This window comes from Narcine bancroftii, chromosome 1, assembly GCF_036971445.1.
Source record: "Narcine bancroftii isolate sNarBan1 chromosome 1, sNarBan1.hap1, whole genome shotgun sequence".
NCBI classification, from domain to species: domain Eukaryota; kingdom Metazoa; phylum Chordata; class Chondrichthyes; order Torpediniformes; family Narcinidae; genus Narcine; species Narcine bancroftii.
Genome location: NC_091469.1, coordinates 64,307,267 through 64,559,173, shown reverse-complemented (window position 1 = coordinate 64,559,173; position 251,907 = coordinate 64,307,267). Strand labels below are relative to the sequence as shown.

The window sequence follows — 251,907 nt, the reverse complement described above, 5'->3', positions numbered from 1 at the left end:
CGTTCCCATCCCCAACGCGTTCATCCTTTATCACATACTGCATAACCTGACTTCTGATTGAAAAGACGATGTCTTGCCCTTACATATTGAGATCTTTCTTGGCTGGACTTCTTACAACATCTGATGTAGGTGTGTATGCAATAAAAAAGATCAAACCTTTCATGTCATTTTATCATTTGAAACAAAGTGATTGCTATATTTGAGTCTACTAGATAATACAGTAAAATTCCTGGTATCTGACATTGATGGGGATTGCAGATACTGGATATATGAATTTTCTGGTTGCCTGAGACACACTCAGAATGACTAGCTAATACACCTGAATTAAGAATAAACAGTTTAAAAGTCAAAACACGGTACAAAATGTAAAGTAATTTGAAAAAAAATCAGTATTATGTTCCTTAATTATGTAAATTTCACTTTAATCAGGTTATTCCTGTAACTTACAACATTTAAATTTGAACCCCAGTCGCTGACGCTGTTACAGTGTTGCGCTAACCACTGCTCTAACAGCGCCAGTATCTTAATTAACCTCCTCCCTCCCTTAGTTCACAGATAAATCCTTACTAATATAATAATATACCGGCTCTTCATCCAAGGCGCTGCCATTTTATTCAAAACACCACTTTACTAAAACTTTATTCAAATAGCTGCTGTGGGTGGGATATGGCTGGGCGTTCCACTGGCTGAATGTTTGCTCCAAGGCGCTGTGCCTTGCTTCAGAGAGATTTAATTTTACAATTTTGAACTTTTATTTAATTTTTAAAAATTAAAAAAAAAAATTCATTAATTTAACTTTTGGCTGCTCCAATCAGGGAAAAGATGCAGGAATATCAGAGCCAGCACCACCAGGTTGAGGAACAGCTTCTTCGCACGGGCAGTGAGAATGCTGAATGACCAAAAGAACTGCTCGCACTAACCATCTGAGACTCTCATACGTACAAAACAAAATCTATTTATTTCTTAGATGAAATATTTGTCCTGCTTATGTATTGACTGAATGTGTGTTATGACTTGTTGTCTGCACATTTTGCAACGAGGACCGGATAATGCTGTTTTGTTGGGTTGTTAATGGGTACAATCTGATGCCTATAAACTTGACTTTTTATTTCTTTATTTTATTTTTGTTGGTTTCTTGAATTCCAGATAAAGGTACACAATCTTTTATCCGGAACCCTTGGGGGACATTGTGTTCCGAATTTTGGATTTTTCCAGATTCGGAAAGCCAGATTTAAGCCCATCCGAATTGTGCTGCCGAATCTACCCACACCTCCTTCTAGTTGACTGCCGTCTCCCCCCTCCACCCACCTGACTCGCGCTGCCGGACTCCCGCCCACCCCACGCGCTGCTGGTCTCACACTCACCTGACTCGCGCTGCTGGTGCCTCCCCCTCACCTGCCCGAGTTGCACTGCTGGTGTCTCACCCACCCGACTCGCGCTGCCAGTCTCTCCCCCTCGCCCGCCCGACGCGCTGCTGTCTCTCTCCCCACTTGCCGGATTTTGGAGCTTTCCGGATTTTAGATGTCTGGATAAATGATTGTGTACCAACGTTGACGATCAGTGTTCCTGTAATGATATTCACAGAGAAATAAATGAATTTAATTTTAACTGGGTGCCTGTTGGGCACTATAATTAGCCCCAAAAATGACTCGGAGAATGACTGAGGTGATTGTACTAGAGACTGCTGGCCCAGGTCAGGAATGAGCAGGAAGGAGAGGGGATTCAACCTTTATGGCCTGGGGTCACATGGGTAGGACTATGGGATGAGCCAAGGTAGAAGGACACCCGGAGGGAGGGCCAGCCAGCACATACAATCATATCACTACACTTGGTTAATAAATTTGTCTTATTCATTAGATAAAATTAATATACAGGTATATTAATATACAGGTATCTTTTGCCATGATATCATGCTTGCAAAAAGGCAGTTTTGACTGTTGTAGTATAATTACATAGTGAAAGATAAATTCAACTTTAAATAAAGGTAATAAATAGTTTGAAAGTACTTCATCCACCTTAAATATTTTCAATTAGTATTTTTATCATTCAGTAATATGTAATATTTTATTCGGCCAAATGTTCAAATATCATTTGGTCCGGCAAAGGTATAAAAGGCATTCCTTCAAATCTCTGCATTGGTGAGTAAATCATAAATCTACCACAGAGAAACTGAAATATAAAAAAAAACTTAGTAACATATATTACAAAAAGGGGACCTACAATTTTCTGCTCCAAGGCATTGGATGTCATAATCCTTTAGTAAAATGTTTCCTTCACCTTTTCACCTGAAAACTGGTCACTGGGTCTTTGGTAAATCTTGGAATTAAAAATCTATCTCTTTAAAGAGATTCAAGATTGAGAAACAGAAATAGAGACTTGGGTGAATTTGAGACAAAGGAAAAACATGAAAGAAAATTTACATTAGGAGAAAGAAAGGAATCGAATGTGAAATGGGAGTCAAAATTAATTCTGGACACAGGCAACTGCTCCTGGGATGGCAAGACATTCTTGCTCATTCCCTTTGTAGGGTAAGGAAGTTGAGAATTACTTTAGGCCAAAAAATCTTCCCATTAAGGAGCTCCTTTACAATTTAATTACAGCCCTCACTTCTTCTGTTGAAATATAATTGCTAACTATACCACAAATGCAGTGATGTCATGAGAACCCAGAAGAAAATTGCCATTATTACAAGGCTAAGATCTAACTAAGTGATCTCTATCAATCAGCAACTTATTGAAATTCAACTACTCTATACTAATTAAATTCGATACAGGTACTTCCATGTTGTAAAATTTTCACTAATTATTTATAGGCACAACTTTGATCCTGTTTATGTGAACCCTCTAATGTTAAATGTCATGGATTTATAGCATATTCTTTCTCTGGAAAAACTGTCCAAAAGTTTGATAATAGGCTTGACAGTTGCCTGGACCCTTTCAGTATAGATGTTTAATTGACCTCTTCATTTGCACAGGTTTTCTATGCCAAGAAAATTTGAAAGCATTTCATGATCATGTATAACTGGAAATCTTCCAATTGTGACCCTTAAGTAGGGACTTGGAATCCTGCCAAATGCCTTGGATTTCAATACCCAGGATTATGCAGATAAATTGCTTATGCTCAACAGACCTTGAGTCCATTTTAGGCTGGATTTTGGTGACAAGGGGAAGATTTCATCACAGAGAGGCAGCTAAAATTTCTAGATGTAATATAGAGAGGTAAATTTGTTGCATGCTAAAATGGCTGCAAGTATTTAAACAAAAGCTACAAATACTAAAAAGATTTGCAGGTCTTTGACAATGTACTGTAAGTCCTGGAATCAGTCTACTGAAAATCACCAGTGATAATTTTGCTAAAGTGTGAATAAAATTTAAATTCCAAAATACAGCCTATCACTGTTTGATGTTTACAATTGTCCTGTGCTAAGCCCTCACATACATTAATAACAGGTTTTTTTTTCTCCTCATCATAACCAAAGCTTTTTATGAACAGGAAGACAGGTGCCGAATATTATAATGGCAGAAGTGATGATATATAACCTATTTTCCAATTTTTTTCCCCTCTCATAGTATTCACCTATCACCAACCAACCTGTGGCCCTCCCCCTGCCTTTGTATCCAATCAGGCCAACCTGGCTAAATCTCTGACAAACTACCATTAACAAGTCACAAGCGAGACCAGTGGAGCCAACACACTCGATCACTGCTACACCATCATGAAGAACATATCAAGCAATACCACGACTGCTCTTCGGCAAGTCTGATCACCTGGCTGTACTTCCACTCCCAATGTACAAGTAGAGACTAAAGACCACAGCACCAGTAGTGAAGATGGTGAAAATATGGTCGAGGGAGTCTGCAGGACAGCTTTGAATCAGTGGACTGGACATATTCAAAAACCATCCATAGACTTGAACTAATATGCAACAGGTATCACCAACTTCATCAAGACCTGCATAGATGAGTGTGTGTCCAAGCGCACATACCCGAGTGTTCCCCAACCAGAAGCCCTGGATGAATCAGAGGATTTTCAATGTGTTGAGGGCTGAAACAAGGGTGTTTTAGGCCAGGGATCTAGATCTCTACAAGAAGTTCAGGTACAACCTGCGGAAGGCCATCTCTGAAGCAAAGTGGCAATTCTGGAGGAAGCTTGAGACAGAGACAGATTCATGCCAGCTATGGCAGGGAGTGCAGGCCATTACAGCCTACAAAGTGAGGGAATACATCATAGACTGCTGTGATGCTTCATTACCCGATGAGCTGAACACCAACTATGCCTGCTCTGAGAAGGAGAACCAAACAGTGTGTTGGGCACTATCAGTAGCCCCAATAATTTCAATGACAAAGACTTGAGGGGAACGATAGGCTTTATTGCACAAAAGACTTGAGCTGGCCCGGATCCAAACTAGGGAAGTGCAGGGAAGGGAAAGGTAGCCTGACCTTTATGGCCTGGGTCTCAGGGAAGGAGTCCAGGTAAGAGTGTCATTAGGGGGCGGGCCAGCCTGAGCCAATTTTAGCATATACAATCCGTACCATTACACAGTGCCTAATAGAATCCCTGCAAAGGCTGTAGACCCTATGATATCTGTCTCCGAGGATGACATCAGAACATCATTAAAGCGAGTGAACCCTCGTAAGGCGTGAGGCCCTGATGACATACCTGAAAGGGGACTGAAAATCTGTGCCAACTAACTAGCTGGACTGTTCATGGACATTTTCAACCTCTCATTTCTGCAGTCAGAGGTTCCCACCAGCTTCAAAAGGACATCAATCATCCCAGAGTCCAGGAAGAGCAGAGTGAGCTGCCTCAACAGCTATCGCCCAATAGCACTAACTTCTTCTGTGATGAAATGCTTTGATAGGCTGGTCATGGCTGGAATTAACACGTACCTAAGCAAAGATCTGGACCCACTACAATTCACCTATCGTCGCAATTGCTCCACTGCAGATGCAACATCGCTGGCTCTCCACTCAGAAATTCATAAATTGGCTGCTCTTCATCGACTACAGCTCAGCCTTCAATACCATTATTCCCTCAGTGCTGGTCAAGAAGCTACAAACTCTAGGTCTCTGTATCCCCCTCTGTAACTGGATCCTTGACTTTCTCATCAAAGACCACAGTCAGAATGAATTGGAAACAATATCTCCTCCTCACTGATTATCAACACAGCTGCACCTCAAGGATGCACACTTAACCTTCTGCTCTACCCGTTATACACCCACGACTATGTGGCCAAGCACAATTCCAATGCTATCTAATCATTTGCCGATGACACCACAGTTATCGGCAGAATCACAAACGGTAATGAGGAAGCTCGAAGAGGGAGATAGATCAGCTCATTGAATGGTGTAACAACAACAACCTTGCACTCAATGTTGGCAAAGCCAAGGAGATGATTGTGGACTTCAGGAGGAAGTTAGGGGAACATGACCCAATTCTCATTGAAGGCTCAGTAGTGGAGAGGGTCAAGAACTTCAAATTCCAAATTTGTGGGAGTCAACTGTCCTGGAGCCTCCATGTTGACGCAATTATGAAGAAGGCTCGCCAGCAGCTATACTTTGTGAGGTGTTTGAGGAGATTTGGTATGTCATTGAAGACTCTCAAACTACTACAACTGTTCTGTGGAGAGCATTCTGGCTGGTTGCATCACTGCCTGGTCTGGAGGCACCAATTCTCAGGACAAGAAAAAAACTCCAGAGTGTTGTTAACATCACAGTCACCAGCCTTCACTCCATTAAGGACATCCACATGAGATGGTGTATTAAAAAAGACCCCCACCACCAAGGCCATACCCTCTTTATTCTGCTACCACTGGGGAAAAAGTTACAGCAGCCTAAAGACGAGCACTCAGCAGCACAAGGACAGCTTCTCCCCAAATTCCTGAATTATCAATGAAACAAGGGGACTGCCTTACTTTTTGTGAACTATTACTTTTAGACATTACACTACAGCACAGGAAACTGACCCTTTGGCCTTTCAAGTCCAGGCCAAACTATTATTGTGCCCAGTCCCACTGACCTGCACCCAGCCCACACCCTTCCCATCCATGTCCCTGTCCAAATTCCTCTTAAATGTTAAAATCGAGCCCACATTCACCACTTCAGCTGGCAGCTTGTTCCCCACTCCCACCGCTCTCTGTGTGAAGAAGTTCCCCCTAAACTTTTCCTCTTTCACCCTGTAAGGTAAAACATCATGAGATGGGAATGTGTAAGGAGTTACCCTGTACAGGGCTGTAACAAGATGTGAATGCATCCTTGTACTTACAAGATAAGAGAGACATTGATGGATTGAGAGGCAGGAAGCTAGCAGGGAAAGGATAGCAACAGTTTTAGTCATTGGACAAGTAATGATATGATGATGTTCTAAGCACGTATCCAAGGGTATAAAAAATCACCATTTTGCTGATAACGGCAGAATGCATTCTCCGACTAACATGGTTAGTCGCAAGTGTTACAATCCGGTAATAAAGAACAAAGAACCCTGATTTCGACTCAGTCTGGTGTTTGTCTCACTCATTCATGAACAAAGCAGACCTAACAACCCTTACCCATGTCCTTTTGTTTGTATCTCACTGATCCTCAGTAGGAAACATCTACTTGCCGTCTCTTTATTTAAATTCTTACTTTAAATGTAATACTTACATTTTAAAGTATTGAAAATTACTTTAAAGCAGCGGTTTGCTGTGAACTTGCATTTTCTGCCTGTTTAAAGAGGAATTCCAATGGAGAACTGGTGCAGTGAGGCTTCAATAGTCCAACCTTTATTTTTTTATATTTATTGCTGTAAGATGGTTATAATATGAATGTTTACACTCTGATGCTGCAGCGACACATCAAATTTTGTGACGTTCATGTCAATAAATTCTGATTCTTTTTCTTTTTCAATCTGTTTCTATGAGGTACAATACAATGAAAAAGAGGGAACAAAACTGAAAATACCATATCACATATGTATATAAATTAATATAAAACTTCAACCATTTATAAATCTGATTCTGCCCTCCACTGTAATGGGTGAAAATTTTTAAAAATCAAGATTCTGATTCTATTTGGTGTCTCCCCATTTCTTGCTGTTCCTGATGGAACATCTTTTGTCTCCCATGGCCTGCTACCTGACCTGCTGAGCTCCACCAGCATTTGGTGTGATATTCTCCTTTGATGAAGGGTTCAAGCCCGAAATGTTGGTGATGCACCTTCGCCTTTGCTACATAAAGGCACTGTTTGACCTGCTGAGTTTCTCCAGCATTTGTCTGTTTTTTTCACTGTGTCAACAGAATCCTGTGTTTTACCTTCTCCTTTAGAGATGTTCACTGCCTGGCCTTTTTGTGTGATGCAAATATTACTCGGCAATCCATTCGTGATTGTGGTCTAGTGTTAGAAATTAAAGTACCTTTAAAGAAATTGCTCGAGACAAAAATTGAGAACAAAGAACATTTATTACTACAACAATGCAAAGTTGGGTGCTTCCCCTTACCCTGGGAATACACACATACACTGGGGCTCACCCAACTTTTATACAGTTGATTTCAGTATAGGAATACCCTCCCCCTTACATTCTTCTGCCTCCTGCTGGAGAGGTTTGGCATTAGGCAATCCTGCCTGCCTACCTGCAATTTCAGTATACTTGGAGGACCAGGGGGTATCCTGTCGGTGTCCCTTCATGTTATTGTCCTTATTCACACCTTCCTGATTCTCGGGGCTACAGTCTCTTGATATGCAGAGTTGACTCATTCTATCTAGGGTTGGCTAATTTCATATGTATAAATCTGTGTATGGTTAGCTAATTAGATATGTAGGACTTGGTACTTCTGTCCAGGGCTAGGAGACCCTTATCTGATCCAGACTACCTCAACTTCCTACATTCTATTGTTCCTTACCACTCCTTATCTTAGTCTTATGGTCTTGTCACAAAGACTAGAAGATTCTTATGTTAATCGTGCTGACTCTGCTTTCCTGCATCCTAACCCCCAAGCTTATCCTGTTTGTACTGGTTACAGCCATTTACTGATGAACTTTAGTTTCTTCCATTTTCATAATTTTAGATCAATTTTCCCATCTCTCACAATCCTCACTTTTCTTTTAGATCAGTAATACTGATCTTTCACCATGATCAGTGTTACTGATCTTTGGTTACTAGTGTCAGTGTGACTGATCCCCCCCCCACTTCCTCACTTTTCTTTTAGATCAGTAATACTGATCTTTCAAGTGTAAGGTGTAGTTTTACCCAGCTGGTTAATAACCGAATTGTAATCTCTGTGTAAAGTCTTTAGGTAGGGGAGCACCATGAAGGTTAGAGTAGCGAGTCCAGCTGCTTATTAGGGCTGTGAGTATCAGGCTCCAGTTCTCAGTAAAGAGTCTAGTCCATCCCACATCAGTCCGAAGTTGCCACGTCTGGACATGGGCATGGGCAGATTCACGTTGAAACATTGAAGCAGTGTCTTTTAACCACCCGACTTTTGTAAGCATTGTCCTGACGAAGTCTGTGAGAGACGCTGCCTTCAGCAGCAACAAGTAGCAGTCTCTGAGAAACGCTGCCTTCAGCAGCGAACGAGTAGCAGTCTGTGAGAAACGCTGCCTTCAGCAGCGAACGAGTAGCAGTCTGTGAGAAACGCTGCCTTCAGCAGCGAACGAGTAGCAGTCTGTGAGAAACGCTGCCTTCAGCAGCGAACGAGTAGTCAGGCGGTTCCGTTGAATTGTGGCTAGTATCTGATGTCCTCTTCAGCCCCGAACCCTAGGGCCACCGATCTCCGAAGGCTGTTTGGAGCCTGATATTAAAGTGTCAAGCAGCTCACGTTGTTGGTAACTGGTGCTCCCCTTCACGGGGTGATGAAAAGAGACCAAGCTGGGGGGGGATTGTTTCTTGTGATTTAACTGTGTGTTGCAGCTTGTCTGCTAACATTAGCATGGGTATCATTGAACTTGTGAGTTGCAGCCTGTCTGTGTACATTAGCATATGTATTATTGAACTTGTGAGTTGCAGCCTGTCTGTGTACATTAGCATATATATTAACTCTCTCTCTCTGCGACATGTACAATCCTGACTACCATTCTGTCTGTCTTTGTCCCACCATGTCCTTTGTGCTATCGCTTTAAAACTCCTGTCTTTAATACCTGTGTAGGCTAAGATACAAATTAGATGTACTCCACTAAAGCTGTTCAGTTCCCCTGGTCCGTATTGGAATCCCTTGTTAACCCATATCCCACTATGACTATACATTAAATCTATGCCCTGTCTACATTCTAAAGGAGCACAATTGTAACCTCTGCTGCCCCTATTCCAGGAGGACTTAAAACATAGCGAGTAATGAAGTGACATAAACAGTTAACAAACAATACCCCAATAAATGAATAAACAGTTAAAAAAATAAACAGTTAAAAATACAACAATAAATGTATAAACAGTTAAAAAAATACAATAAATGTAACATTACGGCACTTTGTCACGGCGCAGTGTAAGTTTCAGGTCTGAAGGATGAGGAACTGCACGCCAGGTTGAGGGTTGAATCTGTGTGTCGTGATGTTGTGGTTCAGAAGCTGGTTTAATTCTTTGAATGTGGGTCCAGCCTTTCTCTCTTGTTCTTACTGCGGTGTCTGTAATTAAAAGTACACAGAAGGGACCATCCCAGGCAGGTTTTAGTTGATCCTCTTGCCATGCTTTTACATATAACCAATCACTAGATTTTAATAAAATGAATAACAATCTGACTTTCCTTTGTGTTAGTGTAAAAATTGTAAAATGAAACACAAACCATATTTGCATGGGTTTTGAATATGTTAGACCTTATTAAAATGCAGTTGGAGCTGCTTGTCTGTATGGGGCACAACCCTCCAATTTGTTAGAGTACATAACAGACATTGTAGCACAAGAGCCTCTGCAAGAGAACTTGAAACATATTCAACCTTTAGTTCTGCCTTAAGTAAAATGCCTTGTGCCACAGCTCACAACCATATTCCATATAATAACCATATAGCAATAACAGTACTGAAACAGGCCATATTGGCCCTTCTAGTCCGCACCGATTTACATGAAACTCCAACTAGTTCCACCTACCTACTCCCTGCCCATAACCCTCCAACCCCCTCACATCCATGTACTCATCAGTGCCACTGTAATATAGTTGAACTAACCGCTGCACTACCCAAAGTGAGACAAGAGCCCATGCATTTTCTGACTAAAGGTCACAAGTGTAGCCAACAGATTACTTCAAGGCACTTTCAGCCTTGCTCCTCTGTGCAGCCATGTAATCTTTGAGAAGAGGCAAACATAACCAAGGGCATTAAAAGGGTAAAAATCTGGCAATTTTCTCTCCACAGAGAGCACTGGGGAGCCTGGAACCGATTGTTGATTTTGTAAAATGAAGTTGAACAGGCTTGTACACATTTTCAGACTGCTTGTGCAGTGAGTGCCATACACCATGGTCTTCTGATTCATTGGTGAGGAGGTGATCAGTAAGATGCAGCAGTGGAAGCGCTTGCTCAAAGGCTGGAGGAAAATTAGACTTAGACCTGGATTTGTCAGAATGATAAGAGTTTATCTAAAGCTGGCTTTAGATAGAAGAACATCACAGGTGCTCCTCAATTTACGATAGGGTTGCGTTCCAGCAGACCCAGCATAAGTTGAAAAAAAATCTTAATTGGAGACGTACCTTGTCTAACATTGACAGCACTGTATCAGTCCTCATACTGATCCCACTACCTTGCTCTCTCCCAACAGTCCCTGTAAGCTTTCCGAAAATGTGATTAACCAACGAGGAAATCAATGATGCTTGTGATGACCTTTAACACATTATATGAAAGTAAATGACAGTCATGCTATTGTGTCATCGTAAAATCATAAGTAGGGGAGCACCTGTATTACCTTTCATATTTTTCCAATGTTGATTGCACACACAATCATTTAAGTACCGGCTAGTTTCTATAATATTGCACTTAAAGTTTAGCTGCATGAATCCTGGAGCTTGTGGAGTCATTAGTGAATCAAGAAATATTGGTGCCATGCCAATTTCTCTGTACCATGCCAATTTCTCTGTACCATGCCAATTTCCCAGTCCTGAAGCCGGGACGTAGTGAATAGTATCAGGTACAAGATCTGTGAGTAATTAATGCTATTATTCCTATGCGCCCAATTGTTCTGAAAGATGCCACCAATTTAAATCATATTCCACCTATTGCAGTACTCACACACCACCATAGACCAGTTCGCAGGTTTATTTCTCCATTAAGCTGAATCCAGTCGCGCAGGGTTTACCTCCGTGATTATTTACAATGTAACTTCCGCACTACCGGATTTAAATATAAACCTGATGAATGGGGAAAGTTATCATGAATTAAATAACAGCGGCAATGCAGAGAAATTGTGCTGAGGCATTAATTTCACTCCGGAGGAAAATGCACCAGAGAAATGAATGATTAAACTTATAGGAATCCCCATAGGAATCCCCAGAGGTATCTTTATTCTCCAGAGGTGGGTGATCTTTAAACTCACGGACCTTGACTGCTGAATGTGTAGAAGAAATACCTCTAACTGCAAGACAAGAGCCTGAAGCCTCAATTTCAAGTGCCACAGTGCACTTAAAAGGACATGCACACTCCCCCTTCAACTGGCTGATCCAGCCACTTTACACATCAGATCCTTTCTTTATCTTACATACACTTAAAATAAGATGTGTCGAACTCACCCTATTTGCGCAAACATTTCTCCCTGCAAATGTTATAACATCACAACTCTCAGGTACTCCCTGTGCAAAATCACATTTAAATACAATTTATTTCATAAATTGGAATTAACTGGTAGTTAAATTCGCTAATTCTACAGTATTGAAAAACGATCATTTATGACATTTAATTTTTAGCATGAATTTTAATCAATATTGGTCAGTGACTGAAGTGGGAAGTCGTGATTTATGAAATTATCTCTGGTCTCTACTCTCCCACTCCCGACGCTTCTCCCAACATTCAGGAGCTGGCACACAGTCCCTGCCTTTTCCATGTTACTCATCTACTATTACTTTAACTGCTTGCATCAAAATGTTAGCCTTTGCTTTCTGCTTATCCTCAGATGTCTGGACAAATGCTTTTTTGTGTGATCTGTAGAAGCTGGGTTATTCCCTGCTCATGCCAATTTTCTGTCTTTTGTAATTTTCTCCTAATGTCTGGGGCTGAGTTGGTAACAAAACCTGTTAGTACCAATTGTTCCCCTGCTGGGGATTCTATGTCGAGACCCCCATATTGTATATATATTTGGTCCCAAAAATTGGTCTAACTGTTCGGCACATCCCTGGGGATCTTCTATCAGGGAGGTCAGTTCTTTCTTAAAGTTACGCACTTCAGTACTGGTCAGGGGCACATTTACGAAACCGAGACCCGCTCCCATGGGAACTTCCCGCAGTGGTCTCATCCAATTGGTTTCTGGCTTATTAGGTCTGGGTTCCTGCTCCCTGGGAAATGAATCAAAGGGTTCTGCCCTTTCTTCCTGAAGAGTCTCACGCTGTTCTGAATTAAAGTTACCTCTCTCTCCTGCCAACAGAGGTGGTAATCGAGTGCTTTGTGAGCAAGTTATCATACCACTCCTGCTCTCTTCTCTCTTCTCTAGTGGTGGGGGAGGTGGGGAAGGTGCAGAAGGGTAGGTCATAGGAGGGGAAGGAAAGATAGGAGCCGGCATAGGAGGAACATAAGGTGGAGGGAGGGAATGTAACACATCCCAACCCTGTGATTCAGGGACAAAAGGTTCCTCCTCTCTCTTATCCCTGAATTCTTTCTCATTCAAAACCAGTTGTTCAATGGGTCCCTTGAGCCAGCAGGCTGCATATTCCCTGCTCTCAACATTGTCTTTCTGGTTTTGATAGAGCCATAGGTTCAAGGCTTGACACATCCATTCATCCTCGGATCCGAATTTTGGCCAGTACACGGAGCTCCCTTTAACCGGGTATTTAACCCATTCAATACAACAATACCTGACCATTGTCAGTTTTTCTTTACCACGGGTCTTTCCTGTGCCCCACTCAGATAACATCAACCCAAGCGGGCTGTACGTAGCTATCTGGTGTTCACATCCTGTACCAGGACTCTCTACCCATTATTCCCATGCTTATAAACAAGTAAAATTACTCTTACCGAGTTCCAGTAGTAATGCTCTAGTGCGCTTCCTTCCGTCGTTTGTTCTCAATGCCTCTTCTCGGATATCACTCGCTTCTTCCACTGACCAGCCACCCGTCGCCCGTGAGTCCAGCTGAATCAGCCGGGGTGCACCTACTCTCGTCGTCGGGGTACTCTGTCAGTGGAGGGAGTGTGATCCCGGACGAGCCCCCATTTGTTAGAAATTAAAGTACCTTTAAAGAAATTGCTCGAGACAAAAATTGAGAACAAAGAACATTTATTACTACAACAATGCAAAGTTGGGTGCTTCCCCTTACCCTGGGAATACACACATACACTGGGGCTCACCCAACTTTTATACAGTTGATTTCAGTATAGGAATACCCTCCCCCTTACATTCTTCTGCCTCCTGCTGGAGAGGTTTGGCATTAGGCAATCCTGCCTGCCTACGTGCAATTTCAGTATACTTGGAGGACCAGGGGGTATCTTGTCGGTGTCCCTTCATGTTATTGTCCTTATTCACACCTTCCTGATTCTCGGGGCTACAGTCTCTTGATATGCAGAGTTGACTCATTCTATCTAGGGTTGGCTAATTTCATATGTATAAATCTGTGTATGGTTAGCTAATTAGATATATAGGACTTGGTACTTCTGTCCAGGGCTAGGAGACCCTTATCTGATCCAGACTACCTCAACTTCCTACATTCTATTGTTCCTTACCACTCCTTATCTTAGTCTTATGGTCTTGTCACAAAGACTAGAAGATTCTTATGTTAATCGTGCTGACTCTGCTTTCCTGCATCCTAAACCCCAAGCTTATCCTGTTTGTACTGGTTACAGCCATTTACTGATGAACTTTAGTTTCTTCCATGTTCATAATTTTAGATCAATTTTCCCATCTCTCACACTAGGAATTTCTACAAGTGTCTGGGTTGAGTGTGCAATCAACGATCTTTGCTTGATTTAGAAATGAGTTTAATGCAGAGGCATGTATTAAATTAATGAGTTTATTGTTGACGATAGCCTCAAAAACAGTAATAATCACTGCATAATTACAACTTTTGATGTGAATGAGGAGGGGTTGGAAAGTGAATTGTCCTAGTTTTTTGCAGTATGTTTCAATAACAGTATAGTAATTGGGTGGCATGGGCTTGTGGGCCTAAAGGGCCTGTTTCCATTCTGTGTGTCTAAAATTAAAAAAAAAAATTCTAATGTTTCTGACAACAGAGTGAGAGTTCAATGATTCAGTCTTGATATTAGTGAGAGTGACAGAATGGGTGAATGGTTACTATTTAATGCAAGCTCACTGCAAATGGAAGTAAGCCTATGCTGACTTTGAAGGACTGAGATTTCTAGGAAGCCCACTAAACAGTTTGTTACCATTGAGAAATCAGGCTATTTTGAAGCTGTTCATCCATCACCATAAGTATCAGTGACATGCTGCCATTGTCTAACTGGACGTTTTCTCCAGTTGCTACTCAATCTCTCCTCATACAGCAGGCCTACAATTCCAGGAACCAATCTGCTCTCTTTTCATTATGATCCCTCTCCAGGAGAGGTCTCAACAAAGCCTGAAATAATTCTAAAATAAAATTCCTTTAATCTATCAAGCCAAGAGATTTGATTGTGCCAGACCAGTAGATTTTCTGCACTAATGGATTTTTTGCTATTATATCTTTAAATAGTTTTAAAATTTTAGAGTGGAACAGTATTTTTTTTACAGTGAACTCTAAATTCAAAGGGAGATAGAATTGGGTAACTTTCAAGTAAACAGAACTAGGTGAGTTTAAAGAGAAAGTGGGAACCAGATCTTGAGTGAGTAGAGGATAACTCAGGAGAAACTGGGGCCACAGTGTGCAACAGTACAAATATCCCAAGGGAATCACAGGTGGACAATAGGCGTTTTTTATGCTGCAGCACCTGGGTCGCTCTCCAGGGACCCAGGTGTGATTAGTGGGCTAAAGGTGCTTCCAGCATCTTTCAAGCTTGGGGGGGGGGGGGAGTCAACCCAGTAAATTGCCAACACGGCAATTTAAGGGGGATCCCACCCCCGCGATGATGCGGTAGATGACGCATCGCACAAACTATTGGTGGCCAGTCTCCCCCGTCCCCTTCACCAGCTGTCAGTCACCCCCCCCACCATCAGTTGAGCTTCCCCCACCTTACGGTAGCTGATCCCCCTCCTTTCTTCCCCGCGGCAGTCGACCCCTCTCCCCTCCGCTGATCGCAGCAACCCCTCTGCCCCCCCCCCACCCGCAGCAGCGACCTCTCCCCCTCCATGTCAGCGACCTCTCTCCCATTTGTGGCACCCCCTCCCCTGTGGCAGTGCTCCTCTCTCTCCCTGATCACAGCAGGCACTTCAGCCGGGGTTTTCCTGTGACGCCAGCGAGCAAGCGCTGATGTCACAGGAGTAACTGGGTCGGCCATTGTTGTTTTAAAGCTGGTGGTGGATGTGACCTAGGTAAGTTAAACTAGGTTCCTTGACTACCTCTGAGGTAGGGCAGGAACCCGGTTGATTTTGGAGCCTGCTGACTGGGTGGATTCTTTCAAGCTGCCTTGACTGGGGCGCTAATTGAGCAAATTGCCCGCTTAACTCCATTTTACAAGGTAGCTTGAAAGCACCTAATGGTGCCTTCTTAAAACCTTCATTTGGCTGCACTTGTCTGTTTATCTTATTCCTTTCTTTTACCAGAGCCAGGTGCTGAATCATTCGATTTCTAAATAGTTGGATGGTGAATTATTGGAGTTTGTGGTAAGACTTCATGATTCTGATACTAAAATCCTCTAACAATAAAGGGTGGATAAAATATGAAAATAAAAAGAATATAGATAGGGGAAATCTAAAATAAAACAGTTAAGGAGAAACAGAATTAACATTTCATATCAAAGACCCTTTGTGCATACTAGGAATTAGAAACAAACCAACAGCATTCCCTTTTCTAACTACTTTTGGCACTTGGTCATGTGCTTTCCAACAGGAGTAAAACATAAAAATCTGCAGATGTTGTGGTTGAAGTTAAAAACACAATGTTGGAGAAACTCAACGGATCAAACAGTGTACCTCATACAGCAAAGATAAAGAAACATAACCAATGTTATGGACGACCCTTCATCAAGGTATGAGCAAAATGTGGGCAGATGCCCAAACAAAATGGTGATTTGGGAAGGGTGGGGAAGGAGTACAAGTCACACAGACAGGAGATAATAGGTGGATAAGGACACCACTGAAGACAGAGGGAGTGGGAATAGCTCTATTAATGGAGAGGGAAGGGGTCGAGAGCTGGACAAAGGAGACAGAGGGATAGGGAAGAGAGGGAGGACAGGGGTGGTCGAGCAGAAACTAGAGGAGTCAACGTTAATGCCATTATCTACCCCATTCTTTGATTCACATCTGTTAATCAACTCACAATCCTCACTGCTATATTATTCCCAATGTTCTAGCATTGTTGAATGTTGTCCTGTGTGGAACCTTATGGGAAACCTTCTGAAAGAACCAATACAATAAAACCCCTGGAATCCGGCACCTATGGGGAATGGTAGATGCCAGATAAGTGAATTTTCCGGCTGCTTGAGATTGCATGTTGCATGATTGGCAAACTAACCATTAGGGACCACCAATTTTAAACTTTTGATGTTTTACCTATTTATTTTCCACAAATTTTTTGCTGGTTGCTTGAATTCCAGAAAAGGGGGATTTTACTGTATATCAGATCTGCAGGTTCGATCTCATCTACTCCACTAGATATACTCTCATTGTTTTCCTCTCAGAATGCATGTTGGGTCTACTCATTCATATTATTTTCTAAATGCCTGCACATTACACCCCATATAGTCCAAGCATTTGTGCAGCTATTGTCAGGCTAACAGTTTGATAGATTGAAACTCATCAGTTTTTAACTTGATGTAATATTCTCTGTTAAGGACACCCTTTCTCTATGGACTCTAAATATCAATTGCTCAATTCTTGAACTGAGGTCAATGTGACGCATAGCTCTGGTTCTTCACCATTTTCCTTCTGGCTACTCTACACCCACGCAGCAGCACTAATGACCCTTGACTCTGGCATCATAAGGTAACATACCACCCTAAAGTCATGTCCATGACCACAGCGGCATCAGTCTGATCTTTCCCACCTCCCCCTTACTCCTTTTTAATTTTGTTACCCGCTGCTCTTTCACTCATCCTTTCTGCACAGCTTGAGTCACATGATGTGCAGCTCTTGGCTCTGGCTGCATTCCCCTGAGGAACCTAATGTTAATGGTTCTCTCAAATATACTTCAGAAATCAACAAGCTGTCACTTTTTGGTGAATGTATTGTTGGCTGATATTATGCACTTGGGCACAATCAATTCTTAAAGGAAGACCTCAAAGTAAAAGCTTGCAGTGGCCCACCACTGCGGAGATCGAGCCGGCACAACACGCCACGCACGCTGTTGTAAGCAGCAGCATAACACATCCCTTAGCACAGCAAACCGGCATGGCTGAAAGCTGGAGCAATACAAAACCAGCAGCCCTAAAATGGAGCTGCCCAGCTAACAGATCAATAACAGGCTGGGGAAGAAGGGTATCCACATGCAGGAATGTTCCCGCCTGCTATTGTTATTCATGCAGATAATGTCAGCCAATCAAACAAACGGTGGGAACCCCAACTGTATAAAAGGAGCCTTTCCAGCCTCAATGAATCTCAGAGTTGAACCTCCCACACTGAGAGTGTGTGTTTCTTTGTAGCAGCCAGCTACAAGCTTGTATGAATGATGGGAAACTGGAATATTGGGAAAACTTTAAAAAGAACCATGAAGCAAGCGAAAAAGGAAAGATAGGTTATGAAAGTAAAGTAACATAAAACATAATAAAAATATGAAAATAGATTGCTATTTAAATGCTGAAAGATTGCAACACACTCTTATGCAGAGAGACTAGAGAGTTCTTATGCATAAAGCACAAAAGATTGGCTTCAATGGGCAAATGGAAATGTTCACCATTGCTAAAAGGATTTGATTTAAGATGTCCAGCTGTGATTGCACTAGGTGCTGATTAGGCTGGACATGCAGTACTGTATGCAGTTTTGGTCACATTAGTTGAGAAAGGCTTGGTTGGGGTCTAGAGGAGGTTCACCAAGTTGTTTCTGGAGATGGGGGAGTTAGCATATGAGGAGAAATTGAGTCATCTGGGACTATACTCACCAGAATTCAGAAGAATGAGAGGGGACATGTACAATTATGAAAGGGATAGATAAGATAGAAGCAGGAAAGATGTTTTCACAGGTAAGTGAGATTAGAACCAGGAGATATAGCCTCAGGTTACAGGGTAATAGATTAAGGATGGAGATGAGGTGTGTACTGACAATAACCACACCAGCAGTGCGAGTTTAAGACAGCTTTAATAAATTAATATGTACACTAAGAGGTCTTGTCTCTCTGGAAGACGAACCTGGAAGGCTAGACTGTAGCTCTGGACTGCTTTATAGACAAGGTCACCGGGATGAACCCTGGTGACCTAGTGGTGTAATTACATATCACCACAAGGAGGAACTGCTTTTCTCGGAAATTTGTGAAGCTTTGGAATTCTTGCAAAAGAAGCAGTAGAGGCTGCCTCGCTAAATATATTTAAGACATAGTTTTGCCAAGTTGGGGGGGGGGGGGGGATCAAGTGTGATGAGGAGTAGGCCATATGACCTACTCCTTCTATTTATTATTGTGTTAGAAGAAATCTAATGCAGGTCAAGCCATCTCATAAGCCAACTCTGTTTATATTCCTGCTGTCTTGAGAGAGCTGCCAACATATTAAAGGACTCATCCTACCCCTCTCATACTCTCTTCTCCCCACTTTCATGATGAAGAAGGCATTTGAGCTTAAAGAAGCTGAATCTCCTTATTCAAGCACAGTTTATTTCCTGCTGTTATTAAATCGTTAAATGGATCTCAAATTGACAAAAGTTGGTGCCCTTGCATTGCATTTTCTTTGGTTGTTCTTTTCTCTTCATCCTGGACTCCATTTTTATTCTTCCCACTCTAATGCTGCTCCTTACTGTCACAGTCATGTACTTACCTGTGTCAGCAGCAATGCTGATCACTACTGATGACACCTGTACAACATGTGTCTCCTGCAGTATGTATGCCAGTTGATTTACAATGCTGTTCACATGTGTTCCTTCAACATGATGCTGTTTGCAGACCACTTCAGCGCGCATTTATGACAGCCCTTTTGAAATCTTACAAAGCTACCCGAAGACTTTTGTGATTTGAAGAAATGGAAAAGCTGACATGGTCTCCATTGAGAGATTGAAGCCAGCGTATTATCGATGGTCCAAGTTCTGCATCGCTGTCAACATTGAAGGAATAGTCGCACCACCAGTCAGAGTATACACCGTCCACCTTGCAGTATTGTACGAAGTCGGGCTGGACTGTCAGCCCTCCAGACCATTACGTGGCAGGACGGATCCTATCAGTCGCCTCCTTGCATGGCTCAGAGGCTGAGGGGTGGGGCAAGGCAGTGCGGCGCTATCTGACAATGTACAGTGGGCCAGGTCGCTGGAGATGGCCCAACTGGGAGCTGATGACTTGGAAGGCAGCACACTCCAGGATGATCTAGTTCCCGGAGTGGCTCCACACGCTGCATCAGCCCTGATGGCGCTGGCCTCTGGCACTAAGGGATGCTTATTCTGCAGTCAGCAGCAGCATCCAAGAACTCGATGCCCTATAAAAGACTCCATCTGCTCCGGTTGTGGTAAGAAGGGACACTGGGTGTAGGTGTGCAGGGCAAGGGGGAGCATTGAGAAGTCCAATGTATGTGCGACCCCTGATAGGCCGACGGAGGCAAGGCCGAAGACAAAACCCAAGACCTCCTGGTGCCAGTGTTGTACGTCATGGCCTTCCTGCAGAACTGCGCAGTGAGAGCAGCGATGCAGGAGACCCCAGTGGCCATCTTGCCACACCGTGTGGACTCCACCATCTTGCCAGTTTTCAAAATCTGTGCCATCTACAATGGAAGAGGAAGAGGGATAGTGGCCATCTTGCCACACTTGTGGCCCCGCCATCTTGCCTGCCTGAGAACCTAGAAGGGGGAGCCACTCCAGCAAGGGGAACAACTGCCTCTCCAGAGTCCTGGCAGCGATGGTGTTGGACAAGGAGATATCACAACAATTCAACAATTCCACGATGAAGGTGTGGGTTAACGGACATAAACAAAAGTGTTTAATTGACTCTGGCTTGACTGAGAGCTTCATAGATGCAGAGACAGTCCAAAAACTAAATCTTAAGTGTAGCCCTCTAACTATTATATTTATTTAGCGACCCATACGCAGTCTGTAAATATTCAAGAACATTGTATGGTTCATTTATCTTTACAGGAGGGAGAATTCTGTAAGTTCAGAATGTATGTACTTGAGAATTTAGTGCCCCAGTTTTGACTTCTTGTGTCACTTTAAAAACGTGACCCTGGATTATTCTGGTCCTCTCCCTCCCACTATGGTTTGGAATGGAAGGTCCCAAAATTCTGATGCCATTTGCTGTCTCTTCACACTGAATATAGATCCACCTCCTCTGTTTCTGAATCTGAGCGCCAATTGCAGACCAAATGCTACAAAAAGCAGGCGCTACAGCACAGAGGACCAGGCATTCATCAAGGCTGAGACACAGCAACTGCTCGATGAGAACATTATCGAGCACAGTACCAGCCCACGGGGAGCTCAGGTGGTTGTAGTAAAAGGGGAAGAAAAATTCAGGTTATTAATTGAGAAGCGCAAACTATTAATCGTTTTACACCCCTGGACGCATACCCCCTCCCTCGTATTTCGGACATGATGGAACAAAATTGTGCAGTATAAGGTATATTTGACCATCGACCATAAAGCTGCTTACCACCAGTTGCTAATCCGTTCTGATGACTGTCCCTACACCGCTTTTGAGTCTAACAGAGATTCTATCAGTTCTGGAGGGTTCCTTTTGGTATTACAAATGGGGTTTCAATCTTTCAGAGACAGTTGGACCAAATAGTGGATAAATTTTAGTTGAAAGCCACCTTCTCCTACCTCGACAACGTTACCATTTATGGCCACTCTCTGGACCATGGCACCATCCTCCAGAATTTCCTCCTCGCAACTGAGGCCCAGAATCTCACTTACAGCACCATTAAATGTTTGTTCAGGGCTAAACATGGAGGAGAATGGCATCATTGGCCCGACCCCGACAGGATGCGCACCCTGTTAGAACTCCCAATCCCGAGGATCACGAAAGCTTTGAGGAGGTGCCAAGGCTGCTTCTCCTATTACGCCTAGTGGATCGCTCAATATGCACACAAGATTCATCCCCTCTTAAAAACTACTTCCTTCCCACTGACATCTGAAGCTCAAACTGCTTTCAATTACATCAGAAGCCACATTGAGAAGGCCACCATGCATGTGGTGGACGAGAATGTACCTTTCCAGGTAGAAAGTGACCCTTCAGACATAGCCCTGGCTGCGACCCTTAATCAGGCGGGTAGGCCAGTTTCACTTTTTTCCAGGATCCTACAAGGTCACGAACTTAAGAATCCATCAGTGGAGAAAGAGGCTCAAACCTTTCTGGAGGCCATCAGGCACTGGAGGCACTACCTGGGGGGGGGGGGGGGGCAGGAAATTCACACTCCTCACAGAGCAGAGATTGGTTGCATTTATGTTCAACAATATAAAATGTGGTAAAATTAAAAATGATAAAATCGCTTGGAGAAGGATCGAACTCTCCAACTACAACTACGATATAGTTACTGACCTGGTTCCCTCAATGAGCCTCCAGATGCCCTGTCCAGAGGAAGCTAGGCCTCTGCACACACCGGCCAGTTGCTGTCACTGCACAATGAGCTCTGCCACCCAGGCATCACCCACATGGTTCATTTTGTCAAGGCCTACACGATTGAGGATGTCAGGGAAATGACCAGGTCCTGCCAGGTCTTCACTGAGTGCAAGCTTCACTTCTACCATCCCAGCAAAGCACACCTGATAAAGGCAACCCAGCCCTTCGAACGACTCAGTGTCGATTTCAAGGGATCCCTCCCCTCCACAAACGGGAACGTGTACCTTCTCACAGTCATTGACGAGTACTCTCGTTTCCCATTTGCTATTCCCTGCTCGGACATGTCCACACCATCCATCATTAAGGCCCTAAACTCCATTTTCACCCTGTCTGGGTATCCCAGCCAATACCATGGCAACTGGGGCTCATAATTTATGAGTGTAGAGCTATGTCAGTTCCTGCTGGTTAGGGCCATTGCATCCAGCAGGACGAACAGCTACAATCCCTGGGGGAACAGACAGGTTGAGAAAGTGAATGCTATAGTTTGGAAGGCCGTAAAATTGCTTCTCAGCCCTAAAGGACTTCCAGACTCATGCTGGCAGGATGTCCTAACCATGGTGCTCCACTCCATTAGGTTGCTAATCTGTACTACGACAATGCAACTCCTTATGAGTTGATGTTTTCTTTTGAGAGAAAGTCAACATCAGGGACCACCCTCCCGACTTGGCTTACAGCATCAGGACCAGTGCTGCTTCGAAAGCACGTGAGGAGGAGCAAAGCTGACCCCTGGTCGAGAGAGTGCACCTACTCCATGTCAACCCTACTTACACCTAAGGAGGACACTGTCTCGATCAGGGACATGGCACCTGCCGGAACTGAGGGTCTATCATCTCAAGGGAGCCAGGACCTACCCAGAGTTCCCTGGGGAACACCAAGGGGCTCAGGTGAGGCTTCGCAGGAGCCACCCCTCAACCAGAGCCAGTCCACCCACGCCCAGAGGTCCTGGAACCACAGGAAGTCCAGAACCTGCCCACACTACAGTGCTCTGCCCACAACTCCAGACCTCCTGACAGATTGGATTTGTAAATATTGATAAAAAAAATATTTTTTGACAATGCTATGCTCTCTGTTTCACCTGCAGGCTTCATTCTAAAGCAAGGGCTGAATGTGGTGAACTGGGAATTCACTACCTGATGTAATGTTCTAAGGACTGGCTTCTCCCCTAACTCCGCCCCCCGCAGATCCTGATATATAACCCTGGATTCCCGCCAAAACCTCAGTGCAGTCCAAAGACCACGTGTGCAGTTCTTACTGAATCAAGGTGTGTTGTACTTTCTCTGGTCTTTTGTGCTCTCAGTCACGTTACACACAGTTATTGCATTCATCCTGTGCTGCCTTCTGAATCAGGTTTCCTTTACTCTTCTGTTCCTACACCAGAATTACATTGGAAATACATTATCTCTATTTTAAAAGGGGAGGGAGGGAATGAGTGAAGGAGTTGTGTGAAAGAACAAATCAGAATGAAATGCAATTTTCCTTTGCAACAACAAACACCATGAGATGATCAAAGATGGTAACAGAAAGTGTCCTCATCTGATATACATGTGTAATAGGTTTCAAGCAGTGAAATTTTCCCAGAATAAATCTAAAGCTTTCAGCAGTCAGGAATTTAAATATTTTTCTTTTCATTGCAAAGGTGCACAATTAGTGAACAATCAGAACTGTCCATTTTTATGTTCCTGATAAAGTTGAATGTTATCCATGTTATCTTTACCCACCCCTTTAATCTACATTTTTCTTCTTGAAATTAGCATTTCTATAGTTGATCAGGTCGATTATAGTTACTTTAACTGACAAACTCTGCACAGAAGTGGATCATTAAATTATTAAGTGGATTAGTTTTATTTTTAACATTTTTTTGTAAATACAGCCCAGTAACAGCCCCAACAGGCCTGTACCACCCAAATACACCCATGTGGCCGATTAACCTGCTAAACCCATATGTCTTTGGAGCGTGGGAGGAAACCCAGGCGATCACGGGGATAACATACCAACACCTTGCAAACAGTGGCGGATTTGAACCTGGGTTGCTAGCAGTATGTATAAGTTGAGTAGTAGATTTTGTCAATTAAAATAACTTGGATATTATAAACCTGGTTTAAAGCATGTACAAAATGTGTTGATTAAATAACTGATCATGATGTAAGCTGTAAAGAATTTGGATAGAAATCTGTTTGACGATGATGTATTTTTGCCAGACTCTCTGCCATGACTTTATTCCTGCAGTGCCAACTTGTAAAGAAAATGTTCAAATTATCATGCGTTTCAAATATGCAGAAGAAATAATGCTGTATTTAATGGTGACCCTCAGGATTTCGGATTTGAATGAAGTTATGTAGCTCAGAATTTTGATAATCGGAACTTTAGGTTCATTATCGTGACTTAATTGAAGAAACGCACTTAAATTTAAATTAGAATTCACTTTGCTTTGTTTTACAATTAAATCCAGATGCGATTGGGAGAAAATTAAAATTAGAGAGAAAGGCTTGGCATAACATGATTGATAATAATGAAACTGGAAAGTAGGCAATTAAGTAGCAGAAAGACACCTGGGGGATTAAATTGAACAGCTCCCAAAATAGGTGTGGAACTCAGAATGAGACATTAATCTTGCCCTATTTCTCTGATGCAAGCAACATAGCAGATTCATTTTCTAACAATGAGAAGTTAGGGGTGGGGGGGGAGAGAGAGGTGCTCAGCAGTGACCTAGAGAACAGATGGTGTGAAGCGAAAAGTTTCAGCAATTCGCAGGCATCCAGTTTCTTCAGCACTGTTCACCCTAGTGGGAGGCAAGAACTGAAATTAATTTAGCAAGGATGGTGTCATGAAAAAAGGTGTGAACCAAATTGTTGACTGTCCTTTTCTCTCCATGGATGCTGCTTGACCCACTGACCCCCTCCAGCTTCTCATTATTTGCTCTAGTTTCTAAAATCTGCAGTGGTTTCACCAGGTTCACGCTTCCTGTCTACAAACAGGATTGTAAAGTGCAGACAGCTGTAACCTGGTTTCCAAATCACTTATAACTTCAATTCAATTTTCTGAGGGTCTGGCACCGTTTGAAATTAGCTTGAATCTCTTAAAGGAAAAATGCCTTGTGATCACAGCAAGGCTTCAGGAATTATTTCTAAATGAGGTGGTATTTATGAGTGGCACATCATGCAGAGATTGAACTCCATTGTTAACTGGTGCTATGTTGGAGGTTGTTCAAAGTTCAAATTTAATGCTGAAATACATACGTGACATTGTATACAACCCTGCGATTATTTTTAAATTTAGATGTATCAGGCCCTTTTGGCCTACGAGCTCGTGACACCCAATTAACTTATAAGCCTCGTACATTTTGACCAGTGAAAGGAAACTGAAGCACCCAGAGGAAACCCATATAGGCCCAGAGAGAACGTACGAGAGAACGCACAAACTCTCACAGACAACGCCGGGTTCAAACTCTGGTCGCTGGCGCTGTAACAGCGTTTTGCTATCCATGCTACTCTCCTATTCTGCAGATCAGGCTCAGTAATTTCTACATCAGTAACTGTAAACTGTACTATTCAGAAACTGTATACAATCTGTGCAAGTATATAAATAGGAATAAATGACAAGCAAAATAAAAGTCCTTATATGAGTCTCTGAATGAGCCTGTTATTAATAGTCTGATAGCTCTATTCCTGAACCCTGCAGTGTGAGACCTGTGGCACCTATACCTCTTTCACGATGGCAGCAGTGAGTAGTGTGAATCCTTGATAATTAATACGGAGAGTCTGTGATGTGTTGGGCTGAGTCCACTACCTTTTGCAGTATTTTTCACTCAGAGCTATTGGTGCCCCCATAGCAGGCCTTGATGAAGCTCATTTTCCACTACACATATAACCATATACAGCACAAAACAGGCCAGTTTGGCCCTACTAGTCCATGCCGGAACAAATCCCCACCCTCCTAGTCCCACTGACCAGCACCTGGTCCATACCCCTCCAATCCTCTCCCCTCCATGTAATTATCCAGTCTTTCCTTAAATGTAAATAACGTCCCTGCTTCAACCACCTCTGCCGGAAGCTTATTCCACATCCCAACCACCCTTTGCGTGAAGAAATTTCCCCTCATGTTCCCCTTATAATTTCCCCCCTGCAACCTCAAACCATGGCCTCTGGTTTGAATATCCCCCTCTCTTAATTGAAAAAGCCTATCCACGTTGACATCTGCGGATGTTTGTCAGGGTTTCTGTCGACATGCTGAACTTCTGCAGACTCCTAAGGATGTAGAGGCACTGTTGTGCTTTCTTCCTAATGACATTAGTATGATGGGTCCAGGTCAGGTCTTCTTTTTTTTTAAACTTTATTTAAGATTTTATAACATGAATAACATATAGGATTACATTTTAAAAAATTAAGAATAAAATAATAAAATTACAATACAGTATCAGTAATCTAAATAAACTATACCCTCCCCAATAATTATTACACATTAATAACCCAACTCAAATTAGTCCAACCCCCCTTTCTCCCCCAAAAATAAAGAGTGAAGAATTAATAAAGTTAATAATATATGTGAGAAAATGAAAAACCCACTTACAAAAAAAACAAAAACATAACCGATTAAAATACTAACAAAAAGAAAAGTAATTAATACTAAGATATCAGACTTAAAAAACATATTTAAATCAAACTTAAATGCATATATTTAACAAACGGAGTTAAGATGAAACATATATTTAACTCAAACTTAATATAAAAAATTAGTAAAGTTAGTAACATTATCTATCAAAAATTCTTAAACAATAATCAATTCTTAAAAAAAAATTGTAGCATGAAAAAAAAGATGAAAAAATAACTTTCTCTATAGAGATAAACCTTCACCAAATATCAACTAACTTCACATCTATCATCATATTAGTCACATAAACCACCATCTTAAAACAAAATTCAAACCTCATTAAGCATTGTACAATTCAATCCAGGTCAGGTCTTCTGAGGTACTGTCACCCAGGAACTTAAAGTTACTGACTATAGCATGAATAAAAGCTTTCAAGACTAGAGGGAGAACAACATCCTACCTGTGAATCCCAGGTCACTGCACTGATCCTCTCTGCCACTGATTCTCCAATGACCTTACACCTCTGGCTTTCCTTTCCTAAGGACTACAATGAGAGTGACATTGAGTGTGAGATTGTTGCTAGTACATTGTGAAGTTTTCCATCTCCCTACTGCATGCAGATTCACTGTCCCTTTTTATACAGCCCACTACGGTGGTATCGTGAGGAAAATTGTAAATGGTATTGTTGTCATACTGAGCCTTGCAATCATAGGTGTAAAGCAAGTCATGGTTGTAAAACAACACCTTAGAAACAACAATGGGATATTGACCAAATAATGTCCACCTCATAAGGTTAATCTCTTATCCAAAGGACAATTCAGCCAAATATTCAATCTCCCTCCTGCGTGCTGATTCATCATCTTATTTTAAACAGCCCACTACTGTGGTATCATTGGTTAGCTTTTATATGGCGTGGTGGTACTTAGTCTTATAGTCATAGGTATAAAGTGAGTAGAGCTAAGTACGCAAGCCTTTGGTGCTGCAGTGCTGATGGAGATAGTGGAGGAGATGTGGTGTGAGAGCTGAAATATAAAGGAGATATTCCTTGCTTTGGAGACAGCTGCGGTAGTTGGTATTATGCTGAAGGGTTAGGACTAGGGTACAGTTCCGCAAGTGTTGCATGACCTAACCAGCACAGTGAAGGTCAGTGAATGATTCATCAGAGCCCATCCTTCAATAACTGTACAGCTGCTCTCATGCGCTGTTCAAGGCCTTGAATGACTAGAAGTCACTGCTTTACAATTGTGAACTACAGAGAAATTGTATTTAACATTTGAATAGTGCATACTTAGCCTTTTAAGACTTGTAGCCATAATTGAAGCATACATTTATTCAGAGTTATTCAACGGCGATTGGCATTTAACCTAAATATGTTTAGAAATATGTTCCATTCTTACTTATTACTCTGGTCATGCTACACTTGGGGGATGCCCTTGGGCTAACTCAAAGTTTAGTGGGAGAGTTCTCCAAATAACCATCTGTCAATATGAGGCCATGGATGCATGCCTTAAAACAATAAAAATAGACTCAACTGCCCTTCAAAAATTGAGTAAGTGTAAATTTCTAAGCATGCTCCCGGGGATAAGAAACACTAGTTTGTCCAGAAACAATGAAGCCAACATCATGACTTCAGCATCACTTTGAATTCAACAGCTTGAAGTATTAAACAATTGTAGAATCGTGATAAGAGCATGTAGGAGTCAATGAATTTGTAAGTAATGGTGATCTGTTTTGATCATGCCATTTGCATTCCTTCCTGTTGATGCACAACAATTGACATGAATGCCCTTCTCAAGGTAATAGTTGGTGTGTTTTTGGAGTTGATTTGCTGCCTGTCATGTCCAAGTATCAGGAACCAAGGATCTGAATGTTGTGATGAGAGAGTCAGCCTCTTATACAATGAGGGAGAAGAGAACTGAACAAGCCAAGAGCCATGATGTACTGTATATCATGGTTCAAAAATGTTATGGCTGAAAGTTTATAGTCCACTGAAGTTGAGTACAAATAAAGTCCTGCATAGCTCGAGGAAAATCTGTGAGCTTAGTGCACCATTAGTATGGAATAGGTCCTCTGCTTTCCCACAGTGACCAGGAAATCTAATGCCTCTGGTCTTTTTAGATCAGTGAGTTCCCCACTCCCTTTCATTAAATTCAATCCAAAAACAAACCAAAAAATTGTATTGCTGGAAATATGAAATAAAATTTAAAATGTTAGGATTATTCAGTAGGTCAGGGAGAAAATGAAGTGAGAAGCAAAGTTAACATTTCAGGTGATGGAGAATTCTGATGCAAGCTCAATAACCTAAAAGATTAACTCTGTTTCTCTCTCCAGACATGATCCCTGACCTGTTAATTTTTTTCTGTATTATTTATAATACAAATGTATTTGTTTTTCCTTCCTGGGTTAGCGGGAAAACTTCGCCCACTGATCCTGTATCAATTCACATAGAGAATGTGTTAAAATCATCTCTCAGGGGATGTCATCCTTCACTCACATGTCAATTTCAAACTCTGTCAGAAACAAAGTTGGGAACTCCCAATGTAGGATGTTGCTTCACTGATCATCTGTTATCCCATAAGGGGAGAATGAAAGTTAAATTATTTAAAAGCAAAGAGAAAACCTGTGCAAGGTGGGCCAAGCCAAACACAATAAGCAGAACTTTGTTGCAAATTCAAGTTTCAGATTGTCTTCCATCAGAATAATGACGAACCTCTGAAGAATTTCAGCCCCGTCTTCAGCATGTTACATATCTATGGCTAAACTACCAGGATGATAGAACAGATACAAAAAGATGCCAAGTGTTACTGGGTGGCACGGTTAGTGTAGTGGTTAGTGGAATGCTGTTAAAAGGCCAGAGATCGTGACTGGGGTTCAAATCCCACATTGTTTGTAAGGAGTTTGTACCTTCTCTCTATGTCTGTATGGGTTTTCCCTGGGGTCTTTGGTTTCCTTCCACCCTTCAAAATGTACTGGGAGTTGTAGGTCAATTAGGTGTAATTGGGTGGCATGGGCTCATGGGCAAAAGGGCCTGTTGCTGTGCTATATGTCTAAAATTATAAATTGTGTCCAAGTAAGATAAATAAGGGATAACAGATTTACAAAAAGTAGACTGTTTGTCTATCTCTCATTCAATAATCATGCTTGCCTTAAACTCCTTTGTACTCTCAGGTTGTCTGAGATACAAATCTGGAAAATAACTGAAATGTATTCAAGTAAACTGATCCTAGATTTGTAGATTCATGGAGAGACACAGTTTGAAATGGGCCCTTCAGCACATTGAGTCAGCATCCATTACTGAGCACTAGTAATACCTTAATTCATTTTACTCTCCGCAATTCCCTTCAACTCCTTCCCAGATCTGACTATTCACCTGTGCACAAGATAAATTTACAATGGTCAAATAACCTACCATCCTGTACATGTTTTTGGGAAGGATGTGGGAGGAAAGTAGAACACGCCAGGAAATCCATATACGTTCTTGCACAAGCAAATTCGTACATAGGTAGCACCTGAGGTGAGGATTAAACTGGGTCACTGTTTTTTACATTGGAATGTATTTCTCAACATAATTCAGAGTGATACTGTGCTCCGAAATCGAAGAGGCAAAGAACCATGGTGAGCCTAAGGTGAAGAATGCATCAGAGGACTTTCTATGATGCCTAGACACTGCAAAGATCTACAGTTTAGAAAGCCAGCAGTTCTTGATCTAACAGAGCACTCAACAACAGCACAAAAAAGGATATCTTTTCAAAGGCACAGGTTTTAAGAAGGGCACTAATGCATTTTCAATTTTACCATTTATTACTCAGCTTTGGATGACTGCACAAAATAAAATGATACAGATGGTAACTGAAGATAGCAGAGCTCATTTCTTGCCTTGACTACAGACACTATATTTGATTTCTGGAAAAAAAAGTTTTCAATAATTTAGAAGATTTGTCTGGTTCCCTCTGTGAGAGATGGGAAAACTGATCTAAAATTATGAACATGAAGGAAACTAAAATTCATACATCAGTTAATGGCTGTAACCAGTACAAACAGGATGAGCTTGGGAATTAGGATGCAGGAAAGCAGAGTCAGCACGATTAACATAAGAACCTTCTAGTCTTTGTGACAAGATCAATGAGCCACCATAAGACTAAGATAAGGAGCGGTAAGGAACAATAGAATGTAGGAAGTTGAGGTAGCCTGGATCAGATAAGGGTCTCCTAGCCCTAGACAGAAGTACCAAGTTCTACATATCTAATTAGTTAACCTTACACAGATTTACAAAGTTATACATATTAAATTAGTCAACCCTAGACAGGATGAACCAACTCTGCATACCAAGAGACTGTAGCTCCGAGAATCAGGAAGGTGTGAATAAGGACAATAACATGAAGGGACACCGACAGGATATCCCCTGGTCCTCCAAGTATACTGAAACTGCACATAGGCAGGAAGAATTGCCTATGCCAAACCCATCCAGGGGGCAGAAGAATGTAAGGGGGAGGGTATTCTGATACTGAAATTTACTGTATAAAAGTTGGGTGAGCCCCAGTATGTGTGTGTATTCCCAGGGTAAGGGGAAGCACCCAACTTTGCATTGTTGTTGTAATAAATGTTCTTTGTTCTCAATATTTGTCTCGAGCAATTTCTTTAAAGGTAATTCTGTTTCTAACACCTCTCTTTACAGTATTAGCTGCAATTATTTTCTCATCACATGAAACAGGTTGTTTGATGCGCTGGCTGGCACATTGTCCATATGCTCCGGCCTAGAAACTGTTGTGCCACCAGTCCTGCAAATTTGTGTTGCATTTCTTCCTTTCTCCCTCTGCAGAGAAAAGCAATGCCTTTCAAGACCTGTGTAATGCACAATTGTCTTGTTTAACTGCTTCCAAGGCCTGGTCTGGAGAGTCCATGGAATGATTGAATGTGGCAACTGGAGGCCACTTCAGCTCAGAAGGGTTCTTGTAAAGAAGATCAGGTCAGCAATGTGGTGGTAGTCAACAATCAGGATTGGGGCCTATGGGTTTCTTGGCCTTCAGGATAGGGCATGGGTGTGGAGGAGTTAGCAATTGCAATCATACTGTATTGGTGGCAGGAGGAAGTGGGGGATGAGTTAGTGATTGGGATTGGGTAAGGGAGCAAGGATTGAAGATGGTTTAGTGTAAGGACTGATGGCAGGAGGCTGGACATTGGGGCACTGACACATAAGGATATTAAGGATTTCAGATGGCTGGGGGAATTGGAGCCTAAGCCATTAAGGATGTTGGGGGAAAGAGGATAGAATGCAAATGCATGCCTTTTCTTTGTCAGGGCTTAGAATGATGCCAAGCAATGAAAATATGGTTGACTAAGGAATGGCTAATGATAATTGCTGCTAGGACAATGTGGAGTAATTTCCTGATAACACTGAGGTATGTTTTTAAGGAAATGCTATGCCTTGACTCACGACAGAATCCCAAATGCACTCAGACTGAAAACTGCCTGGTCAAAAACCTGGCTGAAAATGACCTAGAAATGGCAATTTACAACTCACTCTTTCCTAAGTGCAATTTCATTGTGTAGTTCTGAATAAACAGTCAAAAGTCCAGATAGGAAAATGCACGTTGATTTTCAAAAAGCATGAGTATTATTGGTTCTGTCATGAACAAACAACTCTCTCAAATTAGATAGGGACTAAAGAGACTTTGTTAGCACTAACAAAGGAACAGCAATGGAAAATTCACCAGACAATAGTAGATTTAAAATAATAGTTTTTATTAAACTATAATAACATGACATTTCTTACTTATCTCTAACTTAAACTCTACCTTAAACCTCCACTATGTGCAAATGTAAGTGTTTGTGCGTGTGTGTGTGTGTGTGTGTGTGTGTGTGTGTGTGTGTGTGTGTGTGTGTGTGTGTGCGCGCGCGTGCGTGCGTGCATGCGCGCATGTGTTAAAGACCCAAACTCTAAAAAGTCAATTTAAAAACTTCAGAATCATTTTGGACTTGCTTGAAGATCTTAAATTTTAATTTCAGAAATAATTATAAAGCGCTTTTAAACATCATATCTTCAGGCCTCTTTACACTCACAATTCTTTTGATGAGTTGTCCTTCATAGATAGTTTTCAAACAGGAGTGACCATTTTATGGGCACAAGTGAGAAGTTGTCTTACTTATTTAGAAGCCACTTATGTTGTATCTCCTGTGAATAGGATAATATGAGTCTTGCCTTTCTAGAAGGACAAATTTTCTTCTTCAGTGTTCTTAAAGAGTCACGGAGTTTTCTTCCACAATTAGCTGCATTCTTTATTTTTAAGAGAGCAGTCAGAAAGTGGGTTTCATTTTGAAATCCACTTATTTCTGTATTCCCCTTTTATTAGGAGTAACACATAACAGCACCTATTCTGGTTACTGTAATTCAACCCTGTCTTTCACAAGCTTCCAACTCCTGTGTGTGTCACACAGGGTCTTAACTTCTAAAACTGATTCAAAATCTCTCCAAATCTCTCATGTCACATCTTTGTGACATCTTTGAAGTTCATAATATCTCTGTCCACTTACTCACAGGATCAAAGTAATTACATTTGTTTGATGGTTCTCTCCTAGTTCCAGGCTGTCTGGAATTTACAGATAAAATGGCTTCTTGTATACTCAAGCAAACAATCCATTGTCCCACTTATCTCAAGAACCATCATAAAAATCTTTCATCTCCTTCAACTGCAATCAGCAGCCATGTCACATTTCAAACTGGCTTCTATGGTCAACAATTTTTAAAATGTAAAGGCATTTGTTGATGGTAAAGCCAACTACCAGCTGCAAAGAACCATGTTTAAAATACTAATGTGTTGTCTTTGTGCCTCTGTAACCATCCAAAACCAACTTATTAAACCATATCTAGATGAAATATAGTTTTAACATCAAACTAAGGATAAATATCAATACAGATCTGTTTCAGTTCCACTAAAATGAACACTAAAATGATTGTTTTCAGTTTTAAAAGCTATGAGGTGAAAAAAAAAGAGAAAGTCTTTGTAATTACTGAAGTTATCTACAGTGGAATAGAAGGACATTCCTCCGCCTACTCATGCTCAATGGCTACATGATGTCATGTTTAAATTTAGAGAAGATTAGATGCTCAATTTCCAATTTGAAAATTTCAAACACGGGATCTTTTATGAATTATTTTCAGAATCTCTGATTTGATATGAATGCAGAAGTGTTAACTAATAAGGGTAATTTATTACTGTGAATAGGAATTTTTTTCCTCTCCTTGCCAAACAGCCTCATTTTTGGTAGTGGATTTAGAATTTCTTTTTATAATAAAATATTTATGTAATATAATTTGTTTAATTGAGATGAAATCAAGGAGATGATTGTGGACCTAAGGAGGAAGTCAAAGGAACAGTCCTTATTGAGGGCTCAGCCATGGAGTGGGTCAATAACTTCAAATTCCTGGTTATCAACAACTTCAAGGATCTGTCCTGGAGCCTCCACGTTGATGCAATCACAAAAAAAGGCTTGTCAGCAGCTATACTTTGTGAGGTGTCTGAGGAGATTTGGTATGTCACTGAAGACTCAAAACCTTCTACAGATGTACCATGGAAAGCATTCTGGCTGGTCACATCACTCATGATATGGAGGCGTCAAATCTCAGGACAAGAAAAAAACTTCAAACAGTTAACTCAGCCTGCAACATCACAGGAACCAGACTTCACTCCATCGAGGACATCTACATGAGGTGGTGTCTGAAAAAGCAGCCTCTATCCTCAAACACCCCACCACTCAGGCCATTCCCTCTTCACTTTTCTGCCATTGGGAAAAAGGTACAGGAGCCTAAAGATGAGCACTCAACAGCACAAGGACAGCTTCTTCCCCGCTGCCATCAAATTCCTGAATAATCGATGAACCAAAGACACTGCCTTACTTTTCATGCACAACTATTTATATATATATATTTTTATAGTAATGTTGTAAGATAGTTATAATATGAATGTTTGCTCTGTTATTCAGCTACAAAACACTGAATTTCATGACTTGTTCATGACAATAAATTCTGATTCTGAGAATGCAGGGTACATTGGAGGAACTGGCATGATCTAAGTGGAATGCATTATGTTTTGACTTTTAAAATGTATTCTTATGTACTCTATATTTTTCAATTTCAATTTCCTTTTAAAATATTTTTATTGATAATTATTCAATAGAAAAAAACAATTATGATGTGCTACAGAACTAGTAAAAAGTGTTACAATAAGGATCACATGTAGAAATTCAGAATTACAATAGCACAAACATGAAACAATCGAACATAACAAAAAAAATTCTAAACCCGTTCCCCAGAGCAAGGTTGAAGGTTGACATTTAAAAAGTTCAAGTGGCCTAATCTTGGAGACAGACAGCACCATGCCAAAATTCCAAATCAAAATGAACTCTTAATGTTATGATATTATTCCATAAATGAGCTCCATATCATTTGGAATTTGATACTTGAATCAATGATAGCATATCTAATTTTTCCAAGTTTAAACAAGACATAATATCCCTTAACCATTGTACATGTCTAAGTGAAATAATGTCTTTCCATTCAATCAAAATTATACGTCTGGCCATTAATGATGAAAAGGATAAAATGACATTGAATTGAAGTTCATACGTCATCGTCGTCATGAAGTATTCCAAAAAGAGTTATTAAAGGGTTAGGTTCCAATTTTAATTTAAAAAAAACTAATAGAGATTGAAAAACTTCCTTCCAAAGATTTTCCAAATGAGGACAGCTCCAGAACATGTGAATTAAAGAGGCATCGCCATTTTATATTTATCACATCAAGGATTTATGTCCTGATAAAAATGAGGCAGTTTAACTTGAGACATATATTCTCTATAAACCACTTTAAATTGAAACAGACATTGCCATGCACAAAAGGATGTAATGTTAATCAGTTTAAGAGTAGCATTCCACATTTCATTGGACATTAAAAGGTTCAAATCCTGCTCCCAGCATTCTTGATTTTAATTAACGGGGCTTGCCTTAAATTAGCCACTTTGTCTTAAATATGAGATATTAAGCCTTATAAGGAGGTTGTAGTCCAAAAAAATGTATAAAAAATATTCACCTCAGGAATTCCAGGAAAATTAGGAATCTGGGAATGAACAAAATGCCTAATTTGTAAATATATAAAAAATGTGAACATTAGACTGTATATTTTGGCATATAAGTCGATCAACAGACAGGTTGACCCCCTTCCTCTCACCCCTGCTTTTTTAGGCTAATTTTAATGAATTTATTTTATATTCAGTGTTTAAGTTGACCACCATTTTTCAGGCTGTCTGGGCCTCCCAGGAACAACCCAATTTTTTTTAAAAACACCCCAATTGCAAGTAACAAAGCTGTAAATTAAGGAAGTAAAAAACAAATCTCAGCCTACAGGCAAGAGCAATGGCAGCCCATGGAGCTGGAGCAGTGACATTGTGCTCCCAGCAGTAGCAGAAACCTTGGCCTATCAGGCAACAGTGGCAAAATTGTGCTCCTGGAGGTAGCAAAAACCTTGGCCCACCAGGCAGCAGTGGCGACAGCCCACCAAGCTAGACCAGCGACTTTGTGCTCTCGCTGGGAGCACGAACCTCAGCCTACCAGGTAGGAGCAGCAATGGCAACCTCAGGGTCCCAGGTAGGAGTGGTTATGGTGGAACCCAGCAGTGGGGAGGTGTTGGGGAGTAGCAGCGCTGGCGGTGGGGAGGTGCTTCCATCATCGACTTATGCATCGAACTGATGTTAATCTGGTTTTTCCGAGAATTTAAAGTCTCAGCGTATATCCAGCATATAAGTTGACACCCCACCCCCACTTTTGAGAAATTTTTTAGGATTTCACGACTCGACCTATATGCTGAAATATACAGTAAATTAAATCATACAATTTCAATTTCAATAAAAATATTGAAAAAAAAGAGTTAACTACAGTGGCTAATTTGAAGCTGAATTTATCAGAACACAACAGAGTTCGTCGCTGGAGTCTTTTAGTTTGAAGACATAATGACAGATGATTAACAGGCTTAAAATAGAAACAGCAGAGATTTACTTACAACTGCACCCCATAGAGATAGAAACTCCATAGAATCTACTGGGCCAAAGAAGTAGGTTTCTTTTCACAATGAACACCAAATTAAAATAACCTTACAATGGCTAGAATAAATTATATTTATCTTATCACTGGATCTCGAATGGAAATTGCAAGAGAAGAGAGAGCTGCACATAAAAGAGCTGGAGAAACTCAGCAAGTCGTGCAACATCCATAGAAAATAAAAGGCAGTCCATGGTTTTGGTCTGAGCCCTTCTTCAGAAGTGACAAAAATCAGGGAGATACCTGAATAAAAAGTTGGTGGGGGGGGAATGGGAGCGGGAAGGGGGTGGAGGAGGAGCTGTGAGAGGGGGAAGGAATATTGGCTGACAGGTAAGAGGTGGATGCAGGTTGGAGGGTAAAAGAGAAAAAAAAGAAATTGAGAAATGATAGGGGGAGAGAGCAGAGGAGTAAGAAAGATAGATCCCTGATAGGAGAAGGAAGGGAAGGAGGTGGGGAGCTGGAGGAAGGGAGATCGAGGGATGACGGAAAGAGAGACTAGAGAGAGCACTCTATTCTTGAATTGTACAAACTACAATATTTTATCTTTATGTACACATCTATGATTAATTTATATGGCTGCTGGTAGAAAGAGATTAGCTTCATGCAAACAAAATGCATGTAGCCTGGCTCGGCCGACCTTACACTGGATTAGTGAAGGCACACTGTGATGCTAGATACATTTATCTGCCTGCTCAGATAAACATAAATGTTTCAGCCAAAAGTTCAATCACATTGTGACATATTAATGATAGGATTTTACTGGAAAAACGATTGTGAAATCCAATGGGCACCTGCTGTAAGATTTAGATTGGGAAATTGCTTTACGGTACCATTTGTGGGTGGCATGGAGATGCATCCGTTGAAGACACTGATGTGAGATGCTGCCATCATTGTGAAGGACTTCCATCACTTTGGTCAAAACTTTTTCTCCCTGCTATCTTCAGGCAGAGGTAAAGAAGCTTAAAATCCAGCACCTCCAGGGTTATGAACTGTTTTTATCCTGTGGCTATCAGGAACCTCCTTGTACTACACTATCCCTAAGTAAGCTAGGCTGGGACTACTAAAATGTCTGCATGCACTAATGACATATCAATTTTATTTCCTTGCACTAGCTGTTACTGTAAATATTTATCTCTCTATCCTTTTATATTTATTATCTCTTTCTATCTTGGTATATTGTGGTAATTTAATGAATGCTATCAATGTTGGTGTACCTTATGTATCTATTTGGCTGCAGCAAGTAAGAATTTTGGTGTATAAGACAACAAACTCTTTACTCATTACAGATACCTGTGGTTTTGTCTCATAAAGTGCAACGTGCATTTGGTCACCATAACCTGTATGTGAGGATAAAACAGATTATTTTTGCAGAAGCAGTGGCTGAAAATGCTTCAGCAAGGCTCAAATGTGACCTGCATGACAATTTCCAAGGTGGTGGAGTTTAGTGCATTAAATCATTTGTGGATACAGTTCAGGAGGTGGAAGATGTTCGGGGTCACATTCAGGTGAAGGCATAATGCTGGAAGTGTGGTGGTGGTGGGGTTCTTAAGTTTCAATTTTTGTGGCAGTCCAATTATGTGGAACATAGTCAATAGTTATTTTTAAAGCACATAATCACATTTCTCTCATCAATCCTCTGTTATTTCAAGTTCATTCTCATCTGATTTACAAATCTGACATGGTGAAATAGGATCTCTCCAGATCATGTTGCACACACAAAAACACACAATACACATTACGTAATGATCACATTAATATTCAAAATAAATATATATAAATATTTGGGATGATTTACACAGTTGCAGGATACTGTTTATCAGTCTCACAGCCTGCGGAAGAAGCTATTCCCCACCCTGAAGTCCTGATTTTGATGCTCCTGTCCCTTCTTCTTGATGGTAGTGGGTTAAATATACTGCGCACTGGTTGGAAATGGTCTTCTACAATATTCCCAGTAAATATCATCAAAAGAGGAAAGGAGACCCCAGTGATCCTCTCAGCTATTTTAACTATCATCTGTATTGTCTGATGCTTTGCAGCTATCTTACCACTGAATGATGCAGCCAGACAAGGCATTTTCAATTATGCTCCTGTATATGGTTATCAAGATAGGGCCTGGCAGCCTTGCTATCCTCAGCATCCTTAGGAAATGTAGGTGCTGCTGTGCCTTCCTAATTAATGAGGAGGTGTTGTGAGATCAGGATGGATCATTCTTTATATGCATGCCAAGGGGCTTTGTGCTCTCCACAATGGAACCATTGATTTGTAGTGGACAATGGTCAACACTCATCATTAAGTCCACATTCATCTGCTTTGTCTTGTCCACATTGAGACTCAGGTTATTTTGTAGTGGACAATGGTCAACACTCATCCTCCTGAAGTCCACAATCATCTGCTTTGTCTTGTCCACATTGAGACTCAGGTTATTTTGTAGTGGACAATGGTCAACATTCATCCTCCTGAAGTCCACAATCATCTGCTTTGTCTTGTCCACATTGAGACTCAGGTTATTTTGTAGTGGACAATGGTCAACACTCATCCTATTGAAGTCCACAATCATCTGCTCTGTCTTGTCCACATTGAGACTCAGGTTATATTATGTGCACTAGTGCTTCACGTGATTAGGCTTGAGATTTTGCTGCTCACCCAGACAGTCTGTAGTCTTTCCCTCAGGAAGTCCAGAATCCAGTTGCAGAGAAGGGTGTTGTGCCTCAGGGAGGACAGTTTATCCACTAGCATTCTGTAGAACGCGTCAAAAGAATCAAAGGCTTGTTGATCCTCACCAAGGCTTTTATTAACTAGAAGACTGGAGCGTATCACATGTAGGTCAACCAGTCCAGAATGACCTGGTCTGGCTAGGAGCAACCCTTTAAGACCTGCCAGTAGGCATGGCTACGCTCTCAGCCAATCACAGTCATCCTACATTACCATCTGTACATATACACATATACAGATAGAATCTGTAGTATCCCACATCTGAGGTACGATCATGATGAATGCTGAGCTGAAGTCAATGAACAACAGCCTGGAATATGATACATCATTCAATAGGTGGGTCAAGAAAGAGTGGAGGGTCAAGGCTATTGCATCATCTGTGGAATGGCTTGGATGGTGGTCAAACTGGAGCAGGTGCAACATTGCTGGAAGATGCATTCCATCACTAGCCACTCAAAGCACTTGGATGATTCTTAGAAATCAGCGGTACTGAGTGGCAGGTCATTTAGTCTGGTTACCATCGCTTTTTTTGTGAAGTGGGATGATGGTGGCTGCCTTGAATCCTGTGGGAATAGTGGCCTAGGAAAGTGAGATGTTGTAGATGTCCACAACAACCTCCTTCAGCTGGGCTGCACAGACCTTCAGCACCAGACCACATGTATTGCCTGGTCCTGCTGCTTAGTGTGAGTTCTCCCTGAATAGGACCTTCATGTAAGCTAAGGCCGTGCAAAGATGCCTGTTCTTTAGGAGGAGATGAGGTTTTCTTTAATGTCACCTTACTTTTGTCATGAAACCATATATAGAAGGATTCAACATGTTAGGAAGGGAGCTGCAAGCTGACTTGTAGTCAGTTATTGTTTGAATACCCTTGTGTTGTCGATGTCACACAGGTGCCTGTGGATTCTCTGTGCATACCCATGCCTCCCTTCCTTACTGATCTTAATGCCATTTTGCCTCAGACCTGAAAGCAGCATCATGAGCTCTGAATAATGCATGAACCTTTGCCATGTGCTAAAATGACGATTCAGCACTGGCACTGATGCAGATCAGAGAGAGCAGGGAATGGAGACAACAGTGCTCCACTAAGGGGTCCTACTGCCCAGCCATAATGTTAATGGCCTCATACAAGCTTTAAACATCCCATTAAAGGGGCTAGCATTGTTTATATAATATTTTTAAAACCACCGAGGTCTGTGCCCAAGATAGTGGCACCCATGACTGGCAGTGAACCATGAGGGGATCATTAACCTGTGCAAGCCAACAGAGCGAGCAACACCCTCTGCTGAGAAGGAGAAGACCCTGCAGTGAAATTGACCACAGTAGCAGATCAGCGAGCAGTTCGGAGGCCTAAGGACCCACATAGGCTGCAGGATGTGGAATACTAGCAGACGAATGACAAACCAGACTGCAGACCGCTCATGGGAACCAGGTTTCATACTTGGGATTTGAGTGGGTGCTGAGGACAAGGAGACCTCTCAGAGGGTCTTTTGGTGCTGAAAGCTTCCTAATTGTAGCAGGGGTTTGGATCTGTGAGCTCTGATTGCCAATGGATTGGACAGAAGGTTGCACAGCTCCAGAGACTGCAGGAGTACTGGAGGTTAATCCACAGGGACTTGGTGTCTCTGCAGGGGCTCTCTTTTTCATCTCTTTCTTTTAATTGTTGGGGAGACAGGGCAATGCTAATGGCATGTCTTTGTGTGCCATATGGCAAGAAAAAGTTGATACCTTTTGTGTCTTATATTTTGTATCTTAATCTACGATATGAAAGGAATTTTGAATCTTGATCTATCATTCATTTAGGGGTTGGGTATGTCTTCAGTTTCCTGGGCCTAAATCTCTCATTGTAGTCAAATACTGTATCCAGCATGAAAACACTTCATCTTAAAAACCCAACATTAATGGAATTCCTGGTAAACTTAGTCTGAGCCTCACACAGGATGCATGTCACACTGACTCAACAAAACAAATCAAGTAATCAAAATGATTGGAGGTCAATCCACAGGACCATCAGAGTGGCAGAGAGGATCACTAGAGTCTTCTCCCCAGCACCCCCACCCCCCAACATAGACATGATCTACCAGGATCGTTGTCTGAAGAGGGCGCACAAAATCATTGAGGACCCCTTCCACCCTGCACACAGCATCTTTTAGCTGCTCCCTTCAGGGAAGAGTTACAGGTGTATCAGAGCCAGCACCACCAGGCTGAGGAACAGCTTCTTCTCACGGGCAGTGAGAATGCTGAACAACCAAAGGAACTGCTCACACTAGCCATCTGAGACTCTCATTTGTTCAAAACAATAATTATATGTATAATTCTTTTCCTGCATATGCATTATTTATCTGTTATGTCCAGTTGTATGTCTGCATGTTTTTGCACTGACGACCGGATAACGCTGTTTCATTGGGTTGTATTTGTACAATCTAATGACAATAAACCTGACGACTTGACTAGACCACATAGTGAGCCATGGAGACCCACAGGAGATTGCAGATGCTGGAATCTGAAGCTAAACACAATCTGCTAGAGGCACTCAGTAGGTCAAGCGCCATTCAGTGGGTGAAAAAGAACAGCTAATATTTTGAGCTGAAGCTCCTTATCGATACTGATATTTGTTCAGGACTAACTGTCTATTTATCTTATCTAATTCTGTGTGTTTTAAATGCAGGGTTTACAATTCCATGCAGAAGTGCCAGTTCCACCAATTTATCCTTTAAAATCTTTGAATATTTTAGTATTCAAATTGTTGCTGAATGAAACCTGTTCACTTTCCTTTTAAAATGCTGATAAATCCAGAACAATTCCCAAGCAAAGATTTTGGCATGAATATAGTCATAACTTCAAACTGGATGATATCCTCAGAAAAGATAATGAACAAATTCACCAACATGGGAGGAACCTCTTCAACTAACGAGCCGATAGAGAAAGATAAAGATTGTAACATTAAAACGTGGAGCTGTTTCAATCAAGTTGTCATGGGTGTGAATTTTAAATGGCAAAAAAAGAATACAGGTAATTGCAGACTGGATTGATCTCAAGGGAACTGACAGCTAGCTCCAAGTCATTTCTGGGCTGAGGTTTTTTGACACAAATGACGAATCTTTAAAAGAGGGAATAGCAGGCTAGTTTTTGTATAACATTTGTTAGTACAATAGACTATCAAAGGAAGTTTGAATTGCACTGCTCTGTGAGCTTTGATCAGTTTTATCTGATTCATATAGGTTTGAGTTGGATTCAAGAATGAAAGGAAGTGAAGGTCAGTTGACTACTCTCTCAGATAACATGACAATCAGGTGCTTGACAATACATCTTGCATGTTTATTCCAGTAATTTAATAGCCATGCTATGCCATGAGCAAACTATTTTTTTTAAATATTGAGCCACATAAGGAGGCATTTGGGATATAAAATGAATTAATCTTCAGAATCATGACTAAGGAAGAAGGGGATTGATGTAGGAAAGAGAGTTCAGCTAGATGTCTGGTGTGGTGAAGGTAGGACTGCCAATGGATGGTTTCAGGAAATCAAGTATGTTCCAGAACCCGAGTTGGAGGATTGTAGAGGTCTTGGAGGATTGGAAATGTCAGCAGACAGAAGAGACACTGGAGACTTGGCTGAATGGTGTAGTAACAACAACCTCACATCCAATGCCATCAAGATCAAAGAGCTGATTGTAGACCTTAGGATAGGAAAACAAAAATTATTGGGTTCAAAGTTCTGATTTCTTGTCAGAGTACATGCATGACATCACATACAACCCTGAGATTCTTTTTCCTCCTGATGAAGTAGAATTATCACTTACAGGTAGTGCAAAAAAAACTGTACTCCAAAAGATATGTATGCATGTAAACAAATAAAGAAATGTAAACAAGCTGACTGTGCAATACAGAGAGAAAAAAAAAATCAACAAAGTGCAAAAGTAAGAATCCTGAAATGAGTCTTTGATTGAGTTTGGGGTTGAGGTGTCTGATGGTGGAGGGGTAGCAGCTGTTTCTGAAATTGGTGGTGCGAGTCTTGTGGCACTTATACCTCTTTCCTGATGGTAGCAGTGAGAACAGAACATGTGCAGGATGATGTAGATCTCTTTCCTCAAGGATTTGTGGAGGATTGATATGTAATCAGAAACCTTGGGAAACTTCTACGGATGTGTAGTGGAAAATGTTCTGACAAGCTGCATCACAACCTGATATGGGGGAACCAATGCCTCTGAGTGAAAAGTTCTGGAAAAGGTAGTGGACTCAGCCAAGTACATCACAGACAAAACTTACCCCACTATCAAGAATATCTACATGAAATGTTGCCATCGGAGAGCAGCAGCAATTATCAAGAATTCACACCACTCAAGACATGCTCTGTTCTTCCTCCTCCCATTAGGAATTAAGTACAGGTGCCACAATGTTCAGGAATAGTTGCTACCCTTCAACTATCAGACACCTGACCAATGAACTCATTCAGAAATTCATTTAATGATTCGTACTTCGCTCATTATTTATTACTGTATATTTATATACTGCATTTGCAGTCAGTTTATTTACATTTCTTTCTTTCTTTGAGTATTGTTTATAGTTACAGGTAGTTTGAAATTCTGCCTTGCCTATGGAAAAATAATCTCAGGGATGTATGTGATGTCATGTGTGTACTCTGACCATAAAGTTCAACTGTGAACTTTGGATAAGTTAATGAAGGTAAGGAAGTGCTGAATTGGGAAATTTATCAATTTATTTTATTTTTGTGTGTATTTGCTTCTACTTTATCTTGTACAAATGATCATAATTCATGAAGTGTAAAGTACTTTAAAGCTATATAATGTAAGTACTTAATTCTTCTGCTGTATACATCCTGGTTCAAAGAGAATTATTTGTCCTATATTGCTTACTGATTGCTTAATAGGTGTAGAGGGTGACAAGTACTGTGTATTTCATCAATATGCTATGCACTGTAGATATTAAAAATTGAAACAGGAAGCCTTACAGGAAAACTTTCTTTATTTGAACTCTGCCTTGATTTTCACTTTTATCTAATTGTAGAAGTTCTCTTTGATCTTGGTTGTTAAAGATGGGATTTGTAAGGTAAAACATCATGAGATGGGAATGTGTAAGGAGTTACCCTGGGCAGGGCTGTAACAAGATGTGAATGCATCCTTGTACTTACAAGATAAGAGAGACATTGATAGATTGAGAGGCAGGAAGCTAGCAGGGAAAGGATAGCAACAGTTTTAGTCATTGGACAAGTAATGATATGATGATGTTCTAAGCACGTATCCAAGGGTATAAAAAATCACCATTTTGCTGATAACGGCAGAATGCATTCTCCGACTAACATTGTTAGTTGCAAGTGTTACAATCCGGTAATAAAGAACAAAGAACCCTGATTTCGACTCAGTCTGGTGTTTGTCTCACTCATTCATGAACAAAGCAGACCTAACAGATTTCAAAGGAAAAAATGTCAACAGTTATTTGGGTATTTCCTCCTGGTGCACCAGCCTGGAGAAAGGGATTATTCTGCGAGTGTCAGTTTTATACATGATCTTGCAGATCCAGGTGGCTAATTATAAATTGAGATTTTTTTTTGTAAAGTATAGCACGGGTTTCAATACAGGCTCTCAAGTAATTGGCTGACATTTTCTACTTTAGTCGTTTGACTTCATTTCTATCGAAGTAGGCCCATTTACTCAAATGTAATTCTGGTTGGTAGCTTATTTGTTCAATTTTAGTTGCACAGAATTATCAGGTATTCCTCAATTAAAAGGTTCTTTTTCACTGAGTAACCTCCCAACATTACAGTTTGGCTGTTATCCACACCCAATATTTCTTCCATTGATAGATTGAAATGGTTTCTCACTGTGGTTCAGGAGTTCACAGCAAATGCATCCTGCAAAAAAACTGCTTGGAACACCTGTATCCTCTCCCTAATGTTATTGTTCAGCGCATAGGACTTCATTGGTTGAAATGAATGGATTCAGTGAGGAATATCCCTTCATAAATTTGCATCTTTGTGTTTTTGAGAAACAATCCATTTAGCTTTGAAGAGAACCTCACACTTGGCCTCACCTTTGGTACTTCATTGAAATATAACTGTGGGCTATTCAGTGAGATAGGAAGTAGTTTGGTTCATATGTTTCCAGTTTGCCATTGTAAACTTTGGTCCAATTTTTATGTCATTGCCAGGCTTTCCACTTAGCAACCCTTTAGGAGCTGTTGTCATGACCAATTTTCTGCAATTACAAATGCTATAATATGCTCTACGCCCTTTGAATTTTCTTATGTGCTGGCAATCTATTCATATCAGGATGTTAGACACCTTTAACTAGGTATGGCTGGTTTTAGAACAATAGAATGCACAGAAAACAGGCCATTTAGCCCTTCTAGTCTGTGCTGATCATTATTTCACTAGTCCATTGACCTGCTCCCATTCCATAACCCTCCAGGCAGTTTCCATCCATGTATCTATCCAATTTATCCCCAAGATTAAAAAGGCTGGTAAAGGTACCACTACAGCCTTTTCAACCACCACATAGGAAAGTTGAGCATGTGCATGCAGACATCATTGGCCCACTACCAATGTCCAGAGGATCAAGTTACCTATTTACAATGATGGACTGATTTACCAGGGGACCTAAGTTGGTTCCCATAGCAGACATGACAGCAGAGAAATGTGCCAGGATGCTCATTACCACCTGGGTTGCACAATTTGGTCTCCCTGCCCACTTTACTTTGGACAGGGGAGTTCAATTCATGTCAACCATATGGTCTGTGGTGGCACAGCTGCTAGGAACTCAATTCCACAGGATGATGGTGTACCACCCACAGTCAAATGGCCTCATGTAATGGTTCCATAGGCACCTAAAATCAGCCCTGATTGCATGTCTCTGAGGACCAGAATGTGTGGAAGAACTCCTTTGGCTCCTTCTGGGCATTTGAAGAGGATTTGGAAGCATCTTCGGCTGAACTGGTCTATGGCACTACGCTTACGGTACCGGGAGAATTCATTCCAGGAGACACACCAACGGAAATCCTCACAAAACTTAGGGAAAGGCTAGGGAATTTAGTCCAGATATCCACATCACACCATGGAAAAGTACCATCATATATACCTGATGATCTGCAATGGGGTGGATTTGTGTTTGTCTGCTGAGGACTGCACAGAACCCCCTGAAAAGGCTGTATGAAGGACCTTACAAAATAATTTGACACAACGGGACGACTTGTGTTTTGGACATTGGGGGCTGGGAAGCAACTTTCAAGGTAGACCACCTCAGACCGGCACACCTTGATATTGAACAGCTGGTTATGATTCTGACCCTTTGCAAACAAAGCAGAACTTGTAAATAGGGCAATTGAGTGACTGCTAGGACCACTGATTCCAGTTCTGATGGAGGGGGAGGGGGGGGGAGGGCGTCATGTAGAGCTGCACCTACACGGCATGGCTCACCTATGCAGTGAGTGAACTGGCACCAGTAGTCACAGACAGGAAGGCAACCGACGGCCTCTAGCGGGACTTTTGATTCAGGGTGAGCCCCGCACCAGAAGCCCGTATCATCTTCACCCCGTAGGACATTGGGGTTAAAGGGAAAGGGAGCAAGTGCTTGAACCACTTGTTTTTGGGTTTTGAGTAAACAAGTTCGCACTGAGACACTGCTGGACTTGTCTCATTTCTTTCACACTTCTCACTCAACATAACTTACTTCTATTGCTCACTCTGGCTCACCACCATAAACCTTAATTAACTTATCTAAACTTAACCCCCGACTATGTGTGAATATACACGCGCGCCCCAGTCAAAACGATCCAATGCAACGATTCTACTGCTTCCTTTACCCAGCTATAGGTCAACCAAAGTGTCCTTTTCTTTGGTCACGGTGGTTTAATAATCCTCTGACAGGAGAATTATCTGAATTGTCCATCGCACACAATGTCATTCCAATTCTGTCTTCATCAGAATGTGTCGTGGTCAAGTCTGCTCTCTCTTTAAGGCTCCCTCTCATGATCTGTCTTCCTGGATAAAACACCAAATGCTTCTCTCTCTTCCTCCAGAGGATAAACTTTGGGCACAGTCAGTATGTGACTGTTGCCACTCAGTTCTCTCTGAATGGTCACAGCTGGTACTAGCCCTTAAAGTGACAGTCCCTAAATGAAAACAGGAGCTTGTAATACTGCACACATGAAAATCAAAAACATATCAATGTGCAAGATGTAGGTGACATTTTATCCATATTCATGAGAAATTGACCTGAGAAATTTACATTCATCTTTCCTTGACTGCCATCAGTCCTAAATTGTGAGGAAAATGTCATCTGTAATTATAAATTGGTAACATCTTTGCAAATGATTTAAGCTTCTGGTTACCCAGTTTAACAGTTATTCATAACTTGCAATTCATGCTTGTAATTAAGAATAATGCTTAATAACATTTAAATTTTCTGTTTAATCGATTGGCTTACAACTTCCTGAGAATGGCAAGTTAAATGTGCTGTCCACAAATCATTAAATACATACTTACCTTCTCAGGAAAAATATTCTTGTTGCAGCCATCAGAATAATTAATGTTGAGGCCTTGCACCAAGCAAGGTATTCAAAAAATGAATCATATTACGTCTGGATTATTATTTGCTGAATGGGATCAAACTTTTAAAAAAATGTTTAGCAATCATTAACATTTTCAAAACATAGATATTTAAAACAAAAGCAACTGCTTAGGATCAAGTTACTAAATGTACTGACATCTTTATGACCTTGGTCCTTTGCAGCTGTCCTCCTCCATTGTAACAGACAGAGTTGTTGCTGCATCCAGTTTAACAAAGCCCAGATGAGTGGGCAGATTTCTCATTGAAAACGTTGAGGTTCTTCTGTTTAACTCCATTAGACAAAACGCTCAAGAACTTTCAAATCCATGTCAATGGATTGTGTAATTCAAAAATAACAAGATGTTAAGAAAAGCAAATTTAAAAAATGGTTGAACACATCTCACCAGGATCTAACATGTCCATTATTTTCAAAGAAATTGCTCAATCCATTTGGAGAACCCTTGTTATTGAAAGAAGTCAAGGAAAATGCTCCTTAATATTGGAAAGAAACAACTTTGCAGATAGGGCACTATATTTATTAATATAAAGCTGACACCAAAGTCATATTGTTCCTTGTATGACAATGTAACTTTTCAATTGATTAATTTATGCCTATTCAGTGAGTGATTGATATGCTAACCTACTTTTGGCTTAGAAGTCATATAATGGATGAAAGTTAAGATTAATTTCTTTGATAAATGCTATTGCGATGCCAGTGAACCAGGGTTGAATCTGGTGCTGTCTGTAAGGAATTTGTACGTTCTCCTTGCGTCTGCGTGGATTTCCTCCCACCCTTCAAAAACATATGGGGGTTGTAGGTCATTTGGGGTATTTGGGCAGTGCACACTCGTGGGGTGGAAAGGCCTGTTACCATACTGTATGTCTTAATTTAAATTTAATTTATTTATTATGACTGACATGACAATCACTCAAAGTTTTACTGGCAATGACATTAGTGGAATTTCATGCAATATAAAACACTTATGTATCTGATTAGCTGTGTCCTCTGCATTATAAAAAAAAATTAAAATTTTGTGAATTGTAGTTATTTAATTGTTTTGTTGAAACAAATTTGCCTAAAAGTTGAATTAATTTGCATAAATGTGTATGAAAACCATTTTACACAATATTTTACTACACTATTTTGCATAATTCTGGTCTCTGTTTGGAAATCGGATTGGGGACATCCAGGCACAATTCATCTTTTTATCCATATCATTTCCTTAGAATCATTTAATGAAATTATCAACATGCATGGGATTTATTTCTTACTGTATAATTAAAATAAATGCTAAAATGTGAATGTGCAACCAGCAACCTGCATTTTTATTCTCTAAACCCTACATTAAATTGCCACCCATACATAAATTAAAGTGCCTCCACTGGGGATTAATGTTTTACTTGCTGATTGTTCCTGCCTGACTGATCACAGCAGATCAGTTCTGTGCATGGAGTGTATGGAACAGCTTTTCTCTGCAGAGGCCACTGCTGCAATCTCTGCCTGCATCATGAACATATGGTGCACAGTGGCTTGAAATAAATGTACCAGAGGGAGGGGTGTGGCGTAGTGGTAGAGAGGAGAGTGGAAATACAGCCATATGAGACGAAAACACTCGTCTCTCCGCTCCACTATCCTCCCGCCCCTCCACACCCATATTTTCCCTCTCTACATGCCGTACTTTTGACCTGTTTCTGTGGCTACCTTTCATGATCAATATTGGTGAATACAAACGCTACAGGCAGTTTCAGTTGAGAATCACACAGCTCCTGTTCTTGCAACCAAAATGTGGGAAATAAAGAATCCAATTCCTTTAAAAATATATTTCATTAATTTAGTTGCTTTTGCCCTTCTCCCAAATGGGCACCATAGTTAAAAACAGCACCAAATACAAAATGAAATATAGATCCCAGACAATTGTGTTGTAAGCTGCACCATATGTTTGGTTTCAATATCCAGAAGAAGTAACATATTAATAGAATCAGATAGGAAAGAACATTTCTTGATAATTTTGTAAAGTGACAATCTATAAGTGAATTGCAAAATGGTAATACAGTAAAACTCCTGATATCTGGCACCTAAGGGGATTGGTAGATGCCTGATAAACAAGTTTTCCGGTTAATTGAGACTCACTCTAAAAATGCCTAACTAAAACACTAGCATTAAGAATAAACTGTCTAAAAGACAAAAGACAGTGCAAAATGTAAAGTAATTTGAAAAAAATCAGCATTATAGCCCTTAATTATGTAAAATTTACTTTAATCAGGTAATTCCTATAACTTACAAAATTTAAATTTAATGTGGTCCCTGGTGCTTTAGAAATTAATCTTCCCCTCCCCCAAATTTACAGTAAAAGCCTTACTAATATACTAAATAATATTTTCTTTCTCTTTGGCTTGGCTTCGCGGACGAAGATTTATGGAGGGGGTAAAAGTCCACGTCAGCTGCAGGCTCGTTTGTGGCTGACAAGTCCGATGCGGGACAGGCAGACACGGTTGCAGCGGCCGCAGGGGAAAATTTGTTGGTTGGGGTTGGGTGTTGGGTTTTTCCTCCTTTGCCTTTTGTCAGTGAGGTGGGCTCTGCGGTCTTCTTCAAAGGAGGTTGCTGCCCGCCGAACTGTGAGGCGCCAAGATGCACGGTTTGAGGCGATATCAGCCCACTGGCGGTGGTCAATGTGGCAGGCACCAAGAGATTAGTAATACACTAATTAAAAAAAAGACTCTTACTAAGCAGGGATACAGAAATAATTTAACAGTCACCACAACGGTGAGAAGCATCAACCAGCTCTTCATCCTGAGTGATGCCATTTTATTCAAACACAAATTTATTCAAACAGCTGCTACAAGCAAAGCACGACCAAGGTCCTCCACTGGCTAAATATTTGCTTCCATCTTCATCAAAGGTGTTACTTCAGAGGACATGTACACTTACAATTTAAAACTTTTATTTAAATTTTTATTTATTCATATTTATTTTAATTCTTCTTATTTATTTATTTTCCTCAACTTTTTTTTGCCAGTTGCTTGAGGCTACCAGTTGCATGAATTCCAGATACCAGGGATTTTACTCTATATTTGAACATTAGGAATGCTATTTTTGAGGAGATGACCTAGAAGATTGACATGGTCAAGGCAGTGTGTAACATGTATCATTAATATCTAAACATCCACAGCAACATGAGGTAGAGCCATGAAAAGATTTATATCTTCTTCTAAATGGTTCAATCCTTATCCTGAATATATGTCCACAACACTTCTTGGCATTGACTCTGACAGTTGGGTGGGAGGAAGGGGCATGAGGGGGTCAGATACGGTGCCTGTGGCCCACTATTCCAGTAGCCATTCAGGGAATCTGGAAATGTGTAGGACCAGCTGAACTAAACCAACTTTCCTCATTTGCATGAATTTCACAAGGGTTCTTCCTGAATTGAGCTATGATCAGGGTGACAAATGATAACAGGGGAAAGCAGGCAGGTAGATATAGAGCAATTTGCAGGCATTTAGTCAATCTGGGAACAAATGAACAGTGTAATAGGCAATTGGGGAAGCTAAAGGTGATGGAGGGAAGCAAGGGAGGTCCAAGGCTTTTCCTTAAATTACCTACTGGAACACACATGCTCCTCATAAGCTGTAAGTAAATCTGAAATGAATTTTCTTACCTCACTGCCTGAGGTTCTTTGAGCTCACAATTTTCCTCCAACCATGTTTGAACTGAAGCTGAAAATGTCAAAGTCCTTGTACTCAGGTCCTGGTTTGAGTAAAACTGCAAAGGGGAACTAATCTACTATTAAAGAAGTGGTTCTCAAAGCCCACCTGCTCAAAAAAGACATGTTAATGCCAGGAAGGCAATTGCTACTGTGGTAAGATTCTGCCCTTTACTTAATTGTCCCTTCAGGTCAGTGGCTGCTGAAGGGAATCAAAGTCAGGTTACCAGCTGAAGTTCCACAGATCATCAGAAAAATTAGCTTTTTTTTGACTTATCTTTAATAATTTGATAAATAATATTTCTGTATTTCCAGACAAAACCAGATTTCATTCAAGTTTTATATTAGACTAAGTACAATTGAGTGAGTAGAATGGCTGTAACACAATTCAAAGGATGAACCCATGGAATCTCAGTGTAATAGAGAAATTCAGTACAGAAACAGGCCCTTGCAGCGCTAATCAGTTTTATTCTCTCCACATTCCCATGATCTCCCACTACATCCTAGCACTCACCTTCACATCAGGAACAATTTGCAGTAGTCAGTTAACCTATCAACCAGTATGCCTTTTAGATATGTGAAGAAATAGGAGCATTTGAGAAAAAGAGAGAGCTACCTATTTATGTTTCTTTGCAATTTGAGCTGTAATTTTCAATTTTCTAACCAATAATATTTGGTAGTGGTGGTACATTGTCCCTATCATGGTACAGCTAAACCTTGTTCCAGTAATTAGTAAATTCTTATGTGACAAATACTTATGTGAGGTCAAACCCCAGAAACTCAATGACAAATGAATTTCTATAAATTTAATCTGGTTTTGCATCAAAATTGTCAACGATGTAAACATGCTCCTATTGACCGAAGGTTTGTCCCAGTCTTGGCACTTTCATTGACTCTCAGAATCATGGCTCTCTTTCAACAACAGAAATGAAATATCTGAAATAGCTGATTTCAATAATGAACAATTAATTATATATGGATTTTCCCAAACTTGCTCTCACTAAAGATTTGTTTTATATTGACTTAAGACAATGTAAGTTTTAATTAGAGTTAAAGTTTTGCTCTGTATTGATTTTAATCTATTGCAGATAACCATAACCCTAATCTGAAATATTATTACATCTTTATTTGGTTGCAGTGATATTATTATTGCTTTCTGTATTTATAAGCTGTACTAATTTTATAATTGAACCATCATCTCCTATTCTCTTCATATCTGAGCAACCTGCAATTAAGTTCACCATTTCCATTGTGCTTAATTTCTAAATGCACATTGCTTGAAATATTTATTTGAGTCAATTAGGTGCCTGAGAACTCCATGTTGCTTCATTTTTTACTTCTTGATAATCTTCAAGTGTAAATGCTAGGCAGTAATGCCAAAGGCCCTAAACTCTTGAATTTCTTCCTAAATCTCTTTTTTTCCTTAACCTTTAAAAACTTTCTCTTTTGGCAAACACTTTCGCCATTTGCTCAGATATCTTCTTGTGGGCAGTGTTGTGGATGCACACAAGCGCGGGACGCAAGCCTGCATATGACATCATAACACACACATACATAGACATACATATATATATGGCGTGGGAAACCATTTTTAGATTAGTAATAGAGAATGAATGAAGCACTAGGTCTCTGAGTGTTAGTATACTTCTATATCTAGAATATTCAACAGATATGTGACAAGGATTGAAATGAACTTCGTTTATATTCCGAACATCGGAGATAAGATTTAAAGAGGAAACTCCACAGCAGTGAGCCCCACAGACTCCAACAAAGAGAACAAAGGAAAGGGAAAAGATGCATGTAAAATGACTCAAATTGGTGGAAGGCCATTTTGGAAAGTACAAGGATGCAGAAGTCTGTTATGTCTACATTGAAAGATTCGATCTGAACTTCCCCACAATATAACAGATACACTGGTTTTATAAAGAAAACAAGCATGTTTTTGAGTGAAGTGGGAGCAAGGTATTTAAACTGATGAAGTCCCTTTTGGCACCTGCAAGACCAAGTGCTAGGTCTTAGGAGGAGTTGTGCATGATAATAGGGGAACACCTATTCCCCAAATCAGTAATAATTGCAGAATGGTACAAAATTTATTCCAGAAAGCAAAAGGCAGGTGAACCCATAAGCTAATATTTGACTAAATTATGTAGACTGTCAGAAAGTTGTGAGTTCAGAGAGTCCTTGAGACAGATTGGTCATGGGTTTGGCTGAATGCAATGCCCAACAACAATTGCTAAGTAAGAAAGATTTAGATATTAAGTCTACATTTGCTACAGTGTTGAGTTTCGAAATGGCCAGCCAAAATATGGATATCCATCTGCAGTGATGTTAGTGACAAAATTAAACTGACAAGAATGCTTCCGTTGTGGGAAAATCAACCACAGCCCTGGTAAATGTTACTTCAAAAAGGCCCAAATGCCATCTATGTGACAAGGAGGGACACGTCAAGTCCAAATGTCCAAGGAGAAAAGAAAATAAACTAAAAGAGAAAAAAAAACAGAAACCAAGATACAACAAACAGCTGTCAAAACCGAAAAATGTGGAATAGAAGGATGGAACCCTTAGCGGTGCATCTAATGACTCCGAGGAGGAAAAGGCAATCCATATCTGTTGTGCGGGGATAAGAAATCTGAAATTTATGTCACGGTTAAAATCAACAACGAACCTCTTCAAATGGAGATGGACGCTGGAGCATCTGTAACTCTAATGCAAAAACTGTGAAAGCATGACTATTACCTGATCTTAACATGAAACAGTCCAACATGGTGTTGAAAACGGTCACAGGGAAGAAAGTCAAGGTGCTTGGTAAATGTAAACTAGACGTCAAATATAAAAGAAAGATCGATTTACCCCTCATTATTGTTGACGCAAAAGGACATGAATTGTTTGGAAGATATTGGTTATCGCACATCCAATTGGATTAGATGGAAATCGGATCAGTACTGAAGATGTATACGGAGAATGAACAAAAATCAAAGCTGAAACAAGTGCTTAAGAAGTATAAAATAGTTTTCGAAAAAGCCTGGGGAAAATCAAAGGAGTCCAGGCAAAGTTACCATTGAAACCTGAGATGAACCAAAGTTCTATAAGCCAGGGACAATACCTTTTGCAGTAAAAGGAAAAATTAAATCAGAACTCAACAGATTGAAAAACTTTACTATAGTGTTTGGGCAGCTCCAATTGTGCCAGTCCAAAATACTCAATGGAGAAATTTGAATTTGTGGTGATTACAAAGTCACCATTAATCAAGCTCTGCAAATACCTGAACATCCCATGCCTAGAGCAGAGGAGTTACTCAATCCCTGAATGGTGGGATAAAGTTCATGAAATTGGATTTATCACTGGCGAATCAGCCATTTGAATTGAATGAGGCATCAAAAAAGTATGTTGCAATTAATACTCACTTGGGGTTATTCACGTATTCTAGAATGCCATACAGAATATCAGCTGTTCCTGCAATATTTCAAGCAGTTATGGACAAATTACTGCACGGTATAAATGTGGGATGTTACCTGGATGATATCATTATTAGAGGATGGGACAGCAGAGCATCTATCAAACCTAGAAAATGTCCCAATCCGACTATAGCAAGCGGACATCTGGCTACGCCAAGACAAATGCGTAATTACAGTACCCTCATGAACATATTTACAGTTTACAATTAATAGTAAAGGAGTCCTAAAGCATCCGGCAGATAGCAAAGCCATCCACAGAGCTCCCTGTCCATCAAACAGAGCCGAATTACAATCATTCTTAGGTTTAGTCAACCATTATCGGAAGCACATCCCAAACATGTCCACACTGTGCAACAGACTGAACCAGTTGTTAAAAAAAGATTAGAAACAGTGCTGGAACACACAAAAAAATGACATGTTCATCCATTTGAAAGAGCTGTTGACCTCAAGCGATAATATGTTCGTCCACTATGACCCAAACAAAGAAGTGACTCTAGCAGTTGATGCTTCGCCACTAGCTTTGGATGCAATATTGTCACAGGTCATGGAAAAATGAGAACAATCAATAACTTAGACATCCTGCTCATTGATGGCTTGTAAACGTAATTATGCACAAATGGAGAAAGAAGGATTGACGATAATATTTGGAATGAAAAGATTTCACCAATACTTGTATGGAAGGAAATTCACCTTAGTAGCTGACAACAAACCACTGGGTCCTAAAAAGGGCATTAAAAAGGGTCCTAAAAAGAGGTGCTCGTGGTGACAAGAATTCAGAGATGGGCCATGATGCTCACTGCTTACTATTACAACTTGAAACATAAACTTGCAAAACAAAATGGCCTTGCCGATGCTTTATTGTGCTTGCTCCTAACTGAAATTGAACAGACAGAAGAGATAATTAACTGGACGGCAGAAGTGATGGCTTTTAAACAAGAACAAATTCATCACCTACCAATTACAGCAAAAACCATCAGCAAAGAAGTAAGAAATGATCTGATACTGTCAGATGTCTTATATTTTACATTGAATGTGTGGCCAGAAGGAGACACTGTTTCTCCAGAACTACAGTAATGAAATAACTATTGAAGAAGGTTGTTTATTGTGAGGAACCAGGTCAATCATTCCAAAAAAAAAATTGCAAATGGCCATGTTAGCAGAGCTTCACAGCAATCATCCAGGGATAGTCTGAATGAAAACTCTGGTGTTGATGCATGTCTGGTGGCCATCCATGGGCATCACTATCGAACAAACAGCAAGGAAATTATGCATTTGTCAGAAAATACAACCCAAGGCATCACAAGCTGGCCATGGAAATGGCCATCCCGACCATGGCACAGGATTCACGTGGACTTCACGGGTCTATTTATGGGGGAAAATTTCCTTATTGTTGTTGATGCACCTTTATGGGTTATATTATATTTTATATTATATATAAACATGTCTTTAAAAGAGATAGATTGTGGGGGTTTAGTGTAGATCACTTCACAAACAGAGTAACACCGCAAAAAAGATCTCATTTAAAATGCAAAAGCTTTGCTGAAAGTGAGACATTGAGACACCAGTCATTCTGAAAAAAATAATGAAACTGCTTTGGAAGGAATTTTAAAAAGCAGCTGCAAATAAACAGTCCAGGCTCAAAGTGCTGATAAGATCTTTCAAGGATTGGGTTTTTACAAGGAGAGAGAGAGAGAGAGAGAGAGGGAGGGGGAGAGAGAGAGAGAGAGAGAGAGAGATTGAGAGAGAGAGAGAGAGAGAGAGAGAGAGAGAGAGAGAGAGAGAGAGAGAGAGAGAGAGAGAGAATCAGTTCTACTGTAGCTTTTTGAGGCTGCAACATGGCAAGCTGGCAGGCTTGTTGAAAACCCCATTTTGAAGATGGGTTCTGAGTTCTGAATTCAGCCTGTTGAAAACCCTTGTAGTCTTTACAAGAGGGAATGGCTGGCTAGAGTATTTCTCCTGAAATAAAGAAAACAAGAGGAACTCTGTGGTGACATGGAAGAAGAGGATATCATTTGGAAAACCTATGATGGGGCAAGTTTCTTTGTCAAAACACTGAAGTGGCTGATCGGAGGAAATCAGTTTGTGTGTGTCCAACGAGAAACTAATCTCTCTCTCTGAAACCAACTAAAACCTTCCTGATCAGTAACCATTTACGTTTTCACTGGGGCCTGGTGAAAATACTTAAATGTTAAATTCTGTGCACAGTATAAGTATTGCCTGAAACCGGTGAACTTGGAAGAGTGAGAAGTGAGATTAGATTGTGTATCAAACAACTTTCCTGAATGTAAATACATTACATACATGTGTGCTTAGAATTAGAAGGGGGTTAAGTTAAGTTAATAGTAATAAGTTTAAGTTTGATCCTGTTTTTATGTTTAAAGAAAATCAAAAGCAACTTTTGTTTAAGTAACCATTGTGTTGGTGAATTTCTATTGCTGCTGGGTTTTGGTGTCCTTTGGACTTGCAACAGCATTCTCCAAATAGCCAGTAGTATCACACATGCATACACAGTAGTATCAAACATGCATACAATAACAACAATCCAGACAACTGAAAGACAACAAAGTATGTTTGCATCATATGGATTACCTATAGAACTTGTCTCCGATAATGAACCCCAGTTTGTAAGAGATGCTTTTAAAGTATTTCTACGTAACCACGGTATATGACATGTGTACTGCACACCTTACTAATGGACTAATGGAGAAGCTGAACATATTGTACAAATAATTAAAAAAGCCATGAAAACTAAGATATCTCTAAATATTTCTTGGAATCACAAAATCACAGATTTTCTCATAGCATACAGAAATATGCCTCACTCATTTACAAAAAGTACACCTGCAAAATTGATATTTGGGCACAATTTAAGGACCCGACTCTCCGCAGTACACTCAAACATCGGCCTTCATACTGAATAATCGACTTTGCTAAGTAAACCAACTAGATCTCCGGAAATGGGAGAATGAGTGCTTGTGTGGGATTACAAGAAAATAAAGAGAATCGGATAAGAGGCATTATCCTTAAGACACTAAGCCCCTGTTCATACTCTATACAAGTGGGAACAAATATGTGGAAGTGGCATGCTGGCCAATTGAGAGTGGTAGATGATCCAATTGTGAATATGGATGATTCCAGAAACTTTCCATTTTGGGCCAACGTCGACATTCCTGAGGTACCATCAAGGGATAAGACACCATCAACGTCAGCTGCTCGGGAGAGCTGTGGAAGCAGTGCAGCCCAAATTCCAAGTAGTGCTCACCAAACTCCCAGACCCTACAACCTGAGGAGGATGAGGAGAAAGTCTTTCCTGACAAGGCAAAGAGTACTGAGAAGCCACAAAGTATCCCAACAGACTCTGCCTCATCAAGAAAATGAATTGCAAAACAATTTCCCAAAGTCTTCAAATCTTACTGAAGATATTTTTTAAATCTCCAATGCAAGTGGCAGTTTAACATCAGCCCAGAATATATTGACATAGTGTTCACCAATGGAAATAATCTGCATTTAATACACATATCTGATCTGTAGTAGCTGCAAGATTTCTGAGGTTGCATTGTAATGACTGCAGGCCAGTAATTTGGGAGCACCTATTTGTTTTTGTTCTACACTCCAAACCCTGTTCAGGACTCTAGCCATGTTGCAGACATGTACTGAGAAAGAGTGTCATCTCTCTTGAGTTACTTGGGAGGCTTCTTAAATAACTTTTAGAGATGTGAGATTTCATTAACAAAAAAGACTTTACTTAGTGAACCGGTGTGGACTCGAAAGGCCAACATGGCCTGTTTCCACTCCGTAAATGGTTATATGGTTAAGATCAAAAAGGCAAAGACGTCCTCCAGAACATCTGAGGTACATAATGACTTGGCCACTTGGCATGTGGTATTTACATTGTGAATTAACACAATCCATATATATAATATACTCCTTAATCACTGTAGTTTAGTATACATATGGGCATGTTTAATGACATTTATTCTTTGGGGGGGGGGAAAGTGTTGTGGATACGCACAGCTGCGGTATACTGGCCTGTCTATGATATCATAATACACACATATATACACACACACACACACACACACACACACACACACACACACACACACACACACACACACACACACACACACACACATATATATATATATACTGTGGCACAGAAACCATTTTTAGATTAGTAATAAAGAATGAACGAAGCCTTGAAATTTGAAAGGCATTTCATGAATAGGTAATTGTTTTGTTGGTGAGGTCACAGATAAGAGAAAGAATGACTCAAAATCTATTGCACGGAGCATGATTTTTACGCAATTGCCATTGATTTCTAGCACAAACATAATCTTCTCCTTGTAAAGTGGATCACAGTAAATGAAACCTCTGATGCACATAATGTATGTGCACGGTGATGACATCAGCCAATTGCTCAGCTGGTTGTGTTACTCATGGTTCCTGTGCAAAGTTTCTCCCATGTTTCATTCTTTATTCGTATTTTTAAATCTTTTTCCCAACCTTGTTTGGGTTCATATCTTTTTTCATCATTTTCCTTGTCTTGCAATTTTATGTACATATTTATAATAAATTTTTTCACTATCTCTGTGTCTGTAATTATGTATTCATAGCAGCTACCTTCAGGTAATCTTAAGCATTCCCAGTTTTTCTTTTAAATATGTTTTTAACTGATATTATGAAAATATTGTGCTATGGGATATTCTGGATTTGTCTTTTAATTGTTCGAATGTTAATAAATTATTTCCCTCCTCACCTCAACCCCAGCGATCTCACCCTCCATCCATCTTGCCACCTCACTCACCTTCTGTCCACTACCCTATCATCTCTTCACCCCTCACCAGCTTCCTTTCCCTTGATGTGCTTATTATCACCTCTTCTTACTTGAGTCTCAATAAAGGGACCAAACCTGAAATGCTGACTGACCAATTCTGCTCGTGGATGCTACCTGACCCGTTGAGTTCCTCCATAGTTTTCTCAAGATTATAGCATTTGCAGTTTTTGTGTTTCACTGTGTTCGATAAATTTAATCTGGTCTTGCATCAAAGTTGTCAATGTTGTATGCATGCTCCTACAGACCAAAGGTTTGTATCAGTCTTGGCACTTCCATTGACTCTCATTATCATGGCTCTCTTTCAACGGCACAAATGAAATATCTGAAAATTGATTTGCACTTCGATCCCAAAAATGTATCTCTGGTTGATATTATTAACGCATTATATTCTTATGTCAACATGTAGTTCCCTTCCTCTGAAATCAATTCAATGTATTTGAGGCAGAGTGGAATGCACTGATCATGTAACACATGTAATGTGTTATGCACTGCTGACCTTAGATGAGTTTCTAGCCAACAGCTTATATCCCCACTTTATAATGATGATTACATTTGAAGCCACTTCATTGTCTGTAAAAGGAATTTGAAAGACAATACTTCATTGCAAGTCATTCCTTTGATAGATAAAAATGGACTGATATTTTGTCATCTTAAACAGTCAATTCTAGATTCTTTCTGAATGATAATTAAAAAAAATAAAAATTCAGAGAAATCGGACTAAGTGTCAGATTTGTTGAGGGTTCTAAATTTTAAAGAGTACGGGATGACTTGATAGATGTTTAAAATTATGAAGTGAAAAGTTGGGAACAGAATAATTTGGGTGGTGTAACATCTAGAACAGATCAAAAAAATCTGCAGATGCTAAAAATCTGAAGTAAAAGCAGAAAATACTGAACGCATTGAGCAGGTCAAGCAGCATCCGTGGAAAGAAAAGCAGACCCGACTGTTCAGGATCCACATTATTATGAAATGACTCTTTTCCCTGAGATTTAACTTGGCTCTTTTTTCAGACGCTGCTTGATCTGTTTTGCGTTTTGGGCATTTCTGTTTTTATAGTACTATATGCAGTATTGGTGGAGAACAGTAATTCTCACACTTTAATGATTGTGTTATGTCTGTAACTACTCTTGTGCTACAAAGATGGTGAATAGTCTTTGAATCAAAAATGCTCACCTCATTTTCATTTCTCTTGGATTATGTTATTACTCTTAGATCTTTCCTTAACTTTGTTAGAGGCTGATAACACATTGGAAATACAGACTTCACAAATCAGACAAAAAGAATAATGAAAAGTGGGAGCAAACCAATCATATCTAATAAGTAGAAGAAAACATGGTGAATAGTTTGTTTTTACATTAGCCCTTGTAAGTAATTTGACTTTACATTGGATGAGCCCTTACGAAATTAAACCTCATACACTGATCGTGGTCAATCTCATTCTTTGAATGTTAGTCTCATTTGGAACCAGCCAATGTGAATATATCAGACAAGTATCATAATGTGAAAACTAGGGAAGATAACATTCAAAATAGCATGGCATGATCAACAGATTTCAGTGTTTAATTTGTTGCCACAGAGCTAAGAGGAAAGCATCATAAATTTATCAGAAGCTTTGAGCTGAAAGAAGTCCATTGACCTCCTACTTGTCGTTTTCTCACGATCCATGAAATAAGAGGATGATAAATACTTCTTCTTGGGCATCATGAATAGAAAATCAAGAAATGTTGGTTGTCAAAGTAACATAAATATCAGAGATAAACAGTAGAAATGTTGAAATGTGGAGGAGCTCAGCAGGTCTTGCAGTGTCTGTAGGAGGTAAAGATACATAACCAATGTTTTGCACCTGAGCCCTTGATGCACCATCAATTACCACAAAAGACTGAGGTTGTGAAACTTTTATTGACTATAGGCTGGAGCAGCATCCAACCTCATCGACTGATCATGGCAGGAAGAGTGGGGAGCATGCAAAGGGGTAATGAGTAGGATCGGTCTCGGGAGGTGTGTCCAGCTGGCAGTAGCCAATTGCAGTATAATAATGATTTACCACAGCCCTTTTTCAAGGTATTGTAGTGGTACGCTTGGAGGGAGTGGGCAGGACCAGCGCTAACAGCTCCCGTCTTGTGACGGCTAGATACAGCAGCCTCCTATCTACTGCCAATTAGCCATAACAGCCACAAGGCATAGTGATTCAGCAGAACTCGCAGTTCTACTGAGAAGACCTGGCCTACTCAACGTAGCTACGTCGTGAAGTAATTCGCACTTCAGATGTCATGACGCCTGGTTACATGTTGTGTGTCTATATTAAACCTGACCGCACATCAATAAATACTTCGAATGGCTGACAACTTTGGGTGTGGTCTCGTTATTCCTAACACTTTGACATGATAAACATCATCTGCCATAGTATGAATATAAAAGCAGGCAGGAGCTTGAATTAAAAGGCTGGAGAGAAGGAATGAATTGAAATGTGTGGGCATGAAACAATGGATTTTGCTTACAAACCCCTGAACCAACAATCTGCTGATGGAGTCAACAGGTAGGTAACAAAACATGGAGTCCTCACTGGGAGATGGGAATGGAAGGACTGAATGAAGTTAAGTAAATGAAGAAACACAACTCATTGGAGATACTGTGAGTGTATCTCAACTCATTGGAGATACTGTGAGTGCACCTCAACTCATTGGAGATACTGTGAGTGAACCTCAACATATTGGAGATACTGTGAGTGTACCTCAACTCATTGGAGATACTGTGAGTGTACCTCAACATATTTCAAAATATTTTGAGTATTAATATTTTTATATTCTTAATATTTATGATATTTATGAACATGCATATTATAACTTTCAATTAGGGCACTGTAGAAATATAAAATTAGTTCAAAATTGCACCTTTCTACTTTATTGCTGACTGACAATTCTTTAACATTATTGACTGTTTAGGCAACTTGTTGTCCAATAATTGTGTGAAATTCTTACCACAAAGATCATTTGATTTTTGAGATGAGGTGCAAACTCTAATAACCTCATACCCCAAGCATTTGATCCCTCAGGGAAAGAATGCCTGCTAGTATAAATGTGACTCTAGCCCCAATTTTATCTTGAATTTTTAGGGTTAGATTTCCACACAGATTGACCTACAACAAGGCTGCTGCGTTTCTTTTCCAAGGAATGCACTGAAGACAAGCAGGAAATAGTCCATGAAAAGTTAATCTCTTAATTCCAAAATAGTTTCCAACAACAGTCAAGAAACGGCCAGAGAATAACAACGAGAGAGCATTTTGTGGGTAACTGGTGGAAATAAAGCTACAGATTAATTTGCTTCATTTGTCTAGCACTTTACTAGACGTATCCATGAATTGAAATTCATTATTTTTAAATCAGCCAGCTCATCATTGAGCCTAGCAGTTAAATGTTGACTTGGAGAAGTTGTTCATACAGTTTTACTTTAATAGATAAGCCTAGAGAAGTTACAACTGAAATAGCTTTATTTAAGTCGATTATAAAATTATGATTGCTTCACAGATTTGTGAAAAAATACTCAAGAATAAAATTATAAATCTATTAGATATATCCACTGATTGGTGGGTCAATAATAAGCTGACAAAATGAGTTTCCCTTTGATTGCTCTCCACCTCCTGAGATGAAATAATAAAAATACATTAAATCATTGATCTTTTGTTTCAACAGTATGGGTCCCTTTATGAAACATTGGTTACTTTCACAGAAAAATATTTATAAAAATTGTTTTAACTTCAGCTGGAAAGTATATGAAATAGTAGCATCAATGACATTAAAAAATATACAGTACAGCTCCGATTATCCAAAATCGGATTCTCCAAAATCTTAATTTATCCAAAACTTTTTCAGAACCAAACTGACCGGGGACCTCAGGCCCCTGGCAGCAGCAGACCTTGGGCCCCTGGCAGCAGTGGATCTCGGGCCCCTGGCACTGGTAGCATCAGCAGCAGAGCTCAAGCTCCGGGACAGGAGCGGGACCCTTGGGCTCCCAGCATGAACAGGGCCTCATTAAGGAAGTGTCAGTGATTGGAGGTGGCCAGCATTTTTTTTGATGAGAATTAAACTTTATTTTAATGCTTAAAAAGCCTTATTCTTTGTTGTTGTATAAACACTGTTACAAGAAATTTGCTTTCGCTACTGGGCTGTTTAAAAAAAAAGACCAGTTATCCATGAAAAAAAAATGTTTACCTGAAATGGGCCTAGTCCTGACCATTTTGGATAATTGGAGTTGTAATTGTTTTCACTTGTTTTTTAAATTAATATGTAGATACAGCACATTAGCAGGCCAATCTGGTCTGTGAGCCCAGACCATGCAAATTCATTCATGTAACCAATTAACCTACTAACCCTGTACATCTTTGGAATGTGGGAGGAAACAAGAGCCCCAAAAGGAAACCCAATAAAAAAAAATCACTAAACCTGGTGAACATTAAACATCCTAGATTAATACTTTGGAAATATGCAATGATGAATTAAAGATTAGCCTATTAAATAGCATAAGATTTCAGATCTCAGATTTATTGTCGGAGTACATACCTGACATTCACATACAACCCTCAGATTTCTTTTTCCTGAGGGCATGGCAGAATTACCACTAATTGGTAGTACAAGAAATTAACAGAGCGAACATATGAATAATAGCCATCTTAATGACTCAGTCATGTGATAGTATACTGAGCTCCAGTAACTGGGTTCCTGGTTCTATGAAGTTAAACAGATGCTGGGTTTGTTGTGGAATGCACCAAAGTGCTAGAGAAACTCAGCAAATCATCCATAGGAAACAGAAACACTTTTGCTATCACTTCTCAGATTTTTACACTTCTGGCCTATCCACTTCTTGCCTTTTGCTCTGTTCTCTTCTCCATGTCCATTCTTTCTTTCTCCCCCCACCTTTTTAGTCCAGGAACCTGCCTGTTTCTACTCATGCAATGATGAAGGGCTCAAGCCTGAAACTTTGGTTAAGTAACTTCACTTCCTATGAATGCTTCATAACCTGCTGAGTTTCTACAGCATTTTAGTTTATCAGCCTGGTTTTTTGAGTTAGCAAGCATTAAACCAGGTCCCATGTGTGGCCTATTTAGATATACTGTATGACATATAAGATGCACTTTCTATTTCTTTCACTGTCCTATCACCTGTGTAGTTTTAGCTGGAAGGTTCTGTCTGTTATATTATATATTATACTATATATAAATACATTTTTAAAAGAGACAGACTGTTGGGGTTTAGTGTAGGTCATTTCACAAACAGATACTTACACTTCATATATCATTTAAAATGCAAGAGCATGGCTGAGGCTAGACATTCATGAACCAGAGGCTTTGCAAAAGACAATGGAACTGCTTTGGAAGGAATTTCTAAAGCAGGTGCAAATGGAGAAGTCTGGGCTCAAGTGCTGATAAAGATCTTTCAAGGGTTGGAACCTTGGGAGGGGCTCTGGTTTTGACAAGCAAAGAGAGAGAGAGAGAGAGAAGTCAGTTCTACAGTAGCCTTTTGAGGCTGCAACATGGCAAGCTGGCAGGCTTGTTGAAAACTCAATTTTGAAGATGGGTTGTGAGTTCTGAATTTAGCTAGTTGAAAACCCTTGTAGTCTTTACAAGAGTGTTTCTCCTGAAATAAGGAAAACAAGAGGAATTCTGTGGTGACCTGGAAAAAGAGGTTATCATTTGGAAAACCTATGATGGGGCAAGTTTCTTTGTCAAGATACTGAAGTGGCTGATCAAAGGAAATCAGTTTGAGTGTGCCCAATGAGCAACATATCTCTTTCTCTAATCAACAAGAACTTTCCTGAGCAATAACCAATGACGTTTAAGCACCAGAGCCTGGTGAAAATTCATAACTGTTAAATTCTGTGCACAGTATAAAAATTGCCTGATACCAGTGAACTTGGAGAAGTAAGAAGCAAAGAACTTTCCTGAACATATACACAATGCATACATGTGTATGATAGTACAGACCTATCACCAATGTATATAGTTACAGTATCTAGAGTGTAATGATTGTGCTTACAGCGATTGGCTGAGAGCTTAGCCACGCCTACTGTCTGGGCCTTAAAGGGTTGTGTCCCTAGCCAGGTCAAATCATTCCGGACTGGTCGGCCACCTGTGAAGAGCTCCTGTCTTTTGCTAATAAAAGCCTTGGTTTGGATCAACAAGTCTTTGGTTCTTTCGACGAGCTCTACAATTTTATTAGCAAAAAATAATTTTTTTTAAAAGGAATGGAGCGTCTGACTCGGCCAGAAAAACTTGACATCGACTCACAGTCAGCTACAGCCTTCAAAGCCTTTAAGTTCTGGCTGATGAACTTTGAAAACTTCCTAAGACTCCTTGAGGTGGAGGAGGATAACCAGCGTCTAACAGCTTTGCTGTCTATGGTGTCCTTGAGAGTCTACGAGAACATCCAGGATGAGACCACTTACACCGCAGTCATAAAGGTACTGAAAGAACTGTACAATCAACCAATGAACAGAGTTCATGCCCGGCTCGTGCTTGCGTCGAGGAAGCAACAGCCTGGCGAGTCTAGAGGGCATATTTACAAGTAGTCAAGGCGTTGGGCAAGGACTGTAACTGTGTGGTCAAAACTGCTGCCGAGATCACAAACGATCTTGTCCGGGATGCATATGTGGCCGGGCTCCGATCGAACGAAGTGAGGCTGCGCTTGCTCGAACAAGGGGTAGAAAAACTAGAGGATGTGGCCCGGATTGCAATCACAATGGAGGATGCAGCCTTAAAGTCAAACGAGTTCTCTAGGGACTGGACCCCACGTTCTGATGTGAGTAGAGTGCCCTTCTACCCTACCACCCCCCGAGATACTGACGGCCTGTCGGCTGCTGCTATGCTGCCCCCTGCGAACCCAAAATGTTATTTCTGCGAGAGGGACAAGCACAGCAGGTCCCAGTGCCTAGCAAGAAAAGCCAGGTGCCAGAAGTGCCTTAAAAATGGCCACTTTGCTGCAGTCTGTAGGTCTAAAATGGCCACCGGCAAACACAGTGCCTCGGGTGAAGCCCAACCGCCACTATGCCATTCAAACTCTTCTTCCCCAGAGCTCTCGTCCAATGAGAGTGAGGACTCCCCTATACGGCAACGCCTGACGTCACGGAGACGCCAAACCCGGAAGGGGCAGCCCACCCTAGCAACCATGATGATTGCCCGCCTCTCGCGCCCGTGTGAAACACTTGACCTGGCCTCGGTCCCGACTGTAGAGCCCACTATTGCCACGGCCACGACCACCCCCAGGGCTGACGCTACCACTGCTACTGCCGCTGCCACTGCCACAGCCATCCCCGGGGCCGACGCTACCACTGTTGCTGCCACCGGCACAGCCAACCCCGGACACGACTCTACTGCTACAACTGCTCGCTCCCCTGCTGCCGCTGCCCACGCCTCCGCCGGTGCGGCCACCGTGACCGACCAGGTATTCGCCCTAGCGTCCATCGCTGATGACCGCTGGGGCCTGACCGCCGCGACCGCCGACCTACCCACCGCCAACCGTGAGCAACAACCCCCACTACTTACCATTCATCCGCCGATGCCGCCACAACAGCACCTCTGGGAGTGCCTCCAACCTGCTCCTCCAGCGCTGACTGCGTCTATGACGTCATCCCGTTGCATGATGTCATCCCGTTGCGTGACGTCAACACGCGGAACTTCCCTGTCAACAGGATCAGTGGCTGCTTCTATGACACTAAATCAGCAATGCTCTCATCCTCTCACTAAAGCAATGGAACTGATTAAAGTGCATGGACACTATACCAATTGCTTATTTGACTCTGGGTCAACTGACAGTTTTATTCAGCCAGATCTGGCCCTCCGTTGTGGACTTGACATTATCCCCACTACCCAGAGGATCTCAATAGTGACGAAGTCGCACTCGACCAGGATAAAGGGGCATTGCATCACCATGCTGGAAGTACAGGGCGTAACGGTCACCCACTTCAAATTATTCATCCTTCCCCAATTGTGCGCCCCAGTGTTGCTGGGATTAGACTTTCAGTGTCAGTTTTGAACAGTATCCCTACACTTTGGGGGACCTCATGCCCCCCTCTCGATCTGCCATCGCCCCACCCCTGAAGCACTCGAGCAACCCGCCCCCGTGCCCCGGGGCCACTCCTGCGGCCTTTCCACACTCCGGATTGCCCTGCCAGCACTCTTCGCAAACCTCACCCCTGGCTGGAAGCCTGTTGCCACCAAAAGTCGGCAATATAGTTATGAAAACAGTCAATTCATTAGTAGTGAGGTGCGTAGATTGCTGGATGGTGGTCAACTACAGCCAGACCATTAACCGCTTCACGCTCCTGGATGGGTACCCCCTGCCACGCATCACGGATGTGGTGAACCAGATCACCCAATACCACATATTCTCCACCATTGACATACGTTCGGCCTACCACCAGCTTCCGATCTGCTGTGAGGACCGACCATTCACGGCCTTTGAAGCGAATGGGCGGCTGTATCAATTTCTCAGGGTACCATTCGGGGTCACGAATGGTGTCACGGTCTTCCAGCGGGAAATGGACCGGATGGTGGACCAGAACGGGCTAACCGCTACCTTCCTGTATCTGAACAATGTCACCATCTGTGGCCACGACGTGCAGGACCACGACGCCAACCTAGACAAATTTCTTCAAACTGCCGGTCGGCTGAACCTGACCTACAATCTTGACAAGTGTGTCTTCCGGACCACACGACTCGCGATTCTAGGTTGCGTGGTGAAGAACGGGGTAGTGATGCCAGATCCTGACCGCATGCGTCCCCTAATGGACTTACTCCCCCCCCACCCCCCACCATACCCAGAAAGTGCTCAAACACTGCCTGGGCTTTTTCTCATATTACGCACAATGGGTTCCACACTACGCCGACAAGGCGCGTCCTCTTATCAAGACCACCTCCTTTCCCCTCTCGACCGAAGCCAGAGCGGCTTTCGATCGAATCAAATCTGACATCGCCACTGCAACGCTGCATGCAATCGATGAGTCTGTTCCGTTTCAAGTCGAGAGAGATGCATCCGACTTCACCACGGCAGCCACCTTGAACCAGGCCGGTCGGCCTGTAGCCTTCTTCTCCAGAACTCTCCAGGGTCCAGAGTGTAGACACTCCTTGGTCGAGAAGGAGGCCCAGGCCATAGTTGAAGTGGTGCATCGTTGGAGACATTACCTCGCTGGGAGGAGCTTTACACTGTTGACTGATCAACGCACGGTCTGCTTCATGTTCAGCAACACCCAGCGAGGTAAGATAAAAAAACGACAAAATCACCAGATGGAGAATTGAACTCTCGACCTTTATCTATGACATCCTGTACCGGCCTGGTAAGCTCAACAACCCGCCTGATGCGCTCTCCAGGGGGACGTGTGCCAGCATACAGATGGACAGTCTACAGAAACTCCATGAGGCGCTCTTTCATCCAGGGGTCACTAGGTTTGCCCACTTTGTGAAGGCGCGCAACCTACCCTACACAGTCGAGGAGATTCGCTCCATTACCCGAGTCTGTTCAGTGTGCGCTGAATGCAAGCCCCACTTCTTCCGTCCGGGGAACTCCCACGTTATCAAAGCCACCCGCCCCTTCGAGCGTCTTAGCGTAGACTTTAAGGGGCCCCTACCGTCGACCAACCGTATTAACTACATCCTCACGGCCATCGACGTGTACTCCCACTTCCTGTTCGCTGTGCCCTGCCCAGATACCACCGCCACCTCAATGATACAGGCCCTTCATAGTATCTTCGCCATTTTTGGGTACCCCAATTTCATCCACAGTGATAGGGGGTCCTTTTTCATGAGTGCAGAGCTGCAACAGTACCTTCTGGAGTGTGGTATCGCTTCAAGCAGGACCACGAGCTATAACCCACGCGGTAACGGCCAGGTCGAGAGGGAGAATGCCACCATCTGGAGAGCGGTTACACTGGCTCTCCAGTCTAAAGGTCTCCCCACCTCTCACTGGCAGGAGGTTCTCACTAGTGCCTTACACTCCATCCGCTCCCTCCTATGTACTGCAACAAATGCCAACCCCCACGAAAGGATGTTCCTTTTCCCAAGGAAATCCGAATCAGGAACCACTGTATTGGCATGGCTCACCGTCCCTGGCCCCGTTCTTTTGCGATGCCATGTCTGGCACTCAAAGAACGACCCCTTGGTCGACCGAGTGACTCTACTCCACGCGAACCCGCATTATGCCTACGTTGAGTTCCCAGAAGGGCGGGAGGACACTGTTTCGGTGCGGGACCTAGCTCAGGACGCGGTAGGCCCAGCAACCCCCCAACCCAACCTTCCCCAACTTTTTATTCCCCAAGCCCCGTGCAGGAACAGAAGGACCAACAGCACCCCAATGACTCGGGCCACCCTGCCGACAACACGACTGGGGAATTGAGCAAAGGAGCAATCGCACCTGACGAGCCTGCTGGCGACACTACTCTAGTGACCCCAATCCCGGCACCACGGCGGTCACACTGGATGGTCAGACCCCCTGACCGCTACAGTCCTTAACCTACCCCTTCTGTTCATTCTCTCCCTCATTTTCTATTCCTCCCTTCTCCCTCTTCAGCCCTTCCACCCCAGGGTCAGTTCTCCAAGAAGGGGTGAATGTGATAGTACAGACCTATCACCAATGTATATAGTGTATATAGTTACAGTATCTAGAGTATGTAATGACTGTGCTTGCAGCGATTGGCTGAGAGCTTAGCCACGCCTACTGTCTGGGCCTTAAAGGGTTGTGTCCCTAGCCAGGTCGGATCATTCCGGACTGGTCGGCCACCTGTGAAGAGCTCCTGTCTTTTGCTAATAAAAGCCTTGGTTTGGATCAACAAGTCTTTGGTTCTTTCAACGAGCTCTACAAAGTGCTCTTAGAATGAGAAGGGGGTTAAGTTAATGGTAATAAGTTAAAGTTTGATCCTGTTTTGAAGTTTAAAGAAAATCAAAAGCAACTTTTGTTTAAGTAACCATTTGCCTTGGTGAATTTCTAATGCTGCTGGGTTTTGGGGTCCTTTGGGTTTGTAACATGTCGAAGAGCAATAATATTGATATTGGGGAAAAGAAAGGTAAAAGCAGCTGAGAAAGAGAATGGCAATGCTCAAATTGCTTGATTTCTGACTTGAGGAATGATCATTCATATAATTCTAGGGACAAGCTGGTTCCTGAAGAACAAATATCAGCAACAACTAACAGGTTTCAGTGAAGAAAAGAAGAAACTAAAAGAAAAGATTGACTATTGATTATTTTTAAAGAGCGAAACATTTTATAATTTATATGGTGTGATATACATACATCATAAATCCTTGTATAAGCAGAATTATGAATCCACTAGTCCCTTCTCTTCAACTTCCTAAACTAAATTAATTAATTGAAGTTTATGACACTGAAGTAGGTTTTTCTGTTCTTAATCTTCAACCTTACAAATTATGGTAGGTTCAAGTGCTCAACTAACTGCTCTTTAAATGTGATGATGACTACATCCTCTGCTATCATATAAATGCCATTTACCATCCATTGTCCCAGATATAGAAATACAAGAATATCAGAGGAGTCATCTATGTGTGAAGCCTCATGAGATGGGGAGATTTTGAACAGTTTTTTTCCATCAGTATTTACTCAAGAAACTGGCATAGTATATAACGAAGGAAGGGAAACAAGCAGTAGTGTCATGGTACATATAATTATTACTGCCTTACAGCGAATAAAGGTAGATAAATTCCCCTGGGCATGACATGATAGTCCCTCGGATCTTGAGGGAGACTAGGGCAGAAATTGCAGGGGTTCTGGCAGAAATATTTAAAATGCCCTCAGCCTCAGTTGGCATCCCGGAGGATCAGAGGGTAGCTCAAGCTATTCTATTGTTTAAAAAAGGCTCCAAAAGTAAACCAGGAAATTACATATCAGTGAGCTTGACATCAGCAGTAGGTGAATTATGGGAGGGTGTTCTGAGAGATTGAATGTACAAGTATTTGGAAAGCCAAGGGTTGATTAAGGATGGCTTTGTGCGTGGTAGGTCATGTTTAACAAAATTATAGAGTTTTTTGAGAAGGTTATCAACAAACTAGATGAATAAAAGGCTGTGGATTTTATCAACATGGACTTTAGTAAGGTCTCCGAAAATGACCCGCATGGAAGATTAATTCAGAAGGTTCAGACACTAGGTATCCATGGAGTGGTTGTAAACTGGATTCAAAATTGCCTAATTTGGAGAAAGAGAGTGGTAGTGTATGATTGCTTCTCAGACTGGAGGCTTGTGATTAGTGGTGTGCCTCAGGGATCGGTGCTGGGGCCATTGTTGTTTGTTGTCTTTATCAATGATCTGGTTGATAATGTGGTAAATTGGAACAGCAAGTTTGCTGATGACATTAAGATTGGAGACGTTGTGGGGAGTGAGGAAAGTTTTCAAAGCTTGCAGAGGGATCTGGACCAACTGGAAAAATGGGCCAGAATATAGAATTTAATGCAGACAAGTGTGAGGTTTTGGAAGGACAAACCAAGGTAAGACCATCACAGTATACGATAGGGAACTGAAGAGTGCGGAGGAACAAACAGATCTGGGAATACAGCTACATAATTCCCTGAAAGTTGCATCACAGGTAGACAGGATTGTAAAGAAAACTTCTGGCATCTTGGCCTTCATAAATCAAAGTTATCGAGTACAGGAGTTGGGACGTTATGATGAGGTTGTACAAGACATTGGTAAGGCCAAATTTGGAGTATTGTGTGCAGTTCTGGATGCCTAACTCCAGGAAGGATATCAGTAAGATTGAAAAAAGTGAAGAGAAGATTTACTGGGATGCTGCCTGGTCTTCAGGAGTTGAGTTACAGGGAAAGATTAAACAGGTTGGGACTTTATTCCTTGGAGCATAGAAGAATGAGGGGAGATTTGATAGAGGTTTACAAAATTTTGAGGGGTATAGACAGAGTAAATGTGAGTAGGCTCTTTCCATTTAGATTAGGAGAGATAAATACGAGAGGTCATGGCTTTTGGGTGAAAGGTTTAGGGGGATCTTCTTCACTCAGAGAATGATGGGAGTGTGGAATGAGCTGCCAACTGACATGGTAAATGCAGGCTTATTCTTAAATTTTAAGAATAAATTGGATCAATACATGGATGGGAGAGGTCTGGAGGGTTATGGACGGTACAGATGAGTGGGATTAGCAGAATATTTTGGCACAGACTAGAAGGGCTGAATGGCCTGTTTTCTATGCTGTAGTGTTCTATGGTTCTATTAGGATTTGTGTTAGGTCAGAGAATTGGGAAATTCTTGAAACCAGCAAAGAATGACTAAAAAAAATAATTAACGCTGATGATAAAACCCAACAGCTCAGCTATTATTTGTCTAGAAAATAAAATTTTCTAATTGGTTTGAAATTTAATACAGTCTGTCAGTATATATTTGAATGTAACATTTCAAAAGCCTCTTCAAACATACACACAAGACCATGAGCCATCCTTGATGTGGGCAGCACAGTTTGTGTAGCAGTTAGCCAGTACCAGCGACCCGGCTTCGAAACTGGCACTGTCTCTAAGGAGTTTGTACATTTGCCCCATGACTTACATGGGTTTTCCCTGGGTGCTCTGGTTTCCTCCCATCTTCCAAAACAAATGGGTTTGGTAGGTTAATTAAGCTCATAGGTTTATAGGCCAGAAAGACCTTCTATAGTTAGATAAAGTTTTTAAAACATATTCTATTTAAAATGTATCACAATAACATGACGAAGTGTGCAACTCTCAGTAACTGTCTGCTGAGAAATGCCTTCTGTGCTTGAGAAGCATGTGTATGTTGATGCCAATCTTTGCAGAATACACCAAAGTTCTAGTTTGAAATTACTGAAATCCTTGAAATTAGTGTCTGTTTTTCCAGCACAATAATTTTTTATGAATGCTTGGCAATATGAAAGCATCATAAATGTGAATGAACTAGAAACATGATAATTTTTAAACATGCAATGAACTATCCTTGTTCAAATAGAAATAGAAATCTGAAACTAATTAAATGAACTGAGTTATGATGGCTTGGCAAATGTGTGTAATGTAGGCAGGTGCACAATGAATGCATCAATGGGATGAGACCAAATATGTTCAAACAAGCCTTATGAACGTAGAGGCAAAAAACAAAAGAAGCTACCTAAATTACCGTCCAATTGACCGTACAGTTAACCAGGTTTTTCTTTCTCCTTACCTTTTGCTGACCTGAACCATTTCCAGCATTTTATTTGTTGATGCTCAAAACATTGTTTCTGTGTTGGAAGCTATGGACAACATTACATGAACAAAAAATGAATTGATATTTTGTATGCACCTGCTGATATTTTGCCTGGATTGGGGGGGTGAGGGGACGGCAAATATTTCACAGGCAGGAGTGCTTATGTTTTCAAAGCTAAAGGTTAATAACATACTTTTTATTGTTTAAAATGGAATTGTCAGCTCAATCCTCAAAATTAGCAGGCACCAGGATGATGAACGAAGCAAGGCCCCGATTCATGGGGTATATGAAGGGTTGAAACCTAAGACATAAAGGAATGGGACACAATAAGATGAATTTGCTTTCGGGAACAAGTGAGATTGGTTCAGTTAACGATGTAAGACATCTTTCACTAAGAATATATTAATTTTAAGGGTCATAGCCAAAGCCAATTAGTATGTGTAGATAGGGAAAGAAGCACAGGCTCTTTCATTATATAAGTGGATGCACTCAGTGAGCTCTTGGGACTTCTCCTCAGAATATGTATTTGTGGTATATCATTTCATTAATCCTTGATATTATTTTCTAAGATGCTGTGTTGCATCCTTGAAGTGTTCTTTCTACTTCATTGAAAAAAAATTCTTTGAAAACCTGCTCATTTTATCTCGTTAATAGACTGAATTATTCAAGATTATCACTGTCTCTAGGACAAGAGAATAGGTTTGAGTGGGGGAAGGAAGAGATTAAAGATAATTGCAATTTAATTTGCATTAACATCTAAACTGGAGCATCCTTGAAAGGCAGAATTCATAGATACTGGAAAGTTTTGTGGAAGAATTGGGTAAAAAAATCATTTGAGGTAACTGAATAAAAAGGTGGAGGGAAGAGAGACGATGGGGCACAGGAAGGAGCCTAGGCCAAAAGGCAGGAGGTCATAGGTAAATGGGAAAAGAGAAAGTTGCAATGAAGTATACGAAACAATCACAAGGAAATTCTCAGCCAGTGTTAAGATTCTAAAGCTTGCCATTTTCTTTAAATTTAATTTGTCTTAAACTACTAATTGGCCACATTCAATGAATTTCCTCTGTTTCTTTAAGTGTTCAAGATCTGATTATTCTTTGGCTCGGCTTCGCGGACGAAGATTTATGGAGGGGTAATGTCCACGTCAGCTGCAGGCTTGTTTGTGGCTGACAAGTCCGATGCGGGACAGGCAGACACGGTTGCAGCGGTTGCAAGGGAAAATTGGTGGGTTGGGGTTGGGTGTTGGGTTTTTCCTCCTTTGTCTTTTGTCAGTGAGGTGGGCTCTGCGGTCTTCTTCAAAGGAGGTTGCTGCCCGCCGAACTGTGAGGTGCCAAGATGCACGGTTTGAGGCGAGATCAGCCCACTGGCGGTGGTCAATGTTGCAGGCACCAAGAGATTTATTTAGGCAGTCCTTGTACCTCTTCTTTGGTGCACCTCTGTCTCAGTGGCCAGTGGAGAGCTTGCCATATAACACGATCTTGGGAAGGCGATGGTCCTCCATTCTGGAGACGTGACCTACCCAGGGCAGTTGGATCTTCAGCAGTGTGGATTCGATGCTGTCGGCCTCTGCCATCTCGAGTACTTCGATGTTGGTGATTTAATTTAATCATCACCAACATCTGATTATTGCAATGAGCCAAAGTGCCCATGTTAAATGGAAGACAACTTTTAATGTAAGTTAGAATTAGTGGAAAATAATGAACTTCACCGCTATTGCTTTAATCACTTGAGATCCTCCAGAAAGGTGGCTTGATAAAATGATATTAAAGTTACTAAGTGATCTAACAAGACAAAACAGTCAAGCTTTTTCCTTTTATGGATAACTTGCAAGTTAGATGTCTTAAATAAACCTCACTTGTATCTAAGGAAGATACAAAGGTATCTAACAGATTCTTCCCTTACTTCCAACAATATCTTAGGATATACTTGGTCCTGGGGATACATCTTTCTGACTATTCCTTGAATAAGGCTCAGGCCTGAAACGCCGGCAATATATCTTTGCTTTTTATGGATACTGAAAGATCAGCTGAGTACCTCCGGCATTTCGATGTGTGTTTTACTACAATCACAGTGTCTGCAGACTTATTGTGTTTCACTGGGGATATATCCACCTTTATGTGCCTCAATACAGCCAACACCTTTGCTTTTGTGATGTTGGTGTGTGTGTCAAATCATCCATAGTAAATACTAAACAGAAATATTCATTTAAGGCCACCCAACTCCTGGGGCTTCATGCAGAGATGACCACACCGTTAATTAGGGGGAACCTATTCTCTCCCCAGTTACCCTATTGTTCTTAAAAGATAAAAAGGTCTCTTTGGATTCTCATTTACCTTTTCTGCTGAGGATATTTGTGTCTGGCCTTATGATTTCCTTCTTTGGTGTACTCCTACATCTCTATGTATTATTGTTATTATTATTATGTATTATTAATGGATTTGCCTGACATAAGACTCCTTCATTTTCCTGTCCAGAGTCTAAGGATTCCCAACCTTGCCAGACTTGTGCTTCATACTAAGCAGAAAATGTTGCCCTGAATTTTTCCAACCTCACTTTTAAAAGCCTTCCACTTCCCAAAAGTTCCTTTACCTGTGTATAACCTGTCCCAATCAATCTTTGCAAATTTCTGTCCAAATTAGCCTTGTCCCAGTTTTGGGCTTTGATTTGTGGACCAGTCCAATCTATTTGAAAATTAATAGAATTGTAATCACTGGTTCCCCCACTAACCCAGCCTACTTTCCCAATAGGAGGGTGTGGTTGTGCCCTCTCTAGTATGGTCATCTTCATATTGCTTGAGGACTCTTCCCTGGGAAAACTTTACAAACTATGCCCCATCTAATCCCTTAGAACAGGGGTGTCAAACTCAAATTCACGGAGGGCCAAAATTAAAAACTTGGACTAAGTCGAGGGCCGAACTAAATATTTATTGAAAATTTTCAACAACATCTGCATGTTTTCTCTCCTTTCAACATATGTAATGTTAAACTTTTTCTTATTAAAATAAATGTTTAATAATAGTTTTGGATAAACTCTTTCCAGAAGCATTAACAAATGAGAAATAAAATATTCAATAAATAATATTTCTCTATAGAGGATTTGTCAAATGTTGCAAGTGTGCTGTCGAATAGTAAAATCTGAGGGCTATTGAGAATGTGGGAGAATAACATGATTCCTGAAACAATCAAATGGGGGACTGATTGTGGGCATGAACTCTAGCAGGGTTATTTGCCATGCCCTTTTTCCATTGGTACAGATATCCTTTGATTTACACACTTTTTAAGTTTTATGCCTAATGAGCTTGTATCCAGGTGCAGGACCATTTTTAACCAGGAATATATTTATCACTGTGACATGAAACTATTGGAAGATCGTTTTATCCTGAGATTAAAGTTCATAATACTTACTCAGGCCTGTGTGCGGGAGGGCGGGGTTTGCGGGCGATCGGGTTGGACAACGACAGTGTGGGGGCATCGGCTCTCGCTGCAGGGCGGCATCTCGGCGGATCAGCGGCCCCGTCACCATGAGTCGTGGGTCAGCCTGCGGCAGGGAGGGGGAGTGGGCAACGGTCCTGGCGAGGTCAGGCCCCCCCTGAGTTTCTGCCGGACCCCCCTTGACCTGCTGAGTTTCTGCTGGACCCCCCTTGACCTGCTGAGTTTCTCCCGGATCCCCCTTGACCTGCTGAGTTTCTGCCGGACCCTCCTTGACCTGCTGAGTTTCTCCCGGACCCCTCCCCCTTGACCTGCTGAGTTTCACCCGGACCCCCCTTGACCTGCTGAGTTTCTCCCAGACCCCACTTGACCTGCTGAGTTTCTCCCGGACCTCCCTTGACCTGCTGAGTTTCTCCCGGACCCCCCTTGACCTGCTGAGTTTCTCCCGGATCCCCCTTGACCACTGAGTTTCTCCCGGACCTCCCTTGACCTGCTGAGTTTCTCCCGGATCCCCCTTTGACCTGCTGAGTTTCTCCCGGACCCCCCTTGACCTGCTGAGTTTCTGCTGGACCCCCCTTGACCTGCTGAGTTTCTCCCGGATCCCCCTTGACCTGCTGAGTTTCTGCCGGACCCTCCTTGACCTGCTGAGTTTCTCCCGGACCCCTCCCCCTTGACCTGCTGAGTTTCACCCGGACCCCCCTTGACCTGCTGAGTTTCTCCCAGACCCCACTTGACCTGCTGAGTTTCTCCCGGACCTCCCTTGACCTGCTGAGTTTCTCCCGGACCCCCCTTGACCTGCTGAGTTTCTCCCGGATCCCCCTTGACCACTGAGTTTCTCCCGGACCTCCCTTGACCTGCTGAGTTTCTCCCGGATCCCCCTTTGACCTGCTGAGTTTCTCCCGGACCCCCCTTGACCTGCTGAGTTTCTCCTGGATCCCCCTTAACCACTGAGTTTCTGCCAGACTCCCCTTGACCTGCTGAGTTTCTCCCGGGCCCCCTCCCCTTGACCTGCTGAGTTTCTCCCAGACCCCTCCCCCTTGACCTGCTGAGTTTCTCCCGGACCCCACTTGACCTGCTGAGTTTCTGCCGGACCCCCCTTGACCTGCTGAGTTTCTCTCGGGCCCCCTCCCCTTGACCTGCTGAGTTTCTCCCAGACCCCTCCCCCTTGACCTGCTGAGTTTCTCCCGGACCCCCCTTGACCTGCTGAGTTTCTCCCGGACCTCCCTTGACCTGCTGAGTTTCTCCCGGATCCCCCTTTGGCCTGCTGAGTTTCTCCAGGACCCCCCTTGACCTGCTGAGTTTCTCCCGGACCTCCCTTGACCTGCTGAGTTTCTCCTGGACTCCCCTTGACCTGCTGAGTTTCTCCCGGACCCCCTTTTCTTTCCGTGCCGGTGTCCAAGGACCTTTCCAGGGCAGTCTCCGTGCTCAGGACCGCGCTGGGATCCCGGTCAGCGGTGGAGGAGCAGGTGAGCGTGGCTAATCCCAATCCAGCCCACGCCACTCCCGAGATTGGCGGGGGGGTTCCACCCTACCTGCCCTACCAGCCTCGCTCTCCACGTGACATGAAACTATTGGAAGATCGTTTTATCCTGAGATTAAAGTTCATAATACTTACTCAGGCCTGTGTGAGGGAGGGCGGGGTTTGCGGCCGATCGGGTTGGACAACGACAGTGCGGGGGCATCGGCTCTCGCTGCAGGGCGGCATCTCGGCGGATCAGCGGCCCCATCACCATGAGTCGTGGGTCGGCCTGCGGCAGGGAGGGGGAGTGGGCAACGGTCCTGGCGAGGTCAGGCCCCCCTTGAGTTTCTCCGGGCACCCGCCGCTGGTCCGGTGGGAAGGCGCAGGGCGGCCGGCGGCCGGCGCCCCCATTCGCCCGGCAGGGAGCCCCAATCTTCCCTCCGGCGTCCCGACTCCATCTGCAGCTCCAAGAAACGCTGTGCCACTGGGGTTCCGGGCGCTGGGAAGCGGCCTTGGCTTCCCCTGACACCGGCCAGGCCGCGCTGCGGTGGGGGGTGGGCGGGGGGACACGACAGCGTGTTTATAAAACCACCCACCACTACCTTTCAAGGACCAGGATTTTTCTCTCTCTCTCTCACCCTGGGACACAGCGGTTACTGTGCATGCGCTATACTGGCGCGGCGGCCAGCGGGCCACCTCAAATACATTTTTGATATGATCTTGCGGGCCAAATATAATTATATCACGGGCCAAATTTGGCCTGCGGGCCAGAGTTTGACATGTGTGCCTTAGAACATTGGCTATCCCAGTCAATATTAGGGAAGATAAAATCATCTGCTATTACAATCCTGCAGCTTGAAGCGAGATCAATGATCTCCCTACAGTTGATCCTTCCTCAGAAGTAGCTCTTTCCTCTAATTCTTCAGATGTCTAAAGGTGAATCACTGCAAAGTATAGGAACTGTTCCATCCAAGACAGCAAGAAACTGCAGAAGGTTCTGAAAATAGCTCAGGCATCACACATACCTCCCTCCCCTCCATTAACACCATATATAACTTACACTGGCTTGGAAAAATAGCCAACTTCTTAAAAGACTTATTCCACCTCAGCCACACTCACTTCAACCCACTTCCCGTCAATAAGATGATTCACACCAGATTCAAGGACAAGCCATTATCAGGCTCCTGTAAAGATTCCAAAATAGTAAAAATATGCTGTCTTTGCTCCATAACAACTGCTTTCTCTCTCTTTGTAACTGCACTTTTGTACTTTTGTACCATCTTCTTGTACAAAGATGTCGAGCGGTCTGTTTGCAAAACAGCCTTGATCACTGCATTTTCAAAATGTGTGACAATAAACTTGAACTTCTTTAACAGCTGCTGACAATGGGAGGGCCTATCATACAATCCCATCAAGATGATCATATCATTCCTATTTCTAAATTCCACCCATATAGTCCGACTGGATGTTCCCCAGGAATATCCTCTCTAAGTAGTGCCATGGTGTTCCCCCTAAAAATACAACTCCCTCCTCTTTTATGACAACTGTCACATCTGTGCCCTGGAACATTGAGTTCTAATTCTGCCCATTCCAAAATTCTGTAATAGCTATTATATCACAATCCCACATGCCTATCTTATGTCTGAGTTCATCTGCCTCTGGCTATTCACCCTCTCCTGTGTCGTTTGGTATGACAGCACCATATACAAATTTACTGATGATATCACTATAGTGGACTGTATAAAAGGGGGTGATGAGTCAGTATGCAGGAGGTAGAATGATTTACTAACAACCTCTCACTCAATGTCACCAAGATCAAGGAGATGATTGGGAAACCAGAGGTGATCCAGTGATCAATGGGGGATTAGGGATGGAGAGGGTGAGAAAATTTAAATTCCTGTTGGTCACTATCTTGGAGGATCTTTCTTGGACCCATCATATGAATGCCATTGTGAAGAAAACATGTCAACACCTCTACTTCCTCAGGAGTTGTCAGAGGTTTGGTATGTCATCTGAAACCTTGGCAATCTTCAACTGATGTGTAGTGGAAAATATGCTGACTGGCTGCATCATGGCCCAGAATGGGGGCACCAATACCTCAAATGAAAAGCACTGCAAAAGGTAGTGGATGTAGCTGAGTACATCACAGGCAAAACTCACCCCACCTTCGAGAGCATTGATGTGAAATGTTGCTGTCCGAGAGCAGCTTCAATTATCAAGGATCCACTCCACCCAGGATATGCTCTGTTCTCGTTGCTGCCATCAGGAAAGAGGCATAGGTGGCACAGGACTTGCACTACTAGATTTATGAATAGTTGATATCAACCATCAGATTACTGAATATTTATATTTCTGTATTTACACAATCAGTTTATTGGCATTTCTTTCCCCTTGAGAGCAGTCTTTTGCTCTACTGATAGGTAGAAATCATGCCTGGCCTGCAGGAAAAAGAATCTCAGGGTTTTATGTGATGTTGTGTATGACAATAAATTTGGACTTGAACTTGGAACATTCTACATCTGTTTGGAGGCATCCTTGAAGTCTCCTCCTGGGAGTAACATACCATTCTAGAACCTTGTTCATGGCCACAGGATCTCCTACCTATCCTCCTAACTATTTAGTCTCCAATGACTCAAACTTCCCTTATCTGAACCCTGTCCTACTGTGCAGCAAAGCCAGATGTTTTGCCACACACCTGACTGCAGCTGCTGCTTTCCACTGAAAAACTATTATCTGAGGGGTAATTAAATTGACAACAGGGAACTTCTGCACTCCCTGCCTACCTTTCCAGGTAGTTACCCAACTACTTGCTGCCTGCACATCACCTCCTAAATGTTCCTATCTATGTTTCTCTATGCTTTAAGGGAGAGGCAGCTTTGTACATTTCATGACTATCATGGCTCTCTGAGTAATGATTGTGCAGGACAGAAGTTCCAGGTACAGCTTACCAACTCAGAGCTATTTCATAATTCCTTATGACTTTTGGCCCATCAAATCTATGTCAGCCCTCAGAGCAATTCCATAATTCCTATTCCCCCTCTTATTTTCCAGCCACCCATTCTCTCTTATCCTCCTGTGACTCATTTGCATGAGGAATAATTAATAGTGGCCATTGAACCTGTCAATGCACATGTCTTTGGATGTGTGTGGAAAACATAGTGCCCAGATGAAGCCCATGGGACACAGTGACAGCGTACAAACCTCATACTGACAGTACTGGAGGTCAGGAGCAAACATAAGTCACTGCAGGTGTTCAGCAGCAGTCCCATGTGCTGTACTCCTGTGTCGCACTGCATGAATTGTTCACCTTTCCTTGCCACATATTAAAGAACTAAGCATGCATGCATTGTTTACTGGAATGTTGGTCTTAATGGTGAGCTTTGAGTTATTCCAGCTAACCTCTTTAATTCACCTGTGGAAGATGATTGCAGCATTTCCAATGCAAACATTGAATTCTTCACCTAGACATCATAAATTGTGCAGTGGCAATGCCTCAATGTGACTGTAATATGTGGATTGTGGAGAAACATATGTCCTCCCTGCCTGCCTAGAATATTGTGGATTGCGAGTGGTCATGTGTCCTCCCTGTTTGAAACTTATTCGCAAGACACAGCACCTGTCAATCAAGGTTGGACTCCAACACCCATTAGTGCACATCTTGCTGTTGGCTTGTTTAAATGACCTAGGGTTATTATTGGTGAGGTACCCAAATCAGAACTGTATATAACAACAATGCTCTGGACATCGCACTCAGCCAGGTCGCTTCAGTGGACATTGCTGAAAGCGTTGCAGGTGAAGTGTGTGCTATACTTAAGTTGAGCCATAGAACCATGATAGATCAGTACTTGCAGAGACCTTCACCCCCGTTGGTACAGGGAGCCAGGAGTGTGTGTGAAAGCCCTGTCTGTAGTGTGTGTGAGTGTGTAGAGCATAAGTGGCCACTAGAATCGGAGTCCAACCTGGGTCTGATGTGACTGTTTATAGTGTTGTTTAGTAATAGAGTACTGTTTGTCATTCTCGCCTGTTTGACTCCTGTGTGTTCATTAAAGTTACCTGTGATTGTAACATGTGTCTAGACTCGTCTCTCTATGAACCCACTGTAGAGCTCGTCGAAAGAACCAAAGACTTGTTGATCCAAACCAAAGCTTTCATTAGCAAAAGACAGGAGCTCTTCACAGGTGGCCGACCAGTCCGGAATGATCCAACCTGGCTAGGGACACAACCCTTTAAGGCCCAGACAATAGGCGTGGCTTAGCTCTCAGCCAATCACTGTAAGCACAGTCTAGATACAGTAACTATATACACTACGTACATTGGTGATAGATCTGTACTATCACATTCACCCCTTCTTGGAGAACTGACCCTGGAAAAAAAAACAAAAAAAACGAGGGAGAGAATGAAAGGAAGGGGTAAGTCAAGGACTGTAGTGGTCAGGGGGTCTGACCATCCGGCGTGACCGCCGTGGTGCCGGGATTGGGGTCGCTGGGATGGTGTCGCCAGCGGGCTCGTCGGGTGCGACTGCTCCATCGCTCAATTCCCCAATCGTGTTGTCGGCATGGTGGCCCGGGTCATTGGGGTGCTGTTGGTCCTTCTGTTGCGGCACGGGGCCTGGGGAATAAAGAGTTGGGGAAGGTTGGGTTGGGGGGTTTGCTGGGTCTACCGCGTGCTGAGCTAGGTCCTGCACCGAAACAGTGTCCTCCCGCCCGTCTGGGAACTCAACGTAGGCGTAATGTGGGTTCGCGTGGAGTAGAGTCACTCGGTCGACCAATGGGTCATTCTTTGAGTGCCGGACATGGCGTCGCAAAAGGACGGGGCCAGGGACGGTGAGCCATGCCGGTAGAGTGGTTCCTGATTCAGATTTCCTCGGGAAAAGGAACATCCTTTCGTGGGGGGTGGCATTTGTTGCAGTACATAGGAGGGAGCGGATGGAGTGTAAGGCACTAGTGAGAACCACCTGCCAGTGAGAGGTGGCGAGACCTTTAGACCGGAGAGCCAGTGTAACTGCTCTCCATATGGTGGCATTCTTCCTCTCGACCTGGCCGTTACCGCGTGGGTTATAGCTCGTGGTCCTGCTTGAACCGATACTACACTCCAGAAGGTACTGTTGCAGCTCCGCGCTCATGAATGAGGACCCCCTGTCACTGTGGATGGAATTGGGGTATCCGAAAATGGCGAAAATACTGTGAAGGGCCTGTATCACTGAGGCGTCAGTGGTGTCTGGGCAGGGCACAGCGAATGGGAAGCAGGAGTACTCGTCGATGGCCATAAGGATGTAGGTATTACGGTTGGTCGACGGTAGGGGGCCCCTTAAAGTCTACGCTAAGACGCTCGAAGGGGCTGGTGGCTTTGATAACGTGGGAGTTATCCGGACGGAAGAAGTGGGGCTTGCATTCAGCGCACACCGAACAGGCTCGGGTCATGGAGCGGATCTCCTCGACTGTGTAGGGTAGGTTGCGCGCCTTGACAAAGTGAGCAAACCTAGTGACCCCTGGATGACAGAGCGCCTCATGGAGTTTCCGTAGTCTGTCCATCTGTATGCTGGCGCACGTCCCCCTGGAGAGCGCGTCAGGCGGGTCGTTGAGCTTACCAGGCCGGTACAGGATGTCATAGTTAAAGGTGGAGAGTTCGATTCTCCATCTGGCGATTTTGTCGTTTTTTAATCTTACCTCGCTGGGTGTTGCTGAACATGAAGGAGATCACGCGTTGATCAGTCAACAGTGTAAAGCGCCTCCCAGCGAGGTAATGTCTCCAACAACGCACCGCTTCAACTATGGCTTGGGCCTCCTTCTCGATCGAGGAGTGTCTACTCTCCAGACCCTGGAGGGTTCTGGAGAAGAAGGCTACAGGCTGACTGGCCTGGTTCAAGGTGGCTGCCAGGGCGAAGTCGGATGCATCACTCTCGACTTGAAACGGAACAGACTCATCGATCGCGTGCAGCGTCGCAGCAGCGATGTCGGATTTGATTCGATCGAAAGCCGCTGTGGCTTCGGTCGAGAGGGGAAAGGAGGTGGTCTTGATAAGAGGACGCGCCTTGTCGGCGTAGTGTGGAACCCATTGGGCGTAATACGAGAAAAGGCCCAGGCAGCGTTTGAGAGCTTTCTGGGTATGGGGGGAGGGTAAGTCCATTAGGGGACGCATGCGGTCAGGATCTGGCATAACTATCCCGTTCTCCACCACGCAACCTAGAATAGCGAGTCGTGTGGTCCGGAAGACACACTTGTCCAAATTGTAAGTCAGGTTCAGCCGACGGGCAGTTTGAAGAAATTTATCTAGGTTGGCGTCGTGGTCCTGCGTGTTGTGGCCGCAGATGGTGATATTGTCCAGATACGGGAAGGTAGCGGTTAGCCCGTTCTGGTCCACCATCCGGTCAATTTCCCGCTGGAAGACCGTGACACCATTCGTGACCCCGAATGGTACCCAAGAAATTGATATAGCTGCCCATTCGCTTCAAAGGCCGTGAATGGTCGGTCCTTGCAGCGGATCGGGAGCTGGTGGTAGGCCGAACGTAGGTCAATGGTGGAGAATATGCGGTATTGGGTGATCTGGTTCACCACATCCGTGATGCATGGCAGGGGGTACGCATCCAGGAGCGTGAAGCGGTTAATGGTCTGGCTATAGTCGACCACCATCCGTAGTTTTTCCCTGTTCTTGACAACCACCATCTGGGCTCTCCAGGGGCTTGAACTAGGTTCGATGATGCCCTCATCCAGCAATCTACGCACCTCACTCCTAATGAATTGCCTGTTTTCGTAACTATATTGCCGACTTTTGGTGGCCACAGGCTTCCAGCCAGAGGTGAGGTTTGCGAAGAGTGCTGGCAGGGCAATCCGGAGTGTGGAAAGGCCGCAGGAGTGGCCCCGGGGCACGGGGGCGGGTTGCTCGGGTGCTTCGGGGGTGGGGTGATGGCAGACCGAGAGGGGGGCGTGGGGTCCCCCAAAGTGTAGGGACACCGTTCGGAACTGACACTGAAAGTCTAATCCCAGCAACACTGGGGCGCACAATTGGGGAAGGATGAATAATTTGAAGTGGGTGACCGTTACGTCCTGTACTTCCAGCGTGGCGATGCAATATCCCTTTATCCCAGTCGAGTGCGACCTCGTCGCTAATGAGATCCTCTGGGTAGTGGGGATAATGTCAAGTCCCCAACGGAGGGCCAGATCTGGCTGGATAAAACTGTCAGTTGACCCAGAGTCAAATAAGCAATTGGTGTAGTGTCCATGCACTTTAATCAGTTCCATTGCTCTGGTGAGGGGATGAGAGCATTGCTGGTTTAGTATTATTGAAGCAGTTGACAGGGGAGTTTTGTGCGATGACGTCACGCAACGGGATGATGTCACGCAACGGGATGACATAGTCAACGCTCGAGGAGCAGGTTGGAGGACCTCCCGGAAGTGCTGTTGTGGCGGCATCGGCGGGTGAATGGTAAGTAGTGGGGTTTGTAGTTGCTCACGATTGGTCGTGGGTAGGTCGTTGGTCGCGGCGGTCTGTCCCTGGCGGTCGTCGGCGATGGATGCTAGGTTGAGTACCTGGTTGGCCGCGGGGGTGGCTGTGGCGGCGGTAGCAGCAGCGTTAGCGTCGGCCCCGGGAGTGTCTGTGGCGGCGGCAGTAGCGGCGATAGCGTCGAGTGTTCTGCACGGGGGCGAGAGGCAGGCCAACACCATGGTTGCGAGGGTGGGCTGCCCCTTCCGGGTTCGGCGTCTCCGTGACATCAGGCGTTGCCGTGCAGGGGAGCCCTCGCTCTCATTGGACGAGAGCTCTGGGGAAGAAGAGTTTGAATGGGATAGTGGCGATTGGGCTTCACACGAGGCACTGTGTTTGCCGGCGGCCATTTTAGACCTACAGACTGCAGCAAAGTGGCCCTTTTTAAGGCACTTCTGGCACCTGGCTTTTCTTGCTGGGCACTGGGACCTGCTGTGTTTGTCCCTCCCGCAGAAAAAACATTTTGGGTTCGCAGGGGGCAGGGTAGCAGCAGCCGACAGGCCGTCAGTGGTAGGGTAGAAGGGCACTCTACTCACATCAGAATGAGGGGTCCAGTCCCTAGAGAACTCAGTGGACTTTAAAGCTGCATCCTCCATTGTGATTGCAATCCGGGCCACATCCTCTAGTTTTTCTACCCCTTGCTCGAGCAAGCGCAGCCTCACTTCGTTCGATTGGAGCCCGGCCACATAGGCATCCCGGATGAGATCATTTGTGATCTCGGCAGAAGTTTTGTTCACACAGTTACAGTCCTTGCCCAATGCCTTTAATACTTGTAAATATGCCCTGCTGGACTCGCCAGGCTGTTGCTTCCTCGAAGCAAGCACGAGCCGGGCATGAACTCTGTTCACCGGTTGATTATACAGTTCTTTCAGCTTCCTCGACGCAAGCACGACCTGGGCATGAACTCTGTTCACCGGTTGATTATACAGTTCTTTCAGTACCTTTATGGCTGCGGTGTAAGTGGTCTCATCCTGGATGTTCTCGTAGACTCTCAAGGACACCATAGACAACAATGCTGTTAGACACTGGTTATCCTCCTCCTCCACCTCAATGAACCTCAGGAAGTTTTCAAAGTTCAGCAGCCAGAACTTAAAGGCTTTGAAGGCTGTAGCTGACTGTGGGTCGATATCAAGTTTTTCTGGCCGAGTTAAACGCTCCATCCCTTTCAAAAAAAATTCTTTTTGCTACTAAAATTGTAGAGCTCGTCGAAAGAACCAAAGACTTGTTGATCCAAACCAAGGCTTTTATTAGCAAAAGACAGGAGCTCTTCACAGGTGGCCGACCAGTCCGGAATGATCCGACCAGGCTAGGGACACAACCCTTTAAGACCCAGACAATAGGCGTGGCTTAGCTCTCAGCCAATCGCTGTAAGCACAATCTAAATACAGTAACTATATACACTATATACATTGGTGATAGATCTGTACTATCACACCCACCAAGCCTGATATTCTTCCAAACACAACAGTGACAGATCATAACATGCTCAGGTTTCACAGACAGCAGAGATGTTTCAAGGAGAATGGTTGTCCATCCCAGCATCGTTGGAGTTCCAGTCAAGTTTATTGTCATCTGATTGTACAAGTACAACCCGACGAAACAGCCTTCTTCAGTCCTCAGTGCAAAACAGACCGACACACAATCCGACGTAACACACATACAGACAAATAATACATACGCAGGACAAGCATTATATCAATAAAAATAAATAAATAAATGTTGCTTTGTACACATGAGAGTCTCGGGTGGTTAGTGTGAACAGTTCCTTTGGTCAGTCAGCAGTCTCCCTGCCCGTGGAAAGAAGAAGAAGAAGAAGAAGCCATGCAACCAGCTTTGGAGTGCAAGGAATGGGAAGGGGCAACTGAAACAGATTCTTATTGGCTGGAATATCTCTTTATAACTTGTCAAATCCTGCTGCTCTGAAAAACAAATGCTCATTCTCCTGGCCTTCCACATCTTAATTTCTCGTGCTTGCTGAACCTCAAACTGTCCATTTGTTCAAAGAAGTAAATAAAGCCAATGCAAATAAAGAATTATAAATCAAACTTATAAATTCAAACATGATAAATAAAACACAACAACAACCAGATACTAAATGAAGCATGCATTTCAGTTCTCCTGAACCATATGTGGACCCTCTTGAACAGAATACAGCCTTGATTGCAGCCCCCATTTGTGTGGTTTCTCTTTGTGCTGAAGTTGAAATCGACTGGGTTTATGTGTCACTGGAGCTGTCCATCACTTGCAGACTGCAAATGAAGGGCCTGAAAACACCCCGTCCCCAAGTCATGTTAACATTGGCATCCTCCATGTCTCCTAATTTTGAGCATGAACTTGCTGGCAGGATTGGCAGGGTCCCCATATTGCATTTTGCATTTTCATCAACCATCTTCAATCAACTCCTCTCCAGGCTCACTGCAGCAGAACTTATGTGTTACCTCAATTTCTGGTAGCCTGATACTTTTTCCCTTCAGCCAGCCTGACTTGCCAAATGCATATCTTACCAGTGACATAACTTCTCATTTACTTGATTTTGCACTTCATTGATGGAACAGGAGTTAATTCAAGAATTTTCAATGATGAATAAAATTGGTCTTAGGCATCCACAGGTTGAATAAGCCACTAAATTAAAATATGTACATCAAAATAAAGGAATAAAAATGATAAGATATTGCAAAGTTCACTGGGGAAAATTTCCTGATTGCGATTTCACATAATTGTCTGGTAGAAGCAGCACGATGGTGAAATGTGTGCTGAATGACTTGGGGTGATTCAATTAGCCGAGAGACATTTATCTCAAATTGAATCAATTTACCTTATTAAGTTGGTAGTTTTTTTTTGTACCTGGCACTTTTGTGTGACAAAATATGGGAAGTAACAATCAAGTATTTTTTGTATTTAGTAACACCTTAGATCATCTGTGCCATTGCAATTCATCAACACTTAATGAAAGATACGCCTGTCGGCTTCTCTCTCTCTCTCTCTCTCTCTCTCTCTCTCTCACACACACACACACACACACACACACACACACACACACACACGCACACACACACACACACACACACACACACACACACACACACACACACACACACACTAAAACCATTGTGGTTGACTGTTGAGACTTCAGTAGGAATTCTGTTTTTTAAATTATTGTCATATTGCTATGAGCCACTGATTAATTTTCAAGTTAGGTGCATGACTCTGTCATGTCATTCTATTTATATGCAAAATTCTATTAAAATGCAGAAAAAATGCAAATTGCTCTGATTGGCTCCCATCCTTAACTTTTTTTGTGTTTTTTATTACCTAGTCCAACTGCATCATGACTGGTGCTGCAGAGAATCTGTAAGTCACTGTCAACTTCTGCTTAGCCACTTTTAGCATGATGTTTAACAGGGAATGTCATGCAGAACCAAGTAGTGAAGAGGCTCACAACTGGCATTCCTGACAAGTGCACCATGTTAGTGAGACAAACATTCTTGACTTGCCCCTGTTCAGTGCTCAGTGACAAATCCTGGAGTTGCCAATCTTTCTCCTTTTTATGAAACATATATAACAATGACCTTCACTATGGTGGTCACCAAGGCAAAAAAAGTGAGAGTCTCTGAGTAATTAAAGCCATAACACACGCCCCAACCTCCTTCCTCACTGAGGATAGCAGATATCATTTTCAACCCCATTGCTGGCTAGGCTCCATCTCCCAATCGATGACTTAGGACAGATGAGACCAACAACTAATACAAAAGCAATGCAATGAAGGTGTGAACAGTTAATAAATTCTTATATTAATTGTCCAAAGTCTATTACAATTATGTAAAATACATTTAAAAATGGCACCATTTGGAGGCAATTGATATTGTAATTAAAAACAAAGGACTCAGCCTTTCCATGGTTAATTTCTCATGATGAAAGAAATGCAAAAGTTCAGTTTCTTGAAAGATATTGAACGAATAAATGAATGAATCAGAATTAAATATGGTTAAGACACATGTGGATGCATCTTTTGAAGAATTTTAAAAAATTTCAGACTGTTTTTTTGGACTGTAAACAACAAGTGACTTCTAACACAGAAAAAGTGTTGAAGGTGGAAAAATCAGTCATAGAATTAGGAGATCGTGAAAAGGATCTAGAAAGAAAAAAAGATTATTTGGAAAATCAAAGCAGAAGGAATAATGTGAAAATTGTTGGTTTGCCAGAAGGTATAGAAGGACAAGACCCTCTTCGTTTCTTTAAAGACTGGATTCTGCAAATATTAGGGCAAATTTTTCTCTGGGTATTGGCACTGGAAAGAGCCCATAGAGGTTTAAGAAGAATACCCTCAGCTGGTCAACCCCTAAGACCAGTAATAATTCGATGTCTGAGTTATTTGGATAGAGAAGCAATACTTCGACTTGCAGTACAAAATGCGAGACAATGACAAACTCCATTATTGATTCAAAATAGTAGAGTCTTTTTTATCCTGATCTGAGTCAAGATGTCATTCAACATTGACATCGATTTAATCCAGTTAAAGTAGTTTTGTGGCATAAAGGTTATAAGTCTACTTTTCGTTACCCTGCAGTGTTGAAAGTCTTTTAAGGAGACTATCAATTTCGGTTTTTTGAAACTGATTGTGAAGCAATAATTTTTGCTGACTCATTGCTGGATATAAGAGGACAAAGACGTAGCTCACCATTATCTACTAAAGAAAAATTTGGCAGTTCTGGAAATGGAAGAAATAGCAGAAATAGGAAAAATGGGAATGGAAAGAGTCCACCTCCTTCCAAAATGGGATCTTTGAGATTGGAGTCTTTTGGATGAAAAGAAGAATTTTCTTTTTTTTTGTTATTATGATACTTGGATGTTACTGATTGTTTGACTGGGGAGGGGGAGATTTGCACTAAGTTCTTTACTAGTCATCAGCCACTGGTGGGTGATCCACACCCAATTTTTGTTTATGGGATTACTACCTTTTGGTAGTTTTTTTTTGGGGGGGGGGATTTTTTATTGTTTTTTTAAACTTTAGTTTTTAATTTGTGATTTTTTTTATTGGAGGGCCTATATACATTGATTTGAGTTTTTATATAAAGATATTATTGGTATTTAGTAATAATAGTAGATATTAGATATAGTAGATATGAGGTTTGCTACTTTTAATGTTTGAGGATTAAATAGTCCGATTAAACGTAAGCAAGTTTTGGCATGAAAGCCTATTTGAGAGGACAAATAATTAGTTATACTTCTAAAATAAAAAAGAATTGATTAAATCAGAGTCTTGAATTAGAGAAACAGATTGATGAGTTTGAAAAGGAATTTCAGAAAGATGCTACAGAAGATTTGAAAATTGAATTATCTAGGTTGAAATTGAAACATAATACCTTGCAATCTTATCGATTTGAATGTGTGATTAATAGGACTAAACAACGGTATTACAAATGGGGAGAGAAAGCACATAAGGTACTGGTGTGGCAATTAAAGAAAGAACAGATATCGAGGACTATTAATGCTGTTAGACGGAATTCTCTTATTAACATAAACCTCGTGAGATTAATGATGAATTTTATTCATTTTATAAAAAGTTATATACATCTGAAGGAAAACATGAAACTGGATCCTGGATCGAACGTTTATTTTATCACAGTTGAATTTACAGGATGGTATGGATAAAAAGGGTTGGGATAGATCTAAAATTAAATGTGAAGCAGATATTGGTTTTACTTTTTCTGAAGAGGATTGGTTAGGTATTTGTTATGATAGTGTAACTCGATTGATAAATACACATTATGCAATTATTAATTACAATTTTTTACATCAATTATATTTGACATCTGAAAATTTAAAAAAAAATATGGTTTTAATGAATCAGATTTGTGTTTTAGATGTGGTGATACGGTTGGAACTTTTTTTCATGCTGTTTGGTCGTGGATACATATACAATCTTTTTGGAAGAAAATTCAATCGTTTTTAGAATATCTGTATAAGATTAAAATAGTTTTAGATCCAACAGTATTTTTATTGGGTAATTTGCAACCTCTGAAAGGCTTGGGATTAGATAAGTTTCAGCTTGCTTTTGTATATTTAGCTTTATCCTTAGCGAAAAACTGTATAGTTAGTACGTGGAAAGATATAAATATGATTGATATTAATAGATGGCATAATGAGATGAAATATTGTTTAATAATGGAAAAAATTACATATGTTTCACATGATAATTATAATTTTTTTTAGTAATAAGTGGTTGTTATACTCAGAATATTTAAATTTCAATTTATATTGACTAGATTTTAATATGTATATTTAATTTTTTTTTAATATTCTTTCTTTTTTCTTTTTTTATGGCTCTCCTTGGCTGAAGGGGGGATCTTTTCTTTTCTTTTTTTATATATATAAAAAATGTTCATGTTCATGTTTAATTGCTGTATATGTCATATATTATTTATTTTTTGAACGAATAAATAAAGTTTAAAAAAAAGAATAAATGAATGAAAATTATTGTCATCTAGATCATTAGAACACACAGACACAATGAAAGTCTTGTTTCCCAAGGCACACTAATGGCTTTTTAAATTGACACACAAGAAGAAAAAAACTAAATATAAAAAGATTAAGAAAGTTTAAAAATATTCATAGTTGTCTTGTGCTGCCAAAACTGTTCTGTGTTGTTAGTGCAGACACATCTTTGGTGGTTTTGAAACATTGTTATGGTTAGGGTAGTATGGAGATTTTAGAGCCTGATAGCTGCTGCAAAAAATTTGTTCTTGAACCTAATCATGCCAGACTTCAAGCTTCTGTACATTTTTTCCTGAATGTGGCAGCAAGAAGGGAACTTGATCAGGGTTGATGGAAACCTTTTCTGATGCTGGGTGTTTTCTTTATGCAATAGCTCACACAGATGGCTTCAATGAGGGTTGGTGCACATGATGAACTTCCCTAAGTTTGCAGCTTTCAGTGCTCTTGGGCGTTCAAGTTTCCAAACCAAGCCATGATGCAACCAGTCAGTATACTTTCCACAGTACACCTGCAGAAATTCAACATGCTGAATCTCCTCAGTCTCCCTAAAAAGTCAAGGTGTTGGTGTGTGCCTTTTCCACGATTGCTTCGATGTGCCGGCCACAGGAATGGATCTCTGATATGTCGATGCCCAAGAACCTGAAGCTGCAAACCCTCTCCATTGCCTTCCCATTAATGAAGACCAAAGCATGTTCCCTCCATCTCTACATCTTAGACTTGCTGATGTTGAGAGCAAAGCTATTGTTCTGGCTCCATACAACCAGCTTCTTATCCGACATTATTCTCTGACTTACCTGTTTTTGGTCAAAAATGGCAGTGTATTCAGTGAATTTGGAGATTGTGTTGGAACCAAACTTGGCAACACAATAATGAGGCTAGCGGGAATATAGCAGGTCACTAAGGACCCAGCCTTGAACTGCCCCTGTATTGATGGTCAGCAAGGAGGAGATAATGTTGCCAATCTACACTGATGGGGTTTTCCAATGAGGAGGTTGAGGATCCAGTTGCAAAATGAAGAAGAGTTCCAGATCCCATTGATTCAGGAGGATAATAAGAGATTATACTTTAATTGTAAGGATATGATCAATGCTGGTGTTGTAAAGCTTCAAATAACTGCATTTAAATGATAATTTTTGAGTTCTGTAAATATTCTTGTATAATGCATTCCGTGTATAATACGATCCCCCTTCCCCTCACCCGCCTGAGTCACGCTGACTTCTCTCCGGCTGCTCGCCCGCCCGCCCGAGTCGCGCTGCCGTCTCTCCACCCACTTGCCAGCCTGACCACCCGATTCATGATGTCATCTCTCACAAACCCCCCTCCCCTCACCCATCTGAGTCACGCTGTTGTCTCTCATGATCCCCTCTCCCCTCACCTGCCTGAGACAGGCCCGGCTGCCTGATTCGCGATGTCGCCTCTCATGATCCCCCTCTCCTCACCCTCCTGATTCGCGACGTCATCTCTCGCGACCCCCCCTCTCTAGCCCGAGTCGCGAGTTGCAGAAATTTAAAAAAAATTTTTACTCCCATGTATAATGTGACCCCCCCCCCCCCTATTTTTGAGGGGAAGATTTTTGCATTATACTCGAATATTTACAATAATTTTGAACTAGTAATAACAAAGGAACAGCTGAGTAATCGTGCATCTTCAACATTGCCACTCCTCCTCTACTTAGATGGGGTAGATTGAGATTCTTAGTAGTTCACATATCTGGAATGAGAAACTATGGATACAGGTGAAACTATGCATTTAAACAGAGCAATAAAATATCCTTTGCAAAGGGAGTTGTGTGACTGCAAGTTTCATTTTCTACTTAACGTATGAGGCAAAAATGAGACATAGACGTGTGCTCAGTACTGTTGCCCTGTTTATATATTTGAAACAGACTTAAACTCAAGAGTATGCAATTTTTGTAGGCCGTGAGGTGCAAGCTCAGCCAGCCATCCAAAACTATCATAAAGTGTTCCTATTCTGGGCAAGAGGTTGACTGAAGGCATATTCACAAGATCTGGCAGTTAAAATTCTTTAGCTCAGACCTCAGCACAAATAGGTGAATTTCCAATTCGATTCACTACCCAGCCAGACAAAATTCAATAGGAGTTAAATTCAAGGTCAATGATTGCTGGATTGGAGTAAAAAGGTAAAGGAAATAAAACTGCATCATACAAGGCAAGTAAATATGATTGCTGCCTTCTTATATTGATGATAAATTATGACACAGATTGCTTGGCTTTAATTCCCTGTTTTGTATCCTGTAATACTTGATGGAGTTATATAATCTAATTCAAATCCAGCCTGTGAACATTCTCTCTGTGAACCGTGCATCTTCAGCTGCTACTTCTTATTCTTGCCAATTACTTCTAACACCATTCACAAGGAATTTAAGATTTTCTTTCCCTTAATTTTAGAATTTGACTTTTCAAGTAATATTTCCATTCCCCTGGCTATTAAGCCAAACAACTCCACAGTCTTGGCCTCAAAGTTGCCTTGAACCATTGGCTTTCATTTTTCTCTCAACCAACTTCCCTTTCTAATGAATGGATCAACTTTGTGTGCTTCAAGATCCATTTCACTTAACCCCGGATGATGTGGGAGAAAAGGTTGGTGGGGGTGGGGGGGTGGGGTGGGTGACAGTGGAAAGGTGAACAGAACTCAGCCTTCAATCTGTGTTCTCCCTTGGATGGCTAACTCTGGGGGTGGCTCATGTGTTACTGGAATTTCCATCATATATCTAGCTGGCTCTTAAGGCCCCACACAGCCAATTTGCCAATACAATACTTTCCTAACTCTAACAAATAAATTTTTTCAAGGGAAATTAAATTGAGACAAAACTAATTTCAATATGCCTGCAATATTTTTCCCCCACATTGCTTGAAGAGACTTTTATCCTTGAAGGGCCTAAGTCCTATCTAGAGAAGTGGAATAATTAATTCTGCAGAGACCTTTTAAGAAAATGCTTAAAAATATTCAAGGAATGAAAGGTGGGAACCTGCGAACATGGCTGAGGGTCAAGAGAGATTGCATGGTAAAACACATAGAAATGAACAGGGCCTCACTGAGCTCCAACATCGTGTTCCAACCCAGAGTCAACATGATGATTCAGGATGAGGCATGCTCATGCTTCTTCTTCCAAAAGGTTCACACAGAGGGAGCTCTGTGATTCATAGCCTTAAGGAAGATTCCTCACAGATGGGCAGCTAGGATTGGTAGAGCTTTTTATGCTGAACTGTATGACATGAAGGCTACAGCAGAAATTCTTCCCAAAACTTCCTGTCCTCTACCCATGGGGACCTGACAGACTTCTACATTCCTTCAGGTTGAGTAACAATTTTGGAGATGATAGCCTACCAGCTGAGTTGTACATGGAACATGGAACTGGATGCACCCAGACCTGCCGGAAGTATACAATGCTATACTCCTAGAGAGCAGCATGCCAAGCTCCATGAAGAAGGACATCGTCACATTAATCTTCAAACAGAAGGGGGAGAAAGAGGAGATCAGGAATAGGACACCCATATCATTGTTAAACATCCACTGCAAAATCCTGTCCAAGGTTATTGCCAATCGAATGAAGTCTGCCCTGGTCCACTCAGACCTAAGCTGCACGGTTCCAGGCAAGAAGAGCTCTGACAGCCTTATGCTGATCAGGGATACCATCGTCCAAGTGCAGAACAGAGATATGAACGTCTGCTTGGTTAGCTTAGACCTCGACAAGGCTTTCAACTGGATATCGCACATGTACATGGTGGATGTGTTCCACAAAATGGGACTTTGGAGGGAATCTGGATTAGGATTAACCTGCTCTACGTGGTCATCCACAGCACAGTCCAAATCAATGGGTGGTAAACAGAGAGCTTCCCCATCAAGTCTGGAGCCAGGCAGGGTTGCCCACTCTTCCCAGACCTATTTGTGTGCTACATCAGGAAGGACAAGAGTGTAAGAGGACTGACATTGCCATGCAGTGGAGGCACTCAGGTCAAGGCTTCCCAATACATGGGCAATGTCGCTGCCTGTTGTTCAGACACATAATCAATCCACAGAGTGATCAGTATCTGTGGCCAGTTTGAGTCAGCTTCGGGTGCCAGGGTAAACTGGAACAAGATCAAGGTAGTTCTCTTCAGTAACTGGTCTCAGTGGTTCATCATCCCTTTCACAGTCAAATCTGATTACCTAAAGGTGCTGGGGATCTGCCTAAGGGGCCGAGGCGGCAACAAAAATTGGTCAGAGCAGATTGCAAAGCTCCACCAGAAATTGGGTCTGTGGGCTTGTTGCTCCCTCTCAATAACATGGAAGAACTGAGTTATCTGGAGTGGTGCTCTTGGTACTGCTGTATGTGGTGTAGGTGTGGCCCATCCCTCACACCTCTGCCATGGCAATCACTAGAATTGTTTTCTGTTTCATATTACGATCCAAGATGAAAAGGGTCTGAAGGGTTGCCATGTGGAAGTCACCAGACAATGGGGACAAGGGTGTACCCAATGTGGCCCTCACCATAATATCCTGATATCCTGATGACCACCTTTGTGTGTGCAGTGAACTGAGATTCACTGGTGATGGGTTGTGCTGATGGCTGGCTCCTCCCCTAGGCTCTGCCCCCATCTACCCATATATAACCCAGGTTTCCCACCTAAACCCTGACCCTTACTGAAGATCATTGTAAGACCCTACCCTTTGTTATAAGCTAATAAAAGTATGTGCTCTCCCTCCAATCGTGAGAGCTTTTATTTGCACCACAATGTGTGGCTGCATTAGGCTGTGCTTGGAACCAAAGTATTCAGGCACCAAGTGCTGCTATGTGCTGAGATTTTATTTGTCCCAGGTGTTGCGAAGTATGGGTCTGGTCCCATTGCCGCATAATGTCCCAGTCAGCGGGTCTCTGCCACGCCACATATTTTTCCAGACAAACGTCTTTGATCACAAGACCATCAGTCAGTGGACAGCATGGAATGTGCTGCAGAAAGTGAGATGAGGAGTAGATGGACTTGGTGGGCTCATTCCCTGAGCAGACCATTCAGGTCATTGGGTGGAATTGCTCATTGCCAGGGTTCATGAACAAGCATTGGGCCCAGCTGGCGGTGAGAGTTCTCTCAGTCAGATCATTCCTGTGCAACTGAAACATCACCCACCTTGTCCTCACGATAACTGTGGTGGGGTGGAGACAGTTGTCCACCTCTTAGATGAATGTAGGTTCGCTAAGAGTGTATGGAGAAGGATGCAAGGGTTCTTGTCACAGTTTTTTCCCAGTAGCAGCATGACAGAAGACTTTTGGATCCATGAGATGTTTGCAGAGACTCACACAGAATCATACATTGAGAACTGCTGGAAGACCATCAATTCGATTAAAGATGCACTTTGGTCTGCCCGAAACTATTGGTCTTTCAGCACATGGAGATGTTGATGAGGGAATGCTGCCAAGTGGCACATTCCAGGCTGCAGGAGTACGTGCTGAGGGACGCACTGAGACTTGGTGTAGCAAATCCAATGGCGCTGTGTGGAAGGACCACAGTCTAGAGTTCTACCATTGCCAGGCATTGAGGGACTGAGACCGAAGGGGAGTCCTTCAAACAACAGAGGGTCAGGAGTGGGGTGGGGGGTGGGGGGGGTGGGTGGTGGTTGGGGTGGAGAAACAACAAGGTACCACAATGCTGGTGATGGTGGAAATGAAATCGAATGTAACAAGGCACAATGACTGGAATTTTTGAATATGAAGTTAAAGATGGGAACATACTCTGAACATTTTTCCTTTTGTAAATAATTTATTGTAAATAAAGTCTATTTTTGGAAAAATAAATGTGTCCCAGTTCTGCTCAGAGACTGATCACAATCTCAGAACTAGGACCTTTACACATGAAGGATAAATTTTGGTTCTTTTTTTTATGTGACTGGTGTGAGGACATAACCATTGTGTGAGAGAATTCACACTCATACCTCTCAGGAGCTTTGTTCTTCTTTTGTCCACAGCAAACTGTGTCCTTAAATCCACTTTTGATAATTGAGTAAACGTGACTAGAGCCGGGTTTTCAAATAACCAAAGTGATAAGTGTCTACAACTGTGAGGAAAATCACACAAGCATATTTGTAGAAGTTTTATGCAAAAGTTCAATGTACATTTCAAGCCAAGTACTAATGTGTGAAAGCAAAGTGGAGATTTCTAATTAGCCATGTGATCTTTTCCAAAGTATTTTCATAAAATGTGTAAATTGGCAAATTTGCTAAATGAGAATGTGTTGATTAAGCCCAAAAATATCAGACTAATGTTTGACGACAATGTAGACATTGTCAGCACAAATCATTCTGAATAATTGCCTGAAGACAAATTGACCTTAAAGGTGACCTTGTCTAGCATATGCCGCTGTATATATTTGCAGCTTTAATCACTCAATAAGTTGCAATTCTCATATGTTACACAGACCCAGAAGCATTTAATACTGCTCTAATATAACGCCTCATTTGTCCCTTCCCCTCCCACCTGTATTCAACCATCATGGGCCAGTATGTTCTCCTCCCCCACTCCCACCGTCTTATTGAGGCCACTGCTCAATTCTTGGTATTCCTGATGAAGGGCTCTGGTCTATAATGTCAGCTATCTATTCCTTTCCATGGATGTTGCCTGACCTACTGAGTTCCTCCAGCAGTTTGTGTATTGTTAACAGTTTCTCTCTTACAATTCTATCTAGGTTTTTGGCGATGGTATCATGCAGCAAAAAAAAATTGATGCGTGTTCAACATAAAGAAATGACACATTGCTAAAACACGTCAGCAAATATTTTTGGCAATAACATGTCATCAGAATCATTTGCTCCTCAGAATCCTTCTTGATGTCTGTTTACATCTTTCCCCTCAGGATGATCAGTCTTTGTGCGGCCTAGCTGAGAACTCAGTCTTCAAAGCCAATGACATGGATAGTATCAACTCCACTAATATGAAAGGAATGCAGTGCAGTGTCTCATGGTGCATATAAAGAGCAATGAGACACAACAAAAGAAGAGGAGGGAAGGCTTCAATAGGCTAAGAATCTAGTGATCTGCCTTTAGCAGAAAGTTTTTATTGGTACAGAAGACATTTTATATATTACCAGACAAACAAAAAGATTCAAAAATGTTTTTTAGACTGGAATGTCGGGAAAATCATGGAAACAAAAACATAATTACTGCCCGTGTGGCCATTCCACACTGGGTGCCTTTTTAGACTACAAGTCCTGAGTGCAACAGACCCGGTGGTTAGACGTGCAGTAGAATGAAAGACTGACAATGAATTTTTCAGGTACGATTTACATTGGAATTGACTAAAAAATCCTGCACCTTTCTTTTCAGACTGCCCATGTAGTGGCAAAAATCCTTGATTGTGCCGTTACATGCCTGCAGTCGAAAAACCATTAAAGACAAACTCAAGGGCCCCTTGAAATGCAACGTCTAGGGAGCTCTGACCCACATGAACTCAAAGTAGAGAAGAGACATTTTGAATAATACTGAGATTCTCAAGGCCATTCATGGGGAACACATAACCACCACACCTTACCCATCTGTCTTCATCTTCACCTGCCCATTATTCCTACTCTGATTCTCATTTCACCCTCTTCTCATCTCTCAAAACCCAAACAACTGGAGTGCGAGACATCCTTGATTCCGGTTTACAAGGAGGATTCAGTTGCTACATACCCCAGGAAGAAATATTAGGGAAATTGAGTGTCTGAAAGGAGGAAAATGGCCTGTTTTGGCTAAAAACTTAGTGGAAGAAAGTCTTCACTAGGAACATTGCTGCCATATTCAGGGCATTTTGCTTTCTTAAAGTATCTCATTACAATTTCTGTTTCTAAAATGGACTCTCGATCTGATCACAAATAGATGTGTTTCCTCTTGCACTGCCAGGCTCTTTCCTTGTAGCACATTAAATGTCTGCACCTTCTGGAACAGCTACAAGAATTGCTGATTTGGATTGTAGCTAGCAGAATATGAGTCAGTGAGCATGGCTGATGGGTTACTCTATAACAGGTTGCTGATGCGGTCAGAAGGAATCAATACAAGTACTATGCACCATGAATATCGTGCTGTTGAAAAGCTGACTCATTGATGGAGCTTCATAGAATTTCTATTATCAAGATTAAAGTCCTCTTGGCAAATAGAAAAAAAACACTGCAACTAAAGAGAGAGGGAGAGCCCAATCTAGTTTATCCCGTGGAATTAAGTATGCCTTGATAAATAAAAATTCCATCAACATTTATTTGGGGTTTTCAGCACGCACTGATTATTTCGTATAAAGCCCAATTACTGATCTGGTCTCCTGCCAGCAGTATTTGGCAAATCAACTGTATTTGTTTTTTTTTGGGGGGGAGGGGTGAAAATCAGTAAATTAATATGTCAGTGGAAATAGACACATGAATAAAAAAACTTTTTATTTAAATGGAGAATGCAAAGACACGTACTATAATGTGCAGTACTGGAGAAAAAAGCGCTGAAAAAGAAACCAGAGCAAATTATGCACCATATACTGCTCTTTGAAGAGAGAGGATTAGATACTGTTTCATGTTTGGAATATACCTGGAAAAATAAAGCATTTTGTTTTGTATGCTGGATGAAATCTTAAACAGAACCTAGAAAATAGACATACATTTACCTTGCTTTGGTGCAAGGTAAATCAAAACATGTACATATGTTTTGCTATCAATCTACTTCTTGCAGAACAGGATACCCTGTAAAGGCAAAGTAAAACCAAAATGGAGATTCTGCAAATTGAAAACAAACAAAGGAAATGTTGGATGTACTTGTACTTGAATCTACTGGTACTTGGATATACTGGTACATGGATCTACTGGTACTTGGGTATAATGGTACTTGGATATACTGGTACTTGGATCTACTGGTACTTGGGTATACTGGTACTTGGATATACTGGTACAAGCATGAACAAAGTTAACTAGTCTTTGGTGCTTAACAGGCAAATGGTGACCACTCGGGAGGGTTCTTGCTGGTTTTCAGAGAAATTCCTTTTCCAGGACATTCACAACTGATTCCTTCTCAATCAGTCTTGCTGACAAAACTTGTCCCCTTCTGAGTTCCCCAGATGATCCTCTTTCTTTCAGGTCACCTTTCAGACAGCCAGTCTTCTCCTTTGACCAGACAGCCTACCAAAATTTGCCAGCTTTGTCCTTCTGGAAATAATTTCTGGGTGCAGTTTTGGTCACTAAATTATAGGAAGGTGATAAACAAAATAGAGAGAGTGCAGAGAATGTTGAGCAGCCTGGGGCTTTTTTCTCTGGAGCATAGAAGATTGAGGGGGGATTTGATGGAGGTGTTCAAGATTTTAAGAGTGGGGGATTAAGAGTGGGGGATATTAAGAGTGGGGGATATTAAGAGTGGGGGATATTCAAACCAGAGGCCATGGTTTGAGATTGCAGGGGGAAAATTATGAGGGGAAATTTCTTCACACAAAGGGTGGTTGGGATGTGGAATAAACTTCCAGCAGAGATGGTTGAAGCAAGGACATTATTTACATTTAAGGAAAGACTGGATAATTACATGGAGGGGTATGGACCAGGTGCTGGTCAGTGGGATAAGGAGGGTGGGGATTTGTTCCGGTATGGACTAGAAGGGCCAAACTGGCCTGTTCTGTGCTGTATTTGGTTATATGGATATACTGGTACTTAGATATACTGGTACTTAGATCTACTGCTACTTGGGTATACTGGTACATGGATATACTGGTACTTGGATCTACTGGTACTTGGATATACTGGTACTTGGATCTACTGGTACATGGATCTACTGGTACTTGGATATACTGGTACTTGGATCTACTGGTACTTGGATCTACTGGTACTTGGATATACTGGTACATGGATATACTGGTACTTGGATCTACTGGTACTTGGATATACTGGTACTTGGATCTACTGGTACATGGATCTACTGGTACTTGGATATACTGGTACTTGGATATACTGTTAATTGGGTATACTGGTACTTGGATATACTAGTACTTGGATCTACTGGTACTTGGATCTACTGGTACTTGGATATACTGGTAATTGGGTATACTGGTACTTGGATATACTGGTACTTGATAGGCCAGGTTCTAAGCATCTGTGGAAAGAAAAGACAAAATTGTGTTTTAGATGCATTCTATTGTCCTTGACAATAACATGTAAATCCCTGTAAGTGAGGAAGGTGTTTGATAGCACTAAACATTGCACACATTTCTTGTGGGATCCAATGTGCACAGAACAAATCTATAGTAATTGCTTTATGCTTAACACTCCTCGCAGTTCAATCCCTCATTCTGCTAATATATACAAAAAATATTTTACTCTCCCCTTTTTTAAATAAAATAAAATGATACTTTAAGGAGCTTATCGTCCATGAGAAGTTGTTAAACCAATGAAATGGGTTAAAAAACACTGCCAGCCAACAATCGGCATGCCACTTGCAAAATTCACCAAAGGCTGATATAATTTAAGAGCTATTACCTGCCAGTTGGAGCAGCTTCAGAAGGACAGGTGCAACACACAATCTGCCAGAGGAACTCAGTGGGTTCATTATCAGTGGGAAAATAAGGAATCGTCCACATTGTGGCTGCAACCTTCATCATGACTAAGTTTTCATTCTCAGTTCTATTCCTCTCACTGATTGAGGAAATCAGTTGTCCAGATGAGCTCCTCCAGCTGATTGTGTGTTGCTCCACAGCCTCCTATGTGTCTTCAGGACAGACATCTTTCCTAGACATGGATTGGAAATTAAGTATCTCAATGTCACCAAGCATCCTGCCAGTAGAGAGGCATGATAAAATTGGCTCTTAAATAAAGGCAGCAACCAGTTCAGGTAATACAGCTTGGAAATGCCAATATAAAATTTTTGTTTGGTTGCAATACCACAAGGTACCAGTGACTGTGAAACAAGAACTCGACAAACTTGAAGGGAAGGAGAAGACAAAGAAGGGATGGTAGAAATGATAGAAAAGGATTTTTTTTAAAAATCATCAGAGAGGTAACATTAAGGCTTGCTGGCTTATGCTTATTGTATCAGATTTTAAAACAAAATTGTTCACAATATTGTCATGCGTATAATTCTGAGAAATTCTCTTCAAATACTTGAATAAAATCTGCTGTTATGGCAATGAGCCACACAGATTAAATAAGAATGCATGTTCAGTGCTGTTGACACCATGCTGTTTGAAGAAGCAATTAGATTGTTACAAGAACCCACTGGCACCTAGATCAAAAGCAAACAGTGTTTTACCACCGGGTGGCTATTTAAATTGACAATGTTGAGTGTTCCTACAAGGCACATAGTATTGAAGGTGAGATTACACAACATTGGCTCAAGTCAACAAAGTAGTACAAAAATCAATCAAAGCTATATTCACATGGGATCGAGGTTTCCCAACCTATCTGGAATGACAGGGAGTTCTACAGGAGATGTCTTGGGCAGTTCTCATGATGTGTGACCAAATCTGCTGTTTAAATCTCCCATTAGATTGTCCCCAACCTTATATGCTATGCTTCGAAGAGGGGAGACCGTATGGCAACATAGCAGAGAAGCCAGGATGGAAAATTTAGCAAATATTGTGCAGTGAAGAATTGTTTTAACTGTTACATAAATGTGCAATACTAAATGTGTTGTATTCTTAATGAAGATATAACTATTTTATATTTCTCCCTTTGTTTACATATCTTTTTTCTTGAGTTTGCATATCTTTATTCTCACATTTAAGGTTACCAGTAAGTAGAAATTCTGCCTGGTCTGCAGAAAAAAGAATCTCAGGGTTGTATGTGATGTGTCATGCATGTATCTGACAATAAACCTGAACTTTGCTGAAGGTGCCTCTCTGCTGCGTGATGTGATTTAGTTTGATGTTTTATTTTAATTTATGAATTCTACAAAAGTTATAGAAGATTTTTGGTAGATTATTTCTATTTCTCTGTATTTTAACAGGAATTGTAGTGTTTGGAATAAATAGACCACAGTCCAAAAATGCAATCAGCAGAAACCTTGTGGAAATGGTAAGCACAAACGTATATTTGTCATTTATTGGGTGGGCACGACGATACAACCAAAGAAAGACTATTGTGCATTTTGTAAAAACATAATTGGAAAATGGCATTATGCCCAAGGACTAAAGAAATGAGAGTGGAGATGCACAATTTAACAAAGAGATGTCACAAGTCTTGATAGCTGCAGAGTAATTTTTGGAGGAAAGATTAAAGGGATAGACAGAGCGGATGTGGATAGACTATTTCCGTTAAGAGGAGGAAAGATTAAAACAAGAGGACATGAGTTAAGAATTAAGGGGCAGAGGTTTAGAGGTAACATGAGGGGGAACTTCTTTACTCAGAGAGTGGTAGCCGTGTGGAATGAGCTTCCGGGAGAAATAGTGGCGGTGGAGTCAATTGTATTATTTAAGAAAAGGTTGGACAGGTATATGGATGAGAAGAAGATGGAGGGTTATGGGCATTGTGCAGGGAGGTGGGACTAGAAAGGGGTGTTTGGTTCGGTGCGGACTAGAAGGGCCTAATGGCCTGTTTCCGTGCTGTAATTGTTATATGTATGTTAAAATATGATTTAATGCCATTTTAAAATATACACCAATTCCATCTTGCTTGTACCTCTCATTGGGTGGTATACACTGAAAAGTTGTGTAGAATGCATGCTAATGGGTGCCTTGAGCCCTTCTTGAGGAGTCTGGGTAGGAACACTATTGTGCTTCCTATTGTATCCCCTCCCTCATACTCCTCTCAATCCTCCAATTTCCTGTCTTCATTCCTCTTCAATCCAAATGTCATCATCTCAGATCCCTTGTCCTCTTTCCCTCCCTCTCTATATTCACACCACATTGATAATTTATCACCCTCTGATCACAGCCCAATTGTTTAACTCCTGTCAATTTTCTGTCTATGCTTTTCTTTGGTCCTATGGAATCACTGATCATAGCTGATCACATATTCTTCCACCCCTGATCCCCATCCACTTAATCTGAAAGCTGATGGTCTGTCCTCTGTAAGCATGTATTCCAATATCATCTCCAGTTCAAATCCCCCTTTAACCAGCAACATGACACTTGCATACTAGGTATGACCATCTCAGTAAAACTCCTATCTATGATGTTGTCAGTATCCCAGATGCTCCTGAACTAGTCCAATAGCAGCTTTATTTGCTGGATTCAGTCAATCAGGAGTTGCAGATGGACTCACCTCCCATAAGGTATAGTCACCAGAGACACTGGATGTTTCCCTTTTACCTTACATCCTGCAGGAGGGTAGTAAGGTGCATTAACGCATCTTAACTTCACGAAGGCAACAGAGGAAAATCTGAAGAACTAAACTCACATGACAACTGCCAAGCTTCTTTGACAAAACTTCTCAAGGCAAAGCCTTGGCACTTACTCCTCAAATGACAACACTCCAGCCTCAACAACAGCTTCTCCTCAAAGGACGCTCCTCTTGATCTGACCTCCTCTTCATTCACTGCTCGTGTACATCATTTCAAGGTCAATGAAGCTTAATATATAGTTATCATGGCAGTAAAACTCCCAGCATTGCTGTCATCACTCTGAGAAATGGTCAGCAACTTCTGATGCCCACATGCCTTAAGTGCAATGATATGTCAAGATCCACGAGCTATTTGTGATACCCTGCTCCTCCAAAGGGTGTGCTCTCTCACACTTCACCATTGCATTCAACATAAAATCATTGGTTTGATTTGAACTTGAGACATTTTTAAAAATCCTGTTGCATAAAAGCTTTTTAAAAAGCCACATCTTACTGCATAGAGAATAATTCAGATTTTAGTGGCATCTTGAATTATCTTCTGTTCATGCTGATTTGCATAACGGTTACCGCAACGCTGTTACGGAGCCAGTGACCGGGGGTTTGTATCAGGCGCTGTATCAGGAGTTTGTATGTTCTCCCTGTGTCTGCATGGGTTTTCTCCAAGTGGTCTGGTTTCCACCCACCCTTCAAAATGTACCGTGGTTTGAGGTCAATTGGGTGTAATTGGGTGGCATGGGCTTGTGGGCTGGAAGGGCCCGTTATCATGCCAAGTATTCTCATTTAAATGTATATAATCCAATTCTGTCAGAACATTTAAAAATAAATAATAATTACATTTTTAAACAATGATTATGACAAAATATTTTTGAAAATAGAGTCCTCAAGATAGCAACATGCTTGGAGAAGGGAAAACCATATCAGATCCACAGAATGGGAGAACTTTGAAATCAGTAAAAGGCACTGTGCTACTGATGGCAATAATTCTTTGATAGGATTTCTCTCTTCCAACTTACTCAATTTATTTATTTTCCTTTTTCCTTTTCTTGCTGTGCTTACTTTTTATTTCATTTTGAACATCACACACATATTCTGTTACAGGCTGTGCTTCTGTTGGTGAACAAAGAGAAGCTGGAGGGACTCTGGGCCATGGAGAGAAATGGCCTGTCAATGTTTTGGGTCAGGACCTTTTTGGCATCCAACTTTTCTACGTACTTAATTCCTCTGCATGAGTTTAATATTGTTTCTCTGTATTTATAACACAAAAAATATAATTTGCTGTGTAGGCATGGGATGGGAAAGTTTGGGACTTGAGATCACACAATGTAGAGTTCTTAATGCAGCACCATTCGGATCATTTGCACTAAAATATAAAAGTCTGTAGATGCTGTGATTGTAGTAAAAACACAAAGATGCTGGAGTAGATTACTGATGTTTCAGGCCTGAGCCCTTCCTCATGGTTGGGGAAGAATCAGGCCTAAAACATAGGCAATATATCTTTACCTCCTGTGGACGCTGCAAGACTGGCTGAGTTCCTCCAGCATCTGCTTTTGTAGATTATTTCCACTAGGTTCGAAAGAAGTTCTCCTCATAATCTGCACATGTACTTTGAGAAATTGATGTGAATAGTGCACAGATGTTCTTCCAGTTTTATTTTTAAATGCAAGTTCTTGCAATCTTGGAGTGTTGGGTCTAGGGAGCCAGTAAATTCATTCCTTTAGTCAACTCATTCTCTTCCTCTCAGGAAATAAAGTAGATCTGACCTTAAGATATGATGTTTATTGCATTCTTTACAAAGCCATCAGTGTTGGCATCAGAAATGATCTTGGCTCTTTAAATATAAAAAATGCAGTAGTGCAAATAAGTAACAATTTAATTAATCCTTAAGAAATTTGTAACATCCTTGAGATAATCTAGCATTCTGTTCCTCAAGGAGGAAATGATTTGAAGCTTGAAAATTAACTGGTATTATAATAGAAATCAAGAGTAAGTATTCATTTAATAAAATCTCCTGAATTGTTTTGAGATTGATCCATGAAGTGAGATTAATTTGCTTCCATTTGTTTGGGAATTAATTTTCTTCTGTTATTTCCAGTCTGTTTATTTTCATAAAGTGCAGCATAGATTCTTGAATTAACTCCTCATTAATAGGCATTTATGTACCTCCAGTGCTTGATTCATGTAAGATTATTTCACAAGTTCAGCTTGACTTTGAGCATCAAGGTTACCTAGGTTAGTTATTGTTTTCTTTTTCATAGAACACAAGCAGAAAACAATGCAAAACTCAGGCATCAACTAGATCTATACACATCACAATTGTGCTGGAATTAGTTAACTCGTCCTGCACCTTCAGCTCAAATTGCCTTTGACCTGTAAATTACTGGAAATGATTATTGATCAAGGTTGGGTGAGGGCATTTGGCCATCTGAAACCTTGGTGAAAAACGGAGCCGACCTTAATCAACTACATATCAGGACTGAGAAATAAGCAGAGGAGCAACCGGGTAGCAAAGTGAATTAGATCTGAGTTTGAGATACATTGGGCATGGAAGGGGAACTAAATAAGAGTGAAGGAAATATTAGATTAAAATATAGGGAATAAGGAAAAAAAAGCAACATAGAAAATTATATTTGATATATAAAATTTGACCCTTTCAAATTTTTAAGAAGTCTTACCTTCTAACTACAGAAGCCAGTCAGCTGTCTGCGTCTTTGCCAACTCCCAGGGATGTATTGCATAGTCCCATTCCTGCTGTTCTTATTTCCCTGTCCCTCTGCAAATTGTTCTCTCTTATAGACACTTATTAACATCCCTTTGATGCTTTTTACCATTGCATCTTTGACCTGATGGAGGAAATTGGAGCTCCTAGAGGAAGCTCATGTGGACACAGGGAGAATGTGCAAACTCTAGACAGATGGTACCTAAGGCCAGGATTGAATGCCTGTCTCTTTGAGGTGCGAAGCAACAACACTAATTGCTGCGGCAGTGCTGCTCTGAGACATTGAATGTTATGTCTAGTGAGGACTTAATGGTCTAAGTTATCCTTTTTGCATCACCCACCCAGTTTTCTTGAATGATACATATCTTCACATCCACTAACCATCTACTACAATAAATAATGCCAAATTCTGCCTTGAAGATAAAGATGTGCAGCTATCATCAGTCAAAGAGAATTGCACAGCAGCCTGATCTACGTCCAATCATGTGCCATCCTTTCTCTTCTAAACGGATCAGGGAAATTACCACTATGAAACCTCTATGTTAATACTGGACAAAAAATAGATTATAACAGGTAATACAAAGCCCTTGTGAATGGCCAAACAGAAGCAGATAAAAATTGATGTCTAAAATAAAAAATTACCATTACCAGTTTCCACCATTTATAATATTTGGTGAGTAACAAAGTTCAGTGAAATGACACTTATCCATTCAAATGTGAAATTAATAGAAGAAAATCTGGACTGACGTGAGTGAGTAAAGTAGTTTAATATGTCAGAAAGTGTATCAGTTCCAAAGAAATTAAATACAACTAATAAATGCTCGAAACTCACAGGCTGCAGCCACAAACTTGTAAATGTTTTTATACAACTGTGTATTTTAATACAGAATGAATGCAATATTAAGATGATGTGACAATCCTGGAAAGAGAAACATAGCGTTTAATTAACAATTATTCTGTTAACTGGCTCGGTAAGTACAAAATGTAAGGTACATTAGTTCTAACATGTCACAACGTTGGTGGGGGCAGGTGAGGAGGGAAGAGCATGGGTTAGGAGGAAACTGTAGGGGTCATGGCAGATGGAGTGAGGAAGCTTTTGTGGGACCAACATATTCCACAGATGCTGAGTCTCTCCAATTTCTGTTTTTACATCATGTTGGCTCAGTTTTTCTTATCCTACTCGTGCAGGTCTGGTCTGCTGTATGATACAAACCAAGATTCCCATTAAGTCATTTTGACTTCCTTGTGATAGATTTTTTTTTGTTCTACACATCCTCACCTAACATTCTCTCTTGATGGATATGAACTTGTAACATTCCCGTTATGTTCTGAAGTGTGGGTTGTTTTTCTTTCCACAGATGCTGCATGACCTGCTTAACGTTTCTAGCTTTACATTCAGCATCTGGAGTTTTTTTTTACATTTTGTTGATGCCAACTTCCTATACCATCCCTGGTGTGCTAACCTGCGTCTTGATTTCCTGAGCAATTACACTCAATGCCTGAATCTTCATAGTCTCTTGCACATCTCACAACTGCCCCTTTCCTCAGAACTAATGCCGAGAAGTTCTTTGTGCATATTTGCTTGTTTTATCATGCAGAATCCTTTAGACTCAAGCGCAATTGATATTGGTTCCAGAGTACATGTAGAGAGAGTCACATCAACATGGGTGTTGCGATACTGAGGAATTCCTATGTTCTCATTAGGCCATTGTATTCTGCAACATCCCTCATATTTTAAAGGATTAATAAAGGAATATACCTAGCCCTGTGCAGTGAACTGGGATTCACTGGTAGTGGGTTGTGCTGATGGCTGGCTCCACCCCCCATCTGCTCACATATAACCTTCGTTTCCCACCTAAACCCCGAACCCTTCTGAAGACTACTGTGAAAACCTACCCTCAGTTATAAGCTATTAAAAGAGTTTGTTCTCCTTTCAGTCAAGAGAGCTTTTATTCATGCTACAATTTTATTAGCTAAATGATGGAAGCGCTGCTGATAGACCCTTTGTCCCTCGACGTGGCTGAGGAATACACATACTGGCTAGACTGCTTCCAGACCTACGTAAATGTGACCAAAGACATCTTCCACACTCATTTCAAAGGTAGAAATGAAAGGGTATGCAGTAATCAGGAACTGCACTACATATGAGGCGATGAAGGCATGATACCTGAAGTCACAAAACGAGGTCCTAATGAAACACCAACTCGCTCTACATTGCCAACGGCCAACAGAGACCATTGATAACTAACTGCTGGATCTGTGGACACTTGCCAAGAAGTGCAGGGGCCATGTTCATGAAGAAGAACAGATCCAGAACACTCTAGTCTTGGGGGTCCACTCTAGGGATGAGGCAGCTACTGCTCAAGTCGGGTAAGAAGGACCTGGCTAGCCACGTTGAACTGGCCAAATCTTTGGAACATGCCAAGCTCGAGAATGACGACATCAAAGCCAGTGAGTTCGCTCACCCAGGTGACCCCTTCTAAGCACCAGCTGCTCCCACTACCCCAGCTCTAATGGCTGCCGCTTCCCATGCTAGGGAGTGCTCCTGTGCTAGGGAGTGCTTTTTCTTCGGCAAGTGCCAGCATCCCCGATCTTGTTGACACAGTGTGTTCCAGCTGTGGCAAGAAAGGACATTGGGGAAAGGATCCACTCCTGGATCTGATTTCAACCCCAAGTCGTCTGCCCCAAATTCACTCAAACCCACTTGCTGCGCGACACGTCGACAGAGGGTGGCAGTGAGGAAATAGCATGAAAAAATTCAGATCTTGCTGCGACTCAAATTCAAACTCAACGCCATCATCGTCGAAGGAGGAATGAGGGCAGCCGTTTTACTGCGTCACGAGGTCAACGCCAACTTACCCACACAGGGAAACCCAGGACAGTGGGGGCCACTTGAGCGAGGAGTGTGGAGTTTCCTGCGTCCTAGCCTCAATGCTTCTGGACCAGGATGAACCTCAACTGTTCAGCAACTCCATAGTGACTGTGAAGGAAAACAGACATTCCACTAAATGCCTAATTGACACAGGGTCTACTGAAAGCTTCATAGACTCATGGACTGTGAAAGAGTACAACCTAAAGATGTACCCTTCCAATTATTGCATATTCCTCGCATCTTATTTGCATTCTACGTGTATTCAACAACATTGTACAGTGCATTTTCGTCTGAAGTGGGGGAATTTTGTAAGACACGCTTGTATGTACTTGATGAATTGTGTGCTCACGTGCTGTTGGATCTGGACTTCCTATGTCACCTTAAATGCATGACCTTGGAGTATTCTGGTCCCCTCCCCTCCTGTAACGGTTCGGAACAGAGGGCCTCTAAAATCAGAATCCACATGCAGCCTCTCCACATTTAATATCAACCCCCCACCTCTCTTCCCGAGTCTGTCCACAGACTGCAAACCTACTGCTACCAAGAGCAGGAGATGCAGCACCACAGAATGAGATTTCATAAAGTTTGAGATACAATGTCTGCTCGATGACAGTATCATCAAACCTAGCACCATCCTGTGGAGAGCACAAGTGGTAGTTGTAAAAGGGGAAAACAAGTCCAGGTTAGTCATTGACTATAGTCAAACTATTAATTGGTACATGCTCCTAGATCATACCTCCTCCCTCGAATTTCGGACATGGAGAATGATATTGCGCAACATCGGATATATTTGACCATAGACCTGAAAGCTGCTATCACCAGCTGCCAATCCGTTCCGAGGACCATCCATATACAGTATTTGAGGATAACGGACATCTCTATCAATTCCTGAGACCCCTTTTGGTATCACTAATGGGGTTTCTATCTTCCAGAGGCAGATGGGTAGAATGGTGGATGAGTATGGGTTGAAGGTTATCTTTCCCTACCTCAATAATGTCATAATCTGTGGCCATTCCTTGGAAGACCATGATGCCAACCTCCAGAGTTTTCTCCATGCAGCGAAAGCCCTGAACCTCTCTTATAATTGTGACGTGCGTGTTCAGGACTAAACATCTGGCTATCCTTGGCTACGTGGTGGAGAATGACATCATTGGCCCCAATCCCAATAGGATGCGCCTCCTGTTACAGCTCCCCATCCCCAGGATGACAAAGGCTTTGAGGAAATGCCTGGGGTTATTTTCATATTGCGCTCAGTGGATCCCTCTGCACGCTGATGAGGTTCACCCTCTCTTAAAAGTCACTAATATCCTCCTCTCGGATGAAGCCCAAACAGCTTTTAACTTCCTCCGGAATCACGTTGTGATGGACAAGAATGTACTTTTCCAAGTGGAAAGTGACGATTCGGATGTAGCGCTGGCCACAACCCTCAACCAGGTGGGCTGGCTGATTACATTTTTTCCACGGACATTACAAGGCTATGAGCTCCGAAAAGGAGACACAAGCCATTGTAGAGACTGTGAGGCACTGGAGACACTACCTGGCTGGTAGGAAATTTACACTCCTCACTGACTAGCGCTCGGTCACATTCATATTTAATAATATCAAGGAGGGCAAAATTAAATATGATGAAATTGCTAGGTGGAGGATTGAGTTCTTCACCTACAGCTATGACATTGCCTATCGGCCAGGAACTCTTAATGATCCTCCAGATGCCTTATCCAGATGAAGCTGTGCCTCTGCACACATTGACCAACTGTGGTCTCTGCATAATGAGCTCTGCTATCCAAGGGTTATCTGCATGGCTCATTTTGTCAAAGCGCGCAATCTGGCCTACTCCATGGAAGACATCAGGGAAATGACCAGGTCTTGCCATGTCTGTGCGGCGTGCAAGCCGCACTTCTACCGCCCTGCTAAGGCGCACCTGATCAAGTCATCCAGGCCCTTTGAATGGCTCAGTGTCGATTTTAAGGGACCTCTCACCTCCACAAATGGGAACATTATTTTCCTCTCTATCATTGATGAGAACTCACCCTTCCATGTTCAGACACGTCCACTTCATCTGTCATAAAGGCTCTAGATTCTATTTTCGCCCTGTTCAGGTATCCCAGATATATTTATAGTGACCGGGGCCCATCTTTAATGAGTGAAGAGCAACGTCAGTCCCTGCTGGTGAGGGGCATCACATCCAACAGGGCTACTAGCAACAATCCCCAGGGGAACGGGCAGGTTGAAAAGGAGAATGCCACAGTCTGGAAGGCTGTCAAACTGGCCCTGAAGTCAAAAGGTCTTCCAGCCTCAAGCTGACAGGAAGTCCTCCCCATGGTGCTCCATTCCATCTGGTCGCTGCTATGCACCGTGACCAACGCTACTCCTCACAAGCTCCTAGTCAATTTTGATGTCATTTTCATCTGTGATCCTGTTTATTTTGGCGGTTGAACATCTATTTTAATAAATCAACTTTTAAGGTCGAGTGATGTATCTTTGGCTTGGCTTCGCGGATGAAGATTTATGGAGGGGGTAAAAAGTCCACGTCAGCTGCAGGCTCGTTTGTGGCTGACAAGTCCGATGCGGGACAGGCAGACACGGTTGCAGCGGTTGCAGGAGAAAATTGGTTGGTTGGGGTTGGGTGTTGGGTTTTTCCTCCTTTGCCTTTTGTCAGTGAGGTGGGCTCTGCGGTCTTCTTCAAAGGAGGTTGCTGCCCGCCAAACTGTGAGGCGCCAAGATGCACGGTTTGAGGCGTTATCAGCCCACTGGTGGTGGTCAATGTGGCAGGCACCAAGAGATTTCTTTAGGCAGTCCTTGACCCTTTTCTTTGGTGCACCTCTGTCACGGTGGCCATATATATGTGATAAATGTTTGATATCACATGACCTGGAAAGAGCATTGTTCAATAAACATGCTTTTAAGAATTGCATTAGAAAATAATGTAAAGTTAAAAATTTAATGATCAAAATATTCAATGTAAGATTGATATAGTTATTGACAATAGGTACCTGGCTTTGGAACGCTTTTTCGATGCCAACAGTGAAAGTCGTCATTTTCACAATTAAAATTAAAATGCCTGTCCCGCATCGGACTGGTCAGCCACAAACGAGCCTGCAGCTGACGTGGACTTTTTACCCCCTCCATAAATCTTCGTCCGCGAAGCCAAGCCAAAGAAAGATAAATAATGTACATTTTACTGTGATGGGATTAACATATTTCACCATATTCCCTACCCACATGTACCTAGGCTACAATCCAACAAAAGGCCACATAAATAGCTTCACATCATCTTCTCAAGAATAGAAAACCTATTAAATAGCTGGCCTTTCCAGGGATGTTCACACTTTATAAGGGGAATTATAATAAATTGCATTTACTGCTCTGAAAAATGTTAGTTTTCCTTTGGCTGGTAAAATTATACGAATAGTAAGAACTAGTGTTCATATAGGAACCAGGCTCCAATAGTTCAGTGATTAAAGCACTGGTCTTATAAGCCAAGAGTTGCAAGTTCATTCCTTGCTGAGCCCTCATCTCAGTGAGGGGTGCTGGACAAAGTGTGACCCTCTATTTTCCTTATGGTAGACAAATTTTAAGAATTTCATGTATGTTACATTCTAAATGTAGTATTACCTGACAAGAATGGAACCTTTACCTGTAGATAAGAGGCCGTGAAAACAAGGGTATATAATAAAGCAACTTCTTTGTTGATTCAATGGAACAGTCTGCATTAAAAAAAACTGTATGTATAGTTGGAGCAATAAACCTAAAAATAATGAGAGATAAGGAGAGAATGCTCAGAGAATCTAACGATATAAACGCTCTCTCTTCTGGTATTTAGACTGCAGGCATGTAATAGCACAATCAAGGAATTTTGCCATGACACGGGCAGTCTAAAAAAGAATGTGCAGGAATTTTGAGTCAATTCCTGCACCACGATTTTTCCTGCAGGACCCCTGCAACCTTTTGGAGGGAGCCTGCAGTGTAAATTGAACTGGAAAAATTTGTTGATGGTCATCCACTCGACTGCACGTCCAACCACTGGAATTGTTGCACTCAGGTGCTTGCAGTCTAACTAGGCTCCCAGTGTGAACAACCACAAGGGCAGTAGTTACGTTAATTTTTTTCCATGATTTTCCTGACATTGCAGTCTAAAAACCATAACTATCTTCACTCTGCACTTTGACAATCTACAGAGTAAAATTCCAGTTTAAAGATGCTTGTCAATTCACAGCTGGGTTAAAATGAAGAAACAAAGCTACTCTTCAAATGCAATCTGTCAGCTCCCCAAAGCTGCTGGAGAAAGAAAATAATCACCTGCTTGATGTATGTGATTGAAATGTTAGCTTGAAGTGGAAATGAAAGACCGATGAAGGATTTAATTCTTGCCAGCTTTCATTTCATTTTCTTCTACTTTATCAGGAAGAGCTTATAATAGCTAATACATAGAAATAAAAATGCAGCACATAGTTTTGTTTAGTTCATGAAGATGATGTAACAGTGTGAGGCTAAAGGAGGTCAGTGTTTACAGAAAAAAAGTCTTTTTTGTTCACTTCAATACATTATTTTAGTAGCAGTATACTTAAAAAAGGCAAAACCGTGATTGTGGAATTGAGAGAAAAAAAATGGAATATGGATATATTAAATCCTTAATGCAGCCAGCATCAAAGGATGCAGGGACAGTGCCAGACTATTTTGTGCCCTAGGCCAGGCTGAGTGCGGGAGCTGGGGTGGGGGGGATGGTGCACTGTCATACCTCCTCCCTCTGCCTTACCAGACTAACGCGCATTTTATGGTGCGTTAGTCAGAACGACGTCATCCATGATGCAGAGATGCCAAGAACTGTTGGAATCTCTCTTCAACAGGGTCTCTCTGAGGTCTGCGCCCTAGGCAGGTGCCTAGTTGGCCTAATGGTAGCACTGGCCCTGAATGGAGGCCACAGCACATTTAAGTAAAAGCTTTGTTTTCTTTTACACCTCATGTTATGTTTTTATGTCATTGATAGGAGAGAAATACAGAAGAAACTAAAACTTGAATTCTTCCAATAATTCTGTAAAGAGGGACAAGACCAAAACATATGTGTAAGGGAAGCTATTTCCAATGGACATTTATCACATATAGGATCGATATGAGAATAAAAGCGATGGAGTTTATCTTTAGACATATGAGCTCTATGAACAACTTTAAACTGTATTAGTGAATGTTTTGCACATAGAGAAGAAGAGTTTACCAGTCGCAGAATTTTATTCCAATTTTCATTGGAAATATGAAGGTTGAGTTCTCTTTCCCAATCATTTTTAAACTTTTCAAAAGTCCCAGAATTTATTTTTGTAATTATATTATATAATTTAGATATCACACCTTTTGGAGGGAATTTTGAATATAGTATATCCTCTAAAACAGTCGTAGTCTCCCGATTGGGAAAAGAGGGTAAAGTCGAAACTAAGAAACTCCTAATCTGCAAATATCGAAAGAAATGAGATCGAGGTAAATCATATTTCATGGATAATTGTTCAAATGACATGAAAGAGTTATCCAAGAATAAATCCGAAAAGCATGTTATACCTTTAACTTTCCAGAGTAAATAAGCTTGATCAATTAGAGAGGGATGAAAAAGGAAATTTAGTACAATAGGAGTTTCCAAGATAAAATGACTTAGGCCAAAAAATCTCCGGAATTGAAACCATATACGTAGTGTATGTTTAACCATATACGTAGTGTATGTTTAGCCATTGGATTATCAATTTGTTTATATAATTTAGTAAGAGTAAAAGGGAGAGCAGCTCCCAAAATAGAGCTAATTGAAAAATTTTGTATCGGTTTAATTTCTAAATTTACCCAATGGGGATTTAGAGATAATTCTGAATAATTCAACCAATACCTTAAGTAACTAATATTAATTGCCCAGTAATAAATTCTAAAGTTGGGTAATGCCAACCCTCCCTCTAGTTTAGATTTCTGTAAATATTTTTTCCCCAATCTAGGATTCTTGTTTTGCCAAATATATGAGGACAATTTAGAATCGACCTTATCAAAAAAAGATTTAGGAACAAAAATAGGTATAGCTTGGAATATATATAAAAATTTAGGTAAGATCATCATCTTAATAGCATTAATTCGGCCTATCATGGATAGGGATAATGGTGACCAATTGGTAAGTAAACTGGAAATTTTTCCATTATATCTACTGTTTTGAATATTGATTTACAACCACATCCCATTACTGCAATTTTTGGATTACCTATGATAGATTTGACTTATTTATCTCTTCCTGCGGATCGTATGATTGCTTTTCTTACACTAATGGCTAGAAGATCTATACTATTGAATTGGAAAGAGGTTAATCCTCCCACTGTTTTCCAATGGTTTACCCAAACTATACTATGTTTAAATTTAGAGAAAATTAGAAACTCTGTCTATGAATCCCCTTCTAAGTTTGAGTTAACCTGGCGACCATTTATTCAATATTTTCATTTGTGGTGAGTTGATCTGGCTCTGTTTTCTTTCTATGATTATGTATGATAATTGGGCTGTAAGATGAGATCGGAGTGATCGGCGTGGTTTAGCTATATCTGTAGGTTTTTTTTAAGTTTTTTTTAAATTCAGATTTGTTTTTTCTTCTTTTTTGGGGTTTTTTTTCTCTTTTTTCATATATTGTTATTAATTATATCTTTTTTTTAGAGATAGTTCACACCCTAAACTGATCTAAAATTTTTTTTATATGATATATTTTTATTCTGTAATATTATTGTTTAATATCTCTGTATTAATTCATTACTTACTATGTATTTTTTATATCTCTTTGAACTGTATGTGTTTATAAATTATAATAATAATAAAAAGATTGAAAAAGAAAAAAGAATTCTTCACAGTAAAAGGGGGCCATAAAAATTGAGAAGAGTCTTTTGGGGGCCATGGCCAAAAAAAAGGTTGAAAATGGCTGCCTTAATGGACTACTTGGCCAAGCAATTGATCTAAACTGATGCAAACTGTGCATTGAAATCGTTTGTTATTTCTGTGCATCTCCAGGCAGATTATCAATGGTTTTAAATTTTAGCACTGTGTATCACTAGCTCACTAGCACAATCCATCATGTGGGCTTTGGGGAATAGGACAGACAACTGGGGGAGAGGGGAGAGACAACTGAAAGGGAAAGATGACTGGTAAAGTGGGGTGGGGGGTAGGGGAGGAGGCTAATGAAAGCCTGCGATGATCTTTGGCATGGCAATGACAACATGCATTGAGTATTTTTAAAAGGAATGTCCTTTATTTTAACAACCTCCAGACCACATCCTGAATAAATCTGCACTATCTTAATTAGTCACAGATTTAGGATCAGGCATTGGGCATCTTATTTGTAAATGCAAAAGCCTACCACTTTCAATAAATGGGGAACCTCAATACCTTTTTTTTCTATCTGGGAAGCAGTAGCTTCTCTTATTTAATATTGAATCAAGTTAACAACCATTTTGATGTACCATCAATAATCACAAAAGGCTGAAGTTGTGAAACTATCAGGCTTTTATTAACTGAAGATTGGAACAACCATTAACCTCATTGACTGATTGAAGGAAAGAGAAAGGGAGAGGATGCAAAGGACTATGGGTAGGATCGATATCAGGAGGTGTGTCCAACCGGCAGCAGCCAGTCATGGCATAAGAGAGGTTTACTACATTCACCCCTCCTTTTGAGAAGAGTCCTCTGGGGTGAGAAAAAAAGAGGGCGAAACAACTGTACATATATACATTTTACAGGTTAAGTTCATCGGGGGTCTCCTTTGCCACAGCAAACGATGTGGCAGATGCACCATCAATCACTGAGGAGACTACTGTGGAGAAACCAATAGACTTTAATTCACTTGAGAACATAGCATATCCTTACTGTTTGGCTGTCCTGCACTGAGTTGCAGGGATGCTGTTGAACAGTATACAAGATCCTGTGGGGAGAGGCCACAGGTGCAAGCAGCCAATAGGTGTGCCTAACCAGACAATTATACATTGTAGTGGTTTACCACATTCACCCCTTGTTTTTTTTTAAAAGACTCCCGCGAGGTGAAGTGGAACTTACAAAGTTACAAGTTTCCAATTTGAAAATCATAAGTTCAGCCTATCAGGAGGTCTAGTCATTCCCTGGGACTGTCATAGAACCAGTTGCAGCTGCCGTCCGGCAGCAGAGTCCTGGATGGTCTCAATCACCTGTTTATATTCATCAGTACTATGCTGGTACGTGGGCAACGTGCCTAGTGTATCCTCCCTCGGGACAGAGGCAGGATACCAAAGGTTGGGTGCATCATGTGTGTTCAACGGTGAGGATGGTGTAGGGTGATTAGCAACGGTCTCCAGGGCCCTTGAAGGAGCCAAGTTTCTGATGGAAACAGTGTCCTCATGTCCATCTGGATATGCCACGTAGGCACATTGGGGGTTGGCATTGAGGAAGTAGAGATTTTCGACCAATGACTCAGACTTATCGTTCATCACAGGCCTCCAGATCAGGGTGGGCCCTGGGTACATCAGTCATGCCGGTAATGTGTTCCTTGTCGCAGATTTCTTGGAGATGGAAAACATGCATTCATGTGATGTAGTGTTAGTGGTGGTGCACAGCAGGGACCTGATAGAGTAGAGGGCCTCCGGGATAACGTCCTGCCAGTGGGAGACTGGGAGGCCTTTAGACTGCAAGGCCAGGAGGACTGCCTTCCAGACCATAGCCTTTTCCCTCTCCACTTGCCCGTTATCCCAGGGGTCCTGCTTGTTGCAATACCTCTGGCCAACAGGTACTGACACAGCTCATCACTCATAAAGCAAGATCCCCTATCACTGTGGATATAACTGGGGAAGACAAATAAAGTGAAGATATTGTGCAGAGCCTTGATGACCGTGGCAGCTGTAATGTCCGAGCAGGGGATGGCAAATGAAAAACGGGATTATTCATCAATGATGTTAAGTAAGTATATGTTATGGTTGGTGGAGGGCAGGGGTTCTTTAAAGTCAACACTGAGTCACTCAAAGGGACGAGTGGCTTTAGTAAGTTGTGCCCTGTCTGGCCGGTAGGAGTGCGGCTTGTTCTCAGCGCAGACCTCAGAGTTCTTTGTCATGGTCCTGATCTCGTCAATGGCGTATGGCAGGTTGCGTGCTTTACCAAAGTGAAAATACCTGGTGACTCTGGGGTGACAGAGATCATTATGGAGGTTTTGCAGTTGGTCAATCTGGGTGCTGGCACAAGTCCCACGGGACAAGGTGTCTGATGGCTCGTTAAGTTTCGCTGGCTGGTACAGGATGTCATAGTTATAGGTGGATATTTCTATTCTCCACAATAGTATTTTATCATTTTGATTTTGTCCCACTGCTGATTATTGAACATGAACTTGTCAGTACGTTGATCAGTCAGCAAAGTAAATCTCTTACCAGCCAGGTAATGGTGCCAGTTTCTCGACAATGGCCTGGACTTCTTTTTTGACTGAGGAGTGTCAAATCTTGGGGCCCTGCAACGTGCGTGAAAAAAATGTGATGGGCCTGCCGCTATCCACCTGAAAAGGGGTGGATTTGTCCACAGCATGCATTGTGACCTTGGCGATGTCAGACTTGATGTGGTCAAAGGTGGTAAAATTTATATAAAATTTTTGCAACAAAATGTGTATGTAACAATAAAAACGAATGTGTGGATTTTGTTCATGTCCTGCAGCTCTCAAGCATCTGAGCTTTATCGTTTGTGGCTCTTACATTAAGCAAGTTTGGCCACCCCGTCATATGCAGTACCACGCACCATTAAAGTCACAATACAGAAACACCAAATGTCCACTGTATATGACTTGGATGTCAAGGAGATCTTCTGGATCACCTGTAATACTGTGAGGGAGAGGCTCCGCACTGTGTCCGAATGAATAAAACTTTTTGTGCTCCCACTATCGAACAAGCAACTCATAATTACCAAGATGTCCATTATCAACCTGCCGAGCTGGTGTAGACTGTCCTGATTGAGGGTGATGGAGGCTAGAGTCATTGCACATTGCTGTAGTAGAAGATGGTGACATCAAACATGGTGGCCGCAGGGCCCGCATGCGGTGTTTCTGGATCAGGAAGGTGGCACCCAAGATGGCAGACTCTGCAGCCTGCACATGGTGTAGCTGGGTCTTGAAGATGGTGTCCAAGATGGCAGTCCCCACAGATCAAACATGGCACTGCTAGGAAGGGGTTTAGACTTATACACTTTGGTGTACTGGTCCTTCTTTCCACAGTTGGAGCAGGTTGAACCCTTCATGGGCAGCATTTCCTTTGATGCTTGTTCAGGCCACAGAAGTAGCACTTTGGGGCTTTCTGAAACTCCAAAGCAGTGTCGAGTTGTTACCAGAGCTGGTCGAGAGTGTCGGAAGGATTTCGCGAAGCACTGCTTTTGTAGTCTGGTCTTTAGTAGAGCAGGAGGGAGTGGTGGTACATCCCAGGATGGCTGCAACCAGGGTGACCATGAGGTGGCTGTGTTGTCGATCAAGTAGACTTCCATGTGCTGGAGAGCCACCTCCAGCATACCTGACAGCACAAGTTGTCTCCACAAACTGAGTTCTCCTTGCTCCAAAAGTCTGGGTGGTATGTAATTTGACCTGATCCCCATGATGTAGGCATCTCGGATCAGGTCCTCTGTATACACCACGGCAGATGTGGTTTTGCATTTGTAGGCCCTGCTGATCACTCACAGGGCCTGAAGATATTTGGCGTTTGACTCACTATGTTGCAGTTTTCGAGTCACCATAAGGTGTCTAGCATAGACAACATTGATTTTATGCAGGTATTGCCCTTTGAGGATCTCCATGGCCTCCTGTTACATTGTGGTGTCCCTGATCATGGAATACACCAGGGTTTTGAGCTGGGAGTGCAATACTTGCAGTTTTTCGGTCTCTGATCACGCATCCGTAAATGGTTATATGGTTATATATGGTTATTGGTATCAGAGGCCTGCAGGAATGCTTCAAAACATCCAGAGCTCAAAGCTGGTAAATGCCTCAGGTGACTGAGGGTCGATTTTCAGTTTTTCTGGTTCGAAGATCTGCTCTACGGTAGAAAACTTCAAGTGAATTGAATTGATGCACCATCAATCACTCAGGAGACTGTTGTGGAGAAACCAATAGGCTTTAATTCATTTGAGAACATAGCATATCCCTCCTGTTCGGTTGTCCTGCACTGAGTTGCAGGGGGCAGTAAAACATTCACCCTTATACAGGAGACTGTGGGGAGGGACCACAGGTACAACCGGCCAATAGATATGCATGACCACCACAGTGGCAATGGATGGGGCGCTGCTGTAGCGTCCTGAGCAGCTTGTGAGGTTGGCCTGTTAACAGTTTGTCAAGGGGACAGGTGGGGTGGTGGGGGAGGGTGGAGCTGCAACATCATTGGCCACAACAGTGGGTAGTGGGTGGTCAGCTGCAGGTTCTGGGACTCCTAAGGTTGAAGTGGGGCAGGAGTCTGTTGAAAGTCAGTGGTTGTTGGGAGGCCCCGATAGAACAAGGGTCCAGATAGAGACCGTGTCTTCGTGTCCATCAGGGAAGACAACATAGGCATACTGGGGTTTCGCGTGGAGAAGGTGGACCTTCTCGACCAGGGGGTCAGTCTTAGATTTCAGGTCAGTGCTTCCAGAGCAGAACCGAATCTGGGGAGGTAAGCTAGGTGAAAAGCATAGTCCCTGACACAGACTTCCTAGGGAAAGCAAACATTCATTCATGAATCATATTGTTCGTGGCTGGATGGAGTGGAGTGTGTCTAGGAGGACTTCTTGCCATTGGGAAATCCTGTGACCTCAGTGCCAGGAACATGGTCTTCCATATCAAGGTGTTCTCCATTTCCACTTGCCCATTACCCCTAGGATTGTCCTGCTCGTGGTGATGCCCCTGGCCAGTAGGTACTGCCACAGTCATCACTCATGAATGATGTCCCTTGGTCACTGTGGATGAACCCAGAGTACCCAAAGAGCATGAAGATATTACAGAAAGTCTTGATAATTCTGGCTGAGGTCATGTCCGAGCATGGTATGGCGAAGGGGAAACGGGAGTATTCATAGGAACATAGGAACATAGGAAGTAGGAACAGGAGTAGGCCAAAAATGGCCCATCGAGCCTGCTTCGCCATTCAATACGATCATGGCTGATCTAATTTATGACCTAAACTCCACCTACCTGCCTTCTCCCCATATCCCCTAATTCCTCTATCATGTAAAAATTTATCTAACCGAATTTTAAATATGTTTAATGAGGCAGCCTCAACCACTTTCCTGGTTAGAGAATTCCAAACATTCACTACTCTCTGGGAAAAACTATTTTTCCTCATCTCTGTCCTAAATCTACTCCCCCGAATCTTGAGACTGTGTCCTCTCATTTTAGTTTCCCCAGCCAGCTCAAAAAACCTTCCTACATCTATCCTATCCATACCCTTCATAATCCTATATGTTTCTATAAGATCTCCTCTCATTCTTCTGAACTCGAGCGAATACAATCCTAGACGATTTAATCTTTCATCATAAGTCAACCCCTTCATCCCAGGGATCAACCTAGTAAACCTCCTCTGGACCGTCTCCAAAGCCAGTATATCCTTCCTCAAATATGGAGACCAGAACTGGACACAGTACTCCAGGTGCAATCTCACCAGTACCTTATACAGTTGCAACATTACCTCCCTACTCCTGAATTCAACATTCCATTTGCCTTCTTAATAACCTGCTGCACCTGCAGGTTATTACTTTTTGTGATTCATGCACAAGCACTCCCAAGTCCCTCTGCACAAAAGCATGCTATAGTTTTTCACCCTTTAAATTGTAAGGAAGAAGACATTCTGGTTAGAGGAGGGCGGGTCTCTTGAAATCAATACTAAGGCACTCGAAAAAGTGGGTAGCCTTGATCAGATACGCTTTGTCCGGTTGGTAGAATTGAGCTTTGCATTTGGCACAGACCTGGTAGTTTTTAGTCATTGCCCAGACTTCCTCAACAGAGAAAGCTAGATTCCGAGATTTGATAAAATGGAAAAACCTAGTAACTCCGGAGTGGTAAAGGTCATTGTGGAGAGCCTGTAGTCTGTCCATTTCAACACTTGCATAGGTTTGTGGGATAGTGCCCAGGTGCTTGTTAAGTTTTCCAGGCCAGTAGAGGATGTTGTAGTTGTAAGTGGACAACTCAATTCTCCACCTGAGGATTTTATCATTCTTGGTTTTTCCCCTTTGCTTATTATTAAACATGAATGTGACCACTTGCTGATCTGTGAGGAGGGTGAACCATTTCCCTGCGAGATAGTACCTCCAGTAATGTACTGCCTCCATGATGGCCTGTGCCTCATTCTTGACGGAGGAGTGGCAAATTTTAGGGGCTGGGAGGGTGCGTGAAAAAAAGGCAATGTGTCTGCCCGCTTGATTGAGGGTAGCAGCCAGGGCAAAGTCAGATTCAGCCCTCTCTACTTGGAACGGCGTGGACTCATCTATGACATGCATGGTTGCTTTGGTAATGTTGTCCTTGATACAGTCAAATGCAGCTTGGAACTCTGTCAGTCGGGGAATCGTCGTAGTTTTGACCAATGGGTAGATCTTGTCTGCATAGTTGGGGACCCATTGAGCGTAGTATGAGAAGAACCTGAGGCATCTCTTCAGAGGTTTGATGGTATATGGGAGGTGTAGCTCCATCAGTGGACACATGCAGCCAGGGTCGGGGCCAATGATGTCGTTCTCGACCACGCAGCTTGTCGTGCTGTCCAGAACACACATTTATTCTCTTTATCAGTGAGGTTCATGCATTTTGCTGCCCAGAGGAACTTGCCAAGGCTCACATCATGATCCTGGTCATGGCTGCAGATAGTTACATTATCTAGGTATGGGAAAGTGGCCTGTAGATCATAGTGGTCCACCATGTGATCCATCTCTCATTGGAAGATGGATACTCCATTTGAGATGCTGAAATGGACCTGAGGGAAGTGTTTTAGGCGGTCGTCCGCTTCGAATGCAGTATGCTGGTGGTCCTTTGTGTAAATCAAGAGCTGGTAATATACTGACTTCAGGTCAATTGTGGAGAATATCTGATATTGTGCAATCTGGTTGACCTTTCAAGATATGCAGGGAAGGGGATACGCATCGAGCTGCTTTTACTGATTGATGGTCTGGCTGTAATCTATGACCATCCTATACTTTTCCCTGTTCTTTACCACAACCATCTGGGCCCTCCAAGGGCTATTACTGGCCTCGATGATGTCCTTGCCTAATAAGCATTGAACATCTGCCTTAATGAATGCCCTGTCAGCTGCACAGTACCGTCTACTCCTGGTGGCCACTGGCTTGCAATCAGGGTGAGATTGGCAAACAGCGGAGGTGGGGGGGGGTCAACCTTGAGGGTTGAGAGACCACATGTTGCCTGCAGGGAGCAGTCTGTGAACTGTTCATTGCAGACGGTGGTGGGGAGGGAGTGGCCCATCAAATTGCAGAGTGACTTTCTGAAGTTGGCACTGGAAATCCAGCCCCAGTAGTAAGGGAGCATGGAGTTGTGGCATAATGAGCAGTCTGAAGCATTTTTACACTACACCTCCAACAGTTTGGGTCATTATGCCCCAGGGTGGGTGCCCAGTATAATTTGGATGCAAGTGATATCCAGTGTTTATCGGGCCGTACTTCAAAGGACAGTCATTTAGCAGTAACGGGGTGGATAAAGCTTTCTGTACTCCTGCTATCAAATAAACAGTTAACAATGCACCCTTTTACCTGGACGTCCATCATACATCTGGGGAGTTTGTGCGGTGCTTCCTGGTTCAGGGTGATGGAGGACAGTATGGATTCATTGTTTAATTCTGATGAATGTGCATGCACCTGAGATGGCAACCCTCGGCCCCAAGATGGCCGTCCTTGACCCCTTGTGGTATCATATGCCTGGAAAGATGGTGTTTAGCGCTCGTCTAAAATGGCGGACCACATGACTAGCACATGGCATTGCTGGTGCGCAAAGAAGATGACGCCGATCGCACTTACCTGGACAGGTGACTGTCCACATGTGAGACTGCGAGATTTCATGGATGGTTTGGACTGTCAAACTTTGGCATTATGCCCCTTTTTCCAGCACATGGAGCACACTGCATCCTTGGCAGGGCAGTGTTTTCTCAGGTGCTGACCCTGCCGCAGAAGTAGCAACTGGAGAGATCACCTGCAAAGGTGGCCATGGTCAGATCACTAGAGTAGTGGGACGGTGTAGGGGACCAGCCACTCATAGGGTGGGATGATGCCCTGTCCCAGAATAGCGGTGCCTGCAGCGACCAAGCGGCCGGGTAATCATCTGAGTTCTGGAGGGACACCTCCTGTGTCTCTGTAAGTTCCACTACCCTTTGCAGATGAATACCTTTTGTTCCAGTAATAGTTGCCATTATATACCCTGAGTGGATACCAGCCACACATGCTTCTCTGATGAGGTCCTCTGTGTTCTGGGCGGCCGACACAGTGCACAGATCCTGGAGTGCCAGCAGGTACTCACCAGGTACTCACCAGATCACTGTTTTCTGGTGCCCAGGAGGTGCCTGGCAGAGACCTCATTAACCTTCCTGCAATACTTGGCCTTGGGGGTTTCCATAGCTGCTTGGTCCAAGCTGGTGTCATTGATCATCGACAATACGTGGGGCCCGACACGCGAGAGGAGTAGTCTCAGTCGGTTAGCATTTATGGCGATGGCATCAAAGCAGCGTCGCCAAAGCTTGAACGTGTTCGGGGCGTCTGGCGACCAAGGGATGATGTTAAGCTTCTCAGGTTTCAGATACTGTTCCATGCTACTTTGCAATTTTTAGTTAATAAAATTGATGTACCATCAATAATCACAAAAGGTTGAAGTTGTGAAACTATCAGGGTTTTATTAACTAAAGACTGGAACAGCCATCAACCTCATTGACTGAACGAAGCAAAGAGCAAGGGGCTGTGGGTAGGATCTGTCTCGGGAGGCGTGACCAGCCAGTAGCAGCCAATCATGGCATAACAGTGGTTTACCACACATTTATACTTGTACGAGTACTCTAGATGGCAGAGGTCGACAGCATCGAGTCCACGCTGCTGAAGATCCAGCTGCGCTGGGTGGGTCATGTCTCCAGAATGGAGGACCATCGCCTTCCCAAGATCGTGTTATATGGCGAGCTCTCCACTGGCCACCGTGACAGAGGTGCACCAAAGAAAAGGTACAACGACTGCCTAAAGAAATCTCTTGGTGCCTGCCACATTGACCACCGCCAGTGGGCTGATATCGCCTCAAACCGTGCATCTTGGCGCCTCACAGTTTGGCGGGCAGCAACCTCCTTTGAAGAAGACCGCAGAACCCACCTCACTGACAAAAGGCAAAGGAGGAAAAACCCAACACCCAACCCCAACCAACCAATTTTCCCCTGCAGCCGCTGCAACCGTGTCTGCCTGTCCCGCATCGGACTTGTCAGCCACAAACGAGCCTGCAGCTGACGTGATCTTTTACCCCCTCCATAAATCTTCGTCCGCGAAGCCAAGCCAAAGAAGAAGAAAGAAAGAAAGAAGATACTTGTACGAAGAGTGCCGTTACAGTGCCCTCCATAATGACATATTTGTTTCCTGTTTGTAATTAAACAATTCACATGTGATGAAAGTGCATCTTCCAGATTTTATTAAAGGGTATTTGTGTACATTTTGTTTTGACCATATAGAAATTACACACCTTTTATACATAGTTACCCCATTTCAAAGCACCATAATGTTTGGACATTTGGCTTCACAGGTGTTTATGAATACTCAGATATGTTTAATTGCTTCATTGGTGCAAGTAAAAGAAAATGTGATATGACTTGACATTATTTTTCAGTGTATTGGCAACTAAACTCTACATTTTATGATGTACTCAAAGGACATTTATTAGCTGCTTTCAATTGCACCAATGATCTCCACTTCAGTTTTCCACAGTTTTTGGCTTTAGGGTGGATCAAAACAAAAGTCAGAATTTATAGTTTATGTAAGGATCCAGGCTATGTAATATAACCATATAACCACTTACAGCACAGAACAGGCCAGTTAAGCCCTACTAGTCCATGCCGTAGCAAATCCCCACCCTCCTAGTCCCACTGACCAGCACCCGGTCCATACCCCTCCAGTCCCCTCCTATCCATGTAACGATCCAGTCTTTCCTTAAATGTAACCAATGATCCCGCCTCGACCACGTCTGCCGGAAGTTCATTCCACATCCCCACCACCCTCTGCGTAAAGAAATTTCCCCTCATGTTCCCCTTATAATTTTCCCCCTTCAATCTTAAACCATGTCCTCTAGTTTGAATCTCCCCCTTTCTTAATTGAAAAAGCCTATCCACATTTACTATATAACCATATAACCACTTACAGCACAGAACAGGCCAGTTCGGCCCTACTGGTCCATGCCGTAACAAATCCCCACCCTCCTAGTCCCACTGACCAGCACCCGGTCCATACCCGTCTAGTCCCCTCCTATCCATGTAACGATCCAGTCTTTCCTTAAATGTAACCAATGATCCCGCCTCGACCACGTCTGCCGGAAGCTCATTCCACATCCCCACCACCCTCTGCGTAAAGAAATTTCCCCTCATGTTCCCCTTATAATTTTCCCCCTTCAATCTTAAACCATGTCCTCTAGTTTGAATCTCCCCCTTTCTTAATTGAAAAAGCCTATCCACATTTACTATATAACCATATAACCACTCACAGCACAGAACAGGCCAATTCGGCCCTACTAGTCTATGCCGTAGCAAATCCTCACCCTCCTAATCCCACTGACCAGCACACGGACCATACCAATGCTTCTTTATTATTTAAATTAGAAATAAGCATGCAAACGTTGAATACCATGGTTAGCGTTGTGTGTCTGCCTGAGTATTTTCATGAATGTCCCAGCCCCATGATGTCCACTGTCTGCTGCTTGTGCTTCTGGGTTAATGTTTAAACAATCGCATGCGAGGCAGGACAGGCCTAATCTGCACAAATGTATTTCTGGTTAAACATGAAGCAGAACTTTAGACCAACAGGACACTAATGCCTGATAAATCTCAATCTTCTTGTATCCCTGTGAGCTCTATAGGCTTATTCTCGAGTAAACAATCAGAACTGTTTTTAGTTTATTTTTCTTTTGGCATCTGGCCATAGTTGACAATGCCAGCATGTGTCACCCATTCGCCCTTGAGAAGGTGGTGGTGAGCTACATTCTTGAATTGCTGAAGTTTTTCTGTTAAGGTAATTCCCACAGTGCCGTTGAGTGGGCGTTCTAGGATTTTGGCCCAACTCGAATGAAGCAAAGACAATATATTTCCAAATCAGGATTTTGTGCAATTTGGAGGGAAGCTGCAATGGTCTACTGCTATTGCCCTTTGGCTAGTACAGGTTATTAGTGTGAGAGTAGTCTGTATGACTCCGCAGTCATCATTTCAAGTTTAAGTTTATTATCATTGTACATATTGAGAGAGTGCTGAGGGGAGAGAAGGGCCCCCGAAGGGCCTCGGGTGCTGGCCGTGGTGGAGGTTTGGATCTGGAGGTCGGGTCGGCAAAAAATCAAACAGGAGTCTGTGCGGCTGCAGAAGCGCTGGAGGCAAATCCACAAACACTCAGTAACTCTGAAGGGTCTTTCCATTGGTTCTCTTTCTCTCTTATTGTAAGAGGAGCTGGGCAACACTAATGATGGCTACATGACAATAAAGGAATTTGAAATCTTGAATATACAAGCCTTTGAAACAGCATCTCTCTTGATCATGTTACACGACAATCACTTAAGCAATCAAAACCAACATATCGCTAGCTGGATAGCTGGATCCAGTTTGGAGTTCTGCAGCCATATTTCTGTAATTACTGGAGTGCAGTAGCTCTTCCTTTCCCGTTGATTCAGTCGCAGCTGCAGATAATTCTGTTTATTTTCAAAAGATCACACACTTACAAGTAAAATCGTCAGGAGTGCAGGCCTGATTGGATTCACTTTGAGTCTTACATGGATGCCAGCACACTTAGCATGCTTCTGCTTCTTTTCACACAGTTTCTGACCACCTCTTCCGTAAGTGATGTTGGTGTTACGGCTCGCTGCCTTCAATAAGTTATATGCACACAGTACCTTCTTGATCTGGTCCTCTAGCTTGGTAGATCTACAGGTTTCAGTGTTCCTCACATTTTGCAGTGTTTTCCAATCATAGACAAAATGAACAGAAGGAGAGATTGGACCTTTGTTTGAAGCTGGATTATTTGCTGTTTATTGAGTTTATTTGCTGTTGCAGGACAGGAGGCAATGAATATTCAGGGCAGTGGATGGCTGTTAGTCAAACAGGCTCTTTCAACCTGGATTTGCCACATTTGTCATGGTGGAATGAAAATTATTGGGTGTCATGTGGCACCCAATATGTACACTTCTGGTTGCCACACTATAGGAAGGATGCAGTTGCAATCAAAAGAGTGCCGAAGAGATTCACTAGGATGTTGTCTGGAATGGAGGACTATAGTTAAAAGGATAAATTGACTAGACGAGGTTTATCCTCATAGCAGATGAAGCTGTGGCTTGACATTATCGAAGTTATAGAATGATGAGGGGCATAGATAAGATAGATAGAATCGTTTTTTTTTTCCCCCAGAACATGGGGTCTAAAACTGGAGGGCATGGTAGTCTAAAACTGCAGGTGTAAGGAGAAAGTGGAGAAATTTAAAGGGTATCTGCCACTAAGTTGATGTATCTGTGGGTGAATATCTAGAGAGGCAGATAAAGTTACAACTTTCAAATGCATTTGGACAGGTTCTTAGATTAGAAAGATTTGGCTCACCAAAATTCATCTCCCACCTGTGGCAGGCTACACCAAAGGAAAACACAGGCACAATACTGTTTGGGGCAACACAGCTTTATTCCACTCACATAAAGATCTAATTGGCTGCTAGCTGCTTGCAGCAGTGATCCCGGAGAGAGAGACAGAGAGACAGAGAGACAGAGAGACAGAGAGAGAGAGAGAGAGAGCACACGGTTGGAATCTCGGCTTTATACCATGGGCCCTCTGGGCCCACCAGGTGGTTGGATGTTATTAGGCCAAGTGCCATGTCTCTAGGCCACCTGTTGGCCAAGTGATGTATCGCTGCATATCATCACATTCACCCCCTTTAAAAAAAAGTCCTGGTATTACTCACAAGTCCAGGCATACCATTTGTTTCCACACCCTATGGGAGCTCCTAGGGAGGGTGTGCGGTTTGGGCTGGGAGGGATCAGTCATTCGGCTGGGTGTTGTGTGTATACTGGGTGGGTTGGGGGTCCTGGGGGGCACGGCATTCATCCTCTGAGAGGGGTGTGGGTGCTTGGAGGGGTGATGACGGTATGTTGATTGTGTCGGGCTGGAGTTCTTCTGGTTCTTCCTCTTCTTCTTCGGCTGGTTCTTCTTCTGCTGGCACCAGGTCCCTCATGGAGATGGAGTCCTCCCTCCTATAGGGGAACGTCTCACACACACGTAGTTCTGGTTCGCATGGATCAGCTCTCCCCTCTCGACCAGTGGGTCTGTCTTATGTGTTCAGCCATGTTTCTTGATCAGCACCGGGCCCGGTGAGATCACCCAATGTGTCATTTCCAAGCTCGGGCTTGATTTCCTTACGAAGGAGAAAAATCTGTCATGTGGGGTCAGGTTTGTGGCAGTACATAATAATGAGCGTATTGTGTGTAATGCCTCGGGTAACACTTCTTGCCACCTGGACACCGGGAGGTCCTTTGACTTTAGTATCAGAAGGACTGACTTCCAAATGGTACCATTTTCCCTCTCTTCTTGCCTGTTCCCTTGGGGGTTGTAGCTTGTGGTGCAGCTGGTAGCAATCCCCCCTCTCGGAAGTATTGCTGCAGCTCGGCACTCACGAAGGCTGCCCCCCTGTCTGTGTGGATGTAGTTAGGGTGAAGATGGGTTTCAGGCACTTAATTTCTGCTGCCGTGGACACATCTTTGCAGAGGATGGCAAAGGGGAACTGGGAGAACTCATCTATCACAGTGAGGAAGTAACAGTTGTTATTGGTGGATGGGAGGGGCCCTTTAAAGTTGATGGTGAAATGCTCTAATGGCCGGGTAGATTTGATAAGGGCTGTCTCAGGCTGGCATTAGAACTGTGGTTTGCACTCCGCACATATACGACAACGCCTGTAGTCGTCCTTACATCTTCTGCTGAGAACGGCAGGTTGGCATTCTTAATGAAATGGAACATCCCAGTCACTCTGGGGTGCCCCAGCTCGCTGTGGATGTTCTCCAGCTGGGACATACATTGAGTGGCTGCACAAGCACCCCTGGACAGAACGTCCGGGGGTTCACTCGTATTGGATGTCATACGAGTAAGTAGACAGTTCAATCCTCCAACATAACATTTTATTATTCTTAATTTTCTCTCTGTTCTGGTTGTCAAACATGAAAGCTACAGACTGTTAGTCTGTGACCAGTGTAAAATGACTGCCCACCAGGTAGTGCCTCCAGTTCCTTACTGCCTCCACTATGGCCTGGGCCTCTTTCTCCACTGCTGAGTGCATGGTTTCTGAGCCCTGCAGTATTCGAGAAAAGAAAGCCACCAGGTGCCCCTCCTGGTTCAGGGTGACTGCTATGGCTACATCTGAGGCATCGGTCTCCATCTGGAAGGGGAGTGTTTCATCTTCAACCCTCATAGTGATGTGTGCCAAGTGATCGCATAGGCTGTTAAATGCCTGGACCGCTTCACTGGGCAGGGGGAATTCTTTTGCTCTCATCAGTAGACGGGTCTGTCTCCGTACTGGGGTATCCACTGCGTGTAATAGGCAAATAAGCCCAGGCATCCTTTGAGCAATTTGGGCGTAGTGGGGATGGGTAGGTCCATCAGGACCTGCATGTGAGCCTGATCTGGTCCACCTCCCTGTTCTGTACTACGTAACCCAACAAAGCTAGCTTCCTAGCCCCAAACACACACTTGACTTTGTTGTGTGTCAGGTTATGTTCTATGGCTGCCTCCAGGAATCTCTTTAGGTTTGCATTGTGGTTGTTCACCAAGTGCTCACAGATACGGGAAAACAGCTTCCAGGTGGTAGTCATCCACCAGTCGGTCCATTTCCCTCTAGAACAGTGATACCCCATCAGTGGCTCCAAATGGGAGTCGAAGGAACTGATAGAGTCGTCCATCAGCTTCAAACGCCCATATAGGGCCTGTCGTTCCTCCTGATGGGCAACTGGTGGTACACAGCCTTGAGGTTGATGGTTGAGAAGACCTTATACTGAGCTATCGTATTCACCATCTTGTTAATCCAGGGAAGAGGGTATGCATCCAGCTGTGTGAACTTATTAATGGTCTGGCTGTAATCGACCACTAAGCGTAGTTTCTTCCCCCGTCTTTGCTACGACTACCTGGGCTCGCCATGGGCTGTTGCTGGGTTCAATAATGCCCTCCTGCAGCAAACTGCATGTCTCCATTTTAATAAAAGCTCTGTCTCTGTGGCCGTACCTCCTGCTCTTTGTGGCTATGGGTTTACAGTCTGGGGTGCGATGGGTAAATAAGGAGGGGGGGGGGGCTCGATATTAAGGACCAATAGTGCACAGCACCTTTGGCTCGTAAGCACTAGTGGGGGCTGTGGTCCATTGTGGACTACCGTGAGGTTCTCCAGCTGGCACTGGAAGTCTAATTCCAACAGCACCAGGGCTCATAGCTGTTCCAGGATCAGCAGACAGAAGTTCTCCCTTTAATTTGTAGTGTCACCACACAGTATCCCTTTACTTCCACTGAGTGGTTGTTGAACGCTAGGAGAATCTGCCTGTTGCAGGGGTATATGGGGAACCCGTGGTCTTTGGCTAATTTCAGCTCTATGAAACTCTCTGTGCTACCGCTATCCAACAGACATTTAAATTTCAACCCGTTTAACCGCATGGAAACCATAGCCTCTGAAAAACTGTGTGGTCTCGCCTGATTGATCCTGAGGGAAGCCTCCTCGATCTCCTCGTGGTCTCCATAGTAGTGGTGATCCCAGGTCTAAGATAGCTGCTCCCTCTGGGCGCACATGGCGTTCCTTCCTGGCTGACATGGGGAAGAAGCAGAGCTATCCCGCCGCCCATTTACATGACAATGGGTCTTGGCGGCCGCCCGCAGCGTGCCCGGGGGTGCGGGTTTTGGCCGTAGAACTGGCATCTATGGGTCGCATTCGGCTGAACCACTGTTGCTGCAGCTGGTGTCGTCTCCACATTATCGGCCCTATCTTGGCGGGATGTCAGTGAATTTAGCAGGGTTGGAGTGGGGTACTTGGTGCTGTGGCCGAGGAGGTATTTCCCAAGGTTGTTTATAGCTGTCTCCATTGCCTGTGCCACCCTCACAGCCTCTTCCAGGGACATCATGCTTTGTTCTAACAGCCGCTGACGGATTTTGTTTGACCGCACCCTTGCTACCAGCGCTATTTGCTGTGGGGTTCTAGCAAGGAAGTTGCATGCCTGTGCTAGGGCTCTTACTGAGAGCATGAAATCCCAGAAGGACTCCCCTGGTTGCTCTCTTCGGGTCGGGAGATAGTGTCTCGTGTGTACTTCGCCTCCCCCTTGGAGATAGTGGGACTTGAGTATGTTCATGTATGAGGCACAGTCCTGGACTAACACATAAGGGAGGTCTCCCAGCTGGGCCACCAGCAGCATGAAAAGGTCTTTCGAGTACGCAGTGGGCATTATCATGAGAGCATAGTTCAGGAATCAATATCTCCAGCGGCTGAAGTGCTTGTGTGCACAGGGGGCTCAGGGGTCTAGTTCCAGGCATTCCAGCCATAGCAACGTTAAGAGGTGTTGGCAATGATTCATCTCTAGGCACCCCAATTGCGCTGGGGCTGAAGGCTGTTGTCTCCACTGATGGACATGGACTCCCAGGGACCAGCGTTACCTGGTAGGTGTCCGCTGAGGGTCCACTGTCTTCCCTCTCATCCCCATGTCTGAGCCAGTTTCCACCAGATTTGGGGGGCTCACACACGTCTCAACTATGAAGGATTTGTCCCCCTCCTCGATCTCCTCCTCGTGCTTGGGTGGGATTGCCCACATTTTATGTGAGTGGAATAAATTGTGGCAAGCTGCACCAAAGGAAAACACAGGCACAACACTGTTTGGGGCAACACAGCTTTATTCCACTCACATAAAGATCTAGTTGGCTGCTAGCTGGCTTGCATCAGTGATCCTGGGGAGAGAGAGAGAGCACATGGTTTGGACCTCGGCTTTATACCATGGGCCCTTTGGGCCCACCTGGTGGCCAAGTGACGTACCGCAGCGTATCATCACATCACCCTCCATCCTCACTACATTCTACAGAGGATGTATCGAGAGCATCCTGTGCATCTGTATCACTCCCTGGTTTGGAAGCTGTACCACATCGGACCACAAGACCCTGCAGAGGATAGTGAAGTCAGTGGAAAAGATCATTGGAGGATCTCCTCCTACCATGAAGGAGATCTACAACACTTGATGCAGGCAAAAGGCAATAAACATTGTGAAGGACTCCACACACCCCTCATGCAAACTGTTCTCCCTTCTGCCATCTGGTAGGAAGTACTGAAGCACTTGGGCCCTTACGTCCCAATTGGGAAACAGCTTTTTCACCCAAGCCATCAGGCTCCTGAATTCCCAGAACATTTGGGGATAGGGTCCAGTGGACTGTTACTGTATATATCTAAATATTTTAATGTGTTTAACTTGTATTCTAACTTATATTCATGTAAATATGCTCCATGGTCCAAGAGAAACTCTATCTCATCTTTACCGTGCAAGCATGGTATGAACAATAAATAAAGGTGACTTGACTTGATATGTAGAGATAAGGCTTAATGCAGGCAAATGGGATTTGCAGAGATAGACTGCATTGTCGGGGCAGACAGGATGGACTGAAATGTTCTGTTCTGAGCTATATATTTCAATGATTCTATGAAGATCGGCAATGACACAAATGAAGATGATAAATGGAAGCATACAAGAAAGACTCTTGATGCTGGAAAATACATAAAATGCTGGCGGAACTCAATGAGACAGGCAGCATTCATGTAGGCATTAGAGAGTCAATGTTTTGGACCGAAAACCTTTCATCAACGCAGGCAACAAAGAGGGTGGAAGCCCCAATGAAAGGGTCAGGGCGGGGGTGAGGAGAGGAGCATGTGCAATAAACTGATTGTCGTGCACACATGAGCAGAGCCATTTGGATTGACACAATCAGGGATGCTGCATTGTTATAAGAGTTGGATGTTGGGTGAGGTTTGAAACTGGAGCACCAAATTTAAAAAGTGAGTGCTTCCTCGAACCATGGACTTAATCTGTAACTTATTGAAAAATAAGTTGTTTAGCCAATTTCAGACTGGTGTTTGGAAGACAGTTGTGCTCAAATAGTTTGTTCATGTTCTCAGCTTTAAAACAGTGCCCACATTTACTTAGCTGTATAACATGTTGCTATATATATATTGAGAAAATGAATGATGTCACACTTAATGCTACATGACAGTGATGGAGGCCATTTTGGCCTAGTGAGTCTATGCAATCTCTCGGACAATCCTATCCATTCTAATTTTTGCTATAACCTATATTCCTTTCGTTCCCATCAGAGGCCCGCAGAGTCTATCACCCGCTGAAACAAGGAGTCATTATTTAGGGTTAAGGTTATGTAACCTACCAACTCACCTTTCTGATACAGGAGGAAACCTCAGTAGCTGTGAGAAATCCATTTGGTCACTGGGAGAACATGTACACAGATAGCATAAGAGATCAGGATAGAACCCATGTGACTGGAGCTGTGAGGCAGCAGTTCCACTAGCTGTGCCATTGTGTTGCCTGAATGGGTTTTTCCTTTTGAACCTACTGGTGGTTGCTAAATTGATCATGGGTGGGCTGGATAGCTGTAGCAGCAGTACACTAGCAATTGTATCATTCGTGGGGTCACCACTGCAAACTTCAGTGGTATCCAAGAAGAGATCGTGGCTTTGGGGCTCATTGTGCTCAGCATTGGATTGATCATCAAAGATGGAGGAGTGCTTGAATGTTAAGATGGTTGACGATTAGGAAAGTACAAATAGCTGGAGCAGATGGAGTGGGAAGGTTGGCTTGAAGCTTTGGGAAATCAATAAACTGGTGGCTTTGGTGCACTTGAAATCAATTGGAAGCAAGATATGTGGCTGGAACTGTGTATTCAGTACTAAAATGGCAAGGATGGCCCTCAAAGTTGATATGAGTCTGACACAAAATTCTCATCGATTGCAGGACTCCCTGCAACTATCACATTTTATTCCTTATAGGCACAATTTTCATTGCACACAAACAAATGTGCAGTGCTGCTGGATCTAATATTCAAATTATAGCTCTTTAATCACATAACACTGAAATAAACATCAGAAGATATTGTTTAGAAGCTGAACATGTTTAATGGCACAAAGAAAAAAATAAATAATAATTTCTTGGCAAATATTCATAAAGTAGTCAAGATTGTTGTCAAGACCAATTTATATTGTCACCTTATTCTCTTCCCAGGTTTGATGTCTTGCAGTTTTATTTCTCTTCATGTCTGTTATTGTCAATTTATAAGCTTGCTCTGTCTCGGATGCATACAGGTAATGTGAAGAGTTTTTAAAAACAAGATTTTTTCTCTTTGATCCAGTAGATAATAGAATACACCAAATAATAAAAACAATAAATACACTGTGAAATAAAGAACGGTCTTGAAGGCTGTTGGGATATTTTAGTATGAATTGGAGAGAAAAAAAACTATTTAATGATGGTCTATCAAAGTCAGACAGTAATGTAAGACTCTCAACACTGGATCAGGAAATGTCTGTACCCTTTCAAAATATTCCTTTTATCATTGAAATGAAAGGAAAATTATGATTTCAGGACATTCTGTTAACCTGAAGTAAGGATACTGTTATGTAGCAGATTTCAAAAGAAACTATGGATGCTTGTGAATATCTCTCTGCATATTCATTATAACCGTAACTCAAACACTGTCAAGCTGGTAAGCTAAGACCCTTCAAAAAATGCAGCATTTTTCAAGAGATTATCCGAGAACAGAAAGTTTAGGAGTATTTTTTAACTTCCCTATCTGCACAAAACTATTTGATCTCCTTCAGGACACTATTGCTACCAGCCTACGAATGGGAAACTGACTAGAATTCCAGCTTCTAGTTCCCATTTGTAAACTCCATTTACACAGTAGTTCTCAACCATTATCTTTCTGCTCACATACCACTTTAAGTATCCCCTGTGCCATAGGTGCTGTGTGATTAATAAGGGCTTGCTTGTGGGTGGAAAGAAAAAGTTTGAAAACCACTGTTTTAATCGTACCTAATTGACTCTTTATGTGCATGGTTTCATAACTCTAAAGGAAATGGGCCAATGACAATTTTTCACAAGCAAAATATTTCAGTAACAATTGAGACTAGAGCAGTGATTCTCAACTTTCCCTTCCCACTCACATACCACCTTAAGCAATCCCTTACTAATCACAGAGCATATATGACATAGGGATTGCTTAAAGTGGTATGTGAGTGGAAAGAAAAAGTTTGAGAATCACTGCTCCAGTACCTTTAAAAGATTTCAATTGAAAAATATACTTTCAACTGTCCTCCTGTTCAGGAATGGATTACTATGAGAAGGAGGGGGGGGGGGGTGGTTGGGGGAATCAAATTTGAACATGACTGTTATAGTAAAACAACATAAAGTGAGAAACTGTACAGAAACTATTTATTTTGGGTTGATGTCATGGAACATAAAATAGCACAACTCAGGAACAGGCCCTTCAAACATGATATCAAAATTAAACAAAATCTGCTGCTTGACTCAGGTAGCTATCTCTCCATCCCTTTCATATTCATGCATCTATCTAAAAGCCTCTTCTGCTTAATCCACAATTCCTGGCAGTGCATTCTAGACATAAAGCATGAAAGTCTGCAGACATCATGATTTATGTAAAAAAAAATGCTGGAGGAACTCAACAGGTCAGTCAGTATACTTTATATAGCAAAGATAAAGACACATAAGCAACGTTTCTGGTTTTACCCCTTCATCAATGTATGAGCAAAATGTAGGCAGATACCTGAACAAAATGGTGGGGGAGGGAGAGACAGGGGAGGAGCACAGGCAGGGTGTAATAGGTGGAAAAGGGAGGGAGGGCGCAACAACAAACAGGGGAAGGGGGGATGGATCTGTGGATGGAGAGGATGGAGAGAATAGTGATGGAGAGAATAGGATGGCAGAAAGAATAGTGAGGGATAAAGAAGAGAGGGAGAATGGGGAGTGAGTTAGCAGAAACTGGAGGTCAATGTAAGAATCATCCGGTTGGAAACTGGCCATTCCAGGTGTCCATTATCCTCTGTGAAAAATGTTTGCTGCACAAATCTTCCTGAAACTTCCTCCTCCTCACCTAAATACATGTCCTCTTGTTTTTGTTTTCTTCTCCCTATACTCATATCTTCCAAACCAGGTACCATTCTGGTGAATCTCTTTTGTAGCCTTTCCAAAGACATTGTCTCCTTCCAGTAATGGGTGACGAAAAATTGCACATTGCATTCCAAGTGTGGACTAACCAAAGTTTTATATAGCTGAACTTTTGAACTCAATGCCCTGCCCAATGAAGGCAAGCATACAATATACTTTCTTTTCCACCCTATTTACTTTAATGAACTTTCAAGGTGCTATGGAGACTGGACCCTCAAATCATTCTGCACATCAATACTTTTAAGAAGCCTGCCATTAACTGCATACTTTTCCCTTACATTTGACCTCCCAAAATGCAACACCTCATACTTTTCTACCACTGTCTGTAAATGATCTGTACCTTGTATTCTTTAATAGTCCTCTACATTGTCCACTACTCCACTAACTTGAAAGTCATCTGAAAATGTAATTACCCCCCCATCAATTTTCTTATCCAAGGCAGTTAAATGCCTGGTATTCAGAATTCAAGCAACTGACAGCCTCTAACAACCAGCCTGAAAATCGAGGAAAATACATTTTAAAAAAGAATAAAATAATAGGTAAAATTACATAAATTTAAAATTGTAAAAGTAAATGTTCTCTGAAGTGACACATAAACATATGATGAAGATGGAGCAAATATTCAAACAGTGGAGTGCTTTGGTTGTGCTTTGCTCAAAGCAGCTGTTTGAATAAAGTTCGAATAAAGTTATGTTTAAATAAAATGGTGTTGCCCAGAATGAGCTGGTTGATGCCTCTCACCATTGGAGTGCCTGTCTTAAAGTGTCTCCTTATCCCTGCTTAGTAAGAGTCACCCCTGTCAGATGCTTTATCTATAAACTTGGGGCGGGAAGGGCGTTAATTATCTATAATATGATTGTTTGTATTTCGCGTGGCTCTATGGAGGTTGAGGAACCTGCAGATGCAGTTCATCAAGTGAAGTTTGTTCATTGTAAGTATAATGTAAGTTTTTGTCTTTTAAACTGTTCATTCTTAATGCAGGTGCATTAGTTAGGCATTTTAAGACTAAGTCTTGTAGTTCTAGATTGTTCTTTTTGGTTTGATTTAATGTTTGTATTAATTTGATCATACATGTTAGAAAATTTTAAATAAAACCATCAAAAAATGAGTAAGTCTCAAGTAACTGGAAAATACACTTATCTGGCATCTACCAATATCCATAGGTGCGGATACCAGGGGTTTTACTGTTTCACACACAATGCAAGTCCTAACACCAATCTCTGCAGGACACCTTTGGTCAAAGGCCTCCAGCGAAAATAACACCCTTCCACCATGGCTCTCTCTACTCTAAGGGCCAGCCAATTCCATAATCAAAAATATCAATTCACCATGTGTCCCACATATCTTTTGTATTTGGCTACTATAAATGTTCTTGTCTAAAGCCTGTGCAGACAACATCTACCACCAAATCCTCATCGACCATCAAATTCACTTCCTCAAGACACTAAATTAAATTGATAAGACATGACTTTTTCAGCATAAAGCCGCGCACACTGTCCCTCTCTCATCCTATCCTCTCCATAATTACCACCTGGATTTTAATGAAAGTGTAAAATGCCTTGGGTTTTCTTTAACCTTGCTCACCAAGGATATTTTGTGGCTTCTTTTGGCCTTCCTAAACTCTGCTTGAGCTCTTTTATACAATTTTATATTTTTTTTTTTCTGGGCCCTATCTGATTATTGTTTCTTGAATCTGAAATGTGTCTCCTTTTTCTTTTTCATGAAATTCATGACCTCTCTCATCATCTAAGATTCCCTTACCTCGCCATTCCTGTCCTTCCTTCACACTGGAACATGCCAGTCCTAGTCTCTAATCAAATGGTTGTTAAACAACTCCCGCATGTCAAGAGCGGTGAAACAAGGAAGTCAGCAGACATTTGATTGTAGTTTATACACTGATGCATGATCAATTAACCAAAAGACTGAAGTAACAGGAACTGAAGATTTTTATTAACAAGATCTGGACAACATCCCTTGAGTTTCTGGCTCACATTGACCTGGTGGCAGGGTTGTGGCATCACAGCTTTATGGGGAATAAAGTGGAAGAGTCATGAGCCGGCCAGTGAGAGCAGGCTCAAATATATAAGGTTATGGTATTTACATATACAATGTGGTTTCACCACATTCACCCCCTCTTTATAAAAAGAAGTCCGGGGGGTGGGGTGCAGTCAGGTGCCCTCATAAGTTCAGTGCCTCTGGCAGCCTACTTTGGCGCTGTGACTGGCATACCCCCAGTGATGTGGTGGGCTCTGTCAGTTGTGGCATCTCGGTTGGCCCAGCTGGGGTGCATGGTTGAGCCAGGGAGGCAGGCGCATGTGTGGCGGTTGGCAGATTGGCCGAGGTGCTGGGGTAGGGATCTGAGGCCCTGGGGAGTTGGTGGGGGGGAGTACCCGACTGTTGGCTGCAGGGGGGGGGGCATCCAGATGCTCCCAAGGGTGCCAGGTCCCGAATGGATACTTCATGTCCATCTGGGAATGCCGTGTAGGTGTACTGTGGGTTAGCATGGAGCAGCTAGACCCTCTCAACCAGTGTTTGGACTTATGGTCCTGACATGATTCCGCAGTAGAACTGGCCAAGGGAACGTCAGCCAGGTAGGTAGGGTTGTTCCTGACGCTGATCTCCTGGGGAATGAAAAGTGCACTCATGAGGTGTCTCGTTGGTTGTCATACACAGGAGGGACTGGATAGTGTGGAGGGCCTCTAGGAGGACTTCTTGCCAGTGGGGGAAGGGGAGGCCCTTGGACTTTAAGGAAGAGGTTCTGAGGAATCTTTTGAAAAGGCGGTGCCACAGAGCAAATTTTTCAGCTGCTTTGGGTTCCCTTTGGTCAATTTCTAGGTAGTCCAACTTCAGAGACGTCCATGACCCAAGGAAGCAAAATCTTGCTAATAAAATTGATGCATGATCAGTTAACCAAAAGACTGAAGTTACTGGAACTAAAGGCTTTTATTAGCAAGAGATGGACAGCATCCCTTGAGTTGCTGGCTCACACTGACCTAGGCTCGAACTGGGGGCAGGGTTGTGGCATGACAGTCTTTATGGGAATAAAAGGGAAGAGTCGTGAGCCGGCCAATGAGACCAGGATTAAACATATAAGGTCATGGCATTTACATACACAAGTGGATTCACCACATGCACCAAATGCTGGAGAAACTGAACAGGTCCTGCAGCATCCAGAGGAGGTAAAGTTATGAAATTCCGAGCAAAAAGCAGTCAGGTGTCTGAATAAAAATGGCAGGAATTTTTACATCACAGAAAGGACAATGAATTGATGGAATGAAACTGAATTCTGGTTAGACATTGAAGGTAAGATTTTCAGAATCATTTAGGAAATGGAATAATTGGGTGAAAGTATGATGACTATTGCAGTAGGAATGAGGTGAGAATGATATTCTTTCATCCGGAATGAATATCAACACCACTATGTTTGCTAATATATTGGGGGCAGATCAGGACATTCACAGAGAATGCAGAAAACAGTCATCTTCACTTTTATTCACAAACCATAGGTATGTTTAAAGAGCCTCCATGACGTGCAGAACCTAAGACACAAACTACAGCAGTTTCCATCAATAAAGGATTGGGATACACTATTATCGGTGGATGTAAAATATAGCTATATTTCACAAATTGGGCATCTAAAATCAATCCATTATGTATTCAGGACCCCATCACTCTGGTCACAACCTCTTCTCACTGGTCCTGTCAGGCAGAAAACACATCAGCCTGATGCCCCACATCTCCAGTTTCTATGCAATGCCAATCAGGGTCTTGAACCTCCCCTTACTGTGCTATCACAACTCCACCAACACCTTTAAAAGGCCCATCTGCTCAATCGTAACACCTTTTATTTTCTTAAACTTTGTTATCTGTGATTATTTATTTGTCTATATTTATTTATTTATTTGTCCTTTACCGGCATCACCTACGGCTCCTAGAACGCTTCCACCAGCGTTGTCTCCGCTCCATCCTCAACATCCATTGGAGCGCTTTCATCCCTAACGTCGAAGTACTTGAGATGGCAGAGGTCGACAGCATCGAGTCCACGCTGCTGAAGATCCAGCTGCGCTGGGTGGGTCATGTCTCCAGAATGGAGGACCATCGCCTTCCCAAGATCGTGTTATATGGCGAGCTCTCCACTGGCCACCGTGACAGAGGTGCACCAAAGAAAAGGTACAACGACTGCCTAAAGAAATCTCTTGGTGCCTGCCACATTGACCACCGCCAGTGGGCTGATATCGCCTCAAACCGTGCATCTTGGCGCCTCACAGTTTGGCGGGCAGCAACCTCCTTTGAAGAAGACCGCAGAGCCCACCTCACTGATAAAAGGCAAAGGAGGAAAAACCCAACACCCAACCCCAACCAACCAATTTTCCCCTGCAGCCGCTGCAACCGTGTCTGCCTGTCCCGCATCGGACTTGTCAGCCACAAACGAGCCTGCAGCTGACGTGGACTTTTACCCCCTCCATAAATCTTCGTCCGCGAAGCCAAGCCAAAGATATTTTGTACTTACTATCGTTTTTTTAATTGAATTGAATTTAATGTATTCTATTGCAGTTGTGAATTTTATGAAGAACTTGCTTGGCTGTCAGAAGCAAGAATTTCATTGCTAATGTACAATGAAGAGAGCAGTATAACAACATTTCCATTATAATATTAACCACAGGATTTGGATTCATACAGAGCTTTTGAGGTAGAAACTCCAACTCTTCACAGTAGCATCGTAAAACATTGGACAATTAACTTTGATGGGAAAGGAAGCGTCATACAATCCAGTGATCAGTAGGGGATCAGAGGTAGAGAGGGTGAACAAGTTTTAATTCCTGGGAGGCAATATCTCGGTGGACCATTCCTGGACACACCACATGAATATAATCGTGAAGAAAGCACGTCAGTACCTTTACTTCCTCAGGAGTTTGCGGAGGTTCAATATGACATTGAAAGCTTTGGCAAACTTCTACATATGTGTTGCGGAAAGTGTGCTGATGGGCTGCATCACAGCCTGGTATGGGGGCACCAATATCTCTGAGTGGAAAGCCATGAAAAGGTAATGGGCATAATGTAGTACATCTCAGGCAAAACTCTCCTCACTATCAAGAAAATCTACAGAGAATACTGCTGTCAAGAGAATCATTAAGGATCCACACCATCCAGGCAGTGGCAGATTAACCATTAGGTTGAGTAGGTTGAAGCCGAAGGGCAGGGAAGGGGGAACCATCTAACAACAACAGAAATAAGAGATACAACAATAGAAATGTTAATTTAATGATGCCAAAGGGTACTAAACCACAATATTAAAAGTATTTTAAAATTGCAACAACTTGTAGCTTTCAACGCTCCTATCGATTGGCTTTCACTGAAATAAAAAAATACAACAGGTCCCCTCAGAGCAGCAGCAATGGTTCAATATGGGATTAATGGCCGTCTTCATTACCCATAATTCCCCACACAGCTGGAACTGCTCTGCCCGTGCCAGCGCCAGGGAAACTCGCATGCCTGTTGTCGCCTACCTTCCATCAGTAACTATGTATCCAATTGTCATTATAGCATTAATTCCAACAATTGTAATGATAACACTGGTAAGTATAAATAGCCCATACACCACAAAATTTTATTTTCTATTTAATACAGTTGCATTAAGATGGGACATGGGAGTACTGGAAAGCTAATGTTAATAAAATTGATCTGATCTTGCCTTCATGTATGGTGCTTCTTAGAAATAAATATAGGATAAAAATCCACTCTTAATACACAGGCCGAGGACTCAAACATGTCCCGGATCCTCTCTGTGCATGCAAATGAAAATGCAATGCGAATGCATTCTCTAAATGGACAGTAGATTATCAATGTGCTGTTTGTTCCCTGTCGGCCTCCTCAGAAATTAGATTAAGGGCAATGTGTTACAGGCTGAAAAACAAAACAATCTTTGACAGCCACAAAACAACCACTGATCAAATTCAATGTCGAGACCAAAAATAATCTAAATTGGTAATATTCATACAAATTAGCGTGGACTGTAGTGAGGTCTATATCCAATGGTGTTTTAATAAAACATGTAATTTCCATCTGATTATTTCATAAATAATGGGGCAGTGGATGCCAATTATTTGCTAGATCTTTCATAATTGTTGAGTGAACATTTAGTCTAACTATAGGTGCTGACCTCTGTGGAGATATGTATTATTGTGTTGAAATAAAAACACCTATTGTTCAAATTGTAATTCCCAATTCTGAAAAAAAGAACATTTTCTGTTGCTATATAGAACATAGAACATAGAATATAGAACAATACAGCACAGTACAGGCCCTTCAGCCCTCAATGTTGTGCCAACCCTTATATTCCTTTTAAAAAGTACTAAACCCTCTCTACTCCATAACCCTCTATTTTTCTTTCATCCATGTGTCTAAGAGCCTCTTAAATGTCCCCAATGTTTCAGATTTCACAACTCTCTGTCTAAAAAAACTTACCTCAATTTCTCCCCTAAACTTCCCTCCTCTAGGTTTGTACATATGTCCTCTAGTGTTTGCTGATCCTGCCCTGGGAAACAGGTATTGGCTGTCCACTCTATCTAAGTCTCACATAAACTTATAGACCACTATCAAGTCTCCTCTCATCCTCTACACTCCAAAGTGAAAAGTCCCAGCTCTGCTAACCTTGCCTTATAAGACTTGTTTCCCAATCCAGAAAACATCCTGGTAAATCTTCTCTGCACTCTCTCCATAGCTTCCACATCCTTCCTATAATGAGTTAACTAGAACAGAACACAATACTCTAAGTGTGGTCTTACCAAAGATATGTAGGGTTGCAACATGACTTCTCTACTCCTGAATTCAATTCCCCAATTAAAGAATCCCAGTATCCCATAGACCTTTTTAACTATCCTATCAACCGGTGTGGCGACCATGAGGGATGTATGAATTTTGACCCCAAGGTCCCACTGTTCATCCACACTCTTAAGTAACTGACAATTAACCCTGTACTCAGCCTTCTGGTGTGTCCTTCTAAAATGCATCCCTTCACATTTCTCCAGATTAAACTCCATCTGCCTCTTTTATGCCCAACTCTGCATCCAGTCTATATCCTCTTGTAACCTTCGACAACCTTCAGGTCCATCCACAACTCCTCCAACCTTCATGTTATCTGAAAACTCACTGACCTATCCTTCTGCCTCTTCATCCAGGTCATTTCTAAAAATCACAAAGGTCAGGGGTCCCAGAACGGATCCTTGCAGCACTCCACTATTCACTGACCTCCAGGTAAAATACTTCCCTTCTACTACTACTCTCTGTTTTCTTCCATACAAACAATTTTCCATTGATCCCATGAATCATGACTTTCAGAATGAGCTTCTTATGAGGGACCTTATCAAATGCCTTGCTAAGAATCCATGTAGACGACATCTACCTCCCTACCCTCATTAATTTCATTTGTTACTTCAAAAACTCATTTAGACTCATGAGACACAACATTCCCTTCACAAAGCCATGCTGACTATCCTTGAGTAGACTGTACTTCTCCATATGCTCATAGATCTTATCATTAAGAATCCTCTCCATTAGTTTGCACACCATTGATGTAAAACTCACTGGTCTATAATTCCCAGGATTCTCCCTATTACCATTTTTTAAACAAGGGGAATACATTTGCCATTCTCCAATCCTCCAACACCTCCCCTACAGCCAAAGAGGTTTCATATATCATGGTTTGTTTGTAGGGAGTTGGGGGGGGGGGGGATTGATTAATAGGTCTTTTTAAATTTCTTTTTACTTTCTTTTCTTCTTTTCTATATAAATGCCACATGTTTGGATTAAGTTTGAAATATTGTAACATGTTTGATTAGTGATTTTATTTTAAATAAAGTTTTAAAAAGATCATAGCTATCTCCTCACTCACTTCCCACAGCAACTTGGGGTTTATCACGTCTGGCCCAGGGGACTTATCAAGCTTGATATTTTTAATAAGATCCACACTTTCGCTTCCTTAATCTACACTTGTCCAGCACACAAGGCTGTTCAATTTTGACTTCACTGTGCTCAAGGTCCTTTTCACTTGTGAATGCTGATGCAAAATATTCATTTATGGCCTCCACAACATCTTCTGCCTCCAGGCAAATGTTGCCTCCCGTATCCTTTCACGGCCCCACCTTCATTCTCATCATCGTTCTGTTCTTCACATAAGCATAGAATGTCTCAGGATGTCTCCTTCATCATACATGCCAAGGCCTTCACATTCTTCCTTCCAGCTCTCCTAAGTCCTTTCTTAAGCTCCTTCCTGGCTACCATATACTTCTCACGAGCCTTTCCTGTTTCCTGCTTCCTAATTCTAATGTATGCTTCCTTCTTCTTTTTGACTAGTTGCCTAACCTGTTTTGTCAGACATTTTTTCCTCTTCCTATCATCTTTTCCTTGTCCCAGTGGGACAAACCTATCTTGAACCCTGCACAAGTTGGGTTACTCCAAAGTAATTAATTTATTAATGAAGGTAGAAAAAGCGTCTGCTAAAATTAACATTGAGCTGCATCATCAGATTGAACAGAGGCCACACGTTATATGAGGCCAGATTAAATGTCTCGATTCCAGTCAGTCTGTGAACAGAAGGACCTTATTTTTGATCAGATGTGACTTGACAATGTGCTGTCGCTGCTTACTAACATGACCAGCGACCCTGTGGTACAGGTTACAATATTGTGTAACTGCAAAGTAAAAAAGAAACAATGTCACAAAGCAAACTCATGACAAGTCTAAATTTTAATCTGCTATTGCAAAACGCTTTGTGGTTGAATAATGATGAAGTAATTTGAACTTCAAACATCTTTTGTGTTGATGGAGCCATTAAAATTGAGACAGGAATTGAAAACATAAAATGTGTAGTTGCTTCGGTGAAGCTAGTGCTGCAAGTGGGCTACTGTTGCTTCAATTTCTTGGCTTCATCTGGCATTAAGAAAACAGTAATATGGTCATGAACGGTGATCTGGTCATTAGCATCTGCTGATTTCGACAATGGATCCAGCTTCATATCAAGGGTTCAGTTTAGTTTCAAATGGCAGGCAATTTAATGTGCAAATCACAGGTAGTTCAAAGATAAAACTGGGGCTTGCTCAGTCTACAGGGGCCATCCAAATGACTCCAGCCCTTCCCCTCCACGCTTCTCATAGGACGGACCCTGTGGCAAGCTCGCTTTCCTTTGGCTTGCTGCCCAGTTGATTGTCAGGCAGCCGGTGACATGCATCCGCTGTCAGGCTACGCCGCACGTAGCCTGGGCAGAGCAGCGGGCAGGCGAAGGACGGAGGGAAGAGAAGAAGAAGCAGCATCGTGTCTCAATACGACACCTCCAGTACTGTCACGGCTCGGAGTGGGGCTGCCACTTGCGCAGCCCGGCCTTAAAGTGTGTTTGCACCGCCAAAGAGGGAGGGAGCGAAGGAGTCGGGCACAGATCGGAAGCAGCAAAGATGCTGGAGGGCTCTGGGGTCGGGGGTGTTGCTGGGCCTTTGAGGCATGGAGCTGTGGTGGCTGTGGAGTTACACCATTCAGCATTGATTGGTCCAAAAGCAATGGTGCTAAAGAGGCATCTGCAGGTACAGTCTAGGGAAGGGGGTCAACAGGGACAAGGTGGGGATGGGTGGGTGAGAGGTGGGTCAATGGTTGGGCTGGCGTAGAGGGAATTGGTGCATTGGGAGATCCCTGCAGCATTGAGAGCTTGACTTGCATTTTTGAGTTGTAAAGTTATCTAAAAGATGGGTGTCAGATGTTTAGACAGGAGTGTAATTTCAGTCCTTGCCAGAGGTGCTATTTTCTGCAGTGGGTGTGCATGTCTCATGAATGCCTCCCATAATGCTGACCCTGGGGGGGCTTTATTAAAACTCAGCCTAGGGGCCCAGATGGTAGTTAATTTGCCATGGCACCCAAGACATGCTCTGTTCTCACTGCTGCCACCAGGAAAGAGGAATAGGTGTCACAAGACTTGTACTGTCAGGTTCAGGAACAGTGGCTATTCTTTACCATCAGACTCCTCAGCAACAAATCACAGCTGGAAGGATTGAAGTTATGAGCAAAAGGTCCTACTGCAGAGTTTTCTCCAGTGCAGTACCCTGTACTGGTGAGATCACACCTGGAGTACAGCATGCAGCTCTGGTCTCCTGACTTAAGAAAAGATCTAGTAGCTTTGGAAGGTTCAAAAGGTTGATTCTGAAGATGAGGGGATTAGTCTATGAGGAGAAATTGAGTTGTTTGGGACAATACCTGATGAAATTCAGAAGACTGAGAGGGAATCTTATGGAAACATAAAATTATGAAAGGGGAAGATAGGGGAGACGCAGGAAAGCTGTTTCCACTTGTTGGTGAAACTTGAGGACATTGATTCAAGATATGGGGGAATAAATTTAGGATGAAGATGAGAAGGAACTGCTTTTCCCAGAGAGAAGTGAATCTGTAATTTTTTGCTAAAGGAAGAAGTAGACGCTGTCTCATTAAGAAACACATTTTTTTTTGTCTGGTAGCAGAATTAAAGGTTGTGGGGAAAAGGGAAATAGGTGGGGCAGAACCCATGATCAGATCAGCCATAATCTTATTAAAGTGAGCAGCCTTGATGGGCCAGATATCCTACTCCTGTTTCTATTTGTTATGTTGTTAAATCCATTGTTTGGACAAAGGTCAGTTTTATGCTCCACCTTAAAAAAGGAAGGAACCTTGAGAAGGCGAGGTTCCAGCAGGAATTTCAGAGCTTACAACCTTAGCAGCTGAATGCAAGTTTGCTAATGGTAGAGCAATTAAAATCAAGGGTGATCAGGAGGTCAGAGAGCAGGGGCAGAAAACGAGGCTGCAGGAAATTACCCAGGGATGGTTGAAGCAAAAGAATGATTCAGCAAGATGGATTAGGATTTCAAAATCAAAGCTTTAGGGTGAAGGACTTGCAAAATATTTTATTCCTTCAACTCAGAATTAATAAAAATAAATGTTAAAACAAAATGAAGATTGCTGCTGAGCAAATTATCATTCCTAAACAGTTTGCACACACCTCACTAATTAATACTGCTTAAATAACACCGATGCACCACTTCAGACAATTAAAAAACCCCCCTCTATATGAAAAGGATGGAAACATGTAATTGTTTCATTTATTTTTTTCACTACAATCACAGTAATTTCCGAAGCTCGAGTGCCAAGCAGCTATTTCTTTGTCATTCACATTGACTCAAATATGTACCTTGGAAAATAACATTCAGGCAATGTAACAATGGAGTCTACGAATCTCGAAGCTTGATAGCAAGTTTCTTGAGAATGTATCAATTATGCTGATAAAATATTTGTATCAAGTAAGAACAAACAAATAAATATTTATTTATATACACAAGGCATTAACTCAGCAATCTTTAACATGAAGAGATAACAGTAATGAGAATGAACATAGTGCCACTGTTACATCAGATGGTTGATACTATCCTACAGTTTTTCTATCAGTCTCAGTGCTTACTTGAAATGAGGCATTAAAATCACTGTCTCCATCTCAGGAGGCAAGCTTTCCACCCACATATATTACAAACCCTATAACTCCCTCAACTACCTTGACTACACTTCCTCACACCCTATCCCTAGCAAGGTTCTACCCTCCTTCTTTCAATTTCTTCTTCCCTGCCACATCTGTTCCAAAGATGAGGTCTTCCAGTCCAGAACTTCTGAAATATCAGCCTTACCCTGACCACCTGAAGATTGGAGAAGCAACACCTTATTTTCCATCTGGGCACTTTCCAGCCACATGGCATTAACATTGACTTCTCTGCTTTCTGCTAACCTGTTTGTCCTTTTTTCCCTCCCCCTTTCCAGTTTATCCAGTTCTCCCCCTCCCTTTCTCCTCCACCCACCCAGCCATCCCTCCTCCCCCAATTACTGCTGTCCCTTCCCTCCCTTCTCCACCTATCACCTCCTGCCTTCACCCCTCCTCCCCCCCAAACCTTTTTGCTCAGATGCCTGCCAACATTTTCCCAATTTACCTTTTGTACATAAAGGACACTGCTTGTCCAACTGAGTTTCTCCAGCATTTTGTGTTTTTACTTTAACCACGGTGTTATTACGAGCCCCAAGGACTCCAAAACCCAGCAGCAATAGATATTCACCAAGACAAATGGTTATTTAAACAAAAGTTTATTTTAATTATCTTTAAACATGAAAACAGAATTACACTTTAACTTATCTCTATTAATTTACTTTACCTAACTTAACCCCCTTCTAATTCTCAGCTCATGTTTGTGTAATGTGAAAAGGTCTTTGGTTCACAGTCCAATCTTACTTCTTATTCCTCCAAGTTCACTGGTTGCAGTCAATTCTTAAACTGTGCACAGAATTTAACATGTATAAAGTTCACTAGGCTTTGGTGCTCAAAAGGTAAATGGTTACCACTCAGGAATTTTCTTGTTTGTTTTCAGAGAGAGATGTGTTGTTCCAGGACATCCACAACTGATGTACTTCCATCAGTCACCTCAATGTCTTGCTGACGAAACTTGCCCCATCAGGATTCTCCAGATGATAACCTCTTTCTTTCAGGTCCTCACAGAGTTCCTTTCTGTTTCCCTTATTCCAAGTGAATAGACAGCCAGTCCTCTCCTCTTGCATGAACCACAAGGGCTTTGACCAGGATCTCTTCCAGAAGCTTGCCTGCTTGTAACTCTCTTACAGACAATAGGAGTTCCAGCCTGCTCTTTCATCTATTGCCTTGATAAATAAACAATAATCCATTAGTGATGTCTCTGGAGCACTCTTCAAAGCTCTTACCTGAAGGTGTGAGAAACCACTATGTCTCCAGTATTTCACATAAGATCTGTTTTAAAGTGTTTGCATGTGACCTACTCTAACAAACCTTTCCCAATTTATCTCCCAAAAAACATTTCTATATGGTGTCTATAGATTTGCATGATTTACCATTAAAATTGTGTTTTGTTTACTGTTGTGATTCACAACTGCATAGTTACCTGCCTCTGTTTTCCAGGTCCGTGTGTCTTTCATTTTTCACTTGTCCCTGCTTCAATAATCCCCTACTGATCCGTATCATTCCTGCCACCCTTTCTTCGTGCCGGCTCTCTCTCCTCTCCGTGATCAGTCTGGGTATGAGGCCTTGAGCTTAGGTTCACTGCTAAGCAACTGCTGAATGGCATGCGGTTACAGAGGTTATGTGGGAGTGGGGTGGCAGTAGCATCGGAGTAGGCAGTGAGATCCCAGTCACTCAACGTTTCCACAGGTACTCTCTTTTGTTCTCTTTCCTGCTTTAATAACGATGCTGGCTTACTTACCAACTCTTTGTTTGCCAGAACAATAAATTGAATCTTGAATTTTGACGTGAAACATCAACCATTCCTTTATTCCCCTACAGCTACTGCTCAACCTGCTGATTTTCTCCAGCAGATTGCTTTCTGCTCCACATTCCAGCTTATGGAGTCTATGATCCTCTAACTTTTCTTTTGACTTGCTGGCTTATCAGAATCAGAATCAGGATTTATTGTCATGAACAAGTCATAGTGCAAAAATAGATATTATAATAATCTTATGACATTATATAAAAAATAAAATACTAATAACAATAATTGTGCATGAAACGTAAAGTAGTGTCTTTAGTTCATTGATTATTCAGGAATCTGATGGCAGTGGGGAAGAAACTTCTTGTGCCACTGAGTGCTTGTCTTTAGGCTCCTGTACCTTTTCTCCGATGGTAGCAGAGTGAAGAGAGCATGGCTTGGATGGTGAGGGTCTTTGAGGATAGAGGCTGCTTTTTTAAGACACTGCCTCATGTAGATGTCCTTGATGGAGTGAAGTTTGGTGCCTGTGATATCACAGCCCGAGTTATCAACCCTCTGGCCTTTATTTTTGTCCTGAGAGTTGGTGCCTCCATACCAGCCAGCGATGCAACCAGCCAGAATGCTCTCCATGGCATACGTTTCTACAGGTATAAACCTGTATAAGTTTATAAGAGTCTTTGGTGCCATACTAAATCTCCTCAGAGACATCACAAAATATAGCTGCTTCTTTATGATTGCATCAACATGGCGGCTCCAGGACAGATCCTCGAAGATGATGACACCCAGGAATTTGAAGATCCTCTCCACTACTGAGCCCTTAATGAGGACTGGGTCGTCTTCCCCTGACTCCCTCCTGAAGTCCACAATCATCTCTTAGGTTTTGCTGGCCTTGAGCACAAGGTTGTTGTTGTTACACCATTCAACGAGCTGATTTGTTGTCATGCTGCTGCCGCCCCACCCCCTTCTTCCTAACATACACCATCAGCACAGCTGCTCACTTTCAACACATCAGTCAGTGAGCACGAGAGGCTACCATCAGGTGACCCATGAAGCACAGGTAGGGGAAATATGAGAAAGTGGTGTCAGAAGGTGTCTTTGACTCTCAGTAAGGGTCCATTTGGAAAATATGGCAGTCTGAAGATGTTGGAATGTTGTCTCATCTTCATGTTGCCAGGTACTCAAAAAGGAAAAAAGAAGCAGCTGGCTTAATGTACACAGCAATAGCTTCTGTTCTCTACATCAGCATTTTGCTGATGGTGTTTTATGCTACACCAACAAATGGAAAAGCTGAAATGATGGAGTAATTCAATCAACAGAGCCAACTTATAGTGTGGGTGGTGACAATAACAAATTGGCAGCAATTTTACACCTCGTCTTTTCTAGCAGTAGGGGGAATTACTAGTTATAGGTGACACTCCATTTGTGCTTACTTAATGTACACTACTGACTATGAACATTGTGTACTCGAAATCTTGTCTAAGAAAGACTGAGGGAGGATTAATCTATTGGAGCTGCTGCTCTTCTAGGTGAAATGCTAAACATAGAAATCACTCACTAATTCAGGTGAAAGTTTGAATCACAAGGTTGAGGAAGAACGCATGAAAGCTCCTTGTATGCTTATTAATATTTTACCCAACAAAAAGGCAATTAAAAAACTGTTAATGAATCAGTTGTCTTATTAGTTAAGTGATAAAGGTAAGCAAATTCAAATCTGGATCTTTCAATGTAGCAAAATTGATTTCACTTTCAGTAAGTTGATCCATATAAAATGTTTTAGGACAAGCTGGGGACACAAGGCACTGCATAGACATGTGATTTCTTTTGATATTTAAGAAATACTGAAATAGAAATGGGAGCATGGTATGTGATTCAGCTCCGATGAAAAGTAAGACAAAAAGTAATATTGTCGAAATTCTGCTTTGGGTCTGATCAAAATGGAGAAGGAGCACTTAGAAATTCACAGAGAATCTGAAATCTCTAATTTGCTGCACGTGAAAACTGGAATAGGAAATGGCCAACCCCTAACTCCCTGCTCACTTGCCCACTCAACCACTTCCTGCTGCATGTGTGGCTAAGTCTGTGGATTCCATGTTGGCCTCATCAGAAATCACTGAATGAAGGGGTGGAAAGCGTCCTCTTCCTAAGAAGGAAAATACTAATATGAAAGAGAAGTGGTGAAAAGAAGGGTTTTTTGGCAATGTTTGATGAGCTGAATGTTCATGGGAATCAAGAATCCATGATGAGAAGTTCCCAGACAAATCCCTCATTACTTTGGAGCATTGTGCATTCCCTTGTTACAGTATAGTTCATACCCTGGAGTAGTCTGGACAAAAGCTGTGATACAGTGAGTATGACTATATCAAGTTGGAGCTTGAGTAATCTGTAGGTCAGCTCTCCCAATTTAAGTGTAAGATATTAATGAGGTGAACTTTGCAGCATTGGCTGGCATAGGCATGTTTATATCCTTCAATGTCCCTATTATGTGGTCCTTCCTATCCTAATCTTATTGAAGCAACTGAGCCACTTCCAATAGCAGTTAGTAATCAGCAACTAGGTGCAGTTTCACATGTAAGCAAAGACAGCTGGATTTCTTACCCTTAAGGAGTCTATATGAACCAGCTGTTTTTTTCTTTTGCAAGAGCAAAAGGAGTTTCATTATTGCATCAGTCTATTTTGCAGTCTATCATTAATTCTAATTTATTTAATAATCTTCATTTTAAATCTTCAATTGCCCTGGTGGGTTCTGAAAAATTCTCAAGATCATTGAGAACTGTAATTCGTCAAATGTGTTCAGGAAAGTTTTCTAAATCAATATATAGAGGTACCAACTAGAGAGAGTCCTATTAGGGAATAAGGCAGGACAAGTGACAGAAGTATGTATAGGGGAACATTTTGGGTCCAATCATCATAATGCCATTAGTTTCAAGTTAAATATAGAGAAGAGTCGGTCTGGGCCTTGGGTTGAGATTCTAAATTCGAGAAAGGCCAATTTTGTGGAAATGGGAAAGGATAATGATCATTTTTTTTTCAGCCAAGGATGTGTGAGGTAAGTGGAGGACCTTCAAAAGTGAAATTTTGAGTGTACAGAGTTGTATGTTCCTGTCAGGATCAAAGGCAAGATTAGAAGGAATAGGGAACTGTGGTTTTCGAGGAATATTGGGGATCGGGTTTAGAAGAAGAGAGAAGTGTATAACAGGTATAGGCAACATGGAGCAGATTAGGTTCTTGAGGAGTATAAAAAATGCAAGAAACACCTCAATAAATAAATCAGGAATGCTAAAAGAAGACATGAAATTGCTTTGGCAGACAATATGAAGGAAAATCTTAAAAGGTTTCTACAGGTATATTAAGAGCAAAATTGATACCCTTGAAGATCAGAGTGGTCAGCTTTGTATGAAGCCAAAAGAGATGGGAGAGGTCTTAAATGTTTTTTTTTCATCAGTATTCACTCAGAAAAGGGGCACAGAATTGTTGGAAATAAGGAAAACAAGCATTGAGGTCATGGAACCTAAAAGATTAAAGAGGAGGAAGTACTTGCTGTCTTAAAGCAAATAAGAGTGAATAAATCGCCAGGGCCAGAAAAGATATTTCCTCAAACCTTGAGGAAAGCTCATGTAGAAATTGTAGGGGCTCTGGCAGAAAAATTTAAAATGTCCTTAGCCATGGGGGTGGTGCCAGAGGATTGGAGTGTAGCGCATGTTGTTTAAAAAAGGCTCCAAAAGTAACCCTGGAAAATATAGGCCAGTGAGCCTGACATCAGTAGCAGATAAATTATGAAAGGTGATGTACAATTACATAGATAGCCAGGGACTGATTAGGGATAGTAAACATGGCTTTGTGTGTGTGTTAGGTTGTGGTGAATCCATCTTATAGAGTTTTGCGAGGAGGTTACCAGGAATGTTGATAAAGGAAAGTCTGTGGATGTTGTCTACATGGGTTTTTGCAAGGCCTTTGACAGTCCCGCATGGGAGATTAGTCAGGAAGGTTCAGATGCTAGGTGTTCATGGTGAAGTAGTGAATTGGATTCGACAGTGGCTGGATGAGAGAAGCCAGAGAGTAGTGGTGGATGATTGCTTCTCAAACTGGAGGCCTGTAACTAACGATATATCTCAGGGGTCAGTGCTGGGACTATTGTTGTTGGTCATCTATATCAATGATATGGATAATAATGTGAAAAATTGGATCAGCAAGTTTTCAGGTGACACTAAGAATGGAGGTGTTGTGGACAGTAAAGAAGGTTTTCAAAGTTTGCAGAGAGATCTGGACAAGCTGGAAAAATTGGCTGGAAAATGGCAGATGGATGGAATTTAATGCAAACAAGTGTGAAGTGTTGCATTTTGGAAAGACAAACCATGAAAAGACATACATGGTAAATGTGGAGCACTGAGTAGTGCAGTAGGATAGAAGGATGTGGGAATATAGATAATTCCCTGAAGTGGCATCACAGGTGGATAGGGTTATAAAGAGAGGTTTTGGAATACTGGCATTCATAAAACAAAGTATTGAGTATAGGAGTTGGGATGTTGTGTTAAATTTGTATAAGACATTGGTAATGCCAAATTTTGAGTACTGTATTCAGTTTGGTCATCTAACTACAGGAAAGATATCACTTAGGTAGAAAGAGTGCAGAGAACATTTACTAGGATGTTGCCCAGACTTCAGGAACTGAGATACAGGAAAAGGTTAAACATAGAAGAATGAGGGGAGATTTGATAGTGGCATTTTAAATTATGAGGGGCATAGACAGATAAGGGGGAACATGAGGGGGAACTTCTTCACACAGAGAGTGGTGGGGGTGGCTTGGAACAAGCTCCCAGCTGAAATGGTTAATGTGCGCTCAATTTTAACATTTAAGTGGAATTTAGATACATGGATGGATGGGAGAGGTATGAATGGCAATGGAATGGGTGCAGGTCAATGGGTCTAGGCAAAAAAAAATGGTTCAGCACAGACTAGAAGGGCTGTGTGCCTATAATGTTCTATGGTTCTATTCAGGCCTGGTCTGATAGCATATTCACAATGCTTTCAAGCTTAGTTTTAATCTTCCTCTAAATGCCTTGGCACCCACCTAAAATGGACAACATTTGCTGATTCAATATAGTGCCTTGCATTCTCCATGCATTCTGCTCTCAAATAGCTTGCAGAAAAGATGACTGGTCCCTTTAAATTCCTTGTATATCTACTCTGGCTGCCAGAGTCAAGAAGTAAAATATGATAACGAGTCAACTATAGCTGAGCATATATCATGTTGGGTCAATTAGAACTGATGCCATAAAGATTTCTGAAAACACCAATTCACATTGATCAATAAACTCATTGCAATGTCTGCAAAAATGAGTCAAAGAAGGATTCACTTAGAGAATTGAAAAACAGCCATTTCATCTAAATTTAACAATATTGGCAAACACTTCTTAAAGTAAAAGGGTAAAATAAAATAAATAGTGCATTATTTTCTGTGTAATGTCCTGTAGCTTCCATCACCTAAATAGCTGAATGAACAAAGATTGTGGGTGGGGACTGGATTTATTTTGGAATGGGTTGTGAGAAAAAGTTATATCCTCAGAATGAGATTAAATATATCAAGTGCTTGACCAACTGGTGGATCACCTCTAAAAGGCCTTCTTAAAAGGACTTTTGTCCATGTCTCTTCTGAAAATATTTCTGTTTGAGCCAGAAACAAAACCCCAATTCCTTGGCACACCCAAGGAAATCTTGCCTCTAGTGTTTAGCACATTATCTTGTCAAGCTAAAGTTCGGCAGAGCTAGAGTGGTGCAAGATGGAGTGAAATTTTACCCATTGGTTCCAAAGTCTATATTCATTGCTCTATCCCTTCATGGACCAAACCAAAGCAGCAAGTGATCTTTCTGGTCTTATCAATCTAGTTGCCACAAAAGAGAGTCTCTAGTCTCAGAAGTGGCTTTTTTTCTGATGACCACTTATGCATTTTATCACAGATGACCATCTTTATTAAGTAGGAATCTAATGACCTCCTTGATAATGAATGATATTATCATCTTACAACCCCACCTCCTCTAGTTATCAACATCCTGGAGTTCACCATTATCCAGAAATCCAACCGACAAAACCACATAAATACATTAATTCTGTGGGAGTAAGCTTCAGTAGAGATTTTTAGCCAGAAGTACCAAGTGGATAATTTATTTCAATCTCCTCCTGACATCCTCAACAAACCATAAACCAGCTTTCAAACCTTGCTTCTAATTCCATGGACTATTGCAAAACAGCTGAGCGAAATACATCTAACAAAAGCTGTGGTGTTGAAAATGTGCTGGAAGGTATGTAACACTTCTAATCAAGATGCATCAGTACCCCAACAATAATGGCGACTATTCTGCATTATGGAAAGTTGTCCAGTTACATCAAGTTCATAAGAAGCAAGTTAAGTCCAATCCACACAATTACTTATCAATCAACTTTCTTTGGTCATCAGCAGAGTGATGGAAAAAGTAATTGATAGTGTTATGAAGTAACATCTATTCACCAGTAAACTCCTCACTATTGTTCTGGCTTCATACAGGACTGCTTGTCCACAAACTTTATGATAATATGTGTCCAAATATGGAAAAAAACCCACTTTATTAATTTCATCAACTTGAAAGCTTGGATGTAGCGTATTTGCTAATCACCACACTGTGAAACTTGTCAGATATAACCATATTTAGTAAATAGGTATTTAATTACATTCCCTTGAGAATGAATGGCATTATTATCTCCAATCTCACCACCCCTTACTGTCAACATCCTGGGGTTCACTGTTGTCCAGAAATCCACCAGAAAAAAGCAGTATAAAGACCATGGCAACAAGCGCATGTCAGGGGTTTTGTACTCCATGCCAAGTGATTCACTCCTTACTCCCAAAATATTTTTGGCAACAAGTCAAGTGTAATGAAATAACTATATATACATGGTTGAATGCAGCTCCAACAACAAAGAGTAATGCTAATCAGGTCAAAACAGCATGCTTGTTACATGAATGGCTTTGTGGCCAAGTTAGCAGATGATAGGAAGGTAGGTGGAGGAGCAGGTAGTGTATGCTTGGTGCATACACAGACAGTACCTGAACTTCCACAACACTTTAGCTGAGCAAGGCTTCTATAATTTGAGGTTATCCTCAAAGACAAGAGCAGAACATCTCTGCTGGATCTGGTAACCTGGCATCGCCCAACTATTCTTCCCCTAGATTCTTCCAGGGTGCGCGTGGAGACATTTTGGGCATCTCCAAGTTGAACATTCAAAAATGCAGAAGGCAAGTTTGTTTTGGGCAGGTCTAAGAATTACTACATAACCTTTGCCTCCGATCCTGGCGGATGGAATGAAGAGGAGTTCTAATTTATTCCTCTGGTAAGTTTTATACAAGAGCCTGCGAAGATCTAGAGCTGCCTTCAGTATTTGGACTGAAGAGCGGCCCAACACTGTGTATTGAGGACAATAAGAGCTGTAAGAGGAACATTAATGAGTAAAATCATCTGTGGGCAATTCCAGGGAAAAGGAAGAGAACGAAGATAACATCCACACTATAGCACTATTAACATTATTGCCCAGGAATCTAGGGATTTCCAGCTGGATGCAAATTTCAATGAATCACCACCCTGCTCCCACGTAACATCTTCCGGTGCCAACTTCTGTCAATGTCACTGTTATAAAGCAGTTTTGTTGCCAACCAGATACATTTTATACATCTTCCCATTTGTAAACTCAGGCATTTCCATTTATCAAAAAACAACTGAGAAGTTGAGCTGCCATAAAGCAAACAAAAATGAGCCACAGAGGAAAATAATGAAAGTAAATATGATACCACTGAAAATAAAAACATTCACAATATTGCATTTGCTCAGCTACCACATGGATGCTCTCAAGCAATTAGAGTGCTGCTTTATTTCTCTTTATCCAACTGTCCTGATCTGGCACCATGGCTTCAGCAAGGATAGATGGCTCATATCCCTGCTCTGAAGTGCAGGAGATGAATCTACAGACACTCGGTGACTCTGGGGGGGAAAGGGGGGGGGGGGACGACTCTCTTTTGCTTGCAGTAGGTAACTAAAAAAACTCAGGAGAGAAAAGAAGAAATGTGAAATTAGGCTAGTGAATAATATCAGAGAGGACACAAAAAGCTTCTTCAACTATATAAAGAGTAAGAGATGTGAGAGTAGATATAGGACTAGTGGAAAATGAGGTGGGCAAAATAATAATGGGAGACAAGGAGATGGCAGAGGAAATAAATGAGTATTTTGCATCAGTCTTCACTATGGAAAAGATTAGCAGTGAGCCAGATGTTGAAGGGTGTCAAGGAAGCGAAATGAGTGCAGTTACTATTTCAAGGGAGAAAGTGTTCAGAAAACTGCATGGCCTAAGTCTTCCAGATAGCACCCTCAGGTTCTGAAAGAAGTAACACTAGAAATTATGGGGGCATTGATAATGATCTTTCAGGATGATGTTACAAAATGCTCGGAGGCACATGACAAGACTGACCAAAGCTAGCATGGCTTCCTTAAGGGAAAATCATGCCTGACAAAACTATTGGAATTCTTTGAAGAAGTCATAAGCAGGGTAGATAAAGGAAGTGTATTGGATATTGTGTATTTGGATTTTCAGAATGCCTTTGACATGATGCTGCACATTTAACAAGATAAGAGCCCATGGTATAATAGGGAACATACTAGCGTGGGTAGAGCATTAGCTGATTGGCAGGAAGCAGAGAGTCAGAATACAAGGTTCATATTCTAGTTGGGTGCCGATTGCTCGTGGTGTTCCACAGGGGTTGGGTTCGTGCTGCTTCTTTTTATATTGTACATTAATTATTTGGATTATGTAATGAATGGCTTTGTGGCCAAGTTAGCAGATGATAGGAAGGTAGGTGGAGGAGCAGGTAGTGTTGAGGAAACAGGGAGGACTTAGACAGATTAAGAGAATGGGCAGAGAAGTGACAAATGAAACACAACGTTGGGAAGTGTACGGTCATGCACTTTCATAGAAAAATAAAAGGACAGACAAGTTTTTTAAAATGGGGATAAAATTGAAAATATTCAGATGCAAAGGGACCAGGGAATCCTCATGCAGCATATCCTGAAGGTAAACTTGCAGGGTGAGTTGGTTTGAAGAGGTCAATAAAATGCTGACATTCGTTTCAAGAGGAATAGAATATAAGAGCAGGGATGTGATGTTGAAGTTTTATAAGGCACTGGTGAGACTTCACTTGGAATATGGTGAGCAGTTTTGGGATCCTCATTTGAGAAAGGATGTGCTGATGTTGGAGAGGCTTCAGAAAAGTTTCACAAGGATGATTCCTTGAATGATAGGGTTGTCATATGAGGAGCATTTGACATATCTTGGCCTGTACTTGTTGAAATTTAGGAGAATAAGGGGGAATCTCATTGAATCATTTCAATTGTTGAAAGGCATGGACAGAGTAGATATAGAAAGGTTGTTTCCCATGGTAGGAAAATCTGGGACAAGAAGGCACAATTTCAGGATTGAAGGGCATCTGCATAGAACAGAGATGAGTAGTAACTTCTTCAGCCAGAGGGTGGTAAATGAATGGAATTTGTTATCCACAGGTGGTTGTGGAGGCCAGCTCATTGGGTGTATTTAAGACAGAGATTGATAGGTTCTCAATGAGCCAAGGCATCAAAGGTTATGGGGAGAGGCCAGGCAGTAGGGCTGAGTGGGAAAATAGTTCAGCTCACAATTATATTGTGGGACAGTCTTGATGGACTGAATAGTCTATTTCTGCTCCTATGCATTATGGTCATGATCAAATCCAGGCCAGAGCAACAGGTTTACTCAAGGGAAGATGGCACTCATACTCCTCCCTTTGTCAATTATAAGTTAGTCAACCCTTTAAGGTTATGCCACTAAAACTGCCTAACCTGAGTGTTTTTAGATTTTTCTGGTTTTTTTTCAGATTTCCTGCATCTGATTTTTATATTTGTAATAATTTGGGTTTATACAACTCTGGCCAGGTCTGCAGGTCAGCAAATAAATAGAGATTTTAATTATTGTTTTTTAATTTTCAAACCTGCACCATCTGTCCCATATTAGCTGCTATTGTTAATTCTGGAACAACAGATACTTAAAAAAAAAGGATTATTGCAGTCATCAAATTTCAATAGCTGCAGCTTGTTCAATATCTTTAATAAACTTGGAATTATCCCAGAAATATATTGTTAACTATTGCTGTCATTGAAACATCGTTTGCATATGAACAGGATATACCAAATGGCATAATGTATATTATCGTCACTCACTTTTATTGATGCTTTACTGATTGTTGATGTTTTAATGTATGCAATTTGCACTGATTTAGTAAATTTAATATAATTGGTTGGTTAGGAAATCCATGATTGACTGGCAAGATGGGGTTGCATTTGTCCACTATTGCTCCTCACTTGCTTCAGTCAGGAATGAAATCAGTTTGGGCAAAACAAAGTTGCTCCAGTGAGGTAATTCTGATTTATGTTGCTGACAGGTGTTGTTGACTTGCCCTCTCTAATATCTCTGAGAGAAACTAATATGAGAGTGCAAAGTATAACAATGAGAAACATATTTCAATTTTATATCTATAGAATAAAATACAATTGAAATGATTTACAAGGCTGTCAATCAGATGATTTTCTAGAGCTAAATCTATTAATCTAAACTGCCCATTTGGGATAGCCAATAATCCATCTGCAGAATAAATACTGAAACTCCTCAGTCTTTAAACAGCGCTGCCGAGAGAGCAACTGAAATGTTAGGAAGCTGCCTGGATCCTATCAGAAAATCCATTCTTTCACACATTGCTTGTTACTTTACAGCCATAAAATTTAGTTGGAACTTTTACAGCCTTCTGAGGATAAATGAACAGATGGATAGAGATTAAATGTGGTTCGGAGAGATAGCTTTGATCTGCAGAAGTCATAAACAGCAGCTGAGGCTGTGACTGCACAGCTGAGAGATCAGGCAACCGGAATTTATATTTTTGGCAACAAAAGAGTCACAGCTATGAATATCACAGAGAGTTATAAAAAAATATTACATTTAATGTAGGTCAATGTTAAATAACTGAAGTTGCTTTGGTATTTTTGCAGAGCCGTTTCAGCAAATAATTAGCTTAAACATACAAATATTGGTGTGCAATAATATACAAATAGATATATGTGTCTGTGTATATATCCATGTATTCTTGTGTGGAGTCAATGGTGATGGGCAGCCTGTGCCTGTGGGGACCCTGCAGGTTTGTGTAGCATGCGCATCAATAATATTTTAACCCAGACACTGAATTTTCATGCATTTCAGGTTTTCAACAAATAGGTTGAGTGAGTGCCCTGACAAAGCTCTCACTTTTTAAAGGATATTACCTAAAGAATATTTGAAGGCTACAGGAAAGGAGAATTTAGGAAGAGTCCATGAATTGTAGATGATCAAAGGCTGTCTCTTTTTTTAGAGAACGATTGCTAGATACCATGCTGGGACCTGCAAGGTCAACCAGACAAATAAAACTTCCAGCTGATTATTTCAGTCAGTGGCACAAAGAAAGCATAGCTGGGAGAAACCAGGGAAGGGAACTATGTATCACATTCCAGGTGGCAGTGCTGAATGTGGCTCTTTGACCACAATGTCCCTCTTAAGTCATCTTGAATGATCATCTATCCATCCCTGTCCATGCCCTTTCTCTGAAGCACTTCTTCACACCTGGCCAGAACCACCAAGACTTTCTTTGCCTTTCTCAGTAAATGTTCTTCATCTGCCCATTGACCACATACTGTTCCCCATATACATAATTGTCTTCAATTTCTCCTTTCTACAGAGACCACAGTGGAGAGTCACAGAACAAGAGACATCCCTCCAGTCATCCTCATTATTTACATTAGCATGGAGAGAGCTGGAACATTAGAGTATGTGACCACTGGAGATGGGAAGGTGGACACTTCTGCTACTTTGTTTGAATTTCTGTCTCCTCCACCTATGAGGCATTCATCACTCACCCATAATAACGCAGAGACAGCAGCAAATGAAAGCTAAATGCAAGTAACACAGAAGGCTCTTACCATTACCCTTTCAGGTGTACAATTTTCTGCAGGTCCTTTCATTCATCCTGAATGTCTCGCAGCAGGTTAACTGCAATGCTTTCAAAGTGACAACTGACCCTGAAGGTGAACTTTGCTTTGAGAGGACCCATGCCTACTTTGTTCAGTCTCAATAACCCATACAGCCATGAGAATGGCATTGCATTCTTTCCATCATCCACCTTAAGTATGCATCCCTTTCACCAGTGACACATGGCAGCTGGAGACTGTACCATCTGCAAACGGCCTACTTGTCTGGGCTACAAAAGCACAGTTCCCAAAGCCATGATCTTTCTACCACGAAAGACCAGGGAAGCAGATGCATGAAAACACCGCCACTAGGAGGTTCCCTGCCAAGCAGGTAAACAAGAAGTCTGCAGATGCTGGGGTCTAATGCAGTGCACAAAAAGTGCTGGAGGAGGTCAGCAGATCACACAGCCTCCAAGTTCAGGGACAAAACATGCTGCATGACCTGCTGAGTTTCTCCAACACTTTTTGTGTTCTTCAGGTTCCCCTTCAAGTTGCCCACCATCCTGATTTAGAAATAAATTGCTATATTTTCATCATCACTCAGTCTAAGTCTGTAACTCCCAACCTGACAGCACATGGAGGTATCTTCACCAGAGGACTGTAGAGGTACGAGAAAGTGGCTATTTGGAATGGGAATTAAATGCTGGATTTTCCAACAACACCCAGCATGAAGGACGGATGAATAAATAAGTGAAAGAAAAGGGGCATGTGTTATATCTTAAGCATATTTTGCAAGTGTATAAAATTTAGTACAGATACATGGCAGGAGAGACTCGAAATTTGAAGAGGTGGAATGATTCAAGCATCTGTTCCATTGTTACAGGGGTGTATGTGAAGGGGGAGGGGGGAGAGGAGGAACTACAAACAAGATGAAGTACTGAGCTAACAATGCACAGACACAGAGGAGACCCTCTCAGCCTTCCGGACGTGTCACAAGTCCATCAATGAGGTGCATAAATAATCAAACCACTGATGTTGAAAAATATTTTGGAAAGTAAATGAATATCAGCATGCCTTCACCAAGAAATGTTCATCTTGATCTGATATTGCTACCTATACTGCCTTCAGGTGCTTTAGTTTTGGTGCAATGGCAAATAACAGGAGGTAGAGCTGTCCACAGAACATCATTTATCGAAGGCAGTAAAGTCTCAACTTATGGCAGCAGCTGATCCAACAAGTCATCAGATGTTATCCCATGTGGTACATTCAGTTCTTATAAGGTATAATTACACAATACACGACTTGACTTTCTCTTTAAAGGAGAATGAAGAATGAATCATTTACATGCAAACAAATATACAAACATTCAACTGTTAAACCAGTGAATTAAGTAATTTTCTTTGGAGATTAGCTATACATATATTATATCAAGCATTTCCTCTTTGCTTCTTGTCCATAAACTCTTCATTATAAGCTGTACTTAGCATTTCTGGCATGTCGAATCTAGGCATGTAATTCCAGTGGATTACTTCTTTCATACACATTTGTTCACACATCCTGTTCTGTACTTAAGTGGTTCAAAGTTAATTACTTTATTTTAACTCCAAATTGATGGTATCATATTTTCTTAAACATAATCTTTTAGTGTCACTGAAGCACCAACCTATTTCATATTAACATAACCAATAATTCTTACAAGGATAAATGCAATTGTACTTTATTACCTCACGTAACACAATGAATTCAATCTCAAGAATCCCATTTTGGCTGCTTCTTGAAGTTCTCCATCTGCAGCCCTTTACTTTCACACTCTCTTGCTTCCTGATTTCCACTTTGGCTTTCAGAAGACAAGCTGTTGCAATAAATAAATAGATTGGAGAAAACATAGCGGTCCTCTTAAAGCATCCACCTCAATCTATGCAGATCTAGTTCATTTACTAATTTAGTAATCTCAAGGCTTTCTTGACCTTATTCTCCTTCATTATTGTCTGTGCCAAATGACATCACTTTGTTACAGTATCTCGACCTGAACATCTTGCTCCTCAACTTGATTTGTGGATTCTTTTAATGATAATATTTAAATCTGCAATATGTTTACCTGTACGTAATAACTGGGAACAGTAGTAGGTTTATCTGGCCCAGTAAGCCTACTCCACCATTCAATAAGATCATGGGTAGATTTGGCTGTGGACTCACCACCACACACCTGCCTTTTCCCCATAAACCTTAATTCCCTTCCCATCCAAAAATCTATCTGTGTCTTAAATATATTTAAAGAGGTAGACTTAATTCTTTCCTTGGGTAGAAAATTCAACAGATTTACTACTCTCTGGGGAAAAAAAACAGTTCCTCCTCATCTCCTTAATTTAAAACAACTGTCCTGCCTCAATCATGTTTGTCCCTTTCACATGTTTTGTTGCATTACAGACCAGCAGCAATGAAAATTCACCAAGACTGTGTTATATTTTTCTTTAAAACACTATTTTAACGATCACTAATAATATAACATATTAATGAAATCAAAACCAACTATGTGCAAATGTACGTGTGTGTGTGTGTGTGTGTGTGTGTGTGTGTGTGTGTGTGTGTGTGTGTGTGTGTGTGTGTGTGTGTGTGTGTGTGTGTGTGTGTGTGTGACACCCAAACCATTAGAGCTTAGGCACAATTCTGGAAAGTCATTCCAAAGTTCAGTCTTAGAAATCCATTGTCAAACACAGAATTTTAAACTGATGCAAAGAAGTAATCACAAAAGAGATGGGAGAGAGTGAGTGACTGGACTGCCGAAAACTCACGAATCCTTGAGTTTCTTCCAGAGAACTATCTTTGCATACGAACGGTTGTCACAACTCCCCTTTTCCTTTCATAGGGGAAATGAAATGTGTGACTTCCATGATGTTTCCAAAACCCATATATGGGTCAATCAAAATGACCTTTCCTTTGGTCACAGTGGGAATTCAATAATTCCCCTGACAGGGGGAATCAGCCGAATTGTCCATTATCATACATTCATTCCTGCTCAGTGTTCGATGAGATGGCTGCTGGTCATAAAAGTGTTGTTTCTTCCTTTTTCTACACACATGACTTTCTCTCACCATTTGTGTCCTCAGAAAAGAAAACACCCAATGTTCTTTCTCCTCTACAAAGTGGCGAATTTGGGTGCAGCCTGTACTAGCTGTTGCCACCCAGGCTCTTCACAGCTGTGAATGGTTGCAGCCTGTATTAGCCCTAAAAGTGATATTCACATTAAATGAAATGGGAGTCAAATTAGTTTCTAGAAGATCCTCTCCCATTCTTCAAAAGCAACTCAAACTCTTTTCCAATGGAACCATCCAGACCAGCTGCCTTCCGTACATTCACCCTACTCACAGTGGCCTAAACATCAAAGATGGAAATTGAGAGAGGCAGTTCATCAGCTGGAAGATCCACTTTGAAGGTGACTTACTTGTTCTCTCGATCAAAGTGAGCAGAGAGGGAGACACAGCTGGAAAGGGGCACAATACTAGGTGGTTTATAGTCTGTAATGATCTGTGAGCCATGTCAGATGCACTGGAGGTTCGAAGAGTTGAATGCTTTTCGTTTTCTCATTTGCATGTATGTTTAGCCTGGGAGATTCCCTCCTGACTGAGCCATTAAGTCTCCTAGACTCCACTTTTCATCCATGGTTTTTGATGAGCAAATATTTTTAGTTGTTTTTGTGAAGTCACTCTATCCACACACTTGTTGATATACTCAAGGACAGAGTTGGTATATTAATTGATAGCTATCTGATCATCTGTGGTAGCATGGGCAGCAAACACACTCCAATCTGTGTGTTGAAGAACAAAGTCGCCGCCCTCAAACTAGATCTTAATAATTTTCATTTCCCATTCTGATTCCTCATCTCTTCCCGGATTGATTCAACATCCTGCTCTTTAGAGCCTTAATCATCTCTCACTATTGCCCTGATCTCATTCCTAATTAAGAGTCCAAACTCACCTCTCTTACCTTCCTGCCTTTCCAAATATCCGTGGATATTTAATTCCCACTCATCTCCACCCTTCAACCGGCTTACTGTGATGGCCACTTGAGCTGATTTGTGCTACAAGTTCACTAGCCTTGTTACGAATACTATAGGCATTCATCTAAAGTGTCCACATATTCATTGTCCTTTTACAGTCTAGTCACCTTTGTATGTTTTGCATTCAACTTCCTTGTGCTCCACTCTTACTTCTTTCTCCTCTAACATTTGCTTTGGTCTCTGATGTTCTGCATGGGATTCCGATTCCCCTGCCATATTAGTTTAAATGCTTTTCTTTAGCAAGACTTGCAAACAATCCCCTCTGCCTTAAAATATATTTAAAGACTTGGCTTCAAGCACCTTTTGAGCAAGAAAGTTCAAAGCATGTTGCTCATTCCACACACTGGGATAGCTGTTACTTTACTGGTCTAACGGTAGTCAGAACTGGGTAAATTCAGGTGCAGGGTTGCTGTGGGCTAGGGAAGCACAATCTAACCCAAAGGTTTATGGGCTGGACAGAATGCTTCTGTGATTTTGGGGCCATGACTCATGAAATATTCAGAATTACTTAAATGCCAGCCACAATATTTGAAATATTCATAATGATTGTTACATAAAGCACGATGCACCAGCATAAACATTTCTCATCATAATTAAGACAAAGTTAAAACTGTACTGCACCATTAAATGGAGAGAAGGAAAAGACAAAGATTGAAAGAAATGGATTCTCTTATTTATAATAAATATAATGCCTGCAAGTTGATACAAACCAGCATCTTGGCAAATGCCCAGCCTAATGTTGCACAATCATCAAAGAAAAATGGTTTGTATGATTTGATAATGGGATCTAATAAAACAGGATATGCTATTTTCAATGAATAATATGTAATTACAAGGAGGGAGTGGATAATTTTTTTTCTGTCTTTCTTTTCAAATTATTTTGTTTTATTTTCTTTAAAGGATGTCTTAATCAAAAATGAATGGAAAATATACCCTCTTTAAAAAATGCCCAAGCCACCACATTAGTTATGTTATCGTTAATTCAAAAATAAAATGTCATTTTGGAATAAATCTCTTCAAAGACAAATTGAGATGTGCTTTATTTATTTACACAGACAGATTCATTCTAAAACGATGGGATACCCTTTTGCACTGGAATACACACAAGCTCCATGCAATAAAGAATTTCTATTTCATATGTCTTTTTAGCTTTTTTACTTCCTTGCCAACATTGACTAAATTCTTCTCATTGTGGCAAAAAAATCTTTGTTTACTCTGATGTGCTGCCCTGTTTCCAGCCTTCTGCGTATGTTGATCAAGATTCTAGAATATTTTGCTCTCATCAGGGTAGGGCTGCATCAGTGAAGTGTGAATAATGTTGCATCAGCTCAGTCTTGCCTGTGAGAAAGGTCATATTGAAGGAGATATAGAGATATCTATTTAGCAAATATTTTGAATAATCATTGATCATTCCTGGTGACAGGAATATAAGCCCAGGCAGTTTTTTTCTCCAGGAATCATTGACTCCACCTCTGAATTTTTTCTGACACGGTAGGGTTCCTGTATGGTGCACACAGTGCAACTGAAGCTGTGGACTATTCAGAAAAATAATGAGATTTTGATAATTTCTGGTGCATTTATTATTCAGACAATAATAACAAAAGGAAACAGAATGTGCAGCCAGAGAGCATGGCCCATCTCCTGGGTCTCTCCAGAATGTTCAGAGTAATTAAATACTAAACAAACATTAATGCACATTTACAATTTTCTTTCAGATGGTTGAGAATTGGCTGATGTGAAATAATTTCACTTTTGTGGAAAATATCTACAAGAGTAGACCAGCAATCAATTTTAATCAGTAAATCAGAACATTTAGATTTACATGCAAAAGGAATGTCAATGTGTATTAGTGTGGTTCTCAACCTTTTTTCTTTCCACTCACATACCACTTTAAGTATTCCCTATGTGATTAGTAAGGGATTGGCTAGGTGGTAGGTGAATGGGAAGGGAAGGTTGAGAATCACTGCTCTAGACCCAATTGTTACTGAAATATTTTGCTTGAGAAAAATTGTCATTGGCCCATTTCCTTTGGAGTTATAAAACCGTGCACATACCACCTTAATCAATCCCTTACTAACCACAGAGCACCTATGGTATTCTTTGGCTTGGCTTCGCAGACGAAGATTTATGGAGGGGGTAAAAAGTCCACGTCAGCTGCAGGCTCGTTTGTGGCTGACAAGTCCGATGGACAGAGCACCTATGGTATAGGGAATACTTAAAGTGGTATGTGAGTGGAAAAGGTTGAGAACCTCTGAAGTATTACAATATTAAAAAAATGAACGATATCCCTTTCACCACTATCTGATCTGTTAATGTTAAACGGGTTCACACCTCTCTGAAAGCTACATATGAAATGCTGACATCATAAAAAAATGCTAAACAAAAATTCACTGGCTATGATCCCAAAAGATATAAAAATATTTTATAAGGCATGGTTCATCTTAGAAAAAGAGAATTCATATGGCATCACAAAAATGAAAAAAATAAACAATATTTCTGCAATAATTATTTTAAATACCATCATTTTTAAATTCCAACAATAATAAAACTATTCAATTGTTCAGCTGTGTTGGCAATTGTTTATCCATCTGCTTTACTTGAACTCTCCTCACTGCTGATAAACTCTGGACCTCATCCCATAGTCATCAGAATTGCAGACCACCATAGTTACTGGAACCCAGGACCATTTTCCACCCGTGACAAACATTAGATCTATCCTCAGTGCACCACTGGACAGCGCCAAGTGTCTACCAAGGCAGAAAGCCTCACATTCCATCCTGAGTTCTGTCCTATACCAGTACCCTTTATTAGCGCTGGTACATCATAAAATTCATACAATACACACAGCTTCAGTAAGGACAACCTTCCATGGGGAAAACTGGACCAAAAATGTTAGAGCTTGTGGCATCCAGAGATGTAATTGGAAGGGTATAACCATGGAGTTCTTTGTCACTTATATTAATGATTTGAATATAAATGTAGGAGATAAGAATAGCAAATTTGAAGAAAACATTAAAATAAATTAATTGTGATATTGTTGATAGTGAGGAGTTAAGTTACAGAATGACATTGATCAGCTGGTAAATCGGGCAGAGTAATGGCAAACAAAATGTAATCTTCAATGAATGTGAAATGATGCATTTTGGGAGGTCCAATAAGTGTTGGACATATATTATAGGGAGTATTCAGGAACAAAGAAAACACCGATGGAGTCTGAAGGTGGTCGCACAGATAAATGAGTTGGTGAACGAGGCATAGAAGCTGCTGACCTTCATAAGCCTGGCACTGTATGTGAAACATGGAGGCCATGTTGCAACTTTATAAAATGTTGATAAGCCAAAGCTGGAGAATATATATTTAAGGTGAGAGAAAAGAGGTATAGATCAGTGGTCCTCAACCTTTTGTTTCCACTCACATACGATGTTTAAATAATCCCTTACTAGTCACAGAGCACCTATGGTGTTGGATGCCATAGGTGCTCTGTGGTTATCAAGAGATTACTTAAGATGGTATGTAAATGGAAAAAAAATGGTTGAGACCCACTGGTTTAGAGGAACAATTCTTCACCCAGAGCACGGTTGTTATCTGGGATATACTGTCCTTATTACATTTGAAAAGGTATTGACTTGAAACGCCAAGTCACAGAAGGCTACTATGATGAGCATGGATGATACTTCATGGACAGCACGGACATGGTGGGCAGAACCTCAGTAGATATTCCTCATCACCCCAGGACTGGCTCCTCAGACCTTTCTTTTTATAGAATATTTAGGATAATTAACCCTTTAATCAAAGCCATTGATATTCAGCTTTCCGTGGGAAAGTGGCAACATTCAGCGCCCATTAGAGCAATAGAGAGGATATGTTGTTGACTTTATTCAATGTCAGTTATTTGTTAAATGTTGAAGAAATATGGTTGGAATTACACAGGTTCTTGTGAAGCTCCAATGTATTTTGATTGTGCCAACTGTAAATTGTTGTAACAGATCCCTTTCTTTCCTCCTTGTCTCTGTTAGCTCGCTTCCTAATAACAGGAATGAGTTGAGAAAGAGTGGTCCAATAGTTTAAAAGCACCCATAGTTGTACACTAGTAAACAAGATTATGCCTCCCCAAGCAGACTTTCATGGCAATTTTTGAAGCAACCAGAGAAATTTACAGCACAGAAAAAGACCTATTTGAACCTTCTAGTCTGTTCTGAACCATTTTTCTGCCTATTTCCACTGACCTGCTTCCAGTCCATAGCCCTCCATACTTCTCCCATTCATGTACCTGTCCAAATTATTATTAAATGTTAAAATTGAGCCTGCATTCACCACTACATATGGCAGCTCATTCCTCACTCCAACCACTCTGTGTGAAAAAGTTCCTCCTTATGTTCCCCCTAAACTTTTCCCCTTCCACTCTTAGATCTCACCTACCCTCTGTGGAAAAAGCCTACTATATTTACTCTGTCTATCCCCCTCATAACTTTAAAATACCTCTGTCAAATCTCACCTCATTCTTTTATGCTCCAGGAAATAAAATCCTAACCTGTTTAACCTGTTTAATTTTTCACTGTCACTCAGTTCCTGAAGTCCAGGAAACATCCTAGTAAATATTCTATTTTAATGATATATTTTCTGCAGTTAGGTAACCAAAACCTCACACTGTACTCCAAATTTGGCCTCACCAATGTATTATATAACTTTATCATATCAGCTCAGTCTAATCCTTTGATTTATGAAGGCACTGTTCTTGCTGTTGCCATCAGGAAAGAGGTATAGGTGTCGCAAGACTCATGCCACCAGGTTCAGGAACAGCTGCTACCCCTCCACCATCAGAATCCTCAACAACAAACTCAATCAGGGTCTCATTTAAGGACTCTTACTTGTGCACTTTATTGATTATTTTTTTTATTCTCTATGTATTGCACAGTCAGCTTGTTTATATTTGTTATCTATTTACAGTTCTTTATTTGTTTACATGTATATGCTGTTACAAGCACAAAGAACCCCAAAACCCAGCAGCAATAGACATTCATCAAGACAAGTGGCTTTCAAAACAAAAGTTATTTTTAATCAACTTCAAACATGAAAATAGAATCAAACTTTAACTTAACTCTATACTTATACTATACTCTATACTAACCCAAATTGCCCTTTCTAATTTCAAGCACACGTGTATGTAATGTGTGTGTGTGTGTGTGTGTGTGTGTGGATTTAAGAAAAGTTCTCTGGTTCAGAGTTCAATCTCACTCCTTCTTCCAAGTTCTCTGGTTGCAGGCAATCACCATACTGTGCACAGAATTTAATGTATAAAGTTCACCAGGTTTGGTGCTTGAAAAGTAAATGTTTACTGCTTAGGAAGGTTCTTTTGGGGTTTGCAGAGAGAGATATTTGTTGCTCCAGGATTTCCACCATTAGTCACCTCAATGTCTTGGTGATGAAACTTGCCCCATCAGGGTCTTCCAGATGGTAACCTCTTTCTTCAAGCTACCACAGAGTTCCATTCCTTCCTCTATTTCAAGGGAAACATCAGGCAGATAGCACTTTCAGCCATCTACTGCTCTGGAACTTGCTTTCATCAGTTTCAAACAGTTTTCCCTGGATTGCACTGTTCAGTTACTTGTCAGTGTCCCCCACACTGACTGACTGACTGACTGACTGAGCTGTTAACTCAACTCTCTCTTTCTTCCAACTGAAACTCCAAAGAGAGCATGTGACTCATGTCTTGCAAAACCCCCACCTTCTCCAGCAAACAACAGGAGTTCTTTCCTCTTCTCAAGTTGTTATCTTAGGTAAACAATCCAGAAGTGACCTTTCTGTGCACTCTGGCAAAACCCTTGAAAAGATCTTCTATCAGCCATCATGTCTCCAGTTCCAAACAATGGTCATTCATTTTATGATGTCAGTTCTATTAACACCTACTTGTGAAAGATGCTTACATTCTCCAGAGATCTTCAGTATTTCTTCAGTCTTTCAAATAAGATCTGTTTTAAAATGTGTGAATGTGTGTAACCTACTCATAATCTTATAAATTCTCCCCAAATATTAATATTGTTACAATGCTGTGTACAGTTTTTTTGCACTATCAATAAGTGATAATTTTGCCTTGCCTGCAGGAAAAGAGTGCTATGTGATGCCATGTATGTTCACAGACAATAAACCTGAAATTTGAAATCTGAAATCCATTGTGCCAAAAGTTCTCTTTACAACCTTTTCTACCTGTGACCCCACTTTCAGGGAATTATATATCTATATTCCCAGATCCCTCTGTTCTACCGCACACCTCAGTACCTCACCATTTACCATGTATGTCTTTTCTTGGTTTGTCCTTCCAAAATGCAACACCTCACACTTGTCTGCATTAAATTCCATCTGCCATTTTTCAGCTGATTTTTCCAGCTAGTCTAGATCCCTCTGAAAGCTTTGAAAACCTTCTTTGCTGTCCACAATGCCTCCAATCTTAGTGTCATCTGCAAACTTGGTGATTCAATTTAGCACATTATCATCCAGATCATTAATATACATGACAAACAAAAATGGTCGCAGCACTGATCCCTGAGGCACACCACCAGACACAGGCCTCCAGTCTGAGAAGCAATCATCCACCACTACTCTCTGTCTTTTCCCATCTAGCCATTGTTGAATCCAGTTTGCTACTTCATCATGTATACCTAGTGTCTTAACCTTTCTGACTAATCTCCCATGTGGGACTTTGTCAAAGACCTTACTAAAGTCCATGTAGACAATATTCACAGCCTTTCCATCATCAACATTCCTAGTAACCTCCTCAAAAAACAGTATAAGATTGGTTAAGCAAGATCTACGATGCGCACATTCATGTTGATTATCCCTACCCGTCCTTGGCTCTCCAAATATTTGTATATCTGATTTCTTGGAACACCTTCCAATAATTTTCCTACAACTGACAACAGGCCCACCTGCCTATCATTTCCAAAGTTACTTATTCTAATCCACACATACTTGATCCATTTTCATTTCCTCAAAATTGGCCTTTCTCCAATTTAATATCTCAACCTGAGGCCCAGATCTATCCTTCTCCATAATTAACTTGAAACTAATCTCATTATGATCACTGGACCAAAAATGTTCCCCAATGCTAACGTCCGTCACCTACCCTGCATTGTTCCTTAATAGGTGATCCAGTGTTGCACTCTCTCTAGTTGATATTGTTTAGAAAACTTTCCTGAACACATTTGGCAAACTCCAAGCCATCCACTCCTTTTACAGAATGGGAGTCGCAGTCAATAAATGAAAAATTAAAATCCCCTACTATCACAATCTTATGTTTCCTGCAGCAGTCTGTGATCTCTCTACAAATATGCTCTGCCAATGGTTGATGACTATGGGTGGTGTACAATGCAACCCTATGAGTTGGTTATACCTTTCCTGCTCCTCAGCTCCACCAATATAGCCTCAGTTGACAAACCTCTTGTCTGCCCTGCCTTAACACAGCTGTGATATTTTCCCTAATGAGCAATGCCACTTCACAAGATCACAATACAAAGGAACAGAAGGCGGCTACTAGGTCCATCAATTCTGTTCCATAAAACTACACTAAGCTACGCCACACTAGTTCCAATTTCCGGTCTTTTCCCCATATCCTTTGATGCCCTGACTAATGAGATACTTGTCTATTTCTTGTTTAAATACTCCCAGTGATCTGGCTTCCCACTGCTGAATGCAGCAGCGAGTTCCACAGATCCACAACCCTCTGGCTAAAGAAATTCTTTCTAATCTCTTTTTTATATGGATAGCCTCTAATTTTCAGACTATGACCCCTTGTCCTTGATTCACCCACCAAGGGAAACATCTTACCCGCATCCATCCTATCTAAATCTTTCAAAATACGAAAAGCCTCTATGAAATCTCCTCCCATTCTCCTATACTCCAATGAATACAACCCAAGAGCTGCCAAATGCTCCTCATATGTTAACCCTTGCATTCTGGGAATCATCCTAGTAAATCTCCTCTGCATCCTCTCCAGCAACATCACAGCCTTTCTAAGATAGGGGGCCCAAAACTGGACACAGTACTCCAAATGAGGCCCCACCAGAGTCTCATCAACACATCTTTACTCTTGTACACTATTCCTCTTGAAATGAATGCCAACATAGCATTCGCTTTCTTCACTACCAATTTCACCTGGTCATTAACTTTTAAGTTTCCTTGCACTAGGACAACCAGGTCCATTTGCACATCCGAGGTCTAAATTTTCACCCCATCCAAATAGTAATCTGCCTGTTTGTTTCCACTGCTAAAGTATACAACTGTACATTTCTCTATGTTAAATCTCATCTGCCATAATTTTGTCCAGTCTCTTAATCTGTCTATACCCTTCTGCAACTTTATGGTTTCATACCACAATCTAAATCATTAATATAAATTGTAAACAGCAGTGGCCCCAATACTGAACCCTGCGGAACACTACGAGTTACAGGCAGCTATCCAGAATGAGAACCCTTAATTTCAACCCTTTGCTTCCTGCCTATCAGCCACTTCTGTATCCAGTTTAATAACTTAACTGTAATTCCATGGGCCCTCATCTTATTTAGCAGCCTAATATGCGGCACCTTATCGAAAGCCTTTTGAAAATCTAAATAGATAACATCCACAGCCTCTCCTACTTGAGATTTCTTCAAAAAACTCTAATAAGTTGGTGAGGCAGGATCTACTCTTTAAAAAAAACCATGCTGACTTGGACCCATCCTGTCATGCATATCTAGGTATTTCATCACCTCATCCTTGAGGATTGACTCTAATATCTTCCCAACCACTGAGGTCAGACTAATCGGCCCATAGTTTCCTTTATTCTGTCTTCCACCTTTCTTAAACAGCGGAACCACATTTGCATCCTTCCAATCCTCAGGAATCTCTCCAGAGTCTATCAATTTCTGGAAGATTGTCATCAATGGATCTACAATCTCCAAATTTAAGCATACAACCTCTTTCAAAACCCACGGATGCACCTCATCTGGCCCGGGAGATTTATCAATCTTTAATTCGTTTAGTTTGCCTAGCACAATTTCTCTAGTAACCCTAACTGAATCTAACTCTACTCCCTGAAATCTCTGTCTGTCCGGGATATTACTAATGTCTTCCACGGAGAAGACAGAGGCAAAATATTGATCAAGTTCCTCTGCCATCTCTTTATAACCCATTACAATTTCCCCAGCATCATTTCTATTGGTCCTCTGTCAACATGTGTCTCTCTTTCGTTTCTTATATATTTGAAAAAGCTCTTAGTATCGTTTTTAATATTGTTAGCTAATCTCCTTTCATAGCTCATCTTTTCTTTCCGAATGACTTTCTTTGTCTCTTTCTGTCAGTGTCTTAAGGAATCCCAGTCCTCTGATTTCCCACTAATTTTAGCTTCCTTGTATACCCTCTCCTTTGCTTTTATCTTTGCCTTCACCTCTTTTGTTAGCCACAATGTTACCATCTTTCCTTGGACAAATTTCTTTTTCCTTGGAATATATCTATCCTGAATGCCTTTTATTACTTGCAAAAACATCTTTTTCCCAGTTTACTTGAGCCAATTCCTTTCTCATATCACTGTAATTTCCTTTATTCCACTGAAAAATTGATACATCCGATAAAGTTTTTTTTTCCTTTTCATATTTTAAATTAAATTTAACCATGTTACGATTGCTGCTTCCTAGAGGTTCTATGACCTTTAACTCCCTAATGTTCATTGCACATAACCCAATCCAGAACTGCAAATTCCCTAGTGGGCTTCACAACAAACTGTTCAAAAAAGCTATCTCTTAGGTTTTCTACAAACTCTCTTTCCTGGCTTCCAATATTTTCCTGTCTTTCCCAATCCCATGTCATGTTAAAATCCCCCATAATTATTTTGATATTATCCCTATGGCATGCCTTCTGTATTTCCTGTTGTATCTCATTATCCACTTCCTGGCTACTGTTTGGGGGCCTGTATATAACTGCTAATATGATCTTTATACCCTTGACATTTCTTAATTCAACCCATAATGATTTTATCTCTTTTGATCCTATGTCCCTTCTTTCTATTGATTTAATGCTATTTCTCCCTCTTTCTTCATTAGTCCCCCCCCCCCCCCCTTACCGTGTCTGAATCAACGGATGCCCAGAACTTTGAGCTGCCAGTCCTGCCCCTCTTGCAACCAAGTTTCACAAATGGCCACAATATCATAATTCCACATGCCAATCCATGCTCTAAGCTCATCTGCCTTTCCTACAATGCTCCTTGCATTAAAATAGAAGCCCCTAAGGATATTTCCACCATGTACAACCCATTGATTTCTAATGTTACATGCAATTTTCACATTATCTTTTACTTCTCCATTCCTCTATCTGCTCTGGCACTCTGGTTCCCACCCCCCTGTAAATCAAGCTTAAACCCACTGGAGCAGCACTAGTAAACTTTCCCACAAGGATATTAGTACCCCTTCAGTTCATATGCAAAATGTCCCATCAGAAGAGGCCCCAGCTTCTCTTGAAGAGAGCCCAATGACCAGAAACCTGAAGGCCTCCTTCTTGCATCATGCCTTTAGCCACATGTTAAGATACATTATCCTCATATTTCTAATCTCATTAGCACATGGAACGTAGCAACCCGGAGATCACTACCCTAGAGGAGTTGTCCTTTAACCAAGTGCCTAACTCCTGAACTCTCCTTGCAAGACCTCCTCACCCTTCCTGCCCAAGCCATTGGTCCTTACATGGACCACAACATTTGGCTGCTCATCCTCCCTGCTGAGAATGCTGTGAACTCAATCTGAGATATCTCGGACCCTGGCACCTTGGAGGCAACATATTATCCAGGATTCTCGAACCCTTCCACAGAGCCTCTTTTCTGTCCCCCTAACTATGGAATACCCTACCACTTCAGCTCACCTCTTCTCCTCCCTTTCCTTCTTAGCCACAGGACCAGACTCCGTGCTAAAGACATGATCGCCGTGCTTTGTTCCTACTAGGTTGTCCCCATCTACACCATCTGAAATGGTGTGGTTGTTATTGAAGGGAATGGCCACAGGAGTGCCCTGCACTGCCTGCTTGCTCCCTTTCCCTCTTCTGACTGCCACCCAGCTACCCTCCTGCCCCCTGAGTGTTATAGCATCCCAGTAACTCCTGTCTATCACCCCCTCTGCTTCTGGAATGATTCAGAGTTCATCTAACTCCAGTTCCAATTCCTTAACTTTGGAATTGTCAGGACTTGTAGCAGGATGCACTTCTCACAGATGAAGTCATCAGGGATATTACAGGCTTCTCTGATGGCCCACAATCTACAAAGGTAGCATTCCCCAGTCTTAGCTGTCACTCTCACTGTCTATGACTGGAGGAAAAAATATATATGATATATACAACCTGCCCTTTTCTGTGCCCACCTGCTGAATGAATCCCTTATGTTCCTCGAACAGGGTAGCCCTTTCTGACTTCAATTCCGGCACCACCACCTCAGCCCCTTCTCAACGAAGCTTCTTGAGTCAAAGCCTTTCCACTCTAATGATGACACAAAATTACCTTCAAATTTGCAGCATTATTTCACATTGGTATAATCAAACTCATGTGGGTGCTAGATCAAATGTAGAATGTGCAATTTAATCATGTGAATTGCTCGATTACAAATTTAAAACTGGAGCACAGGGGCAAATCAAAGAGAAAAGGTGTCTTTGTCCCATACCTTTTGGAGGGTTCTGTATATATCCATAGCATCTCCAGACTTCTGCAAATAAGTGAGGATATTTATCGATGCTCTGTTCTGTTGTCATCTGTGAGAACATATGGAAGAATGGTGCAGTGTAGGCCCCACAGTCAATTTCTTCTCTGATCACTCTCGCAGCGATAGGACAGAATGAGTCTGATGTGCATCACATTCATACCAGACTTCTTCGGAATTAATTCATTTCAAATCACATTTGTAATTTGGGGCATTATATTGCCTTGAAAGCATTGTAATTGGATGCAGAGAATGTGGATCGGCAATTTGGAGGTGATGTAGGTCACGATGGTCTGAAACAGCATGAAGCTATGTGATTGACTTTTTGATTCAATCCATAGCCTGGACAGGAAATATTTCAACAGGCATTAAGGATGTCCATTATAAATGCTGTAACTTCATTCTGAAGAGCAGTCTGAATTATGTCAGAATTTTCTCAAACCCACGAAGGCAGCAGATCGAACCCATTTGGCCTTATATTCTGAAAAGTCAATGGATAATGTGACCACCATCTCAAGGTTTAGCACCTACTACCTTCTGCACCACTGAAGTCATTGTGAAGGATTCTGCCCGCTGCCTTTTGTCGAATCATGGCTCCTGGAATTTCACATTCCCTAAAACAATGCAGTTTTAAGGTTCAAGGTTCCTGTTATTGTCATGTAATAATACCTATACATTAAAAATGTAACAAATATGATACACTTTAACTTTTGCCTGCTGTAAGGCAAACAAAGAGTCACAATTAATATTGTCTGGTGCCTCTTACGGTCTGAGGGAAAGAGAAACAAATGAGAGTCACTTCAGTGTCACTGAGTGTCTGTGGATTAATCTCCAGCACTCCCACAGCCTCTGCAGCCACACAGACTCCTGTTCGATTCATCAGAAACCTGAGCTCCAGATCCAAACCTCGAACATGGTCAGGAATTCTTCAGCATCTGAGGCCCTTTGGGAGTCTTTCATGCCCTTTCGAATCCTAACACTGACATGTGGTTCCAGTCTCCCACAGCCTGCAGCCTGTGCAGGTTGCCACACGGCAAGTAGCCAACAGCCTGCACCTTGGGTGGGACCCTCAGCTGCTGAGGCCCTCGCTGGTCCACTGCTGTGGTTATTGACCTATAAATTCAATTCCTCTGCTTCTCCTTTGCAACAGGGGGTGTTATCCCCATTTCTCATGTCTTGTACTGGTCCACTGCTTCCCCAGAGTCTGCAAACCCCTCCTGGCCACCGCCGAACACAGGAGCTGCCATCTGAGGCACGGTTGCAGGATTTTATGTACATACACCATCGGCTTCTCGAACAGTCCATTTAAAGACTGTATGGAGCTGCTAGCATTAGGACTAGGAGGTTGAAATCTTCAAACCAGTGCTATGTCTCTGATCTCCGCTCTCCCAAGCTGCACCATTACAGCAGCTCCAGCAGTAGCACCATTCCCCCCCCCCCCCTGTCTTCACAACAGGTACCTTCTGTCACATTCTCACCTTGATTCTCCCACAGCTGTAACAAGGAGCTTCAGCTGGATCATGACTTCCATGGTTCAAATAAAGCAAGAAATAATGGCATCAAGCTCAAAGCCACTCCAGCCTATTAGCTCATTAAAGCAGGGTTTCCAGTGATTCCATTTCCCCAGCTATCAGCCTGTTCCCAGCATTTGCATGGTGGCTACACAAATGCAAATTCTAATTGTCCTTGTCATCTGAAGTGGATCAGCAACAAGCTTTGGTCCACTACCTGCCTAGAGCTTTCTTTCTGCTCTACTCATTTCCTTGACGGATCACTGAGGCAGAATAACAAATTAGAACCACTATATAATGAAGGAGAAACATCAACTGAAAAATATGTTGACACCAAGGATTTATATTTAATTAAAGTAAATCTGTTGACAACCAATCACATTAATATAGAAAAGTTTCGTTATTCGATTAATAATTCAGATGTAAGATTTCAGACATTATGGGGGCCATTTATGACTCATTTTCTTATTTTATAATTTCACTTCAATGTAATTAAATTTTCACAGTTTTTTTAATCTTAGTTTTTTATTTCATTAATAATCATATATAACGTAGAGATATGATTTTACCTGTAATGACTAAATTTTAGACTTTTCTTATGAAGGTACCAGAGAAGAGTTATATTTCATCTATGTATCAAATACTACAGGATGGTATGGATAAAAAGGGTTGGGACAAATCCAAAAGTAAATGGGAAGTGGATATTGGTTTTATTTTTTCTGAGGATGATTGGTTAGATATCTATCATGATAGTGTAACTAGATTGATAAATGCACGTTATGCAATGATTAATTATAATTTTCTACGTAAATTATACTTAACACCTGAAAAATTAAAAAAGCATGGTTTTCATGAATCAGATTTGTGTTTTAGATGTGGTAATTCTGTTGGAACTTTTTTTCATGCTTTCTGGTCATGTATATATATATATATATTTATAAAATCTTTTTGGAAGAAAATTCAATTGTTTTTAGAATACCTGTATAAGATTAAAATACCTTTAGATCCGATAGTATTTTTACTGGGCAGTTTGCAACCTTTGAAAGGTTTGGGATTAGATAAATTTCAACCTGCTTTTGTATATTTAGCTTTATCTGTAGCGAAAAAATGTATTGCTAGTATGTGGAAAGATACAAATATGAATGATATTAAGATGGCATAATGAGATGAAATATTGTTTAATAATGGAAAAAATTACATATGTTTTGCGTGATAATTACAGGTTTTTTTAATTAATAAGTGGTTGTTATATTCAGAATATTTACATTTTAATTTACGTTGATTAGATCTTGATATTTATGTTTAATTTTTTCTTCATTTCTTTTCTTTATGGCTCTCCTTAGGAGAGCAGGCTGAAGGTGGGGGGGAGGTTCTTTTCTTTTCTTTTCTTTTTTTCTATATAAAAAAAAATGTCATGTTTATGGTTAATTTATGTATATGTTATCTACTATTTGTATTTTGAATGAATAAATAAAGTTTAAAAAAAATAATCATATATAACATCTGGCAATGCTGTTAGGCTGGGGTTTTGAGTTTTTCTTTTTATTATTTTTTTTCCTTTTTTGTATTTGTTCCTTTTGTTCTCCTTTTTACTCTTTCATTGTTTTTTTTCATTATACTTTTTGTTGTTAGCTTGTTTTACAAAAATTTATAGTAATTGGAATATGAATTATGGATTTGAGTTATAACTTATGTATGTTTTTGATGTACAGAATGTTAACTATCCACATCATTTTATTGAATTGCACTATTTATAGAAGTTCTTTATTAAAATCAATAAAAATATTTCAAATAGAAAGACAACCAATTGCATTTAAAGTAGTAACTTTTATCATGGGTGAACTGATGGAGGTTAAAAAAAAGTTAGAGAGATTTTTTTATCCTTGAAATGCTTCTAATCTTCAGGAGATACACTTTGCCAACGATGTGCAGAGGCTTTCAAGTGTTTTCTGTTGTTCGAACATAGCAAAGATCTGTCAACATAGGAGATCCAAAGTAATAGACAGTTGTTAATGTGTGTCTGCGCTGAGGTGTTTCTTACATTGACTCTGCTACTGCTGGACTACAAGGATTGAGTCAAGATATTGGGTGGCACTGTGACAGAGCTCAGAAATGCTATCTCACAGCACCAGAGATCCAGGTTCAATCTCGACCTCTGATGTATCCATGTGGATGGAGTTTGCACCTTGTGAACCTTCATGCATTTCCCCTGTTCAGCTCCGAATCATGGGTCCTCTACCGGCATCACCGACGGCTCCTAGAACGCTTCCACCAGCGTTGTCTCCGCTCCATCCTCAACATTCATTGGAGCGACTCCATCACCAACATCGAAGTACTCGAGATGGCAGAGGCCGACAGCATCGAATCCACGGTACTGAAGATCAAACTACGCTGGGTAGGTCACGTCTCCAGAATGGAGGACCATCGCCTTCCCAAGATCGTGTTATATGGCGAGCTCTCCACTGGCCACCGAGACAGAGGTGCACCAAAGAAGAGGTACAAGGACTGCCTAAAGAAATCTCTTGGTGCCTGCCACATTGACCACCGCTAGTGGGCTGATATCGCCTCAAACCGTGCATCTTGGCACCTCACAGTTCGGCGGGCAGTAACCTCCTTTGAAGAAGACCGCAGAGCCCACCTCACTGACAAAAGACAAAGGAGGAAAAACCCAACACCCAACCCCAACCAACCAATTTTCCCTTGCAACCGCTGCAACCGTGTCTGCCTGTCCCGCATCGGACTTGTCAGCCACAAACGAGCCTGCAGCTGACGTGGACATTACCCCTCCATAAATATTCGTCCGCGAAGCCATGCCAAAGAAGATGGCCCCACTCCCACATACCAAAGACAATTTGGGCCTCTGGAAATTGCCCCCAACTATGTAGATGAGATGAAAATTTGGAATCCAACTGTGGGAAGAATAAAAATGAGATTGCTGTTCCAATTAGAGCTTTACTGTGCTGTACATGACTCTATTGGACAATAAACCTGCCCATATTTTTCATATGCCACACATTTTAATTCTCTACATATTTCACTGTGCATCCCTTAAAATAATCCAAATGTTCATCTTATATGGACTATTCGAATTTAGCAAACTGCATGACCTTGCGCCAATGATCCTTCAGCACTTTGCAGTTGATTAAATTCCTTTACTTTGTTGTAGCACGTGAAATGCCCTTTGTGTAGTTTTATCTGGGCTGGGCCAAGAGTCATAGATTTCCATTCTCTTTACCATGATTATGTGCTTTTTCAGTTTCATTCATATATTGTTCCTCATCAAATTTTAGTTTTGTGATCTTGTTTTGGATTCCTCCACCAAAGGAAATAAGTTCTTGCATCTAATGTATCTTCAATAATTTGAAGTGAACTTGGAATCATTTCTTAGTTCTTAAAAGTCCAGGAAATACTCGCAGTTTATGAAAATTATCAGAATTTAATCATTTAAATTCTGATGTTACTCTAGTTATTCTGACCTTCTCTATTCACCTTCCAAGGATTAATTATTTCTCTTGATGGCATAATGACACAATGCATTGCTGTGGTGAGGTATGATCTGATTTTCCCAGTGAAATAGCATTAGAATGCAGCTTAGAAATCATTGGAATGATGCCTAACACTCCTGTTGTTATTAAATATCTTATAATGTAATGAGTAGTACATATAAGTGCACCATGATAGATGGCTTCTGGTACCATTGTACGGGGCCCTGCCATTGGTCGAGTTTGCAGCCATCAGTAGCTGTTATAGCAACAGCACAGGAGCTTGCCCAGCCCCCTTTTTAAATTGCAAGGAGCAGTGGGATGAAGGCAGATAACAATTCAATAAAATCACACTTGCCATTGCTGGTAAAGGGAAAAAAAAAGAGCCTAAACATTAAGCTTTCAATGCTTTGGAAAAGTTGCAGAAAGAAGCCAGGATCCAAGAAACCAAACTTGATTTGCTCAGCTCTAAATCTGACAAATCTATCAGATCTAAATGAAAAAGTGTTAGAGTGCATCAGCAAATTCATTTACATTTACTTCACTCAAACAGGCCCAACAGATCCATAATAGCATGAGCTTCCAACCGTACCCTCAATTTCATCTCATTCTATTTGATTTTCTAGATTGATTACGAGTCAGAGATGATATCACACTATACAATCTACTGGAGGAACTCAGTGGGTCAAGCAGTATCAGTGGTAGGAATAATGCTTGATGTTTTGGCCTGAAATCCTTCATCAAAGCTGGGGATATGAAGAAGAGAAGTAGATGTAAAGATGACAGGGTGGGAGGGGTAGGATAGGACCCTGTATGGGATTGGTGAATCTGAAAGCATGATGGACCAAGACAGTAGTTTGGCAATGCCAGAAAAGGGGAGAGAGAGGCAAGAACATCAAAAGATTCGGGTGGAGGAAGATGAGTCATGCACAGTTGAGTAGGCGATTCCAATTTGTGTCAGCAAGGTTGGTGTAGTGGTTAGCGCAACACCTTTACAGCAACTGGGACCAGGGTTCAAATCCCACACTGTCTGTAAGGAACTTGTACATTATCCTGGTGTTTGTGTCGGTTTTCCCAATGGGCTCCAGTTTCCTCCCACCATTCGAAACATACCAATTGGTTGTAAATTGGGCTGAATGGACTCGTGGGCTGAAATGGCTTGTTACCATGCCTTAGGCCTACATTAAAAATTTTTTAAATGTAAAAGTTTAAAAAAATTGAAGTTTAAAAAATTAAATTAAAATTATAATTAAAAAATAATAAATGAAATGTAAAAAAATTAAAAATAATTAAAATTAAATTAAAAGAAAGGCTGCCAGTGCTGGAATCTGTTAAGAAACATTGTTGATAGTATATAAAGAGAGACTGTAGATTGTGGTTAGATTCAAATTCCTGTATCTGAACTCTCCTGTGTGTCTCCAGAGATTATATCAAATTCCTCTATTTTACATTGTGCTACTATAATTTAGAAGAGTAGTTTGCTTTCCTATTTTTCCGCAGTGGTATTTCAAAATTATTCATGTTGATATATTCAGTATATATTTATTCTATTATAAAGATGCTAATCTGTAATCTCATGCACAATAATAGCTTATCCCTACTTTTAAGTCAAAAGGATAGAAATTCCACCTGTTCAGCAGCTCCAATTTTTTTAAAGATCAGAATTTGACTGAAACGTTTGGCACTAACCATTATCAATTGTTCCTTGCCATTTAGATAACAAAGTCAGCTCATATGCATCCTCAGAGACACTCTTCCACTTATGTGGAAGCATCAAGATATCCTTCATGGTATCTGTAATTTTCACTGCAATGCTTGATCCCTCTCAGCCATGATGAGAGTGTGCATTGGTGACAACATCTTTTCATGTTGTTTCAGTAACCTATTTGGCCGTTCATTCAGTTCAGAGGCGTAGGATAATGTGATATGTTGAAAGTCCACTGTACATCATTATCCACAGCCCATTATCGTACAATTTACCTTATGAAATGTGATCCATTATCCAATTGTATTTTAATAGGCAGATCATATTATTGCTCAAATAAATCTGAAGCTTTGTCGATTTGCTTTCATAGAGGGAAATGCCATTAAATATCTGCAGTAAAGCACCAGCCATTGTCAGCATGCATTGATACATTTGTTGTCAAGGTCCCATAGACTCCACATACTACACCTAACCCTCTTTTATTCTGGGTCCTTCCCTAACCTTTATTCATTTGGGACCTATCCCTGTTTATTCAGGATTGGAGGCCTTCCCTGACCTTTATTAATCTGATAAACCTCTTTTAATCTTGGATAGAGGCCTTTTCTGAAGAGGAAATTGCTTAATCTTCTGTCTTATAGTACATTTCTGCACTTGCAATGTGGGTCAAGGATTTAATTCAGACAAGTGTGAGACATTGCATTTTGGCAGGTTAAACCAGGGTAAGACAAACAGTGAGCAGTAAATCTCTGAAGAGGGTTGTAGAACAGATAGACTTGGGGCTTAAACAGTTCCAAGAAAGTGGTGACACATGTAGGGAGGGTAGTGAAGGTGTTTGGCATGCTTTCCTTCATCAGTCAGAGTATTGTGTGTGGGAACAGGGATGTCATGTTACAACTGTATAGAATATTGGAGTACTCTGCACAGTTCTGGGCACTCAGCAACAGGAACAATATAATTAAGCCAGAGAGGGTGCAGGAAAGATTCACCAGAAATATACCAGGTCTGGAAGGCTTGAGGTACAAGAGGAGACTGGATAGCCTAGTTTTTTCTCCCTTGGAATATAGAAGGCAAACGAGGGAGCTTACTGTAGTTTATAAATCATGAGGCACATACATAAATTAGATAGTCTTTGTTTTTTTTCCTGGGGGAGTTGAATCTAAAATGACAGGGCACAGATTTAAGGTGAAAGGGAAAAGATTTACAAGTGACTTGAGGGGGACCTTCTTCATACAGAGGATTCAAAAAAATTATTGTCAGGGTACATACATGAAAACACATACAGTACTGAGATTCTTTTTTCCTGCGGGCCAGGCAGAATTTCTACTTATCGGTAGTGTAAAATGTATTAACAAAAAAAAAATACCAATATGAAAGACAGAAATATAAACCAAAAAAGAAGGAAATGCAAACAAACTGACTTTGCAGAAAAAAATTATTCAGTAATAAATAATGTTTAAAGTAAGAGTCCTTAAATTAGTCTCTGGGTCTGTTTTGTGTGCTAGGTAGATAGAATAAGCTGCCATAGAAAGTGGTGGAGGCTGGAACAAATGCTTCATTTTAAAAGAAATTTAGAGAGGTGCATGGATAGAAAAGGCTTCTTTCTTTGGCTTGGCTTCGCGGACGAAGATTTATGGAGGGGGTAAAAAGTCCACGTCAGCTGCAGGCTCGTTTGTGGCTGACCAGTCCGATGCGGGACAGGCAGACACGATTGCAGCGGTTGCAAGGGAAAATTGGTTGGTTGGGGTTGGGTGTTGGGTTTTTCCTCCTTTGCCTTTTGTCAGTGAGGTGGGCTCTGCGGTCTTCTTCAAAGGAGGCTGCTGCCCGCCAAACTGTGTAGATAAGGGCCAAACACAGGCAAATGAGACTAGCTTGGTTGGCATGGACAGGTTGGGATGAAGGGTCAGTTTCTGTTCAATGATTCTATGATTTTTGCCTTGCAACTGTATATCTTCAGGTAATCTGCCCTCTATATTTCAACGTTTTGTCACTCTCAATAACGTACCATTTCACTATGGAATTGATGTGTTTGGAAAGTATCAGGTTCAATGGGTTCACAGAGAGGCGAGTCTGGACACAACTGTTACAATCAAAGGTAACTTTATTGAACACATGGGAGACAATCAGGGGAAAACATCAAATGATATTTAATTACTCTACAACTAAATAATTATACAGACATTCACATCGGACCCAGGTTGGACTCTGATACCAATGCTATCTATCTTCTACACACTCCCATATGTGTACACACATCACAGACAGACTTTCAAGCACACTCCTGATTACCTGTACCAATGGGGGTGCAGCTCTCTGCAAGCACTGATTTATTGCAGCACTACGGCTCAGCTTAAGTGCACAAGTTACCCTCGACTCCTCCAGCGATGTCCAAAGCATTGAGCAATGTCTAGGACTGAGACCAAGAAGCAGAGAGAAAGAAATGTGGTGTGCATCAATGTTTTATGCTGTTCTGAGCTGGGCATCTTGCCAATGATGTGACTGAGTCATTTAAATGAGCCAATGGTAAGGTGTGCACGAATGTATAGTTGGAATCCAACCTTGATTGGCAGGTGATGCGACTTCTGAATAATTTTTAGACAGGAAGGTCATGTGACCATCCTCAAACATGCTGGAATAAAGATGGTATTTAATGAGTTTGGGGAGAGGAAGTTTTAACAATAAGGACACAGATATATTTAGCTATTGAACAGAAAGCACTCTTCAGTGCTAATTATTGAAATTCCTGAGTATATTTGTGAGATAAATACATTACAGGGCCAGGAGTTTAATCTGCTAATGAGTAGATTTGTAGAACGAATCAGAAAAGCTTAAGTTGCAGTGGGATGAGCAAGATGCGTACCATCCCAGGCCCAGAATCTATAAAGTTCACAATCCATAAAGTTCTAGATAGGGAGGCCACATATTCCTCCACAATCCTCATATAACATGAATCTTTAAGGGTATGACCGATTTTATTATTGGTACTGGATTTCACAAGCAAAATAGCTGGGCGAAGTTTTATTTACTTCTCTTCCACCATACCTTTAACAAGCCATTAGCTGTTTTCAAAAGAGATTGTACTCTGCTAAACCTCCTACTACTAAAACTGGAATTATATCGGGCAATATCCTCAATGTAACCTCTGAAAGGTATATTGATATTCATCTTGTGTGAAAGCCAATTGAACCTGTGAATCCTGATCCAGCAAGATTGATAAAAGTGAATTTGCCAAGTCCAAATCTGTATACCATTGATCATCTCCTTTTGAAAGGCGATTGATCAAAGTCACAGTATTTGGCCTGACAACAGCTAGGGGAGGAGTATACTCATTCAACTGTCGATAACATGCTGTCATACTGTAGTTTCCATCTGGTTTCTTTACTGACTAAACCAAACTATGATTGGGAGAAACAGCTCACCTTATTATTTACGCATTTCTAAGACCCTCTACAGTATTAGTAATTTATTTGTGACTGCTCAGGCAACTAATGGTGTTTTTTACTGGTCCTGGGATGGTACGCATCTTGCTTATCCCACTGCAACTTAAGCTTTCCTGACTTGTTATACAAATCTACTCATTAGCAGATTAAATTCCTGGCCCTGTAGTGTATTTATCCCACAAATATACTCAGGAATTTCAATAATTAGCCCTGAAGAGTGCTTTCTGTTCAGTAGCTAAATATATTTGTGTCCTTAATATTAAAACCTCCTCTCTCCAAACTCATTAAATATCATCTTTATTCCAGCATGTTTAGTGGGTGAATTTAACTTCATGTGTGAATTTAACTTCAGCTTCCTTATCCTTAAGAGCCTTCACATTTGTTCATTACATTGACTCCAATATACGGATAATGCTCATGTGGCCAAGGATCTCCCAGTTCAATACTTCATTACACATCTACATAGACTTTGACAGACTCCAAGGGGATGAGTTACTAATTCTCATACTTGTCTCAGAATCTCATGAGGGTAAGTCAGGATATAATCTTTCTGTTTGGCTTTTAAAGAAAAGATTTGCTTCTTCTATATCAATCAGGTCGCATCTCCCTGACTTTCACACTCATTGGGAGGAGGTGATTGCCTTCACCCTACTTTTCCTTTTATATTGGATGCATTGTTCCAATGGAAATACCTGTACCATCTATTTTATTTTAGTCATTTCTGCTTCCACAAAGCAATAAATGTCTCCATTCTAGTAATTTTCTATAATCTATTTGCATTTTCTTCATCTTTTAGTAACCTATTAAGTGTGATCTTCTCTTTCAAATGTACCATTTGGGTCCTTGTCAGTCCATCTTTCACATCTCCTTGTTGTCCCGGCAGCAATGCCATGTGGTCCATGAGTCTACTCCATGTGGTTCCTAACAGGTTCTTTACACATGTGTGGGACTACAACACATTAGACAGCTCCTCATGCAATTGCAAAAAAATACTCTATCTGGTCTCCAAAGCTGCTTTAGTGTAGAACGCTATATGGGCTCTTAATCTTTTTCCTGGTTATCAGTTATACTCCAGAGACTGCATTCCTTCTCTCAATTCATAACATCAGGATATCCATTTGTAATTGGTTCTACCATCCATTTAAAAAGGGGCAGTACACATTCCCTATACATTCTCTGCAAAATTTGTTTTATCATAGAGTTTAAGAAGATAGCCCCTAATCTGTGTGGCTCTTTATTATCAAGCCAAAAAGCATGCCCCCTTGATTCAGAATTTCGTAAGGATGATCCCCAAAGGTTTACCATGGTATTTGCTCATTTTGTTTTGTTTTTGCTTTGCTATATCCTGTAACTGTTTGGAGATAATCATGTACCCCCCACCCAGTACCCTGCCAGACCTATAGTTTTGTTTGTTATTCAGGGTTGGACTACTTTTTGGCTGCTTCTTTTTTTGTCTGATGATTCTTTCTCCTCCTCAAAATAGGAGACCCATATATCTCTGTTGTATTTATTAGTATTTCATCTTTTTTTAATCAAGCCTTGACTGTCACACTATTTACTGTTCACCTCCTTCATTTAGCATCGTACACACATACTTCATTTTACAGAATTAAGCAGCTAGACGGAAAATATTCTCAACAATTTTTATACTTTCTCTTGAGCAGGTCATACCACCTCTTCTCATGTAGCATTGGAACCCTGCAATTGAATATTAATTTTTCAACACCTGAAGTTCAGCTTCGAATGCATTTTTCCTTTGTGTCAGCTCCAAACTGCAGTGAGTAATATTCATCCAACCTAATTTACACTTTCTTCAGGATTATCTGGAAGGCCCATTTCCATTATACAAGCCTTAATAGCATTGGTCAGTTTCTTTGCTGTATTTTCTATATCTTTATTCCAAAATGCAAGAAGCTCAATTTTTTAATCAATAGCCAAACAAGACTATTTATTGGGTGTCATCCATCATGGCAATGCCAAAATGCTGGTTTATTATAACATGGTTCCAATCCAAACGTATGTTCAAGAAAATTGTTTTTTTTTACACAGTTGGTAACATGAACAACCAGTCTTACATTGTTCAGTTAAAAATAGGTATCAATCGCATTCTGCTGTTCCTTGAAACAACCAATATAAGTGTCTTCAACAGCCCTTAATTCTCATCTGAATACAGTCTCCTTAATCCACCCAAGAATGAAACAGTTCTCAAGAGAACACAAAGGTTTCTTGACAGCTTTTTCAGCTCCAGTCCAAATAAATTTGTTCTATCAATGGCCACATTTCCTTTTATGCACATTATCAATCAAATTCTAATTGCATGAGAGGCAATAACCAGTTTTAATTCAGTATTTTAACCCTTACCATACCAATGACATTTAACAATGTTAGTTGCACTTACCACATGTTTTTACCTGGTAGAAGTCCTTGTGCTCACAGGGTGAACACTCAACCTCCACATAAATAGCATCCGAGGTCAGGTACAAACGCTGTGACACTATAGCTCTATCAGCTGCACTGCTAGGCCATGCACAAGGATGCTACTTTCATCGAATATCAGACAGAAAATATCACAGGAACAGGATCTTCAACCCATGATGTGTGTGCAAAACATGATCCTGATTTAAACTGTATAGCTGCCTGCAAATGGTCTATATCCCTCCATTCCCTTGTCTTTCTAAATGCTTACTAAATCTTGCTATTCTGCCTGCTTCCTTCACTTCTCCTGGCAGCATGTTCCAAGCACCTACCACTCTCTGGGTTAAAAAAATCCTCATTAATCTCCTTAAACTCCTTCCTCCCCCACCTTAAAGCTAAGTCTGCGAGAATTTGATGTTTCCATTCTGGGAGAAAGAATATAACAATCTACCTCTCATAATATTAATCTCCTTAAACTCCTTCCTCCCCCACCTAAAAGCTAAGTCTGCGAGAATTTGATGTTTCCATTCTGGGAGAAAGAATATAACAATCTACTTCTCATAATATTATATCTATCAGGTTACGTTCCCCACTACCCTGTCAGCCTCTAATACTCGAGTGAAAACATTCCTTTTGTTCATCCTCTCCTTATAGTTAATGCTCTCTCTCTTCTAGCCAACATTGTGGTCAATCTCTTCAGCACCCTCTCCAAAGCCTCCACATTCTTCCTTCAATACAGCAACCAGAGTTGCTCACAATGCTTCAAATGTGGTCTACCCACACCTACAGAGCTGCAACGTGATGGCAAATATGTTGTACTTTCAATCTCCAAAATTATGTGTTCAAATATGTCTTGCTCTCCTCTCTTAGTCTTAAAATAGGTATTCCCTCAGGGTTGCGGATGATTTGCCTATACTCTACAGTTCTGTAGACTCTTATATGATTTATGTGCCCTACGCAGGAATCTGCAGACTCTTACAAAGGCAATTTTGGTGCTTCTGTTAGAGAAAATCAAAATTTTCCCCTTCTCTCTAACTTTTCATCCCCTCTCTTTTTCTTATGGCCTCTCCCTCTAGCAACCCTTTACTAATCACAGAGCACCAATGGCATAGGAATACTTAAAGTGGTATGTGAATGGAAAGATAAAGTTTGAGAACCACTGAGTTACAGGGTGCCATTCATCAATTTCACAGCCTGCGAGAAGAAACTATTTCCAAGACTGGCAGTTCTGATTTTGATGCTCCTGTACCTTCTTCCTGATAGTAGTAGGTTAAAGATACTGAGTGATGGGTGGGTGGGGAGGGTCCTCAATAATTCTTTGAATTTGAATTAAGCAACATTCCTGGTGAATATCGTCTTTAGAGGAAAGGGAGACACCAGTGATCTTCTTGGCCAATTTTATGATCCTGTGTAGGGCACCAGAAAGGGGAGAACACCCCCAGTGTTGAGAAGGAGAAGTGAAGGGCATGACCTTACAGGGAAGGTAACTAAGGCAATGGACCAGTAAGGGGCTCAGCAGCTGAAGGACCCACACAAGCTATGTGCAGTTGACAACTTTTGGTTGAAGGTCTTACACCAGCTGTGGGCGGTTGGCAACTTGTGGTCAAAGGAGCCACACAGGCTGCAGGCTGATGGAGTCTGGCTCATGGGAACCAGATATTGGAACTGGGATTCGAGAGCTGCAGAAAGCATGCAGAAGGCTCTCTGATCATATTGAACGTTTGGATCAGGTGCTCACGTTGCTGATAGTTTGAACTGGAGTCTGTGTAGTTGGAGAAGTTGTGGGAGTGCAGGAGGCAAATCCATGGATACTCAATGCCTCTGAATGGACTCTTTTGCTCCTCTTTTGCCTATTGTTGGGGATGCTGGGCTCATGCCAAATCTCTGTTTGCCTTACGGCAGACAAAAGTTGAAGTATATAATGCACATTACATTTTTAATATATTATCACGTGGCAATAAAAGGAACCTTTGAACCTATATTGACTTCTGATTTGTTGCTTTACAGGCACCATATCACACATCTTCTGACACATCTCGTCACATCTAAGCTCTTCCTCAGCTTCTTTGCCCCTTTCTATAAGTAACATCACCCCCCCCCCCCACTTCTAGTTCAGATCAAAAATATTGACTGATGCTGTTTACCTGCTGAGTTCCTCCAGTAATTCTTTGTCTGCTGTTGCTTTGGCACTTGTATTTGATACATCTGTGTTATCTCATCAGAGACACTCAAAATCCTTTGTACCTTCCCAAATGCTTCTCTGCCAGTTTGAACAGCTTGAGGCCAAAAATTCTTGCGGCCTGGTGAGATTGCTGTCAATTTTTAAGGATCTTTTGAACACAATCTTGAAATATTTCACTGTCTGCTGCCTGTGATGGAACTTGTTTTGGAAACCTGATACTTTGCAGGTAAATTATATGGCTCACTCATTGTCAGTGGTTGATATTGATCAAGACCTTGGCATTGTGGCCTGGGAGAGGCTGCTAACATTGGTCTGCCTCTCCTGCATTGATTTTGTGCAGGCAGTATTCAAGATTCAAGTTTCCTTTCTTGTCTTTTTTTAACCAAGAATAGACTTTATTAACAATAAATTATTTACAAAAGAAAAACAGTTCAAAGTCTCTTCCAATCTCTAGTTTTGTATCCATACATTTCCATCACTGTACATTCTTACATTCCTTTCTATTTACAGCATTACCACCACTATGGCATCTTGTTGTTACTCCCCTCAGTCACAGCCCCTCAATCCCCAGTAATAGAAGCACTCTATTCTGTAGTCCTTCCCCACAGCACCCTTGTGTTGGCTGCACCAAGACTCAGTGCATCCCTCAGTGTGTAATCCTGCATGCTGGAAAGTGCCAGTTGGCAGCATTCCCTCATCGACATAACTGTGTGCTGAAAGACCAATAGGTTTCAGGTAGACCAAAGTGCGTCTTTCACCATGTTGATAGTCTTCCAACTGTTCTGTACGTCTGACTTCATGTGCATCTCTGGGAACAGCCTGTAAAATGGAGAGTCTTCTGTCATGCTACTGCTGGAGATGAACCATGACAAGGATCCTTGTATCTTTCTCTTCACACTTTTAGAGAATCTGCATTCTTCAAAGAGGTGGGTAGCTGTCTCCTCGCCATTGCAGTCATCTTGAGGACAATGTGCATTGTGGATGATGATCCATTTGTACAGGAAGGATCTGACTGGGAGGGCTCCTCTTACCACATGCCAGGTCAAGTCCTGGTGCTTGTTCATGAGCAATGGCGATGAGGCACTCTGCCTGACGTCATGGATGGCCTGCTTAGGGAACTACCCCACTGAATCCATTGAGTCCTCCTCTTTAAGTGACGGAAAGAAGTTCTGTGCTGACCACTGCCTGATAGCCCAGTGGTCAAACTTGCTTGTCTGGAAAAAGTTTTCCAGAAGGAAAGCTGGTGTGGCAAAGTCCAGCTGACTGGGACAATGCATAGCAATGGGCTCATGCCCTTCCTTCACAACACCTGGGACAGGTAGAACCTCAGTACATAGTAGCACTTGTTGCCTTGTACTTTGATTCCAGGCACAGCCTGATGAATGTGGTCATCAAGATTAGGGCCAGGTTGGGTATGTCCATTCCCCCATTGTCTGGTAACTCTTTGGACCTTTTTCATCTTGTATCCCCATATGGACCAGAAAACAGCTCTGGTGACCATCCGAGTATTGGTCCTTGGGATGGGGCACATATACTCTTGCCCTTCCTCCTGGAGTATGATGCGCTGCCTGCCAGGAGCTTTATTGTCATATAGTAGAACAGAACATGCAATATTACACAAAATCGTCTTCTGCCTGCCATATGGCAGACAAAAAGTTGCTATTCATGTTGCTCCTGACAGTAAGAGGAAAAGAGAAGCAAATCCCTTCAGAGTCACTGAGTGTCCGTGGATTCACCACCAGTGCTCCTGCGGCCTCTGCAGCCACACCGCTTCCTGTTCAGTCTATTGGCAACCCAAGTTCCAGATCAAAACCTCTAACACAATCAGGATGTTTTCATTTAGCAATGAAATGGGTCTCTAATTTCAGATATAACATAACATATAACATAACAATTACAGCACGGAAACAGGCCATTAGGCCCTTCAAGTCCGCACTGAACCAAACACCCCTCTCTAGTCCCACCTCCCTGCACAATGCCCATAACCGTCCATCTTCTTCTCATCCATATACCTGTCCAACCTTTTCTTAAATAATACAATTGACTCCGCCGCCACTATTTCTCCCGGAAGCTCATTCCACATGGCTACCACTATCTGAGTAAAGAAGTTCCCCCTCATGTTACCTCTAAACCTCTGCCCCTTAATTCTTAACTCATGTCCTCTTGTTTTAATCTTTCCTCCTCTTAACGGAAATAGTCTATCCACATCCACTCTGTCTATCCCTTTCATAATCTTAAATACTTCTATCAAATCCCCTCTCAACCTTCTACGCTCCAAAGAATAAAGACCTAATCTGTCCAATTTCTCCCTATACTCTAGATGCTTAAACCCAGGTAACATTCTGGTAAACCTTCTCTGCACTCTCTCCACTCTGTTTATATCCTTCCTATAATTAGGCGACCAGAACTGCACACAGAACTCCAAATTAGGCCGCACCAATGTCTTATACAATCTCAACATCACCTCCCAACTCCTATATTCCATGCAATGATTGATAAAGGCCAGCATACTAAAAGCCTTCTTCACCACCCTATTCACGTGAGTTTCTACCTTCAGGGAACGATGTGCCGTTACTCCTAAATCTTTCTGCTCTTCTGTATTCATCAATGCTCTCCCATTTACCACGTATGTCCTGTTCTGATTCTTCTTACCAAAATGAAGCACCTCACACTTATCAGCATTAAATTCCATCTGCCATTTTTCAGCCCACTTTTCTAAGCAGCCCAAATCCCTCTGCAATCCTTGAAAACCTTCTTCATTATCCACTATTCCACCTATCTTAGTATCGTCTGCATATTTACTAATCCAATTCACCACCTCATCATCTAGATCATTAATGTATATAACGAACAACAATGGGCCCAATGCAGATCCTTGAGGCACACCACTGGTCACCGGCCTCCAACCTGACAGACAATTATCCACTACCACTCTCTGGCCTCTCCCTTTCAGCCAATGTTCAATCCATTTGACTATCTCAAAATTTATACCTAAAGACTGCACCTTCCTAACTAACCTTCCATGTGGTACCTTATCGAAGGCCTTACTGAAGTCCATATAGACAACATCCACTGCGCTACCTTCATCCACATTCCTAGTCACCTCTTCAAAAAATTAAATCAGATTGGTCAAACATGACCTTCCTCCCACAAATCCATGTTGAGTGCTCCTGATCAGACCCTGTCTATCCAGATGTTTATAAGTACTATCTCTAAGAATTTTCTCCATTAATTTACCTACCACAGACGTCAAACTTACGTATGTGCCAGGCTTCCTCCTTGAACCCTTTTTAAATAACGGAACCACATGCGCAATGCGCCAATCCTCTGGCACTATCCATATATCTAATGACATTTGGAAAATTACCGCCAGAGCCTCTGCTATTTCCTCCTTCACTTCTCTCAATGTCCTGGGGAAGATCCCGTCTGGTCCCGGAGACTTATCCACCTTTATATTCTTCAAAAGCCCTAAAACTACATCTTTTGTAATCTCTATATTCCCCATATTTACCCAATTTGCTTTTTTTATCTCGCATCTCCCAATATCCTTCTCCTTAGTGAATACCGAAGAAAAGAAACTGTTCAATATCTCCCCCATTTCTCTAGGCTCCACACACAGTTTTCCGCTCTGATTTTCTAAGGGACCAATTTTGTCTCTAGCTTTCCTTTTACCATTAACATATTTGTAGAACTCTTTTGGATTAGTTTTCACCCTGCTTGCCATAGTTTCCTCGTACCTTCTTTTAGCTTTCCTAATTCCTACTTTCCACGCCCGCCCACCCCCCCACCGATGATGTGGAGGGTGATGAGGCTGTCATACCTCAAACCATCAACAAAGGAAGACACAATTCAAAAGGGTTATATTTTAACTCTATATTTATTAATAACTATTAACCATTTAATGTCTTAACAAACTCTTCTTTGGCTTGACTTCGCGGACGAAGATTTATGGAGGGGGTAAAAAGTCCACGTCAGCTGCAGGCTCGTTTGTGGCTGACAAGTCCGATGCGGGACAGGCAGACACGATTGCAGCGGTTGCAGGGGAAAATTGGTTGGTTGGGGTTGGGTGTTGGGTTTTTCCTCCTTTGCCTTTTGTCAGTGAGGTGGGCTCTGCGGTCTTCTTCAAAGGAGGTTGCTGCCCGCCAAACTGTGAGGCGCCAAGATGCACGGTTTGAGGCGTTATCAGCCCACTGGCGGTGGTCAATGTGGCAGGCACCAAGAGATTTCTTTAGGCAGTCCTTGTACCTTTTCTTTGGTGCACCTCTGTCACGGTGGCCAGTGGAGAGCTCGCCATATAACATGATCTTGGGAAGGCGATGGTCCTCCATTCTGGAGACGTGACCCATCCAGAGCAGCTGGATCTTCAGCAGCGTGGACTCGATGCTGTCGACCTCTGCCATCTCGAGTACTTCGACGTTAGGGATGTAAGCGCTCCAATGGATGTTGAGGATGGAGCGGAGACAACGCTGGTGGAAGCGTTCTAGGAGCCGTAGGTGGTGCTGGTAGAGGACCCATGATTCGGAGCCGAACAGGAGTGTGGGTATGACAACGGCTCTGTATACGCTTATCTTTGTGAGGTTTTTCAGTTGGTTGTTTTTCCAGACTCTTTTGTGTAGTCTTCCAAAGGCGCTATTTGCCTTGGCGAGTCTGTTGTCTATCTCATTGTCGATCCTTGCATCTGATGAAATGGTGCAGCCGAGATAGGTAAACTGGTTGACCGTTTTGAGTTTTGTGTGCCCGATGGAGATGTGGGGGGGCTGGTAGTCATGGTGGGGAGCTGGCTGATGGAGGACCTCAGTTTTCTTCAGGCTGACTTCCAGGCCAAACATTTTGGCAGTTTCCGCAAAGCAGGACGTCAAGCGCTGAAGAGCTGGCTCTGAATGGGCAACTAAAGCGGCATCGTCTGCAAAGAGTAGTTCACGGACAAGTTTCTCTTGTGTCTTGGTGTGAGCTTGCAGGCGCCTCAGATTGAAGAGACTGCCATCTGTGTGGTACCGGATGTAAACAGCGTCTTCATTGTTGGGGTCTTTCATGGCTTGGTTCAGCATCATGCTGAAGAAGATTGAAAAGAGGGTTGGTGTGAGAACACAGCCTTGCTTCACGCCATTGTTAATGGAGAAGGGTCAGAGAGCTCATTGCTGTATCTGACCCGACCTTGTTGGTTTTCGTGCAGTTGGATAATCATGTTGAGGAACTTTGGGGGACATCCGATGCGCTCTAGTATTTGCCAAAGCCCTTTCCTGCTCACGGTGTCGAAGGCTTTGGTGAGGTCAACAAAGGTGATGTAGAGTCCTTTGTTTTGTTCTCTGCACTTTTCTTGGAGCTGTCTGAGGGCAAAGACCATGTCAGTAGTTCCTCTGTTTGCGCGAAAGCCGCACTGTGATTCTGGGAGAATATTCTCGGCGACACTAGGTATTATTCTATTTAGAAGAATCCTAGCGAAGATTTTGCCTGCAATGGAGAGCAACGTGATTCCCCTGTAGTTTGAGCAGTCTGATTTCTCGCCTTTGTTTTTGTACAGGGTGATGATGGTGGCATCACGAAGATCCTGAGGCAGTTTACCTTGGTCCCAACAAAGCTTGAAAAACTCATGCAGTTTGGCATGCAGAGTTTTGCCGCCAGCCTTCCAGACTTCTGGGGGGATTCCATCCATACCTGCTGCTTTGCCACTTTTCAGTTGTTCGATTGCCTTATATGTCTCATCCAGGGTGGGAACCTCATCCAGCTCTAGCCTTAGGGGCTGTTGAGGGAGCTGGAGCAACTAACCCCACTATAAATATCTATAGCAAATATACAGATATATATTTATAAACTGTGTGTATGTGAAAAACCCAGATCATTACAGCCTGTGTCCAATATCCATAAAGGAAAAATCCCCCCAAACCCCAGGTCAGTCAGTTAATTAACTCAGTCCAAAAACATAGTCCATAGAATTCAATCTCAAAGTTCAACGTCCAAGATTAGCTCTTTAACTGATAATAAAGGATGTTGTATTGAACATTTGAGAGAGAAATGACTGATGTTGCATTGCAGTAAACTTATGAATCCTCACTTATGAGGCACGTGCATTTTAAAGAGTTCCCCAGCTACCCTCTACCACTCCAAATGCCGTTCCAATGGCCATTCTCTGCTTCACAGCTGGATTCTCCCTTTGTCAGCATTCAGCTGTACCACAAGTTCTTAGCAGAAATCCATACTATATAATGACAGTCCGCAATCAAAAAGGCCCGACCATGCTCCATAACAATGCCATTCCTCATAAAGTATGACATGCTTCCTGCCAGGAGCATAGCATTGTATACTTCCAGCAAGTCAGGACCCACCCAGACCCACAGAGACGTCACTTCAAGCAGTCTTACTCAAACCAAAGGGACATAGAAGTCCAACATGAAAGGCTGTGCTGATCCTCTGTACGCCCATCTGCAAGGATGTGGCTGAGCCATCCTCTTTCTTAAGGCTCCCTCTTTGAACCTTTTGGTAGAAGAAATGCAAGCACGTCTCATCCTGTTCCACTGTGCAGGCTCTGGAACAGAAAATAATTTTTTAAAACAAATTTTTTGACATACAGCCTGGTAAAAAACCATTTCAGCCCATGAGCCTGTGCCACCTAATTACACCCAATTAGCCTACACCCTCTGTATGTTTCAAATGGAGGGAGGAAACTGGAGCCCATACTGGAAACCCACGCAGACATGAGGAGGACATACCAATTCTTTACAGAGAGTGCAGGATTCAAACCCTGGATCTGATCACTGGGGCAAAAACAGCATTGCAAGAACTGTGCCACCCCCATTGAAAGTCTCACTGACATATCACTTATATATGCTCTTGGAGGATTCTGAGGTGAATATCACTTATTGGCTCTTCACCTCATGAAGTTCCTCCCATATATCCCACCCCTCTCACCTCTTCACCACTTGTTCCTCCCTCATATCCCACCCCTCTCACCACTTCATTGCTTGAAGTTCCTCACTCATATCTCACCCCTCATACCTCTTCACCTCTTGAAGTTCCTCCCTCATATTCTACCCCCTCATCTCTTCACCTCTTGAAGTTCCTCCCTCATATCCCACCCCTCTCAGCCCTTCACCTCTTGAAGTTCCTCCCTCATATCCCACCCCACTCACATCTTCACCTCTTGAAGTTCCTCCCTCATATCCAAACCCTCTCACCTCTTCACCTCTTGTTCCTCCCTCATATCCCACCCCTCTCACCTCTTCACCACCTGAGGTTCATCCCTCATATCCCACCCCATTCACCTCTTCACCTCTTGAAGTTCCTCCCTCATATCCCAACCCTCTCAGCCCACCTCTTGAAGTTCCTCCCTCATATCCCACCCCTCTCAGCCCTTCAACTCTTGGTTCCTCCCTCATATCCCACCTCACTCACCTCTTCATCTCTTGAAGTTCCTCCCTCATATCCCACGCCTCTCACCTCTTCACCGCTTGATGTTCCTCTCTCATATCCCACCCTCTCACCTCTTCACCTCTTGTTCCGCCCTCTTATCCCACCCCTGTCATCACCTCTTGAAGTTCCTCCCTCATATCCCACCCCTCTCACCTCTTCACCTCTTGAAGTTCCTCCCTCATATCCGACCCCACTCACCTCTTCACCTCTTGTTCCTCCCTCATATCCCACCCCTCTCAGCCCTTCATCTCTTGAAGTTCCTCCCTCATATCCCACCCCACTCACCTCTTCACCTCTTGAAGTTCCTCCCTCTTATCCAACCCCTCTCACCTCTTCACCTCTTGTTCCTCCCTCATATCCCACCCCTCTCATCACCTCTTGTTCCTCCCTCATATGCCACGCCTCTCACCACTTCACCGCTTGATGTTCCTCTCTCATATCCCACTGCTCTCTTCTCTTCACCTCTTGAAGATCCTCCCTCATATCCCACCCCTCTCACCTCTTCACCGCTTGAGGTTCCTCCCTCATATCCCACTGCTCTCACCTCTTCACCTCCTGAAGTTTCTCCCTCATATCCCACCCCTCTCATCACTTCACCTATTGTTTCTACCTCATATCCCACCCTCTCACCTCTTCACCTCTTGTTCCTCCCTCATATCCCATCCCTCTCATCACCTCTTGAAGTTCCTCCCTCATATCCCACCCCTCTCACCTCTTCACCTCTTGAAGTTCCTCCCTCATATCCGACCCCACTCACCTCTTCACCTCTTGTTCCTACCTCATATCCCACCCCTCTCACATCTTGAAGTTCCTCCCTCATATCCTACCTCTCTCACCTCTACACCTCTTGAAGTTCCTCCCTCATATCCCACCCCACTCAGCTCTTCACCTCTTGAACTTCCTCACTCATATCCCACACCTCTCACCCCTTCACCTCTTGAAGTTCCTCCCTCATATCCCACCCCCTCACCTCTTCACCTCTTGAAGTTCCTCCCTCATATCCCACGCCTCTCACTTCTTCACCTCTTGAAATTACTGCCTCATATCCCACCCCTCTCACCTCTTCACCTCCTGAGATCCATCCCTCATATCCCAGCCCTCTCACCTCTTCACATCTTGAAGTTCCTCCCTCATATCCCACCCCTCTCAGCCCACCTTTTGGTTCCTCCCTCATATCCCACCCCACTCACCTCTTCACCTCTTGAAGTTCCTCCCTCATATCCCACCACTTTCACCTCTTCACCTCTTGAAGTTCCTCCCTCATATCCCACGCCTCTCACCTCTTCACCGCTTGGTTCCTCTCTCATATCCCACCCCTCTCACCTATTCACCTCTTGAAGATCCTCCCTCATATCTCACCCTTTTCACCTCTTCACCTCTTGAAGTTCCTCCCTCATATCCCACGCCTCTCACCTCTTTACCTCCTGAAGTTCCTCCCTCATATCCCACCCCTCTCATCACTTCACCTCTTGTTTCTACCTCATATCCCACCCTCTCACCTCTTCACCTCTTGAAGTTCCTCCCTCATATCCCACCCCTCTCACCTTTTCACCTCTTGAAGTTCCTCCCTCATATCCCACCCCTCTCACCTCTTCATCTCTTGAAGTTCCTCCCTCATATCCCACCCCTCTCACCTCTTCACCTCTTGTTCCTCCCTCATATCCCACCCCTCTCACCTCTTCACCTCTTGGTTCCTCCCTTATATCCCACCCCTCTCACCTCTTCACCTCTTGAAGTTCCTCCCTCATATCCCACCCCTCTCACCTCTTCACCGCTTGAAATTCCTCCCTCATATCCCACCCCTCTCCCCTGCAGAAGGAGGAGTTTTGCTGATGTTGGTGATTGTTGGTTCAGTTCCCATTGTTTCTTTCTTGCCCTCTGATCACCTTTGGACGCCTCCCCCCCAGATTACTAGCAGTAAAAGAAGGGTTTCATCGTTTTCCAACCAGTGTACTCCTTCTTTAGTTTGTCTCCATTCTCTGGAGTCAGCAACTTCATGTTCAGCTTCCACATTCCCCTGCCGGCCTTCCGGTCCTCTTGTAGGTGACAGGAGGTGCAAAGGAGACAGTGGTCAGAGAAGAACACCGGCATAACATCGGTGATTCTTACAGTGACAGCCTTCGAGAGGGTCTCCAAGAGCCAGCACCCCGTCTGTGTACCCTAACCGCAAATTACCTGCAGCCTGTGTGGATCCCTGCAATGGGTTATGGATGAGCGATGTTTTGTGCTATGTGAAGATTGCAGCTATGGGGTGGACAATCTGCTTGAGCAATGTCATATTAAAGCAGTTAATATGGGTCAATTTTATCCAGATAATCTCTTAATCACTGCTGTAAATTATACATCTTTTATATATATTTATATATATATATATATAAATATATATATATATATATATATATATATCAATCTGAAAAGGCAGGGGAGGGGTGAGATAATATAGCGATTGTGATAAAATCCAACCTTCACCAACAATGATGGAGAGGAGAGTGCATCAGAATTAGTATTAGCAAATGAATAGAAGCTTCTTAGTGCACAGCATTAATGATTTGCAGGTGAAAAGTCTCCAATTAACACTTCAGGGTAATCATTAATACTGTGCCAGAAAATACCCAATCCATTAACAGCCCGGATTTGTACTGATTCACCACACCTTCAAATATTGTGCAATGAATTATGTTTCCTGCAAATACTAAAAAATCTGATCGATTCTTTGAAGTAAAATAAACCTTAACTTGCATTGAACATTGTCTAGGGATTTCTATTCCATGCAAAACTTGTCGGGTAACCACAGTGGAATAACATCTACAGTGTATGTTGCTTTTACTCTCAGGAAATATTTGAAGATGTGGAAGTGTAATCAGACAAAAATAACACCGAGGCGATGTGAAAGATATCACAAGCATAAGTTATAAAATGGGAAATGTTGGAAAATAATGGAAATGCTCAGTCGGTCAGGTCAAGATTCAAGATTCAAGATTCAAGATACATTTATTGTCATGTAATAAAACAATGTCATATTACAGAAAATTGCTTTTGCCTGTTGTAAGGCAGACAGATTCACCATCTGCAGAAATATCCTGAAGTGTCTCTTACAGTCAGAGACACTCCCCCACCAGATTCCGTAGATTTGTCTCTGGCTCTTCCGCAACCTCTGCAGTTACACAGAGTCCAGTCCAAACCATTGGAAACCTGAGCTCCAGATCCAAATCTCCAACACAATCAGGAACTCTTCAGTACCTTCGGCACCCCCTCACATCCGGTTCCGATACCTGGTACACCTTCAGCCAGTTTCGAGTCAGTCTCCAGCAGTCTGCAGCCTGGTGCAGGTCCCTTGACTGCAGTCTCCAGTAGCCCACAACCTCCATGGGTTCCTCGACTCAAGTTGCCAGCAGCCCGCCACGTGTGTAGGTCTTCCGGCCGCAGAGCCCCCTCACTGCTCCGTTGCCGTGGGCCATCTCTTCTGCTTTTCCTTCTCACATGAGGGGGGAGGAAATCTCCCATTTTTAGTTCTCAGTGCCAATCCTCCATTTCCCTGGAGTTGGCAACCCATCGTGGCTGCCGCTGTTTTTGGCACAGACCCTGGCGGTCACGGGATTTTAAATAAAACCACCGTCGGCTCCTTTAACGGGCCTTTCAAAGCCTGTGCAGAGCTGACATCAGTTGACTGGGCGGTTGGGTCCTGCAGGAGTGCTGCATCTCTGCTTCTTGCTCTCCGTGGGTCTGTACCAGCAGCAGCACTGCCATTGCAGCAGCTCCAGCAAGGCCGCCATTAAAATTACATGAATAATGGAAAAAAAGGGAAATGTTGGAAATCAATGGAAATGCTCAGTCAGTCAGATGAAATATGTGATAAGAGAACCAGCGTTAATATTTCAAATTAAAGACCCTTCATCAGTACAGGCAGTCCCCTGTTATGAATGAGCTTAGCTACCTGGGTCTGTCCATAAGCCAAATTTGTACGAAAGGCGGAACAGGTACTTATGGTTCTTATTTAGCATTTGTGAGGTAACATCCTGCACATTATGCACATATGCAAATTAGGGAACAATTTGTAAGAAGGAGTTGTTCATAAGCTGGACATTCGTAACCTGAGGACTGCCTGTACTCTCAATCTGTTGAAGAGTCTTTGACCTGAAATATTTCCATTTATCTTCCCACGGATGCAGCCTGACCTGTTGAGTATTTTCACCATTTTCTGTTTTTATTTGGAAACTATGGAGTGGAGGTTAATGAAGCCTGAATGATTCTTAAAAAGTGGATGCCCTCTTGATTTTACTGTCCAGGAGGAGCCTGGCAAGAGGCAAGATGTTAATGGGAGCGTGTGGTTGAGAACAACGCCTATCATTATTCTTCTTGATTAATTTGGATGAAGTAGTGAGCAATTTAATGAGAGAAGAGCAAGACAGGATGGTGCTTTGTATTGTCCTTAACGCTCATGTATTTGAGGGACTTTAAATAACATGAATATTAGGAAACATTTTCAATGCAGAAGACTTAATGAGATATAGTGCATGAGAAACAAAACAAGTGACTGAGCACTTTGACACGTATTGGAGGCATTGTGGGAAGTGGTCAATTAACGGTAGGTATAGGTTTCTGATGATACATATGCCTGTTATAAAGAGACTGCAGTGATGTTTGTTGATCAAGAAGTTGGGAGTAGAGATAATAAAATTGAAAGAGTGGTCAGAAGCACAAGCAAGAATGAATCTGTACAGGATGAGGTAAAGAAAGAATGCATAATACATCTAGAAAGCAAAGGGCAGAAGGTTATATATTAAGGAAAAGTTGGATAGTTGGTTAGGTATATGGACAAGATGGGTATGGAAGGTTATGGGATGGATCTGGGTCATTGGGGCTGGGGGAGAAGGTGTTTGGCATGGACTCGAAGGGCCAAATTGGCCTGCTTCTATACTGTAATTGTAACATGGTTGAGTTCAGTTGTAAATTGAAATCATGAAGGATGAAAAACAACTGCAAAGGTGAGAGGGCTTGTCAAGAACAAAGAACTATAATAATCCAGAGAAAAAAATGATCTGAATGCATTTAGCTCTTTCATGAATTAACACAACTCTTGCTTGAACTGGGGAAAACAGGATCTAAATTGTAATGCTGGGGAACTCTGCCGGTCTTTTAGCGTCCATAGGAGACAAAGATATATTGCCAACATTTTGGGTCTGAGTCCTTCTTCAAGGAATAAGCAGAATGAGCAAAAAACAGGAAATATCAGAATGCACCCAAAATGTCCCAGCAGGCACATTGAGGTCGCACCACAGAATTGGTCTCCGTTTACCTCAACTCTGTTTTGTCCCCCGGTCCAGTCCCTCCCCACCTACAACTGGGACACTTCACATACCCTCCATCACTTCATAATCTTCCAGTTCCAAAACTCGATTGCCTCATGTTTACCCTGGACATCCAATCACTATACACCTCCATCTCTGATACCAAAGGCATTAAAGCCCTTTGTTTCCTTTTGGAGAATAGACCCAACTTATCCCCCTCTATCACCACCCTTCCCCAGCTGACAGAACTTGGCCACACCTTCAATAATTTCTCCTTTGACTCATCCCACTTTCTCCAGGTTAAAGGGGTAGCCATGGGTACTGGCATGGGCCCCAGCTATGCCTGCCTTTTTGTTGGCTACGTGTAGCAATCCATGATACAAGCCTACACAGGCAAGGCCCCTCAACTCTTCCTCCGCTACATCAATGACTACTTTGGTGCTACCTCGTGCATCCATGATGAGCTTGTTGACTTCATCCACTTTGCTGTCATCTTCCATCCCAACCTCAAATTCTTTTTATCAATCTCTAATAACACTCTCCCTTTCTTTGATCTCTCTGTCTCCATCTTGGTAGACAAACTCGCAACAGACATCTTCTATAAACCCACCAACTCCCACAGCTACCTCGACTACACCTCTTTGTGTAGTCCCTTGTAAGGATTCCAGTCCATTCTCTCAATTCCTCAGTCTCCATCCCATTTGCAACAAGGACAAGGACTTCCATGCCAGATCATCAGAGATGTCCTCTTCCTTCAAACAACTTGGCTTTCCCTCCACCACCATCAACTCAGCCCTCACCCACATATCCTCCATTACCCACACATCTGCCCTGGACCCTCCACTCCCAAACTCAACAAAGGTAGTATTCCCCTTGTCCTCAGCTATCAACCCACAAGCTCTGCATCCAACACATCCTCCTCTGCCATTTCTGCCACCTACTATGTTATTCCACCACTAGACACGTATTCCCATCTCCTCCTTTTCCGCCTTCCATAGAGACCACTCCCTCCATGGATCCCTTGTCCACTCCTCCCTCCCAACCAATTGTCCCCTTGGGACCTACTCCATGACCACAAGAGAGGCTTCATTGCACCTGATAGGTTGAATATACCTGGGACTGTCTGATCTCAGAAGCTAAGCAGGCACTATATCTCATTAAATCTTCCTTGGAGGGAAGACCACCAAGGAACACCAGGTGCTGTAGGTTTCTCTGAGGGGCGCAGGACAAAGTGATGACTCTCTTACAGTAGACAAGGTTAAAGAATTTCATGTATGTTACATTCTAAATGTAGTATTACATGACAATAATGCAACCGTCACCTTTACTTGTGCCCACACCTCCTCCCTCACCACCATTCGGGGCCCAAATCAGTCCTTCCAAGTGAAGCAACGTTTCACTTGTGAATCTGCAGGTGTCATCTCCTGTATCTGGTGCTTCTGTTGTGATATCCTTACATTGGATAGACTGGACGCAGACTGGGAGATTGCTTTGTTGATCACCTCAGCTCATTCTGCCACAATAACGTGGATCTTCCAATGGCCACCCATTTCAATTCCCCATCCCATTCCCTTTCTGAAATGCACTGCCAGACTGAAATCACCCATAAATTAGAGGAACCATATCTCATCTCCGACTAGCATCCCCCAACCCGATGGGACTTCTATGCTTTTCGTTAAACTGTTACCCCCACCCCCCCACCTTATTTCTTTCCCCGTCACCTTCCCCTGGTCTGTCTCTCTCCATTTTCCCTGTCTCCTTTTGTACTGACAAAATCAATTTTCACCTCTCCCCTTATCATTTCCAATTAACATATTTTGTTGGGCTAGACTCCTCCCCCAGCCAGCGCTGTCTGTATTCTGAGATTTCCTGGTTTTGCTAATTCTGTTTATTCCTTTGTTACGGGCCCGGAGGTCCCCAAAACCCAGCAGCAATAGAAATTCACCAAGACAAATGGTTACTTAAACAAGACTTGCTTTTGATTATCGTAAAATATGAAAACAAGATCAAACTTATTCCTATTAACTTAATTTAACCTAATTTAACCCCTTCTAAATTTAAGTGTACATATATGCAATATGTGTATAAGTTCAGAAAAGTTGTTTAATTCACAGTCCAATCTCACTTCTCACTCCTCCAAGTTCACTGGTATCAAGCAATCCTTATACTGTGGACAGAATTTAACAGTTATGAATCTTCACCAGGCTTTGGTGCTTGTAAGGTAAATGGTGACTGCTCAGGAAGGTTCTTTTCAGTTTTCACAGAGATTTGTTGAACACAAGCTGATTCCTTCCAATCAGATACTTCAGTGCCTTGCCGAAGAAACCTCATCAGGTTTTTCCAGATGATGACCTTTTTCTTTCAGGTCACCACAGAGTTCATTTTCTGTTCCCCTTATTTCAAGTGAAACATATACAGTCAGCCATCTCCTCTTGCATGGATCACAAGGGCTTTGAACAGGCTGACCTAAAAACTCACAACCCGTCTTCAAAATAGGCTTTTTCCGCAGCACCGGACCCAATCTTCTGATTCTGTTCATCTGTTGCTTTCCAAAACAGTAATCTATTACTCCACAGCATGTCCAATTAATGCCTACTTGTGAAGTCTTTATAGGCATTCTTCAGAGTTTTTGCCAAGGCATTCAGAGCCTGGAATGTCTGGCTTGAACAAAGCTCTGGCATTTTAAATGAGTTATTTGTTGTGAAGTATTTGTATCTTTTTGTGACCACACTAAAAAAACCTCACAATTTATCTCCTTTAAAACTTATCTATATACAATATAAAATATAACATAATCTGTCACACCTTGAAGAAGGGCTCAGACCCGAAACGTCAGCAGTATAATTTTGTCTCCTGTGGATGCTGAAAGACCAGCTGAGTTCCTCCAGCATTTTGGTGTGTTTTTACTACAATCATAGCATCTGCAGACTTTCGTGTTTCACTCAGGATCCAAATTATACACAGCAAAACGCAAACAGAAGCAATGGGAGAGTAACAACTAGGCCATGAGAGGAAGCACACAAGGCATCCCTTAATAATCACAGAGCACCTATGATATAGGGATTACTTAAAGTGGTATGTGAGTGGAAAGAAAAAGGTTGAGAACCACTGATATAGAGACTTGGAGTCCTTCCGTGGAAGTGTGGGCTCATAGATTACCCCCAGACCGTCTTAAAATTGTGAAATTGGTATTCGACCACATGCAAGGTTTGGGCATAGTCTGCAGATTTGACAGCTGTTGGGTTTCACCATTGTATATAGTTCCAAAAAAATCTGAGGATTGATGGCCTTGTGGTAATTATTGTTCCCTGATCAATTCTACCATGCCTGGCCGATACAACATTCCCAATTTACAAGACTTTTCAGTAAACCTCCATGGCAAAAATAGATCTAGTACATGCTTACTATTAGATTCCAGTTGAGCCTTCTGATGTCGTGAAGACGGCAGTAATTATGTTGGAATTTCTGTGAAGGGCATTCTGCCGACAGCTCAGACATTTCAGTGGTTTATGGACCACCTTCTTGCCAACCTTGGTTTTGTGTTTGTTTACATCAGCGATATTCTGGTCACAAGTGTGGATGAAGAGGAGCACAAGTGCAACCATATCTCATTGTTTCAGAGGCTTGATGACTTTGACATTGTGATCAATCCCACTAAATGCATTTGGCACTGCTGATCTTATATTTTTGGGACATAGAGTTACGCAACGTGATATTTTTCCCAATGAATCTAAAGTGAATGATTTGAGACCTTCCTACACCTGTTACATTTGGCCAGTTGCGAGGTTTTTTAGGCATGTGGAATTTTTATCGCTGATTCCTGCCGAATGCTGCAGCATCTCTATTACCCCTTCTTCTTTGGCTTGGCTTCGCGGACGAAGATTTATGGAGGGGGTAAAAGTCCACGTCAGCTGCAGGCTCGTTTGTGGCTGACAAGTCCGATGCGGGACAGGCAGACACGGTTGCAGCGGCTGCAGGGGAAAATTGGTTGGTTGGGGTTGGGTGTTGGGTTTTTCCTCCTTTGCCTTTTGTCAGTGAGGTGGGCTCTGCGGTCTTCTTCAAAGGAGGTTGCTGCCCGCCAAACTGTGAGGTGCCAAGATGCACGGTTTGAGGCGTTATCAGCCCACTGGCGGTGGTCAATGTGGCAGGCACCAAGAGATTTCTTTAGGCAGTCCTTGTACCTTTTCTTTGGTGCACCTCTGTCACGGTGGCCAGTGGAGAGCTCGCCATATAACACGATCTTGGGAAGGCGATGGTCCTCCATTCTGGAGACGTGACCCATCCAGCGCAGCTGGATCTTCAGCAGCGTGGACTCGATGCTGTCGACCTCTGCCATCTCGAGTACTTCGACGTTAGGGATGAAAGCGCTCCAATGGATGTTGAGGATGGAGCGGAGACAACGCTGGTGGAAGCGTTCTAGGAGCCGTAGGTGATGCCGGTAGAGGACCCATGATTCGGAGCCGAACAGGAGTGTGGGTATGACAACGGCTCTGTATACGCTTATCTTTGTGAGGTTTTTCAGTTGGTTGTTTTTCCAGACTCTTTTGTGTAGTCTTCCAAAGGTGCTATTTGCCTTGGCGAGTCTGTTGTCTACCCCTTACTGAACTACTAAAAGGATCCATCAAGTCCATGTCCAAAAGACCTTTGGGAGATAATGCCTTGTGTGCTTTCAACAATGTGAAGACTGCACTTGCGAAAGCTACGATGCTTGTACATCAAAAGCCCAATGCCTTGCTCTCTCCTATCGCAGATACATCTGTCAGTGCTATGGGATCAGTGTTAGAACAATTAATCCATTTTTTTTCAGCCAAGCTGTCATTGGCTTAGGCAAAGTATATTGTGTTTGGTCGAGAACTATTGGCCATCTATCAAGTAGTGAAACATTTCCACTTTTTATTGGAAGGCTGCCCTTTCACCATTTACACAGACCACCAGCCTCTTATGCATACTGTGAGTATAAGCATACATCTCTTCTTGCCCAGAGAGATTCGGCACTTGGACTACATCCTACAATTTTCGTCAGATACATGGCACATCTGAGAAAAAGCGAATGCTATGGCCAACTCCCTGTCCAGGTGCAACATTGATGCTTCACATACGACTACTATTTCACTGCTATGGCTTGTGCACAGCACACCGATCCTGATCTTATCCGGTATTGCTGGATCAACTTGGGTCTCCATCTTCAAGATGTGACCCTGGATAAATCGGGTGAAAGATTAGTCTACGGGTTTTCCACAGGAAGACCTAGGCCTTTTGTGCCGGTGGTTGTGAGGCATCCTGGTAGAAGAGCATCAATCAAGCTAGTTACAGAATGTTTTACCAGGCCTCATGTTAAACGGGATATTGGATTATGGGCAAGGACTAGCTTCCTGGCTCCACTTGTAACGGCACTGATTTACCACAGCTTAAGAACAAATGAAGAATACGCTCATTTGTTTCTTTCAGTACACCATGAAGTCGACTTTCTTTATTTTTATTCCCTAGACACAGCTCTGCATTCTTCAACTCACCAAACACCACCCAGCTAAACTCCTCTGACCTTCTCATTGGCTCACTGCCATACAGATGATCCTGACACACTAAGTGCATGCTCAGACATCCTTGGACTGACCAAAACAGCTTGCTTAGTTGGCAATATACTAGTAGACTTAAAATATGACAGGAAATCAGAAAAATAGGTTATATCTTAAAAAAAAAGGTACATAATAGGAAATTTTAAGGTTATTTTCATGATCAGCAGCCCAACATCTATTAATTACACCCAAAAGCGTTCAGGAAGCAATCTCTTAATTGTCCACTGTAGTTAGTGTGGCAAAAATCCCTTTGTCAGTTGACTGACTTCCAATTTAACTACTGGCCTTAAGAAATAGCTGGGAAATTCCTTTGTTAGATGGAGAGCAAAACACATTGGGGGATGCTGAGAATCTACTTTGATGACAAATACTGCACCTTAAAGTATGCTGCACTATGTGACGTAATAAACAGCTTTCCTACCTTCAGCAAACTTGGATAAAAACTAACAAAAGGTACTTAATTGTGTGTTTGAACACATGATCAGCCCACATAGGTATTACATTTTTAATATGGCTAGAAAGGTGAGCATTTACTGTCCACCCCTGTATGCCCTTGATGGGTGACAGTGAGCCACCTTCTTGAACTCCTTAAATATTGATGTGCCTGGACCTCTGATTTTATATTCAGTAATGATGAAGAATCTTCTGATTGTGCAGTTCATGTACTCATTGACTGCAATCTAACAGTGGCTCCTACCCTCTGATACACCTGATACCTGGATCACCTGCAGCAAATGTCTCGAGACATTAGGAAATTAACACTGATATGGTCTTCACAAAATGCTTCAAATACATTGGAAGGGTAACCAAATGTAAGCATCCTCTCCCAGACCAACATCCCTATCACTGAGGTCCTAGTTACAATCCGCTGGCTATGTTTTACAGGCCATGTTGTTTGCATGCCCAATACAAAACTCTTCAAATGCTCTATTCTGAGCTCTGTTGTGGGAGGAGATAACTAGGTAGACAGGGAAAATATTTATGGTTGTGTTCAGTTTCCAAGGAGAGTGCAAAATCCCTGTGTCATGACAAGTAGAGAAGGATTTTTGGACTGACATTGAGAATGACATTGAGCCAGCATCTTGTAAGGCTCTGAGCACCAATACCTTCCTAATGATTTGGGATTTGGAAACGGGGATCAAGGAGGTGTGATCTGGACATGGGGCCTTGAGATTGGGTTCATCACTGAAGCGTGTCAGATGGCTATAGAGGTTACAAAAGTACCCGGGATGGATATATTGGAGGAGGCAGTGAGATCTACAGCCACTCACTATCACTGAAAGGACTTTCTTTTGCTTCTCTCTTGCTTTAACAGTGATACTGGTTTAGTTGGTGACTCTGCTTGCCTTTGCAGGGAATAGAAAGGAAAGAATTCTGTGTATCTTGTGACGTGACAATATATTGAATCTTGGACCTTGAATCATTCCACCTCACAACCTACCTTCTGCCCTTCCTTTGAAAAGTCTATTGTTTTCACATTGGCCTCATTAACCATCCTACAACTCAGAAATTCCAAGTGTAAGCAAATTCTGATACAGGATATGAGAGGATATAGAGGAGGACAGGGATGAAACGCCAAAAGAGCTTCAGGAAGACCGTCAGGCTATTCCCAATCAACCTGAAGTATGCAATATAGGAACTTTTGGCAACAAATGATAGATGGCAATACAAAATCCTCATGCATAGGCTCAGTTTCCTGGACAGGTTGGAACATCTGCATCTTTGTAGGCTTGCAATTTAATGTCAAGTAGTAATAGACCTGAAGTCCTGTTTGGAGCATTTACAAGTTAAAAGGTAATCCATTTCAGTAACAGGAAGACCTCTGTCTAGATCTGTCCTTGTAACAATAATGAATATATTGTCATATATATTTTTTAATATGTAGAGATAGAACATAATAACAGGCCCTTTCGGCCCACAAGCCCATGATGCCCAGGTACCCCCATGTGACAAATTAATCTACTAACCACGTATGTTTATTTGGAAGGTGGGAGGAAACCTACGCATACCCAGGAAGAACATACAAACTCCTTGCAGTCAGTGCCAGATTCGAACTCGAGTCCCTGGTGCTGTAATAGTGTTGTGCTAACCACTACACTAACTGTGCAGTGCTCATCAGCTCCAAAGTTTTTACTTGCTGCCTGCAGCTGAGCTGGTAATTCACAAAAAAAGGCAATAGCATATATAATCTGAATTAAAAAGAGACAATAAATACAAAAGATAGATAGATAATAAATATTCATAGTTATCCTAGTGCAAAAAAAGGTGATTTTGCAATCCAGAAAGAGTTTCAAGAGCCTGATAACTGTTGGAAAAAAAACTGTTCTTGAACCTAAAAATACTGGTTTACAGGCTTCTGTACCTCTGCTTGAAGATACAAGAGCTTGATACAGTGACAAGAGTTTGTGACCAGGGTGATAGGGTCCTTTATTAAGTTGGCTGCTTTCTTGAGGCCGCATCTCAAAGTCAGTGCCCGCCATAATGTTTGGGACAAAGACACTTTTTTCCCCTGTGCTCCACAGTTTTAAATTTGTAATTCACGTTGTAATTAAAAGTGCACATTCCAGATTTTATTCAAGGTTATTTGTTTACATTTTGGTTTGACCATTTAGAAATTGCAGCACTTTTTAAACATAGTCCCCTCATTTCAGGGCACCATAATAGTTGGGACATTTGGCTTCATGTGTGTTTGTGAGTACTCAGGTATGTTTAATTGCTTCATTGGTGCTGCTGTAAGAGAGCAAGGCTTGGTTCTAAGCTTTTGATCACCTTTGGATTCCGTAGTTGCCATTTTTCAACATGAGGACCAGAGTTGTGCCAATGAAAGTCAAAGAAGCCAATATGAGATGTTGATAATTAACAATGATGGAAACCAGTCAGTATATTTTGCACACTGCTCCTGTAAAAGTTTGATGAAGTTTCCAAGGCAGAAGGAAATGTAGATGCTACTTGACCTGTTGAGTTCCTCCAGCAGATTGTTATTTTGCCTAAAGAGATAGCTGCATGAGTGATCAATAACCAATTAAATCTTAGAACATAATCGTCTGTAAGGAATAAAAATAGAAAAGATAGAGCTTCTTGCTGTTAGAACACTGAGTGAAAAAATTATTCCAAAGAAGCTTGAAATTATAACCTGTCACTTGAACTTCCTTCATTATATTAAAAGTTTATAAAAGCTTCAAAGTTTCATTGTTCAATATATAGTAGTCCATATTAAATGCAAGGGTGGTGGAAATCTCTTAACATATGCAGAATACATTAATGGTACATTATTGTGATTTTGCCTTGAACAGTGATTTCTGAGTTTGTGAAAGAGAACCCTACTTGTGAACCAGCAAGAAAGAGATTGTAATTATGCTACAAGGCCACTTGTCAGAGGTGCTAAAAGGTACATAATGAGCTAAATTATATATTGCCTTACCATTATGAATGGCTCAACTGGGATTGTTAGGAAACTTTGTGAGTTGGAACAAAGATGTTCCATTGCACTCACCTTGACAGATACAGGTGACTCTAGGATTGACCATCACCTAATCTGCTTATGATCACTATCAGCTTGGCTCCAAAACTCTAGCAGCAAAAAAGCAGAAAGGGGAGAAGGAGAATATCAGCAATTGGAGACCCATGTCATTATTAAACATTGAATACAAGATCCTGTCCAAGGCCATCACCAATCCAGTCGTCTATTCTAGAACAGATGATCCACCTGGACCAAATGTGAACGTTCTGGGAAGGAAAATCATTGATAGCCTCATACTGCTCAGAGATACCATTGCCTACAAGCAAAACAGAAGGGTGGACACCTGCCTGGTTAGCTTAATCCAGGAGAAGGGTTTAGACTGGATCTCGCACATATACATAACGCACATGCTCTCCAAAATGGGCTTTGGGGTGAGAAACAAAATTGGATTAAATGCTCTACATGGGCAACTGTAATGCAGTCCAAATCAATGTATGAGAAACAGTTAGCTTCCCCATCAAAGCTGGAGTCAGCAAGGTTGCCTGCTCTGTCTGGACTTATTTGTAGTACTGCATAGAGCCCTTTGGGAAGGATGAGGGAATAAGAGGTGTGACGTTGCCAGACAGTGGAGGCACTCAGGTCAAAGCTCCGCTGCACATGGATAATCGTGATTACTGATCAGACACACGATTGGTCTGCACACTGATAAGCATCTGAGGCCAGTTTGAATTAGTATCGGGGACCAGAGTAAGCCAGTAGAAGAGCAAAGCAATGCTCTTCAGAAATTGATCAGACTGGTCAATCATTCCCTTCACAGTCAGATCTGATTGTATGAAGGTGCTGGGGATTTGATCTCGAAGGGCCGAGGCACGCAAAAAAATGGGTTGGAGAAAATCCACCAGAAATCGGGTCAGTGGGCGTGATGCTCACTCTGAATAGCAGAGTAAAACCTGATCATCAGGTGTGAGGTACTCTCAGTACAGATGTGGTCCACTCTTTGCACCTCTGCCTGGTGCTCACCAGAGCGCTTTTACGGTTCATCTGGAGATGCAAAATGGAAAGGGTCTGAAGGGTCACTATGCACTAGTCTACAGACAATGGGGACAAGGATATACCCAATGTGGCCCTTATCCTGATGACCACCTTTGTGTGTGGCTGCAGCAGGCTGTGTGTGGAACCAAAGAATAAGGGCACCAAATGTTACAATGTACTGAGGTTCTACCTCTCTCAGTTGCTGCGAAGGATGAGCTTGGCTCTGTTGTTGCACAATGTCCAAGTCAGCTGGACTTTGCCACACTATACCTATCCTTTGTGGATAATTTTTTTCTGGAGAAGCATCTTGACCACAAGTCTATCATGCAGTGCTCAGCACTGAATTCCCTGCAGACACTGAGGGACAAGATCTCGATGGATACTATGGGGTGGTTCCCTGAGTAGACAGTCCAGGCCTTCTGGCAGAATGCCTCATCGTCAGTGCTCATTAATAACCACCATGACTTGGCCTGGCTGGTGGTGAGAGGGGCCCTACTGGTCAGATCCTTCCTTGTACATCAGAATTATCACCCATTACGTGCATTGTCCCCAACACAACTGTGGTGGAGCGGAGACAGTCACCTACCTTTTTTTAGAATGTGGATTTGACGTGTGTGTGGAGAAGGATACAAGAGTCCTTGACATGGTTCATCCCCGGCAGCAACGTGACAGAGGACTCTCTGATTTATGGCCTGTTTCAGGGGAAGTACAGAATGACAGGCATCCAGAGCTGCTGGAAGATCATCAACTCAGTGAAAGACGATCTTTGTTCTCCCTGAAACCTGTTGGTTTTCCAGCACACTATGTTGTGTGCTCCTTTGAAGAAGACCGCAGAGCCCACCTCACTGACAAAAGGCAAAGGAGGAAAAACCCAACACCCAACCCCAACCAACCAATTTTCCCCTGCAACCGCTGCAATCGTGTCTGCCTGTCCCGCATCGGACTTGTCAGCCACAAACGAGCCTGCAGCTGACGTGGACTTTTTACCCCCTCCATAAATCTTCGTCCGCGAAGCCAAGCCAAAGAATGTTGTACACCACTCACCATCAACAAAGGTTCATAAAAAGATTAAAATATGAGGACAAGCTACCTTATCTACAGAGCCAACCTTCAGTAAAGGCAGGTATCAATGATAAATTACATTGAAAAAAAGGGTATTTAAACATCAAGACCTCAAACCTGGCACAAAACTGCTAGTCTGCTGAGTAACAGTGATCCTTGCATTCCTCTACTCTTCTACAACATTTACAGAAGGCACGACCACATCCCCTTGACATCAGAGACAAAATGTTTTTGAAAGTTAAGACTTTGTACCTGACAAAAAAACTTCATTGTTTGCCAAGTAGCAATGATCCCTGCCCTGCTGAGATTTGGAGTACTTACTACAGCCACCTTGAAACATTTGGGAAACTCCACCAGAACTGGCTCCACAACATTCTTTAGATCCACTGCAGGATCAGTGACCTAACATCAGTTTCCTCTTCCAGGCCAACCTCCCCAGCTGAGCTTACGCCCAGCCGACTCCATGCCTAACACCTGAAGTAGACACTACACTAAGCTCAGTTGTGGATAAAGATTATCAGGTGGTCAGAGGAAAAGATACATGGATGTACTATACTCAAAGTTTTCTTGAAGGAGTGCAATATCCGGATCAACTCAAGGGAATCTCTGCTCAAAGTACAGAAGCAGCATTTGACATGGCAAATAGAACCTCGAGTTCAAGAGGACACAGTAAATCAGCATAATCGACTGCAGCACTATAAACACCTGACAAACTATCCAACTGTCTAGCATCAGCCCATCGGCCACCTTCTGCCCCATTGCGGAAAAGTTTTGCTGTTCCTACTTTTTGTCATTAGTCACCATAGAACCCATGGAACTGAAATGGAAGCAAATCATTCTTGATCCTTAGCGATTTCTCAGAAGAGGGAGAGTTATTTAAGAGGCTAAAACATGCAAGATGTTACTAATTTATCATTCTGACTGCCTCAGCTGGCATTGTTGCAAACCTTAGGGTGATATAAACATTGCAATAATTTTCTGAAATTGTGCAGACATTGAGGATCTGTGAGTAGTGGACCTGTAAATGAAAGGGATTATAATCGCCCTACTTACTATATTGCATAATTCAACATAAAAATAATTGGTTTTGAGTTATTTTGAAGTGCATATAATGGAAATGATAATGGAGAGTTGAGGTATTTGCCCTAGATAGTACAAATAATAGGTTTTGATATCACTTTATGCCAGGAATGTTATTGGTTTTATAATATTACTGTTCTGTTAGGTCATGTGTCCAGACAGGGTAGGAAATATGCCTTTAAATTTGTAAAGATGACATTTTTTGTTTTTGAGTGATTTTCTGATGGCCTTTCAGTATCTGTATTTAAGAAACATTGAAAGAAAAATTAATAATAAAACTCATGTGTTGTCCTTTTCACTAATTTCACATTCTTCAGTAAACACCACAAGAAAATAAAAATCAATATGAAGTTCCTTACTCAGCTATTAAAAAAAGCCTACTCTACAGCAGAAAGTAAATTAACTCGATCTTGTGGGAGTTGTAAAGCAACATAATGATGTACTTTGGAAATCTATTTGTGATACAAGAAAAATGCTGGAGTTTGCAACTGGTCAGCAGGTCAGTTACCGGAGGAAGATAATATACTTTAAAGGGTTAGGAAGGATCTGTGAAATGAGTATAATAAGTTTGATGGACAATTTCAATCAAATAAATAGTTTAGAGCCAGAACTTGTAAATATAGGTATAGTGACTCAGTTACATTTTTACATTCTCTACCTCTTAGGGAACAGACAATATGAACTTCATACTGGTTTTATATGTCTTTTCTCTTCATTTACCATGGTTTAGAAAAATACTTTTTTGCAAAATGGATGTTTCCCTGGAAGCTATGGGTGTTCAAAATTGCCCTATTTGTCATGAAAACCATGAAAGACCACGTTCTGTCGAGATGGAAAATAAATTGTTCATATTGAGGATTCACAATAAAAGTTATCTGATCCAACGTGAAAAGAAAACAATGTCCAGAGTCTCCATTGAAAAATTAACATGAAAATATAATTTAGGAGGAGGTTTATAGCTCCCAAATTTAAAAATTATTACCGAGCAGCCCAGGTGAGATTTCTTTCTTTTTTGAGGAAGGAGACAAACCTGCATGGTTGAAAATAGAACTAGAAAAAACAGGAGAGAGAATATTGGAAAATTTTATATATAATTGAGAAGTGAAATTAATATCTGGTAAGAAAGAAGCCCCCTTGTTAAAACATCTAATTAATATTTGGTATAAAATAATGTGAGTTTGGAATGAAAGGGGGTCTATCTACTAAAACACCTCTGATTCAAAATAGGCTTATCACTTTTGCAATGGGTAATAAAATTTTAGAGACTTGGTCTCATAAAGGGATCAGCTATATTGAAGATTGCTATGAGCAGGGGAAACATGTCATTTGAGCAATTAACAACACAATCCTGCTACTTTCAATTAAGAGCATACATAAGGGAAAAATTGGGGCCAATAATGTTTTTATCAAAGTCTAGTGATGTGGAGAATCTGATTTGAAAGGGAAATACAAAGAAATTCACTTCAGCAACGTATTTCTTACTTCTAATGGGAGCCCCTAATCAGGGAGTTCATAAGTCTAGACGGAGATGGGAATCTGACTTAAAAGTGAGGAGTGATGAGCAAAACTGGCCTGATTTATGTAAGGACAGTATGACACATACAATAAATGTAAGGTATAGATTAGTACAATACTATTTTTTGCATCAGTTATATCTCACACTACAGAAATTAAATAAGTTAGAATTAGACTTATCAGATAAATGTTTTAGATGTGGCAAGGAAATAGGAACTTCCTTACACTCGACTTGGTCATGTTCTAAAGGGAGACTTTTTTAGGTGGATTTAGGATTTTTTAAAAACAGATTATTGGAATATCATTTCCACAAAAAACAGAATTGTTTTTACAGGGAAATATGATGGGGATAAGACCACCATTGAAATGATATACATATCAAGTTGAATTTGTTAAAATTGCATTGGCAGTGGCCAGGAAGTGTATTGCAGTTACTTGCAAGTCTGACTCCCATCTAGGTATGGCACGTTGGAATGCAGAAATGCATAGCTGCGTTTCCCTTCAGAAAATTACTTACAACCTAAGAAATAAGAATGACTTATTTCTGCAAATATGGAGTCCCTATTTACAGATCTCAGGCGTAAATCTTTAGTTGATTTTTTTTCCAGTCCTCGAGTCCACATTAACCTTCTCTAAAGAAGACTAGTTAAATAATAAATAGAAATCCATGGAATAAATTGTTTTTATTTTTCCACTCTTTTCTTTTCATCTTTCTTCTTTCTTTTTCTCTTCTCACACACTTTTCTTTGGGGTCTTTTGGGTGGGTGGGTGGGGGTTTGGAGGGTTTGGGTTGCAGCCATCATGCAGCATAAATTTATTTACTTATGTATTTTTATTTCTTAATTTTGTATTTGACTACGTGTATGGTCTAAAAATTGTTTAAAAATATTTTTTGAAACAGAAAATTATGGATATATTTGACAAGCTTGGGTGCATCTGTGGAGAAGCAAAAAGAGTTACACGTACAAATTGAATTTTAATTGAAAAATTCATTCAGTCATTAATTCTTAGTGAGCAGCTCAAATACTAACATTGTGAGGACAGCTTGGATGAAGTAATGCACCTGATGGATGTGAATCCCCCACACACAGTAGCCTGAAAGAGAAAAAGCATGGAGAACAGCGAGCACATTCGCAGTCTTCTGGAGAACTGCTCCAGATTGTTCAAATGACTACCTCAATGATAGCCTTAGCTGCAGCAAAAAAATGTATAATGTCAACCTGGAAATCAGAAGAGAGCCTGAGAGTACAGCAATGGTACATAGAAATGAATAAATGTATTCCATTGGAAAAAAAAACATATAATTTTAAAAAATAAAGTCACATTATTTGAACAAATTTGGGAACCGTACATGGAACACAACAGAGAGGGCCTACTGCGGACCTCCACCCCCTAAAATGATAGAATGAGGGGAAGGCGAAATGGACTGACCCAGTGTGTGAAAGTAGATGGCACAATTTTCTTGTTTATTTTCATTGTGTGATGACCCCACCTCACTGACAAAAGGCAAAGGAGGAAAAACCCAACACCCAACCCCAACCAACCAATTTTCCCTTGCAACCGCTGCAATCGTGTCTGCCTGTCCCGCATAGGACTTGTCAGCCACAAACGAGCCTGCAGCTGACGTGGACTTTTTACCCCCTCCATAAATCTTCGTCCGCGAAGCCAAGCCAAAGAAAAGATGACATTGTTTAATGGGTTTATTGTATTATATATGTTGAACGTTTAATGGGTCTGGAGGGGGTGGGAAGGAGGGAGGGAAGGGAGGGGGGAAAGGGGAGAATATGACACTGTGTACATTCAAGAAGGAAATGTTTGTGTGTATTTTGGTTAATATGGTTCATCGTGTGAAAAATAAAAAATTATATAAAAGAAAGCGAGCCGCTGAAGGTTGCTAAATGTGTTGATTGAAATATCTCGTCCGCTGACAACTTTGCCTGAATATACATGCAAATCAAATATAAAACCTGCTTTTATTGATCTTTCTCTTATCTTCAAATCATGAATAGGTCCTTCAATGGATTCGCTGATATTTCTCATTCAAGCTCAACTAGCTGTCATACAACTTCAGACTGCTGCATCTTGGCTGTCGATACCATTGTTCAGAAGAGCTCGTATTGTGTCAGAGCAGTACAGCAATCTGTCCTTTACCAGAATTTTGAAGCTACTTGGCTACTTCACAAAGCATAATTCCACCATTAACCTTTTGTTGGCTATAAAACTATCAGTCTCCCCAACTATATATTGTTGCAATTAACACCAAAATGTTGTAGATATTAGTAGAATTTTCTAGATTCAGATCTGCTTGGGATTTTCCTTCAGGGGATTTGCAGCCAGCAACTTTCCACCAGCAACCAATGGAACAGCACTGTATGGGTTAACAAGGATAGCCTAAAGCAGGTACAAGAAAGGCATGGACAGTTGTTGACTTCCATCTAATTCATTTCAAGATATGCATAAATGCTTGTCGCACAAGTCATACCAGTTCCATGTTCAGAAGTGTGATCACACATAGAGCTGTTTGAAAGCATGTCTAGTAGGCAGGTCATGGCATCATTTAGTGCATTAGTCCAGCTTTGGTAAAATGCATTTTGAGATTGGCTCACATGGAGAATCCAAATTATAGCTGCGGGACGGACATCAACCTCTCCATCCAATAAATACTGGAATTAGATTTTGAGCATAATAACGGCATTCCGGACTAACCTCTGATGGTTCCATTGCTGTCATTATAATAGAACTTGTAGAGCAAAATCTGTAGTGGAAAATAATGGAACCTGTAGCACTAATTTCTTGGGCAGCCTTAACTGAGAGAAAGATTAATTGAATTGTGTGATCCTACTGTCTGCTTTGCATTGTTATCCAATTTAAGAGGACTTTAGCTTCTCTCATTTACAAAAATGCAACATTGCCAAAATAATCTTATGATATTTACATTATAATGTAAAAACCAATGGTCCTTAAAACACATTGAGTACTTCCACAACAAGGCAGTTTCGGGTGTTGTCTGCTGCCATGCCAGCTTTCTTTCTCCAATATATATTCTTTTCATGTTTTATTCTTTGCACTGTAAGACCCTATTAGTCAAGATGACATCAAATCCCAAAAAAATAAAACTCCTCAAGGTTCCTTCTGCCCTAGTGTACCTGTTACTAGAAACCACATTTATGAACAATAAGTTTTCATGGAATTTTAGCCAATTTATGGCAGCAGAACAGGGAGATAACCTGGAGTCATTGCAGCATTTGCCAAGGTCAATTTAAGGTGCCACTAACGAGAATTATCCACACACATGAGCTTTATCTGGGTTTTGCTTATCTATGGATTGGAACCCTTTGAACAGGTGGTGGTCCATTCTCTGACATTGACATGTTTCATTATTGGTGTACAGTTCTTTCAATGGTAAATTAGGAGGATTATAAAGTTTAAAGGTTTTCCTACTTTTTGGAAATATGTATCCTTTTCTTGGAGCAAGTCAGAATATTAACATAAGTAATTTCTCTCTATTAATTGTCGCCTTGACATGCAGTGAATTAAAGAGAGAAATAAGTTTAAATTGAGTCTGAGCCTTTATCCTCAAAGGTCCCCACCATCCAGTCCATGTCCTCTTCACTCTGCTACCTTCACTCTGCTACCAAAGGTGCAGGAGTGTGAAGACAAGCACTCAGTGGCACAAGGACAGCTTCTTCCCCACTGGCATCAGATTCCTGAATAATCAATGAACCAAAGACACGGCCTTATTTTTGTGCCCCATTATTGTTAATTTTTTATAGCGATGTCGTAAGATGGTTATAATATGTATGTTTGCACTATAATGCTGCTGGAAAACACCTGACTTGTTCATGACAATAAATCCTGATTCTGAATCTGATTCTTTTCATTCATTTAAAAGTTGAAATTGTTCATAAAACAGATTCTCTGAAAAAATGTATTTGGTATAATTGTCAGTTCCTTTACTGATTTTTTGGAGGGTATTATCATTCCATTCTCCTTCAGTGAAGGTACTTTTATTATCTTTGTAGGATCTCCTTCACAGATTATCCAGAAAAGCCAATTATTTCCTGCCTGCTTGTTGACAAAAGCCAGTTCTGGCTCTTTACTGCACAATAGGTGAGGAATTTGATTCAGGGAACACTGTACTGCAATCATTTATATTCTACTCTTCCGGAACATCCTTAATTTTTTTGGGGATTGTTCTAACCCTGTACTGAGAGAATTGTAAATTAATGCAACTTGTTGGGAACTGTATTCAGTGGTGAAAGACAGAAATACAGAGGAATGAATCATAGAGGAGGTTTTTGATAGAATTCGTACTTCTAAAGATCATTAGATCAGAGGGGTGCACAGGAAATGTTGCATTATCGCAAGTTTTATCTTTCAGATGAAATGATAAACCAAAGCCCTGGTTGCCTGGCCAAGTAATTCAAAAGTTCTTATAATATTACTTGAATACTTACAGAACAAATTATAGATTGACAGATTCAAAATGGAAAGAAGTCAAAAATATTGAGATGTTAAGACATTTTCTCAATATTCCATCCTCAACATAACCAACATCACTGAGTCCTACAACATAGAACAAACCTTTTGACATAATGGCTCTATGCTGTCCAAGTTGTCATTCTGGGTTGGTCCCATTTGCTTGTATTTGATCCCTCTTCTTTTAAATCCTTCGTATCCATGTACCCATCCAAATGTCTTTTGAATGTCAAAATTATACCTGATTCTGTGGTTCTTGATGCCAACTCACTCCAGATATTGACCATCCTCTGAATGAAAAAGTCCCTCTAAAATCTTTCCCCTCTCACCTTAAATCTACACTCTTTAGTTTTAGAATTGTTTACCCCAGAAAAAAGACTGAAAGCAATCACTTTATCCATGCCTTCATGTGGTCATTCCTCAGCCTCCTACATTCCAGGGAATAGAGATCCAGACCATCTAACCCTTCCCAATAACCATAGCCCTCTAGCCCTGGAAACATTTTGTTGAATTTCCTCTGCATTCTTTCCAATGTACTTACATTCTGCCTCTAGCTGGTTGATGAAAACTTCACACAGTACTCCAAGTGTAGTCTTACCATTGTCTTGTACAGTTGTGTCATGAAGTCCTAGCATTCATACACAATATTGCACCCAATGAAGGCCAGCATTTCTAAGGCCTTCACCACCTTTTCCAAATGAGTTGCCATACTCAAGGAAATATGTACCTTTATCCGTAGGTCTCTCTGTTCTGCCACACTCTGCAGAGCCCTGCCATTTACTGTGTCAAAGGTAAATCTTATCACAGAAGAAATAATCATAAATGAAGTAATTAATCGTATCAAAGCAAAAATTTTGCTTTAACATTGAATTGAATTGCTTATTGTCATATGTTCCAAGCTACAGTGAAAAGCTATATTGTATTTTGTGTGCTGTCCAACAAATAGTGTAATAATAAAACAAAAATGCAAGATACAGACAAAAGTACAGTAAAAACAATGTAAAGTCATTATCCCTTACCAATGAAGGGTGAAGGGTCCAATTAAGTATCTGATACCAGCAAGCAGCAAGAAACTGCACTTGAAACTGGAGGTTCATGTTTTCAAGCTCATGTACTGATGGAAGAGGGGAAATAAGTGTATGACCAAGGTGGGATGGATCTTTTTTTGAGGTCCTTTAAAATGTTGGCAGCTGTCGGTGAGTAATACAGTGTCAATGGAAGGGAATTTGGTTGACATAATGGTATGAATTGTGCTCACAACTACGCACTTCTTGCAGTCTTCGCGCTTTCTATCATTATATTCTATTTTAATCTAATTTAAAATTAAATTTATAAGATCAAATAAATATTATACCATTATTCTGATATTTGGGAAAAGTATCAATTTTATTTCAAAGTTCATTATGTAAGAAATTCATATTTGGGTACAACAGAGCATGCTGTTGATCTAAATCTTGTGACAAGAAGATTGCGTTGACTTGTTTCTGTATGGTCGCGCATTAAAATATTTTTAAGAATGCCATTCAATGCTGTTCTTAGAATGCCAGTTTTCTTATGCCCAGAAACTGCTAGGGTGAATTTTCTGTCGGAGCCGTCTTACACCTTAAAGAGACTCATGCAGAGTGAAATTTTGCTGCACTTTGCCCACTTGTTTAATAACTTTCATTTTCAGCAGTAGACTGGTTGTAAGATGGGAGATTTTTAAAGAATGATCAGCATGGGACAGGATGGAATTTCTTGGCAAGGTGGAGGTGGGCCTTCTTCAACAATGATTGTAATTGAATAGCTTGATAAGCCCCTTCTGTGGATTGGTCAGTCCTTATTGATAAGGACAACAGTTTGCTGTCACACTGTAATGAACCATATCACAATTGCTAAACACACTCTGCTGGAGGAACTCAATGGGTCAGGCAGCATCGGTGGGAGGAAGAGAATGGGCAATGCTTCAAGCTGAAACTCTTTATCAAGACAGAGGAAATGTAGTGCTGAAGGCAGAGTAAAACATCAGGGTGGAGGAGTGGCACAGGGAATCCATCTAGGATTGATGAAAAAATTGAGGTGAACCATGACTAACAGAGGTAGAGGATTAATAGATGCCAAACAAAGGGAGAGAGGGTCGCAGATTATACAGGGTGGAGTGAGTGATGAGAGGACAAAGACTGCCAGTGCTGGAATCTGACAAAAAAGGTGAGAATGGTATTATAGAGACAAGATGGAACTAAAGGGGATGGAGGCGAGAGCAAAAGAATCCAGTATGGAGGTAGAAGGGGATGGAATGAGGGGGGGGGGGGAATGAGAATGGGGCACAGGATAAGGGTGGATGTGAAAAGGCTAAAAAAGAGAGGAAGGGAAGAGCAGAATGGGATGATAACCTGAAATAATGATATTCTATGTTTGTACCATTGAGCTGCAGGCTGGTCAGTTGGAATATGAGGTATTGTTCCTTTCGTTTACATTGGGCTACACTCTACTATGGTCGTACGAGCCATCTCCTGCATTTCCTCTAAGTCTTGGGAATGGAACAGGGATAGGATTCCCTTTGTCCACACCTTTCAACCCACTGAAACTAGACCTTACCACCAGAGACATCAACCCTCCACATTCCTTCCCATCTTCTGGAGGGATTGCTCTCCTTATGATTATCCTTTCATTCCTCTCTGCCCACCTCTCCTTTACCCCTGCATTGTCCCTTGCAGTTTCAGGAAATGTAACATTGGTTCTTGCACTTCCTCTCTTACTACGATCCAAGGTCCCAAAATGTCCTCCCACAAGAGGCAAATATTCACATACATCTCCCCTAACCTCATGCTCCCCAATATAGCCTCCACTACAGTAGTGAGACCAAATGAAGACTTGGTTCGTATCAAAGCCATCTTGTCTCTATAATACCATTCTGAAGAGATCCTGGTTTTATGCTATTTTAACTCCCTTTCTTATTTCCACACCAACCTGTCTGTCCTGGACTTTTTCTCCTCCCAGAATGAGGCCCAACACAAGCTTAAGGAACTTACTCCATCCTGAATTTCTCATTTTCCTCCACCTCACCCACTTGGTTTCTTTGTTTTCTCTCCCTTTGCCTTGTTTCTACCAACCCTCTGCCTCTTTCCATCATGTTTTAACTCTCCCTGATTCATCAACCCAACATGGTGCCCTTGTGTATTCTATGCTGGCTTTTGCATGACATTTCCTCAGTATTGACAAGGAGTTTCAGCTCAAAACATGCACAATTCTTTTTCTCCCACTGATGCTGCTTGACCGTCTGGTTTCCTCCCGCAGATTGTGCTTGATATCGGATTCCAGAATTAGCAGTCCTCTGTGTGACTCGAGCTTTTCCATTAGTTGGACAGCCACTTGATCACTTTTACCAAACCATTCATTACTTTTGAGTGGTTCAATAAAACATAATCAAATTCTCAAACTGAAAATTATTGCACTTGCACTGGAATCTGATATGAAGGTCTTGAAAGAAAATCACTGCCTCACTATTCCCATTATCTCCAGATTATTGTATTGACAGCAAAGCTGACTCCACACTTTCCAAATGAGAACAGAATAAACTTCTGAAATTTACCTGCATTGAGTTTAAATTATATCTTTTGGCCAGATCTGAAATTATTTAACACATGTGTTGCTGAGACATTGGCATCAACCATTTGTGTAAATATTTCAATCAACATCAGCTTATCTGAACAAGCCAGGATCATTGTGATGTATGTTAGAACTTGAAACTTGGGAGCCACAGTTGCCATGGTGATAATATTCTCACTAATATTGGTGACAATGAAATGCAAAAGGCCAGGGTTCTCATGAGTCATTCCATTTGTTTCACTTGACTTTGCAGGCTTCAGCGAGGAGAAAAGCACAGCTGGCCAGGGATTATCCTTCATATCACTGTCCATCCACTGCTGCCAAATTCAACAAATGGGCTTGTCAGCATCATTTTTAATGGGAAGCTTTTCCTTTCAATAGAGCTACAAGCATATGGTTTATATGTATCTATAAACAAGGGAAGATTCTAAGAGAAAAAAAAGTACCAACATTGTATTAAGAAAGAAATCAAATGTTTGTTTTATGAAGAAGTTGTGATGCAGCAAACATGAGTCACATCATATCAAATGGCGACTAAGAAGGTCAGTGTACTGCATCTTTACAGAGCCTGGTTTAGAGACAAAATGGGCCCTTTAATCAGAATATGCTGATAACTGATCTGTTTAATTCCCTTTGCACGTCATTTGCTAGATTGTTTAATTGAAGGATGTCATCAAATTCAGCAAATCTAAAACTTCGCTTTGCCTTCCTAAATTGCTTTATCATTTTAGATATATTTTTAAATCACGCCCTTAGTTCAAAAGAAAATCAGTTTGAATATGGTTAATAGATTATAAATAATGATGATTAATGTAGGAAGCAGCTTTTTGATAACAGTTAATAAGCCTATTTGTATGTAAATTATTAAAATGCAAATACTGTTTTTATGCCAATTTTGTAATTACAGTATCCAATGAGACCACCCAATATGAATTTTGCTCTTTTTGAAGGCGATTCCTTGCAAGTGAATCAGGATTATTGATATGCATGCAGTAGATTGATTGCTCACATAGAGGAAAGGAAGGAGCTGGATTTCCTTTACAACATATTGGAATCAACTTACTAATCATTTTCTTTTCCAAACCAGGGGCAACCTTCAAAGTGAATAAGGGTGCTTGTACTGCAAGAAAGGTTAAATTTCATTAAGAGCTGAGTCTCTAAATGATATTTAGATAGGCAAATAGCCCAGAAACAAAGGGCTATTATACAAAGTGGTGTTAAACAAATCTGCAGATGCTGTGGGAAAAGCAGTTGGGGGATCTGCACGGCTTCAGGCTGCTGGAGACTGCCTCATGGAAACCAGGATTAGGGAGGGTGCTGAGATCAAGAAGGGCTCTCAAAGGGCCTCAGGCACTGAAGGCTTTTTGATTTTATCAGAGCTTTGGATCTTGAGCTCGGGATGCCGATGGTTTGAACAGGAGTCTGTACGACTACAGCTGCGGGAGCACTCTCTTCTTAAAGAGTGAAGTGACATTTGCAATTTTCCAGTCCTCTGGAACTATTCTTGACTCTAATGACAGAGGTAGGTAGGCTGCTAGCAGATGCCATCTCACTAGCTCGACACAAAACACTGCAATTCCTGGTCAGCAAAGATGCATACATCATGAGGCTCTTTATCAACTACAGTTTGGCATTTAACACCATCATCTGATCAGCAAAGTCCAGCACTTGGACCTCAATGTCCCACTATGCAATCAATGCAGATTGGCAAGAAGATCTCCTGCACAATCTCCAACATCACTGGAACACCACTGAATGGCGTACTTAGCCCCCTGCTCTACTTGCATTACACCTGAAAGTGTGTGGCTCGGTATAACAGCACCATTTACAAATTTGCTAATGACACCATCACAGTGGGATGTATATAAAGGGGAGATAAGTCTGCATGCAGGACCAAGATTGAAAATTTAGTTGAATGATAACATAACATAACAATTACAGCACGGAAACAGGCCATTAGGCCCTCCTAGTCCGCACCGAACCAAACACCCCTTTCTAGTCCCACCTCCGTGCACAATGCCCATAACCCTCCATCTTCTTCTCATCCATATACCTGTCCAACCTTTTCTTAAATAATACAATTGACTCCCGGAAGATCATTCCACACGGCTACCACTCTCTGAGTAAAGAAGTTCCCCCTCATGTTACCTCTAAACCTCTGCCCCTTAATTCTTAACTCATGTCCTCTTGTTTTAATCTTTCCTCCTCTTAACGGAAATAGTCTATCCACATCCATTCTGTCTATCCCTTTCATAATCTTAAATACTTCTATCAAATCCCCTCTCAACCTTCTACGCTCCAAAGAATAAAGACCCAATCTGTCCAATCTCTCCCCATACTCCAGATGCTTAAACCCAGGCAACCCAGGCAACATTCTGTACTAACAACAATCTCTCACTCAAAGTCATCAAACTAAGAAGCTTATTGTGGACTTTAGGAAGGGAAAATCAGAAGTGTCAATCCAGTGATCATTGCAGGATCAGAGACGGAGATGTTGAGCAAATGTAAATTCTTAGGAGTCACTATCTCAGAGACCCTTTCCTGAATCCAACGCACTAACGTCATTGTGAAGAAAGTATGTCAGAACCTCGACTTCCTCAGGAGTCTGTGGAGATCGGTATGTCATTGGAAACATTGGCAAACTTTGACAGATGAGTAGCGATAGATGGATGTATCACATCCAGGTTTGGGGGCTCTGAGCAGAAAGCCCTGCAAAAAGTAGTGGACATGTCCAGTACATCACTGGCAAATTTCTTCCCGCCACTGAGAACATCTAAATGGAACGCTGCCATTGGAGAGCAGCAGCAATCATCAAGGATCCACACCATGCAGGACATGCTCTGCTCTCGCTGCTGCCATCAGGAAAGAGGTATAGGTGTAACAAGACTCATACCACCAGATGCAGTAACAGTTGCTCCCCCTCCCCCAATAGACTTCTAAACAACAAACTCAATCAGATGTTTGTTTAAGGACTCTTACTTTGCACAGTATTTATTACTGATTTTTTTTTGTTTTTGCACAACCAATTTGTTTACATTTCTCTCTTTTGTATACATATTTCTTCTTGTGTACAGTTGACAATTAATGATAAGTAGAAATTCTGCCTCACCACATGGAAAAAAAATCTCTTGGCTGTATAGGATAAGAACTCTGACAATAAATTTGAACATTGAATTTTGATTCTTGAAAGATTAATACTAATGCATCCGCAAACTCTTCAGCTACTGCTTTCAGACTCTGGTTCAGGTGATTTATTGACCTTTAGACCTTTAAGGTTCCCAAGCACCATCTCCTCAATAAGACACTCACTTATGTCCCCTGACTCTCACGAACTTCTGACATGTCAAGGACATAGCGGCGCACAAGCTACAGTTTGCTGATGAGTGTGCACTGGTTGTCCGCTCTCTTGAAAACTTACAGGAGATCACCATTTGCTTTGCCAGTGCTGCCATGAGCTTTGGATTGAAAATCAGCCTGAAAAAGATGGAAGTTTTGTACCACCTGGCCCCTGGCTCAAGCTACAAAGAATTAATTGTCCTCATTGAAGACACTTGTCTCAATGCTGCCAACAAGTTTTGCTACCTGGGCAACACAATAACACCCTCAGCTTCTCAGGATGTAGAGATTGAGTCAAGAACCAGAAAGCTCTGCTTTGCCTTTGGTCATCTGAAAGATCAAGTTTGGTCACTGAATATCAGGTTGGCCACCAAGTGCAAGGTGTACAAGGCTGTTGTCATATCAGCCTTGCTCTATTGAAGTGAGATGTGATGCCCATATCAGAGACATTTAACCCAATGCAGCAGGGTCACCTATATTCTCTGATGAAGATCACCTGGCAAGACAAGGTCTCCAATATCGAGGCCGTTTCTCGAGCCAGAATGCCAGTAGTTTCAACCTTGGTGATGTCAGTCCAACTACATGTTGTCAGAATGCCTGACGGAAGGCTGCCCAAGGACATCTTGTATGGCCAATTGTCCAGTGGTATCCAAATACAAGGAGACCAGTGACTACGGTACAAGGATATTCTGCAAATGAGCCTCAAGAAAGATGACATTGTCCCATCAACATGGGAGGATCTGGTTCAAGGTTGTTCGCAGTGGAGGGACACCATCAGAAAAGGTGTTATTGTTGCTAGAACAAGCTCAAAGAGGCAGTCGAGAAAAGGCATAGGAAGCATCACAGCAAAGCATCTCCCCCTCCATGATCTTGTTGAATGGCGGAGCAGGCTCGAAGGGTCAAATGACCTACTCCTGCTCCTATCTTCTATGTTTTTATGTTTCTACCTCACCTGCCAAGTATGTAGCAAGCAGCATCTGTCAAGGATAGGCCTGACCAGCCACTCCAGGATGCACATATCAAACCCCACAAACTGGCTGAAAGGAACCATCATCATCCTTCGGGATGGAGAGCCATAGTGACACTGATGCAAAATACCTATTCAGTTCATTCTCCATTTCTTTGTTTCTCACTTCTCCAGTATCATTTTCCAATGGTCCAATGCCCACATTTGCCTCCCCTTTACTCTTTACATATCTAAAAGGACTTTTATTTCCACTTTTTAATCACACCTTGAGCTGTGCTAACAATGTCTCTAAGCACACTTAGGGAATTGGAGTTACAGTTTATAAGTAGTGTCACAGATCAAACATTAGAAAGAAACATTGTATATATTTTGTTTCACTTGACATTGACAGTGTCCTCCCAGTCTTCCCATTAATAGAAACAAATACCTCAAGGGGTGGGTCCTTCAGGATCTTTTATTTAAAATTACAAATTGGCTAACTTTCATTTCCAAGTCCTCCTGCCTATCATGACAGGGATCCAACAAAAGCACTCGTAAAGTTAAAAGGTCCATTATTGCCACGTAATACTTCATTTAGAATGTAACCTAAACCCCTTTCACACTTGCAAGGGTCCCAGGAATCAACCGTCAATCGGCCTTTAAAGTGTCTAGTGTGACGCTGGCATCAGAAGATGTCATCTCCCACCGGGGATTGATGGCCTCGACCCCTCGTACAATCCCTGGCATCTGCAGATGCCGGCATTACAATCAGGCAAGAGAGAAATGGGTAATTGCATTGTGGGATTAAAATCACCCTGCGTGAGTGCAGAAACTTGAAGGAAGAAGAGATTAAAATGAAGGTATAAACTTTGCCATGAGAAAATTGCAGAGGGAGAAAGACAGAGAGGAAATAAAAAGAAAATAAAAGCAATAGAGGACAATTTTTAAACAGCTTGGGTAAGTTGGTAGTGCTATAGTGTACAATTGATAAAAACTGTGTGGCAGAATGGGCACACAGTCACATGGCATTCTGGGAGGGGTATGGGTGGATTTGAGAAATGGGAAAAGAGAAGTTACACTTACAGGGGTGTATTATAGACCACCTAGTGAGGAGCGAGAAATAGAGGAGAAAATCTGTAAGGAAATAGCAGATATTTGTAACAAGCACAGGGTTGTGTTAGTGGGGGATTTTTATTTTCCTAGTATTCTGTGAAAGGGCTGGGATGGATTAGAATTTGTAAAATGTGTGCAGGATAGTTTTTTTGCAGCAATACGTTGAGGTACCCACTAGAGAAGGGGCAATGTTGGATCTACTGTTGGGGAATGAGATAGGGCAGGTGACAGAGGTATGTGTTGGGGAGCACTTCGGATCCAGTGATCATAGTGCCATTAGTTTCAATATAATTATGGAAAAGGATAGGTCTGGTCCAAAGATTGAGGTTTTTGAGTGGGGAAAAGCCGGATTTGAAGAGATGAGAAAGGATTTGTCAGGAGTGGATTGGGATCATTTGGTTTATGGGAAGGATGTGGAAGAGAATTGGAGGTCTTCTAAAGGTAAGATTTTGAGCGTACAGAATCTTTATGTTCCTGTTAGGATAAAAGGCAGAGCCAAAAGTTCGAGAAAGCCATGGTTTTCAAGGGATATTAGAAATTTGGTTCAAATAAAAAGGGAGGCGCACATTAAATATATGAAACAAGGTGTAAATAAGATGATTGTAAAATACATGGATTATAAAGAGAATCTTAAGAAAGAAATTAGGAAAGTGAAATGAAGGCATGAGGTGGTAATAGCAAACAGGGTGAAAACAAATATGTAAATAGCAAAAGGAGAGTGAAGGATAAAATTGGGCCCTTAGATAATCTGAGAGGACAACTGTGTGTTGAGCCAAATGAAATAGGGGAGATATTGAACAAGTTCCTTTCTTTGGTTTTCACTAAGGAGAAGGATATTGAATTGTGCAGGATAAGGGAAGCAAAAGGAGTAATTATGGAAAATGTAGGGATCAGGAATATTGGAGCTTTTGAAGCATATAAAGGTGGATGTCTCCAGATCCCAATGGGATTTTCCCCAGGACCTTGAGGAAAGTCAGGGAAGAAATAATGGAGGCTCTGATAGCGATTTTTAAAAAGTCATTAGAGAGGGGCATAGTGCCGGAAGATTGGCATATCACACATGTGGTTCCTTTGTTTAAAAAGGGTTCAAGGAGTAAGCCTGACAATTATAGGCCTGCAAGTTTGACATTGGTAGTCGGTAAACTATTGGAAAGTATTCTTAGAGATAATATAAGTATCTTGAGAGAAGGGGACTATCAGGTACACTCAACATTGGTTTGTGCGTGGAAGGTCATGTTTAACAAATCTTGTTGAATTTTTTGAGGAGGTGACTAGCAATGTTGATGAGGGTAGAGCAGTAGATATTGACTATATGGATTTCAGTAAGACCTTCAATAAGGTTCCACATGGAAGGTTGGTAAGGAAGTTTCAAGCACTGGGTTAGTCAAATGGGTTCGACAGTGGATAGAAGGTAGATGCCAGAGAGTTAAGTTAGATAACTGTCTGTCAGGATGGAGTCTGGTAACAAGTGGTGTCCCTCAGGGATCGGTATTTGGTCCCTTGTTATTTGTCATTCACATTAATGATTTGGATGATGGAGTGGTAAACTAGATTAGTAAATATGTGGATAATACAAAGATAGGTGGAGTAGTGGATAGTGAAGAAGGTTTTCAGAGATTGCAGGGGGATTTGGACTGCTTAGAAGAGTGGGCTGAAAGATGGCAGATGGAGTTTAATACTGAAAAATGTGAAATGCTTCATTTTGGAAAAAATAATCAAAACAGGACATATGCAGTAAACTGGAGGGCATTGAAGAATGCAGAAGAACAGAAAGATCTAGGAATAATGGTTCATCATTCTTTGAAGGTGGAATCCCATGTGGATGGAGTGGTGAAAAAAGCTTTTGGTATGCTGGCCTTTATAAATCAAAGCATAGAATATGTGATGTTGAGATTATTCAAGGCAATGGTGAGGCCAAATTTGGAATACTGTGTACAGTTCTGGACATCAAATTATAGGAAGGAGATCAATAAGGTAGAGAGGATACAGAGAAGATTTGCTAAAATGTTGCCTGGATTTCAGAATCTAGATTACAAAGAAAGCTTGAGTAGATAAAGCCTTTATTCATTGGAGCGTAGAAGGTTTGAGGGGGGATTTGATAGAGGTATTTAAAATTATGAGAGGGATAGATAGAGTAGATGTGAATAGGCTCTTCCCCTTGAGGGTAGATGAGATTCAAACAAGAGGTCACGAGTTATGAGTTGGGGGAAAAACTTTAGAAGTAACATGAGATGGAACTTCTTTACTCAGAGAGTGGTGGCTGAATGGAATGACCTTCTGGAAGAGGTGATCGCAGCAAAGTCAATTAAGGAAAAGTTGGATAGGTACATGGATGAGAGGGGATTGAAGGGTTATGGGCAAAGTGCAGGGAGGTGGGACTAGAGGAAGTCACTTAGATTGGTACAGACTAGAGGGGCCAAGATGGCCTGTTTCTGTGCTGTAATTATGTTATTTATTGAAGGTGCTGTAAGACACTGGAAATATATGCTTTCTCTGCAGAATCCACCAAATTCACTGGAAGGATAAGTGAACCAATGTCAAATCTACATCTTGAGAATTATAGGTCTAGTTACTCTCAGATGATTAATTTGTTCTGATCACATCATTCACATTTATCTGTCTTGATAAAGAGTTCACATCCAAAATATTTATTGACCATTTCTATCCTTGGATACTGACTGACCTGCTCAGTTCCTCCAGTAATTCTTTGCACATCATTCACATGGCTCTACACAAAGCCCTTGAACACCTGGAGAGCAAAGATGCAATACATCAGGATGCTATGTATCGACTACAGTTTGGTATTTAACACCATCATCCCCTCAAAACTGATCAGCAAACTCCAAGTCCTGAGAGTTAACACCCCACTCTGTAATCAGACCTCACCTCCAAACCACAACCAGTGAAGTTTGGTAAGAACTTCTCCTCTACAACCTCCATCAGTACCGGAGCCCCTCAGGTTTGTGTTCGCAGAATCCTGCTCTCCTCAGTTTACCTACCACTGCATGGCTTGGCACAACAATAATACAATCTATAAATTTGCTGATGATACCACAGTAGTTGGTTATATAAAGGACGAGGACTCAGAATGCAGGATGGATATCTTGGCTGAAAGGTGCCCCAACAACAAACCTTGCTCTCCATATCAGCAAAACTAAGGAGATGATTGTTGACTTCAGGAAAGGAAAGCCAGAGGTATGCAATCCAGTGATCATTGAGGGTTCAGAGGTGGAAAGAGTGTGCAAATTTAAGTTTTTTGGAGTCACTATCTCAGAGGATCTTTCCTGGACCCAACATATCAATGGCATGATGGAGAAAGTGCCTCTACTTCCTCAGGAGTTGGCAGAGGTTTGCAATGTAATCAGAAACCCCGGTAAATTTCTACAGATTTGTGGTGGAAAGTGTGCTAACTGGCTGCATCGTGGTCTGGTATGGGAACACCAATATCCACAAGTGTAAAGCCCTCCAAAGGGTAGTGGACACAAGCCCAAGACACCATAGGCAAAACCCTCCCCACTATTGAGTAGATCTACAAGGAATGATGCCGTCAGAAAGCAGCAGCAATCATCAAGGATCCACACCACCCAGCAAATGCTCTGTTCTCGCTGCTGCCATTAGGAAAGAGGTATAGGTGTCGCAAGACTCACAACATCAAGTTCAGGAACAGCTGCTACCCCTCCACCATCAGACTCCTCAACCACAAACTCAGAGATTCATTTAAGGATTCGTGCATTTTATTGATTTTCTTTTTGTTCTCTCTCTTTTGCACAGTGAGATTGTTTATATTTGTTATCTGTTTACAGATCTTTGTTTACATGTTTACACTGCGAACAGTTTATTTTTTGCACTACCATTTGGTGGAAATTCTGCCACGCCCACAGAAAAAAAGCAATCTCAGAGTTATAGGTGATGTCATGTATGTACTCTGACAATAAATGTGAATCTGACTCTGACACCATTCTCCTGAAACAACACCCTATGTATCATGGGACCAGATTAGCAAGTGGACAGAGATAATGATTAAATAATGTGGTCAAGGGTTCCTTACAACATTCTCAATGACTACTGGGTAATTTGGTTTCATTATCATTTAAAGTGGAGTAAGAGCATTTAGGAAAGTATTGAGAAAGTCAAGGTCATGTGGCAAAAGGCAAACAGAACCTCCATGTAAGTGGCGGAAGGAATGCACCACTTCACACACCACCCATCTGATTGCCTTGTCACACAATTCCTGCCCATCTTTGGAGAAGTCTGCTGTTCTCACCTTCCTCTGCTGCTGTTGTACCCCTGCAGCTAGGCAGTGTTGTCAGTGAACAGCAACTGGGGTTACAGGTAGCAAAATCTAAGGGCCATGCAACTTTGCCTGACATCAGAGATATTTAGAAATAGTGGAAAAGTTTAAGTAATTCATAAATGAAAACTATCAATAAAATAATTTACTTTAAAACATGTTTTAGTATAGAAATTAATCAAGACTTTATTATTAATTAAAATAAAGAAAAAAGCACAAATATCCACTTACTTTTCAATATATTTATTAACATTGAAATTTCACATCCAAAATACAGAGAACAGATGGATATATTTAAAATTCAAAAAGATACATTAAACTTGGATCATATCATTCATCCCGGGTACTGGACATTTCAATCAGATAATATTGTATTAATATTTTTTTTAATATAAAATAAAGAAAAATCTAAACCTACTACCAAGAAAGAAGCTGTTTGGCAAAAAAAAGAAAAGACAGTATTCTTATCAGAGTAATAAATTACCTCATTAGTCAACATTTCCTCTTTGGCTTGGCTTCGCGGACGAAGATTTATGGAGGGGTAAAAGTCCACGTCAGCTGCAGGCTCGTTTGTGGCTGACAAGTCCGATGCGGGACAGGCAGACACGGTTGCAGCGGCTGCAGGGGAAAATTGCTTGGTTGGGGTTGGGTGTTGGGTTTTTCCTCCTTTGCCTTTTGTCAGTGAGGTGGGCTCTGCGCTCTTCTTCAAAGGAGGTTGCTCCCTGCCGAACTGTGAGGCGCCAAGATGCACGGTTTGAGGCAAGATCAGCCCACTGGCGGTGGTCAATGTGGCAGGCACCAAGAGATTTCTTTAGGCAGTCCTTGTACCTTTTCTTTGGTGCACCTCTGTCACGGTGGCCAGTGGAGAGCTCGCCATATAACACGATCTTGGGAAGGCGATGGTCCTCCATTCTGGAGACGTTTCTACCTTCATAATAAATCCAAGATTGTGAAAAGCAGTTCAAAAAGGGTCCCCACAGTGTTTGAAAATTTACATTCAAATCAGAAATTGAGCACTTTTCAAATGGCACTAAAGTGGAAAAGGTAAATAGCTTCATGTTCTTAAGAATAAATATCTCCATATGAAAGAATAGATTGAAAGAAAGAACATGAATGCCTCTACTTTCTCAGAAAACGAAGGAAGTTCGGCATGTCCACCTTGTCCCTCAACAATTTCTATGCGTGTACCATTGAAACTATGGGAACTGCTCTGTTCAAGATTTTAAGATGGTACAGAAGGTTGAAAATGCAGCTCAGAGCATCAAATAATCTTCCCTTCATGAACACCATTTACATCCCTCAGAGCCTCGGAAAGACATACAACATACTGAATAGTTTATCGCACCTCAGACAAATTCTCTTCTCCCTCCTTCCATTTGGGAGAAGGTGTTATGGGCCCAGAGGTCCCCAAAATCCAGCAGCAATAGAAATTCACCAAGACAAATACTTACTTAAACAAAACTTGCATTTAATTATCTTTGAACATGAAAACAGGATCAAACTTTAACTTAACCCCCTTCTAATTCTCAGTGTGCATGTATATAATGTGTGTGTAAGTTCAGAAAAGATCTTTGATTCACAGTCCAATCTCACTTCTCACTCCTCTAAGTTCACTGGTAACAGGCAATACATACTGTGCACAGAATTTAAAATTTGTGAATTGCACCAGGCTTTGGTGCTTGAAAGATAAATGGTTACCGCTCTTGTCAGTTTTAAGAGAGATTTGTTGCTCGTTGGACACAAACTGATTCCTTCCAATCAGCCACTTCATTGTCTTGCCGAAGAAACCTGACCCTTCAGGGTTTTCCTGATGATAACTTCTTTCTTTCAGATCATCACAGAGTTCATTTTTTTCCCTTATTTCAAATGAAACATTATACAGCCAACCATCTCCTCCTATATGGACCACAAAGGCTTTGAACAGGCTGAACTAAGAACTCATTCAAAATGGGGTTTTTCCACAAGCTTGCCAACTTGTCATGTTCCAGTCCCAGCTACTGCTGCTGAACTGTAGAACTATAGAACTGAAATCTCTCTGTCTCTCTCAGAAAAAGCCACATGACCCTCTTAGAACAGCCAACTGCACTCAGATAGACTGTGGCACCGGAACCAATCTTCTGAGTCCATTCATCTGTTGCTTTCCAAAACAATAATCCATTACTCCACAGCCTGTCCAATTAACACCTACTTGTGAAGTCCTTATAGGCATTCTTCAGTTTTTGCAAAGCCACTCGGAGCCTGGACTGTCTGGCTTGAGCAGAGCTCTGGCATTTTAAAGGAGATCTGTGTTGTGAAGTGTTTGTATCTTTTTTGTGACCTACACTAAAAACTTGCCACTCTTTATCTCCTTTAAACATATCTATATACAATATAAAATATAATATAATCTGTCATAGAAGGCTTAAGAGTGTGAAAGCGTGCATCAAAAGGCTTAAAAGTAGTTTTCCCTGCAGCCATGATGCTACTAAATGGATCCTATAACAGTGCTCTCATGCTGTCTTTGCCTGGTGCTAAATGATCTTTCTTTCCATTGCAATCCTATACTGTGTAAATTGTGTTCTCTTCACGGCTCTATGAATGTTAGAGATAACCTGTTAATTTGCTTGCAAAAGAACCCTTCTCATTGTGTTAGGTATTCTGTACAAATAAATTTAAGCTTTAACTTAATGAAGTTAGACAGCCCTTTCAAATAAACATGAGCTTTGAAGCTAAGGCACCAGATTTGAAATGTTTCCTGCCTCATCAGCTCATTAAGTTATGAACTATCTGAATGTAAAGGTGAATCTGGAATGCCCAAATGCATTCACATTGTGATGTAGCCATCGTATTTAAACTGGTTCTCCTATGATGAATACACCTGGCCTGCATCATGAACCTTACTTTTGGTGCTGATCCCTCAAAGTAATTGGTCTCCTTGTAGATGTAGAAAGCCAGGAACAGTGTGGTTTGTGCCAAGAGGACAGGGAAATTGAAGCAGTGACCAGCTGATCAATTTCTCATGTTATTTGTATTTGGGCTAGTTACTCATTCTCTACAATCTATATCCCCTATTTTGTTACGATACAAGTTAGAACTTTTAGTCTTCCAATATATGGATCTCTCTTCTTTCTTCTCTTTGGCTTGGCTTCGCGGACGAAGATTTATGGAGGGGTAATGTCCACGTCAGCTGCAGGCTCGTTTGTGGCTGACAAGTCCGATGCGGGACAGGCAGACACGGTTGCAGCGGTTGCAAGGGAAAATTGGTGGGTTGGGGTTGGGTGTTGGGTTTTTTCTCCTTTGTCTTTTGTCAGTGAGGTGGGCTCTGCGGTCTTCTTCAAAGGAGGTTGCTGCCCGCTGAACTGTGAGGCGCCAAGATGCACGGTTTGAGACGAGATCAGCCCACTGTCGGTGGTCAATAGACAATAGACAATAGACAATAGGAGCTGGAGTAGGCCCTTTGGCCCGTCGAGCCAGCACCGCCATTTTACAGATCAAGGCTGATCACTACTATCAGTACCCCTTTCCAGCCTTATCCCCATAACGCTTAACTCCTTTAACCACTAGAGTCTTATCTAACTCTCTTTTGAACATAATCAGCGAATCTGCCTCTACCACCCTCTGTGGCAGAGCATTCCACAGATTCACACTTCTCTGGGTAAAAAATGTGGCGTGCACCAAGAGATTTCTTTAGGCAGTCCTTGCACCTCTTCTTTGGTGCACCTCTGTCACGATGGCCAGTGGAGAGCTCGCCATATAACACGATCTTGGGAAGGCGATGGTCCTCCATTCTGGAGATGTGACCCACCCAGCGCAGTTGGATCTTCAGCAGCGTGGACTCGATGCTGTCGGCCTCTGCCATCTCGAGTACTTCAATGTTAGGGATGAAGTCGCTCCAATGAATGTTGAGGATGGAGCGGAGACATCGCTGGTGGAAGCGTTCTAGGAGCCGTAGGTGATGCCAGTAGAGGACCCATGATTTGGAGCCGAACAGGAGTGTGGGTATGACAACGGCTCTGTATACGCTAATCTTTGTGAGGTTTTTCAGTTGGTTGTTTTTCCAGACTCTTTTGTGTAGTCTTCCAAAGCCGCTATTTGCCTTGGCGAGTCTGTTGTCTATCTCGTTGTCGATCCTTGCATCCAATCCTACTGAGTTGCAAAATAACAAAAACAATTCTAACAAATTTGTTTAATTTCTGAAAATACATGCAGTTCACTGATGTAGGATTTTTTTTAATTGAAGGTTCACATTTCAGACACATTTCTGATCTAAATCAGGGAAAAGAACAGAATGGTCATGAGTTTGAAAACTAGTTACGCAGTTCGCAGCAATAACATGAATAAGAGTTTTTCAAGCACGTTTCTGACTAGAGGTAAAAATACTGTCAGACGCAGGTGTTGCCCTGGTGACAGGGGAGTGATGTGGTAGATAAGGTATGTCACTATGGGCTCTCCAGTACATGCTCGTCACCCAGAATGCTTCACTTCTGTCAGAACATAATACTTAAAGAGAAGATTTATAATATTCTCTATTTTTAATAAAAGTGCTGAACATTACAAATAGATTCATTGGATAAGATGATCTTAGCAAGAGATAATAGCTAGGAAAACAATTCATATTAATAGTTGGTAAATTGCAGTTTATAAGAATACTATTTGACTGGCTAATTAGTATTGTAGGATATTTTGCAGAGTTATATAAGAAAGCAGTAAGGTACCTTTCAAATAGCATTTTTTTTTGCTTGTGCAAACCTTATATGTGGAACTACCTTAACAATGAGTTCAATCGACACTGAGACATTTCACAAGCCCAGGCTCACCCATCAATCTGGTGTGGCCAGGTGGGACAGATTGTCTATTCCTACACCTATTTCATCTGTTAAATTCTCAGTGCAGTACTTTGGGAAGAATTTTCAAAAAGACATCGCAACTTAAGCAAATATAAAATCATGGCCAAGTTTACAAATATGATTAAAGTTGTTAAAGAAAATGCTGGTCTTTTGATGGATGACCGTGTGTTAATTAATAAAGCAAAATAGAAAAATGGCAGACATTCTAAATAATTATCTTGGATTTGTCTTCACTGTAGAAGAGACTAAAAATCAACTCAATAAGATACTGAAGGATTCTTGTAAGGGTGCGATTTAAAAGTTTTCATCACAAGAGAAAGTATGTTGTAAACTTAATTGGGTTTAAGGTCAACAAATATGTGAATCTGAAGGCTTGTATTCTAGGGTGTTACATAAAGTGGCTGCAGAAATAATTAATTTATTAGTTGTAATGTACCTAAATTCTGGACAGGGCCCAGAGGATTTGAAAACCACTACCATAACACCTTGATTCAAAAAAAGAAGATAGAAAGCAAGAAATTGTAGATCAGTTAGCCTAATGCCTGTCATTGCAAAAATGCTGTAATATATTATTAAAGAGGTACTAGCCGGATGTTTAAAAGTAATCACATCGATCAGGCAGGGTCATCATGGTTTCATAAAAGGAAAATTGTGTTTGACCAATTTTCTGGAGTTCTTTGAGAATTCACCACAGGGCAGACAAAGTATATTTGGATTCCAGGAAGCATTCAATAAACTGATACATCAACAGATTACTACACAAGATAAAAGCACACAAGATTGTGGTTATTTTATTGATGTGAGCAGGGAGTGATAAACAGTAAAAAGCTTGTCTGAATATTAAAGCCACTTTTGCATTGACAGTTAGTGACAAGGAGAGGACTATGGGAATGGTGTGGGAACCTTGGTTATTTACTATCTTTATTAATGGCTTAGGTGAATGGGCTTCAAACTAGTGCCAAATATATTGATTTTACATAAACAATTGGGCAAGCAATTTGTAACAGGAGCACAAAGACTAAAATGTGATTTGAATAGGAACAGTGAGTGCATAAGTATTTTTGAGTTCAATAATGCAAAATGTGAACTGATCCACTTTGGAAGGAAGAATGAAAAAGCAAGATTTTACTTACAGTTAGACTGCAAAATAATGTTGTATAAAGGGATAGAAAGCCCAAGTAAATAAGGTAGCAAGTACAACAAGTAATTAGGAAAGACAATGGAGTATTGGCTTCTATCGCTATGGTGATACGACCACCAGCCTACTGCAGGGGGCGACTTTTGTAACTTCAGGAAGACCACCTAGGAGGCTGACTCCACCTGGCTGGCTTTCAATCAACTGACTTGGCTATAAACCTGAGCTGCCCCCTGTCATGATAATGAATATGTATGAGATGTACCGGAAGTCATGAGGTATGAGAGAGAGATAAGAGCACAAGCAGGAGAACAAAGGAAACTGGAAAATAAAGACCCTGAGAAGTTTACCTGATAAAACTTGTGTTTAATGTTTTATTAACTTCACATTTCGGGCCACAAATGTGACGTTGGCGACGAGGATGAAAGAAGCTTGAAGAAAATTAAAGACTAAACAAGATTACAGAGGATTACAGACAACTTCAAGGTGATAAGAATTTTCTCTTTGCTTAGTACTTTTGGGGCTGGAATATTTCCTCATGGCTGGGGCAGACGGTGACTTTCTAACACATAGTGGAATTGCTCATTTTGACCCGACTGGTGATGCAAGCACTGTAAGTGTGAAGTGGAAGGCATGGCTGGAAGAATTTGAATCCTACGCCGACAGTCGTGGCCTATTTCTAGATACCGGTACGGTTGAACAAAAAGCGCAGAGAAGGGCGTTACTTCTTTTCACTGCGGGAGCCGCAGTTCGGGAAACATTTAAGACACTTTTGAATACTGGAAGAAAGGATGAGTACCGGAAAGCGGTAGATGCATTAAATGCACACTATGTAGTGACACCAAATGCTACATCTCAACGCCATTTGTTTCGGAGAACGAGACAAGAAGATGGCCAGACAATTGCTCAGTACGTGACAAGACTACGCCAGCTAGCTGTTGGATGCAATTACATGCCAGCTGATTTGGACAACCAATTACTGGATCAAGTCGTACAGCACTGTAGATCAGATAAACTCAGAAGACGTCTACTGGAAAGAGGGAGTGAGTTGGAACTCACTGATGCTTTAACCATTGCTGCTGCATTAGAGGCTGTTGAAGGGCAATTTCATACCATGACCCTGAAAGACAACTCAAGCCAGCAAATTAAGAGGCTCTCACATCGCCATAACCAGCCAAGATATACGTCGACACAGGATGTGGAGTGTAATAGATGTGGAAACCGAGGTCACTTTGGAAAAGACCCACATTGCCCGGCCAAAGGCAAAGTTTGCAGAAAGTGTGGAGGTAAGGACCACTTTGCAAAGAAGTGCAAAAGCAAGTCCAATGCAGATCAGAAGAGGAAGAGTACAACTTCCAAAGGCAAAGCCTGGGGGAAAGGAAAATATCCTGGAAAGAAAGATACCATTCGCCAGATAGACGGTGACGATGATGATACCCAGGAGGGACAGAGTTGTTAACAATTTACATTGAATGAAGTACATCATGAGAAGGTCCCAGTGATCATTGGTGGAGTGACAGTGCAGGTCATTGTAGACTCAGGCAGTGACAGTAATGTGATTGATCGACATTTATGGGAGAAGTTGAAAAGGAAAAAGATCATCTGTACCTCAAAGAAGTGTTCCAAGAAACTGTATCCATACACAGCAACCAAGCCATTGCAGACCATTGGATGTTTTACTGCAACTGTTGAAGCTGGAGATAAGTACACCGAAGCAGAGTTTATGGTCATAGAAGAGAGGGGAGAACCATTGCTGAGTAGAAGCACAGCGCAAGACCTGGCAATACTTCATATTGGAGCTTGTGTCAATTCAATTCAGTCATACGAGGATATGAATCAAGAATTCCCCGCAGTCTTCCAAGGAGTAGGAAAGCTGAAAGGTCGACAATTGAAGCTAGCGGTAGATGAAACGGTCAAACCCAAGGCACAACCAATGTGCCGAACTCCGTTTGGACTTCGTGGGAAAGTCGAAGCCAAAATTAAAGAATTGATCGAACAAGACATTATTGAACCGGTGGAACATTCGACACAATGGGTCAGTCCCGTAGTGATTGTGCCCAAACCAAAGGGTGACATAAGACTATGTGTTGACATGAGAATGGCCAATTAAGCTATAATTAGAGAATGACACTCTATACCAACAATGGAGGAAATACTTCAAGAACTAACTACCAGCAAGGTATTCTCAAAAATTGATCTGAAATGGGGCTATCATCAATTGGAGCTGGATCCAGGTTCCCGAGATGTAACTACATTTGTGACTCACTGTGGATTGTATCGTTACAAGAGACTATCATTTGGAATTAATGCAGCTTCGGAGATCTACCAGTATGAAATCCATCGAGTGATTCAAGGCATTCCTGGAGTTGCCAACATTTCTGACAACATCATAGTCCATGCACCAACGAAGGAAGAGCATGACAAACGGTTGAGGTGTGTACTATCTAGACTACAGGAGGCAGGCCTTACCGTGAATGGAAACAAGTGCCAGTTTGGTGTGTCAGAAATGGATTTCATGGGACACAGACTTACACGGGAAGGACTAAACCCTGCAGAGGCCAAGGTGAAAGCTATTGCAGAGGCACGTGCACCTCAGAACGCAACAGAGGTGAGGAGTTTCCTGGGATTGGTCAATTTTTGTGCAAAGTTCATTCCTAATTTCGCTACAGTGGCAGAACCACTAAGGAAACTAACCAGGAAAGGTGTACCATTTCATTTTGGATCTGAGCAGAAGAAAGCGTTCACAGCGCTGAAGCAAAGCCTGACAGATGCAAAAACTCTTGGATATTACGATCCGGCGGCATCAACCAAAGTCATAGCGGATGCCAGCCCAGTTGGTTTAGGAGCCGTGTTGGTCCAGATGCATGAAGGAGGACCAAGAATCATTGCCTATGCCAGCAGATCGTTATCAGATGTGGAAAGAAGATATTCTCAGACAGAGAAAGAAGCACTCGGACTTGTATGGGCCTGTGAGAGGTTCCATGCATATTTATACGGCATTGAATTTGAACTCATCACAGATCATAAGCCATTAGAGGTGATCTATGCACCTAGATCCACACCATGTGCCAGAATAGAGAGATGGGTGCTCAGACTACAACCCTACAAATATAAAGTAATCCACATTGCAGGGAAAGCAAACATTGCAGATCCGCTGTCCAGATTGGTGAAGGATGGTGGTCCACATTCCAAGTCAGGATTGGGAACAGAAACAGAGAGCTTTGTACGCTTCGTAGCTATTCAGTCAACACTGAAAGCTGTGACTACGAAGGAAGTCGAGAGAGAATCCGAACGTGATCCAGAACTCATGGAAGTAAGAGAATGCATACAGAGTGGACAATGGGACAAGTGTACTCACAAGGCTTACATTCCCATTAGAGACGAAATTTGTTGCATCGGACAGTGTGTATTAAGAGGTTGCAGATTGGTGATACCGCAAAGATTGAGACCGAAGATCGTATCCTTAGCGCATGAAGGACACCTAGGTATCAGGACCAAGGTATGGTGGTCAGGTTGTGATAAAGACGCAGAGAAATTTGTCAAAACTTGTCACGGATGTCAAATCACAAGTAGGAGTAATCCGCCAGAACCGATCCGGAGTACGCAACTCCCGACAGGACCATGGATCGATGTAGCTGTTGATTTTCTTGGACCTTTACCGATGGGTGAATCAATTATGGTAGTGATAGATTACTACAGCAGATACTATGAATACGAGGTGTTGAAGTCCACAACCACTGAAAAAACAATACAAGCGTTAGCAGAGATATTCGCAAGATATGGATTACCTGTTACATTATACTCTGACAATGGTCCACAATTCATTTCAGAGACATTTGCGGAATACATGAGGACCACAGGTGTCCACCATCATAAAGTAACTCCGAAATGGCCGCAAGCCAATGGAGAAGTAGAGAGACAAAATCAGTCCATTGAAAAACGATTGAGGATTGCACACGCAGAAGGACAAAATTGGCGAGAAGCATTGCTATCTTATGTGGCTGTCTATCAAGCAACACCTCATGCAACCACTGGAAAAAGTCCTGCAGAAGCATTTTTTGGGAGAAAAATCCGCACAAAAATGCCAGAAATAAAGGAAATCCGAGACGACCAGGAGATGAGGGACCACGATGCTGAAAAGGAAGGTGCAGCAAAGCTGTACATAGATTCGAAACGTGGAGCCAAGTACTCAGACATCATGCCAGGAGATAATGTTCTAGTGAGGCATGAAACTGGTCGTAAGCTAGACACACCTTATTACCATCAACCCTATACTGTCGTATCCAGAAGTGGCAGCATGGTGACAGTCAAGTCTCCGACTGGAGTCCTGTATAAGAGAAATGTATCAAGTGTAAAAAGGTACCAGTCCAGAGATACATCGAGCAAAGAGGTTGAAAGGCCAATACGAGATGCTGAAACTGAGAGACCTGATGATGTTCCAGAGGCAGTTACCAGCACTCCTGATGAAGTGACTAGAGCGCCAGAAACACCTGAAGCCGTGGCGAGCAGTATTTCCGACGCCGAGATTGAACAACCGAGAAGCGACGACAATATCGCAGGCAGGCCGAAACAAAACCGTAAAGTGCCCAAACGATACGAAGACTTTGTGCCATAGTTTTAATAAGAACTTTGGGACAGTATTTTAATCTTATATCATAAAGTGCATGTATGAGTGCTGTAGGAAGTAAATTTTATGTAGTTGAGTTATAGTATTACCATTAGTTACGATGTTTGTAAGTTTCCGAGGGATATTGGTAAGTGAAGGTAAAGTTTATTTCTGATTAAAGGAGGGATGTCATGATAATGAATATGCATGAGATGTACCAGAAGTCACGTGGTATGAGAGAGAGAGATAAGAGCACAAGCAGGAGAACAAAGGAAACTGGAAAATAAAGACCCTGAGAAGTTTACCTGATAAAACTTGTGTTTAATGTTTTATTAACTTCACATTTCGGGCCACAAATGTGACACCCCCTCCTTGGCCAGTCACTCGTGGGGCCATCAGGACTGAAACTGGTGTACAAGACTTGAAATGGATTAAAACCGTGTTTTCTGTCTGCTTGCTGCACCACAGCGCACCACAATTGCAAAATGTATGAAGTATTTGTGCAAATTGACAAGATACACTTGGATTACCAAGTATGGTGAAGGTATCCATATTTAAAGAATAGTGTACTTACATTGGAAGTAGTGCAAACAGGTTCATTAGGTGAATTCTTCGGAATAAAGAGATTGACATTTGAAAAACAGTTTGAGCAGGTCGAGCCTATACTCATTAGAGAATGAATGAACTAGAGGTGTTCTTGATGAGGCAGGTAAAATTCTGAAGTTGATTCACAGGATGCATAGTGAGAAGATAGGGTGGAGTCATGTAAAACTAAGAGATACAGTCTTAGAATAAAGGATTATCCATTTAATGCAAAATGAAGAGAAATTTATTTTCTCAGTTGATCATGAAGCATAGAACATTACAGCACAGAAACACACCCTTTAGGCCCTTCTAGTATATGCTGAACAATTTTTCTGCCTAGTCCCACTAACTTGCACCAATCCATAGTCTTCCATATCCCTGCCATCCATGTACCTGTCCAAATTCTTCTTAAATGTTAGAACTGAGCCTGCATTCATCACTTCAGTTGGCAGCTCATTCCACACTTCAACCACTCTCTGTGTGAAGTTCCCCCTAAACTTTTCCCCTTTCACCCTTAATCCATGTCCTCTGGTTTGTATCTCACCTACCCTCAGTGGAAAAAGCCAACCTACATTTACTCTGTCTATCCCCCTAATATTTTTAAATACCTCTATCAAATCTCCCCT

The 251,907-nt window shown here is 41.8% G+C and overlaps 1 long non-coding RNA gene across 1 annotated transcript; it reads left to right on the top strand.

Annotated features, from left to right (window-relative positions):
* Positions 1-37,433: 37,433 nt before the first annotated feature.
* On the top strand, positions 37,434-226,228 carry LOC138758927 (uncharacterized). Its single transcript, XR_011354535.1, has 3 exons — positions 37,434-37,546; positions 104,839-104,906; positions 224,386-226,228. It is a non-coding gene; the product is annotated as an uncharacterized lncRNA (long non-coding RNA).
* Positions 226,229-251,907: the final 25,679 nt, after the last annotated feature.